This window comes from Dermacentor silvarum, chromosome 2, assembly GCF_013339745.2.
Source record: "Dermacentor silvarum isolate Dsil-2018 chromosome 2, BIME_Dsil_1.4, whole genome shotgun sequence".
Classification (NCBI taxonomy): domain Eukaryota; kingdom Metazoa; phylum Arthropoda; class Arachnida; order Ixodida; family Ixodidae; genus Dermacentor; species Dermacentor silvarum.
This window is the reverse complement of record NC_051155.1, coordinates 225,651,931-225,908,204: the sequence shown is the minus strand read 5'-3', so window position 1 is coordinate 225,908,204 and position 256,274 is coordinate 225,651,931. Positions and strand designations below refer to the sequence as shown.

The 256,274-nt window shown below is 46.2% G+C and overlaps 8 protein-coding genes across 14 annotated transcripts; 2 read left to right on the top strand and 6 right to left on the bottom strand.

The window, feature by feature from the left end:
• Positions 1 to 10,841: 10,841 nt before the first annotated feature.
• LOC119442776 (uncharacterized) lies at positions 10,842 to 15,875 on the bottom strand. The gene is made up of 2 exons (XM_037707795.2): positions 15,561 to 15,875; positions 10,842 to 11,615 (listed from the first exon to the last, which is right to left on the bottom strand). The coding sequence occupies exons 1-2, from the start codon at positions 15,632 to 15,634 to the stop codon at positions 10,856 to 10,858; spliced, it is 834 nt and encodes a 277-aa protein (XP_037563723.1). The 5' UTR covers positions 15,635 to 15,875; the 3' UTR covers positions 10,842 to 10,855.
• A 17,995-nt stretch (positions 15,876 to 33,870) lies between these two features.
• On the bottom strand, positions 33,871 to 46,666 carry LOC125943313 (uncharacterized). The gene is made up of 2 exons (XM_049662393.1): positions 46,385 to 46,666; positions 33,871 to 34,864 (listed from the first exon to the last, which is right to left on the bottom strand). Exon 2 carries the CDS (start codon positions 34,849 to 34,851, stop codon positions 34,153 to 34,155), a length of 699 nt encoding a protein of 232 aa, XP_049518350.1. The 5' UTR covers positions 34,852 to 34,864; positions 46,385 to 46,666; the 3' UTR covers positions 33,871 to 34,152.
• A 6,652-nt stretch (positions 46,667 to 53,318) lies between these two features.
• Positions 53,319 to 118,551, bottom strand: LOC119442778 (estradiol 17-beta-dehydrogenase 8). Of its 5 annotated transcripts, XM_049662389.1 has the most exons (6): positions 118,380 to 118,551; positions 58,641 to 58,826; positions 57,459 to 57,664; positions 54,213 to 54,370; positions 54,036 to 54,112; positions 53,319 to 53,612 (listed from the first exon to the last, which is right to left on the bottom strand). In XM_049662389.1, the coding sequence occupies exons 1-6, from the start codon at positions 118,483 to 118,485 to the stop codon at positions 53,551 to 53,553; spliced, it is 795 nt and encodes a 264-aa protein (XP_049518346.1). In that variant the 5' UTR covers positions 118,486 to 118,551; the 3' UTR covers positions 53,319 to 53,550. The 5 variants fall into 5 exon arrangements, with proteins under 5 accessions (XP_049518346.1, XP_049518344.1, XP_049518345.1 ...); XM_049662387.1 differs by lacking the exon at positions 54,036 to 54,112 and having other exon boundaries at positions 118,380 to 118,545; XM_049662388.1 differs by lacking the exons at positions 54,036 to 54,112; positions 118,380 to 118,551 and adding an exon at positions 72,769 to 72,803.
• Positions 112,125 to 174,238, top strand: LOC119442775 (solute carrier family 23 member 2). Of its 2 annotated transcripts, none has more exons than XM_037707793.2 (11): positions 112,125 to 112,377; positions 155,434 to 155,664; positions 155,918 to 156,091; positions 158,309 to 158,449; positions 164,223 to 164,404; positions 165,951 to 166,074; positions 167,981 to 168,122; positions 169,344 to 169,597; positions 171,443 to 171,716; positions 172,684 to 172,779; positions 173,450 to 174,238. In XM_037707793.2, the coding sequence occupies exons 1-11, from the start codon at positions 112,321 to 112,323 to the stop codon at positions 173,647 to 173,649; spliced, it is 1,875 nt and encodes a 624-aa protein (XP_037563721.1). In that variant the 5' UTR covers positions 112,125 to 112,320; the 3' UTR covers positions 173,650 to 174,238. The 2 variants fall into 2 exon arrangements, with proteins under 2 accessions (XP_037563721.1, XP_037563722.1); XM_037707794.2 differs by lacking the exon at positions 112,125 to 112,377 and adding an exon at positions 155,174 to 155,257.
• Positions 174,239 to 178,632: 4,394 nt separating this feature from the next.
• LOC125943312 (uncharacterized) lies at positions 178,633 to 183,788 on the bottom strand. The gene is made up of 2 exons (XM_049662392.1): positions 183,354 to 183,788; positions 178,633 to 178,965 (listed from the first exon to the last, which is right to left on the bottom strand). The coding sequence occupies exons 1-2, from the start codon at positions 183,595 to 183,597 to the stop codon at positions 178,871 to 178,873; spliced, it is 339 nt and encodes a 112-aa protein (XP_049518349.1). The 5' UTR covers positions 183,598 to 183,788; the 3' UTR covers positions 178,633 to 178,870.
• Positions 183,789 to 195,993: 12,205 nt separating this feature from the next.
• Positions 195,994 to 202,688, bottom strand: LOC119441238 (uncharacterized). The gene is made up of 3 exons (XM_037705881.2): positions 202,343 to 202,688; positions 199,403 to 199,737; positions 195,994 to 197,160 (listed from the first exon to the last, which is right to left on the bottom strand). The coding sequence occupies exons 1-3, from the start codon at positions 202,479 to 202,481 to the stop codon at positions 196,816 to 196,818; spliced, it is 819 nt and encodes a 272-aa protein (XP_037561809.1). The 5' UTR covers positions 202,482 to 202,688; the 3' UTR covers positions 195,994 to 196,815.
• Positions 202,689 to 203,017: 329 nt separating this feature from the next.
• LOC119442774 (UBX domain-containing protein 7-like) lies at positions 203,018 to 221,959 on the top strand. The gene is made up of 12 exons (XM_037707792.2): positions 203,018 to 203,123; positions 203,658 to 203,829; positions 204,752 to 204,816; positions 206,180 to 206,248; positions 208,168 to 208,289; positions 211,534 to 211,680; positions 212,389 to 212,479; positions 213,082 to 213,135; positions 213,905 to 213,990; positions 217,223 to 217,505; positions 218,488 to 218,567; positions 220,145 to 221,959. Exons 1-12 carry the CDS (start codon positions 203,063 to 203,065, stop codon positions 220,307 to 220,309), a joined length of 1,395 nt encoding a protein of 464 aa, XP_037563720.1. The 5' UTR covers positions 203,018 to 203,062; the 3' UTR covers positions 220,310 to 221,959.
• Positions 221,960 to 226,179: 4,220 nt separating this feature from the next.
• On the bottom strand, positions 226,180 to 255,421 carry LOC119442773 (protein IWS1 homolog). 2 transcript variants are annotated; one of them, XM_037707791.2, is made up of 13 exons: positions 255,283 to 255,421; positions 254,782 to 254,849; positions 250,873 to 251,149; positions 248,517 to 248,715; positions 245,226 to 245,354; positions 243,858 to 243,921; positions 243,156 to 243,219; positions 237,797 to 238,019; positions 236,598 to 236,748; positions 232,400 to 232,839; positions 230,057 to 230,125; positions 228,102 to 228,213; positions 226,180 to 226,393 (listed from the first exon to the last, which is right to left on the bottom strand). In XM_037707791.2, exons 1-13 carry the CDS (start codon positions 255,284 to 255,286, stop codon positions 226,271 to 226,273), a joined length of 1,923 nt encoding a protein of 640 aa, XP_037563719.1. In that variant the 5' UTR covers positions 255,287 to 255,421; the 3' UTR covers positions 226,180 to 226,270. The 2 variants fall into 2 exon arrangements, with proteins under 2 accessions (XP_037563719.1, XP_049518340.1); XM_049662383.1 differs by having other exon boundaries at positions 248,517 to 248,712.
• Positions 255,422 to 256,274: the final 853 nt, after the last annotated feature.

Genomic DNA, 256,274 nt, shown 5'->3' with positions numbered 1-256,274 from the left:
ACCTCACAGGGGATCCTGATCATGAGAGGAAATTTTACAGAATAAAAAATGGGTTGAATGCCTATCTATGACAGCATTGCCAAATCCTGCTGGGAGCTTACCACTGTCGATGAAAAGAAAAGTGTACAATCATTTCATTCTACCGGTGCTAAGCTATGGGCCAGAAACTGGGAGGTTAACAAAGAAGCTCGAGAACAAGTTAAGGACCGCAGAAAGAGCGATGGAATGAAAAAGTGTTAGGCGTAACATTAGGAGACAGAAAGAAAGCGGTGTGGATCAGAGAGCAAACGGGCATAGCGGATATTCTAGTTAACATCAAGAGAAAGAAATTGAGCTGGGTAGAGCCATCTAATGCGTAGGGTAGACCATATTCCCGTCTTTTACTTAAAAGAGGAAACAAAGCAGACATACACAAGGAAATACTTGTGATTGATACTGAAGTAAAGAGCAATTATGTATTATTCCTCATCTTCAATCACAAAGTCTTAAGTCTGAATTCTATTACGAAGTGAAGGTTATGAGTGTTCGAGGCTATTCTCTTTTCTGTTACGATTCTGCCAGCGAGCACGCGGTTCGCGAAGTCAAAAATCTGCGTTTCGTTCTCTTCATTTCGTAAACAGGCGGTACCGCAAAACTCCGACGGATATGCGTGACGTAAACGAATGGTCCGCGAATGACGTCATATCCCGGCTTGCCGGATGTGATAGCAGCTCCTGAGCGGGGTGAAGCGGGAAGTAGGGTGGCTTATTGTATACGTAATAAAGTGTACTGAGGACCGTATTTGAAGCCGGATGTATTGGAGGTGTGATTGTAAATTCCGCTACTGATGTTTACTTTGGATAACGGTCACCTCAAGCAACATTTGCACAATAATATACCGTTTTTTTCTTCTTCTTTTTTAGAAGGTCCAAAATTTCTAAACATTGCCTGTGGCAGATAGCACAATTCTAACCTTTGATCTAAATTACGCGATGAAGCGGTCATTAGTTCTACGACAAATCAAAATGCCACGGTAAATAATTAACATAATTACGCTAATAAACTTTGTCAATAATTACTTCACGGCACATATTTAAATCTACGAATTATAGCCGGTGAGTACGCAAGGCCGACGAAATGCAGTGACCGACGAAATGCATTGGCGTTCCAGCTACTTCTTTTGAGAAGACGCTGTTTTCTGCATTGAAGCACAAAAGTAACAGGAACACCAATGCACTTGAAAATTAATACACTTTGAAACTTTGAACACTTTGAAAATTAATATATCGAAACTGGAGCAGTCCTGAGAATTCGTTCCAAGTGGCAACTACGCCTTGTGCCCTCACCGGCTATAATTCGGAGATTTAAATATGAGCCCTAAAGTAATTATTTAAAAAGTTAATAACGTAATTATTTTAATTATTTAACGAGGTATTTTGATTTGTCGTAGGACTAATGGCCGTCTCATCGAGTAATTTAGATTAAGGGTTAGAATCGTGCTATCTGATACATGTTGTGAGGGACGGAACAAATCAATGAGTACAAGTGGCTCTCCGCTATCAAGAGCCCCGATGCCGGGGCGCAACGATGGGCTGTCCAGAGGGCCCACGATGCGGCGGTCGGGCATGGCCTGACTGTCCCAACGTGGGAGCGGCCCGCTGCGCGCTGAGTCGCGTACCTCAGGACTTTCATTAAAGTTTTACATCCATCCGTCCATCTGATACATGTTATGTTTATAAATTTGGTGCAGCTAAAGAATACACCCTGTATGGTCAAAAGTTCTTAAGTGAGATGTGCATTATTAACTTTAGGTATTTTTTGTTCGTTATGCTCCATGGCGGTTAGTTACCGAGGGATTCTGTTGCCGGATAATTTGTAGCTTAGTCGCCGGCAACTTTGGTTTGAGAACTCGCGTGGGTTGGACACAGTCTATACTCGTATGTTTTAAAAGCTCCAAGTGGACAAAGCGTCACTTTCCTGCTGTGGAAGGTGCTTTAATGACGTTAACAATGTCTTGTTTGATTTTTATCAGCGAGGTTCAACGTCTATAAGCTGCACAGTGGGCTTTAAAGAAGCGCACCGAATAAAACAATTCTGAGCCCTTCTCCTGTCGAGGAAATGGGGGTCAGCGAAGCTTGTGGCAAGACGACGCTGCCGCAGGCGTTCCGCTTTGTTTGCCCTAAGCTCAGGGTAGGCGGCTCTTCGCTGACGTTTGGCCTCAACATCGCGCTCCCGCAACTCGAGGTCAGAAACTGGGGGTTTCGCCTGGGCTTCGGAAGCCCTCACGCTAGAATCGGCACGTCGACGACGAGTCCTTTCCCGAGCGAGTTCGCGGAACCGTCGCTCAAACGGAGCCTGCTCCTCGGCGGAACGCACCACGCGCGGCCTTCCCAACCGGACGCCGAAACTGATCTGAGGCGAGGGAAACCCGGCGGGCATGCGTCAACCCCCTTTCCTTCTCTTTTCCTCCCCGCGACACACCAAACGACCCTGATCGGTCAAGCGCGTCACGTGATCCGGCGTCAGCGCAGCTTTCCCCGCACCTGCTCTTTATTTTCTTTCTTTCTTTCTTTCAATCAATCAATCAATCAATCAATCAATCAATCAATCAATCAAAATGAGCTTTATTTATACAATTCAAGGAATGCGCACAAAAGTAGTTGGACCAATGTGGCTTGTACCTGGACCAATACAGAAATAACATATATAGGTCAACCACGTGCATATTTTCTCAGTGACTAATAACATTGCTTACATGAACAAGTGTTAATTTGTAAAGGAGGAGTTATTACGTTTGACTAGACAAGAAGAAGCGTTTACATGCAAGGTCAACGTTTCTGGTTACTTTTACTTCCACAGGCACAGTGTTCCATGTTATAGCGCCAAAAAACTCCAATAATCGTTCACCGCAGACATTGCTGCAATAAGGAAGGCTTAAGTTAACGTTAGTTGCTTGCCTGGTGTTTGCACGTGGGAAGTTGAATATGGTGCCGGCAGTGGCGTAGCCAGAAATTTCGTTCGGGGGGGGCTCAGGTTGCGGCGCGGCCTCCTCCTTATAGAATTTGTCGAGGGATCAAATGCATATACAATAACTGCATTGCCAATGCCATTGTATATTAGATGCTGCAAACGAATTATTGAATGCTATGCACTGTCAAGTAAAATATGTATTTTAGGGGCGAAGCTCCTTAGGGTGTGGGTCTGTCCCTCCTCTGTAGTATGTAGTAGTAGTAGTAGTAGTCGTCGTCGTAGTAGGTAGCCACGTCTACTTTTATGAAAAAAAAAAATCCGAAAGTTGTGTCCGTAGCGCGGAATCGAACCAGGGACCCCTCGCTTCCGAACGTGCGGCGCTAGCCACTACGCCACGAAGCGCACATGGACACACGCACCACGATGACAATAAATACCCAACATTAACGAAAGACTGCGCGTTTCTAACGCGTTTGTGCTAGCGCGTTACGGCCCGTGTAAGAAGCTGGTGTAAGACGCTGCGGCCTCTCCGCCTTACCCCCGTATTCATAAACGCTCCTCGACTTGAACTTGACTTGCCACCGCCTTGGGCGGGAGGATCTGGAAGGAAGTCTGCTGGTCTACACAGATGGATCAGTCCTGGCGAACGGATCGGCTGCTGCAGCCTGCACCATCCCGGCTAGGGCGGTCCACAGACAATGTCGGATCCCCTTTTCCGCGAGCTCTACCGCGGCAGAACTAGCGGGGCTCCACCTAGCCGCCGATGTCCTGGCTGAGGACCCTCCTGGGCAACCGGTGGCAGTGCTCTGCGACTCGAAGCCAGCGCTCCAGAGCCTAATAAACCACCGCCGATCAGGGCTTACGGGGGCCCTGCTCAGCTCGAAGTTCTCGGCATTGGCTGCCGCGGGGGTCACCATCTCATTTCATTGGCTGCCTTCCCATGGTGGAATAGCAGGTAATGAGGCAGCGGATACCCTCGCCAAAACCGCCCACCATCCTGAAGTGCCGCTCACACGAGCAGTCGCTTCCTCAGATTTTTCAAGGCAGCGCCTGAAAAAACTGCTCACAATCGTCCACCCGGATGCCAGAGTGGCAAATGGCAACGGTCCCAGGCCACTTCCAGAGTGTGGCCTTACCAGGAGGGAACGCGCAACGTTGCTTCGAGTGCGCACGGGCTGTGTCTGGACGGCGGCGCGGCTGCACGCCAAGGGACGCTCCACATCACCGGCCTGCGAACGTTGTGGCGACCCCGAGACCCTCGAGCACCTTCTCTGGGCATGCCCAGCGCTGGCACAGGACCGCTCAAGGGTCATCACTGCCTACAGACAACAGGGTCTACCTGCTGCGACAACCAGCGACCTCCTGTTGCCGTCACCTCCCCACCTCCGAGCTCTCCACAGCCTTTTGGAGTTTGTGGAACTGAACGGAATCTCCGCCCATCGCTAAGCACTCGTCCCTAGCAGGCCATCGCCTCCATCACCAGCCTCCTCCATGATCGGATGAGACTCTTGCTGCTTCTTCTTCTCTTCCCTCCCTTTCAACATCTTTATCTCCTTTTTCCCCTTCCCCTGACGCTGCGCCGTGCTCCCTATTGGGCAGCAGAAATAAGCGTCACTTTCTTCTTCAATAAAATCACTACTACTAACGCCTTGGGCAGCGCATTCGAAACGCGTTGAAGGCGGTGGCAAGTCAAGTTCAAGTCGAGGAGCGTTTATGAATACGGGGGTTATACTCTCTCAGCAGTCATGTGATGGCGTCGGCAAACGCGGTGCACGTTCCGGCATGTGTAAACGGCTGCGTAAGACGCTGTGGCCTCTCCCCCTTACTAGAGAGTACTGCACGTTTCTAACGCGTTTGTGCTAGCGTACCCTTAAGCGGGAGATGGTGCAATTATAATGAAGGGCGCTGTTATAAAATAGGAATGACGTCACATATGGCGCGTGTCATTGGTGGAAGTCAATCGTTCGATTTAGTGCGGCGAGACTGGGCGAATTACACGGACGATTCACGGCTTACCGATGATTCCCTCCGGAGCTTCGCCCACTCATCATCATTCACCCCATGGATATGCGGTGTTTTTTGCTGCAGTGACAAACAAAGCCCCCTGTTTGAGCAGGTCAGCAGAGAGAGGCCTGGCCTCGCGCGAGCGTTGCATGCTGCCGCCTCGCGCGTACATTAAAGGGTTTTTTTTCATAAAAGGATATGTCCCAAAAATTGTGGCAGAAGCAACTGATATCAATGCATCTGCGTTTTCTTTTGTCTATTTAATAAGTAAAGAAAATATCACACGAACTTTAGAACTATATCAGTTCGAAACCAGCAAAGCGGTGTGTGCAGCTGATATGAAAAACATAAAGGCCAAGAAATGCATAAGTTGAGGAGAAATATTTTGATGAATCTTTGTCATTCAAGAACTTTGTTTACATTTTTGTACATATGCAACGGAAAGGAAGAACCTCAATGACGCTGTCCTTCGGTGCAATAGATTGCGCAGGAGCAGCTGTAACCGGTCGTGTATTACAATTACACCGAGATTATACTCGCAACAGTGAGTAGAAATAAAATGTAGGAGTTCTGAAAAATATACATTAGAAATGCGAAGATAGAATGGAAAAAAAAATGCGAAGATACAACTCGCTAAGGGGCAAAAAAGAGTCGCTGGAAACAAAGTTCACTGCTTGTATACACAAAACCTCGCAACAAGATATTTAAAGACACGTATAAGTCTGCAATAAATCTACGTATTTAAGCAAACGTCACTGCATATAATGCGTCAAACAAGACAAATAAACATGTTGCGCAGTCACAGATAGTAAACTTTGCGCACAGAAAGACAGATGATCCAGGCAAGAACAAAACTATGATCGCAGAAATCGTGATATGTACTCGGGCCATGCGACGGTCGTGACAGCGCCATATGGGTAGAGTAATAGAGGAATAATGCAGAAATTCGTTCGAAAATGTTTAATTTAACTGCCTGCACCGCGCCAACAATTATTCTGCACCCAAAACTAAAGGAGGGTGTTGCTTCGTTTCAAAAAAGAAATAAAAGCAGGTAGCTAAAAAGGAAAGAAAAGGACAAACGAAAGCCACAGATGGTGCAGCAAGTTAAACTATCCAATATCCGAGTGTGTTTTTGGCAAACGCCGCGTGGGCCGGGGTTTCAATGAGCAAGGCCAGTCAAAATTGGTTATTGATGTCCTCGTAATTTTTGTATTCGCTTGATAATTTTGATCATGATGCTAACTGCGAGAATAAACGGCGAAAATTTCTGCGGTTTTAAAAGCTAATGAACAGTCATACGTTTTCATAATTAAAAGCTTATGAACCTGAAGGAACATAGCTTTTTACTTGCATTGCTTTTTGCTGCTTCGCTATCTACAGGACAAACTTCTCTCGGCGGGAAGTTGAGTGAAGCGGTCAATGACTTCGGGCACGTTGATGCCGTCATTTCTGTGGGGGTATAGAAGCGCCAGCCTAATCATGGGTTCTACAGACATTGTAGAGCGCAAGTAGTTTTTTAGTAAACCTTTGTTAAAAAATATTCTCTCTGCGCTGGCAGTGGTCACTGGAAGGGTGACTAGAATCTGCAGTATTATTTACACATTTACATAGAACCTGCAGTGGCAATGAGAGCTGGGCATTTATTCCGGTGTTAAAACCTAAAACACTCCTTCGATGTCGTTGGCATCCTTGTTTACGTACCTTGCAAAAACAGTAGGCTGTTCGATTCCAGCCATGTCCGTCGTTTCGTCAGGAAGTATGGAGAAGCAGCCTGCTTTTGCATCTATAGGCTTTCTTTGATAATTTCACCTCAAATTTCTATAATTAGGTTTTGCGGATCTGGGCTTAAATACGAGGCATTACTGGGGCAACTTTCCAAATGGTTCTTCAGATATGTATCTCCACAATCAGCTAGCATGCGAAGAAGCGCTTTGAAAATACCTGTATTTTCAGGGGGGCTATGCTGAAATCCATAGGGCCACTGCCCCTGTGGCCACGGAGAGCCAGACCTTGTAGCACGCAAAAAAAAATCTCAATAGTAGGCCGTTTACTTTCTTCTGTTTTCCCATATTTTACTTTGCCTGCCCTGGTCCAGGTGATCGATCACATTGGGCACGCTTCCTGAAAATCTTTGGAGAAAATTATCAGCTGCTAGCTGACAGTCACGGTGATATTTAGTATTTTCTTGTGTGTAGAAGATTGCGAGCGCGTGCTTCCATTTTTGGAACGGCTTGGACACGAGGGCTCCAGTGCGCGCATGTTGGCCCAAGTTTATAAGAACATTAACCCCATAAAGTTCCAGAATGGAAAATCTTTTAAAGCACGCCTTTGGTAATGTCAGTGCACCTTACGCGTCAAAAGTTTATGAGAACTTTATACCCATAAAGTTTCGTAATTTAAATCCATGCGCTCCGTAGATTCTGCGGCCGCTGCGAGATGCCGCAACGCGCCTGCTCACTATCGAAAAACCCTTGAAAGTTTGTGCTCGGTTGGGGCTCCATGTGTTAGTGACTCCAGGTGCAAGGGCATTGCCACAAAATCCAGCCCGGGTTAGCAATGTTCGTGCCAAAATGTCTTTTAGAGCGTGAAAAAGACATTGTAGACAAAATCCAGAATGATTACCGGCGTCAGTGGTAGTTTTGGTCGGCGGTGCATGCCAGCACGAAAAAATTTCGGGGGGGGGGGGGGGGGGGGGGGCTGAAGCCCCATCAGCCCCCCCCCCCCCCCCCCCCCCCCCCCTGGCTACGCGCCTGGGTGCCGGGTAAGGGGAAGTTGGTGTTTAGTATTTTATGAACCAAACAAGTGATCTCATAATTTCTTAAAGCTGTAAAAGAATGGATACGAAGGTCAATAAACAGGATGCTACTATAGGGTGATGAACAGAAGAAAGTGTTATTATTCTTAGGGCGCCCTTTTGCAACTGCAGTATAGGTGTTAAGTAACTTTTATGTGTTAGGCCCCATATTTCACAACAATAACCCAGGTGGGTATTAAATAAAGAAAAAATAGGCAACGAAGCAAAGCACGAGGAAAATATTGCCGGGCACGGGCGAGGGTGTAACAGCTGAAAGCGAGTTTCTTACAAACAAGGCAAATTTTTTCTCTCCAATGCAAGTGACACTCTAAAGCAACTCCTAGATATTTAAACGTATCAACACGATCCAGAGTTCGGTTCGCTAGAGTCAAATTAAAGGCACTGTAATCTAGTATTTTCCTGTTGGAGTGAAATATGATATGTGTAGTTTTATCAGTATTTAGGGCTAGTCTATTTTTTGAAAACCATTTGCCTACCTTTAGTAGTTCGCCAGATATAATGTCTTGCAATGACGAGAGTGAGTCGCCTGAATAAACTAAGGCGGTGTCGTCAGCGTACATTAAGACTTGTGTCAACTTAAGCGCGCGCGGTAAATCGTTAATGTATAATGAAAACAGAATAGGGCCTAAAACCGAGCCTTGTGGTACACCACATATGACATCGGTGAAAACGGAGTGATGTTTATTAATTACCACTTGTTGCCTTCGTGCTTTAATATAGCTGTTGATGAATTGAAGCGCGTTTCCAACAATACCATAAGATTCCAGTTTTTGTAACAGCATGGAGTGACAGATTGTATCGAACGCCTTTCTTATATCAAGAAAAATTGACACAGTAATTTTCTGCTTGTTAAGAGCAGAGTTAATGAATTGCGAAAGTGTCAAAACTGCGGTTGATGTAGATCTACCCGCAACAAAGCCATGCTGCTGCGGGCAGATAATGTTACTGCTTACACGAAATGCATTTAACTTTAGTACAATGAGTTTTTCAAATAGTGTGTTAACTACACTAAGGATTGAAATTGGTCTATAACTACTCGGATGGTTCGGATCGCCAGTTTTGTACACAGGGATAACATTTGAAACTTTCAGTATAGTTGGGTAAGAATTACTACTTATCACATGATTAAAAACGTTGTCGCAGTTTCACCTGAAAGGCGAAGCATCAATTGCGATAGCAAATTTGTAGAGAGCTATACGGAGTAATGATATTAGCTTTATCAGCTGTATAAACTTGGACATGCAGCAGCACCGGCAACACGCAGAACTGTTGTCGACGCCGTCGGCGTTTTGCCCGCGTTCGCTCAAAATGCGTGCGGCGTTGGTGACTGTTGCCGGAGCCTCTGATATAAATAGGCACTTGGTGCCGCAGCTAAACGTCGCCTCCCTTCCCTGCCCCTCCCCACGGCCTCTCGCGTGTCGGAAGAAGGCGCGTTTGCTCTACATATATGGTGAGTGTAAAAGAGGAAAGAGACGCCTACTTCTCCAGCCCTTAAGGGAGCACGGCGCAGAACGCGCGTTTGTTCTCCGCCGTGCGTTCACTCCCCGTGAAAGCGCGCGTCCCTCGCGCCCTTTCACTCGCACATACAGCGTTCGGCGCGCGGCGACGATTTCATCTCCATTGACGTCATATGGAACCTCACGGCGACGGCAACGGCGACGGCGACGCCGACGGCAGAAATCTGCTTTTGAGTGTCCATATAATTGCTATCGCAATAAAACGTGACAAAAGGGTATGCATAAGACATCAATATTGTTTTACAGGATCCTAGCTAACCTGAATACTGTCAAGTAAGTCCGGATGCCTTATTAACCGACAATTTGCCCACCTAACATTTTATTTCAAGTGTTACTTCAAAAACCAAAATCATTGTTTCCTTCCTTCCTTCCTTCCTTCCTTCCTTCCTCATACCCGCATATCCCTGGTTCATGGGCGCAGGCGATGTAACGAAAATTTTGCCTGCCCGGGCCCCAGCTCTGCAAAAAATTCACATCAATTTTCATGCTTATTTTCTTTAGTTTCACCTTTTCACCTTTTTATCCAAGTCGTCGATTACGCCGGTGTAACAACTGCGGGGCGGTGCTCGAGCCAATGGCGAGGATAGAGAAGTTCGGATGATGATGATGATGATGATGATGATGATGATGATGATGATGATGATGATGATGAATGTTTATTCGAGAGCGAGTGTGTGAAGTACCTATATATTGGAACAGGAATGCGGGGGTAAATAAGAGGGAAAGGGGAAGGAGAAAGATTGCAAGCTATAGTCGATCTCCGCCTAACGTGCGAAGTTCCACACCAACGGCGCTGGCTCAACCTTCGTTTTGGGGTGCTGCCAGTCCTTGTATGCCTTAATGGAAAATTAAATAGGCAGTTGCAAAAACGAAAATACCCTTGGGGCTCATCAAGGTCTTGTCTTGAGTCTTTAAGAGCTCCGATGGTGTCTTTTCTTTGCGCTGGTGTTCTAACAAGGTCACAGGTCGACATTCTTGACTATCACTTCTGTTACAACATATCTTCCTGAGAAACGAGAACAGCTCAGGGACACACTCACCCTTCAAATTGATTCTGATACTGATTGGTATTTTACAAATTATGAATGGGAACATTAAAAAAATACATCGCTTTGATGCTTAAGACAGCATCTCCATGCACATGGACATGCTAACCATCTGCTCATGTTTGTTATGATAAAGATTTGCTTTCTTTGTGGGAACAAAGAGATGAAGATCGAGTGGAGTCTTGGCATGTTGATACTGCATCCTAGATTTTTAGTCAAATCGCAGTGTTCGAAACGCGCTTCACGATTGCCTTCCGTCGTCCCTGATGACACGATGATCTCGATAAAATTAGTCTCAATATTCTCGAAAGCTGGCGGTAAGAAAATGATTAAACCACCCCCATACATTGTCGCGTACATCTGACGTCATGTAAGGGGTGAATATTTCAAGTAATCGCTTTCGAGTTAACTTCAGAAACAATCGAAAGTATTGCGACACGGTACACGAAAGAACGAGTTCTTGAGACGAGCGCTGAAGATGCTATATATGCACCGATAACAGTACGAAGAAAACCACCATTTTATTACGACGATAACTTAAAGCCTCCGCTGTCGATCATCCTCTGCAATCCGGCCTGAATGATGGGCCTCAGCATAGCTAGCTTAACGGCCGTGGGTGGCCGCTCGAGGAACAAGGTGACCGGCCGGCCCGAGATGGGCGCGAACGTTTTCACCTCGATCTCGACCGAGTCCACGTACACGATATCCAACGACGTGATCTCCACGTGCCGGTTCGGGTCGTTCCTGTTTACTCGCACGCCGACGTCCATCTCGAGTCCGCTGAGCGTGTAGGAGACGTTCCTGTCGCTGTTGGAACCAAACAGGATGGAACGCCTACGGTGCAGCACGATCGAAGGCGACAGCCTGAGCGGTAGCAGTGCTTCGGCGACGCTCTCGTTGCAGAAAGTCGCCGGGGTTCCACGCAGCGACAGCGAGTCAAGTCCGTTGAGCGTAACGTTCAGACCCAGCTCCTGACCGATCTTGAGCGGCCTCGGGTCCTCCAACACTTTCTTTCCGAACGTCAGCAGCAGGTTGATGGTGTTGGTGAACTTCTGCGTGCCCTTGCAGATGTGCTTGGCGAGCCCTTTCTCGCGAGGCCTGGAAAAAGTCGGTCTCTTTGTCGTCGTCGTCGTCGTCGCGATGTCCTCCTCTTGAGCAGCTGCCTGTTTGGGCAGCAGGAGGGCCAAGTGCAGCAGCGTCAACAACACGGTCAAGGTCAGGGCACGTACTGGACAGCGCGCGGCGGCTGTTGCAGAACACCGCCGCCGCATCGGAGGAGGACGCCTGCAAGGAAAATGTGCGAGAGAAGGCGAGGTTTGCATAGATTGAGATCCAAACTTCCTGCATAGCGGCCGCCATTGAAAGGGAAAAAGAAAACAGAGAAGAGGCGGCTGCGTAAACGAGGCGTCGCGGCGTGATCGTGACTGCCGTGTAGCGTTGGTTGGCATATATGCGTCGCTCGATGCGCCGGTGGGCGCTCTTTCAAGTGCGGCGACGAGGAAATGGTCGAAAGAGGCACGCGCGCGCGTCAGACCTATAGGTTATGTGTGTATCGACGCTGACGTTATAAAAACCTTCTTCGAACGCTGTTTGTGCCTTTACGCGCGTCCGTGTCCCGGAAGGTTTTCGAGCCATAAAACGGAGGGGTGATAGGATCTGAAACGAGAAGGCTTATCTTGCCATCCATGTATAAGCGCTAGTGACGTCCCCTTACTATGCACGGCGATGAATAATTAAAGAACCCCTTTTCGCGCTATATGTTGCGATGCCGTGTTGCAACGAGCATACGTATAACCGCGGCCTATAGCTGGATTTAATGCGCGGTGCTGTCCACTGAAGCCCCGCTGTACATCGAAACCATTGAGAGTACGTAGCTACAATGATGCTTAAATGAGTATTTGCTTTTTTTCTTAATGTTCGCTCTACTCCTTGAGGTATGCAAGGAATAAGGGCGATACAGCGGATGACCCAATGGCGACTCATTTGCATCTTGCGCAGAGCGCCCGTGAACGGTTCTTTCATTAATAAAGATGCAAGGCGAACAATGATGTCAAAAAAAAAAAAGGTGTGTGTGTGTGGGGGGGGGGGGGGGGGGGGAAGAAAAAAGAAGCGACTGCAAATAAACAGTCCATTTTTGCTAGTGTGTGTAATTTTGACTGGGGAGAGAGGTGTGCGACATGCGTATGTTGTAAAACACCGCAGGAAATGGGAACGAATGTTGTAAGTAAGTCTATACATTCAGTAGCTAAAGGTAACAGCAGCACTCGAAGTATGCAATGGGGATTCACCAAACAACAGCCAGCAATAGTGTGTCGAGAATTTATTTCCCAGTATTTGAGGTCAACAATGCAGGCAGGAAAAAAATAAGAATATTCCAATAATTTTTTAATTACTTAAATCTGAAGTTCCATTGATCGCGCTGAGCGCTAAGAACTAAAAGCATGAACAGGAGACTTGCGCTTGTTACTGTAACTGCTGCTGTTGTAACCAGGACGATATACAATGCTGTGTGTTTGCCTGATGTAGTACCTGCCTGCGTCCCTGTCGTTCTGCCTGCGCTACAACAAATTGGAAGATGCCATACCAACAAGCCTATATAGCTTACCCTCACCGATATAAAATGAAGTGAGAAAGTTTAGCGGCCAACGGGAACATAAGAGAATGCAGCGATATTTCTTATATGCATTATTAGAGTTGTGTGCACATACGCACCTGCCAAGATCATATGAGTATAGAGTCACTAATGTCTGGAGACTACAGATGTGGCTGCCGGGGAAACCGAACCCCCGACCTTGTGCTTAACAGTGCAATTTGATATCCACTAAGCCACCGCGAGGGGTGTTAAAGATAAGCATTAGGGAAAGCTCGAGATTCCCTCAGGTCAGGCCAAGACGCAGCGATATCGACAGTATCGTAATGAAATTGCTTTTCGTTGTCACGGTGCTGTTAGTCCTGCGTGGCAAACACACCTCGTTTCCTGCGCTGCATGGTGATGACGATGATTATGATGATGATGATGATGATGATTATGATGATGATTATGATGATGATGATGATGATGATGTAGCACGAGCTACCTTTGTCTTCCAGTTCGCCATATTGTAACGCGTACACTGATCTGGTTTCAGCCGGTGACCATTTTTCACCGGGTTATCACAGTATAATCAAGTTATTACTCGGCGCAAGCCGCGCCTGTACTATATCCGAAATTTATTTGAATGTTGTCGACGATTCTATAAAGTAAGAGCCTTGTTTAATCATATTGCGCGCGTAATGAGAATAGTGTGCATTCTCATATGCACATGAGCGCCAGCGATAATTCAGAAATATACGGTGATACATGCATGCATAAATAGATGACATACCTGACCCGTGTGATCAGTTTCGGTGACCGACGACGGTGCTCGCAGCTATCTTTATAATGCGAGCGTTGCTTGTCTTTCTGGCCACAAGTGCGCCCAATAAAGAGCCATATTCCTTATTGACACCTTTGGAAGCGTTCGGTACTTCGCTGTCACTACAACTTAAAAACTGCTGTTTTTCTACGCTGCAAACTAGGAGTCCGGAAAATCAGCGACTAATTTAATTTTCTTTTTAATGAAGCGATTTCGCATTCATTATAGTAAAATGGACAATATCACCCCTTTTAGGCTGTACTTAAATCTAAGTGTTCAAAATTTAGTTTAAATACATTTCTTGCATCTTAGCATCATTTAAAACATACAGAAGCACACAAATTATTTAATAATATTGGATTTTTTAGTCATTTTATTGCGTCAACAGATGTAGACTCCACGCTTGAACTCGGAAAGAAATAGAGGTGCGGGACCAATATCGATCAAGTCACATGTGATTCTGCTCGGATAAGTACGAGGCACTTCGAAAATTTTGCAAAGTGCAAATGCATCTACTGCTCAGTAGAAGGGAAGAAGAGAACCTAGTACGTGACGTCATGCTGACGTCGCAACAAAATCGTAAAGTTTCATGTTGTAGTTCTCTGTCTAACGCACATGGCGGAAATCTGTAGCTCAGATCTATTAATAAAAGTATCCAATCCAAAAGTTTCTTTACTTCGTGAAACTGAAATTTTCGTAAATTGGTTTTCGGTAAATTGAAGTTGGCTGTAGTATAGACTGACTTTCCAGGAACCCTTTACACTTTTCTTTTAAATATAACGCTCCTACTTAGTCCCCATGAGAACACGAATTAATTGTGTTTGGAAGTAATGAGTAATGACTGTAATTACACTGATCAGTTGTTCTTTCACTGTTAGCATATAGCGCTTAATCCGTTACCCCTCACGTTACATGTGTTGTACTATACATGTGTTATGCTATACATGTGTTGTGCGTTACATGTGTTATAAGAAAACAGGTGGACGGACGGCATAGATGTTTATGATATCCATTTTAACTAATCGACCAAAGGAATCGATACAGTTACAGAGTGAATTGCAGACTAAGATCCTTGTGGTGATAAAATTCCTTATAAATTACTTTTGGGCCACATTATTTCCTTTACGAGAAAGCAGCGTGTGAGCTGAAACTAGAGTCTGTCAGATTTATTCTCCCACTTTGTTCCCTGTGGTTTCCTGTTTCTAAGTAAAGCGTTAGCCGCGCATACGAAGGTTTAACCGTCTTGTCTATCTTTTCTGCGTCTCTCCCTTTGCGAAACCTCCAGAATTGCAACTATAGTCATCTAACTATCTACTACTGCCTACCACGTCCATTATATTTGTAACTGTAAAGCTCCCTCGTTCATCCATGACCTTGCTTAGTTACCGGCATGGTACTTAGCATAAAGAAACCATTTCTGCTTTCTCTGCGGAGATTCATTTGCGTGCGTAAAGCGCTCGGCATGAGCGAGGCGGTTAAAGCTCCACGAGGGGAAATAAGTGCATGTTCGAGCTATATGCGGAAAGCAAGCGCATGAGCGCGCGCCTCCCAATCTGCCCGTGGCACTATATTAGGCTGTAATGGTTAAGAGCTGTTGAACTGTTGTCCAACAGTTGTCGAACAAGGGACGTCTTCGGAACGAACGTTTCGACAAGAGGACTTCTCTTCGTCAGTGCGAAAACAGCACGCCTTGACGAAGACAAGCCTATACTTGTCGAAGCTTTGGCTTCAGAGACGTTTCTCGTTCAGTCAGCGTTGATCATTCCGAGTCACCGTCTACCGGTGAACTTCTGTGTAGTTCGGATTAAGAGCTGTAAGTTCTTTGCCCACTCACTCGGCGCTGCTGCTAGAGGCTGCGCTGTCGTCACCGCCCTGCCGTTGAAAGCTTCCGTCGTTCTTCATCGTCATGCTTCAAGCAAAACATCCGCGAGGTTTCGGACTTCCGGAGCAGCCTCGCGAGGGCAGCGGTAAGCTGCCACTCGATATGCGCACTTGGTCGATTTGATTAGGCGCCACTCATCATCGATGCGAGCGTCCCTTTCACGGCTCGACGAAACGTCTGCCGCCGCGACTACTCATTTCTTTCCGGCACGAGGAACACGCGCCAGTGTCAGGACGGGGGGAGGAGTGGTCACTGGACAACGAGCGAACGCATTCGCGGCTATTGAGTGTGCCCTCCCTTTCCTCCCACCACTCTTGTTTGCTGTGACCACCTTGACTGAGTGCCATTTGGCCCGAGGGGTCGGGCTGCCCTTTCTGCGAGGACGACGACGAGGGCGGTGATGCGTATAACACGAGGAGCGCGGATTGCGCGCGCAGATATTGCGCGGGTCTGCACTGGTTGCAGTGCGGTTGCGATAGCGTGGACTATAGATTCTAGCGATTTGGCAATGTGCTCCCAGCTGCTGCGGTTGAGGGCACCAAGGTCCCTAGCGAAGGATAATGTATAACCGGAGTAACAGGATTGGAAAGAGGAATTGTTAGAGTGAAAGAGCAGGTGCCATATATGAAACGCATTGAGTAATCCTCCCTTCCTGAACGAATCTGCAAACAAAAGCGATGAAGGTCGTGCGTGTGTTTTCTTACTTACTTCCTCTCTCTCTCTCTCTTTCTTTATTTTTCAATTTTGACTTTAGATCTGTTTGTCTCATAGTGAAAAACAGCATCGTCTAATCCGACTTGTGATCGCTGAGGAGCCTAGCACATTTCAACGCGTTCCTCTAGGACTAAATTATTTCTCTGGTTATTATTTAGTCACAAGTGCAAAGTGCTGCAAATTGCAAATGCATAAAATAGAACGCCGATACAATATTACTCCTTGAGTTTAGAGCACTATTATCCAGTTCTTAAAATTCAATTCTATTATTCCGGTCTCAAGTGAACGCTAAAGAGAACCGACTAGGTAGAAGATGGGCCTGGTAATTATATAAAACTTTATTTTTTCGCTGACTTCTTTTTGTCGGGTTAGTATGCTTGTGTGCCTGTTATTACCTATGTGTGTTATGTTTGGTTCTCAGTTTTTTTTCACTGATTTCCGGGAGCGTTGCATTGTTACCTTTATCTAGAGATAACAGGATCTAAGGGGCTATTTTCCAATGTGTTTGCAGTTTATAAAAATAGTAATAAGATCAACAAGAGCAATTGAAAACGATGCCGCTCCGATATCATTGCTTCCTGAAATGGTACAGACCATTCCAGATAGGGCATTCCTGAGCGGGAAATTAACTTGCCAGATTTCGACTGGACTGTCGAAAGTAGATCAAAAAGATCAAGCGTCTACTCGGTGTTTAGTGAATTCTTGAGTGTTCTTGGTTTTACCCAATATGTAAAAGGACCGACATGACAATATTCCATCTTCGATTTGGTCTTTTGCAGTGGCCCGAACAATGTTTCCAAAGCGTTTGTGAGCCCTGGAATAATTGACCATAACGCCATTGTGATAGACTCAAACATATCAGGCACCCATGTGGTTGAGGTAATCCCAAGAAGAATATTCCTGTATGAGCATGAAGACTACGACGCTATTTCTGCAGAGTTAGAATTGTATTTCCCAACATTCGCGCAGTATGCTCAAAACCATTGTCCTTTGGCGTTGTGGTCCACTTTTCATAAGTTACTGGAAGTAGTTTAGTGTTACGTGCCCTGTAAAATGCTGAAAAAATAGAACCAAACAAAAAAGGTCGCAGTTTCGCCCGATAGGCGAAGCATCAATTGCGATAGCAAATTAGTAGAGAGCTATACGGAGTAAGGATAGTAGTTTTATCGGCTGCATAAACGTGGACACGTCATTCGCTTACTAAATGAATTAACAAGAATGGTGTCAGCACGCACAGGCAAACATGAATAGATCATACTCGGTAACCGCAGGCAACCATTGTCAAAACGCTGGCGTGAGCAAGCGCGGCTGCAGCAGCGAGCGAAGGTTCGTGCGGTCTATCGCTTCAATGGAAACTGAGCTGTGAAAGCACAGCGCATACAAAGCTGGGAGCCGCGTGCAGATCGTTTTCAAGATACAGTGCGCGCTACCGCCCCGCAACCGCGCAAAGTACAAGTACGTAGTTTCTGGCAGAGTAGAAGCCGCAGCCCATCCCTCCCGCGCTGCCTTCCTGCTCTCCTCCTTCAGCGTGGGAGATTGAGTCGCCAGTTTCCCTTGCGCCCGATCGCAAGATACGCAGTTGGTGCCGCAACTCATCGTCACCTCGCATCCCTCCCTCCCATCCCCCCACGGCCTTTCGCAAGACGGAAGACGTCGCGTTTACCCTCCACCGTGCCTTCGCTCTCCGTGAAAGCGGTTTTTTTTATCGCCGTTGGACTTCACATGCAACCTCACGGCGACGGCGACGCCGACGGCAGAAATCCGCTTAGCGTGTCCATATAATTGCTATCGCAATAAAAACGTGGTTTAATGGCGATATTCGTAGGTTAGTGAGTAAAGCGAGACGTTCATAAAAAAAAGTGCAATAACTTTATTGTGTCTAACGAGCAGGAAATGCGAAACGCTAGCGTGGTCCTCAAATCCACAATAAAATATAAGAATTCATTTACTGCCCAGTTTAATGATAGTCTGAAGAAAAACACAAAAGAGTTTTGGAGACTGTAAAACGGAGCCGGAAAGACGATATGGGGCGCTATAACGTAAAATGATTCCAAACTGCTTTGATTCCAAACTCCTGACGTCAAATTTACTTAGCCACCGACGCAAGCACCGGGCGGTGACCCGCAGCGTTGTCTGAACAACCCAATCAAACACTCTCCTCGTTTATAGGAGGTGACCTTTGTTCACTTTCAAAACCAATAACATTGTCTACACTCAGCTGTTTTTCTTATCTAATTGGCTGACAAGAGGCAAGGAGCACGCTCTAGTGCTCGGTTTCGATGGGGCCGAGCCAGCACAGTGAAAATAGATAACCGCATGAAGAGGGTGGTGCCGGCTTCTCCGATTGGTCCGCTTCGCCTTACTTAGCTAGCGGTGGCTGTTCGAAAATCGCGGCGGCGTGCAACGGAAGGGTAAGAATGCCGCTAAAACGGATCCTCAGCAAGGAAGAGTTGGCAGAGCGATGTCGTATGCACGCCGAAAGGGCTCGATAACGTTTTACTGGCACGCAAAAAGGTTTATCATGCACAAATAAATGCTCACCGGCAGGTGCGAGTAGCGAGGGCCTGAGCGATCGGAGGGAGCCATCTTCTATTCCTTTCGGAACGAGGCAGTCTGTGGCTATTCAGAAAAAATTTCAGTTTTGTTCGGCATATTAATGCATTTTTTTCGCGTACACGTCACTTTGACGTGGTGAGTTTTCGCGGTTTTGTGACGTCGCGTGACAGACAGGCGAAGTGGGCGTAGCCAGAAAACATTGGACCAATAGCAGAGGGCTAATGGTGAAAAGGCGTTGAATCAGGAATGATTATTTTTCTTTTGTGCTGTTTAATCATGCGTAATCAGTGCGTACAACTTATATCAGATGGGGAGCTATCGCGGTGTTCGTAACGTCGCGTGACAGACAGGCGAAGTTGGGAGCGGCCCGAAAATGTTTTGACCAATCGTGGAGGCGGATTGCAGAAACTGTAATCAAAAGAATTTGGAATCATTTTACGTTATAGCGCCCATGAACGCTGTTCCTTTGGCCTTGCAAGATAAAAATATAAATACCGATCAGGAAAAAGCTGAGGCTTTCAATGAATACTTCGAGTCAGTATACACTCAAAGTGTGCTTTGTGCGGTGGTAGCGCTTCCGGTTACCCAGTATTCAATGTCAGACGTTCAGATTGACGTTAATGGCACTGACTGCGTGATACGACAAATAGGTACATCGAAAGTATAGTTGGTCCTTTTGGATTGTCACCGGTTATTTTTAAGAACTGCCATACTATCATTGCGCAGTATTTGAGCATTATATTCGAAATCACGCTTATCACTGGAATTGTTCCACATGACTGGAAAGTTGCAAACGTGCTACCGGTGCATAAATCAGGGGGCAGAAAGCTCGTTGATAATTCAGACCAATCTAGTTAACAGTAATTTGTTGCAAGTTGTTTGAGCACATAATTTACAGTGAAATGTTCAAATCAGCTTCTTCACGACTTCTCAGCATGATATGAGAAATTAACACTAATGTATGAAGCTGCTAGTTCAAATTAAGCATTACATTTCCCGTTCTTTAGACTGTAATTTCCAACACATGCAGTATTTCTTGATTTCCCTAAGGCTTTTTGACACCGTGCCACAGAACCTACTAGAATTTGAGCTGCTTTCTGTAAACATAAATCCTAAAGTAGTTAATTCGATCAAAAGTAATTTCAATGATCGCCAACCAAGCGTAGTCCTTAAGCTCAATATCATCAATGGTAACTGCGAGCTCTGGTGTGCCACAAGGGAGCGTGCTAGGGCCGCTGCTGTTTAATCTATATTAATAGCGTTGTTTAAACTATTACCTCATCATTTGATTCTTTGCATACGATCGTATGGTGTTTGGGCAAATAAAATCACGGAAATGTACCGAAAAGTTGCCTAGCGATTTTGCACAATAGCGCAGGGGTGCCAAAAAGGAAATATGAGCCTAAGCATCTGAAATGCTGCTGCATAACATTTACCAACCATGTCCACAGATTAGATAGAAGTTACAGCATCGACTATACAATAATTAGCAGCGAGTCGGACTATGAGTACCTTTGTGTCTACTTTTCTGAGCACATCAATGTTTCAGTGACAAGGGCGAGTAAAATGTTATATTTCAGATGTGCCAGCCTTTCTGTGGCACCTTATCCCTTTTCATAACCTTTATATCACATATTTTAGACGAAGAAACTTGAAGCGAGCTTCGCAATATGTAAAACAAACACCTTCATTTTAATACGCATGATCTATACTTAATTATGCTTGTGTAATATGGGATCATCATCACCAGCAGTATCTCATCGATAAAAATGGAGAAAGTCCAAAATCAAGCAGCTAGAGTTTGTATGTAGTAACTATCATCCCTCGAGAATTCTAGAAATAAAAAGGACATTGGGATGGGAACTGTTCACAATAAGAAGGCAAGAGGTACGGTTTAAACTTATGTGCACTGTCTATTAGAATCAGACGGTCATTAAACCCCACGAACACCTCTTAGAACCGATGTAAGTTTCGCTTTGCGGACAAAATTCACAGAAAATATTAGAATACCCACACAAAATATACACTTTTGGTAATCCGTCCTTTTTAGATACCAATGAAGGAATGGAACCGGCTTACAGACGACGTTTTTAAGACAACTTGTAATGATCTTTTTTCTCTTCCCTGTGACAATGTCAACACCAATAAAATTGTCTTCCCCAATGTGTATTTATTGTATCACTACAAGGCTGTCGCTACTACGAGTTGTGTCGAAGCAAAGCTTGCGAACCGTTTCTTTATAACTAATCCACCACCTATTATTTATTTATTATTTATGTATATATTTGTATGCATTTTTGTGAATTTTATGTATGTATTGTATAATTTTGCATATTTTGCATATTAAAAAATTGTTTCTTGCATAACAATGTACTGTTATTTGTGCTATGTTATAATCCATGTCCCTGCCTCCGCTCAATGTGTTGTGGCGTTGTAGGTAAAATGTAAATAAATAATAAATAAATAATAGGTGGTGGATTAGTTATCAAGAAACGGTTCGCAAGCTTTGCTTCGACACAACTCGTAGTAGCGACAGCCTTGTAGTGATCGACACAGACGCATCCGCAGCAAATGGTTTTCAACTTTCAGTACCCGTAACCATTGGCACCATGAAAGCCGTAACAGTAATTGGACACCTTATTCTGTGAGGTGCTATGACAGGACATCGTGTTTTGTCTGGTTGACTGTTGCAAACCTTCGGAGGCATCTGCTTGCTAACTTGAGCTGTGTTCCCATTGGGTATGAGGAAATAAATTTCCAAAAGTGGAGCACGAATGACGCCGTGAGGGGCCACAGCGTCAAAAGTGCATTCCAGCCATCATATAAAGGTTGCGTTCATTGTGCCTTTGGCACGGGCAAGTGATTGATCACGCATGTGCAGCACCTTCCGCTCCCTGGCCTTTTATACTTAGTTTATTTTTGTGTGTATATATCCCTCACCATATTTGGAATATACTATATGTGTCTCATATGCTGTCCCGGAAACGTTTGCGGTGTCGACATGCGTCACTTTATGTGCCATTTGTGGACCAGCGTGACAGGCGTGTCGTATAAGGCAAGAGTCTCCAGAGAAGCTTTTATTAAAGAGCTTCCCGTCCACCTGCGTCACTTGTTTTCTTTTTTTTTTTGCGAGATGCGTCGGGTCATTGAGAAGAAAGCGAAGTTTTCATAGCCTCGGGCAGAGCTTATCAACTTCGTGGAGTGCTCTTTAATGAAATAATCTCTGACATGTCGATCATTCACTGTAGCGATGCGTACTACCGTATGAGGACTCCGAAAGCTCTTACCTACAGAAACGCCCTTTCTTTTTTTTATTTGTTGCCCACACATTCAGGAAAACGGCTTTGGAAGAATGCAGCATAATCTAACTTATTAGTGAAGTATGTAGTGCCGTTAGCAGGTTCTTACAGTGGACTGATCTTTTCAGCAATGTAGTCTAACAGCCAGGCACTTAGAGTATACAGTATACCGGTGAGGGCATGTAGACGCGTGCTACCGACCAAATGCACTTACCATAGTTCACAACTGTTGTTTATTGACATATAATAGAGCCGCGAGCGAGCTAGTGGTTTGATAAAGGCGCTTGCTTCATGCTCGTCCATCGGGGAGGCCTAAGTACTCACGTCCCTCATGGATTCCTGCTACGAGTGGGACAGTTGTGTCCTTCAGCAGCTCAATTTCGGTTGTCTGGGTTAGAGTGGCTGGAATTTATTGCGCTGAATAAATTAACACCGTTCGCTTCTTGCACGTTGGAGGCGGTTACGGTCTGATGGTCTTCAAGTCTTGTATCAGGATCAATCGTCTGAACCTTTGCGTTAAAAAGTTAACAAGTCTTATTTTCTAAAATACTTCTTTAATTGCTACCTCTAATCATTTTAAAAAGTATGCATCTGTGCTAAGAGCAATCCCGAGGAAACCGCCTAAATAACACACCTTTTCTATTATGAAGGGATTGCGAGCGAATTTTCCGAAACACCCTGAATGCAAACACAGTCACGCGCCATAAGAAGTCACAGACAGTGAAGCCAGGGAACGCTTAGGGGCAACCAATTATTATTGATAATTGAAATGTAAAAAATATAAGGTTAGGGAGAAGAGATAGTGGGCGAAAAGATTACTTTCCGCAGGAAGGTGCCGAACCCTCGCTTTCGGCACTAGGTGTGCAATGTATTTACCAATTAAGCTACCGCAGCGGCCGCCCTCCTGTAAACTTTCTTTTGTATTTTTGTGTGTGTTCAAAATTATACCTGTGGAGTTTTGGCCACAGATGCTCACGTCCAAGGGGATGGATGTGGAGCACCTGTTTAGCAACGTGCAGCCGTCACGTTGTACGTGAACTTAAGGAGCAGGGACAACTGGTTGACAAACTTTCACACGTTACCTCACAGCAGCAACACTGGCAAATTCGAGGCCCTCGCTATGCAACCGTCGAGAAGAATAGGGTAGATCCGAGGGGCTTCGTGCGAGAATTTACGGAGTAGTTAATTGCCTTACTTACAGCGATAGCTGTAAATCAAACGTCAGCCAAATTTTGTAGCGCCTGTCGCACCTGTACGCGCTAATGTTCATTTGACAGACGAGTGAGTGAATCAATGCCTTTATTAAAACTAAATGAACAAATTAAAAATATGAAAAGATAAATAAATAGGGAGATATTAAATCATAGAGCAAGAAAACAAATGTACACATGGCCTCAGCATACGAAGTCGTCGCAAAAGAACACCGTGTTTGTCCCTGCCCTGGATTCAGGATTCGTCCACGATGTGTCAAGCGTCGGTCCTCGTTGTGCCATCGCTGAATAGTCATCGTCATCATCATTATTGTCGTCGTGCCGCTTTCGTCGTCCTCCTCGTCATCGGGCCATGGCATTTCGGGTGGTACTTAATGCATTCTCTCGAATGGAACTTCACTTTTTTGCTTTCTCCCTACAAGCGCACTGCATCGCCATCGGCACAGCCAGCAAGCCAGGCAAAGAACATGCAACTTTCTTCACATCCGTGACGCAATGGGGGAAAAAAATCAGCCTACGCAAACAATCCCTGGGCTTCAGGAACCCCCATCGTCAATTCTCGGAACGGGCCTCATGGCTTCGGTCGTTAAGCACAGGCAGCGAGCCGGCTCCTCATCGTTGATGCGGAAACTCGGAAGAAAGGAATAGCAAGTGAGGAACGTTCATTCCTAAAAAAAATAAATAAAGCAAGTCGCTCACATTTAGTTATGGTCTATTGACTCTGGCGCGGGTTGTAACTCCCTGGCGTGCACGAGACATGCGAAGATGTATAAAGTTATATATAGTTTCGGTACAAGAAGGAAATTGTTCCGGGTGTATTCATATTTAATTATCAGCCCCTGATGTTCTCTCTTGGGAGCTATCAGCCTTTGTTTTCGTTTTATTTTTGCCCGACGCTATTCCTCAACGTAAAAAAAAAAGAAAAAAAAAAACCTGATTTCGCTCTTTCAGAAACACAGATACTCTTAGCGATTCGGTTAGTAACCAGTATTGACAGCGAAAATAATTTACGCGCATATTATTGCGTGTCATTATTATTTCTGATCCAGGTACATTTGTCTTTATTATGGGCATTAGTGAGGATCTTCAAATCGATTTCGTTATTGCGGCGTAACCGTTATAGTGGAACGTCATTCGTCGTCCTTGACGGCTTGAGCTTCCATACTGTTTTACGAAGAATCATAAAGGAATGGAGGCTATTTCTCAGGCTAATGTTGCAACTACCCGACATAAATTTGAACGTGTCAAATGTCCGTAAAATAATATAGCGACTCGAACGCCCTCTAACGCGACACGTGTTTGTCTTGCAACGGATCTAATTTGACTGTGATGATGATGGTCGCTCGGACGTGGCAACCTACACGTAGGTGGTACGGGTCATTGTTACAACTTTCAGGTGGGTTCGCTACCTTTCACATGGGTTTAGCCTAGTTATTGTGACAAGACGGCGGCGCTCAAGGACACTATATACGAATTAAAGTGCACACACACAATGTTGAGTAACAAATTCAATTCTTTATTTAAAAAAACCTGCTAAAAGGTGGCGCAGTGGCTTTGGCGTTCTGTTACAGAGCATGACGTCAGGGGTTCGATCCCGGCCGTGGCGGCCACATTTCGATAGAAGGGCTGAATACTAAAACGCTCGTACACTTTCATTTATCTGCACGTTATAGAACCCGTGGTGACTAAGAATCAATCCGGACACGTACACTACGGCGTTTCTCACAGCTCCAGTATTGCGTTCGGACGTTAAACACTATGAATCAATCTGTTTCCTTCGTAAAATCTACTCAGGACAATGGCCTCCACCGTAGGTTGCTGGCTTTCATCTGCGAAAAGAGAGCTGTATAAACAGCGCAGTGAACGCAGACAGCGTAGTTGTAGAACTCTGTCAATGCGATGCATTGGTCGACCACGATGACGTAGCTATACCACTTCGCTTCCGACTGCATGACTAGACTGCGATATACTTTTTCCCCCCCGACGTCTGTGGTCACCAGACTTCCGTTGGCGACTGTACCCATATATCCCTGGCAGCTGCATATATTATGCACTCACAAATCGAATAAGCTATATAAAAATATCGTTGGATTTCCTGATATTTCTCATGACCACGATAACACTTTACTTTATTATTATATCGTCTTGGTTACAACCACTTTACTGTACAGCTACCGTAAGTGTTCATGCTCTAGTCCTTATAGTACTCAGCGTGTGCAATGAAACTTTAATTTGCATAATTTCCGGCAATAATTGAATATACTATTTTTTTCAGCGTGCATTTGCGCTCTCAAATACTGGCCTTTTTCTACTACATTGAAACATCGGGACATACGTTCGGCATGCACTATTGCTGGCTACTTTCTCTTTGGCTTCAGCCGAAGCAGTTGACTTTCGCTACTGAGGCCATAGTTTCGCTAATAATATTCGTTTCCCTTTCTCTGTTCCCATTTGCTGCGATGCTGTAGAATAACCAGACGACACAATCCCCCTTTCATTCCAATTACACAAACTAACAAAATTGGAGTCTTTATTTGCAGTCGCTCTTAATTTTTCTTTCAGCGCCGCAAGTTTTTGTTCGCCTCACTGTTGCTTTGCGCAAAATGCAAATGAGTCGGCAAGGGGTCATCTGTTGTATCAACCTAGTTTCCTGAATACCTGAAGACGGCGGGGGAACGTTAAGGGAAAAGTAACTACGCGACTATTCACGCATCGTTGTAGCTAATTGTGCCCCATTGGGTTCAGTGCACAGCGAGGCTCCCGGGGACAGTACCCTACATTAGGTGCAGCTTAGGTCGCTGTTATGTGCTTATTGCACCACGGCATTGTGACAAATCGCAAAATATAGAGGTTGTCTAGTTATTCATCCTCGTCCATTTTCAGGGGACGTTAATAACGCCTACATGTATGGCAAGATAAGACTCCTCGCTTCAGCTCCTATAGCCGTTCTATTCTTTAGTTCAGGGTCTCTTAAAGGCCCGTCATTGCTTTGAGGAAATCAATCAATCAATCAATCAATCAATCAATCAATCAATCAATAATTATCCGAAAGCTGTCTTTATTCAATAATCCGTGAAAGTAATCTCATGGATATATAATATTATTATAGTTACCCCTTTCGAAGGTGTGCAAATGAACTCATTTTTTTTCTTCAAATAACTGAGGTTTGCACCATCTCCGATTAACGTTAAGCTTTCTACATTTCTTTCTGAAAGTATGCATCGGGTAGGCGACCATACTCGACCGTGGTTTATCGTAGTAAATGCAGCTTCTTGCACCCTTATAAGCTCCACTGGGTCCTACTGGCGTCCATCAGCTTTAGGACTGACCACCCAACGACATCGATAACTGCGGAACTAGCTGCTCTGCGCGCTGCACTTTGTTCAGTCAATCGGGGAACCACCTCGACAATGGTCAATCTTCAATGAATCAAAGGCAGCCCTACTATCTGTGCTATCAGCTCTACGTCGCGGGCCATACGAACAGCTCATATTCGATATTAGATACCTACTCCATACATCACATCAGAAAGGACACCACGTTACGTTTCCGTGGCTTCCAGGTCACTGCGGTGTCATAGGGAACGAAGACGCCGATAATGCCGCTCGGGCAGCTCTTGACGACACACAGGAAGAGGCCATACCACTTTCACGGTCCGACGCAGCCAGCAGACTTGGAGTGCTTGCACAGGAGATCACGCGCTCTCTATGGTGCACACCAAGCAGCCAGACCAACCGGAGCAATCGTCAATACCTCCTGCCCTCTTTGATGCATCTCTGTATGCCATCTGGACTCCGCCGAAGAGAGGCCACTATGCTTTATCGATTATGGCTAGGGGTGGCATTCACGAAATCTTTTTCTTTTCTCATTGGTATGGCCGACAACGCACTTTGCAATACCTGTCTTTCCGAGGAGACGCTAGAACACATTTTATGCGACTGTCCTGAATATAATGTTCAGAGACAGTCCCTGGCGTCCGTTCTAGCGCACCTTGACAATAGACCAATGTCAATTGAATCGATTTTCACATGTCGTCGACAGAAGACATCGCAGCTGAAGGCGACGAAAGGGACTGCTAAGATTTTTGAAAGAAACGGGCTTGGGCAAGCGGCTGTGACAGGGATGTCACGTACCACGCAAGAATGATGAACTGTAACTGACGATGTGTGTGCTGTGCTATGTGCTCTCTCTCTCCCCTCCCCATCTTTCATTCTCCCTCATCCCGCTCCCAAGTGTAGGGTAGCAAACCGGTTGCGCTAAACTGGTTAACCTCTCTGCATTTCCTTCCCCACTCTTTCTTTCCTTCCTTCTGGGAAAATATCCAGGCAAGTCCAATATACAATCTGAACAAACCTTCCGCGGGGAGAGATCGAACAGTGAATGGCAACACACAATATTCCTGGAGGTAGGCAATCTAGAGTGAATCCCACGGAGCTAGTCCGTGGTCACAGCATACGAGGCTGCCTCGCCTCCATCTACGGAAGGAAAGGACACCTCGCACAGTGCGATGGCAACCTGCAAGTTTGACGTAATTTGTTTTTATTCTTCGAATTGGTCTCTTCTGAGCTCATTCTCTGTACCTTATGTCACAGTAAGCATCGCCATTGGCCAGGTAAATCATTACCTCAGTGCTGCATCTGTGCGGTGCAAAACTGTAAATGACACGGAGCTCACGACGTAGGCGCATTTGGTCAGTATAACGTCGGGAGAAAAGTATACTACATTGGGTGCTGACGCCAACCCTTACCACACTCTCATTCCCTTTCACTCTCTCTCTCTGTCCACGACAAGCCGCAAAATGTCGAAAACACCAAGCATTGCGAGAGCCGGAAGCACATGTTGCTCATTGCAATGGCAGCACACCGCGGTGTTTGTCGGTGACTTTTTCTTTCTTTTTTTTATCGCTCACTCACGCCGTTCACCGATGACAAGTCTGTGCCATAACAAAGCGCAGTCCGGGGAGCGTAATAAACTTTGGCTAGGACCTTTTAAATAAATGAATAAAAAATGCTCGTCACCCTGAAATTCCTACCAACAGTGATGCACCTTCGAGATTGTTTCAAAGCAAGGAGACCAATGCGAAATAGGAGGGAGCTTCGTGACACCAATGCAAAATAGTGAGTCGGCTTCGTGACACCGATGCAAAATATTTGTTAGATATTTTCCGTACATGCCGTGACGTGCTAATGTAGCACCAACACGATTACTTGCTTATACTTGTAGCGAAGCATGCAGATACGCGGCCAATTTGTTTCTTCTCTTTATGCCCAAACTCACTCTAACACGTGACCACTAAGACTCTACAAGCAGACTCTGGCCCAGGTTGATCTGCCTATGGGAGGTCCTGCGTTCTTGCCTTTAACAAATCGTCCTTTGGCCCAAACTACAGCTGTTAAAGATCGCACTAATACCGGCGAAGCCCCTCCTATTCATCGCCGCCCGTATCGAGTGTTGCCGGCTTAGCGCCAATTTATTCACGCAGAAGTTCGCAAAATGCTTGCCAAGAACATTATTGAACCGTCGTGGGCGTCACCCGTTGTACCGGTGAAAAAGAAAGATGGCTCATGGCGCTTTTGCATGGATTATCGGCACGTTAACAGGGTTACCAAAAAGGACGTGTATCCCCTACCTCGCATTGATGACGCCCTTGACTGCCTCCACGGTGCTCGCTATTTCTCCTCTATTGACCTTCTCTCCGGCTACTGGCAGATTGCCGTCGACGATCTAGACCGCGAGAAAATTGCCTTTGTAACACCCGACGGTCTTTATCAATTGAAAGTGATGCCGTTCGGTCTATGTAACGCTCCTGCCACTGTTGAACGAATGATGGACTCCCTTCTTCACGGTTTCAAATGGTTCACGCGCCTGTGCTACTTGGACGACGTTATAGTATTCTCCCCAACATTTTCTACGCACCTCGAGCACCTCTCAGCAGTCCTGGTTGTTTTTCGTCGAGCCGGTCTGCAACTCATCGCATCGAAGTGCCAATTCGGCCGTCGCCAGATTACCGTCCTTGGACATCTCGTTGATGCGAACGGAGTGAAACCGGACACAGGCAAGATCCATGCTGTTACGCACTTCCCTGTTCCGAAGTGTGTCAAGGATGTGCGCAGTTTCATCGGCCTTTGTTCGTACTTCCACCGCTTCGTGAAAAATTTCGCGGCCATAGCACGACCCCTAACCGAGCTTTTGAAGAAAGACGTCCCTTTCCAGTGCGACGATAACGAGGCCTCTGCGTTCTCGCATCTAATCGACCTTCTCACAACGCCGCCCGTGACCAGATTATGCTGGTCACGGCCATGACCAGATTAAACAGGAAGGGAGACAATACCGAGCCCTGTGGAGTGCCCTTGTCACCCAGCTCATAAATTTCTTATTTTAAGTCACCAATGTGCAAGGAAGCGGTTCTGCCGCTTATAAAAGATTGAATATTGCGGAAAAAGTGTTCACCAAGATTAAGATCCGAAATGGCCTGGAGAATTGCCGTGTGGCGCACAGTGTCGAAAGCCTTCTCTAGATCAAGACCGAGTATCGCGAGTGAACCTTTCTATGAGCCTCTTCTTAATTCTAAGCATATAGCATCCTGGGTCGAAAGTCCTGGCCTGAATCCGATCATGGTGTACGGGAAAAGCTCGTTCTCTTCCTCATTGTTCGAGAGCCAGTTGAGGACGACATGTTCTGCGACCTTACCGAGGCATGACGTCAGAGAGATCGGTCTGAAGTTTGCAAGCCCAAGAAGTTTGCCCGGCTTGGGAATCTGTACCGTACGTGCGTGTTTCCCTTCTTTCGGAACGCGGCCCTCTTTCCAGATTTTAATGATTTGCCTGGTTAGGTAAGTGACAGAATTATCTTCGAGGTTGCGCAGAACTCTGTTGGAGATCCCATCGGGGCCAGCGGCAGATTTACTGTAAAGTTTCTGAATCGCAAGGCGAATTTCACCCTCTGAGAAATCTCCGTCAAGGGCGTGATTGGGAGACCCCGAGTATCCGACCGAAAGGGGGGTGAACTACTGCGTCCTCTTGAGCGGTAGGCACTGACTAGCTAGGTCATCCAACAGCTTGTCATCCGCCATTTTTTTTCTCGCCTTGTGAATAATTTCGCATAGTAGCAACCATTTAATGGGTTTGGACTTGGAGCGCCGCTCTCATCCGAGAGATGTTTGAGGAGGCCCCAACCACCGCCTTTGCGGATTGTGCCATCCAGGGAGTTACACACCTCGTCCCACTGCTGTCTGCATAGAACTCTGCAGTATTCATCGATTTCTCTGTTGAATATTGCTATTTTCTTCCTAAGTCTCTTGTTCAACCGTTGACCTTTTCATCGTGCTAATATCGATTGCTTGGCCTCGAGGAGGTTAGCCAGCCTGGAATCCATCTTATTCGTTGGGACGTCCGTGACAATAACCCTCTCCGACGCCCTGATGTCAGATGCGAGTTGCTCTACCCAGCTTTCGAGCGGCGGATCAGCCGTAGCTGGGGGTGAGCCTTGGGGGGTTCTCAATTTACGAAATTGGTCCCGATCAATCAGCTTATATTCCTTTACCTTTATAGCGGCTATCTCAAGTTTGATAGTTATTAAGTAATGGTCACTGCCCAGATCAATGTTGGTATTGTCCCAAATGAACTCCGCGATCCCCCTGACAAATGTTAATACGGGAGTCGAGTCCCTGCACGAGGAGCTGCCGCCTCTAGTAGGATGTTCTGGGTCTGTAATAAGAGTTAGACTAAGGTCCGATGCATGCATCCACAGCCTCCCCCCTTGCCGGAGGAGAATGGGTATCCCCACGCTTGATGAGGTGCATTGAAATTCCCCCCAACAAGCAGAGGAGCCTCCATAGCAAGTTCAGTGACCTTGGTTAGGATAGCTTTGACGCACTGTCGGGAATCTTTAGGACCGCTATACAAATTGAGGAGAAATATGCTGCTGCTATTGCCTACGTAACTGTTGGGAACAATCTCAACCGCAATAAATTCAACATTACTGTGTATCGTGCGGAGCACATGTCGGACATAAGAAATCTTCCTGATTATCAGAATAGGGGACACCCCTACCTCTATCTCCTCGAAAAGATTCCACCTTGTAGCCCGCGAAGGAAATATCAATCGTCAGTGTTTCTTGGAGCATAATTGCGTGTGGTTTCTCAGTCTACGATCTAATTAGCTGCAGGAGGGCAACCTTTTTAGGACTGATTCCTCTGCAGTTCCATTGCCAACTCCTGAATTTCCTATTTGGCGGCACCATCCTAATTATTTGGAAATATCTTATCCAATTGGGAGTTACTTAGAGACCTGCCTTGCATTGGTAGCGTTTTGGGACAGATGTTCTCCATGACGGGAACTACCGTCTCATTAAGATACGTCTCAATCTCCTGCAGCCTGATTCCCGATTCCTCCTTGCTACACTCAATACGAGTAAGTCGGTCGTTGATTTATCTGATGCTATCGTTAATGGCAAAAAGAGCCTCCTTAATCTCAGACTTTGCCTTGGTTTGTAACTGCTTCGACTGATTGAGGGCCCTCTTTTTGGGAGTCAAACATTCGTGGGCCCCTCCTTTGGGCGTTACCACCTCCATAGACTTCGGAACCTCATTAAGCGACGGACGCTCAGACGAAGCGGACTTGTTACGAGTGATTTCTCTGTGGAGCTCAACTAGCTCTAGTGTAAGGCTATCGACCACTGCCCGGAGGCTGCTATTCTCCTTTTCTAACGATATAATTCTATCTGTCTCTGGACTGCGAATCTGACTTTCCGACAGCTGGGCCGCGCCCTGGTGGTGATGGTTACAACATCTTTATTGAAAATCATGGTGGGGTCTCAGGGTGGCCCCAGTTGGGGGCGACTCCCTCGGCCCAAGTGACGATTTTCAGTTGTTCCCCGAGATCGGCGGCAGTCCTAAGTAAGGTTTCCCAGGTAAGTTCGGAGGGGCCGCGCCCTCCTCTTTGCCTTTGACCTTGTCAGCCCAGGAGTCAGCACCTCCACCAGAATAAAAGCGCAGCTGCGGCCCCTTGGAGTGGGAGCGACTCCTGCTTCTGCTTGATCCTCGTTGTCTTGATGACGCGCATTGCCGGGAGCGGTTGCGCGAGCTAGAGCGGTCCTTGGGTGTGGGGCGACCGCTCGCCAACTGCGGTTCCTCTTCAGCCACCTGTTCCTTCGTGCGCTCTTCTCTCGCGTGCTCCTGACGTCTCACACGTACCATGTATGTGATTAAGTATCGCTGTTTGCACACCTTGTAAGCCGTTTTATGCAAGCCACCGCACAACTTGCATTTCGGCTGACATACATGCGGTGCACTTGGGTTACGCAAACCGCAGCCCCCCCCCCCCCCCCCCCCCCCCATTTCGTAGTTCCAGGCGCCGTGCAGACGTCCGCTCGATGACCAATCTTGCCACAAGTGTAGCATACATCAACTTGTTTGCGGTATAGAAAACAGCGCACCAAGGTAGGTCCGTATCTTACAACGATCGGCACACGAAGTCCGTCGAAGACGATGACAACTGATCCAGAATTCTTGATTCTCTTGACACCGAGCGCGATCGGGTTGCGGTAGTTCGAAATGTTTCTCTCGAGAGCTGCAGGCCCATCGGCAATGTCCACATTTCTAATAACCCCCTTGCACGTATCGCTAGGAGCAGTTTCATAGGCGCAATAGATTTGATGTGCACATATCTTTCTGCGTTTCCCTTCACCCCTCCCCCGGTACAGGGTAGCCAACCGGAGATAATCTCTGGTTAGCCTCCCTGTCTTTCTTTTATCTTTTTTTCTCTCTCTTCTCTAAGAGGGGTGCTGGCCCCCAAAATGTTTTGAATAACGTTTGGACAAATTACATCATCCATCGTTTGACCCAGTCCTGGCGTCCAGTCTATCCAGTCCAGTCCTGGCGTCCAGTCCATCCAGTCCTGGCGCCACGGTGATTGCTTTGCCCACTGAAGTGGGACCAATTTTCTCCAAATTCAAGCCGCATTTGGGGCGCAGCACAATTTTGACATGCTCCTGGAGCATGGGAGGGATGCGTGAAGCCTTTACTACCCGATTCATAATGTTAGAAACCGGGGCAATGTGCGCTCACCTGCCCCGCGCCATTATGGCCTCCTTGCTGAGAGGCCGGGTTAGAAGTGGAGACCCGGCCAGCCTTTTTCGCTCTTCCTGACCGTCTTCCAGCCCACTTCCTCGTAGAAATCTTCTACTTGCATAGAAGCCGCCGCCATGGCAGCTGTCGAAGGGCGCTCCGCGCCACCGGCGAAGAAGTCGTCGGCGCTTCGCCGCTCTAGGCCTGCCAGCCGTTAGGCTGAGCAGCGAAAAACAGGAATATTTCGGCGAAAAGCCCACCCACTGACAAAAGCTTGGCATCCACAAAAGGGTCACAACTTTCCGCGTTGATTGAGACCAAAATCACAGCGATACGAGAGGATAGTCTAGCCTAAAACACTAAAGGAGTGGGAACCGATCGTTCCTTGTCCGAAAACCTCTTCGGCTTCTTCGTAATTGAACGTATCCATTGAATTATTTCATGAGAAGGAATTGCACAATCAGCAACGAATGCAGCTCGATAATGTAAGCGTTTGTACTTCAACAGTTTACACGCTGTGTGAGAGGAACTTCCATACGTAGTGTATGTCTAATACGGGAAGGTGAGTAGTGTCCAACTGCGTGTTTTTGATCGCTTATAGCGAAGCTGCCAAGCTTCATCACAACGAACAGCAAGGTTGCCTGCTGTTTCATTATCGCATTGCTTTCGTTGCTGATTGTGCGAAGACGGTCATGTATTTACAGACTAAACCCGCCGCGGTCGATGAACGTCTGCAACGCGGCTCGCACTACGGGCGCCAGCAGCGCGATCTTTCTCGTCATGCCGGGCAGTTGGAAAAACGAGGTGAGCGGCGTGCCGGAAAAGGCTGCGAACGAGCTCAGCTCCACGTCGATAGCGTCCACGTTCACGACTTCGAGCGACGAGATCACGAGACGACTGTTGGGGTCGTTCCTGTCCACTCGCACACCGACGTTTGCTTCGAGTCCGCTCAGCGTGCCCGAGATGTCCTTCTGGACGTACGGAAGGTATGGCAGCGGGGATATCAGAGTGAGCACGATGGTCGGCGACAAACTGAGCGGAAGCCACGCCTGCGCAACGTTCTCGTCGCAGTACGTCTCCGCCGTGCCCCGCAGAGACAGCGTGTCGAGTCCGCGTAGCGTCAAGTTGAGACCGAAGTTTCCACCGATGTCCAGCCGCCTGGGCTGGGCCAGCACCCGCTGCGCGAACGACAGCAGAAGGTTGACGGTGTTGGTGAACCTCTGCGATCCCATGCAGATCTGCGTGACCAGTAGGGACTCGCGACGTTGGGCCGCTGATGGTGCAGCCTCCGCTGAGGCCCGTCTTGGGGGCAGCAACGCCAAATGCAGTAGCGTCAACGAAAGGACGAGGGACAGAGCGTGGGCCAGCGGACGAATAGTGGCAGCGCCAGAGGACATCAGAGGGTCGTCACTGTAATGAAGCAAAAAAATAATAAAAATTAGCGTAGCTTGCACTGCAGGCGCAATGCTAAAGAGACAGCGGAGCTGATGGGCACCTAGGTAGTCCTGGCTTTTGGGCTAGGCTAAGGACTACCAAGTCATCCCCAGCATTGTCCGAAATTTATTGATTATTGATCGATTAGCGATTAGCTATTGATTGGCTATAGATTGGCTATCGCCAGGTATTGGGTACGCGTTTAGGCTAGGCTAAGCACTGCCAGGTCATCCCCAGCATTTCCCCGAATTTAGTGGTTATTGATTAATTATCGATTAGCTATTGATTGGCTATTGATTGGCTATCGCAAGGTATCGGCTACGTATTTGCGCTAGGCTAAGCACTACCAAGTCATCCCCAAAATTTTACGAAATTAATTGATTATTGATCGATTATTGATTAGCTATTGATTGGCTATCGATTGGCGATCGATGACTGACTAAGCTTAAGTAGTCCCAGCCATGCTTATCTAGGCCTATCCAGGCTCAGCTTCGCTAGTTCACAGGGGTATGTGCCATTGCGCTTGGACCCTTTCTGCACTATACCGCCTGGATCGACCCACATTTTTTGTCGACGACGGACGGACTAACGACCGGCTTAAACAGGTCCGCTGTTAAAAAGAAGCAAGGTTTTGTGTTTTGGTGGAATGAAAGTCACCTGACCTTTGAGACATGACATTAGAAGATTTTGGAACGTTTTTTAGTCCCCGGTTATCATGTCCATACGGCGCTGATGCCAACCACCTGCTGTGGCTGTGACTCTAACTCGGGCTTTATCAAGCACAATATGCTTAGGAGCCATTCACAAACTAGACAATTGTGGCTGTTTGTAAACAGACAATAAGTTCGCAAATTCATTGCTAAAGTATGTGCACCTTAGAGAGATGCCCCGGAGTATTTTACATCATGGTATGCCCTGCAGGGAATCCTTAGCTTAGCTAGCTTGTCTGCTCTCGAAAATGAAGTAAGAATGTCAGAGTCGATGAGGTGACAAGAGAGAAAGCTGATCACTTATTATATATATATATTTTTTTTTAGTTGGTGAAAGGTTCATTTAAGGAGGTCCTTTCAATTATTAAGCGATTCCGCCAAATCACACTTGGGTGCTACTGCAGCTGCGCTGCTGACATTCTTTGCACTCTTAGTCTGGTTCCACTTATGGTTTCACACATGTACTTTCCTAAGAAAGAACATGCACAAGAAAGAATATGCACAAACATGACAGTTCCCGACCTTTCTCTTAGTTCGTGTTTTGTGGGCACCGTTTTCACATACGGCAATGATAATGTCTTTAAAGCACAGCAACGACAGGGAGAAAGATTGGTGATTCCGAGTGTGATCGCTGATATGCAGCCGCCTTCGTCGAAAAGAAAGTAAGGCAAATGGCAGCAGTTGGACAAACAACCGCGTCACGGACTCAAGGACGCGTCGGCACTACCTCATGCGCGCGCTGTTTCCAGGACGGAATGATTTATAACTAGCGAAGATGGATACACGGTGGTGACAGCATGAGCAGTGCTTTATACAAAGATTCTATGAGATTATGCGTCAAAATCTTCGCATGAAACTGTATTTAGCATCAGAAGAGACCACGTTTTCATTTTTTTAACTCTCTGATTTTATTCGTCATAATCATCCTATCTCGACTAAGTTTATAATGACGACGATGTCCGCGTGCTGTTTATTGAGGCCAGTGACTTAATTACTCTATTGAAAACGCTTCCAGCCCGTGATTCGCGATGGAGGATTTGGACACAGGGATTTCACTAGCTCCTGGATTGAATGGGTGGACCTCTACCATTCTTTGCAATCTAGAACACCTGAACATTGGTCGGGCTTGTTATGGCTCCTTTAGAGTGAATTCGCACTTAAGACCAGATTACTCATTTTCGTGTGCGCGGATTGTGACGTCAAGTGTCGAACACCCACAAATACACTCAGAGATTATTATTGTAGCGTTAGCTACACTGGCCTAGCCAAGCCCGTTTCGCGCGGCACATCAAGAGCCGTGCTGCGCATGCGCAAGGATCAGTGATGTCACACGGCTTGCGCACCGGAGCCACCGGAGCCGGCACCTCTCGCGCACTCCGCCGCCGCCGCGCGCGACTCACCGCCGCCGGTCTGCGCATTCCAGAGGAGTGACGTCTAGCCGTGGTAGACGCACTGGCGCCGGCGCGCGCTCGCTGTGCAGTCGCCGTCTGACACTGCGCTGGAGCCGCTGCGCTTCTGACTGGCGTTTGCCAGTGTGGTATAGCCATGAAGAAGGAGAGCGCAAATGCTGCTCAACAGCGCAGAAGAACGGAGAAGCTTGACTCATAAGAATAATCTTATCTTAAGAATAATCTTAAGAATAAGCTAAGAATAATCAGCTGAACCTTTGCTAACGCTACGTATATCCTGGCATAGCCGAGCTAAGCCACTGCAACTTTTGTTATTATTTGTTTTGTGTTGTTTTGTTTAGGGTATGCGTGCGTCAGCACTAAGATCTTATGGTTGTTCCTGGGCATAGTAAATAAATGATTGAGCCGTAGTTAGCGGCGTCCCTCAAAGATCAGTGTTAGGACCACTGCTTTAATTTTTTTTATAAAAGACGTTCTTTCCGCTATTGGGAATTCTTCGTTCCCTCTATATGCCGAGGACATCAAGATTTTAAAGAAAATTCATAGTGTAGATAACTCTCGCATCCTGCAGTGTGACCTGTTTTCTTTTTCGAAATGGTGCTTATATAATAACCTCACCTTGAATTCTGCTAAAATCGAAGTCATGAATTGCACACGCAAAACAGCCAGCATCTCATTTTCTTATTCTGTAGATTCTGTACCATTGTGTAAGGCCTGGGAAATCAATTATCTCGGTGTACGTTTTGATACAACCTCACACTTTTCTGCTCACACTAAACGCGTTAAAATGCGGGGTATGCGCACTCCTGGCTCTGTTTGCAGACTGTCGAGGGAATTCAATTCTCCTGCGCCGTTCCGCAAGATGTACACAACAATTTGTCTTCGTTAACTCGATTACACGTTGGTCGTCTATAGTGGCATTTATAGATCGAACGGTGACATTATTGATCGGGTCCAAAAAAACGTTTCTAAGCATATATCATCACCGCGTTGCTAACACGGATACTGGACCTTGTTTCAGCACTTTTGGATTATCGTGATTGCCCTTACTTCTCTGCCGGTATCGCGCTGACCTGTTTCTTTTCAAACACCTTCACGGTATATATCCTCACATGTTCCGAAATCCTCAGTTGTATCATGTTTCGTATTCCACGCAAGATCACCAGAGAACACACACCTTACCAAGTTCCTGCCTGTCATCACCGACACTCAACCGTCCACAGAATACTGAGTCTTTACCGCTTATTTTCATGATCTAGATATTTTTCATAACTTGCTCTCATTGTCCTTTTCCGAGATTTGCGTTGTTGTGTCGTAGTTTCACACACTGTTAAACTGCCCTTCTCCACCTTTTTCGTTTGTATTCACTTTGCGCTTTGGTATATGTACACTCTTCTTTACATAATTGTTATTTTGATTAATTTTGGTTATTTTACTTTAAAATTTCCCTGCTGTATTTTTCTTGCTTGTTTTTGGTTTTTAATACATGCGCTCCAGCACTGAGACCACAGGGTCATTCCTGCGCACGTTAAATAATTTATTGATTGATCAATTGATTGATTATTATTATGGTAATGGCAACATATATACACTGCAAAGAAGGGAAGAAGAAAAGGAACGACGGAACACGTCACATTACGCACAGAGACATGAGCAGATTCGAGTCCCGCAGTTGAAGCAAATTCTTGGAAATATTTTGTAGGCCTCGTATGGAAGTGAACCTTTTAAAAAATAAAAATTACGCACACTCACAAACACACACGCACATTTATATAGATGGTCCTTGGCGTGTAGAAACGAGAGAAAACAGATACGATATTTTTTCACTGTAAAACAAGAAATTAGGTTTCAATTTCGTGATGCTATTGAGTACTGCCGGACATTTTAATGGCACATTGGGATGCTGATGTCGAAGGCAGGCAGAAAACAGCCATGCGATACGAAAGCCAGAAATTTCGTAAGCATAAGAGCCCCCACGTAGCGAGGAAGGTACAGTGCAGCCACGCCTGGCAGCCTTGGACGAAGGCACGAAATAATGGAGGCTAGAATACAGCGTAGGGGCAACAGCTGCACAACCAAATTGCACAGCTGGGTGACACACAGTTGTTCTTGCCCGCTCGCTTTAGGCAACGCCACTACAGTCTTGCGCAGCCGTCTGCAACCATTGAGAGACGCATTAACCCTTTGACGGACAGCGCGACATATCAGTCCCACTTTTCATGGCAATTTCACTTCACGGAAACGGCGATATATAACAGCTACGCTGGAACCTTTCTGTGCAGCTACGTTCGTGGTCCACGGGAAAGCTTTCTTCTGCTTTTTTTCTTCGTTTTATTGCATATTTATCAAAAAGCTGGAGCGGTTGCAGCGTTTGCTCACTTCATCGTCCGCTTCCCTATGTTTCGTTATTTCTTTCATCTTTCTTTAAGCCAGCGCACTGATAAATGGTCACTATTTTGAGAACAGCGCCTTTATTGCACTAGAGCAACGACACGAACAAAGCCCACGCCCAATTTCTGCTACATTTGTTGACTGAAAATTTTCAGGACATCTTTCAATGACAGCTTTGTGCTTTTAAGATTTTGGAGAGGTTAGGCATCGGTAATTCGCCGTACCCATGTTTACCAATAAATAATTATTCAATTAATCATTAGCCTTACGCACGCATCATGCGTTACATATGAGAAATGCGTAGCCTTTGAGGCTTCCGATGGAGCACATGTCTTCCGAGACGAGTTGTTATAGTGAACAGTCCTGAACGATGCTGGTGTAAAGGGTGCTCAGTAAACGCTACGTAAACATACAAAACACGCACATGCTGCTGCCATAGTGTACTAGTGCACCAAGGGTGCTTCCGATAATTTTACAGGTAGCCGTGAGGATGAGGTATAGGCGGGAAACGAAGTCGTCTTGATAATATTACCCAAGTCGACAACGGGACATCCCACTTTTTTATTTATACGTCCCACTTTTTTTCTTAAGCAGTCTGCTTGCCAGCTTTCAGATTAAACTTCATGTGAAAAGTACTTTATAAAGAACACACTTGTAATGCCTCCGACAGAAAACGATGCGGTCGACTGTGTTGTGTCCCTGAAAGTTTTAAACCGAGAAGGCATAGGCGCATAGAATATGTGGAATTCATGTACAGTCGGCATTTAAAATTTACATGTCATGAAATCTGAATATTTGCGCACTCTGTACATCCGTCATGGTATTCGGATTTCCAGTATGTACCAATATATAAGAACAACATTGCGTTGAACTCTTTTACCGGCTACGGTCCCAAACTGTTCTGAATTTGGACGTTTTCACAGGCCTATCGGTTCGTGAACTTTTGTCGACGACTGTATACGCACCTCCGAAAAAACGCTGGAAGGCAGCAGGCTTGAAACGCTATCATTGTGCAATAATACTTTGTTTATGCGTTCCTGGTTGTTCCTTGTTCCTGGACAAATTCTATTAGCGTCGTTTCGTAAATAAAGTGCGCTCTGAGACCCGATATGACAGGTCTTATTGTTCGATGGCTATCTATGTTTATCGTGCCAAGTGGTAAATGCTGATAATAGCGGTGGGACGACCCCGCTGACGCCAAAGAGTGAAAAGCAATCACACAGGTGCTGTTTAGCCTTCAGGATGTCATACCAGCAGACACAAGGTTAAATACTCGCATAATATCAGGTTAGAATATAAAGAAAAGCAATATTGTAGCTGATCCAGACGCTGGCACATTATTGTTAGCAATCCACCACTGAACACCATTGAAATGACCATATAATCTACAGGATTTCATTAACTGACGAGTTGCTTTCTTTGTTTTACAGCGCATATTGTTGATAGTAGCGATTCATTTTTGCGTCAAGTGGTCCGACAGGAGAGTCAAAATCCGGACCAGTTGGTTTATCCTTTACAGGAAAAACCAAACCCAAAGACGAAGGACAAGAAAGGGAATTCACACCACAACGAGTGGACTAACAACTGGGCTTTATTGAAAACAACACAATCCCAGCAAGGCTAACGGATTATGCGCAGCACCACCAGCACTAATCACAAGGCATTGAGAAAGGGGAGATGGACACCAAGTCTATCGCGACCGACCTAAAAAAGAAAATATCTTTTTTGAGCAAGCGCACCGAAGTTGTGCTATAATGCAAGCATCACCAGGCAAACCGAGGTAGTAAGCTTCTAGAATTTCGCGCTCTTCTTTGCCCCTGCCTCTGCCAAGAATAATCACATTGCTGAACAGCGGGCAGCAACCACATTCGCGGCAATGGCGAGGTACGTTTGCTGCTTCATCAGAACCCAGGAGGTGAGGTGTTTACTGGTGGTTAGGTGAGGTGAAGTGTTCACTGTTTTCAATAAAGCACAGTTGTTAGTCCAGTCGTTGTTGTGCGAATTCCCTTCTCTTGTCCTTCGTCTTTTTGACTGGTTCTTCCTGTTGTGCGACAGAAAGAACCACTGGGTCAGTCTTTGGGCAGGAAGGCGAGATGGTGAGGAGGGGCACGGGTAAGGGGCTTGAAGTGGGCTCTGAGCACTCCCAAAGTAATGTGAGCCGTATCAGCAGTTTCAATAGTTTCGGCTTTTGATGTGCAGGGTGGCAATCCAAAACGAGCACCGAGTACCTTCCACCGGATTGCTATATCGGTTTATCGCGACTAACTCCCTAAAGATTATTTGCCTGCGCAGGGACTCTGTACCTTCTTTGCGTTTGGCTCAACTACAAGTTCAACTTTCTGTACCAGGGACTTGGACGAACGCAGGATTCTCCACACCAGATGTCAAACAGCTATCTCTGCTAATGCTGCACGAAACATACAAAAGCCATCTTTAGGTTTACACTGATGGTCTTACCACTGTGGGTGCCTCTTCCCTATCTGTGATCTTCCCTGCAAAAGCCATCACGCTAAAGTTTAAGACCTCCCACCGGGCAGCGTCGGATGCTGCGGAGCTCGTTGCTCTCCGTTGAGGACTTCATGTGAGTCGTGAGGAATCGTATATAAAATCGAACGACTTCATTGATTCCAATGTACCACTACAATTCTATTGGGATAACAATTATATGGACCGTCCAGGTGAATTTTTGCCGTCGGCATTGCCATGATGTTCAGTATAAAATTACCTATATGTGTGCCATATGTTTATAAATACCGTATATGCAAGACAGATGCAAATACTATTCTATCGCCAAAGTTGCTAAAACCAGTCTTATGCTCTTGACTGTATACCTCACAATTGCTCAGATTTGCAGCGAGCAAACAAAAAATGAAAGATGTCCTTCACAGCGCATGCCGTTTATTAACAGCGAAACTGTTCTAGCTAACCGTAAAAAGTGGCGCCTGCTGTAGCAAAATCTCGCCGAGTTCTGACGTCACTGCGTTGCCTAGCAACCACATCGCGTAGCGGCGTGTGCCTCGCCTTCTCTCCGTGCCGTGCACATTTTGCCTTGACATGGGACGTTAAGGAGAAGGAAGTGGAGCATGCGCGCGGCGCGTGCAACGCTCGGGAGAGGGAAAGAGAAAATGAGAGCGAGATAGAGCGAGAAACAAATTGTAGCAGCACCAACGAGGCAACGCGCAGAGCTGCTGCCGACGCCGCCCGCGTTGCCTAGCCGCGCATGCGCCGAAGCAGTAGCGATGATGTCACCTCACGTTGCCTAGTAACCGCCGGCGCAGGTGCGCGCTCGCTTCGCCCGACACAGACACGGCTCCTGCCGGCGTGCCTGCGTTTGTGGTATGCCAGGAACGCTGTCACGCGTAGGCGCCGACGCGTCCAGCGCTAGTCACGCGAAATGTCGCGGAAGGGAAGATACCTCCGAAAATGATCGCTCGAGAATAGCTTCCTTACATGCGTAGTTTAGTTAAACCAAGTTAAGACCTATCAGTAACCAAGTTAATACCAAGCAGTAAGACTTGAGGGTAGATACTTTCGCTGCGCCTAACATTTGCACGACCAAGTGCAAACTTGCCCGCTTTTTTAAAATAATATCAGATTATGGAAAAGTGCGAAACAATATTAGTGCGCACAATCTGAAAGTGATGTAATTTCACTGGCGCCGCTATTTACGGGCAGCGCAGTGGCGCCTGTGAGATGTCATTACAGACTCTATATATACACAGAGTGTTAAAGCGTTTAACATTGTCATTAATTTTGGCGCACCCGCGTATCTCGCGTCATTGTACAGTTACGTATATGTAGAACACCGTCCTAGGAATTCAAGCGCAACACTAAGCGTTGATATCGCTGTGCGTGCTTCGTTATTCGGGCGAAACTGCCTTTTTTATGCGAAGGCATCAAATGGCCAATTGAGCGAAAAGGCCGGCGTCTGTAGCAGCGAAACGGCACCTCAATTCCCATTGGCTGCGACGCGAGAAGTGTTGTCGTCGGTGAGGTACACACACACACACACACACACACACACACACACACACACACACACACACACACACACACACACACACACACACACACACACACACACACACACACACACACTATATATATATATATATATCACCCCCACTGGGCTTACCTGCTGCGCGCGCCTGCTGGGGTTGGTAATATCGACGAATGATTAATCGATGACTCGATTAAATGTATCCCGCAAAACGATTATTCTTCATGGATGTCCACCTTTCATTTATTCGACTTAATCGATTAGGCGTGTTCGAATAATCATATTCGGGAGTTTGACAGGAGTGGCGCGAAAATTTTGAAATCGTACTGGAATGCCGCCGAACGAGCAGTGACTGTGCGGCTGTGGTAGAGCGACTGTCGGCTGTTTTTCCCCGAGTCCCGAGTGATGCCGAACCGAGCGCTTTTCCCCTCTCTTCCCCCACACCGCACACGCCACCACGCCACCCGAAGCTGGAGGCGTGAAATGCGCCCGCAATTCAGCGTATATTACAGCAACTCATTCGTTGACCGTCGTTCCACTCCCAGTCCACTAAAGACGTGGCACAGCATTCGCGCCTGTTTGGCGCATGTATCTGATATAGTGATGGAGTTCATGCCGATTCCAGTAAATCTATAGCATCCGAGCATCTATTCTCGTGTGATGGTTGTGCGGCCATTCAAAGAAGGTGGCGGTTGACATTCCTTCGCTCTGTAGAAAACAGCATGTGGTTTAAAATACTAAACCAGTAATTTTCTTTTCCGCTGTGCATATTGAAATTTCTTGCATATTTCAGTTGGACTTAACCTTTTTTTCACTTCTGTCATTTTCTTATTACTTGTTTAAATGTGCTGTACAGGGATTCACTAGTGCCATCTATCTTATTTTGCACTAAGTGTCATTTTATAACATATATTGTTTATCTTTGCAAAAGCCACTTGTGCCAAATAAATTTAGTCTTTAACAAGTTGAAGACTATCTTTTGTCAAACGTTTATACACTTGTGTTTCAAACTTGGTTCCGCCTCTTAAACATTAATATAGGGTCCTACAAAAGTAGATAACTGTGTTTCAACCTTTTTAAAAGTGCCCGGCAAAAATTTTGATTAATCAATTATTCGATGAAAAACCCTGCATCGAAAGTTATTAATCGGTGAAAGGATAAAATGATGAATGACTAATCGTTAATCAAATAAAAAAAATTGATCGACCATCCCTAGCGCCAGCCGGCCTTGGTGGCCGCTGCTGCTTCCTCGATCTCTCGTCGCGCCGGACGTCGGTGGCATACGGCGTTGGCACCGCAGGCTGCTAATTCTTGCTGGCTCGGACAGCACGTACCGCTACGGTGCATTATTCGCAGCGCAAAACTAGAAGGAACGCTTTTTTTAATTTTTGTTCTATCGACCCGACGGCGCTCACAACAAACTATAGCGCTTGAAACTAATCATACCCGTCAACAATTTGCCGAAAACTTCAAGAACGTAACTTTTCAGTGGCTTCCCGGCCACTGCGATACCATGGGCAACCAGCATCACAACGAAGCTTCTAGATCTGCTCATGAAAAGGACGTAAGCATGCGGAGCAACAAATCTCCGCATGCTCGCACGTGATGTCACGCGGTTCACGCTGAACGCGCCATAGGTTTCCGGCACACCAGCCTGCATCGCTCGGACCCATCCTTACAACTCCTAATGTCAACTGGGCTCTCTCGAACCAACACAACTGTTCTCTGCCTACTGTGGCTTGGTGAATCTTCGACGAATGATTTTGCTTGTCGCGTAGGAATGGCCGCCGGTGCTGCGTATGACGATTGCGGCCGCCAGGAAACCATCGAACATGCCTTTTGCCATTGTCACCGCTACAGCACGAGAAGATGGTCGCTCGGGACCGCGCTAGAACACCTCGAATACCACAGCTGGCAACGTCGGTGACGAAGGCGCTGCTGATATTCTACGTTCAAGTGACTCAATTGATGGTTCTTACACTCCCGCTTCTTTGTGTGCGCGCTGGCGTGCGTGCGTTTGACGCGCGAACAAATTAAACACCGTTTGTAGAAAAAAAATGAATGAATGAAAGAATGAATTGAACGAACGAACGAACGAACGAACGAACGAACGAACGAACGAACGAACGAACGAACGAACGAACGAACGAACGAACGAACGAACGAAGCGAGCGAACGAACGAACGAAGCGAGCGAGCGAACGAACGAACGAACGAACGAACGAACGAACGAACGAACGAACGAACGAACGAACGAACGAACGAACGAACGAACGAACAAGCGCATACAGGAAAGAACAAACTAGCCCGTTTCCTCGTACTATAAAACAGATGTCACAGCTAAGCAAGATTCTTTTTCTACCCATTAAAAGATCCGAAACATAAAATGATGCTCCGGGGAAACAATGGCTGGTTGCCAAATACTCTCAATATATCGCGTACTTGTTAAAAATTTTTTTACATAAAGCGAGCTATCCAATAACGAACCTATATGACTTCACGTGCTTCCGCACGCGTACAAGATGGGAGCTTTCACGATGTATTAAAAATAGGATAATTCACGTAAGCTACACAGAGGCGCAGACACTGAAAGAAAATTTCCTCACTTCGCGATATGCTGTGATAAAGGTTTTCAATCCATGGTCCGCATCATTAAAAATAGTAGATGCCTTCGGCTTGCCATCGAACTATACGATGTTGATCTTTCACTGGAAAGTATTCTTAAGATGTTTCTCTTATGTCAGTGGCTGAGGACCAGACTGACGAACCGCTCATCATATTCGGGTGCATGTTTCGCCAATCAGCACTTGGAAACGATAAGGTTTGGGAATTCGGCCACTGGCCAACGGAAGAAATTAAGCTTCGTTTGCTTAAAGTCAAGTAAAAAACGCGAACACGCGATACTCATCAGCTCGTTTATGCGACAACGAAGCGCTTAGCGCACCTGTATTGCGCTCAAGGCAGTGTGACTGGTTCGCGGCACTCACCTGGCTTCGCTGTGCCCCTCCCGGTGTCGGACCAAACGTCGCGGACGTCCCTCTCGGTCCACGCATCAATCATGTGCGCGCGGCTGCTCGCGGTCTCCAGCTGCCGCATGCGCACAATGCAACTTTTCGATCCGAGTGGGTTCCGCTTCGAGTCCTTGGTGGTAGAGATCGACCGGCTCCTCAAATGGGCCCTCTTCTTCCCGATCTGATCACCGGCAAGCCTCAATGTCGCTTCCGCCCGCCTCCGAGCAAAGCGACAACACGCGCCACCGAGATTTGGCCGAGAACGGGGGGGTGAGGAAAGGGGGGGGGGGGGGGGGGGTAGAGTGGGCTGGGCATAGGAGGGCTATACCTACGTTGGCTGCTTTGTGAGGCTTTTGTTCATGAGTTCTATGTGGTGCCTGATCGTGAGACGAACGATTGTAACGATTTCGATTAGAAGTGTCGGTTTCCCTTTTCAGTTGGCCTTGATGCTGTCTGTACGGCTTCTGTTGTTGGCCTTTTTGATTAGGATTTTCTCTGTTTTGTGCGATGGCTATGAGTGTATGAAGCGCAGTTCAACTCTAGAATGTTGTTAGTTGCCGACTTTGGTTGCTGACACCGTTTCAAGGAACGAATATTTCAAGTACACATAGTTAAGTAAAAAGAAACGACAACAACATTTAAATTTGTTTTACTCTTTCGCGCCCTATTCATCACATGCGTGCAGCGGTTACTGTAGAAAAGAAGGAGAAAACCGATACCAATAAAACTTGTCCGACACAATGTTTTATTAAACATTGGTCATTCTAAACTTACACGACAATAAGCGACAACTCTCTATCCCGCTGTTTGGCTCTTAAGGTTTATCACAGTAGCAAAATGGAAGCGCGGGGTGGTGAACTATTGCAACGCCACCTAGATAGCGCAAGGCCGGTTCACTCCGACCCATGACGTCATGCTATCTGACCCGACTGCCATAGAATCTAATGGGGATGCTCACGAGTAAGCAACAGTAGTTTTGATGTCATCGCTGTCGTCACGCCAGCCTTGGCAATGGAGATTTCGGCCCAGGTAGCATGACGTCATGGATCAGAGTGAACAGGCCTTGTGCTATCTAAGTGGTGTTGACTATTCCCACAAAAGCGAATGCACCTTCGGCCAGTCAAAAATGGAAATCTGCTGCTACAGTTCTTAGCGGAGGCTCTTGCTTACCCGTTTCATATATGATCACTGTTTTCCTTCTTGTTTAAATCAATCAATCAACCAATCAATCAGTCAGTCAATCAATCAATCCAAAGACGTTTTAATCTTCACCACGAGGCCGAAGAATGAAATAACTTTTTAGGGGAAAACCTCTTTATATTAGAAAAGCTGATCTACCTTCAATAGCAAAAATGATAATAATAACAATTCGACCTGAAAATGCACTAAGGGCAATGATGAATGCAGTAACGAGAAGCTAAGTTTCCAGCAAACTGGCGTCGCGAATAGTTCTTGTGGTCCGCTTGGACATTTGCGAAAGTATTTCCTGTTTCCTGCTGCACAGAGTTAAATGGACAGTCAGTGTGTTTCATTATATGTTTCAGATGCTCGAATCTACATGAAATATTGAAACGAGCTACTTTCAACAGCAGAGCTGTCGGCAGTGTGCATCACTGGCAAATTGATATTTACTCGTTTCGCACTTCACAGACCCATCTAGCTTACATCTTGTTCACCTCAGCGACGCAGTTGTCATCACCACAGCACCTTGGGGGGCCCAAGAGGGTTCAAAATTAAGCAGTACAACTCCTCGAACATGCTTAAGTACACTGTTTAAAAACCCATCGGTACTGGCTCAAATATGTTTGGCTGTTCAAGCTTAAGGTGTGCACGGTCAGAAACGCTAATCAGTGCAACCTTTAGCTGCCGCCTAGTACAGTATAGTGAAGCTAACAGACTTCAGTGGACAAGTCGCAGTACAGCCCTCGTCTAGTGCAGGTAATCAATCTGAAATTTCGCCCCTAATTTTCGTCGTTCTCTCTTGTTATCTCACTCTTCGGTTTCTCTCCCCGCGTGTAGGGCATATCAAGCTGGACAAAACCTATAATTTACTTCCCACCCTCTCCTTGACATCTCTTCCCCTCACTGGTAATGGCCGGAGTAAAACCAAGCAGTGACCAGTGAAGCACCTAGTGCGAGGGCAAAGCGTGTTGTCTAAGAACAGAATCCACAACCATTACCGCATAGAAGGTAACAGACAGGAATGCGCAAGCTGCGCGGTGTACGTCTACCATATAGTTTCTTTATACGCTGTCCTTCAGCGATTGCGCTGCGATCCATGAGCGTGTGCCATCAAGCCGATAACCTACGAGTGTTGGTGTTACCTCCACCCCCCCCCCCCTCCCCCCCTTCGTACGTCTACCCCGTCTCTGTCGCTCATCAGTAATGCATCACGCTTCATTGCCCAGGAAGAATGCGTAATCGGACGCTACTAATGCGTCTTACGCTGCGCTTCTGACTTCGGATGTGTTGTTTTTCTTGGACATTCGTTCCCGCTCCTCTTTCTTTATTCTATTCGCATATACACGTTTTCCCTCCATCTAGCAAATTTTGCACCACATAGTGGGTTCAACACGCGAAAGTAGGGACGCTGTTTTTTTTTTTATTATTTATATAAATATAGTGAGTCCGTTGCATGGATGAAATTTCTTAATATTCAAAATGTGGCATCCCAGTGAATATAAGAGGCTATGCCCGGTGTAAGGTACAGGTAATCTTGAGCGACAGCAGTATGTAGCGAACGCATCCGCTGAAACGAGAATCGCACATCGGTCTAGACGTCTCAATGATGTAGCGGCCGGGCAGTCTGCGGTTCACGCATTTGTAAGGGTGTGCGAATAGTGATTTTTCAGACCAGATCGAATACGAATAGAATAGTGGCAAAAGCGAATCGAATTGAATATCGAATAGCTTTCAAATAGTCTTCGAATAAGGAACAGTCGTTATCACAAACGGTATGAAACGATGTTCACATGCTAGTATTTTTAAAGTTAGCAAGTTTCTCTCATTACAAAGTACGTTATGAAGCGTTCTTTATAGAAAGGACAAATGGAGCATTAGGAGTAAAGTAGTTTCTTCGCATGCACACTACAGTTCAGAAAGTACGAATGAACGCTGTTTAGCCTGTAAAGTTTGGCTACTTAAGCGACGTAGACTGCTCTACTGCGCAAGTTCTCATGTTTTATGTCTGCACTATGTCCGCGAGGGTGAAAATTTAGTGTGTATTTACTCCAATTTTATGTTTCATTGGCCGCAGTTGACGTTTCGAAATATTTGAAAAGCATTCGAATAATATTCGCATTTACGAATTGTGACTATTCGATTTGTTATTCGAATGTTTCTAATATATTCGCACGCCCCTACACATTCCTGTGTGTGGCCCGCGTAGCCCTTATGACAATCCTTGTTGTGTAATCGTCAAAAACTGGCAGCGCATCCACTCTTCGGAGATGAATAGTGACGATAATGCGATTGGCAATCTTTCTCGTCGTGGAAGTGTAACTTGTGAAGACGCGTTTTATATGGTATGATGATGGTTACGATCTTTGTCTGTTTCGGTGGCGCGGCACTGGTGGTTGGTCACCTGCATGTAGTCCAAGCGAGTGGCACGGACCTTCGCTGCATAGCGGGCGGTTCTCGCGTTATTCAAGCTCCGGAGAAGTTAGCAGCTTCTTTGAGCGAGGCATGGAGATGGCAAGAGGGCTAACCTAACGAAGGCACATTGAGTGGCGTCATTTATGGGGCGTGTACTGCGGCGATGCTCCTCTCTTTTGCTGCTGCTGCTGATGATGATGATCTATTGGCATCCCCTTTAAAACGCGGCGGCGACAAATAGTCACCTAGCCTGCTCGATTTAATCAGGTATACTATACATGTTCCTTATCTAGCATTTTTGTATACCTCTCATTAATAAATTCCGAGTTAATTTATAAAAAAAATGTAGAAGGCAATGTGCAAGGTATTGTACAAGGGGTCTTGAAGGATATATAACTCCTTTAAGCGCCAGAAATTCTACGAGTGTGACGCGATGCACCAAGGACGATCGCGTCACACTCGTAGAACTTCTTGCGCTATAAGCTCCTAGTGGCTTCGTTTATTTTGAAAAAGGCTGTACGCTAAAGCTGATGGTGATTATAGGCGTGGGAACAAGTATACTGCTAAAGATGTTTAAAATAAGTAAGACCTTAGGTTTCAGAAACAGCGTTGCGTCGGTACTGCACCTTCTCGACAATAAGTTGAGAAGGCATATATACTTCACGTTTCGACGTCTCGGAAAGTCATCAAGGAATAAGGTTAAAATTTGGGGCTTCTTTTTGCTCATGAATAAGTTAGGCAAAGCAGAAATAAAAAAAAGTGATACAAAGAGAGTAATTACTAGGGGCCCCTTATGCTACAACTAAGACGACTTGAAGGCGAAAGTCCGAGCACCGCTAACTTAATGACACGACGACCACTTCTTGGCTGAGTCATCGTCACTCCGAAACCATGTTTTGTAAGGTAAATTTTGCAAGTCATCCTTATTTCACCAAACACCAGACACCTTTGTTTAGAAATTGTAGTGAGGGAGGTCAGCTAAGAATGCTAATCGCATTAATATATACACGTGCCATAGCGCCACCACAGACCACAGTGTCTGCACCTTCGGACGCCACAAAGAGAGAGAGAGAGAGAGAGAGAGAGAGAAACGAGAAGGGAAAGGTAGGGAGGTTAACCAAGGACGTGCCCGGTTGGCTACCCTACGCTTGGGGAGAGGGAAAGGGGAAGAATAGATAAGAAGCGAGAATACGAAAAAAAAACACATAAAGAGTCAGTTATTCACACAGTCAGTCGCAGAGGAAGGTCCACTGTCACAAGCGCTCATATAGTCCAGTCTCCTTCAAGAACTGAAGAAGAGCTTTTGTGGCCTTTCGCATGCAGGAATGCGTAAGCCATGGTCCCAGAATCTTTTCCTCTGACAGCACTCTGCTATCTAACATGCTGAGTTGAGTTTGAAGAATCCGTCGTTGAGCGTCAAAAGCTGGGCAATGACACAGAAGGTGCTCTAGCGTCTCATCGCAGCCGCACAAATTGCATGCCGCACTGTTAGTCATTCCTATTAGGAATGAATAGGAATTTGTAAATGCGACGCCCAACCACACGCGACACAGTAAAGTTGCTTCACCACGGGAGAGTCCAGGTGGCAGGCGAAGTCGCAATTTAGGATCGAGAGAATGCAAGCGTGAGTTGCTGAAACCTGGTGAATTCCATCTTTGAAGTGTGATGTGGCGAGCAAGTGATTGAAGTTGCCGCGCAGCGTCCGTTCTTGAGAGTGGTATAGGCACTCGCTGATGTTTTTGATGAGCCGAGCGAGCAGCTTCATCGGCGCTGTCGTTGCCAACAATTCCGCAGTGGCTCGGCAACCACTGAAATACGATGTCGTGTCCTTTCTCAATCGCATGGTGATGAGCTTGTCTTATTTCGTACACTAGCTGTTCGTGTAACCCGTGACGTAGGGCAAACTGCAGAGTTTGTAGGGCTGCTTTCGAATCGCAGAAAATGGCCCAGCGATTTGGTGGTTGCTGGAGCACGTAATGGATTGCACCTTGAAGAGCCGCAAGTTCTGCTGCTGTCGACGTGGTGTTGTGAGAGTACTTAAATTGCAAAGAGACGGCGTCCGATGGAACCACCACTGCTCCGGTTGAACTGTTGGAATTAGTGGAACCGTCCGTGTAAATATGTATTCGGTCAAGATAAGACTCGTGTAGGCAAAGCAGGGACAACTGCTTCAAGGCTAAGGGTGACAGGTCTGATTTCTTAGCAATCCCAGGAACTGAGAGGCACACGCGAATTTGCCGGAGACACCACAATGCCGATGTTGGGCGTTTTGCAGGCTTGAAGCCAGAAGGTATCGACTCGTGTTGTCTCGTCACAATACTACAGTATGTAGCCTGTGGTCGTCGCGCAGGCAAACTGGCTAAATGGTGGGATGGTAGTCGTGAAAGGTGTCGAATGTGCGCTCTTAGCGTCTCTGCGACGATATGGGTGGTGATCGGATGCTCCTGTGCAATGACAATCGTCGCAGCTGTCGAAGAACATCTCGGGAGGCCAAGACATGTCCGAAGTGCTTGGGCTTGTACGCTCTGTAGTGCAAGGAGATTAGTCTTGCATGTGTTCGACAAGACTGGAAGACTGTAGCGAAGAAATCCGAGAAATAGTGCCGTGTAGAGCTGTAACATAGAGCGCACGGATGGTCCCCACGATTTTCCAGCTATGAACTTAAACATATTCTCAATACAAATGAGTTTTTTCTTCATGTTGGAGACATGGGGACTCCAGGTGAGGTCTCGATCCACAATAACGCCTAAAAACCTGTGAGTTTTCTTATATGCAATTGAGTGGCCCTCGATGCGCACTGGGTAGAAATACATCGGTTTTCGTCACAAAGAAAGCGTCACTAAACTATAGGCCTCTCCACTGCAGCCAGCATTGTCCAGCCCCCCCTCCCTCCTCGTCCTCCTTTGCTCTATTGTCCAGCTGAACAATAGAATTGTGGGTTTGGCATATCTGACTTCAAATGAACTACGGTGCGATTGCTAGGCGTATATTTCGCGCATAAAATTTCAGTTTTCATTGTCAGCTGGAAGAGCACGTGTTCTCATTTTTATCAGTTGGACATGCACCTGTGGAGTGCGCTCGCCGCAAGTCAATCGAGGTTAGAAAGAAAGAAAGATAGCGACACCAAAGGGGGGTAGTAGGCTAGGAATGCTCTCGCTGTAAAACACGGAGGAATGCGGACGGATGCTGGGAACGCTGCAGAGAAACGAATCAAATGCAAAGCACAGTTGTGTATTCCACGTGTGTAAATAGTTTTCGATGTGGGTAGTGCCCGTTCAGCTCGATTATTGGTAACATAACCCTTAAAGAACCACCCAAGATCTTTCCAACATTTATTTAGCATTGCTATTTCCCAAATCATCGAGGACATCTCTAGACACCACCGCTGACGTCGACGGTGGTGCCTGTGACGAACGCGCTGTCGGGGCTGCAGAGGAAGGCGATTACGGTGGCCACTTCGTCGGGCATCGCCATCCGCCCCATCGGGATGCCTGAGGAGATCTGCGAAAACTGCGCCTCTCCGAACGCTTTGACCATGGGCGTTTCCGTCATGCAGGGTGCCACAGCATTGATGCGGATGCCGCTGCCAGCAAGATCCATCGCTGCTGATCTGGTAATGCAAAATGAAGTTCGAAATCAAGTCGCGGAGCGGTGGTCACGCTATGAATGTATCACTTCCAGAGATATGATGGAATCACAAGGGATCGTATCTTTGTGCTGACTAAGACAAGTTCCATTGTCCAGAAGTCGACATCGGGATGAGGTTTCCCTTGTTCTCTCACTGTTTATCTCGCCCTAAAGTAAGATTTATGCGACGTACAAATCAAATTATTTTATTCGCTGGAAGATCTATCCCCTTCACCACCAATCCTTAAAACGTCTTTCACTTATATGCGCACTATAATCATCTGTTTGTGTCTGAAGGTCATAATATATCCAACTTTATGTGCATTTTGGGTAAGATGTAGAGGAAGTGGAAGTTGCGGCCCGCCTCAACTGCTTTCTGCTAGTCCCAATCAAGATGGAGTCGTACTATAGGTGTTGTGCACGTCCATCTTTGCTTTCAGTATCCGGTGTATCCACTCCGAAGAGTATGGCAACCATGTGGCTCTGTGGGAGACAATGCTGATACGGGAGACAATGTGACCTAAAGAAAGGTTCAACTCACTGACTGTGTTTTACATACACTTGCCCGAGCTTGACACTTTACCTGGTGAAGCACGTGACGGCTGCCTTGGTGGCAGAGTACGCAGCAATGCCCGGTCGGGTAATCCTGGCTGCGACGCTGGACATGTTCACGATACTGCCGTCGGTCACCTTTTGCCGTAGCATGCAGTGCGCCGCTGCTTGTGTGACCAAGAAGGTCCCCTGTGGTTAAATGGAATAGCACAGGACCACCACAGTTTTGAGCACAGGGCCACCAAGAGCAGGTCGGGTGTATAGGAAACCTTTGGAACCTGGACCAGGGGAGTGGGTTGAAAATGCAGCAAACCGAAGGAAACCATATTTATCGCTTGATTAACGAGTTTAACGTCTGAAAGGCACGCAATGCAATTAGAGACACCCAAGTTGAGGGCTCCGCGTTAATTTCGATCACCTGGGGAACTTTAACGTGCATCCAGCGTCCGTCAGGCGCGAGCTTTTTTGCAATCCGTTCCCATCGATAAGCAGTCGCTTTGGCCGGGAATCGAACTCTATACCTGGATCGTGCTCAGTATCAGAGAGCCATATCCACTCAGCCGTTAGGCTGGGTTGATGTTTAGTAAGAGTTGGCAACAGTAAGCGACACCGAAGCACCAATGGCAGTGGATCACTGACTATGACGTTCGGCTACTGAGCATGAAGTCGTGGGTTTGTTTACTGGTTTCTGAGGCCACATTACGATGGGGTCAAAATGCAAAAAAAAAAAAAAAAAAAAAAAAAAAAACAGTCGTGTGCTTACTTAGACTTAGGTACACGTTAAAGAACCCCAGGTGGTCGAAATGAATCCAGAGTTTACGCTACGGCACTTACTAAAGACTGTGTTTCTTTGGCACGTTAAACCCCACAATTTCTAACACCATAGCCAGTGCGAAAGTGACACACCTCAATGAAAATTGCGAGAACTGAGAATGCCAGCCCTGCTGTCGGCTAAGCCTGGACACTAAAGACGCAGAAATAGCGCCCATAAACTGACTATAGTAGCGAGTGCCAGCTAGGGTTGCCTATACTTTGTTGATTTATTTAGAGGTACATCCTAGGCTCCGGTGGAGCATTGAGTTATGGGGGATTATATAACAAAAGACATGATGAGCATGGAAAATAAAACTAACAATAAGCAGAAAAAAGGCATCATTATACATTTTTAGTTCGTAAAATATGCATACAAATGCTCGCGGAAAAGTTCGCGGTTAGCGATTCAAACAATGGTATCCGGAAGATCGTTCCTAAGCGCGATGGTTTGTGGCAAAGCCGAAAAATTGAAAGCTTTAGTTTTACTAATTATGCGTTTGATGCTGAGGTGATTATGAAGGCGCCTGGATGTGCGTAATGGTTTGTGAAATGGCAGTGGGGATGGCGTTACGCAATGATTATATTTGTGTATTAAGCACAAAAGAGCAACAGAACGACGACTACTTACCGTCTGGAGCGGAACGTCCAGCTTATTTTTTTTTTTATTGAAATGGCAGTCATAGTTACATGAAATGAATCGAGCGGTCCTATCTTGTACGGCTTCCAGCATTGAACTTAAATATTCTTGATGAGGTGACCAGATGGACGTAGGAAATTCAAGCTGTGGATGGACGAAGGTTAAACATGCCAGTTTGCGCGTATGAGCTCAGCAATGACGTCAATTTCGACAAAAGTAACCCAGTGTTTGTGACGCTTTAGCACAAATGTCAGTGATATCTAAGTTCCATGAAAGGTTGAATGGAAGATGCAAGCCTAAGTATTTATATGACACCACACGAAGCAGTGAAACGCTGTTTATAGAATATGTAAAATTATAAAGTGACTGTTTACGAGTAAAGCAAATTGTTCTGCACTTAGTCGAGTTCAGCGTCACTAGCCAGTTACCACACCAGGTATAGACGAGGTTAAGGTCCTTTTGGAAGATGAGGTGGTCATCATGACTTTCAATAGTGCGGTATAGGATACAGTCGTCGCCAAATAGTTGCATACAAGATGAAATGTTACACGGTGGGCCATGTAAGTAAATGAGAAAAATAAAAGGGCACGCTGCCCTGCGGTACACCGGGTGTAATATCAGAAAAAGAAGCAGCAAAATTATTGACGACTGTGAACTGATTGCAAAAAGAGAGGAAGTTACGAAGCGAAGATAGCGTTAGTGAATCTAGTCAAAGTGAAGGTATACCCTATAGTAACGAGGCGGCAGTGAGCAACGCGATCAAATGCTTTTGAGTAGTCAAGAAAGATGCAATCAATTTGAAGGTTATTATCCATGTTAAAGTGCAAATCAGTGGTGAATTCCAGTAATTGCGTATCACACGCAAAATATTTTCCGAACCTATATTTATCAATGAAAAAGAAGTTATTAGACTCGAGGTGTTCATAAATATTTGATGCAATAATGTGTTCAAGCATTTTCAACATATGCAAGTATCTCTTTTCAGCTCAAGGCGATGCTTAAAGGGCACTAAAATAAACACTAAAGGTTACTGTCACACGCCGTGGTGGTTCAGCGGCTATGGCGTTCCGCTGCCGAGCACGAAGTCGCGGGTTCGAGTCTCCGCATTTCCATGTGGGAGAAATGCGAAAATGCGCGTGCACCTAAGTTTAAGCGCGCTTTCAAGGTCCCCAGGTGGTCAAAATTAATCCGGAGACTCCCAATACGGCGTCCATCATAACCCACTCTGCCGCTTCTCCACATTAAACCCCACAATTATTCGTGTTACTTCCGGCTTTGTTCATTACTCAGGTTTGAATGGTCTGCACCCGCGAGTATCTTTTTTTTTCTTCTTCTGCGTTTAGGAAGGCGGCTTGACGCTTTCAGGAACCTGCACCTATCCCGTTTGGTGCCTAAGGGGGATTTCTTCGGCAAGCGCCTACAAGCTTGAGGCGCTGCAGCAATTCTATTCTTATATTATGTGCTGGTCGTCGCTCCGGTGAGCATATTGCTGCTGTCCCGAATAGGACTTGCACGCCATGGTGATTGTGGAGACGCGATCTCTCCTACGCGTGCAGCGTGCATACGTACACGTAGTAGCAGACGCACACGCGAGAGAAATGTCTACAAGAAAGCTCGGATCAATGTTCCATCTTTGAGCGGTGATGCCTCGAATGACTAACGGTTTCAGTCGTTCACATAAGTCACGTCAGTGTCCTTGCTTTACAGATCGGAGGTTCTCGGAACCTACTTATAATCACAGAGAATTTCCTCAGAGTGGGCATTAGGAAACGATTCATTGAAGAATCGCCAGATGAAGCAATAGCACTGGACGCGAAAGGATCTTACCCGAAGGTTGACTCTAGTGATTCGGTCAAATTCATCTACGTCGACGTCCAGGAATGACTTAGGGGGTAGCAGTATACCGGCACAGTGGACGACAATGGACACTTGCTCTCCTCTGTCCCCTTCGAAGCTCTCGAATGCTTTCTTCACTGACTGAGGACAGCCAACATCAATGTGAAGGGCTCGATGTTCAGCACCCCCTGATGACTCTAAAAAGAGACGGACAAAAGGTGATACCGCGGGTCACTATATTACAGGTGAAAAGCATATAGCATGCAACTTGGCACCGCAAGAGACTACCTATAAATGCGGTTGTTTAAGGCCAACTTGGACAAGGCCTGACAAAGATTAGGATAAAAAAAAGCTGTTTTAATATTGCAGCACCGTGATGTGTGCGGATTGTATACATAAACGAAGCGCTTTCAAGGCCAACACGATATCAATGACGCACAGGTTCACACTTTTATTTCTCTGATCATATTGTAGAAGTTTCACGGTCTCTTCTGACAGAACAGACAACTCAAACACTCAACAATATTTCACAAAGTAGCTAATCAATATTCTATAGACACTGTGAAAATTAAAATCCGTAATTTCCGCGTACCGAAAGGTCTACAGCATGCACATGCATCCGAAATCAAGAATACATCAATAGTATCGTAAGAAGGCAGCACGTCATTGTATGACCGAAGACATGTTAAATCTTCCAAAGAGAGAGAAAGAGAGACCTAGACGAGAACTGAACAATATTATTCTTGTCCCTGTATTAGCCCCACAACAGCTACACATTTAAATTGTGTACAATAGCCAGATAGTGTGAAGTACCTAGGGAAAACACTACACAGCTTCAATAGAAGTGATACTGGCGATGTGCCTTCAAGCGCACTGGACCTAAAACTGTAAATATGCGTTCGCTCGCCGTCGTTACCAATTTTCAATCATGCTGCCGCTTTACTGACCACTAACTATATAGATCACTAGCTTTTGTGTCAAGGTGTTCTTCATTTTGATAGATCAGGTCGTTGGGCTGATTATTTTGGAAAACGAACGCGGAGAAGGACGAGCCATTGCCTCACATTTAAATTATTAATGCACAGCGCATGGGTCTGAGCTGTCGTCAACGACCTATTGTGTTGTTAACAACTCCGTATACTACAGTATACAATGCGGTGCATCCTCGTTGACCTTGAAGCAACGCGATCGTGGCGCTGGCTGCCTCCAGATCGACGTCTCCCACCAGGACGCGGGCTCCTCTCTGGGCCAGCAGGCGGCATACAGCACGGCCGATGCCGCTGCCCCCGCCAGTCACGAACGCCAGACGTCCACGGAACAAGTCCACTGCCTGCGGAGCCGCTTCCATTGGGACAGCTGCTGCACAGGTCCAATCAACGCGGTAAATTAAATCTAAACGTTGGTTTCGACGGGAATTCAGGGCGCAGGCTCGCATTCCAAGCGCATCACCCCAGAAGAAAGCCGAACGCCAGGCCGGGGCACGCTTGTACCCATTTTAACCAGTGGGTGCCCGGCGGCGGTGGGAATCAAACCCATAGCCTCCCGCAGCCGAGGCGGGCGCGGCCGACCGACCGACCGACCGACCGACCGACAATGTCCCCTTGTATTGCCATGCAGACATATGTCACCTTGCAGATAAGGGAATTTCGTGTGACCTGAACTTCTCTCACGACCAGGCAGATCTCTCAGCCTGCTTCACCATTCTCCAGCCTTCACTCGCTTTCTCTACTCATAGTATTAACCAGCCCGTGGGAGCTTTGAAGTTCCTTTACTTGTACTCTGCCTGCCTTGTCTACTAGGGGCTCAATTAAATTGCACCATAGTAAAACATGTTGAACTATTCAAGTGCGTTGTTGCTGAAGAAGATGATGGTGGCGGTGTCGCGTGCTTCGCTCTTTCTTTTCCGCGGCAGCAGCGCTACCTCGCTGCAGTAAATAGAAAGAGGTCGTTTAGCCGGCGGGAACCGATCTCGGAGGCACTGCTTACGTATAAGTTGCATGTTTTTTTTTTTTTTTCTGCCCCTTTGGAGCGCGCCTGACATATATTCCTCGCGGGCGCGACAAGCAAAGGAAATGGGCTACAAAGTGCAGTTTGCAAAGTAGTTGAGCGATCGTATTAGGTTTCGGTCACATGACACCGTTCAGACGAATATAGTACAGCGCATATACTTACCGCGATGACTATGGACGCTTCAAAACCAGGCAAAAGCTCACGCGCTGATCCTTCTTGACCTCCCAGAGAGCCAGATATACTCGGTTACGACGTTGCAGAGGTTACTGGGGTTTTATCTCCTTAGCCCCGCTGACGCCCTCGCTATTGTATATTTAGCTCAAGGTCATGTCACCTGCCCACACGTGCAGGCTTCTTCTGGCGGTCATGTCAATCCCTTAAGCCGATACGGCCATGTTACGTCTTTGGTCAGGATAACAAACGTTTGTGGCCTCGAGACGAAACTGTAGCTTGGGCCCAACTCGTATATTCACATTAATATGCACGTAGAGGTGTTATTTTTTGGCAACTCCTTAACCAATATGAATGAAAATTGTTGCATTTAGAAGAAATATTCAAATTACAACGAATGATGGTAACATAAATTCGACTTACGCTCTCAAGTATTTGACAGTTGAGAAGAACAGATAAATAACGGAAAACAACTGTAAACAAATATGTTTATTTAAACACGCACGCAAACGAACAACCATACATGCTTAACTCCTCTAACACATACACACACTAATCTACACACACATACAAACACAGATACAGCTGGAGGGATTACGCTTATATATCGAATAAATGTGTGTCCTCGACCGCGGTCCATTCCTGAGTCACACCGCGACAGAATCCCATCCGTGGCGTACGCACAATAAATAACTCTTAAAAGAAACGGTGAACGAGAAAGAAGTTGCTGGTGCAAAACATAAGGTTTCACGAAAAGCCCTTAGTAGGACGCATGTTTTTCTATTCAAAAGCAAAATCAGAACTGCAAAGAACAACATTCTTTCAAAAACAGTAGAATGCGAAGTTGCACCCAACTACCGAACGTTCAAGTGACGATATCAAGCACAACATGCAATCGAACGTTACAGCAGATTTTGAAAATCTGGAATGACAAAAGTTGGAAATATTCAGTACCGTAGAATAACCATGGTATTCAGATAATCAGCTTCAAGTTAGCTGTTTGGAAAAGACGAATTCTTATTTCTTCCCTTTCGCTACTTTTTTTTCGCTGCGGAAGTGCTGATCTGAATGTGTGCTTTCTCAATAGCCGTTTGTATTTTCCCATAAACTGAAGCTTGCTTATGAGTTAGTTCACTTAAGTAAGGAGCGCATTTTCACGTCGTCATGAGCACTTTCCTAAGAGCCACTTACTCAAGAACGAACTCCACTGGCAGCCCGCGAAAACTCACATGAATTTCCATAAGAAGTCAATGTGAATATGCTATAATTCAACATATATACATGAAGAATAAATAGAATCCCAGCAAGTGCTACAGAACTCCAACGCAAGTCATTCATACCTCTTTTCACGTAGAACTTGCACTGCAGCAGGCAACAGCAGTTATGGAACACAAACCATTGCTATGCAATGCACGTGTACCTCTAGCAGCGTGACGGGCTGCTAACGGGTAGCTAGTCGATCACTACATTGACGTTTTTAATACAAACATACCATCGGAACGCAAAAGTGCAAATCAGAACACTCAAAGGAAAGAAAAACATGAAAACTGGAATACTTGCCCTGATACAGCTTGATATGAAAACAGAAAACGAGAAGTGCGGCCGATCGCCTGACTCGTCTTACCACAGGTCAGTTTTGTACAGTGCCACTGTGTATAAAAAATTTATGTACGTCAGTGACAAAAAAAAAAAAAAAAGAAGCGATAAGGACGGGATTACGGCATTGCCTGATAAGACCAGTCAGCAGTGAAACGCGGCCGTTATCTCGTAGGGCGTCGGCAAAAAAAAAAAAAAAAAAAAGAAAGAAAGAAAAGAAAGAAAAAAAGCTCCTGCTGCAAACTCCACTGCATGCGCAGCAGACAACGAGCGGCATTAGCCAACAACGTCCTAGATAGCGCAAGGCCTGTTCATTGCGATCCATGACCTGACCCGACATTTTCATTGCCAAGGCTGGCCTGACGAAAGCGGTGACGTCAAAATCAATGTTGCTTACTCGGGAGCATCCCCATTAGATTCTATGAGCAATCGGCCCAGGGAGCATAACGTCATGTATCGAAGCGAACATGTCCTTGTTCTATCTAGGTGGTGTTGCATTAGCTCCTTGAATAGAGATTGATAGTTCGAAGATGGCGAGTACGAGATTGTCAAGATGCGGTCGTCGGCAAGCACTGTCATGGCACCGTTTTGCGTCCCATGCGAGCTCGTATCCTGAACCTGCTCTCATGCTGACCACGTATTCTAGTTCGGTTCGTATTACGAAAGCACTTTATGCTTGATCGTTTTCACTGTGATCATATTGATTCTTACTAATTCGCTCATATCCCGTTCCAGTCACTAATTATCAAAACTGTTATTAAGTTATTCATAGACATATATTTCTCAGAAAAAAAATGATGCAAATATCAGAGAAAAAAATCTAGCCCACGGCATAAGTACCAACGCTATGTTTGGCTAGGCTTAATAATTACAGAAAGTAATTGGTTCCGAATATTGCACTGTCATATATGATCCAGTGTTAAAAATAAAGTAGGGAAGTATTCTTTCCAAGTGCATGTGCACCAGTTCGGAAATGAGTTCAAGGCCTTCTAATATACAAGAAAGAACTCTTTTTAGCAGCACTACTCAATAACGACACGTCCAAATTGACGTCAAACCTGGTGCACCTCTCTGAAGACACAACTCTAGAATTACCCTCAGCATCAAAGTGACTTATGACACCGTCTTCAGCTAGAAATTTTGGCACTTGCATTCACCACTGTGTTCGCTCTCTCTCTCTCTCTCTCTTTTTTTTTTTCGGGAGGATTTGCCGCAAGGCATATGAGGAATAAAAGCAAGTCAAATAGACGCTTCCAACTCTGTATAATGCAGGAACTGTAGCAATGTCTCTGCAACATTATTGTCTGCCACCCAACGGTTGCAGTTCTCACGTAGTTACGGCTTCAGTCCAGCCTTTCTTAAAATCTCAAGACCCACCACCCGCGTTCAAGGGCACATACAAAGCAGGTCTCGAGCATCTGACGCTGCCGGCAAGTCACACAGAAAACATCAGCAGCCAATTACCGCTGGTAGCGTTGGTAATATCGATTAACGATTAACCGATTAAAAGTATTCCGCAAAACGATTAATCTTCATCGATGTCCGCCTTTCATTTAATCGACTTAATCGATTAGACATGTTCGATTAATCCTTTTCGAGAGTTTGACAGGAGTGGCGCGAAATTTTTTACATCGCTCTAGAATGGCAGAGCACGAGCAGTGACTGTGCGGCTGTGGTAGTGCGACTGTCAACTGTTTTTCCGAGTCCCGAGTGATGCCGAGCCGAATGCGCCCTCTCTCTTCACCCACACCACACCCGCCACCACGCCACCCGAAGCCGGAGGCTTGAAATGCGCTTGCAATTCAAGGCATAATATAGCAACCCAGTCGTTGATCGTCGTGCCACTCTCAGTCCACTAAAGACGGGGCACCGCATGCGCGCCGGTTTGGAGCACGTATTTGACATAACGATGAAGTTCATGTCGATTCCAGCAAATCAGTATATAGCTTCGGAGCATTCTCGCATGCTGGGTGTGTGGCCATTCAAAGAACGTGTTGGCTTTACCCGAACATCCCAGCCAATTGACATTCCTTCGCTCTGTAGAAAAGAAGACGTGGCTTAAAATCCTAAACCGTGGTCTTGGGGGGTGGTTTTGCAGCAGGCGGGGTTAGCCTGGCACACATAGCCGGCAAATGTTCCACCCGAGCCTCCTATGAGTTCAGATCAGGGGTGTGTCAAGAGGTGTCGATGAGCCCCGTGTCTCGCAGGAAGGAAATCAGCACTCGTTCCACTCTCTTCCTGATTGCCGCGGACCCTTCGGGGAAAACGACGCCTTCAAAGGTCCTGTGCGAAAGACCACCATCCATCGACCATGACGTTTCTTTCTGTGTCGAACTGTGGGCCTAGCCAAGCGAACTGCTTAACGTCGCCCATATCACCACAGAAGGCACAGAGCGGGAAAGCGCAACGTCCAGTCTTGAATGACCAAGTCGGGGCTATTACGCGGAGTCGTTTCTGATGCGGTACAACAGCGTCGCTTCCTCGCGAGTAAGTCCATGGATCACACAGCTTTGGTGTGGAGTCTTGTGGATCGCCCTAACGTGATTACGGATTGCATCCTTAGAGTTCTAAAAAAAATGCTTGGCGCTCTCACTTTTGGGACACATGGCAGCGCTAGGCGTGCAAGAGCGTCAGCTTTATCGTTTCCTTCAATTCCTACGTGGGATGTGATCCATTAAAATTTTACGTTAAGTTCCTTGCTCATTATATCTTTGATCAGTGCTAGAGAGTGCCTTGCAAACCTCTCTCGAGGTAGGCCAAGATGTAGTCGTTGTAATGCTCACTTTGAGTCCGCCAGCACCATGATATCTCGTGCAGAATAGCCCCGTAGTTTTCGCAAGGCCGTGGTAATTGCGGTGAGCTTTGTACTGTTGTAGACGAAACTACGCGATCCAGGCGGCCAGACCACTATACATCAAGGAAGCGTATGCAGAATGCCGCTGCGCAGATCTGTTTGTGCACACACCGACCCGTCTGTGTACGCTTGTAGGTGGCTTTTGATACGCTGTGCTCAAGTGGTCCAGTACAAGGAACTTAGCTTCGGCAGTTGAAATGGTATGTTTCTCCGGTAGTCGGGGTGCATTGATGCTTCAGGTAACATCCGAAAAAGACCATGGCGGGTCGAGACTACTCCGTGCAGGCCATTTCAATCCTAAATATCGGAAGCTGTTCAGCGCCGCATGGAAATGGGAGTGAATTGTTGTTCTTAGCCGCCGGAGAAGCGCCATGGCTGCGGGGGACTCGCCCACTCCACCATCTTAGTAGTCTTCTTGTTAGTAACCTTAGTAACCTTCTTGTTTGAAGCTGCCCGGGGAACTCACATCGTCAAACGAAGCCCCTTTCTATATACTGCCTCCAAGCGCTCGAATTGACTCGGTGATGGTGATATGAGCGGCAGCTGACAGAGAATGCGGCTTGTTATCAGTGCAGTGTTCAGTGTAAGCACGGACATTGGATTGTTTCCCCACCGTACACCTGCCAAGCGACGAAGTGCGTTGACCCTTTGCACTGATGCAGCCACAACACTTTCAACCACGCTTCGCCACAGTAGCTTGCGTTCTATGGTGGCGCCCAGGAAACAAACCCTAGTGGCACGACGAATTGGATGGTCTGGATATCAGCTGATATCCAGCGTCAGACGTGTTGACTTCCGCCTCACCCCAGTAATTTTGTTTGCCCCTGTGCATATTGCAATTCCTTGCATATTTTAGTTGGACTTCACCTTTCACTTCTGCCGTTTTTCCGATTTCTTGTTTAACTCTATTGTACAGGGATTATCTAGTGCCATTTACCTTGTTTAATGCTGCCCTAAGTGGCATTTTATAAGATATAATGTTTATATTTTCAAAGGTCACTAGTGCTAACTCTATTTAGTCTTAAAGAAATTAGAGATTAAATTTGATTCACTTATGTCTAGCTTGGTTCCACCTCTCAAGCATTAAAATAGGGTCCTAGAAAACTAGATAACTGTGTTTGAACCTTTTTAATGTGCCCGGCAAGAAAATCGATTAATCGATTAATCGATGAAAAACCTGCATTAAAAGCGATTAATCGATCTAAGGCTAAATTGATGAATGATTAATCGTTAATCGAATAAAATAAATAATCGACCATCCCTAACGGTTGGTCTTTGTGGCCGCACGGACGCCACCAGTAAAGGGCCGTTCATAGTTCGACGCTATCGCGACCGCTTGCGAGCGGCGGTGGAGCGGCGTGGTTGTCTTTCTTCTTCGCGCGAGATGCATTGTGGGTTTATGGTGGAGCCAAGAGCCATTTCGGCGCCGGGCCCGTCGGGGCGCGTCGGAAGCCGCTGGTTACGTTGGCTGCGCCGGGGTCGTTTTCGTCAACGTGACGTAGCGAGCGCGCGCGCTCGTTACGCCGAACTATAAACGGCCCTTAAATGTTTTCCTAACTTCATCAGTATTTTCCCCATATATTTCACTTTGCGGTTAGCAAGCGCATTCGGGGTTGTTAATCCCCCCCCCCCCCTTTTTTTTTACAAACAAACAACCGAAGGAGACGAAATATATTTAATAAGAATTCCCAAACCTCACCCAACTTGCCATATACTATATGCCAAAAACAAATGAACGATAGAACGAAAGTTCCCTGCGGATGACGAACGTGAAAGTAAGCTTAAATACCTTCGTAGTCATCGTTTGGAAAATCAACTTTTGAAGTTTTTTTTTTTTTTCTGCCAAAATGTGTTTCTGTTTTTTTTTATTTGTTCCCTCATTCACCGTGAAATTAAAAAAAGAAAGTCCCTCGATTGGAAAGAAAAAAATGTTTCACCACAAATATTTTGGGAATAAAATTCATAAAGCGTGATTGAAAGATGTGACTGTTTTTCCCTTCCGTTAAAAAAAAAAGGGAATAGAAGATAGTCGAGCTCAACGTACCTTCCTGCGTTTGGCGCGGAGCGGCTCTAAGGAATTCTGCGGGCCTCCCGGAGCAGCCGCCTTGTACACTGTCACCATGCCTCTACTACGGTGAAGACGGGACGCCGTGCTCTCTTTCTGAGGGCTGCGTTTACGAACGTCTGCTTTACCTTTTTGAGAACTCCCGCGCGACGCCGCGTTAAACCGGATCAACTAAAGACCGTTTTCGAAGGCAAAACTTTCTGGACCGTGTTATCAACGCACGGAGCTTGCGCGCAATAACTATGCTGTCCCTAAAGTTGCCGTATCGCGCCATACTTCTCCCGCTTCCTTCATCGTACTGGGAAGAAGACCGGACGTGTTTCTGGTTGATTTCCCTGTCATACCTTCTCTCGTTCGGCATCAGAGACCAAATCTGAAAACATCTGTAAAATGCAAAACCATGTAGAGTTTTTTTTTTTTAAATACAGACCGTATTTTAAAAAAAAACTCTACATGGTATTGCATCCAATACTCGCTGATTGTTTCGCCTTTTAGCAGAAATGTGTTAAATATTTTTTTTAATGTGTGCCCTTAAATATTCCTTCTACCTGCATGTCAAGCGAGAAGAGGAAGTATTTGAGGCAGCTTCGTCAAAAAACAAGAAATAAATGAACCTGATATTATATGGCAGCAACTGCAGCGAGAATGTGGTAATGTTCGTACTAATCTGGTACACGTTCTAGCTGTTGGGCTGGTCATCTAGAGCTTTATAGAACTTGTTATTTTGCCCGCATTTTGTGCGCCGTCATTTAATTAATCAGAGCAACAACCGCGGCTAAAAGGGGGTAAATCGAACGTTCTAGTAGACCGCTTTATAAAATTAGAGCATTTGTCCTAAAACTCATCCTAAGTTCGGTTACGCGCTAATTAATATTCAGGGCACGCCAAAAGTGCACTGTTATAGCCTTCACATCCTAAAGGCTCGAATGCCGTACAAGAAACCCTTGACATATCTTTATTTTAGGCTGTAACTTAATTTTAATACGGCGTAAACTCTGACGAGAACACCAATACTGCACCCTTAAAGTATTCAAGGGTGTATAAAGGGAATATTTTGCAGTTTATATTTCATAAGAGTGTAAGGGTGTAGGAATGTTTTATTTTGCCAATGTTTCAAAAGTGATGATACCAATGCAAAATTATTTCTGCAAATTTATGTCTTGAGATACTGCTCAATTAACAGTTATATGTTGCTCACTAACACACAAAAGTATGTCCAATAGACTTCGCAAATATCCGCAGATGGCCGCGTAATTATGCAAAACACGGAGGCGCTCACCGTACTTATCGGTGCCCTCGAATGTAGGGGTATAAATGCCAATTGGGTAGCTCTTACTACGTCTCACGAAGTGGGCTACATCCTGTGCTACTTTTCGTCGGTTTCCTGATCTCAAGAAATCGCCTGCTTCTTTTCATCCGTTTGCTGCGATGTGTGCACGCTATTCTGTTATGTGCTTATATTAGAGAGCTATAGAATAGGGGCCCCAAAAGTTTCGGGCCAGAAAAAGCTTTGCGGCTGTTAGCGTTGGGCATGCAGGAGTGAAGAGTATTCGAATAGGGCTTTGCGTTTGCGAATAGTATCTTGCGCTTGCAGCGCCACCACGGTGTCAAAGAAAAGCTATTATAGATATTAAAATAAACTTTATGATAAGATAAACCATTTTACGATAAGAAGAGCAACTTTGACTTTTGTGTTCTTGCGTTTAATTACAATTTAGAGGTTACTCTATTACCAGCAAGCGATTTGTTACGCTTAATTTTGAGTAACCAACTTTACGTGCCTTCACCAGCCAAACTAATCCATATTAGGCCTATGAGCCATGAAATCTACAATCGAATTCGGAATCGGCGGCGTCTAATGAATCAATCTTCATTGCACACGTTAGTTGAGAGAAAGCGATAACCGCAGACACTTCTCCTAGCTTACGAACTTCACGCGTTACCACGAATCGAGCCCAGTTTGGTGCTCGGTTAGAGCCGTCGCTTCGATGGGTGCCATCATGTTTGTTGACGCAAAGCTATTGGGGCTTCCGCTATATCAGTGAAATAGCGCGCCCGACGCAAAACCCAAACGCAGTTTGCATCTCGCGCATGCGCAGTGGCCTCGACGCTATTTCTTTGGGGCCCCAAAATGTGTGGGGCCCTATTCTAACAGAGAGAGCAAGCGAGAGAGGAAAGGCAGGGAGGTTAACCAGAAGTGAGTTTCCGGTTTGTTACCCTACACTGGGGTGGGGGATAAAGGGGTCGGAGAGAGTGCAAACCTGATTATGGTGTTATAAATTGGCGAGTCGCGCCTATAATTTGGCCGCATAGCATTTTTGATATTGATTTAGTACAGAAGGCGGTTTAATCTCGGATGATGACGATAGCTAGAATATTCATCATAAATTATGTTTCTTGCTGCTCGAAGGGCGCTTTTAGTATTCTCACATTTTAAAAATCTCACGTTGCTAAGGATGTATTGTTGTGAATTCCACCCTCATTAAGGTTTTTTTTTTTTATGAAAACATTCATTTCGAGGGGCGTAAGATGGAAGTTGTAGACATATGAAACACTTTATAGGGGTAAATTGATTTACAGTCTACCCATACCAACTGCACCAACATCGATGCACATATTAAGGGCATTAGGTCACACTAGCGCCGCCTCGTGAGCTAGTACCAAACAGATTTCGCATCCTCCGCGTGAAGGTTATAACGGCAGCGCCTGTGCCTGTTTTCGATCTCCGAGGCTATACCCAACGCGCAACAATCAGCTCACTTGTGGCGAGATGGCGCCACGTTTGCAAAGCGCAAGACCAGGAAAGAAAACACGCGCAACAGACGAAGCGGTGTCAGACGAGCCGTGTGACCCACAATTATGGCCACTCAACGGAAGCGTTCGTGCATGAACAAACGCTCCTTTTGAGGTCGCCGGGGAAAGCGCTGGCTGCACAATGGCCACTCGCCCTTCAGTTCGCGGTTGCGTCATCCCGCGACTGTCACTTTGCGGGGTTAGTGCCCGTTGGTACCAAGGCTTAACGGATCGGTTTTCAAGAAGTAAGTTATACGAAACACTAGGAAAACCGCAAGTAGTTGTCAGATGACGTCACTATACCCCGGCGCCACCAGGTTTAGAAACAATGGTGTGAAGCTCCATCGTCCGTCATCATGCTAGAGGCATGTAGACCACTACTCTTTATAGGCAGAGGCAAATATTAATTTAGTAATGTGTATTAATTGGTCGCAGGCTTTAGCAACAACAACGGCGCGGAATTCTAAACGGGACTCACGGATAAAGCGCTCACTCCCTCTGGCGGCGCTAATCCCCGTTTGATGAGATGGAAGCAGTTCTTCTTTGACGCTGTGAGGATCGAGAATCGGTAGTGAACTTTTCAATGGGAAAATTATACGCGCAGAAATGAGCAAGATTTGAAAACACAAAGATGTTTTATTTGTTTGAACGCGTTCATTCTTGCTGAAGCCTATAGGGGCAGTTTAAGTTAATGTTGGACATTAAACTGTCAGGTAACGAGGATTAATTGGTATGTCTTAAGAGCTGCGTAAGGTATCTGCCTAGAAAAATTGTCAAATGTCGACATTGTTTTGTTTACAGTAGCAGTAGTTTCGGGTATCGCTAAAGACGGCCCGATGCCAATATGTCTACAGGCCGCCACACAGTCTAGCTGAATTACATAACATTTCCTATGCTTCGGGTGACTACGCGTTTGTTTCTTCAGCATTCGTTTTTCGTCAGCATCCGTAAATATCAATAACAGTGATGATAGGACACTCTAGATCGAAGGTGGTTTCCTTAATCTAATATCCCCAAGGGTTCGCAAAGATGTGTTCTACGTTCCACACTAAATAAATAATGGTGGCCAATAGCGTACGTCATCGTTGAAGGGTTCATAATAGGGTACTAACACGGAGGGAGGGACCCAAAAGGGATTTTAACAGAAGCAGACACACACGCGCTTCGTATAAATAATGCGGCTATACTACATTTAATTAGAACACGCTAACTGTACAACATACATACACTGCGTATAATATTCTTGATTAAGGCTGATCCCCGGCCAAAATGGTTTTAAAGTATGCCGGTGCACTATAGAAGGACAATGTTAATTAAAGGTACGCGCGGACCACTATAAGAAGCAATTCGCGCCACTTTTATAATTCTGCCTAATTGCATAATTATTTATTGTTAATTAATCAACTTCGCAAGTCTTGCATTCAGGGCAAGACATCCAGTGATGAAGGCGGTGTAATTGTAATCGATGGCTATCCATCCGTCTACTTCTTGGGACCATTTGCGTATGCTACATGTATTTACATCATAACCTCGGAGTGTCAACCAGTGCTATTCGAACCATACCGGATGACGTGGAACTGCAGGCGTCACATTGAACGATCTTTTAACTTTCGGACGGTGTCTCTCAACTTCAAGGCTGCCGGAATCTACAGACTAACGGGCGAGAAACGTATTCCCTCTGAGACTAAACACCGTTCTAGCGGAAAAGAGCACAAAGAAGCAAAGAGTTTGTGTATTATTTCCACAAGAGTAGTGTTTAGTCTCAACCATCACAAACTGGTACAGCATTTAATGCACACTTTTCATCCCCGCCGCCTCTTTGTTCCGCTCGTACATAACGACGTTGGCAAGAAGTGACTGCACCGCGCGTAACTCGGCTGGGATCCGACGTAGCCTATACAACGCGACTCAACGCTTTTATAGTATCAGGGTAACTTTTTAAAGAAAAACATATTTCGCCTAAACCGCCGAATGTCGGCATGGCTGCGTCTGGGTCAGCATCTCGCCAGATATATATTAAGGTTTACATATATAAACATTATATGTGCACCGAAGGCAGCTTTCAGCTAGCGGACTTTTATTAGACCTGCATTCTTATAGACAAAGTAATGCCAGCGAGCGCGACATTGTTCTGCGTGATCGAACAATAACTCGCAACATCGAATATGTAGACATATAAGGTTGTTTCTGCATGTTGTTTTTAAGCTACACTGCAGTGCAGTTAACGTACTTCACTAATCCTTATCAATCTTCCTAAGAAGGGCATACCTGTGCCCACATAGGGAAGGCGTTCTAGTAGTTTAGCTCACTGAAGTTTGAAGCACCAGGAAAAGAAAAGCGCCCCATATTCTTGTCACGAACCCGAATATAACATGATGTGCCCCCCGCTCAGAGACCCAAACATTTTCAAAAAGAAATCGCGTTATATTTGCGCAAATACGGTAATATTCAGCCCTACTCTTACGCTCTCTTACCTAAGGTCCTCAATAATTTGTTGCAATTCATTCCCAGCGTTGCCGAACAGGTCAATGTCATCTGCAAACGGTTGATTGCCGAGATATTCGCCGTTGATCCTGTCTCCTCATCCTGACCAGTCTAATAGCTTGAATGTTTCTAAGCATGCAGTGAATAGCATTGGAGAGATGGTACCTGCTTGCCTGACCCCTTTAATGGTCGGTATTCTTCAACTTTCCTTTAGGATAATCAAGGTAGCCGTGGAGTCGTTACAGATATTTGCTCAAATATTCACCTATTCTTTTATCGGTATCATTTATGAAAATGTCAACATTGTCATTGTTATTCACACTGTTAAATAAGAGAGACAGCAAGCGAGAGAGGAAAGGCAGGGAGGTTAACCAGAAGTCAGTTTCCGGTTTGCTACCCTACACTGGGGTGGGGGATAAAGGGGTTAAATAAAAATTGTAAATGACTTATGGGACTTATACGTTAGTAATTTCATTTATTCTAAACAAATGTTTCCGCCCAAATCCCCTTTACGGGAAATAAAAACAAATAGATTAAAGCAAAAATGAGCGTTCAGTATACCCACGAATGCACCTCTGCAAAAATACGAAGTGCTGAACTTTTCGTCGCCTGTTCAATGTTATCATGTTGTACCTATCAATAACTCTCATGTAACTGTAATAATACGAACAACCCATGTGTCTATCAACACGTATACTAATAAATATGCGTTGCACTTTTTTTCAATTTTCTCCTGAACAACAACGCCAATGCTATTCCATACTATTGAACGATATTCAAGTTTGCTAACGACCAAAGATCGAAACAGTCTAATAAAGAATTGACCTGAAACCACCGATTAATCGGGATACAAAAACAAGAACGCTAAAAGACACACTTACCAGATATACGTACGCCATTGTCTGAAGGAGCGCTGCTGAGTGTAAATAGAGTAAAACGGATAGTTGCGCTCTGTCTACAGAGCTCTACAGTAGGATGTTGCTGAGGTTGTGCAAACACGAACCACAAAATGACGATGCTGTTTTTTTTTCTGTTTTTTTTTTTAAATTCTGGATCACCTTGTGCTGCATTCACTACGCGAAACGAGGCTTGAGGCAGCGGCAACGATGCTGACGAAGGCAGTTTCGTTCGGGGTCAGCGCCTTTTGGGGGTCCCAGGCAGCGAGTGCCCGGAAATGGGGCAAGGAATAAACATTCGTGAACTGGACACCAAAGGTGCCGGCTGTGTTCCCCGTTCTCTCGGACTATACCCGACATGGCAGCGGACATTCGAACCCGTGAAGAGAGGACCGACGGTGTACTGCAGTTCGACATGAAAAGGCTACATACTGTGCTTCATGGGCAACTCTCCCGGACCATAAACTTTACCTGCAAAAGCGAGTAACCACTGTGGGTGAGCCGCTTTGAATGTTTTCAAGCCGTGCGTGGAGCGATGTGGTACATGCTATCGTTCTAGTTTACTTCAGAACGCAGAAGCTATTCTTGTCACCTCGCTTCTGAGGTGTTCGCAAACTACTTCGCACTTGAAGGGAATGTTGCTGAAAAATAAACCATAGTTTATGGGAGAACAGACCGACTGAACACGGCCGCTGGATTTTGTTCTGTCTAGCGGCCGTGGACAGAACTACGCAGACCATTCTCCGATTTAATGCCAAAATACACGATAGGACTGACGTCAGATAGATAGATAGATAGATAGATAGATAGATAGATAGATAGATAGATAGATAGATAGATAGATAGATAGATAGATAGATAGATAGATAGATAGATAGATAGATAGATAGATAGATAGATAGATAGATAGATAGATAGATAGATAGATAGATAGAGATAGATAGATAGATAGATAGATAGATAGATAGATAGATATATAGATAGATAGATAGATAGATAGATAGATAGATAGATAGATAGATAGATAGATAGATAGATAGATAGATAGATAGATAGATAGATAGATAGACAGAAAGAATCCATGTCCCTCACCAAATATCGCGATGTGCAGGAGAAGCTGTCCGAAATAGCGGCGCTCTTCAAACCATGGTGGTTTGTTTCTTTAAGAGAACGTCGGAAAAGCTGAAACTCAATTTCAATGTGTTGTGGTACCCCAGAGTCGAATATGTGTATTCCACATGGCAAAATCTGTGTATACCACAGTATGTACGGATTCTGAATGCTTTTTACAAAATCATTCCTGTTTCGAACATCAATAAGCTCGATTATCATACACTCGCACGAATGAAGAGAATCCGCTTTATAAGGATTGACTGTAGAGCTAGTTGGTCTTGCATTCAAACTATGGCAACTTAGCGCAAATTGGCAGACAGTCACGAGCACAATCACTCGCACTTGACTATTTGTGTTTGTGTCTTTCCACCTCTTTGCGATAAGTTACCCCAAAAAACAATCCAAGCTGCACTCAAAAAACACTAAAGAGCCTTCGCAATGTCAAAGTTCTGTCCTGAGCAAAGCAGAATTAGTGTCCCAGTCACGGGACGCAGTAATACAGCAAAACATGATGCGAATTGTCCGTCAATGTACAATCTGTGCCTATACTATTTAATAGAGCAGAATTACACGTTTTCACGCACTTCTTCATTCCTTGAATGCAATTAGCATTCTGTAAAACTTGTAAAAATTCGAAAAGGTGTCTGCGCACAGCTTGTAGTGGTGTGTGAATTGCTTAAGAAAAAAAGTAGTCGGCCTGTCACGGCTGTCACCCGTTCACCGTCCGGCGCGAAGTCGATCGACGGGGTATACAAGCCAGTTGGTCGTTCCGTACTCAAACGAACACAGTGAAAAGAGTCAGAGTCGGGAGTAAACAAAAACAAAATATTTATCGACTGATAACGATACACAATTTAATAAAATTAAGTAATAAAAAAGACACAAGACAAACTAACACACCTGAACTTAATATAGCTCAATGGTGACGACAAAGAAATATGACGAGCAATTAACAATGCATATACAAATGAAACAGGGCGCGGATCAAATATAAAAGAATAGACTTAACAGTAGTTCACTAAAACAACGTTCCAAAGAAAACAAAGTTCAAAAGAAAACCAACGATGTCATACGCGTGGCCGGGCAGCAGCAGCAAGTGTATAAACCGTGAAGTCAGCGCGCAGTGCTTTCCCGAAGAATGTCCGCGAGCCGATCTTGTTGAAGTGGATGCGATTGTTGGGCTGGGTTTACCGGGAGTCTAGATCTGACGACTTCTCTCAAGCTGGTTAAATTGAGCTAACTTGAGGCGAACTACCATGAGCTTCGTTGCAGACGTTCGTTTAACTACCATGAGCTTCGTTGCAGAACGTTCGTTTGCCGTTTCGCCCGTCAACTAGTTACGCGGAGTTCCGACGTGGCTAGGCGGCCCAGGCGATACTGGATGGCGCTAGTCCCCCGACTGCTTCTCAGCAGATTACAGCTTCAGCTTCTAGACTGATTAGCAGGGCCTAAAACTTGTGCTTAAATAGCCTCTACTTTCCCCAGTTCCTTAGGTCCGGTAACGGCAGGCATGCAGAGTTCACCTAATTATTTCATGACTCCTCCCAAAAGTCTTGGCCGCACCCCTTCTAATCAGGGGCGAGGGAACGGTTGACCCCCCCCCCCCCCCCCCCCCCCCCGCTGTCCGAGGTCGCGCCCCCCGCACTGCACCACACAGACACACACGCACACACTTGGGTCCGTTGACCAGCACAGAAGCAACAGCGGCCGCCGGCCATACGGCGCCCGTTAATCGGTGTGTCGCTATCTCGAAACTATATGCCGCACCGTGAGACCACGACGTTTTTGACGCCCTTTTTGTGGCGTGTCGATGACTCGAAACTATGCCGCTCCGTGACACGGCCCCTCCACTCCGTGGAGGTGGTTAACCAGCGAAGCTGAAACCTGTGGCCCGGTGTTTATCACTGGGTTAATCCCGAGGGTTGATTAAAGTATTTCTCAATTATGAGGTTACACACAAGTTCGGCTGCGACGGAGAGAACGACGTCGCTGACGGTATGCCTGCAGTCCGCCGTTGTCGCTTGCGTTCGATGTCTCGAGTTTGCTCGGCGGCGTGGTTAGCAGCATTCGCCCGCCATTACCGCTTGCGATCCTTCGAAATTAAATTGCTTCAAAATTAAATCTGTCCGTTCCGTAAGACAACGCTCATACCCCTGTAAGCGCGGCCTCCCCATTACGACGACAGAAGAAAAGTGAAATTCTACGCTGGAATGATTAGCGGCAACGCAGCCAGCTGTGCAAGCAGACGACGACAACGACGATCGCGGGAGCAGTAGCACGAGCGCGTGCACGAGCACTATAACCAACGAGCCAGCTGCGGAAGAAGACGACAACGCTCGAGCCAATGCTCATTAACTTAAAATTTTAGGATAATATAGCACAAAAATTGATATTACCGTTTAGCATTCATTTAATATCTTATTCTTAAATAACAAAGTCCTCTTTAAGTATTCTTCCTTTTCCTACCCACTGCCGCCCGATTCACGGCCAATCCTCCGTAGTGGCTTGTGCTGTACATATAGGCACCAAACCAAACTAAACCAGAGCTCATGATGATAATTTTCTGTACACAGGCGATTTCGCCTAGCCATATACGATTTCGCCTAGACATATAAGGATTCGCTTTTAAAAACATGTCAGCGAGCAACATGTGGTCTGGGCAACGAAAAGAACCTCGGCCGTTTATTATCACTGTTTGCTTTTAATGACCCACTCCCTCATGCAATGTCTCAGCAAGAGACCTTTGGGGAAATAAATAAATAAATTCACTGACGAACCGATCTACGCTACGCTGGAATCCTGCTGCCAGGCAGGCCTTGTGAAGTTGTGACGTCATGAACATTACCTGGCTGCCTCGTGTCTGCTTGGTCTTCGCATGGTTGACTTTGCGTTGTGGTGTTCACTCGTGTGCTATTAAACTCAGTGGTAGCATCGTACGGCCTTGTATTGCCCCGCGGTTTACCTTCACAGTTGACCTCGGTCTCGATGTTTTCGTCTGTTCGCTGCAAGTGCCGTCGGTTTCGCCGCATGAGGCTGAAGCATCTGTTCGGATCGTGCTTTATTTACCACCTGCTCTCGGCGTGACCAGGTACCACCTTTGATCCGGACCACGTCTCCGCTTGTTAGCTTTCCTCGAGAAGACCGACGACGCTTCGGCACGGGAATCCCCTCCGTGGCGTTGTACTCGGAAACTGGGGTGCTCAGGCGGCAACCTTGCAGCAATTCTCCGTGCGAGTAAACACTGTCCATAGGGGAAGACCGATACCCAAGAAATCATCACGAGTTTCGTGCATTTCATTCTTTTAGAATACGTTTCACGATATGAACACCCTTTTCAGCCAAGCTTTTTGAGCGTGGGAATTCGGTATTTGACGTGATATGCCCGAAGTCATGCCAAGTGAGGCCCGTTGTCAGAGTGCACTTACATAGGAATGCCGTATCGTGAGAAGATCGCAGATATCTTTGCGATCACTTCCGGCGCCGTGGTGCCGTTCAGTCTTTCGACGTCTGAGAAATTCGACTGGACACCAAATACTACGACGTAATGTTCATCAGCAAACTGAAATAGATCGATGCCTACACACGGGCGATACCACCACATGTCTGGTGTTGGCTGTAGCAAGAGCGGTCCACTTGACTGACTGAGTGCATATTTCTGGCACACTGCATGCACAGGCATGATGCTCCATGTCGCCACTGATTCCAGGCCAGAAAACTAATATACCGGTTCTGGCTTTGCATTTGCTCATGCCCACTTGCTCAACCCAAAATTTCAAGTTAGCCCACCCGCAAATTTCAACTTCGCCTAAGACCCCAAATTTTCAGTTGGGCCCCACCCAAATTTCAAGTTGGCACAACCCCAAATTTCTAGTTGGCCCAACCCCAAATTTAAGTTAGCCACTCCTAAATTTCAGTTGGCCCACCACCCAAATTTCAGTTAACCCAACCCCGAATTCAAGTTGGCCCACCCCCAAATTTAAGTTGGCACATCCGTAAATTTCAAGTTGATCTAACCCCAAATTTCAGTTGGGCCACCCCTAAATTTTAGGTTGGCCCACCAACCAAATTTCAATTGGGCCGTCCCCAAATTTAAGTTGGTCCATACTCAAAGTTAAGTTGCCCCCCCCCCCCCTGAATTTCCAGTTGCCCACCCTTCCAAAATTCCAGTTAGCTCACCCCTGAATTTCAACTTGGCCCTCCTCCAAATTTCAAGTTGGCCCACCACCCAAAGTTCAGTTAGCCCATCCCCAGTTTAAGTTGGCCCATCCTCAAATTTCATGTTGGCTTACCCCCAAATTTCAGTTGGGCCACCCCCAAATTTTAGTGGGGCCACCCCGAAATTTCTAGTTGGCCCACCCACAAATTTCAGTTGGCCCACCATGGCAACTATAGGCTTCCCCACTAAATGCCTTCGCAAATTACACATTTTTGTGCAGATACAAGGCATTACACCTTTCCCGTGATGGACAGATTTTGCTGGCGTACTAGCCAAAGAACACTTGCGCATTAAAGGTCCGTGGAACTCGGAAAAAAATCTTCACTTTAAAAGGCTCCTTATATAGAAGATTAAGCATGGATAGCTGGGTTAGTTGGTTGTGAATAGCATTATGAAACATTGTTCTAGTGCACAATAAACACGGATGAGCAGAGAAAAACAACAAGAACGCCAGACGTGAGTTCTCTTGCACGACATGTGGTCACTGCTAAAAGGTTGACAAGGGTCGAGGAAGGGTTCGCACACATAAAAGGAGGGGGACAGACTTGTATAGAAGGATCGCCCCCTAGCCACTACTGTGGACCAGTTACAAGTGGCTCTAGAAATTGTCCTTTTGCATCGACTTTACGGAGCACATGAATAAGCTCAATAGGAAGCTGCAAGGAGAGGCCCTGTACATGGACATACATTTATGTCTGCGTACTTGACCTATACATGAAGGTAAAAACCTTCAGGGCAAAACTGCAGTTTTTGACATGCAGTCGTAAAATGGAAAGTGGGAGCATTTTCGCTGCTGTTCAAGGAATTGCACGGATATTATTACGGCGTTGCCTTTCCTATTTGCGACAATAATCATCGGGGATTTACAAACACAATTTTGTAAGAGATTCTCTCATATTGATACCAGGAAGGAGCGACTACAAATGTTCCATTCAGCTGTGATCTGGATGCACTGCCAGTTTCCGTCTAATTAAAAGTAATCGAACTGCAGTCAAATGACATCTAAGGGACAAGAACAAAGAAGAAAAATCTAATCATTACCTGTAAATTACTAAACTATGAACAGTTCTTAAACTTAAAGCACTTTGCCCACGGATACATTGCCAAGTTTTCGCACTACCTACCTTCGTAGGCAAACATTCCGCAGAACGAAAAATAGAAGCCAGACACAGGGCTTAATTTATCTGACGGACACATGAGTAGTGTGCTTATTGTTGGCTCTTGAGGCTTTCCGCCACATTTCACTGAAATAATTGTCAAGCATTAGGTCTACCACTGACATTGTCTCCCATCCTACGCCTTGGAAACGGGAAGCAACTTCCATGCACTCAATGATACATTGCGCTTAGTGCCCTGTGCGGCATTATGCTGTTGTCGCGTGCTTTTTCATTTGTACAAATGTTAATGTGGCAATTATATGAACATGCTAATGTCATTATGTGAACGTACTAATGCCATTGTGTGAATATTTTCCTCCCTCTTGAACATTTTTGGTGAGAATTCTACGCCACTTTTATTGACATGATTAGTCTTTGATATATTATTAATCAGCTGATTCTGCTTTATCATGTTGCAATTTGTATTAGTTCCTGTTAGAGCCTTTCTAATAGAACAATGTCTTCAATATTGTACGTTTTAGTCAGCCGCCGCGTCGTTCTTAGTCGAAAATTAAAAACCTTCGTAACTGTCTTGAATTTCTTGTGACCTCGACGTCTATATATATTGTGCTTCGTGCCTTGTTTCAGTGCTGGTGCATGTTGTCATTTCTGTATGTGTCATTTCGATTCATCTCCTGTTCTTTGTAAATGTTTTGTGAAGTAAACATACGTGCTCTAGTCTTTTATGCTCAGTGTGCACCTTGTCACAACATACTATGTGGCTAAATACAGTGTTCCCTCATAAATAAATAGTTACCAACTGTCTCAGATATTTTTTAAACCCCGCTTGAAAAAATGCGATTAAAGGTTACTTCTTAGGGCTTGAAGATCTGGTCAAATTATTGTCGAGTAATTTCTTGTGGCTCAGTCACGGTTGATTTTTCAACCAGGTTTTTCGGTTCAACCACGTAAGAATAAAAGCTCAGCGTGCCATCCAAAATTCTTCCGCAGACCGAGATGTATACCTTGTAGTAACTCGTGTTCTCAAGGAGTAAGGCATCCAGTACGGTAATAATTAGTGTTCATAAAAAGCCTATATCCCTAAATATAACGATTAAAGCAGCGTAGCTGCGATCACAGATAAAAGAAAGAAAAAAGTTGGGGTGGCTTTTCAAACGCGTAGTCGCTCAACATTTCTGTCGTCCCTTGATTAAAATGTACTTCAATCTACTCTTGTCGTCTACTGGCATCTCTTAAAATTTTAGCATTGTCGAGGATAAGATAGCGCGAAACGCAGGAGAGAGAGCAAGACCAAATAACACGAACGCTTTCTGTCCTCTATATTGTTCTGCTAATTCATTCTTGTCAATGCTTCACGAAATAGCTTACGCTTCTACACTACAGAAACGTAAACGCTGTGTACAAAGGTCAACACGAAATCTTATAAATAATGGACCTGCGGTAACAACACACCATGCAAAAAAAAAAAAAAAACCCTGTAATGAATGGTAACATTTCCCGTGCCAGCTCAACGTTCTCTAGATATCTGCTTGAAGCAGATCGAATCACTGTGACCAAGCAAAAAAAAAAAAAAAAGAACTTTGGTCTACCGGGAAATGTGAACAAGCGTGTTTGCTGATCACGAAGGTTTGATGTTACTTCAAATCGGAGACTTGGTGGTGAAAGCGGAAGTTTAATCCCAAAATAGTTATATTGATCGTTTCCTGTACGTTATGCCAGCAGGTGTACGCATCCAATCACCAAAATTTAAAAAAAATACATCGATTGATTGCAACAAAAGCTTTAGTAACATCCAGTACTGTTGTACTTATATTAAGGTATTTATGTTCACTAATGTTTATTTAGTTCTTTGTCGCCCGACCCTCAACTCCGCCCTTCGTTGTCAATCTGGCCCTCTAGTCAAAACATGTGGAGACACCTGGTCTAATGAATAAAGATCCGGGCTGCTGCGCTGAGGGAACCGTGTTCAAAACCAACCGTTGCACCAAATTGGGTACCTAAGTCATAATTCGATTGGCATTCTCAAGATACCTCCACTCTTTAAAATTTCTCCGGTGCTGGGCAGTATGGAATTCATATGTAAGGTCGGCCCACCGAGCGAAACTGCTGGGCAAATAAACCGAACACACACACACACACACACACACACACACACACACACACACACACACACACACACACACACACACACACACACACACACACACACACACACACACACACACACACATATATATATATATATATATATATATATATATATATATATATATAAAACCTCTTTCACACACCTCTTTCAAACCATTTTCACACATCGCGGTAAACATGGCTTTTATACAGGGTGTTTCAGCGAACACTTTAAAAATTTATTTAAGATTGCCTGTGGCAGATTGCCCAATTCTAGTTAATGAGCTGGCCTACTCGAAGAGGCGGACATTATTTGCACAAAAAATTGAAATGCGTAATCTAATTAAAAAATAACTAGTTAAGTTTTTAACTATTTACCTGATGGCCAATATTGCAATTTACAAATTGTAGCCATGGAGTTCGCAAGGCGGATCCACTTGGAATTAATCATCCGGATGGCACCAGTTTCGATATATTGATTCCCGAACTTTGCGGAGAAATGCATTGGTAAATACTTTGCCACACAAACACACATCCGCAGAGCAAACACCGATCGGGCACAACGTGTCACCACTAACACTGCGAAACGTGGAAATATTGTTCCAAGAAAACATCACTTTTTGTCCCAGTAGGGCTTTAAAATTTAAGCTCATCACGGAAATTGTTGCCCCAGTATCCACAAGAGCCATTGTAGGTATATCGTCAACAAGCACGTGAACTTTGTTTTTCAGCATGAAAATTGGCGGAGGAATGTCGGTTGGCAGCGAACGGTATCCAGCGACCTCACCCCCATCGGCCGCGCTACCTAGTTTTCCGGTGGTGGGGATAGCAGGCGGCGCCGCGGCGATGGAGACCACCGAGTACGTTGAGCAGGCGGTGGCGTTAAGCTGCGATCGGAGGCTGGTGACGGGTTTCGGAAGCTACCTTGACGAATTCCACGATTGGTTGGCGGGCGTGGAGACCATGACGTGAAAAAGGGTCGATAATTTGACTGGTACGTCGCTCGTGAAGGTTCTTCTCGGAAAGGTCGGCGGCGGTCGCAAAACCTAGCGATGTGGCCAGGGACACCGCAACTATAGCACACACGAGGAGGCCGAAATTCACGGTGCTGCTCAAAGCCTTCATTTCCGCCAGCGAGCATGGGGTATCTGTCAAGATCGTCATATTCTCTGTAGCCTGAATAAGTGGTACGGTACCGCTGCGCCGGATAAGTGCGGTGCTGCTGCTCGTTGTTGAAGCGTGGCCGGTTGGTGGATGCAGATGGAAGCACAGCTCTATAATCGTCCACGTTCGCCGCATTAACAGAGGGTTGCCACGACGCAGGTGGTAGTCCGGGCTCGTTGCCTCGCGAGTCGCCACAATGACCGATTTCTTGACACCGGAGGAGCTCTTCCCGAACTATCTGTCGTATCACCGACGACAGATCGGATGGTCTGCTCGCGTCAACGCAGGCCAATGTCGGCCCATTAGCCAAACGGCCAAATTTCCGTGCCACGCGACGCATCTTCAGTGATTCAAACGTGCGGCAATGTTGGATGACGTCGGCCACAGATGTAAGGTTTTCTGTAGCTATCAAAGACTGGTATACATCTTCAGCTATGCCCTTAAGAAGATAACCCACCTTATCTTCATCGGACATGCTAAGATCCACGAGTACATAGCTTGAGGACCTCTTCTATGTACATAGTACATGTCTCGCCAGAGAGTTGGGCCCTTTGGGACAGAGTCTGTTCAGCTTGCTTCTTCCTCGCTGCGGAGTCCCCAAAGCACTTTTTCAGTTCTTGGACGAACGTATCCCAGGTCGTAAGCGTGTTCTCGTGGTTGTCGTACCACATCAGAGCAGTGTTCCTGAGCGAGAACACAACATTTGACAGCTGAGCGGCGGAGTCCCAGCCGTTATGTTTGCTCACCCGTCGGTACTACTTCAACCAGTCGTCCACGTCTTCACCGCCAGTCCCGGCAAAGCTGGGTGGCTCCTTGTACAGTTGCGAAGAGTCCGTCGGCCTCGGAGCTTCAGTTTCTCGGGACATGCCTACTGTTGAGGATGGTGGAAGTCCCGCCAGTCGATGACTGCGACGAGGTTCAGGTGGTAGTGATTCCGTAGTTGGATTCTTAGATACCCAGCACCTCCACCACTTTGTTACGTGGTGTTTAGAAGGCGTTTATTGCAGGAAGCCGTAGGGCAAGTGGGTGCCGGTACTACACGTCGTCCTTCTCTTCCTCGCTGCTATCCTAATGTTGTCGTTGCTGCTGATGCTGCCGCTCCACTACCTTGAGAATATACATATTGTGACGGAAGCGAGATGGAGACGAAGGATGTATTTACAAAACATATACAGAGGAGGCTAGGGCAAGGGACGTCCGATCCGGGCCAAGAGCTAGCGTCTTCATCGTCGTCTTTGTCGCTCTGCCAAGCATCGCGTTGATCCATGTATGGATTGCTCCGTAACATCACTCTCTGGTGGCTGAAGCGCCGTCCTGGCGCTTGCTATGAAGGCGAGGAGCTGGAAGAGCAGTATGGCTTCAACCGGGAAACATGAACAACTTCAGTTGGCAGCGATGAGGTCGAAGAATCAGGATCCAGGACTACAATTTCGTAATTTACGTCACCGAGTTGACGAAGGACCTTGTAGGGCCCGGTGTAACGTGAGAGGAGCTTCTCTGATAGGCCAATGCGGCGGCATGGCGACCATAGGAGCACCAGAGAGCCAGGCGTGAAGTGCACGCTTCTGTGTCGGCTATCGTAACGGGACTTCTGGGCTGCTTGCGAAGCAGAAAGTCGATCGTGGGCAAGTTGACGAGCTGCACGGGCTCTAGCTGCGACGTCACTGGCATATTCAGTAGGCGAGTGAGGAGCCGAAGGAAGGAGAGTCTCGAAGGGCAACGCAGGATGTCGGTCAAACAGCAGATAAAGCGGTGAATATCCGGCGGTGTCATTCCGCGAGGAATTGTACGCAAAGGTAACAAAGGGTAACGTGCAGTCCCAGTCACGGGGATCTGTGAAACATACATGGTCAGCATCTCGGTTAGCGTTCGGTTCAGGCGCTCGGTCAATCCATTCGTCTGCGGATGATAAGCGGTGGTGAGCTTATGTTCAGTGGAGCAAGCACGAAGGATGTCATCTACCACTCTTGATAGGAAGTACGTCCCGCGATCGGTGAGGAGATGCCGAGGGGCGCCATGATGTAGAATTACGTCGTGTAGGAGAAAGTCAGCGACGTCTGTAGAACAGCTTGTGGGTAAAGCCCATGGTGATTGCGAAGCGCGTGGCGTAGTCTGTCGCGACCGCAACCCATTTGTTTCCCGAGATGGACGTAGGGAAAGGGCCTATAAGGCCAAGGCCGTCAAAATCAAAGATGTCACGATAAGACGCCAGGACCCGGTAGAGATCTTGGGCTTGCGCCTGGGTCAGATCGGGAGCAATCATCTTGTTAATGTCGTCGAGAGACGAAAGCGCGAAGTTAGCCGAGCAAGAAGGCGGCTAAACATCGGCATCCAAAGTCGCAATCTTGCAAGGGTCAAGCGCGGAAATGGTGGCCAGCGACATGCCTTGCGGGATAACCTGAGTCAACAGGCTGACGTTGAGAAGCGGCACGACCACCGTATTGTCAGCAACGGAAACAATGGTGTGAGCCAGGGCGACATCGCGGGCTAACAGGACGTCGATAATCGGAGACAAGACGTAGTCATCATCGGGAATGTCATGTGAAGACGTCAAAGTAACGTATGTAGCAGCTTGAGGCCAAACGTCTGTCGTGGCTCATCGAATCAACACTGGTGACGCCACTCCTATACGCTGACATCCATATCGCGTATCGCATCACGAACGTCAAGTCATCCAGAACGAGGTCGACAAAATGATTACAAAAGACGTCATAGAACCTTCATCTAGCCCGTGGGCCTCCCTTGTAGTTCTCGTGAAAAAGAAGGACGGCAGCTGGCGTTTCTGCGTTGATTATCGGAATTTGAACAAAGTCACTCATAAAGACGTCTACCCTTTGCCTCGTATCGATGACGAACTTGATGACGTATCGTTGATGACGTATCGATGACGAACTTGTATTGCGGAACCAGCACTTTAAGATGGCCGGGCCTAAGCCTCCCATGAGGGGACGTCAAGGGCTTGCCTCGCCGCCGCCTCACGGGCGTGCTGGGTCGTCCAGGTCGTCGAGGGCGGAGCTCCGCAGAGCCTCACGCAACCTCTACGAGAGGGTCGTGGTGTTAATGTGTGTGTACTGTGCTGGGCACTCCCACAGCATATGCGGAAGCGTAGCCGGGTGAGTGCCACAGCACCAGCAGTTGGGGGTATTGTAAACTTCAGGGAATATAAGGTGGAGGCGGGCGGGTGAAGGGTACGTATTTGTTTGTAGCAGACGCAGGGTGGCAGCCTGCGCCCGGCTGAACTTGGGGTGAGGTGGGGGGAAGGTTCGGCGACTAAGGTAAAATGCCTTAATGAGATCGTTATAAGTAGTCAGATTGTCCCTGGTGTCCAACTCGTCTCCAGTGTCTCCGGCGCGGTTGACTAGTCCTCGCGCAATGGAGTGGGTGACCTCGTTGAGGTTGGGGAGGTGTGGGTGGACAGTGCCCGCGTGGGCCGGGATCCATGTCAGGGAGATCATGCTTTCTTTAGAGTGTGGTGCCTGGCGGAGGATACGAAGAGCTTGAGGAGAAATACGGCCTTTGCTGAAGTTAGTGATGGCTGAGCGAGAGTCACACACGATGTAGTGACAGGTGGGATCTAGAGTGGCCAGGGCGATGGCCACTTCAGCCGTTTCGGCAGTGGGGGTAGTGACGTTGGAGGCGTGGTGTAGGACTCAATCGCGTGTGGCGACGGCCACAAATCGTGTGCCATGGGAATATTGGGCTGCATAAACAAATGTAACGCCAGGTACACGAGCAAAGGCTTTTATGATTGCTCCGGCCCGAGCTTGGCGCCGGGCCCTGTTATATTCAGGGTGCATATTTCTAGGAATAAGGTCTGTGTGGATCTAGCTACGGATGTCAGTCGGGATCGATTGTTTGGGGTCATGTTGCTGATGGTAAGTAAAGCCAAGCGTAGATAGAATAAAGCGTCCCATTTCAGTAAGGGTGAGCCGTTCAAGCTGAGAGCGTTGTTGTGCTTCAATGAGTTCGGCAAGGGTGTTGTGAACTCCTAGTTGGTTGAAGAGTTCAGTACTGGTGTAATGCGGGAGGCCAAGTGCTTGCTTGTAGACCCCTCGTATGAGGGTGTCGAGCTTGTTTTGCTCAGCCCGGTACCAGTTGAGGTACGCAGCAACGTAGGGGATGTGGCATATGACAAAGGACTGCACGAGGCGGAGAAGGCTTTCTTCTTTGAGTCCCCCTCGTCGGTTGGAGATGCGCTTAAGAAGCCGTAGGGTGTTTTGAGATTGGGCGCAGATCTTGTTGAGAGCCAAGGCATTGGAGCCGTTGGTAGAGATGGTGAGACCGAGGACCCGGATACTAGGGACATGTGGTATAGGACTGCCATCTTGAAGGCGTAAGGTGATAGAGTCACAGGGTCGGTGCTCAGATTGGTGTTTTGGAGGGCGTCCCCGCTGAATGGGCTTGTAGAGAAGAAGCTCCGATTTAGCTGGCGAACAGCGCAGTCCGGTCTCTTGGGAGCAATGACTTCATTTTACCTCTGTCTCACTATCTCTGTCTCTCTCGTTTGAAAAAAAAAGGTTGTTGTTGAGCAAAAGAAAAGTGGCCTAGACAAATACTTTCAGAGGTTTCCCAAGAGTGACACCGCAGAGAGGAAAACAGACGACGCGCAAAGTTGAGGTGTATCAGCGTAACAGCAAGTAGCTAGCAGTTACACGACTTCTTAACTAACAAGCAAGGCTAACGAGTCTGGTGAACTCGTTAACAGAGGCAGCCACGGCGGATACAGTCGTGTTAGTCACATCACTTAGTTACCGACTAGAGCTTATTGAACTCTAAAGAAAAGCGCAGTTAAACAAATATGTGCTCGTCAAACCACGCAGTACAAAAAAAAAAGAACAAAAAAAAACAGAAAGACTGGAACCTCGTTTACGTTTTGACGGTTTTCATTTAAGCCAAGAGGATGCGTCATTTAAATGTTACGTTATATGAAGGGGAAAGGGAAGCTGTTTTAGTTGGGCGTGTGATGTCTTAAATGTTTCGAAGCCATTGCGTTCAATCCCGGGCAACACTAAAGTAACTTAAGTGCAAACAGTACATTGAAAACATGACAGGTTAAGCACATTGTAATAATGCTATTTAGACTATTCAATTCACAAACACACACACACCATTCCCAGTCAGATGATATTCAATTAGTTATAGCGCAGCAACAATACGCAACTATATTACACTACTAATAATTAACAGTATGGTTACACTGTAATCTACTAACGATATCGCATATTAAACATTTCAAAAGACGCACACTTTGAATACTGCAAAAAAATTGTAAATGGAAAACAAAATGTGAGGCCTTTTCCATCGCAGTGTCATGGCGTCATAAACCTCGCTCAGTATACACGACAGTCTTATCAGATAAAAAGCAACTCGCGAAAACGTAACGTTATCGTGACTTAACATTTCCTCCAACGATCTTTAAAAAAAAAGAATATTCTTCTTCAAATCAAGACGATGCTGGGTATTGGCCCTGTGGCATGCGAAAGAGTGCAACGCCGGAAGCTGGCAGACACAGGATGGACCGCGATGGAACAACACACAAACACCAGCACATTGCTAAAAGCTGCTATCCTGAGTGTGTGGATACAAAGATAGTCTGCGTAAACATCGATGTATTTTTCCCAACTCTTCGAATCTGCCGCTTTATCTGCTGCTATTTGTCCAGCAACAAGGAACTACCATTGTGTGCGTCGACACTCACAAAGTTACTGACTCGTGACGTAACAGCCAAGTGCTTGCGACCCCAATAAAGGCAGAACGCCGAAGCAATTGGCAAAGGCGATGTCACATGGGAACGTGTTTCGCGAAGAGTATGCGGCACTGAATTTACGACAACGAATGGATGTTGCGAAGGTGTGGCGGTTGTGAGCGTATATCGCTGATGTGATCACGAAAGTATACATAACACAGCAGCTGTCGCTATGAGCCACACGTGATCTGGAAAGAATGCGTCAGTAAGTCGGCTCGTGGTGATGCCTTAGTGATGCCGTAGAATAAGAGAATATACGGAAAGAGAGTAGCTTTAAAAGTTAAAGAAGAAACAACAGTCAGTCTCTATTGCTGAACTTACGAAGAAATGAATTTGGGACACCGTGCAGTTCCTGCGCTCCCTATTTTTGCAGGAGTGTGCATCACTATTTCGTTAAAGAAAGAAAATGGCGCGTAATACGCAAAAGCAGCCGGTCATAAAATGGGCGGAAAAAGTCACGCATACCCGCACCTTGCAGCGAAACATAGTAGGCGATGACACATAATTAGATGGAACACTACAATAAAAATTCCACTGTGTGTGTCGAAGTTGCGTGAAGCTCTGCGGAGCTCCCCCGTCGACGACCAAACCTGGGCAACCCAGCACGCCCGTGAGGCGGCGGCGAGGCAAGCCCTCGACGTCCCCTCATGGGAGGCTTAGGCCCTGGCATCATAAAGTGCTGGTTCTAAAATAAAAGTTTATTCCTCGTCCGGCGTGTGTGTGTGCGTGCGTGCGTCGCTGTCGTGCGACATTAAAATTTCTAAGATTATTCGCGTTAAAAATAAATCTACCAATCGCATGACGTACTATACTCCCTATTTATTTTTACAGCGAAGCTGTTAAAGGCTCACCTTTCGATCGTCGTGTCCGGCAATAGAAAAAAACTCTCATTGGCCGTATGCTGTATGTGCGCCTGAAAGCGCGCGAGGGCGAGGGACGCGCGCTTTCACGGGAAGCGAACGCACGGCGGAGAGCAATCGCGACTTCCCAGTGGAAGGGGACCCTAGACTGTGCGTGTGCGTGCCTATCTCCCTCCACTACACAGCCTGGTGGAGTTCTTGGAGACGAGTGGGATAGCGGCATACCGCTGAGCGTACCTGCCCTTGCCGGTCCCTGCCGCCTCTGCTGCCTATCCATGTGCGGACGAGCCCCCTGAACTATCTCTCTTCTCTTTCCTCTTTACCTCCTACTCCCCCTCTCCCCTACGACGCTGCGCCGTGCTCCCTGATGGGCTGCAGAATTAAGCGTCTTTTCCTTATACATAATAAACAGCAGTAGTAGAAGTAATAGTAGTAGTCTCCCACTGCGGCGCATGCGCGCAGCCCTGCCGGCCTCTGCGCCGACTCTCTCTGGGCTCTCGCCCGCCTCTCCCCTAACAGTGTCGACTGTGGCATTTAGCCGTTTGTCACGTAGCCAGCGTTTCGACAGCGGTTGTGTGCGGTCGCACAAACAACGCTCACAACTGGTGTCGACGGCGGCGGCATTTTGCCCACGTTCGCACCCAACGCGCGCAGCGTTGGTGACGTGTTTATGAAGAACGTGCCAACCTTTGCCGTAGACCCTATGGCGGTGTACCGCAGCGACCATAAGGCCATGGTCCCTGTGGTCACTAAATAAATGAAAACTCCCCGGCTAAGGTCGAAGACTCCTACCAGGGCCTTCCGAAAGAGCACAAAGACCACATCATCATATCCCCCGCCCCGCGCAATATGCATCCCGAGCGCAACGTGGAAAGAAGGAAGGCCAGGGCCGTGGCGCTCCTACGCCGGGCGACAGAACTCCCTGGCGGCAGCTGCTTCGTTGACGCGGCCCAATATGCCAACAGCAAAAAAATTCTCAGTAGTGTCGATCAACCACAGGGGTTCGACCATTAACGCAGCTTCGGTACGAAGCACGTCGTCATGTGCGGCCGAGCAAGTGGCCATTGCCTTAGCCCTCCTGGGCGACAAACATGCCAATATCTTCAGCGACTCCAGGGCAGCCATCCGCGCCTTCAGCGTTGGCGCCGTATGTAAGGAAGCCTGTCGCATCCTCGACGGCAAAAGCATCGCCACCCACACTCTCACGTGGTTCCGCACTCACATGGGATCCATCATGGGAGGCCCCAAAAACCTCAACGAGCTGGCCCACTCCAAGGCGCGAGGTCTCGCTTTCCGCGACCATGGAGAACTCCCCGGCCGGCCCGCAGTGGTGGAGAACAGAGATCAACCGACCACATATAACGAAATTACGCAGCACTTTTATCTGGGCAGGAGAGACTTTCCCCTTCCTCACAAGAAGTTAAATAGAGCGCAGGCATTGACCCTCAGATTATTGCAAACAGGCTCGTATCCCAGCCCGGCTTTATTACACAAGCTTTATCCAGACACTTATGCCAGTAGTTCTTGCAGGCACTACAATGACTTTGCTAGCCTAGACCATATGCTCTGGCGTTGCCCCTCGTTGCGAGGCACGGAACAAATCAATGAAGACAACTGGCTCTCCGTTATCAAGAGCCCCGATGCCGGGGCGCAACTATGGGCTGTCCAGAGGGCCCACGATGCGGCGGTCGGGCATGGCCTGACTGTCCCAACGTGGGAGCGGCCCGCTGCGCGCTGAGTCGCGTACCTCAGGAATTTCATAAAAGTTTTATATCCATTCATCCAACCAGATCATATATATTTTTCATTCTTAATTAATAGTTCCAATAACCAATTACACCATCACATCTTAATAGTCATAACTGGAAATACATCATTCCCACCATAGTACAGCTTTCGAGGTTTTCTATCTCCACCCAAGTGTAAGGGCTGACAGATTTTTATTTTTATTACCTGATCGTAATGTCGATGTGTATTCTCAATAAACAATTTCATGGCGCCGCATGGCCTTTGCCAGCCAAGGCCAGACCACTGCTTTTGCAAAGCGGCAAGTACCCGCGTATATGAAACTCGGCATGTCATTGACGAAGATGCGGACACCGATCGACATTCGACTCGCTACTCAACCTGCAGGCGTCAAACTAAGCTCGAGCTGACGCCGACACTCGGTCGACGCACTTTGAGCGCGTTTCTAGAGTCTACACCTCTTCATTAACTGCAGCACAATCGGGTAAGTTCACTTTCCATTGTCTTTGTCGCGTCAAATAGTGCCCCGTATAGTCAAAGCGGGTCAGTTCCTGCTTGCTTACGTCGCCTGGAAGCTTCCCCGTCGCTTTCGGTGTCACCGAACGGGAAGTAAGCTGGGAAGGATCACTTTGCAAACGTACGTACGTGTCTGCTCGTGTGTGACGAGAGAAGCTTGGGTGAATACGCTCTAAACAGAGCGCGCATATTGAATAGCGTTTACGCTTCAGGAACCTTTACCCCCCCCCCCCCCCCCCCCCCGGCCGTTTCTGCACTGCGCGTGTTGTCGCTCGTATTCATGCAACTACAACTGCTAGAGTAGCAACCGCAGATCCATCATTTGGTGCGGGCTGACAGGTGACGCAATATAGTGAAGCCAATTAGCGATCTTAGGAAAACAAACTTTGTGACGCCGCTTATACGGCTGACTGTGTGACTGAACGCATGTGCGCTCGGACGTACGGCGCTGTATTCAAATGAGGAGAGAGAGAAACGAGAAGGGAAAGGTAGGGAGGTTAACCAAGGACGTGCTCGGTTGGCTACCCTACGCTTGGGGAGAGGGAAGGGGGAAGAATAGATAAGGAGCGAGAATATAAAAAAATCATAAAGAGTCATTATTCACACTGTAAATCGCAGAGGACGGTCCACTGTCACAAGCGTTCCTATAGTTCAGTATTCGAATGAGGAACTCTTTTAAATCCTATGTACCTGCATAGAGTCTGATAACAGAAGGCGGAAATTGAATCGCTAGGCATATTTGCAGTCCGCGAATCGTGCAGTACGTCTTTGTTTCTTTTTTTTTTCTTTTTTTGGTATAACTTCATTTATGAAGTTACATTTTCTTCCTTCAGCAAGAACACAGCTTGCAATGCGCCCCGCCGAGAGCCTATGTTATACTGCACTTCACAACCCATGTAATTCCAATAAATGAAGAAAGCCTTAACTCTGGTGACTATAGGAGATAAAGGAACTGAGAAGAAAAGGAATAAATGCGGCGCCGCAGTGTTCATACAACTTCGATATTTGTATAGCGCATTTTGCATAGGCACAGTTCATTTTTCCATGTGTCACATATTTATGCTTAATATTTTTTTAAACCACGCGCTGTTAAATATTTCATAAAACTCCAAGGCGCAATTAACATATACGTGGGAACTCCTCACTACGCGGCTAGTAAAATAAAAGAAAATCCGAGGACACCTAAGAACTTCTTATGAGTTGATCGAGTTATCTCATGAGTTTTCTTACGCGTGGTTAACACAAGCTTCCGAGAGCGATGGTGACGTGGCGTCGCGGCGTTGCCATCTCCCCTCACGCAATACCACGACAGCAGGTGTGCCCTTTCGACCGCTCTGCTCCGTCGAGGCGCACTCAAGACGTGGCGTCACAGCCAATGGGAATTTAGGTGCCGCTTCGCTGCTCCAGATGATGGACGCCGGCTTTTTCGCTCAATTGGTCATTTGACGCTTTCGCGTCAATAAAAGTCTGCCTTCTACAAACCACCCGTGACATTTCACTACACGAGCCTCCATGTTTCCCCTAACAAGCATCCGTAGGCAGTTGGCGCGGACATTCGGAGCAAATGTTTTGAATGGGACGCTTAGCACCGCACCAAGTCGCCAAAAATAACAAAGCACAGCAACGCATTATAGTGCGTTTTGTATCACTATGGTTTTATTCTTCCCAGGGTTTCTTTCCTTTTTTTTAATCGTACGTTGAAGTAGAGGAGCAGCCGTGAGGCGACAACATTTCCTTACATGCATTTAGTAACAAAAAATGAAAATAATATGTATGTGTATGTATCCACATAGAAAAAGCCTTTGTCAAAGCTGGCTTCTCTGCAATGAGAGAAAGCGTCGGAAAAAGCCAAACTTCAGTTATTCTGCTTCGCTCTGCGAGGAACGTTTGCTAAACGTAGATGAGGACAGCATTGTCCAGTACGCATAGGCAATTTGCAGCGGTTAGGTTGCGGAGTCCAAAAGAGATGACGCTGCCGGTTTTAAGTCGTATAGGATGCCTTCTGTGTTCAGCCAAGCGCCTTCCGAGTGTGGCCGAATGCCCCAGTCGCCACACAAAGGGAAAGGGCTTGTGCTAACGCTATTGAATTGATGACTGATGTAATAACATGTTGCACCTATCAAGCAAAGTGTGGTGTGGTACACCTAAAAAAGTATCCTCCGACACTATGCGATAGCAGCGTACCCTGTGGTACCAATAAGGGGAAACGCGAAATCGCGCTTTGGGCGGATAGTGCCTTTTAGCAAATAAATGGCTGTCTTTCATAGACTAATGAGTATTTTTATCGATTATGGCTACTGCGCTTCGAAAACCTATATAAATGTTATTTGAACAGCTACGAGCGTTGAGCCAGAAGTAATTAAGCCTGTAAAACACGTTGTGGGGCTAGTTGGTGCATAGCTTTCAAAAGATGAAGCGCCACCAGTGACAGCACATTAGGAAGGAACAAAGACAGGACAGGCGCTTCCTGTTAAGGAAGCGCCTGTCCTGTTAATTAAGCCTCCCTTCCCAGATACTCGGTGTCGCCGCACTGTCGTGCTTCTTAACGAAGATTTCGCGTCCAGTAATGCGCATTTTATTAACAGGAGGAGACGTCAAGGCCCGCATAGACGTACGTGTAATCGCATTGGATGGTCCATGCAGTCATGATGATAAACCATCTCCCGTGTAGACAGTTTCCTATGTTGCGGGAAGTACAGGAATTAAATAGGTGTTGTTTCATCACAAACTTCGATGTGAGCCCGTAAACCACAAGGAAATATATTTAACCAACACAGTTTAGTTGAAGCGAAGAACACCAAGGCACTTAGGATGGACATTTTTACTTACTTATACCAGCTTTCACAGCTTCTACATCTTACTTCTACAGCTTTCAAAGCCTTTCACAGCTTTCAAACGTAATTTACTCATACAACAAAGTGTTTAGCATTTACATAGATACCAATGCAAGCCAGTTATGCTGGCTGGTGGAAGGGAGCAACGTTGCAATAAAGCACAGGTGCGTGATACTGATAATCTTAGTACGCGTAAGGAGAAAACGGTCAAATTACTCTGTCAAAGATTTTTCTTTTTTTTTTCTTCTTTGTTACCCATTTCGATAAGTCATCAAGTCTGCGCGGAAAGACAGATATCGTAAAATATTCTGAGAACTAACGCTTTCATTTTTGTTGTTTTTGTTGTGAAAAAAAGACAAATGTCATGCAACTAAGGCATGACATTTGTCTTTTTTTTTTTTTTTGGTACGATTGAGACACTGAACACGAAGACACTGGAATACTAGAAGCAGATGGAGACGCGATGATAATTTCGCGCAATGTAGTCGACAAGGTCAATAATTGATCGCATATGCCTCGCATATGATCTCTATCCCCCCGCCGGGTGGCTCAGTCAGCTAAAGCGTTGCGCTGCTGAGCACGAGATCGCGGGATCAAATCCCGGCAGCGGCGGCCGCATTTCGATGGAGGCGAAATGCAAAAAACGCCCGTGTGCTTACGTTGTAGTGCACGTTAAAGAACCCCAGGTGGTCAAAATTATTCCGGAGCCCTCCACTACGGCGTGCCTCATAATCAGAACTGGTTTTGGCATGTAAAACCTCAGAAAGAAGAAGCGATGATCTCTATTGGCATTCCCTTTGAAACAGGGCGAAGACAAGCAGTCACTATATAGCCAGCTTGATATAATCATGTTTTACTACAGATCGCAGTCTTTGCCTATCTCTCCTTGATCTTTTCTTTCGTCATTAAAACATCTATCTCTATATTGCGAAGCTTCCTATGCCTGTAACGACTCCGGTGCTATCAATCTCTCCCCTGCTTTTTTTCTTTTTTTTTCACCTATACTGTAAATGTATCTTTCTTATCTCCGCTGCTGACCAGTTAATGCTTCCATCCGCTTTGAATCCCACCGCTCACTGGAAGGTGGATTTTCTCTGCTGTTCCTGCTGGGGGAAAATTTTGGCATTCCATTATGTGCTTAGTCGTCTCCGGACTTTGATACAGCAGACACATGGCTCCTGCAGTTCCGAATATTTGATCCGGCATGTTTTTGTCCGCAGGCAGCCAGCTCCGGCCTTAAGCAGCAAGGCACTGCCCTTTGCGTTATCGTACCAATTTTCGCTACTTATTTCTTTCGTCCCGTATTTGTAAATCTCCATGAGCTATGTGTTTTTTTTTTTTTTTTATCCTTTGCATCCAATTTGCCGTCTGTTTCTTTCACTTTATTTTCGATGGCTCCCCTCTACTTGGTTCCCAACTTTCTCGACCTGATCCTTCATTCAGCGTCCGCATTCTTGAGGTACAGATTTCTCTGCACTTCGGCCGCCCATTTCTTTTCATCCACAGTGCACCGTGCCGGTCGAGCCATGTGTCGGCGCCCTTGCGTAATACTGTCGGTGAAGAGCTGCTCGCCAGGTTTATTGTGTCTAAGGCAACCGCGGACGCGCCTTCTTGTGGCATTGTTCCAGAACTTGAGTGGTTTTCTAAAGGTCACTCAGTGAAAGCTTAGTAAGCAGGTTTGCTTGTCGGCTTTCAATTGCTGCAATTACGTGACGTGCCACGCAAGGAAATGGAAAAGAAAAAGAAAACGTTCGAGTACGAAAGAAAGAAAGAAACGGAAAACAGCAGTCGACGGTGTGTAGTACCATAGCTTCTGTGACCTATATTCACTGCTTGATTGCGAGCTGCGTGCGGAAGCGAAAAGCACCGCAACGTATTGTCCCCATAAGAAGAATTAAGCTCACAAGCTATGCGTGTATATGTGTTCGTATATCGTCACGTTCACTGCGCTAACTAACCACCTGTCACGAGTACTGTTACTGCTAATCGTGACTAGTTTTTAACCTTAATGTCCGCAAAAGGTATTTGGTCGCACAAATTACGCAGCTGAGATTATAATATTGTGTTCCATAATAGAATGACAGCATGGTGCCCCTCAAACTTCCTCGAAGAACACAAGTCGAGGATGCTGTTCGCGTTTTTTTTTACTACGGGCCTTCCGGTAGTGGCAGCATAATTTTCACGGCCAAACTGTTAGAAGAGTTGCACAAAGTTATTCATGCGGCAGCGGCGGCTGCAACATGTGGCGGCGTAGTCGGTATCCCGGGGGCACAGGTGCATATTGCACGGGGCGGAGCCAGAGTAGCGTAGCCGGCGCAGCATACAAGAACATTCGTCGGATATAGCGTAGAGTATCATCATCATCATCATCATCATCATCATCATCATCATCATCATCATCATATATTTATGTCCACTGCAAGACGAAGGTCTCTCCCCGAGATCTCCAATTACCCCTGTCTTGCTCTAGCTGATTCCAAGTTGCACCTGCAAATTTCCTAACTTCATCAGCCCACCTAATTTTCTGCCGTCCTCGACTGCGCTTCCCTTCTCTTGGTATCCATTCTGTAACTCTAATGGTCCACCGGTTATCCATCCTACGCATTACATGGCCTGCCCAGCTCAATTTTTTCCTCTTAATGTGAATTATAACATCGGCTATCCCCGTTTGCCCTCTGATACACCGCTCTCTTCCTGTGTCGTAACGTTAGGCCTAACATTTACCTTCCATCGCTCTTTGTGTGGTCCTCAATTTGTTCTCGAGATTTTGTTAACCTCGAAGTTTCTGCCCCATACGTCAGCACCGGCAGAATGCAGTGATTGTACACTTTTCTTTTCAACGACAGTGGTAAGTTCCCAGCCGAGAGTAAAGAAGTACTCATATCGGATATAGTGAACAGTTTAAGTACTTGGGTATATAGCGAAGGACTTAATGAAACGTTTTCAGTGTTGGGTGCATTTCGAGCCGTTTCAAAGTGTGCACAAGACCTCGATTGTGACGAAAGAGTACGCTTGATATAATGCAACGTTTCAATACACTTCTGGTACAGCGAACGAGCTGCAGCGGATATAGTGGAGCGTTTGACAGAGTGGAGCCGGCGCAGCATACAGCAGCGAGTACTAAGCTAAGATTGAGCAAAGCGTTTGAAGGAGCCTTGGTTATTGCGAAGTAATTTCATCGAATATAGTGGAGCGTTTACAAAGGTTCAAGCCTTGCAGCAGTTAGACTTCTGAGTTTAAAAGGGTGTGAGAACTCCCACATTACAGCTTCACCGTCTTTTATGCATGAGCAGCTCAGATATTCGTACAACCGCGAAGAAGATCAGAGAGAATTAAGAAAACATGTTTTAGAAGAAAAATTTAACAGTGCTGGATTAAATATTACGATACCCAATATTCTATCTTTTGGTGCCTCTTCTATCGGACATTGTCATAGGGATGTTGGTGCCGCTGTTGTGGGGTGCATAATTGAATCAGGACAATTTCCTTGCTAAATTCTTAAATTTTATATGAATAAATTCCTTTCATCATTCAAGAACTTTCAAAAGTGATCCTTATTAGACTCCGATAATTGTTTTCCTTCAATCACCCTATTCTTGGCCAATCCCCCATAGTGGGTACGAGCCACTTTTGAAGGCAAGCAAGCAAGCAAGCAAGCAAGCAAGCAAGCAAGAAAGAAACGTTTATTCTTGAAACAGTGTCCCGAGCGAGGCCCGGTATCACCCTGAGGTGGGAAGGTTCCTTAGTCCAGGAACCCTCTGGCTTCGGCTGTCCTCTTGGCCCTGGCGACAAGTTGTCGTTGGTCTTTCAGGTCCCCGAGGGCGAGCTTGGCCTCCCACGTTTCGAATAGGTTGGTCTTCGTTTGCTTGTGGTGCTCGGTTAGCGTCCATTTCCGGCTGCATTTCGCTGTATTCATGCCACGGGCATTCCAAGAGCAAGTGTGCCAGGGTGTCGGGAACGTTGCAGAGTGGGCAGAGGTAGCTATGGAGGGTCGGGTAGAGGCGGTGCATTATAGTTCCATGAGTGTAAGTATTGCTTTTGTAGGCGTCTGAGGACCACGCTTTCTTCATTGCCGAGGTTTGGGTGCAGTGGAGGGTACACGCGGTGCTCGAGCCTGTAGTGTTGCAATATCGCCGAATAGTTGTTGGATACGGCTTCCACCTCTTCTGCCGCGGGTCGGAGGGCATGTGGGGCGAGGGGAGCCCGGCTGACGTGCTCGCGGGCAGCGTTGTGGGCCGCTTCGTTCCCCTCTAGTCCCTCGTGTCCGGGTACCCACGTTACGCAGGTGTACGGGAGCGGAGTGCTACGTCATTGTAGTACCTTGAGTGCATCAGCATCATCCCAGGGCCACTTTGATTGCCTTCCTTATCATGATGTTGATCTTTTCGATCTCTGCGTTCTTTAAAGCCAGGTACGGCATGCCGTATGTGATGCGGCTGGTGAGCAGTGCTGTATTACTCTGAGCGTGTCTTGCTCCTTGAGGCCGCTTCTTTGGCTTGATATCCTCTTGACGAGGTGCGTGAGTTGCGAAAGGGTGCATTGTACCCTTTGTACCGCTGTACCCGTCTTGGTAGGCTGGCCGCTCCGGATTCGTCCTTGTGAATAAGGAGCCCCAGTATTCGTAGCGTATCGACTTTCGGGATTGGCGTCCCATTGAGGGTGACACGGTCGGGCTCTTCGTAGCTGGGTGGCCTGCCTCTCGTTCTTGCTTTCACGACGAGATGCTCAGATTTCTCGGGGGCGCAGCGGAGGCCACAGTTTTGGAGACAGCTTTCGATGGTGTTTACGGCTTCTTGTAGGGCGCTTTCTTGCCTTCCAATGTTCTCAGCTCTGGTCCAGAGCGTGATGTCATCAGCGTACATCGTGTGATGCAGATCTGGTATGGTCTCGAGGAGTTTGGGTAACTTGATCATAGCCACGTTGAAGAGTAGCGGTGAGATGACCGACCCTTGCGGGGTGTCTCTGTTTGGAAGTTGGAAGCTTTCGCTGCGGATGTTACAGATCCCGACGGTTGCCGTGCGGTCTGTCAGAAAGTTTCTGACGTACGCGTAGGTCCTAGTGCCGCAGCCGGTGCCTTCGAGGTTGTTGAGGATCGCGTCGTGACTGACGTTATCAAAGGCTCTCTTGACGTCTACTGCCAGTATGCAGTACTTTCATCGAGGAGGCGTTCTTTCAGTTGAAAGAGTTGTTTTATATAGCAGCAGTTCGGATTTTTCGGCCGAAACGCAACTCAGTGAAACGAAACGAGTGAGAAGAAGGACGTAAACTTTATTATCAAATCAATCAGATTCGAGTCCGGCGTCTTTTTAGTGGGTCTGGGCACCCGCCGCGGACGCGGTTCCGAGACCTTGTCTCGAAGCGGCTTCCTCGGCTCGCTGGACGGCCCAGAGTTGTATTGTCAGGTTCGAGCTGAGCAGTGCGGTCTCCCAGCGCGAGCGGAGGCTGGCGGTGGAAGAGACGGAGGCGGCACTGCCCGAATTGTTTGTTATGTCCTGACATTTCCACAACATGTGATTAAGTGGGGCAACCTCGCCACACGATGTGCATATGTTTGTAGTGTACATATCTGGATACATGGTGTGCATGAGTCTGGGGTTTCTGCAAGAATAAGTTTGTAATCGTCTGTAGTGTACTGCTTGCGTCCTGTCTAACCTAGCGTGAGGGAATGGGTATACGCCTCTATGTAACTGGTAGTGTGTCGTGATGTCGTGGAACCTGGTCGAACGATCCTCCCACGCCCAGACGTTTGCAGTATACCCCGCGGGGGCTCTTCCTCCGATGATGCTCGGTGAGTGAGGCCTCGAGGAACGCGGTGAGCCGCTTCGTTGGGGGTGCTCAGTCTAGTTTGTGCCGGAATCCATACCAAGTGCCTTCGGTTATCGAGGTCGGCCTCTCCCTGGTGTATGGGATGTCGCTGGAGTATGTGATATGCCTCTTGCGATATGCGCCCATTTTCAAAATTGCGAATTGCTGTTTGCAAATCGCAGATCACATATGTAGCCTTGGTTTGTGTGAGGACCAGTGCTATGGCCGCTTCCTCTGCCGCTTCGGCATGTGCCGTGTTCACGGTGACGCTCGTGAGGTGGTTGCCTCAGTGGCTAGTAACTGCCGCCGACGAAACTCTTCCTGTCTCGATAATGGGCTGCGTCGGTGAACCTTGTCGTTGGAGTAACTTTGGTTCATGTGTTGTGCCCTGGCTTTACGTCTCCCAGTGTGGTGTTGGGGGTGCATGTTGCGAGGCAATGGAGGTACGTATAGTTGCTCGCGTATGGTTCTTGTAATTTCCACTTTGATGCCGTGCTGCGTGTGGTATGTGATGCCGAGCTTTTCAAGCCTGTGCCTGCCCGGGCAGGTCTTGAATAGGCGCTCAAGTTGGCACACTTGTTGTGCCTCCACGAGTTCCTCGAGCGTGTTGTGCAAACCTACTTCTAGGAGCTTGGTGGTGCTCCACTCCGGGCGCAAGTCCCAACGCACATTTGTACGTCTTGCGTATGAGGGCGTTGAGCTTGTTTCTTTCCGCAACCGTCCAGTTGCGAAACGCTGCCGTGTACGTTATTTGAGAAATGACTAAGGCTTGTATGAGTAGTATGACGCTGCCTTCGCGCATGCCCGTGTGTTTGTTGGTGATGCGTCGGATGAGCTGCATCGTGCTGGTGGCCTTTTCCGTTATCTTGCGAAGTGCTTCGCCATTGCCGCCCTTGTGTTCAATCATCATTCCTAGTACCCGGATCTTGTCTACCATGGGGATGGGTAGGCCGTTTGATGCCGTTAATTAGATCTCTTCCTCTTCCGGGGAGGGGGTGTAACCTTTAGGTGGGCGCCCCTTTCTGACCGGTCTATATAGCAGCAGTTCGGATTTTTCGGCCGAGCAGACGAGTCCCGTGCCCACCAGGTAGTTTTCCACGCACTGGATGGCCTGCTGTAAACGTTGCTCGATGACTCCGTCACTGCCCGCTGTCGTCCAGATCGTAATATCATCCTCGTATAGCGTGTGGTGCAGTCCTTCGATTTGCAGCGATTGGTCGGGTAGCCCCTGCAGGACGAGGTTTAAGAGCATCGGCGAGATCACCGAGCCCTGCGGAGTGCCGAAGCTCCCGATGTTGATTTGATCTGAGTCTAGTTGTCCCACTCGCATGCGACCTGTTCTTCCCGTAAGGAAATCTCTGACGTAGTTGTACGTTCGCAGTCCGAGATTTAGCTTGTCTCTTTGTCGTAATGTGGCATCGTGGTGAACGTTATCGAACGCTTTCTTCAGGTCCAGCCCGAGGATGGCTCTCGTCGAGTGCCCCGGATTCTCTATGATTTGATGTTTCAGTTGCAGAAGGGCATCTTGCGTGGAGAGATGTCTTCTGAACCCAATCATGGTGTGTGGAAATCATTCGTTGTCCACGAGGTAATCCGTGAGTCTAGTGAGAAACGCGTGTTCCATCAACTTGCCTACGCAGGACGTGAGGGACATGGGACGCAGGTTCTCCAGCTGTAATTTCTTGCCGGGTTTTGGTATTAGTATGATCTTTGCTTCTTTCCATTGCTCGGGTAGCTTGCCATGCACCCAACACTCGTTAATGTATTTTGTGAGTTTCTCGATCGACCCGTAAGGTCAAGGTCACCGCAAGGTCAAGATACCGCCATGCATAAAAGAATCCCTGAGCATTGACAAACTACCGCGCAACATGCATCCCGAGCATCATCGGGGACGCCGGCTCGCTCGAGTCGACGCCATCGGAAGACGCCACAAGCACGATCCAGATGCTCGCTACGTAGATGCGTCGAAATACCCGGGCAAAACCGCTTACGCCCTGAGTGTGGTTGACTCGAGAGGTAAAGAACTGGCATCCGCCACCGTCTGGGTGCGGAACTCGGAGACAGCGGAAGAAGCGGCGATCGCTCTCGCCACCACCACGAGCACGGACGAGGTCGCAGTCTTCACGGACTCCCAATCCGCAGTACGCAATTACACGAGAGGCCGAATATCGGTGGAAGCTGTCAAAATTCTGAAGAAGCACTCCGCTCCCTTACACCTGCGTCACGTGGGTACCAGGGCACGAGGGGCTCGAGGGAAACGAAGCGGCACACGCCGCGGCCCGCGATCACGTCAACCGGGCTTCTCTCCCCGCCTCGCGAGACCCCCGACCGCCTGGTGACGCAGCGGAAGCGGAGACCACAGATGCGTGCCTTTGAGGTGATCGTGCTTGTAACCCCATGCCATGTGCACCGCGTTAAAGTCCCCCCCAATGAGCACCTGTTGTCCCTGGGCGATGTCGATTGCCCGTTTGAAGAGGACATGGAAGCGGTGCTTGCGGCATCTGGGACTGCTGTAGACGTTGAGTACGAAGATGCTGTTGCGCGTCTTGGGGGTGGAATTAGTTCTACGAGGACATTTTCAATGTCTATGACTTTGGTGTCGTGTTCGATAGCTGTGTGGTGACGTTTGTTGACCAGCGTGGTGACGTTTGGTTTCTCCGCCTTGTCTGTTATAGAATGGTACCCCGGGAGTTTGGCAGTCTCGTCGTCCTCCATGGGTTCTTGTGTTTCCTGCATGGCCTCTGTATCGGTAACGCTTTTCACGGCATGCTGGAGTTGTTGTATGAGTTCGTCTTTTGCTCGAATCTGTGTCTGCATGTGTTCTATTTGCTTCTGCAGCGCTTGTATCGCCTGTGCTAATTTAGTAATCTCCGTCTCTGTATTAGCGGTTGTTTTATCGCCAGCCTAGCTTTGCGGTTGGTGCTCGTTTTCCCGTGACCGCATCTGCCCAACTCACCTTCTCGGTAGACTCGGTGTCTTTCGTTGGGGTCCTTCTGGGAGTGCGGCTGCGAACCCGGCGTTGATGCTGCTGCCGGGGGTCCGGGATGCGGCTCCGGGACCGGGAGTGGCCTCGGCTGCGGGTCCTGGATCTTGAGTGGGGCTTGCCGGCGGGGCTGGTGGCTTTGGCGGCCGCCTCCGACTCCTCGGTGGCCCTGTGTCGTTCCCATTGCCTCTTTGTCATGACGTAAGGGGTCTTGCATCTTGCGCGGCAGTTGCGATCCGCCATCATGTGTGTTCCCCCGCGCAGCTTGCAACGGGGGGAGCACTGGTGGTCGGGGCCTGGATTAAGGGCATCACAACCACGGCACACTTTGTCCTGAGGATTGGGGCACACGTCCATGCGGTGACCGACTCTCCTGCAGCAGTGACACATGTCGATTTGCTTGCGATACAGGGCGCAGCGAAGGACGGCGCCGCCGTACCTGACGTAGGACGGCACTCGCGGTCCTTCAAGGGCCACTATGACCGTCTTGGTATTACTGAGCCGTTTGGCTGCTAGGGCGTGGGGCTCGCGTCCGTGAACGATGTTGGTGTGAATGGACTTGGCGTCCTAACAGGATTCCCCTGATTATTTCCTTCACCGTGTAGTCGGGGGCCGTCTCGTAGGCACTGACCTCGTGGCGGCGATCACCGATGGTAATGGCTTCTAATTGTCTATACTTTGCGGCGTGAATAGCGTGGGGTGTACTCACGAAAATGATGTTTTGGCGGTTGTTGGTGCACACCGTGTCCTCCCCTGCCGGCCAACGTGCGCCGGCACGTTGGCCGCCCGGTAAATAGCCGATGCGAGGCGCATGGTTCCGGTGGTAGCAACGTCGAAGCCTCCTCTTGGTCGTATCACGATCTTGAAATCACTTCCTGAGAGTAGTGTCATTTTGTTGTTCCTGATGACTTGCTGCTTGACGTCACGCTGTTGACGCGAACGCTGTCGGTAGCCGTTCGCTCCCTCGCCGGTGCGGGAGTAGGCTCCGTTCTGGTTGTTGCTCTGCACGATCTCGCGGTTAGGTTGGGTCTTGTATCTGGTGGTGCAACAACCGTTGCCCTCGATAAACTCTTCGGGAGAGATGTCCTCCCCGTTCACTTGGACTTGCATCATTGTTTGGGCGAAGCGAGCGCCCCCGTGAGCGAAGGGGCTCGGCGCGTCCGCTCGGGTGGCTGGGGAGGCCCAACGGACTATACTCCGGTGAGGGGCACACCGGAGCGTGGAGGATGGTGGTAGAAGTCAGTCATGAGCATGACTCAGCAAAAACGTCTACGACTCAGTGAAAGAAGATTAACACTCAAAAGCCACTGAAATGGGTTCTGACGTAATTACTAAGTGAAGGAAACACTAAAGGATGATAGTAGAAGTCATAGTCATGGCCATGACTGAGCAAAAATGACAATGACTCAGCGAAAAAATATTAACACTCAAAAGCCACTGGAATGGGTTCGGGCGTGGGCACTAAATGAAGGAAACACTAAAGGATGATGGTATAAGTCATAATCATGTACATGACTCGGCGAAAATTACAATGACTCAGCGAAAAAAGATTAATGTTCAGAAACCACTGAAATTGCTTCGCACGTAGGCACTAAGTGAAGGAAACACTAAAGGATCGTGGTAGAAGTCATAGTCGTTACCATGACTCAGCAAAAATGAGAATGACTCAGCGAAAAAAGATTGACACTCAAAAACCAATGGAATGGGTTCGGATGTGGTACTAAGTGAAGGAAAACGCTAAAGGTTGATGGTCAAAGCCATAGTCATGAGCATGACTAAGGCTTTCGCCTTAAGGTCTTTTAGGTGTAGCTAAAGGGACTCCTGAGGACTCGTGACGTGAATGTCATGACATGCGTGTCATGTAGGTCATGAAAGAGCCGCCTACTTCTTGGTGCTCTCATGGTCGTTCCGTTAACTTGGTAGGCTCCCCGCACACTGCTTCGCATAACATCGATTCCCGCAGGGCGTGGGATCTGCCGGCTTTTTTTGCAAGGTATCAAACGCTTCCAGAAAAATGGGAGAAGTGCATTAGTGTGAGGGGAGATTATGTTAAAATATATTTTTTTCCAAGGTTTGGTAGTTTTCCTGATATACGAGTTGCCAAACTTTTTCATCAACCCTCGTAGTAAAACAACTCAGCACCTGCATGCTGCAAGGTTCACGAATACAAAAGTAACGGTCCTTTTAAAGCCCGCCGTATGGTGGTGCACTGCTAAGCACGAGGTCGCGGGATCGAATCCCGGCGAAATGGGGGCGAAATGCAAATATGAGGGCGAAATGCAAAAGCGCCCGTATCCCGTGCATTGGGAGCACGTGAAAGATCCCCTGGCGGTCAAAATTAGTCCGGGGTCCCCCACTACCGCGTGCCTCGTAATCAAATCGTGGTTTTGGCACGTAAAACCCCATAATTCAATTCGATCCTTTTTAAGTGCCCGATTTCGACAATGCAAATAAGCGCACGTATGCAACCGCGGGGTCTGTGAAAACTATAGTATCACTTGTTTGCTGACTGTGACCATGTATCGGAAGTTTCGCTACTGAAGAGCCCGCTATCTCGAAAATCTTTAACACCCCCCCCCCCCTTCTGGAAAAATTACGCTACACAAGAGAACAATAGAGATAAAAAACACAATATAGACCTTTCACAGGAATTGTGCATTGCCTATTAGTAGCATAACATGAAGCTGCAAAATACTATACTATACATATCTTTAACCCCCCCCCTCCCCCTTCTGGAAAAAATACGCTACACAAGAGAACAATAGAGATAAAAAACAACAATATAGACCTTTCAAAGGAATTGTACATTTCCTATTAGGAGCATAACATGAAGTTGCAAAATACTATACTATACATATCCTGCGTAACGTAGTCAGTGCATGACCTGTGATTAAAGGCTACTCATGCTAAAACGCTGATTTGATAGCAACACGCAGAAATGGTTACCGGCGCGGAAGAGTCATCACAGCACTAACTTGAGCTAAAGAAAAGAAGAAGGTCATATTAAAGCACGCAAACTGTGACTGACATGATAAAATCATTATGACGTTGCACAGCGGTCAAAATTACGTCAGACGGATTATGTAGCCCTATTCACAAAGAACTAATAAGGTGGCTGTTCCCGAAGTAACTGGAAAGGGCTTTCACAGGTTATCTTCCTTTATAGGGACAAGGCTATGGTCTGAGGACTTTCGTAACCCTTAAGGAACGCCTATCTGAGACGTCAAGACGACCACGAAGTATCTGTCAGCTGTGATGAAATTGTGCGCATTCGATAAGGATGTTCTCTACAGAAGCGTCCTCTGTGCCATAGTGCACGCAGTTTGAAGAGGCCCTTTCCGTATCTGATAAATAAAGAGCAACGTGAGCGCCATTTCGAGGAATAGACGATGTAAGAGCACATCTAGAGGCCGTTCAATTTTGACGGTTTGGTTTGAAGCGTAACAAAAGGTATATGTTGTACAAGATAGACGATTTCTCCTGCTGATCAAAGCATGCTCTTTGATAATGTAGCCCTCAGTGGCATCAGTCCTTGAAGTGCTTCTTCGGTGTCCGATGCACGAAACGATCTTTTTTACTTCACACCGGGATATAGAAAGCGGCCGTCGAAATAACATGTGCTGTACGTGCATACGCGACGAAAAACGCGTTGCCCTCTTGTAGTAGTCTCATATTCAGGAACGTTAGAAATGTTGCCTCCTGTGAATGGGTTGAAGATCTATTTTCTTTACCACCTACTTGCAACACCAGTGAACGACGCCGTTAGCTGCCAAGGATGATGAATAATGTCCGACCGCATAGTAGTGCAATCTTGAGGATTTGAATTTTGTACTACTCACACCACATCACCGCTACTAGCACACCCTTGAATGAACTTGCTCCTTATCAGATGATCTTCGTGTTACGACGACAAACGGAGAAAACGGTGACATGTTCCATTTGCGCGAAGAGCCTGGGTGAGTGTTTCCCTCGTTACATGCAGCTATTCAACGAGAGTGCTCAACGTTGAAAGAGGCATTCCAAAGCATATTCTGAGGCTTCTGTCTATTGTGCATTTGTCATTGTACAGACAGCCTGAGGTAAGGAAGCGGACACTTCTCTATAAACTTCCGTCATTTAAGAGGCTGATGAAAGCGTACGAACACGGAATCTTTGGTGAAACTTGGAAATTTCGGTACACCCGTTAACTTCAGTTGCTCTTCCCCATAGCTCTGTTTCCCTAGAGGTTCCTATGCGTCTCGAGCTTATTTACGTCTAATGATTTTACATCCGTGCTCAAAATATTCTCCCAACTTTATGTAGGCTGCGCAGAATGAATGAAGAGTGACAGTGATTAAATGGACAGTCGTTATTGCATACATCATCGCGCAGTAAAATCTTTTAATTTCCGTAGCAGCGTGTGAAATTTTCTCATTTTATTGCTTATTTGTTTCTTCTATCACCTTTTATTCCCTTTATCCATTTCCCCAGCAAAGGGCAGCCAGCCGGCTAGTCAGTGGCTGGTCTCCCTGTCTTTGCCTTCCTTTTTTTTTCCCCCTCTCTTTCATTAATTTTGAAGGTATATTTCTTCAGGCCATTGCCCTGTGCGCGTAATTCAACTGAGGCATTAGGGACGTCAAAGCAACCGAGTATGCACGCGTCGTTGCACGGGGCACCGTGAGATTTATTAATAGTCATTTCCGCGATGACGCAGGCAATTATGTGTGTGCGTGCGCATGCGTGCGCGCGCGCGCGCGTGTGTGTGTGTGTCTGTTTGTGTGTGTGTGCAGTTACTGAACTGAGTAGTCACACACGCATACGCACGCACGCACACACACACTCAATTTCTGATTTTACTGTTTTACGCACCATGTTCTTCCTTTAAATATGGTAGTTGTGGGCGTTCTTGTAAATATAGGCAGCGCCGAAGTGTACGGTGTCCAAAATTCATTCCTTTGTAAGTTCAGCAAGAAGACCGACTTTTGTTCGTCTCTAACTATTAACGCTACTTTCTTTCCGTCTCTTAAAGTTGTGCCTATAAAGTTCCGTCGCGCGAAAACAGAAAGTAGGCACCACTTTATTCTACGTACATTCTCTTATTCTACGGCATCACTATAAGTGATGACCACGAGCTGATTAGCATTGGCGAATTCTTTCCAGATCACGTGCGGCTCATAGCGACAGCTGCTGTGTTGTATACTTTCGCGATCACATCAGCTATATAGGCTCATAACAGCCCAACCTTTGCAACGTTCATTCGTTGTCATGAATTCAGTGCCGCATGCTCTTCGCATCGCCTTTGCCAGCTGGTTCGGCGTTCTGCCTTTATTGAGGCCGCAAGCACTTGGCTGTTACGCCACAAGTCTGCAATTCTGTGAGTGTCGAAGCATACAATGACAATTCCTTGTTGCTAGCTGGACGAATAATGGACAGAAAAAGCGGCAGATTCGAAGAGTTGGGAAAATACATCGATGTCTACACAGACTATCTTTGTATCCGCACACTCAGAAGAGCAGCTCTTAACAATGGACCGAGGTTTTCGTGTTGTTACCGCTACTCGGCCATACCTGCGCGCATTGTCTACCGTGTTCAGGGGTTGTCGTTCGCGAAAGAACCATTGTGATCGACACCGACTACGGCACTTGAACGGCTAACCCTTCCTAAAATCCTCCTCTGCAGAAGAATCAGTGTTAAAGGGGATGACAACGCGGGCGGGATGTTGCAAGGGGGCTTTGATGATCGGCGTCGTCATGGACACCAGTCCTTTAGTATAGGAAGGAATAGAGAAATCCTCTACCAAATCAATACGTAATTCGGGTTGACTAATGTGCAACACGCGCACCCATTCCACACACTTCCAATTCCTTGCATGCTCCGCTATTTATTTTGCTGCTCGTCACCCAATCAGTTACTCTCCATGTCAAGCATATAGTGTGGGCTCTAGGGGACGAAGCGTTCTCTGACACTGGCACGCATCTAATCCGTTGTCAGCACCGGAACTGCAAATCGTGGGAGCTGAAGAGGGGACGTTCCGAGATGTCCACTTCTTGTGTGCAGCGGCTAAACGAACAGATGTTCACTCCTTTTGTGCGTCTTCATTGAAGAACACACACTGGGACATCGCGTGTACTGGCAGTGCAGTAAAATCCTGCCCGGCCTACCTCCCTTAGCGGCTTGCGCGCACCGTCGCCAGACACGCACATCAACAGTCGACTTGAACTCCGCCTCCCCACTTAATTCATTGCTTCAATGGTAACTCCCTAAACACAGTATTCAAAGAGGCAACTAACGAGACGACAACCGCACGATATGAATATGCCCCGAAGCGTAGAGGTCGCCCTCAAGCGCACTGCTCAATCTTCCAAAGAACCAACCTTGAAGAAGTTTATAGTGCAGTAGGTCGGTTCCCGCCGCGGCTACACGAAACAGCCGCTGATCCTCCTAAAATACGTCATAAAACTTGGCACTATTTATCGCCACCGGTATCACAGGCAGCACTGTCGGCCATTCCGATGCGACAAGCAAAATCATTCGTAAATGATACTCCAAGCCACAGTCGGCAGAGAGCAGTTGTCTCGATTCGAGGAAGTCCAGATGGAATGCGTAGTCGGAGGGATGGGTCCAGGTTGTGCAGTCGAGTATGTTGGAAACCAGGTGTGTTCCACAGTCGCTCGTAACGGAGTTGGCACGCCTCGACGACCGGCCGCTTTCTGAGCATGCGATTTTAGAATGCCGGCTGATACGGTCTTCACAGCAGAAGGCGACGAAGGCGCTACTGAAGTTCCTCCGGTCAAGCGACCTGTTTGAACGACTGTGTTGCTCCTGAGTTCCTTTGTGCGTATGTGCGTGTGTGTTTCTTTTCTTTTTTTGAAAATCTCCCTCTCTAAGTGTGCGCATTTTTCTTTATCTTTCTGTCTCCCCTTAACCCTTCCCCAGCGTAGGGTAGCAAACTGGATATCTACCTTCCGGTTAACCTCCCTGCCTTTCGCATCTCATTTATCTCTCTCTCTCTCTCTCTCTCTCTCTCTCTCTCGCCACCAGAAGTGCCGGACATGGTACTGTTATTGAGGCTTTATCATAAGGCAGAGTGATTGATCGGTTGAGTTTGCAAATATTGATTAATGCATCAATCCCGATTAATTTTAACAGTTAGTCGATTAGAGTCACGTAAGCCAAAGGTTGCAAGTGAACACGTATCATCGCTAGATACGTGTCTTCCCTTTAAAAATAATTTTAGAGCTCTTAGGGTAACCACTTACATCTTGTTTTTATATGTAATCAGGCGATACTTATCCATTACAAATGGATACAAGAATCCAGTCATATATGTGTTGGGTGTGTCATACATGCGTAATTCCAATGGAGATAGGCACTTCTCGCTTCAATTCGAAGAATGGTTTTCTGTCGACCGTTCTGTTGAAGGAGGCGAAGAAATCGCGGGATCCGAGTCATATACCGCTTCGCTGCAAAACGTTACATATTTTGCACGGTGTTGTTCTTGTTATTAACTTATTATTGTATTTGTATCGTGACGCTCGTATATGGAGAGTATACGAATGTCATTAGATACAAGAGACATTCAATCCTCACAACCGCATTCGTGACGGATGTTCCCCATCCGCCTTGAGTGGCGCAGGTTAACACTCCGATGGCCAGATCTATAGTATGCATACACATATACTCAAGAAAGCGGGCGGGAGGATGCTGAATGGTAGAGGGCCGCATTCGTAATGCGCGAGATAGCTCCCGCTTGCGTACAAGTTGCCTTTTCATCGACACTCATTTTCCTGTTTATTATTGTCTTTACATTTCAGTTGAATAGAACAATTAATTTCATTGTGCTTTTCCTGCTTCATCATCTGTTGACTTCATACAGATGTAACTAACAAAAATTCGAGTCACCGTTCCCCCTTATTCTTTTTCCCTGGTTTAATATTCACGCGGGACAGGCGTACAAGAATGAAAATCTCAAGAAAGAAGAAGATTGGACAGAAGGACGAACATCCGCGATTAAGTTATGGCCTGCTACTCTGCAGAGGGGAAAAAATGAAAGGGGCCCCCCCGAAAATGGATAACGCAGTTATAGTTTCCTCAAACTATGTGGTTCGGTACAGTGCTCCGCAAATAGGTCGCAAGTTCTCTCGTTGATGTTTTGCTCCATGCGCTCACACAGTGCGCCAAGAATAGCCCCTTCAGATAACGTTGTGTCTATCGATGCCTGCGAGCTGGGGTAGATGCCAGCGTCTGCCGATACCATATACGTTGGCAGGGCTTTCGCCAAACAGGTGCTGCTAAGTTTGAGGCACTTCGCAACATTCGCAGCTTGTGCTGTCTTCACGGTCAATAAGATGTGTGTGGCGTCGAGTGAACGCGACGTCCAGGCGAATTCGTTGAAGTGTACTTGTTTGGCTTCATTTGACGTTAGCTGGGAAGCTAAAAGTCCTGTCGGGGTCTGCTTCTCGCAGTCACCTGTGCAGAGGGTCTGGCTGAGGCTTGCGAACTGTACTTCAGTGTCGCATGAGCGAAGTCAACAAATAGTTCGCATATCTGTTCGTTCTTGAGTACAGTATGTGTATTGGGTTCCTGCCAAATAAAAGTGGTTCCTGCTTCCGCATCGAATCGTTCGTTAAACCCAAGCCGCAGTATCCGGGAACCCTCTAATGGGTATATGAGCTGCGCGACCTCCGTGGCCAACCTCTTCGAATAAATGTGGTGCGCTCTTGCGAATACCAGCCAATAAAACGAAATAATTGCGTGCGATACGCTTTGTTAATAGGGGCTTAGATATCTTTACGTCCGCTAATCATCCAGTGAGATCTGTGGGCGCACATGTACGCGTAGCTCACTCGCGTACCTCGAATACGCTGTGAGCCTTCACTGATATGGGCACTTTGGCTTTGATTTCGCCATTGCTTCAAGGTGCCGTACTCTAATCCGCGGGCGAGATATAGGAGTAAAAAAAGAAAAGAGACAGAGAAATACAAGGCATATCTGCCTCATCGGGGAGGAATTGCTTCTTCTCCGGCGTCAGAGAGAAAAAAACAGCGCCTTCAGCGACGTCACCAGGGTAGCATATGTGCTTTCCAGTCATTCAGGATCTCCCGGCGGCAACTGCCGGTATACGTATATTGTTTTTGATACCTCGACCGCATTTATATAAGGAGCCATCGATGACGTGTTCCGCGATGTGCGCGCGTGTCGCTGCTTCCACCACGTCCTCTGCCGCGCATTTTACTCTTCTCCTCCTCGTTGTTACACGGTCGGTTCCCCTTTCTCCGATCATCGGCCGCATCGCGAGAAAAGCTAAGAGGACCGGAGGGGGCTCTGCTTCCGAGTGAAATTCCTCGCGTAACGCGACCGTATGGGAGAGAGGCGTGAAAGGGAGAGCGCCTTGCCAGACACTACTGACGCTGCAAGACGGACGCGGACGGAACGTCACCCCTTCCCTGCAAGGCAGCGACCCACAAGTTACGCGCGTTGCGGGCGAAGCAAGTGAGAAGGAGGGAGAGAGGGTTCGACGGGAGAAGGAGGGGGGCGGGTGGAGGAGGAGGGGAAGGTGCAGGTAACCGTGCGGCCCCCTTTTTCTGTCCCGCGCTCGCTCTCCCCGTCCGCATTGCGAGTCGCGCGACTTCGGACTGAACGGTGCGCGGCGGCAAAGTCGAAGGCGACGACGTCGGCAACGCGCGGCACAGGAGGACGCGGCGCGCGAACGAACGCGGAATACACAAAGCCGCCTGGCCAGCTTCGGTGTGCACCGCACCGGTACAAGCAGCGAAGATGCCGACGGGATTCAGTGGCGTCATGGAGGCGGACAACCTCGCCTTGGAGCTCGAGGTGAGCACCCCGGAGTCGAACCGCAGTTCGCCTGTTTGTTATTCGTTATTTTATTATTTCTGTTTTCTTCTTGCTCGCTTGTATTTATCGTGAAATTTGAGGCGCGTCACTGAGTGGACGTCATGAGAAAAGGAATAGCGGCATCGATCATGGTGTCAACATTTCCGAAACGCTCACTTTATTGTTAAAAACAAAAACAAAACAAACCTATATAGTTAGTACCTGTATTTGGCTGACTATTACCGTTCCGCTGGACCCACAACTAGCATTCCGCTATGCGTTTAACAAGTTTCGGAAACTTTGTATGTTTCAGGACTGTAAACTATAAATTGTATTGCATTGAAAACAAAAGAATACCTTGATATATCTCGATATTTATTCATCGGTAAAGCGGAGACATTAGATAAAAAGTAGACATCATGCCAGTGGGTAGTTTCCTTTTCAGCAGCGGCACGATGTTCGCACGGGTACCGTTATCCGACGCCGCATCCTTAAAATGTATACCGGTCGCGCCAACGAACAATTCGTTAATTCCGCTCCTGTCTCGCAGCGAATTTAGGTGCGCAAGGGCCCCGATTTGGAGGTGAACATCGTAAGAAACGGTTGCGTCTTGTTACACCACCGCGTCACAAACCGTTCCTTAGCAACAGAAACAAAATAGTTGTCACCAAACATTACTAGACTTATTGTTTAAGACGTGTGATGAGTGTAATGTGGTTTCTTTCTTCTTTTTTCTTTCTTCTTCTGAATACGAAAGCAATGGCTCGGGTGACAACAACGATAAACTTAAACAAAATCAATTTGTTTACACGCTGTGGAACGAAATTAAAGTATCTGCAATCATTCATCGCAACGTAACATAGATGTTCTTTTTAAAGCTCATAAAGCTCACAAGTTTTTAAACCTCATAAGCGAACCGGAAGAGTACTACCAAGTCGAATAGTGCTATTTGCGCGTACCTTCTAATCATTTTCTTTCTTTCTTTTTCTTTTTTGTACTTCAACACGCGTACACATGCGCGCAATAAGCTGAGAGTTGCTTTTTTTTTTTTTTTTTTTTTTGGGGGGGGGGGGATGGTTGTTTTTATCTCTCGTTCAATCTGGATTTTGCATACATTTCAGTCGACGTTTCTCTCAGTGTTCGATGGACGTCTTGCGAACGTGATGTTATGTTATGCGCTCTTCTCTCCGTTACAGTGACCCTCGAGAGAGAGGTTGAACAGTATTGCTAAATACATTAATGATTACTAATACTGATTAAAAATAATTGTATTTTTTGCAAAGTAACGGAATGGCAGAGGTCCATGATCTTTCTATACTTATTTGTCTTTTTACCTTTCTCTGATACGAATATTCGAAAATTCAGTTAACCCCACCGAATGGTGCGAACGAAACTAATAGGAGGGAAAGGGGGGAGGGGGGGGGGGGGGGGGGCTGACCGCATACCGGTAGCTATCCTTCAGCGACACAAAGGCAGCTCAAGGGCTTAATCGATTTCACTGTCGATTCGTATTACCGAATGGTGCGTTATGAACGCGAAAAAACATTTTTTTCTTAATTAAGTATCACGCTTAGTTGGTGAAAGTAGCATATCCATACCTGTGCGTGGACGAAGTAAGCTTCTCGATTTTCTTTGCGTAAAGATGGAGATCAAGATGATCAAGACATCATCGTGTGGTGCGTTGTGTATTTTCTTTAACGAGTGTTTTAATTGAAGAGTGTTGAAGGCAACACGCATTATACTGTACAAGGGGTCTCGGGAAGCAATGAGAAAGGCAAAAGCGATTAATTTTCTGCAAGAAGTCGATGAAGAAAAAGACATAATCCCCTTTATACTTTGCCTGTGGGTGATTCAGATGGCAAGCACCGAGCGCCTACATTTATTTCTCGGGCTAAGAAAAGCGCATGTCCGTATGCGTCTCCCGATATTTCATTTTCATGCGAGTCGTACAGCTGCTGTATAGCTTTAAACCAGTGGCAGAGTCGCGCGTTGACGCGCCCGATGTCATTTTTTATCAATACTTATTCGAAGCCTGTACGCCTTAGAAGCTGCGAGGAACAAACATTGACGAACGATATGCCAGTGAGTCGTTAGCCTCTGTGATTAATTTTCCGCGCTCGTGTCAGAGACTCGACTGAACAGTAAACGATGCCTCGGGAAATAGTACGCGCAAGCAGGTATAGGATTGAATGGGATCCAACTGGTGAGGTTGGAAACAGTACACCTCTGGCCATTGTAGGCTTACAAGGTAATTAATGGTATGATGATGATAATGATGATGAAGATATTAGAACCGCAAATACTAACACATGCAAGGATACAAGATGTGCCTTCTCACACAGGGAAAAATAAAAAAACATAAAAAATAGAATGTTTTTTTTTTTTTTAAGTCTGGGAACGGGGCAGACTGGGTGTCAAATTTTCTACGTGTAACCATGTACGCGATCAACATAGGGTTGTACTATTTTAGTTGCTGTAAGTTAAAACTCAGCTAACGTTCGACTTACTCGCGAAACCCGCATCCCGTAAAGTTTTGACCCTGTCTGTATAAGTTGATCATGAACAGGGTCCTTGGCATAAGATTTCCTGCGGTTCGTGACGTAGCAGCATGTGGTGGCGCTGTTGTCAATAGCGATGTCCGGCTGGTGTTACCGGTCTTCCCTCAGCCCTTAGAAATACACGGACCACGATGCTTCTAATTCAATATTTACTTATAACAGCGCAGTTATAAGGTGCGCGCTGTGTGAGAAGAGTCCTCGTACATTTTAGAAGAGCACGCGAAACAGATGATCAGTATTTCCAATAGGTCATATTTTTAAATCGCAGCTCTGACGGCAGAAGCAATACACCTAGTGCGCCCATCCTAATGGGATGGAATACAAGTTGACAAGCCCTCCAGAGGCGCTTTATTTATTTATTTATTTATTTATTTATTTATTTATTTATTTATTTATTTATTTATTTATTTATTTATTTATTTATTTATTTATTTATTTCACAAAAGAAATTCAGGACACATGACGCAAGAAATAGACAATGGCATTTAGAGGCGCCAACAATTACCGAAAACGTTTATGAAAGCGTGAGCTGGGACTTAATAACTATTTCTGCGCATAATACTAAACACTATTTGAGTGCGCGAAGATGAGTGGCGTCGACGATTCAAACGTGTCCTTGCGAACACTTCAGCTCAGTTGCAGTCGGTTGGCAGCGCTGCGTGTGCCACACGTGACTCCAATGTCCGTGTCACTGCGCATGCGCCACAACGAATTAGAAGATGACTCGCCAACGAGCCCATACAGCCACAATATTTGACACCTGGCAGTGCGACTGAAAGTGTTTCTGCGCTTTAAAATGGGTAAAATATGTGAGTTGAGACATAACGAAGAAGGAATCCACAGCGACAACAAGCATAAATTGACGTATAGCAGGAAAAAAGAAGATAAAGACAAGCCACGGAATCACTAGAAAATTTTGGTTGGTTAAGCTTGGTTGCAGGTCTCCTGTAAAAAAAGATTGAAAAGAAAGAAAACCTTAGTGTTGATTATTGGTGCAGCTGAACTATTAAATTATCATGTTACGAACATGATAATTTATCGCGTTGTCACACCCGCCGTGGTGGCACAGAGGCTTTGGCGCCGCGCTCATAAGCCCGAGGGAGCGAGATCAAACCCCGGCCGAGGCAGCCTCGTATCCGATAGGGGTAAAATGCACCCCGTGTACCGTACATTGGGTGCACTTTAAAGAACCGCAGGTGGTCAAAATTATTCCGGAGTCCAGCACTATACTGCGTGCCTCATAATCATATCGTTGTTTTGACCCGTAAAACCACACAATTTAATTTAAAATTACGTTATCATGTATCATGTTGTCTAAATTATTATATGTTTTATCACTTTGGATAAAACAGAGGATCGTCACAAGATTATCGTGAAAAAAAAAAAAAACAGGCACACGACGCAATGCAGGTTTTATCTAAAACAAAATGAACCCACCTGGCTTGAAGAGGGACTAAACCCACTCTTGCGTACATCCTTTATACGCGAAGCCGTCACTGCGCACTCGATAACACGATACAGTTCGCGAATGAAAGCACGTGTTTATCGCGCGATATCTGCGACGCAGTCGCTCCTGTCGCTTTACTTGGACAAGCATGTGGGATGTGTCGCGGTGCGTTGAGAGAGTCGTGCATTGATTGAAGCTGATAACTGTTTGTGCCGTTCGCTACAAGCGCACTGAAGCCAGCTTTTATTGGCTGAATTAGCTCAGCGGAAACTCAATGCATACGCGCCGGGGAGGTCAGCGTGGGAGGATCACTAAAGGGAACGCTTCTGTGGACGTTCTGACGATGGCAGCGTCGGAGAAGCATTGCAAGCGTAAAGGAATTTCAGGTCAAACGTCTTCTATTTGGCAGTGTGATGTCTAACATAGCCTACGCGAAAGCGAGTGAAAAGTAGCTATCGTTATGTAAAAGTGAATGAATAAATGAAGGAATTAATTTTATTTAGGAATAAGTGGCTCTGGGGTTCTGGAAGATGGGTAGTGATAAATAGAAGAGGCGCGAATAAATATTTCGTATTTTTATTTCAATATATGAAAAACTGTTCTGTGTCGGTCTGTGTAAAATTATTCGGATTTTCGCGCCCCCCTCCCCCCCCCCCTTTTTTTTTGTAATGAGGAAATGACGTCATGCTGCAATCGTTTTCTGTATCTTCCTCGTTTTCATGATTCCAGCCATTTGCAACGGAACGTCTCTGTAGTGCATATATATAGTCGAAACAAAGCGGGAACAGCATACATGCATTTGTCGCCCTATGCCCAGAGTTGCCGCAAGGTCATGTCACTCGTATGCATTTGGGAATTCTCTTGGTTATGAGCCCTCGTGATTTACCCAGAGAAATGTATGATCGAATACACAAGAAAAATAAAGCGTCGTCTGTCGAGCAGCATGCGCCTATGTTCTTGATATTTAATTCTCGCTTAGCGGTTAAACTTTAATATTAGTCGCTAGATACTCGCAGGTTGTCGGGCGCATTCTCGTTTCAATCCTCATATAGTAAGCTCTCTTGCCTCAGGTCCTTCCTTAAGTTCCTCCGTGATAGAGGGTTGATTACTGAACGGTGAGCCGCGTGGGTAATTGTTCCTGTGGAAAACGCGCAACGTGTTGGTGTCCGTGTCAACTTGTTTTCGATACCCGGTTGTGTCAGCTAAACTGCGAAGTATTTCAGACCGCGTCGCGTTTGCTGGGTGGCGTTCAGGCAGAGCAATCGCGCCGGCAACGTTTTCAAGGCTAGGCGCGCGCCTGCAGAAAGCAACAGCCCTCCTCCTGCCCACCTCTGGTTTCTCTCTTCTTCAACTCCGCGAAAAGTTCCACGAGGATCGATTTGCGCGGTCTGAAGATCAAAAGTCCGCAACGATCGCGTTGTCGTTATCAAGTGACACATACTCGAATTGCTACACACTTGGCGCGGTAGCGGCGACTGGGAATTTCCATGCAAGCGATGCGCACCTGAAGGCTTATTTTGCTTGTTGTAGTTGTTGTTTTGTTTTGTCCGTTGGCCCGCATTCAATGGTCAATTGATCCGCATGCATTTCATATCGCTATTCGTCAAGCGAGCAGCATTGGGATACAGCGCAAAAACATGAATTCTTGCGAAAGTTGCCGCTACAGCGCTGCTGCTATTTATTATTATTATTATTATTATTATTATTATTATTATTATTATTATTATTATTATTATTATTATTATTATTATTATTATTATTATTATTATTATTATTATTATTAAGTACCAAGACCACGAGGTTGTTCCTAGGCATGTTAATGAAAGTGATTGAGTGAATGATTGATTGATTATTAGCTGCAATTATTTATATGTGACCAAGTAAGAATGCATCCGCCATGCGCGGTACTCCTGTCAGTAGAGTCCTTTAACATGCGCCCATTTTCCCTTCCTATCCCATCGCAGACCGCAATAAGCACGGTATGATTCAATAGTTACCTCTTCTGAGCCGTCGGGTGGCATCACTGTGTTCCCCCGTGCACCTCGCGAGAGGCGCACCCTTGTGGCCAGGCTGACCTTGATCTGGAAGGGTCAAGAAGTGCATGTGCTGGGCTACGTGTTACAAAGCGCGGGGCGGTCAAGAAAGTCAATACTTCTCCGAAGCCATTCATAAATGACAATGACATACGTGCAAACAATGTTATCTTGAAGAACTGTGATGCAGAATATGCATGATTTCTTGGGGGGGGGGGGGATATATATATATATATATATATATATAGGCTCATGGTGTGAAACTAGAGTTGCGATACTCCATTCCGGGATGCCCCGCAGAGCAGCTTTCACGCTCGGCAGACCATGACGCTTTGGCCGCAATGTTTTAAGTGTCTGCTGCTTGCTCCTCAAAAAAAAAAATAATAATAATTCTGGTGTTTTACCTGCCTACACTGCGATCTGGTTTGAGGCACGCGGAAGTGGGGCCCTCCGGATGAAGTCTGACCGCCTGGGGTTCTTTAACGTGCACGCAATGCGTGGTACACGATCGTTTTTGCATAATTACGTCGCCGTCTGCTTTCGTCAGCTGTCTTCTGTGCTGCCGCCAGTGTGAGAGAAAAAAAATATTGGTCCCACTCATTTATGGCAAAGTTTTCGTCACTCAAAGAATTCTAAGACGCTTAAAAAGAGGCACCGACTTTCCGAAAGGCCACCCTGTATTCATATCTTGCCGCAGGCGCGAGTGAGAGGTTAGGACACTGCTGATGCGCGAGCCAAAAAACTAATCAGTCATTCCAAACACGTCATTCCATGCATGTTATGATAAACGGCCAAGGTTACGTCGGTAAGGAAGCGCATGAATGTGCTTTTCCCAGGTGGGACTCGAACACTTTCACCATGTGTCGTCTGCGTTCGTTGTCTCCGGATATACGGATGCATCTCCCGCTTGGATTACCACAGCGTGAACAGACCATGATGTACCGTCTGTGGCTAGGCATTTGCATTTACGAACTCATATGCCTTCCATATTGGAATGGCCAACAGCCCCACGTGCGACATGTGCAGGAGCGATGAGACGCTCGCACACATTATCTGTGTCTGCCCGCGCTATAGTGCGGAGAGACAAGTGCTGTTCAGAGTGATGGACCAATTGGACAATCGTCCACTAACGGAACTAAAAGCTTTAGGTCAGTGCTCCGAAAGAACATACGCGCTGAAGGACTTACTCGCACTACTAAGATTCCTGAGGTCCACGGGTCTTCACGATAGACTTTAAGAACGCCGCCCCCTACCGATCTTAGTGTACTCGGTTTGTTTGTGCTCGTCTCTCTTTCTTTCTCTCCCCCTTCCACTCTCTTTCTCTTTTTATCCCCCTACTCCTTCCCCCCGTGCAGGGTAGCCAACCGGAACAACCTCTGGTTAACCTCTCTGCCTTTCTATGCATCCTTTCTCTCTAGTATGCTAGAAACTCCTAATGTCTAACTCGTGTCCGTCAACTATTAGCTGTTTACCTCTGCGTCACCAAAGCGAGCTGTTATCGGTGCAGGCCCCGAAGCGTTGGTCAACTTGTTAGCTTATTAAATGCGTAAGCATTTCTATGCCTACCGAACGAGGAAACCCGTCCGTCCGTCCGTCACGTGAGACGATCGCTTTCAAGATAGGGCCCGCAGCAGCGGGCGAATTGACCTTCGTTTACTGCCTCTCGTTTCAACGCCAACTAAGCGGCGAGAACACAGCGCGCACGAAGCTATCAGCGCTCGGCTCACTCTGTCCCCATCGCAGATCCCTTTCGAGACAGGGCCCGCGCGGCCGCGCCATACGCCGCTGCCGCCGAAGTACGATTGATCACGGTTCATAATGGTTCGACGCGGACTAATAAGGCGCTAAAGAGCCACAACGGCTTATAATGATCGCAACGTCATCAGCGCACCTGGCGCCGCCGTCCGCAGCCGTTCGCGTCGCCGCAGCGCTGTCGTTTATACTGGTCGGATCAATGTTTCATAACATTGATAATGACACCGGGATGCGTGGAGTTGAGCAAGTGGCACAATGCTTGCGCATACTTAAACAACTCCCAAAGGAGTTTCCGCGTGGACTTTTGTATACCTGGCGGAGTACGCAAATAACGAGAAAGCTTTCGCAACGCACTGATAATGCGTGAATATCTGCACTCGACGGCAAAGTAGTTAGAGTGGCGGAAGTCGGCGTAGAGGCATAAAGTTAAATCACTCGCACGGTGTTCAAAGACCGAAACGTGTCTTCGCTTTTGAAGCAGTAAAGCGTGGCGCGGCATATGAGAAACACTCGACGAGCGCCGCCGCCGAGTGAGCCTTTCGAAATTGGCAAATATTGCCGAGCCAAATGGTCTTTCCTTGCTTATCGCTGCACATAATTCGAGCGGGGAAAAAAAGCCAGTACTGTTATGCATTTCTTGATGTGGAGAGGCTGAGATGCTGCGTAACACTGCTACTAACATTCCTAGTGAATTTGAAAGTAAACATGTCATAATCATCTTCTAACATTCACCTCTTTGCCGATGACTGTGTTATTTTCCGCGAAATTAAAGGTTCAGACGACTTTAACTCTCTTCAGACTGATCTTACTGCGATTGCTAACTGGTGTGAACTTTGGTTAATGAATTTTAACATCACTAAGTGTAAATCTATGCATGTAGCCAGGATTACTAACACCTCGCATGTATACTATTTGAATAACGTTCCTTTAGAATCAGTAAGTTCATATAAGTACCTGGGCTTATTTATTTCATCCAACCTCACTTGGACAACCCATATAGAATACGTAATTAAAAACGCAAACCGCATGCTTGGTTATCTACGCCGTAACTTTTCCAGCGCTCCATCTTCTTTGAAGTTATTGCTGTACAAGACTCTAATTCGTCCAAAATTGGAGTGTGCGTCATCTGTATGCGATCCATGTCACGAAAAACTAATTAGCGCCACTGAACTTGTACAGAATAACTCTATTCGTTTTATTAATTTTAACTATCCGAACCGTAAGCATTACAGCCATGAAGTCCGACCTTCAGCTTCCATCATTATCATCACGCAGCAAAATATCACGTTTAGTCCTGTTCCACAAGCTGTATCATCATTCTACCCTGAGCAACGAATTCCTTCGACCTCATTACTTATCACATCGCATGGATCACCATAATAAAGTTGGCATCGATAGGTCTAACACTTACACTTTCTTGCAGTCTTTAATTCATGCCTCTCGAACATCCACTGAATGGAACCACCTTCCCGCCAATATTGTGTCCATCAACGATAACTCACTTATTTGTAGCGCTTTAGCTAATATTATATAACGACAGGATTACTGCGTTGCTGTGTGAATTCTTACTGCATTATTTTTTTTAACTTTCTGTGCTATTTTCACCCGCGTAAACAATTCAGTTATGTTTGTTGTTTCATCTCGTTTGTTAATCCACTTCCCCTCTTCAATACCTTCACTGGCCCTGAGGCTATGTTAAATAAATAAAAAATAAATAAATAATAAAGCAAGCGGCGATAGCTGGAAAATTGAGAGGCCGCCGCTGGTGCGGACGTCAGCAAGCGCCAAACAACTATTCACCGAAGCCAGTAAAGACAAAATGGACTGTACAACTAAGCGCGCCTAAAAAAGACGCAGACTTCAGCTATTCCCTCGGCTCGGAACTCATTTACTGCGAAAGCAGCATTTTCTTAATATGGATACTGCCATCTTGTTTGGCTTGCTTGCTTGAATGTTCCTCGGCTATTTGCGTTCATCCTCTAAGGCAAAATCGCCAAGAAGCTAGTGGCTAATGTGGTTTCTTGAGGGAAAGTGGAGAAGGGTGTGAAGCTGGAGAATTTTTTATTTACTTTAAGCAAGAATATGAAAACAAAATTAAACTTTTTTAATCATTTTTTTTTTACGAAGCCCGTAACGAGGCGAGACAGGAACTTTCCTACCGCAAAGTGCTTGGGACGTGCCAAAGAATGCTGCCCATTAAAACGACAAAACAAATCGCACATTCATTCTGCGGTTCATGTATAACGTCGCTCCGCGGCACCGAATAGCACCGCGAATCACCCCTCGGCATTGTCTTTTTGCGTGTCACGATAAAGTGACAGTGCATGAGCTGCGCCGTGCTCGGTCCAATTTGGTCTATCGTGTAAATCTACCTAATATGATAGGAGCGGGTACAGTAGAGATTTGGCTCTTGCTGAGAATGTCACGTCCGAGGGGAACTGCAAAGTATACATTCTTCATTTCGCAATCACTGAACACCTGCCAACTGATTTCAAAATCCCACTCGCACCCGAACTTTCTCAGTCTGCGTGACAACCTGGCCCCTCAAAGGAAGGAACGGAATTTTTACCGCCTCCAGCTTTTTTGGCTGCAGGCGCTCTTTGTACGGTCGCTGAAAAGAGGCGGGGAGGCATGGGGCGAGACGCTTATGCTACACTTTCCCAGCTTCGAGAGAGCGTCGTCACGCTCGAGACGAACGAGGACGCCTACGTAATGGTCCCGCTCTTGCTCAATCGTCAGATGGGTACTCCCGCGTACACAAGCTGCAGCAGAAAAGAACTGAATGAAAAGGGGCGTTGCGAAGGCGTCAGCGGGAACCTCCGTAAGGTTATCTGCCAAGCCACGTCACGAGCCTTGCTTCGAGATTCTGTCCACGCTGAGCTCTCCAACGAAGATCACAGTGTCCCTCCCTTAGCTATCTGATAAACTGCAGGTTATTTGCTCTATGCGCTACATGACCTGACTCACTTAGCATTATTTTTCTCTTTATGTCAACAAGAATAGCATCGTCCTGCGTTTTATCTGTAATCCGCACCGCTGTCTTCCTGTCTCTTAACGTTACTCTAACCGCGTCCCGTTTCACAGACCTGTACGTAACGTGTAATCAGTGTGCGTAACGTGCAATCAGTAAATTACGTGTAATCAGTTACTTGTAATCAATTACATTATTCGCTAGGGTTGTGAGTGATCAATTATTTCGTTACTCGGTAACGATCGCTGCAATTCAATTACTTTTCTTTAGGTGAATCAGTTACGTTATTGATGAGACCAGGGGCGGTATTCTGTAAGAGTCCATTTAGTGGATGCAGTCCACTTCGGCTGTCACCATTGGCTGCTGCTTCTCGTGCAGGAAGGTGCCAGCCAGTCTCCTTCCTGCACGTCAAGCAGCAGCCAATCAGCGACAGCCGAAATGGACAGTCCACTAATTGGACTCTTACAGAATACCGCCCCAGCTGTAGCAGGCAACGCAGCTGTGAGCAGTTGAATTTCGTGCGAACTTCACTGCAGAACACCCGTGGTCGTGGCCCACGCAGCAGCCTCACGGATGTGCATTTTCACAAACGCACACTCGGGTGCTCAGTATTTGTCTCCTCATCTTGACACTCCACCAGATGTTGGCCAACGATTCGAATCGTTCGAACCGGCTCGATACCAATGGCCACATCGGGCGTTGACACACAACGCGAGTGTGGCGGTATTGAGCAACCACAATATTGTGCTCGAGGGGTTGGCACGTTACGACACCGCCCTTTCCTCCAGCGTGCACTTCAAACGAGTTGTCAGCGTCGTTAAGCAACCACACTGAAAACACCGGCACATGGTGTTTTGACAATAAAACGGGGGAACATGACAGACGAAAAATTTTGAAGTTACGATTGTCGGTTGAGATAAACGACGTGTGAACGGCTGCTGAGGACGCACTAAACGAGCCAGGTCAAGCCAGTTATATTTACTCTATTTGTGCAATATTAATGAAGCTTGTGAGCAAAGTAATGCAAAAGTAATCTATTATATTTTAGTAATTGATCCATTACTTTCTCGGGGCAGTAAGCACCAGGCCTCTGTAGGGGAAGAAAGTCGCTGTGAGACAACACTTTGCTCACTCGATCCCAGGATAACGGCTTGGTCAAGATCCGAGTGGGCCGACGTGGGGTCTATTGCGCTGAGGCTTGACTCAGTCAAAAGAGTATTTAATCAGCAGGCCATATACTCCTGTAAGCAAGCTCCTGTAAGATGCACGGGGTATTCGTCAGCCACCACCACCGGCGCGTACTTCGCCCTGTACCTCTTGCCAGTTTCGTTTCAGACAGCTTATCCCACCGGAACCCTTCTCGAGCAAGAAGCCCCCCTTACTCGTTCCTTATAGATCATCATCATTAAGATTTGCGTGAATTCGACTTAGATCCCGTATTCTGTAGCGAAGTGACGACGACCTGTCATCATGACAATGGCGTGCACGCACTGAGGGCTCCGCTGCCGCGCCGATCTCAACGCTATAATCTGGCATTATACAATCGGCCAAAAAAGTTTCTGGGACACGGCTCGTGGGAAAAAGCTCAATTCCCGCAAAGCCTGAGCATTTAGCCTCGAATTCAAAGTTAGATGTAGTACTTTTTTCAACTTTTTCATTAAAGTCGAAGTAGCGTGCCTTAACGGAGCAGAAATTCACACTTCTCGTGAAAGCCGTGTCCCGTAAATTAATTGCGGTCGACTGTACATAACGATCGCTTTTGAAGCTAACCCTTGCAGCCGTACCAGGGTTTTACCATCGGTGTACAGTGGGGTTACTATATTGAGAGCATGCATACGGTTCTAAACTTATCGTCTAGTGCTTGCCAGAATCGCGTCAGAAAGAAAATGGAAAGCTTTCGAGAGCTGCTGGCGTTCCTTTCAGGGTTGAGCAACCAAGTTAGCTTAACTATGACGGCTCACGAGACTTTCATAAAGGATATCTGCACGGCCGTGACAACACACATATTGAGTAAGAACGTCTGTCATTGTAGAATGTCGCGAAAGCTCGCACGGACCGACGGCTTGTCGACTGGTGACGACGCGTCCGTGCTCGAAGGCGATGTAAAACTGAGAACGTCATGCGAAGACCTAAGCTTTCAACTTTCACCGACGACAACAGATGACACTCGCGCTGCACGGGTGACCTCGCTTGGCCTCTCTTGTCCATGTCGCCGTCAGTTGCTTTTTCTTCTTCCTAAAGCATATATATGGCGGTGCTCAGCTATCACAAACAAAGTTATGAAGATGTACAAGACGAAAGTGCACGTATTGCACGATGTTAGTGTCACGACCCCTATAACACATAAACAGAAAGCACTCGCCGGATGTTGGAAGTATACTCTAAGGTCACGTATGTACGCGTGGTGTTATGCGCGCGGTGTACGCATGAGAAAGAGATTCCTCCAAGCTTGGCGGATCCACAAGTCGCAAGAACTGCGGAAAAGCCAGATTAGTAGCAGCGGTTGCTGACTCGCTTTCAAGCTCATTCCTCTGAGTTACTAATCAGATATTTGATTAAAATATAAATTGTCGAGCGTATATATATATATATATATATATATATATATATATATATATATATATATATATATATATATATGCGACCGAATTACGCACACAACCGAGAAAAGCTGGTACTTCTGAAGAAATACATGCAAGTTTCGCAGTATACTACATGCAATGCGTCTGGTACGCGTATGGAATCTTAACGTCCACCTTCCGTGTTCTAAATCTCGAGTGAGAGAGAAATAAAAAAGCAATAATCAGCGCAAGACACAGGGCGGGAAATTCTTCGGGGAAACGGGGCTGGTATATATTTTATCGAATTAAACTTATGTGCCGAGCCACGTGTCCTGTGAAGGCGTTATCATCAAGCCATCGGCCTGACTGGACCTGACGCTCCGGGGAATCGTCGCTGCTTAAATGCGTCGCACGATCATTCCCCCAGTTATGTTTGTCGGGGAATAAAAAAAAAGGCAACACGCAGAGAGGGTTGATTTCAATTGCGCGAAGAGACGCCTCTGAGTATGTAGAAAATGCAGGAAAACTGGCAGCGGCGACCTCGTTTATTTAAGACTTGCTTATCTATGGCAGCCGCAGTCGAGAAATCCTGATTTGTAACGAAAACGTTAGGTAATGCGGACACGTATATGCATACCTACACAGTGCCTAAGCTTAAAAAAAAAGAAAAAAGTGACAAACACTCGCTGTCTTTCTTTTTCTTTTCTTTTTTCTTTTTTATTACTGAGCCAACGAGACGTTGCATTTTATTAGACAGACTACATTCGACTGCTACGCCTTCCTCAGGTTTCCGCTACGCGCTACACGCACTAAAAAAAATGAAGGTACTCGAACAAAGTGAAGATATAGACAATGTAACTCTGAGACATTGGTGGGAACTAGGTAAGGACACTAATACGACAGGTTACAGCTGTTCCTGGGAAACTATTCAGCACGCGACACTCCGTGTCGACACAAAGGAGATAAAGGACACGCCTGCCTGCGCTAGTTAGATGGCCGACCCGCCACACTTTTCTCCCTAAAAACATGACAATATATAAATATACGCGTATATATGAAAGGCAGTGCGGTTATCCAGAGTAATTGTCGCATTTACTACTATAGAGAGAAGGAGAAAGGCTATACAAGATGAGGAGAGAAGAAAAGATGTGAAAAGAATCCGTTTGGCCAAAAAAAAAAAAGACGAAGGCACCTGACGATGATTAAAAACCGATGATTGACGATGATTAAAAAGCGGGCGATCGGTTAAACGGTGTGAGCATGAAAGCGGCGACTGTGGACTTCATTCAAAAGTAGCAATGTTGCCGGTTTCACGGCTACGGACGACATTGGCGCCTTCTTTTTGATGCCCGAAATGGTAATACATATAATGCCGACGATGGCGGCGCTCCTTGTCATATATCGAAGGGTCACCATAAGTGTAAACAGCAGAGTGCATATGTGACAATACGTCGATTTCAGGTATCGTCAGTTGTGCCATTCCATACTTTACTTACTTGCGGACCGTTTTCCTCAATCTGTCGGTAACTCGTTATAATAAACTGCTAGTCATTTGCGTTTTTATTAAGGGAGACACATTTCGCAGGTGTGTTACATCGGCCAGATCAAAACAGCCGGGCCCTTGAAGGTATAACTTTATTGTTACTGACGGGCAACTGCGTTGGACAAGCACTGGTTAGGCTGCGTAACTTTGGCTTTTCCGAAAGGAAATAACCCAGGGTGCTGCAACGATTGACAAACCAAGCCTTGATTAAGGTATATCCCTTTCACTCTTCCAGGTCACATGCTTGTAACATGTAGAAAAGAAGCTTAACGTTCTCGCAGAACCTCACTTGATTACTTCAGGCGAACGTCGTATTTACGTAAACTCGGCGATACGTAAGCGTCAACCCCGAGTCGTTGAGACTTATAGGTGGATCATTTCACCGGCATTGCAACACAACCGTGAAGTTAGCGACAGTGCCGCAAAGCGCGGGGTGGCACAGGCGCGTCGCGATGTTGCAAGTGGAAAAGAAAGCGACGACCTAATAAATAAACAAGCAAGAACATCGACGGCAGCTCGCGAGGCAACCTTGCGGTCATATCTGCCATAAAACGCACAAAATATATTGCTCGACCACCCGGCGGCGGTGCCGACGGTTCGAAGGCGAGCGAAGACGAACGGCGATTAGGAGTGCCGGCCCATTATACGAGTCTGGCGCGCATGTCCATGACGAACACTTCTGCGAAGAAAAAAAAAGAAAGAATGAACTGGCCGTTTCCCATATTGCGAGCGTCCGGTTCGCTAAGATCCCTCTCCTGTGGGCCGAGCTATGGAATTTCCCGATGCCGAAGTCAAGTTCGTTTTCTTTTTTTTTTCTCTCTCTCTCTCTCTTCCTTTATTTCTCTGTCTCAGCGCGCCGGACAGAGATCTCCGATTATGGTCAGCAAATGTCTCAAGTATGCCCCGCCTGCCCTGCATGCAGTCACGACCTGACTCGAAGCCCCTCCTTTGACTTTATTTGCTTCTTTTCTTGGTCACTGTAGCAGATTTTTTTTTTTTTTTCGTGCTAATCATGCGCACGGACTTGTGGCATAATGCATACGGTGGTCTCCAGTCATGCCAGACGTCCTTTAGGTCAACTACCGTTTCGCATACCTCCCCCCTCTCCACCCCTCTCCATCCCCGAGCAACTCCCACCACTCGTGCATCGCCTCACCCTTTCCTCGCGTTCGTTTTAACGTCTAGCCGCCCGCGTCGAGGAAAATGTGAATATTTGGCAGCGAAGAGGCTGGAGGTTGGTGGTGAGGGGCCACTGGGGATAGAGTCAGCGCCGAGTGAAGGGATGTGTGTCTGTCTGTACGAAACAGCCGTTTTGCCACTAGTCCAAGGACGGAAGGAAGAGAATGCGCTGTGTATAGAGAGAAATTACCTGCCGTTCTCTATTTGTATTTGCACTCACGTGCGCCTGTCTGACTTCGGCTTCGGTGCGCGGGCATTTTGTATGCACCGGTGGCTGTCGCTCGCAGCTACAGTCTCCGTGGCGATGCTTGCCATGCCTGGCTACTCTATGGACCACTGCAGGCTCAGTGAAGCTCGAAAAAAAAATGAACTATTATCGGAGTCCTTCTACTGAAGGACGCTGCTACTATTATCTGTATAGCAGTTTTTTTTCTTCTTTATTTCGCTTTGCTTCGTCGCTTTTACCTTCGTTCTTTTAAATAACCTGGCCAGACCTGTCGCACGTTCTCTCTCTCTCTCTCTCTCTCTCTCTCTCTCTCTCTCTCTCTCGTTCTCTAAACAGCGATAATATTTATGAGCTTCTCGCTTAATTTAAAAAGCGATGCCATCCGATAGAAAGGTGTGGGAAAAAGCGCTATGGGGCTTCGGCACCTATAGTGCTTGGCTAAGCAAGTTCACGCTTCTGCTTTCTCTTTTGGCAAGAGTTTTACAGGCACCGAATTCGGGACAAGTCCACCGTAACTATACTTGGAAACTCACAGATATCACGGCTTGTATGGAAGAGCTACTGCGTGCTACGTTGCACTTACTTAGTGTTTAAAATATCAATGCCTAAGCGAGCAGCACTCATTTATCTTCTGTAGCGACTGATATTCTCCCTGTTTTCCTTCACTGAGTCAAAAAATCGCATTTCTGTAACCACCACATTGACTTCAGAGAGATGGTCATCATAAAGACAGAGGTTCTTGGCGAAGTGTAATGAGCACCGGCATGCTACTCTCATTAAATAAACACTAAAGAAAAATACTTAGTCGAGCTATAGATCAATACAGTATTCGTCTAGAAGTCTATCATCCTTTTCTGTGTTTAAGTATATCACTTTGCTGCGTAGAAAGTTGCCTCCGGAGGTCCCTCTGCCGCTCTTGAACCGCCCGCGCCAGGACAGAGGAGCTGACGTCATCTGCACATGGCTTCCCTCCATGCTGTTGTTATGTCTTCTCGAAACTCTTTATTTATTGTATAGTAAACTCTTTATATAGGTAGCGTACTGCTTGGCGGTTGCAGGTGTTCTGCTTGGGTGGGTGAGTCGCTGCCCGGCTCTGCTTGGGTTCAGGATACTGGGTACGCGGTCACTTGAGCCTCCGCGGCCGGAGCGAGAGATGGAGGTTGTCGCCTCGGCGGTTTGTAAACAGAGCAAGCGATGCGGCTCGCAGGGGCCGCCCTCTGTGATCACCGGTGCTGACGTCACACATGAAAGATACAGAACAGGTGGTGCCACTTTTGATTTTCCCCCGTTCGTCAATTTCTCGCTTAGAAAAGCTCTGCTTTCTTGAGAATTACAAATTCGTTATTACGCCGAAGCCTACTCTTTCAATCTAGCTCGACTCAATATTTTTCTTCATATAGTGTTCCTTTAAGGAGAACGGGAAAAAAAAGAAGAAAAAAAAAAAGGCACGTAGCAAGAAAAGGTTAGAATGCCGTCTACAAATGCAACACTGGAAAGAGTTGAGGTATACTCCCCTCGTCGGAAGCGCACATCGATTAAAGCCTTTCGAAACAATATTTGGCGTCTTCATTTCTGAACGCTCGGTAAACGCAAGCACAAGTATTGAAAAGGCCGTGGTCGTCAACATCAATAATATTTTCGCACTTCTTCATGCATGGGATGCTGGGCACGTAGTAAAAAAAGCCAACAACAACGTTGCCTTGAAGGGCACCGCGCACCCAAGTCTTCTCTGCCGTCATAAATGCCAATGTGTAAATAATAGTGTGCCGTCAGAAATATTAAAATCAATCAATCATTGAAAAACGGTCGAAAGAAGACGAGAACGCCACCGAGCTAACTTTTAGTATAACACAGGAAGCGGAGTCCATGTCTCACCCACGTGGGTTTGAAATTAATTCCACTAATTGTGCTGTTCCAAGCAGTGCACAACCACTTATAAACCATCCCATAAGTTATCTCACCCTTGTATCAAGTTCTACTGGCGAAAACAGAAACGAGCAACAATTGGCCCGGATTAAAATCGTTCTCGCTGGGGGACTACGCTGTTCAGCTCCGCCCTCGAAGACCAACTCTGGGCCATCCAGCGGGTCGACGAAGCCGCCATAGCTCAAGGGCTCGTGGCCGACGCCTAGGCAGGGATATTCGCCTAAATCCCCGAATAACTCGGCGGACTTTCAATAAAGTTCTTCTTCATCGCTTCGTTACCACTCCACCGATTATATTTCAGCCTCAGCGCGGTTATATACCACTCTGCACTGTCGTCGCATAGCAGGAGCAGTAACGGTAACAGCAGAGTGGTAACGCTGAAGTACTTTTTAATTACAGGCTGACGTCAATTCAACTAGCTGGATTGTGTGACTTAATGACCCTAATTTTTCGTGCAGTTTGTTTTCTGCTATTAATTGCGCTAATAATCGCGAAGAATTTGTAAAGCTGACAAAAGCTTATCTTGGCCAACTACAGGATGCTCAGCAAGCAATTGGTGCGATGACAAATTGTGTATTGAATGTGTAGCGGCAGCGTCATCAGCGCGGTCGTCAGTCCTGTTGAGCAGTCAGCGGGCCCAAGGCAAACACAAATGCCAATGCTAGCGCGGAGTGAAGCGCAGGCCAGTCTGGGCGCACGGACCCCGCACGAACAAAGGAGAATACCAGTCGTTTCTGGTCTCTCGATGGCTACTGCCATGGTGTCCTTGCGCTCTATACAGCTGATGGTTGGACTTCACCCAACCAAGGGCGGAGGTCGAGCCATGACGGACATCCGCGAAGCAGGAATCCGGGTGCCTACTCACACTGCAGCCTGTTCCTCTTAATACTCCGGTCTCTGATGAGTACTTTTCCAATGCTCTTGAATAAGTTGCATACTCCGTCAGCGCGAAGAGTAGTGCAAGTGCTGGATACTCTCAATTCAATGCTTGCAAGTCTTGAGTAAGCATAATGGCTCACCCGCAGCATTCTATTCGCACTGAAGTAAAAAAAGCCGCGGTTTACTTTAACGATATACTGCCACGTACTGCAACGTACTGCTAACGACCACTGGCCCCTTGGTCACTGCAGGTGACTTCAACGCGCATCACCAGCTATGGTGGAGCGCCAAGATTAGCTTCAGACAGCAAAATGAAGGCAGACCAATGTGTCGGTGGGTCACTTGCTTGGACTTTATTTATTTATAAGTACACCACAGGTTCCAATTGGAACATTGAGTGATGGGGGAGGAAGTACAACAAAATTACATAAAGCATGAACAGGAACAAGGGAACGTTATTAATGAATATAAAAATTCTATACAATACTGAAGACAACTTTAGAAGAAGTGAAAGTGCAAATTCTCGCGGAATGTTTCATTCACGGATAGTGATGGAAACAAGGCTATCAGGAAGATCGTTCCAGAGTGCTATGGCTTGTGGTAACGCTGAGGAATTAAAAGTTTTGGTTCTACCAAATATTTGCGTGAGGCTGAGGTGATTATGAAGTCGCCTAGAAGTGCGTAGTGGGGTTACAAGGGGCAATTTGTGTTGTGTTGTGCCGTGAATCTATTTGTGTATCAGAGATAACAGGGCGATTTTTCTACGGGTACATAATTCTTTAAGGGAATACACTACTTTAATTCGAGTGACACTGTAATGCCGGTCGTAGTTGGATGAGATATTTGACTGATTTCAAGGCGCTTTGCAGCTTGCACACACGTTCTTCACTCTCTCCCGTTTTCCTCTTTCTATTCCCCTTTCCCTTCCCCCCAGTGTAGGGTAGCAAACCGGACGCTCGTCTCGTTGACCTCTCTGCCTTTCTTCTCCTTGCTTTCTCTCTCTCTCTCTATCTCTCTCTCTCTCTCCCTCGTTGTTTCTCTAACCCGCTCGCCAAAGCAGGCAAACTTAACGGCTCCGTTTTTTGCACGTATTCGCACCAAAAAATGCTATTGCAATATTTACTAGCCTGGCACAAACGAAATAAAGAATGTCGTATTATGAAACAGGATGCGAGGGGGACGTTTCGTTTATGGTTTGCGAGCCAAATCAGAGTGGTCGAGCAGGTATACCGCGGCAAACTACTGGCAGCGCTAACCTCGCCGAGAGGGTGCCACTAAAACATATTTTGGCAAGAGCGCAAGAGCAGATCCGTCGTTACACAGTGCACCGCCCGCAGTGCGGGCCAGCGCAGATATCGCACGCGAGTGGTCGTCAAGAGGAATCGTGCCACTGTCTCTAAAATATTAAGGAGGAAAGACTGCGCATTCTGTGCTCGTGGAGCTCCTGGGCGAGGTGTCGTTCAAGGCACCTGCAAAATATGTGTTGCTTTGTCAAGAATAACAAGCTCCAATTGACAAGGTTTACTCTGGAGGTGATTGGAAATGATCGTGAGGAAATGAACCAACAGCGCAAATTGGCATGCAAATAGGAAATAACCGATAAAAACACCTGTTACGCGCAATTACATGGAAGTTCGACGTCTAATCTCTCTGTACTCGTTTTCGAAGCATGAAGCGGTTCCAAATGTACATGTTGGAGTCTCAATTAGGCCACTTTTACAAGTGCAGGTCGTACCTGTAAACGGAGCAATTAATGCATGGCAGTAGTTTACAAATTGTTCGGGTTTGAATTTATGCTGATCCCCGACTCGTGCATGGTAGCTATTTCGCACCGCATTGATGAAATGAGGAATGATACAACACATGGGTGAACGCTGCGTCTATTGAAATATTGCGGCCACGAACTAACGGTTGCTCACGTCAATGTGTATGCTTAGCAACGCGTTCTTCCGCATGAAAGTTCTATAGCAGGAAATTGCGGCACTTCTTTGCAGTCATATATTTGACGTATGCTATCTACGTTTTCATGCACTTGTGAAAAGAACGGCGTTTGACAGCAGTATCACTATCCAAAAGTTCTGCGTGGTCTTAATCGATGCATTCAAATTGCAACCGTCGGCGCGTATCGTATGTCCGATGCTCTATCCTCCCTGTTTTCATGCACTGCGGCGCTAGCAATGGTTCGCTGACTGAATTGCTCGAAACCCTCTTTAGCATGCTTTGTCTGGAAACTTAGAGTGTGACCATTGTTAATGTAGTTTAGAGAGAGAAAAGCTGCACTGTAACGCCCAAGGGCGTGGGTTCGATTTCCGGCAACAGAGAACATGAACATGACACGGCTCGGAACTGAAGAACATGATTCTCATTATTTTTTTTTTTTTTTTTTGGGGGGGGGGGGGGGGGTGCATGAATGTACTCCATCACTTGGCTCTATACATGGCAGCAGGAGGGAGTGATGGGAAGGTGCATGAAAAAATATTTGGAGGGGGGAGTTGGCCGCTCCCTGTTGCCGTTACTCAATGAACGAGCGGTTATCTTCGCCGGGAAACGCCCTTCTGCATTGCCCATTCAGATCACACCCGGCGGCTCTCCGAAGGCGCGCACTTGCGCAATGTCCGTGCCGACGGCGTTGTCTGGTATGCAAATGAACTAGCCATCGCACCTTCGCTTGCGCCTATATGCTGCATGCACATTGGTGGCGATTAGGAACTGCGAACAGATCGTCGGGTGGAGTTGTCAGCTCTGCTATGCGAAGAAGTGACTTCGCCAAATGACTGCTTAACTCGTTATGCATATATATATATATATATATATATATATATATATATATATATATATATATATATATATATATATATATTATTTGCGGCTTGGGGTGCTCTTTCGGATACTCTTAGCAAGCTAGCTGCGAGTTCTCCGCTTGCAGCTGGTCCGCATTTTAATAAGTGCGACCCGGTGCGATGAATTACGGGAGAGGAGTCCTTGTTGTTACGTGGACTGACGAAAAGAAAATACGACATACGAAAGAGATGAAACTTGAGGGGGGGGGGGGGGGGGGGGGGGGCGTTATGCAGTTAGAACCCATTTAACCCCATTTACCTAATTCAGTTCTACTGTCCACGTACAATAGATGTTTCTGTAAGTTCATTACATATAAATGTTCCTGGGTAGATGATAATGAGGTCCCTTTTGATTGTCACATTCCAAGCACACGTAACACTCGCAAACACGGACACAAAAGCCGCGGAAACACGAAGACACACGGTAGCACGGAGACCAGAATATTTGCGATTCCAGAACAAGAGTTACATCGACAAAAAATATTTTCGACATATAGTACTTACTTCGGAGGTACTGACGACATGAAGTGCATACTCAGAACGTTCGCCCTATATAGTATGTATATTTATCACAAGCAGTTCAAATCAAAGAAAGTATGCCCCTTTGTCGTCAACTTCACGATACTGCGAAATTGTGCGTTGTATCGTTCGGCCTCAAATGGGCGCAGGACCGAATAAGAGTCGCAAACATGTCTAGCTATCACTGTTTATCACTTCACCCCTGTTTGCCTCAGGCGTGTACTGTACGTCATCACCAGAAAAAACAAGAGCTATGGAAACGACTCTGGTATAGTTTATTACTCTTTACGCACCGCTTTTCGTTGAGAGCCAAAGCATCGGTGTGGAATCGAAGGCTCCCGAGTTAAATATTACGCTGCCCCGTTTCCGTTATGACGAAGCGAAGGTATACACGGAGTGCGTTGGTCTCGGTCCGCCAGCGGGAAACACCGTCGTCGATCATTTCTCCACTTGGCAACTTTTCCCTAATCCATCTCCGAGTGTCTCGACGGGAGTGCACGGGGTACAGAAGAGGGGAGGAGTTCGCTCAGTTAAATATTATGCAAATATATTGAAGGGGTGCCTCAGGTACGGTTAATTAGCTTAGGCTGCCTCACGACCGTCGTCGTCAGGCAACCTCCTCACTCTCAGCTTCCTCCTCCGTCATACGGCGAAGAAAAATAAATCCATTGACCGGGCCATCACCGGGATTCGAACTCATGACACTTCGGTAAGGCACAGGTACAGGAGCTGGGCGTGAACACCACGACTGCACTATCGCACAGGGATTTGTTTTCTCTCGTCATAACGCGAAAACAAAACTGAACCACTAAAAAGAAATTATGACATTTTACGGGCCAAAACCACGACCTGATTATGAGGCACGCCGTATGGGGGAGGGGGCTCCGGATTAATTTTGACCAACTCGGGTTTTTGTACTCAATGCGCGTGAGTTCTTGCATTTCGCCCCCATCTAAATGCGGTCGCTGGGGCCAGGATTTGATTCCGCGCCCTCTTGGTTGGCAGTTCTACGCCATAGCCGCTAAACCACTGCGGCCAGTCAGCTGAAGCATTTACACTGGCACGTAACAAAGCCTAAGTAAATGGTCAGGCAAATTTAAACACGAGTCAAAGAACAGCAACCAATGCAGAGGGGAGTTACAGCGCTAGTATATCCCTGATACCCTTGAATTATCTGTTCCGTGAAGGTGCTCTTCGTCGTTCGCGGTTGTTCAACATTTCTGTCAATAATTCTTGCCCTGCAGATATACTTTGTCCAACAAGAAAAATGAAATTTAAAAGAAAATTCTCGGGTTTTACGTGCCAAAACCATGATATTAGTGAGGGACTCCGGACTACTTGAACTTCTTTAACGTGCACCCAATGTATGGTAGATTTCACCCCTATCGAAATGCGGCCGCCGTGGCCGGGATTCGATCCCGCGTCCTCGGGCTTAGTAGCGCAACGCCATAGCTACTACGCCACAACAGCGGGTCAAGAAAAATGAGGTCATATGGCAAGGTTTTGTCTTTTGTTATTACGCCAACGTACCAGTGATACTGAGTGGATTAAATTGGATGTACTTTCTCACTGCTCGTCATAGAACAGAAAAAAAGAAAGAGATACTGCACCCTAACAATTAATAAAGCCATGATCAGTATAGTCTATGGCCTTGTACATAATTTCCAATATGTGTCCCATGGAACAAATAATTCCTTAAGTGTGACGCTTGGCAATTTGTGCATGATTTCGCGTCTCAATATCGAGTCTGAGACTATAGTATTGTCTGGGCCTGTAGTACGGAGACTACAACAGGCATTACTGCATACGACGAGGTCAACGCTGTACGCATCGCAAAGAAGTTGTTCTTGAGAAAATGAAGGTACGCCTGGTGTAGCAGTATATGAGCTAAGAGGTATTATTGCTGAGATATGCTGATTTTTTCTTACCTTCGTGGACGCTAAGCGTTCAGCATCTTCAAAATTAAAACTGAAACTATAATAAAAAAATTTCGGTCTGGCTCGAAGCCAGATGCGCGCGAGACTGCAATTCAGTTGTTTGTTCATTAGATTACCACCAATGTTCGACGAAATTGAAGCTAATTTGTGCCAGACCCCACAGTTGTCACCGCTGACGGAAAAACGCTGCAGCGACAAAATGTTCAAAAATCCGCAAGAAAAAATCGCGATACAGCATGCAGCACGAACGTAAAAAATCACGTGACCTAATAAGATACCGCAATCTAGGTATGTGCTCAGATCAGCAAAAGTGGTTTTATATTTTTCTCGAACTAACTTGAAGATACGACTATATTGTCCACCTACATACACCGGCTTACGGGCAAATTCAGTAAGAATTGAACTGAAAGGCTGTAGCACCACTAGGCCTTTCTTCAAGGTCTGAGGAGGCATTCGTGTTTGAAATGTATCTTCAAAAAATACTAAAAGAACTCGGGCCGAATACACGAAGCCTTTCGGTTGAAGAGTTGTTTGCCATTGTCCGGTCGCCGTCGCTAACGTTACGTCCAAGATTAGAATTGGCTTCCACATTATCCGAACAGTTCTGGCTCAAGATCCTTTATTGTCGTCTAGCTCATAACACTTTCGACCTCACCGACCAGCCCAGCGCTGGATGGTTGAGCTGACCAGCCCCGCAGACGGAGTGGCGCGTCTCGAGCAACATGTTTTCCTCCGTTTCCGCTGGAAGGATTTCGTCGGCGTCGATGAATGCGCGAAGGCCGTAGCCCGCTGCCGTCACCGGCTTGGCTTCTCGGTTTCTCCCCGCTCACTCATATGCAGTCAGAATCACGGGGACCTACAGCATGCGGCGTGCCGCTTCGTGGCTGGCGGCGTCGCGAACGGGGTCAGCCGCGCACGCAAGCACTCTGGCTGCTGTCGGAAGCCACCGGAGGCAACTGGTCGGACGGGCCGACGCCGGCGCGCTGACCCGCTTTCGCTTTCGCATTCGGCCACCAGCGAGTTTCATCCGCCGGATGCTGCCAGAAGCTTCGTTCCTACCCAGCGCAGATTCTGCATTCGCGCGTGCGAGGTCCCTCCGACTGGCTTTGCTTCGCGGAGAAGATGGAAAGGAAAGCAGAGAAGAGAATCACAAATATTCGCCTGCACCCGGAAATTCTCTCACGTACCGCGATCCTCTGAGACATACTGTGACAAAGAGGCGTCCCTATAAGCCCGCCCGCGCGCGTGAACGTACAAAAATTTCGCATGTACAAAGTGTGTTTGAACGTGACCCAAAAGAGTTCCATTGTTTTTGCCGTATGGCTGTATAAGCTGAAGCAACAGTCGCCGTCATACTTCACCCGAATTTCTGGTTTTGGTGCCTTAATGGTGTTAGTTTATTGCGTCTTCCTTCCAACGCATACGATGTTTGCGCCCTACAGACCGCGTTCGTTAAAATTAAGCAGCTATAGGTGCTATAGATGTGCCTTCATTGTTGGGGTTGAGACTAATGGCTGCTATACGCAAAGAGCCATCGCTTACGCGTCTTACCTTCCGTACACGACCGACTAAAGCTTGAACGAAGCCATCGCTTTGGAGGTGTGTATTGCGCACGAACCGGGTAAAAAAATAAAACTTGTCACGAATCACGAAACCGACGCGGAGCGGACGCTGTTTGAAAAGTTAAAACTGTCACGCGTCGTTTCCTGCTAGCGTTTTTGTCTCATTCCAACAGCTTCCCGGAAAGCCTCTCAGCTACGTAACCGTTAGCTCGGCGTGCCCAGCTAGTTCCAACTAGAGAAGCTCAACCACGTTACCTGTCAGGCACACCGTACGGACAACCGAAGAGGTGCGCTGGAAAGCATTTGAGACGGATGCGCGCAAGCGGAAAACAGCGGTATATAAGCGCGTGAGCATCACGCGTAGGAAGACGAAGTGCCTTTTGTGTCCCCTTGAGCACGGAGTTCGCACTTTCACGCGCGCTTTTTTAGCGATCCGCACTGCTCTCAACGAGAAGCCTCTCTAGAGCAACAACGAAGTTTGCTCTCTCTCTCTCTCTCTCTCTCTCTCTCTCTCTCTCTCTCTGGCTCAGCGATGCATAGGTCGGCTTAGTGTTGTATTGCTAGCTGTTATATATCTTAGAGACTCGCGGTACGTGAGAGAATTTCTAGGGTTTCCAGCAAATGTTTGTGCGACTGCTTACACCACGTCCTGTTTCACGGCGAACAGTTTCGTCTGCGGTCGCTGTTTTCTTTTTGCGCGTTATAACAAATCACACCTAGCAGCTCTTCAGTATTTCGACGTTGCCAGTTCAATTTTGTGCTTGGTGAAAAATAATGTACATGCTTCCCTGAATTAACGTTGATTTCGGGACGCCGTAGTGAATCCGGGACTCTGGCTCAGTGACTACGGTGTTCTGCTGCTGAGGACGAGGTCGCGGGTGAGATTCCCTGCCATATATGCTGTACATTTCGAGGCAGGCTTACTGCAGAAATGGCTGTTGAATGTATGCGCATGTTAAAGAACCCCGGGTGGACGCAGATCATCCGGAGCTCTTCAATACGGCGCCTGTCAGAGTCCATGCGTCTGTCAGAGTGTATTACTGTTTTGTAGTGTACTGGTAATATATTTACTTTAATGTACCGTACTATGCACGTTCGCCCCCTTTGAGTGGACCACTTAGTTTTCATTGCTTGTAGGTGTTATAACGCTGACAGACAACAAATCTTGCATAGCAATATTAAAAACGACAGCTCCAAGGGAATGTTAGCTAATGCGGTACAGCCGATGAGTACACTTTATACGAGCACTTAAGTATCGCTGTGATCAGTGAAGAAACGAATTCGTGCCATGCCAGCTGTCACAAGGACGGGGATCTGGCGACCATACAGGTTCTCAACAAGCCACTTATTTACGACTCCACTCTCCAGTCGTTACAACGTGCACTGATGACTTAACTTTAGATAAAACTCACACACATTGTCGCCGCTTACCACAAGTTCACCGATTACGCTGCTAGGCGTCTTTTGCTCCGTGAAAGAGCAAGCGTTCGCACGATAAGAATCGTTGATTTCACTGCCATAAAAATGTCACTCCGTTTATCACTCGGAGCAGGCTTTCAGGGGATGCAGGCAAAGCTTGCCTGCAGGCAAATGCCTTTCGTGGTGTCCTTAGCGGTTTGCGTCCTTAGCGGTTTGACTAAAAGGAACATCAGTCTATTCCTGGAAAGATTTCTAGAGGTTTTCTTATATCTACTACTAAAGCAACTTCGAGAACTATGTTCAACGCGGAATCTCGCGTAAGCAAGCTCAACGCTTTGTCAAAACGAGAAAAATATTGAACAAGTAACGTAATGCGCAGAATACGAGGGCGGCGGAACGGGAAGTACTTCTGTGACTAAAATATATGCGGTGCATTTCTTCCAGTGACAAGCTGATTTTGAGAATTTTTATTACTTTTCCATACAACGGTTACATATGATCAGGCATACAAGCGTACTAGGCGTCACTCAAGCTCTCACAGTCTATAGCTGATTTCACCGATCTCACAAAAAAAAAATTAACCAAAAGCTCCAGGCGGCCTGTTATACGGGACAATAAAGCGCAGAAAATTTTAGTCAAACTGAAGTTGGTGGTGGTGCAAAGTATGGCGACGAGATGGCGACGGTAATGTTTTCTGGCAGGGCTGTCTAGCAGGCTCAATTCATAACCCCAGGCATACCGCTGACGGCAAAAGTTTTCTGCCCGCAGAAATCATGAAAAGGCTCCTTTTTTTTTTTTTTTCGCATCTTCTCGGCTAAGCGCGGTATTCAAGGACGCAGCGTGGAAGTCGCATAGGTAAGCACTCGCTGCGCACATCAATTCCAAACCGAACGCGTTGACTTCGACGAATTTTTAATTTCTTGCGAATCCCGCGTGGTACTCCGACACCTTTGTGGTCAGCGGTATACACGCTCACTGTCACGCTCATCCTAATTACGACGTCAACAATACGCCACTATACTGAACAATGTAGCAGCTCGCCCCGACCACGCCGCGACCAACCTCGACGTGTCCTCAGGGTTAACTAGAGAAGCGAGGAAAACAACGAGTCATGGTCAGAGGATGCTCGCAAGTCTTGCGCTCGCGCGATAGCGAGCGTTCCTCTATATAGAAGCCGCTACTGATGACCGTCGCTGAATTCCGCGAGCGCCAACGGTACTTGGCAGCCTGCGCAGAGCCGGAAGCCGCCCACTCCTGTGTGTTTGCCGCCAGCGTTGCCGCCGGGCACGCCTTTAGGGTACTTGTCTGCCTCCTCCTGTCCGATCTTCAAGGACGACGCTGTGCCAGAAAGGTCGTTTGCTCCGACACCGTGCGTGTCGGTGCACGAAGGCCTCGGCCGGCGCGTTTCTCCGACACTTCGTTTCAATAATAGCGTGCAGCATTCTGAAAAGCCATGGCTTTGGCTGGCCGGCGGCTAAGTTAGAAAAAAAAAAAAAACTGTTTTGACCAGCGGGAGTCGCACGGTGCTTAGCCGGGGTGAGCCAATAAAGTGTCACGACAGCTGACTCTGCGGTGTACCTAATTGCTGGCGCAAAGTATCGCTGTCGTATACAATGTTGCTGTTACAGCCCCCGAGAGGTGCTGTCTGCGCACTCGTTAGGTAAACCGCGCCAAACATGCGCATTCGCGATCACTCGCCTTGCGGGATTATCATTTTCAGTGCACGCTGGCTAGCAGAAACGGACGTGATGAAAGATAAGCCACACGTCTCATCGGAGCTATTTTCACGTCGCATTGCTCTCCACTGCACTGAAACGACGCCCGTGGCGCCAGCGAGGTTGCGCGCTGGCAGTTACGTAACGGAAAAAATGAAAGTGTCCCCGGAGGTTGATCGACCTGGAATATGGCCACGCCTGGCAGCAGGTCCGAGCGGTGACGGCAACGGCTCTGAGGTAACGTCGCGACAAACCGTCTAATCGCCTATTACGGCTACTGTCCAATCCAAAAAGACATAATAAAATACTAATAAAGAGACTTCAAGACAACCTCGTATCAGCCCTCTCCGCTACGTTCTATCTCGCAATCATGAAACGAATAGCTCAAAAAATTTCTTCCGAATCCATTCTTCTGGGAACAGTGTGGACTGCAACTGCCCGGTAACACTCTGCTTTCTGCCATGGGAAGCAAATTGAAAGTTAAGACTGCGACGACAGTGAACAAAATTAGGTTGTGTTTGTTGTTTTTGTTGTCGTCGTCGTCGTTGTTTTGTTGTTTCCGCAGCCTCGAAGTGGTATATGGAAGGGATGCAGTACATTGGTCGATTTCAGGGTGCGTGAGCAGGCTCGCGACTAGGCTGCAGATTAAAAGCAGTTATCCCGTGGTACCCCCGTAGTGAGCAAAATTTTGCTCACGATTCCACATCGCCTGTCATCTACATACATACCGTGTTGAACATGAAAACATGGCTCAATACAAGTACTCTATGGCCACTATAAGTTTAGGTTTTTCTTCGTTCTCTTCTCCCAATTCTCGTTACATTTATGAACGGAAATGAGCGCATATCAATGGAATAATAAAAAAAACAAGTGAATTAAGAACGAAGGCCGAGAGCCAACTAATTGCGAACCTTCCTTCTGTGCGGACAGCGTGGCGGATTTTGTCGCGGATCGCCTGAAATCGCGGCTCAGTAACTTCCACCACGCTGCACTCTTCTAATGACGCCAAGTTAATCATTTGCGGTACTATAGCCGGAAGGTTGGGTGGACAGCAGTGGCGGCCTGCCGTTGCGTGTCGGCCTTTGTTTCAGACAGGCGTACGCGAAGACAGATAAGGTGGTTCCACGGGTGGTCCCTTCAGTTTCCTCCACCCGTGTATATAGTTTCGGTGTGTTTTCGTCTTGCTCATTTTGCGTTCGCAAGGGCGGCGACAAACAAAGGGCCTGTCTCCACCCTTTACAGCAAAGTAAACGCTTCGGCATATCACCTTGCCGACAAAGACCTCGTTGCAAATAGCACTGTGAGTGCCAACAAAAGGACAGGGACTCTTAGTGGAAACAAGGAAGTTGGAGCGCGTTGTCAGTCGCGCCTTCGGCTTGTCGTTCGCTTCCGCTTTCATGGCGAGACACAATACATTGCATTCTGGTTTAGGCGCTGCGACAAGTGTAACGTAGCGCTGAATTGGGTTCTCCGAGAAGTTTAGTGCCATATACAGTTTTCTTCGATAACGCGTGGGGCATTGGCAACAGGCTACAGCACGGTGAAAGGCCCAGTTTGATTCGTTGACCCAAATATCTGCTGCTGATTTCTGTGACAAAACTTTCACGTTGGCTTTCGCGTTGGCACCGCGAGTGGGGTGGTGCAAATGCGGCCGGCAACAGTGCTTCGAGGGTGAAGTTGGACAAGAACATCCACAATACCGCCACCGCCAAGATCTGCTTTCTTTACCAAATACCTATGCGTAAAACTGCGCTGTCGCTGCGGTGGTCCGTGGAACCTGCATGGTACGAAATGAGAAAGCGGAGGTGAGGGCTATATCGAAAAAAAAATTATTCAGGTTTGATTTCTCACGTCAGTTGGTTTCTTCTGCCTAGGTAGAGATGGAGGACACTTACCCGCCTCCTGGTGAACAGTCCTATATGATTTTGCGTTCGAGGCCATCAATACCAATTGGCACTATAGTGCACTGGCACGCGCCGGTGCTCGGCCCAACAGACCCATCGCCCCCAAGAACGGGGTGCACATTACGCCGGCAACGGCTTACACAGAGCATACCGAACGCGGTCTTATAGCGAGCCGGGAGGAATTCATTGCCTCTTCCAAGCGTACTCAATAATATCGCTTGGTTTCCGAGGAGTGGAATGCTAAGAAGAGGCGTCACCACCGATTGGTCACAAGGTGCGAGTGACCTTTTAAATTTAATACCTAAATTCTGTGGCTTTAGCTGCCAATACCACGATATCATTATGAGGCACGCTGTAGTGGGGTGCTCCGGATAGATTTTGACCACCTGGGGCTGTTTAACGTGCACCTCAATCAAGTACACGAGCGTTTTTGCATTTTGCCCCCATCTAAATGTGGCCGCCGCGACCGGGATTGAAGCCGTGACCTCGAGGTTAGCAGCAAAATGCCATCGTCACTAAGCTACCGCAGCTGGTGAATAATGTTTTCCAAGCGTTTCACTCTGACAAAGGCAGGCAAGAGATCGAAAACGCTTGTGCCCGTGGGTTACTGGCAGCACAGGCTCGGAAGTAAACAGAACGCCTACGTCGTCCCAAGGCGTGCACTTAGCCACTATTTCTCCGTGTCGCTGGAGTCGAACATTTGAATGGCGTCTCTAGACAGGCAAGATACTCGCACCGCTAAACCCCAGGGAACAACTAGTATCCGTTCAGAGTTGGTGGGACCATTCGATTCTATGGACGACACGACTATATATTCAGTTCGAAAGAACTACTGTATGTGAACGCCAACCTCGGGAAACCTTGTCTTACACTTGCCTGGAAACCATCTCCGTAAATTTTAAAATCCAACTAATGTCAAAAGAGAAATCTGGTTGAATATATTCGTGGCAAGGAATTCTACAATATAGAGTACAAGTGGGGGCAACCTTATCGAATAAGCTGAGTGAGTGAGTGAGTGAGTGAGTGAGTGAGTGAGTGAGTGAGTGAGTGAGTGAGTGAGTGAGTGAGTGAGTGAGTGAGTGAGTGAGTGAGTGAGTGAGTGAGTGAGTGAGTGAGTGAGTGAGTGAGTGAGTGAGTGAGTGAGTGAGTGAGTGAGTGAGTGAGTGAGTGAGTGAGTGAGTGAGTGAGTGAGTGAGTGAGTGAGTGAGTGAGTGAGTGAGTGAGTGAGTGAGTGAGTGAGTGAGTGAGTGAGTGAGTGAGTGAGTGAGTGAGTGAGTGAGTGAGTGAGTGAGTGAGTGAGTGAGTGAGTGAGTGAGTGAGTGAGTGAGTGAGTGAGTGAGTGAGTGAGTGAGTGAGTGAGTGAGTGAGTGAGTGAGTGAGTGAGTGAGTGAGGTGAGTGAGTGAGTGAGTGAGTGAGTGAGTGAGTGAGTGAGTGAGTGAGTGAGTGAGTGAGTGAGTGAGTGAGTGAGTGAGATGAACTGGTGTTCTTTCCAAGCAAACACATAAGGTGTATTGTAAATGTACTGAAAGTTGGGCGAGTTGGCAGCTATTCGCTATGGAACTGCAGCGCACACACAGCGCTTGTGTGTTACCTTTGCCTTGTGTCCTCGTTTCTTGTGTGTGCGCTGCAGTTCCGTAATGAATACATAAGGGGGAAAGATGAAAATAAGGAGTCGAATTCAAGCCGTTAAAATGTTGCGAAAGCCTTAGGAAGACGTCTTTCTATAAGAATCCCTCATTGCTCGACATCAAACGTGATCTCGTGCTTGCTTCCCACTTTTGTGACAAGTGCTAAGCATCCTCCTGCTATGCTGTCTTACAGGCTGTTACACCGCAATGTCGAAATAGCCGGATGCGTTCCTCATGACGGGCCATTAAAAGAGGCGCGTAATGAAAGTACCCCACGGCACCCGTCTAATACTCCGCGCGACGCGCGGCAGCTATGACCGTTAGTCCAAGAATACCCGGCCCTTCGAGACGCATGCTATGCGAGGAATAAAGAAGCTGTAAAAAGCAAGGAGCCAAGCGATGCAGACGGTTCCCGCCAACGGGCGTGTTCACATGCAGCGAGACAAGAGAAATCGCGCGCGCCGTCGTCGATGGCTTTGCGCGAGTCACGCGCGGAGCTGCGTCCAAGGACACGCACACGCACATACAACGCCGGTGCGTTAACTGGGTGTAGCCTTGGTCACTGCGTACAACTTCGGCAGAGTGCCAGTGTAGTGAGCGCCCCCGTCTAATGATCATCGGCGCGCGCGCGAGCAGCAAGACAGGTGAGCGCGAGTCGACGCCTACATCAGGAACTTACGCGGGGTGGTAGGAGCGTCCCGGATGACCCGTGAGCGCTGCAGCATCTCAGCTTCTGCAGCGAACAGTTGCGATAGGTTTACCATTATTCGCCGTCTGCACCACTGAACAATTAGATCCCCCGTCCACGTCTGATCTGTCACGACCAGTGACAAGTATACATTAGTCCCGAATCAAGACGTCCGTCGAGAGAGAGAAGGTGTGTCGTATACAGCTTGGCATAAAGAACGCGATTAATCCAATCTGCTGCGATATTATTGAGCATCGTGTATGACGAGGCGCTCGCGCATTTGGCGTTGTGTCTGTTATAGGCGAAGGATATGTTGCAGGAGAGATTTCCTTGGAAAGTAAACAAGCTTCTCGCTGTCTCGGATGACAACGGGGGAAGTGGAGCCAACTTGTGATGTAGTGTGTTGCCTTCGTGCTTCACGGTCACAACGCCTGCCGCGATACGAGTCGGCAGCCTTCGCCTGTGCCTTGGACGCAGCACGCAAGCTCTGTGCTGTTGCTTCGAAAGTATCAGCCTTGAAAATGCCCGGCGGACCATCGGTGCCTTCGGGCCATGTGCTTTGAGCAAAGGGAACGGACTCACTGTCGTTTCTTTCTAAATGAACTCTGACCGACCGACCGACTGACTGACATAAATCCGATAAAGGCCGATAAATCCGCGACCTTGTGCTTAGCCGCACAAACGGCACAGCAAATGAGTCATGATGAAGGCCAACAAGAGCAAAGATTAACGGCTTTACGTATTAGCATATTGCAATACCCCTGAACCCTTATTTTTCTTGCATCATAGTTAATAAGCATACTTTCCCAAGAGGCGCAAATGCATTGTTGCGCGGCACATTGCATCTCCGCCCACACCAGCACGCATGTGCGGCGAAGAGCGAAAGGCATCGGCGAAGCCCTTTGAAGGTGACGTAGGCTGCGAAAGAGCTAACCACAGGATTGCACCAACTCTTGCACGCCCCAGTACGCGTAATCGCGAGCTCATGTAAGTGGTGCCTCCTGCTGCACAATCGTCAAGTTACGACATTCGGCTGACCCCACGCGCTCTATGTCACGTAAATCACGCTGTCTCTTCAGAGCGTTCTCACTGCGCGAAGCCAACTGGTCTTTTTTTTTCTTTTTTCTTACGTGCTGGTTTTCACCACGGCAACCATATTGTTCGAGGAAGGTGATGAAATCGGACGTAATCGCAGGATCTTGGCCGCCAATTTCTGACGTTGCACGCCTTTCGGCCTTCCATATTTCACATCACGGAGGAAGCCGTCGACGTGCTTTCCCTTCTTTTCTCTTTTCACCCTGCTGTTAGGGCGTTTTTCGTTAGCACCCATACAGGGCTGCAACTGCAAGGTACGCCTACGAAGACGTCGTCGCACAATGTTGTGAACTGGGAAAAAGGACAACAGCGGCGCACGTGCGGACGTCAATGACGTATATAACGCTGCAGTTCGATGGAACCGGATTCCGACGTCGCGTCGCGCCTCGCCAGCCAAGCAGGCAGCCACGACAAATGTATACTCTGCCAATCAACCGCACCTTTCCGCGTTCGCGGATGCTCGCCAAAGCGTGAACGCTACAAAAAGAAAAACTCTTGTGTTTTTGTTTGTTTTTTTTTTTCCGACAAGTGAAACTTGTTCTAGTGATAAAGGAGGAAGACTTTTTTTTTTTTTTTTTTTTTACAGGAACAAATAAAGACAAGAGAGTACGAAGTTCTAATTTACGTCATTCTCAACTTTTCGGAGTCGAGAGTATGTCACAAACGTGCTCGGAGTGCGCCACGGTGTGACACGCTTGCCTCCGAATGTACCCGGAGAGCTTAGGATTGCGCAGGGAATTCCATCGATAGAGGCCATACCCAGCGCTATGTCCGCCATCCTCAGTTGCGGCGCCCAACCCTTCCCCTCCTCCCCCCTCACCCCACCCCCTCGTGCGTACATCTATGCTTAAACAAAAACAACCGTGATGAAATCAAACTCCCGTAAAGGTCGCATTAGGCAGTGGCTTAGAGGGAGCGGTCTAATATAGGTCGAAAGCTAGAGGTACTAGAAAGGGCACCGACGGCGTTCTTTTGTCAAAAACAGTGAAAGGTAAATGTTAATCAGCAGACTTGAGCGATCCATTTTGCTCTGAACACATTGGCTACGTCAGCAGCAGGCTTTTAATCGCAGACACAGCCATCTTCTCAAGGACAACATCTTTTTTGAAATGCACACAACGTCGTCTCCATCCATGCTGTGGCCTCCGAAATGCATGCAGTGAAGCCGCTACTCTCGGAGTCTGCTAGACTGGAAACCGCAATGGCGCAGTGGCTTTTAACTGCGCATTGCTGGAATGAACACGCGTTCGATCTCCCAGAGAATCGGGGGGCTGAATATTTTTTTTTTTTTTTTTACACGCTGTGAAGATAAAGCTTAGGGTGAGGAGGAAGTCGCCTGACGACGACAGTGTAACGCAAAGGACTTAGCACACAGCAAACCCAGTTACGAGCTTTTAGCTTTTCGCCCTTTGTTTAGCTAGCTCTCTTTCTCCTTTCTGTGATTGCTTTATGTATGCTTCAACGGCTACAATTGTTGGCGTCAGCGTACGCGTGGTGTTGCCACATTGCAGGCCTTGTCGACCTGACAAAAGAATGTAATCGCACCATCAATGAACGAGAAACGTTCACGCTTTAAAAAAAGAACACCAAACCTTGCGGATCCAGAGAGGAGGCCCTGCAGGCCGCCCTTCTGCATCCGCCGGTGCATGCTGTGATCTGGTTGAGAGCCGTCTGGCATTAAACGGTTCATTTTCAAGAAACTACTGCGTCGTATATTATTAAACAAACATTAATAAAAGTACCCGACAAAAGGATTCTAACACAAGAGTACTAACACAGAAGCCAGATAATGAGGCGAGTTACGCCACGGACCCATGGACAAACGGAACGACTGCCATTAGCAGCGATTATGCGTGTTCACAGAGTCTTGTTGGCTTCTGCACCTTAAAAAATGTTTAGGTTGCTTTAAAGTTTAGGCCAATGAAAGCAGATAAAGCATAGTAAACAAAGATACAAGCACGTCTGAAGCCACAAGCCCAAAGATCAGACAAATCCACGTAATAACCGCCATTGCCAGGGGACCCGCCGATGCTGCTTAGAGGTCGCGGGATCAAATCCCTACCGCGGCGGCCGCATTTCGATGGGCGTGAAACGCAAAAACTCCCGTGTTCCGCGTGCATTGGGTGGATGTTAGAGAACCCCCAGGTGGTCAAAATTAACCCAGAGTGCCCCACTACGGCGTGCCTCATAATCAGAACCTGGCTTTGGCACATAAAACCCCAGAATTTTTATCTTTTTGTTTTATCATTCTAATAGTGGCGGAACGGTCGCGGCGTCGGAGCACCCTCTAGTAATTATTGTAGGAAACTCTATGATTCATTTCTACCGATACGCGGCAGACAAACGGACCGCGCTTCTCAGAGCAGGTTCCGGTGGCTCGAAGCCTGCTTAACCTTTCCGTCTCTCCATTGCTGCAACCTATCTCTTGCTCTCGGCCACATTCTCTGCACAGTTCGCAGTTCCGCGGGAAATCTGCATTCAGTAGCCGTCAGTACCCGACTTCGTTTTCTTCTTTCTCTGCCTTATCTCCACTTTTCTTTCCCGTGCCTCTGTCGTCTTTTCTTGTTCGTTTTGCATTTACTGTTCGCGCTAATTCACACTACGCGCCGGTAGAGGCAAAACCGGAAAAGAACGCACTGAGGATGCGAAACGAGGGTGATAAAAAAAAAAGAGTGCGTTGCGAAATTGTCGACCTTGCGGCAGAATTAAGAACAAAGCAGACTTCGTGCCGCTATAGAAATCGAATGCAACTTTTTGACTTTCTGGAACTCGGAACAGATGTGTTTTCTGAGTCTTGTGTGAACGTGAACTCCACGTTAAGTTTGCTTGGCCTCCAACACCGCGTTTTCTTTTTTTTTTTTTCTTTTTTTTTTGTGGTGGCGTGTTGTGACGTGGTTGGTTGTCTGCTTGCGTGAATCTATTCATTGATTTTAACGCTCTTACGTAATGGCTTATGTAGATGCCGTAGTAAATTGTTACGAATTAACATCACCGCTTGGTGTCATTTATGTACACTCGCACATATGTAGGTCACACGAACGTTCTTGCATTCCGCCTCGCCCCTCCCATCGGAATGTGGTTGATGCTGGTGAACGAACCCATGACCTCATGCTCTGCAGCGGAACGCGATAACCTTATTACGGCAGGTGTCTATAGTGTGAAATAAAGGTAAAAGCAACTTGAAATATACGAACCCGACAGCAAACAGAGTGGATTAGTGTTCTTCTTTCTGGGGTTTCACGTGCCAAAACCAGTTCTGATTATGAGGCACGCCGTAGTGGAGGGCTCCGGATTAATTTTGACCACCTGGGGTTCTTTAACGTGCACTACAACGCAAGCACACGGGCGTTTTTGCATTTCGCCTCCATCGAAATGCGGCCGCCGCGGTCGGGATACGATCCCGTGGATTAGTGTTCAGATTTGGGATTGATGGTACGTAGTCATGAAGGTTTTTCGGTGTAGCACAACTAGTACATGGAGGCAGAGGTAGTACAAGACAAACGCACTGCGCTGTGTGTGTACGTCCTGATTTTCCTCTGCGTCCGTGTACTATATTTGAGCTACACAGAAAAGTAAACGGAGAATCCATCGAGAAAGGATGTGGGCGCGCTACGGAAACGCCAGACTCTCCTCCCACTATCTTTCCTTTCTTTAATTTTCTTTTTTTTTTATTCTGCTACACTTGTTCTGGGGCTCGCTTGTGCTTGTGACAATTTCTGTCGAAAACGAAGCAAGCACTTGTTCCGGTTAACGATCTGTTTGGCTCGTTCTCTGTTCCTCTGTGAACGGAAACTGCGCCAACTTCGCTGTTTTCGGCAATGGATACAAAAATACATCCGATTCACTGGCATGTTGCGAACAGGCGATACTATATATACTGTATCGGTACGAGCGCTTTCGAAAGACGTAAGAATCTCATACATATGAGGAGAGTTCTTAAAGCAGAACGTAGATACTAGTACCTAAACGCGGATCCTTACTGGCGATCCGTTTGCACTATGGCGGATATTTTAATAATCCCGAATCACGCTCTCTTTATGTACCAAGATTGTGTCCGCACGTGGCCATAAGCCAACTGGACGACAGAGCACATACATAAACTAAGATGCAGGAATCCCAGGTATCCCAAGCTAGACCGACATCCGAAACAGATATCCACTAGCGCCTTTGAATTCACAATGAATGCTGTTGTCTATGCACTCGCAATCCCTCTATTCCTTTCCATTTTCATTTTCTTTGGTCTTCGCCCTTCTTTAATGGAAGCTAGCAAATCAGGTGCAACCTGGTTTTCTAGTCACATTACGTACCTCCGTACCTGTCCATCTCTCTCCCTCTCGCCTGCACGGACTATCCAGCCACAGCTCTGGAAACTGTAATATAACTTTACGTGCCCCAAGCGCGGCTTCCCCCCCCCCCCCTCCTCATGGTGTGAAACCCAGTTCTTGCCCCGTTGATCACCGTCGATTGCATTTACGGGTTCCGAAATAAACGTCCTGTCCACGGAGCTATAAACGGCACCTCGTCAGCCAACTGTTTCAAGTCGGCTGGCACATAGCACTGGTTGCTACAACCTAGCCTTCGGCAGTTGCGACGAAAACGGAATACGATATCAGGGGCTTCGCGCGTGGCAGGTAGAGTTATGCAGAAAAGAGCCATTGCAGCATGGTTGAAACTCGACGTTTCTGGTCGTGCTATTTACTGGAATAAGCCCCAATTTCTCAATTTGTTCTCTAAGGAAAACAAAATTCTCATCGGTGTGCGTAGAATAGACAAAAGGGACTTTTCCCCGTTCAGAGTCGTTACCATTCGAAGAACTGTTTTGACTCATAAATGGACATGTACCGTGAAAAGGTAATAAGAAACCGAAAGGCTGTCTGGCACATCACATGTGGTCTAGTGTTGGAGTTTGACAAGGGGACGTGTACCGCATTATTTGAGATGTACTAATTTGTTAGCTTGGTTAGGCTAATCACTCTCCTCGGTGGACGACGAATGTGTCGGGAAACATGCACTATGCAAAAAAAAAAGCTGCCACCTACATTAGTATGTCCAGAATCATTGATGATAATTCATATTTTGCTTTCTTTGTACACGTCCAGCACCTAAACAAAGGTATATAGACCCCGGCCGCTCCGTCGATGAGTAAAACACAACGTATCTCAAGTGGGCAGCTACGGAAATTGTTCTGCATTCCAATGTTTGAGGAACTTGCCATAACAGCCAGGTCAGCAGTATAGCATACGTGCTCGCCACAATTACGCAGCGTTTTTGTTTTCGTTTTTTTTTTTCGACTGGGGCGGGAAATATATATTAAATAGAAACAGTATACGACCAACAAGCAACTGCTGCTGCGTCTCTCTCTGCTTTTCCGCGTATGTTTTGTTGTCACAGTGAGTAACTCATCGACGCCGTAGGGCACCAAGATTATAGCATTAAGTCACTTGCTATGGTTTCAAGCGCTAAATGGAATGTATGTATATGTATGTCTTCTAGCAGTAAAGCAATAAAGTGTCCTTCCTCATTTGGAGGACAACGGCGCGTGGTGCCGGGCTTTCAGAACCGGACGTCGTTACCCGGGAAAAACGCTTTCCGTTGGTTGCCGGCGCCGCAATAAGACGGCAACAGGTGGCCCAAACACGTTACTGTTCAGTTCGACGAGAAAACACTTCGGCGTAGGCAGTTTAGCGGGGAATTTCGCGCATGAGTTGCCTGCAGGTTCCGGTGCTTTTCCGGCCCATGGCGAAAACGCAGCAGGAATAAGAGACGCCGAAGCCCTTGAATTCTGCGCCTTCACGCTGTAACAATGGCTCCTGTAACAACAGATCAGTCTAACCACAGTGTTCAGTTGGCACGATGACAATAAGACGACTACGAAGATAACGACGACAACAACACAAAGACGATGATGGCACCCCGATTACAACATTTCTTAATACCACGAGAAGGTTAATTAAATTAAACTGAATAAAATTAAAATAAGTAAATAAATTACGGATTTTAATGTACCGAGGCGCATATATAGGGGGATACGAGGGACAATGTAGTCGAGGGCTCCGCGTTAATTTGAACCACCGGTGTCCTTTAGCGCGCACCCGTATAGCACGGCTGTACACGAACGTGTTCGCACGCCTACTCCACTTTAATGCGGTCGCTCCGGCTGGGAATCGAACCCACGACCTCGCACTCGGCGACAGAACGTCCTAGCCACTGAGCCACACATGGCGACGGCAAGACGGCTGATTGGTCGAGGACCCCGGTGTTTCGGATAGTGTTCTTATATATGCTCAACACTCGGTACATTTCTTTTTTCTAGCGAGTTCTGCCAACGAAACAGGACGACGATGACGATTATGATGGTGATGATGATGATTGCGAAAGGGGCCACGAAGATTGACTGAGGCGTTAACAGTTTGTCAAAGCCCGTGCTCTTCGGCCGCGGCCCTCAGCATCCCAGATGTCGGAATAAAGTTTGAATCCGAAGTGTCCACTATCAAATAGGAAAACGTGAGCACGGCATATGAGGAAACGGGAGCCACAAAACTAAGTGCAGCCTGAGGAGCAAGCGACGAAGCGTATAGCGAGCGAGGCAGGCGCGCGAACGGAAAGCCTCCTCAGCCCACACCTTCTCCTTCTCAGCGCTCGTCCTTGACTCACTTCGGAGTTTTCCCGCCCGTTTCACGGTGCAACAATCCAGACACCTCGCTCGCTACTCGGTGAAACATAATAGTGAGGAGCACGAAGGAGAACGAACATGTGCTGTGCACGTAAGAGCGAGACCTTCAAGGCACGGTGGCTCTACAAAGATGTCGCCCGGACATCTGCACGCCTCTTATCTTCCGTGCCATTAGCCCGTTTGTCTTCCTTTCCTTTTTTTTTTTTTTCTCCACCACGCGACAGCTTTGAAGAATACACTGGGCGTGTCTGGCACTGGCAGCCTTGGTCTGAGTCACATTATTGGGAGTGCATAGATAACGACACAGATAAAAGCGAATCGCTGCGCCGCTTGGTCTCCCTTTCTTTGCGTTCATTACGCGTTTCAACTGAGAGTGCCGCGTCCTGATATTGTGAAGCGCTCAGCAGCAGCAGGCCGGTTCAAGGAGAACCTCCTGGTCGCGGCAGTGTATACTGTGCTAGCCTAGAAACGCGGCCGGTTGCATCCGCAGGCCAACCGCGTATAGGCAAGCGCGAGTCGCCTGCACGCGCTCATTATGATGGCACCTGGGCTGCTCGCGTGTGTCTATCTTCTTTCTTAGTCGGTGTAAAGTTGCGCTGTTTTTCCACCACTCCAGAACAAACGCTACGGCAGTAATGATATGTGAACAATAATTTTAAAATATATACGTTAATGCAATAAACTCATCCTCGCTCTGGGACATTACATGACAAGAACTTAATTTGAGTCCTAAGGAACTGAGATCTAGGGGAGCCGGAGGCTCCCCCAGATCAAGTCAGTGTCTCCGCCCACGATGGGACCGGGAGACGAAGTCCCGGCGCGATGTCGTGGGCCCTCTTGACAGCCTGGAGTTGAATGTGAAGATTGCTGCTCTTGAGGGGGTTCCTCCCATTGCTCTTTCGTGATGGGTTGAGACGCGTTAAGGGCTGGGCACAACCAGAGCATGTGATCAAAAGAGCACGTACGAGTTATGACCACATTTGGGGCACGACTGTGAGTGGTCAGGCTGTATCCTGTGGAATATTTCTGCAGAGTGTCCTGTCTGTCATTAACAAGCTATTTAAATTTTCGTGCAAAAACTACAATATCTCGCTTTGGACAGGAGTGTATTTTAAGTACGGAGGGCAATGTCGTAGCCTATAGCTTCCTCTTAGCGGCAGCGACACGACAGCCCGAAACTCGAGTTTAAGAGCAATCAAAAGCGGGTCGGGTACTCGTGATGCAAAGTCCGCGGGGCAGCTGTAAAAGACGGAAGCGCCATAGAGAAATGGAAGAGCAGCGACATGGTAGCGAAGTTCCGATGGAGGGCGGACGTGTAAAGGAAAGGAATCAGCGTGGCCGCCAAGGCAGTCTATCGATACCGATTTCAACAGCGCGGACGCAGGACATCTGCGGGTTGGCTAGTCCTCTGGTCCAAAGAGTGTCTTAGCGAAGGCTATCATTTGCCCATTCTATCACGCGGTATCGCGAAGGGACCGCCGAATCATCTACAATCTGTACATCAAAGTGTTTGCCTCTTTCTCAAGCCAAATCACGCCAGGGCCGTGATTTTGTAGCGATGCCTTAGGACTTATTCTATAATAGTCTTATCATCCACCGCTCACGGCCGGCTGATCCCGTTGATAACGCGAGCGAACCGTCGCTCTGTACCACTGACAAAGCGCGATAAGAGCGAAAAGGCATTATGACCAGAAAGGCATCGCTACAAAAATACCGGCCCAGAACACCGTGGTTCCCGACCGATAAATCAAAGCCGATGCGAAGTGTCAGCAGTTGCCTACGAAAAGACGGAATATAGAAATCCCGCGTTCTCAGCAAATGGTAAGTCAGCTCGAGGGATTTGTTCGTTTGCTTACTTCCCGACCCCCATTTCGACCGTTGTTGTATGATGTACGTCGGTGTGTGGTTGCCCTCGGTGACGCGAGTCTTACTCTACGCAAACGAAAAGTGCGCGATGCATGTTCAAAGGGGCACTCCCACGTTTTACGATTGCGCAGGAGCCCATCCCGACGAAGGCGCAGCTCCCTAATGGACGCGGCTTGTCGAACGGTCCCAACGGAACCACCACCTTCGTCAGCGGTGGCACCCCCGTGGTTAACGGCAAGCAGAACGGCACCTCGGTGCTGGTCGTAGCTCCGGAGGCCAAGGAGAAGACCAGGGGCGACGGCGTCCTCTACCGAGTCAACGACACTCCACCCTGGTACCTTTGTCTGCTGCTCGGATTCCAGGTACGCGATACCACCCTAGTTGAAGCTCTCTGTCTTATACCAAACTAGCCAGATTTTTCCATGTTTATTCTCTCTGATAAATAAATAAGTAAAAATCAGCTTTTAATTTGCGAGACATTTTTTTTCCGTCGTAAACTTCAACCTCTCGCATTATCTACCTGTTTGAGTGCGGCGTATATATGCCATGGGGGGAGTTGAACTACTACGTGTCCACCACACTGGTGGCTTGCACTTGATAGACGGGTGTACGCAGCACTACCTGACCATGATGGGCGGCACGGTGAGTTACCCGTTCCTGCTGGCGCCCTACCTGTGCATCGCCGAGGACGACCCGGCACGCGCCCAACTCATCTCCACCATCCTCTTCGTCTCCGGCCTGGGAACGCTGCTGCAGGCAACGTTCGGCGTGCGCCTGCCCGTCATCCAGGCAAGAAACCCCCACTGTCCTGACCTCTCTCTGTAATTGCCTGCAACCAGGGGCGCGCTCGAACCAGACTCGGGCGCCGCTTCAGATTGTGCTTGTTTTACGCTCATAGCCGTTATGGGTTCCTTACTGGCTAGAAATGATGCAGTATAATAGCGTTGGACGCAACCGATACTCCCAGATGTGCGAGAAGGTCGAGGCTCCTTTGGTTTTTGTTTGTTTATTTTTTTATACGTGTATACATAAAGACATAGTAGAGTCTAATTGTTGTTGTATGCTAATGAATTGGCAATGACTGTGCCAATGATTCGTGTAAAGGACTGCGGTATCCTTTCGGTGCGTTCTAAATGTCGTTGTGAGAAAGTCACTCGCCATGCACCGCTTGTATCTCATACGCCTTGCGTGATTCTACGGAACCAGCGCAGAGATTGGACAACACACGGCTTTATCGGAATGGCACTCCTGTCCATCCATTCTATGCAAAGAGGGTGTATTGTGAGCTCACAGGTTTCCCGAAAGTCTTATCTTTTTGGTCGGTGGTGTGAAGCAACTTGTGCTGTGTTAGCACGTGCGAACGTGTTCGTGCAAGGTGCGCGGGCTATCCAAGAGCAGGAGAGTGGCCTGCCACATGTGTACTCTGTATTCGCGGCACTAGAATCCCCCTAGTTTTGAAGTACCAAGGAGTGCTGAGGTGGCACGGCTTCTAGGAAGCGTCCTCTGCATCTTATCGTATCTCTCGCTGTCCCACAGGCGTGCGTGGCAATCGAGCGTGGTGTTCTTTTCTAAGCAAGGCATGTATGTTTAGCAGAACATTACTACGGGAACTCGCAAATTCTCAATTTATTTCTGCAATAAGGAACAGCAAAATAATTCCCATTGAAGGTTTTATGTATAGACTTTTATTGAGCCAAAGTTTCGCGCATATTGTCCTGAACAACAATATATATATATATATATATATATGTGTGTGTGTGTGTGTGTGTGTGTGTGTGTGTGTGTGTGTGTGTGTGTGTGTGTGTGTGTGTGTGTGTGTGTGTGTATTTTTTTATTTATTATTCCCTGAAAGATGTATATAAACAACCTTGAGCACAATAAAAAGTTATCCCCGTAATATACACTAGGCTCTTTTTTTTTCTTCTTTCTTTCTTTCTTTTTTTTTCTTCTTCTCTTGGGGAAAGAGAGCGGGCAGGCAGGGTTTCTTTTCCGGCTTTCTTTTTCTTCTTTTTCTTTCTTTCTTTTTATTTTTAGTATCACAGGCGGCCGATAGCGTAACTGCGCCTCTTTTGTGGGTTAACCGAAGCGAAAACCCATATCAGCGCGACAAGTAGGAATGTTCATTTAGCTAGTCACTATAACTGAACTGCATCCATTTTTCCTCATAAACTTTAAGCCTCATATTGCGACTACGAAATTAAAGCTAGACAAAACAATGCTGGCTTGGGCCGGTTGGTATACGCTGAAGTTAGAGTAGCAGCGTAAGACGATCTCAGATCGTCTGGCCTCCGCAGCGACACCGGCATGCTGACTTCAGCAAGTATATAGAGTCAAGACGAGAGCCTTGCAGATGCAGAGCCTTCCTGCATGATGCAGGATTGCATTCACAGTTTTAAGTTCTTTTTTTTTTTTTCTATACCGGAAGGCACCCTTATTCGAAAAAAAAAGGGTACAGTCGCGAGCAAAAGTTAAAGGTGCCACGATTTTTCTTTTTTCTTCGCAGCCTGGGCATTCCGGCTGAAATCAAGAGCGCACGCCTACGTGCACGTGTTTGACCAATCCAACGTATTAAGCCAATTCGAGGCTGCGGAGCTGCGCTTGAATTTATTTAAATTTCTTGCTGATGCCGTGGTCTCCAAACTTTTGCTCGCGACTGTACATATTGTCTGTTCTAAGGAAACGTAGCACAATGCAACCGTGGCGGTCAGAGCGTATGGCAGCTCGTGGAGGGCGATGGGATCTGCTTATCTGGACAATGTGAAGCTGTGGAAAGTCATTGAACACCGCTATTTATTGCTTCGTAACGCTGAAAGCAGACCCCGCGTCAGCAAATGCCAGAACCTTCGCCGTGCCTCATACCCTCTTCTGCCACAGTAATCGCGGGCCACATCTTTTTTTCAGCAGACGATGCGTGTCGGTGAAGTCTCAAATGATGCTTGCTCTAGATGCATCTGTATAGTATATGCCGCGGTGTGCGTATTCCTGACGGAGCCTTCGTGCCTGCAGGGCTCGACGTTCGCGCACCTGGTGCCCATACTGGCCGTCCTGCAGCTGCCGCAGTGGAAGTGTCCGACGCACACGGAGGTGCAGGGAGCCGGCGTCGAAGCCTCGCCCATCGGCAGCGACTGGCGACCGCGAATGTTGGAGGTACGAAAACTGGCCTGGAGCTGACGCAACACTGGGGGAGGCGAAGGGGGGGGGGGGGGGGGGGTGCAGCTGGTGTCGTTTGACATGTGGAAGCAGAGGTCGTGGGAATATTATGACGTAAGAAAGAAATAAAGAATTTATTTCGAAGAAAGCTCCGAGGTTGCCTTACGAAATTCTATATGTGCCCGCCAATGACAAGGAAGCTGATTTCTTAAGCAGGCTTGCGTGCAAAGGAACACCTCTATACGCCCTAATGGGAACGGTGAGAAAAATTAAATCTCTGAATAGCAGCTTTTTTTTTCAATTACTCATTTATTTATATTAGTTGTACATAAATTAGACCTTACTATGGCGGATATTCTAGCTAACTAGTTATTCATAATCATTTAATAAGAGCGCGTCAAAAGAGGGACGTAACGTAGACGAGAGACACGTTACGCGTTTCACGCGCTGTTATTAGATTATCATGAAGTAGATGTTATCGTCGATACTGGTTGCCACTTTCCTCTTTGAATGGCTGCTCTCTGCTCGCTTAATTTTGCACTTAAAAAAACTGTATTTTTAAAGCCCTCACTAAGACATCTTATTTATTTCTATTTTCAGCGATGGTAAATAAGAAATTTTGCCTACGTGCTTAGTAACTATTGCATAACGAGGCATCTACAATCATTAAACCGTTTCAGATCACTTTAGATTTGCTTGCGTCGAGAGACCAAGGTAACGTATGCTATAAATGTTGTCGCATCTAAAATTGGCCGGCGTTTGCTTCTTAATCCAGCACATCCGGTTATTTCTCTTCTCAGAAAAAGGAAATTCCCGTTGCTAGTCTCCTAATTCTGTGCAGGCATTGTACAGGATGTTATGAGCTTCTAGTAAGGAAGAGTGCTATATATGCAACCACCGATATCTGCCCCGGTCCGAGATTTTCCTGAATGACACAGTTTTCAGTCATCTATTAGTTTCTCTTCCATGGTCAAATCTCGGAGAGTCTTTCCTCAATCAGCCATCATGTTAACTGAACGTATGCAGGCGAAATGCTTGGGCGTTTCGCTGTCTAAGAATGATGCGGAGCACTCTTACATCCTTGGATCTCCGGGTCAAAAGTGAGCGTTATCAGCTGATTCCCTATCTGAATTTGAGCTTGTTTGTCAGCAGGACCGGACCGAAAATTATAGCGACACCTTCGGTCATATAGCGCCTTTTTTTTTTCCTCCATTAGTGCACATCTCATTATATCAGCCTGCGGAACATCGACCCGAACCATTGAGAACCATTGAGAAAGATTGAGAAGCAGACGACGTGTGCCTGATTTTCCGAGTCGCCAAACGGCAGCATTGTCAAGAATGCGCTCGCATTTTACCTGAAGGCAGCGATACTAAAGATAGCGGATCTGGTGATGCACGCCTCGTCCACTTTGCTCAGATACACAAGGATAGTTGATGCTCGGATGAGCATGTCGGAGTGTGAATTTGCATATTATTTTTGCTATAACGCGACTGCTGATATACCTCAAGCCAGACACTTTGTACTGGAAATTTCCTCCACGTGTCAAGTGTGGGCCACACAGCTCTCTACCACCGGCTGTATGTTTCTTTTTCTGTGCACTCAGACGGGCAGTGAAAGAAAAAAATAAATAAATAAAAAAACATGGTTTGAGAATGCGAGATCCGGCAGCCTTGATACGATGGCTTAGCCTTGACTCCCCTGCCGGTTGGAGATAAGTTGAAGGTCGTACAAAAACGCGCACCACGCAACAGCGCTGGTTAACGCGTGACAAACGTCAGTGGAAAAAAAGCGTCGATCATCTATTCGCGATTTCGGGTATTTTAGGGACGTCTTGCTTTTGTAATATCTACGTAAGCTTGTTTAGCTGCAGTCACCAGGCCTCTGCTAACGACTCGGCGCTCACCAATACAGGCCAAGGTTGGAATTCCAGTAGAAAAAAAATGCGAAAAACGCAACAACAGCAGCAGTATATCAGCACCAGACCCAAGGGCTTTTCGAACGTGTGGCGGTCGTTCGCAAGCCGCCTTTCTCTGTCGGGGTCTTGGGCTGTTTTGCAGGATATATTTAATATTCATCTTGGCATCAGAGCCTTCGCATTTTTCTTTCTTTGATTTCCTGACTAATATTATCATTCTTGACTCTAAGCGGCGAAAACGTTTTGTTTTTGACCGTATTTTCTTACCATTGATATCGTCCGAGTTCGTGAAGCAAGAGCCTTGCATATACCGCCTTCGAAATGGTATTTAACTTTGCAGTCATTTTAGAACTTCTAGCGGAAATCTCGACTACTTAAGAGGTTTGCGCGTCCCGAAGAAGAACGCGCGTATGCCTTCTGGAAGGCCAGTTGTCAAAGAAACTGCTCGAAAATGTCCCGTTTCTATACTGTCGAGCACGATGCCATGGGTTCGAATCACGACTGCGGCGGCCGCAGTTTGATGAACGCGAAATGCAAGAACGCTCATCTACTTAAATTTAGGTGCGCGTTAGAGAAACCCAGGTGGTCCAAATGAATCCGTAGTCCTACACTACGGCATCCAACCTAACACATCGTGCCAGTTTCGTGACGTTAAACCCCACAATTCTATATTTAATAGTTTATCCAACCTGACACATCGTGCCAGTTTCGTGGTGTTAAACCCCACAATTCTATATTTAATAGTTTATCCAACCTAACACATCATGCCAGTTTCATGATGTTAAACTCCACATTTATATATTTAATAGTTTATCCAACCTAACACATCGTGCCAGTTTCGTGATGTTAAACTCCACAATTCTATATTTAATAGTTTATACCGTTGTGTGAACTTTCGAAATAAAAAAAAACACAATTTAAATGTCCCGTTTTTTTTTTTTTTTTTTTCGCCGGAACAAGATATTCAGCAAGATCCGATGAGTTAGACCAGACAGAGGATGTTTCGTGAGATAATGATGCAACTATTTCTCAAGGCAATTCTAGTAAGAACAAGAGGAAGAATCTAAGTTGTAAACATTTTGGAATGCTATTGCTATTTACCAGCGGCCACTTTTTTTATCACCTATAGCTCACAGCTTCCAGACGTTTCTTTTTTTCCTTCTTCTTCTTCTGCTGCTTTTTTTTTTCTTTTTCGATGGAATAGGTGCACATTACAACTATAGATAAGTTCAGAGCTATACCGTGTAGACCATTGCCGACGGCGTCTGGACGTAAAACAAAAATAACGGCAGAAATACGTTCACGTCGAGTTCAACCTTGAACAGTCAATTTACGCCACTCGTACTATCTCCGAAGAAGACGCTCGAAACCTATCGGAAGTAAAGCCCCTATATATAAATAAATCGGAAGTATAGTACACCACCAATAAAAAAACACCGGGGCGTGCAATCGAAGGTCGCTATCGCATCGCGCAGCGTCCCGCCGGAGATGCCTGTCTTCCGCGTTCGTAATTCGCAGCTATCTCAGGCGAGCAGCCGTCGTGAAACGCAAGACGACACGGTGCCTTCCGGGCTTTAAGTCGTATATAAGCTGCGCGTACATAGATTCGCCAGCGGCGCACCGTCGCACTCGGTGTCGTTCTATTTTATCACTCCGACAGACATTAATTCTTTGCATGACCCCACCCTGCCGTATACCTGTTCTATAGCTTCAGATGGAGGTGTTTTTTTTTTTTCTCTCTTTAGCGCGATATGCAGGAGCTGAGTGCCAGCTATAGGCGAGTGCAACGGGAATCCGCGCGTAACACGCCCTTTATACCTCGCGTCCTCCTCGGCAGATTATGTCCTAGCTGGGAAACATATACGCGCAGATGCAGTCGTGGCCGCTGTAGAGGTAGGTTAAGTAAATCGCCTTGAATGACGCTGGGATCTCTAGCTCATCCGAGCGTCCTTCGCAAAGGGTGGTAACAGATCTGACGCTTTCCTTTCTTTCTTTTTTTTTTTTTTTCCCCAACTCGCGCGCTCACCAAGACGAGTGACGCTGACGAGCGCGCCGTGCGCCTGCTCATCCTCGAGCGCATGAAGCATATTTTGAGTGCCTTTTTTATTTTATTTTTTACGTTATCTTTTTTGTCATGACGGACGCGTAAAGAGAACGTTGGGTTTTCCCTGACACGCTTACTTATTTTGTATTATTATTTTTATGCCATCTTCACTTATCTCTGTTTCACACCGCGACACTCATCCTCCTGTGGTTCACGCATTATATCGTGGACAATACATGGTGACCAAATTAATCCTTCGGCGACAGCTCTCGCTCTTTCAAATGCCATGTTTTTGCAGGCTACATAAGCCAGAAGTGATAGCAAGAGCCGGAAATACGCCATAGCCTCCATGTTTTCGTATCGCCTAACGAGCTCTGGTTGCTGTTGGTGCCGAGAGGTCGGACTGATGGTTCTCTGCGTGTCTTTATCGCCTGCCGACTGCGTTTAAAACCCCCTTAACGAAAGTACAGAACTCTCGCACGAGGAGGAGAAGGAGGGTGTTGGCTGCAGGCGGATCTAGCCTTGCCGGCATCGCCTGCAATTGCTTCTACCCAGCACCGTCTTTAAGCAGAGTTTAAGAAGCCCATAATTTATATGTACGTTGTTAAGCGCGTCCTCGTGACAGGGGCCAACATGGCGACGCGCACAGCAATGCGGAACACAAGGCAGGTCGTACGTATAGCCTGTGAGCCATCCAGCGCACGATGCCGCCCCGGCCCGTCTCACCGCCACGACAAAAAGCCCCGAAATGAGGCTGCTGAAGTTCACCAACCACAATCTAAGTCCGCATCACTTAATAAACACCTTTCGCCTGAATGTCCAGTATCGTCGCGGTAACACATGTCGTCTACTCTTGCAAGTAGTAACTCGAGAGTGATTTCGCATCGCGAGCGATCCGGTCCCCGAGATGGCGTAAGTCCCCAAATTAGGCGTTATAAGCCTAAAGCATGCCGATGTCAAACGAACGAAGTGACGAAAACGTAAACGAAAGAACCGCTTTCTAGATGGGGCCTAACGTGTTCACGTTGCATATGTCCGCAGTAGCACAATTTCCGGCGAGACTGTGGTAGTCAGTGGACGTGTTCATTTTAAATCGCTTGCGCTTCCATCGCCATGGCAAAAGCGTGCACACACACACACGACAAGAGCACGCAAATACCGTCGCACATCCAAGTTAATAATCACTTATTCATAATAATAATAATAATAATAATAATAATAATAATAATAATAATAATAATAATAATAATGAGTGATGATGATGGTGCAGTCATTATATTATTCGAGGCTGTCCAACGTACAAACGGGGACGACGGACCGAAGCGAACGCATCATATCATCCTGTGAAGGTGTTGATCTCATAAAACATTACTGCACGACGTCATTATAAAACAGGTGGTTGTCACAGGTGAATCGGCTGCCTTAAGTCGTGAACAGCATAGTCTATAGCTGTAAGCTGATAATGGGTGTAACACAAGTTTGTGCCTTCACAGGCAGAGGCGGAAGCGTGCCCTCAGTTTGTCCATTAATTCATCAGTGGGCCGTGACGGCGCGCGAAATCAGAATAGTGCATCTAATGCCCGCAGAGGCTTAGGGCCACAACTTCTGCGATAGCGGGAGTCTGCTGAGCACGCCTCTTGTTAACTAACGCGTGCACAAGGGCTCGTTTTTCCCAACCTACAGAAAGGATATTCAAACTGTCGCCAAAGAGACATCCAGCTTTTCAGATTCACTTACATTATGACCATTCATTAACGTTTCTCTCCTTTGTTGTTTTTATTTTTGCCGTCGGCGCGGCATCATCGCAGGTGCAAGGTGCCATCATGGTCGCTTCCGTGTTCGAGGTGCTGGCCGGCGCAACGGGCCTGGTGGGCCTGCTCACCCGCTGGATCACGCCACTGGGCATCACGCCCACCATTGCGCTGATCGGGCTCTCGCTCTTCCCGGAGGCGTCGCACCACGCCCAGACTAACTGGCCCGTCGCCCTGTCGTAAGCGCCTTTCCGCCACTCTGCGTGCACACATCTCCTTCATTATACCGACACCGCGCTTCCGCAGGCGAAATTATACGGGCGGTTCGTATATGCGCGAGCACGAAGCAATCGACTATAGGTATTGTTTCTGGGCTCCCCGCTGGGGTATAGCTTAGTTGCCTACGGCGTGTGCGCTGCCGAGCTCGAGGTCGCGGATCCGATCCCTGCCGCTTCGGCGCAGCATTTCGATGCGGGCGAAGTGCAAAAAAAAAACGCTCGTGCATATTTAGATTTAGGGGCACGTTGAAGAACCCCGGGTTGTTAAAATTAATCCGGAAGTCCCTCACTGCCTCATATAATCAGATAGGGGTTTTGGCACGCACAACTCCAGATTTTTTTTTTCTGGGCAAGGACATCATGTTAACACGGCGGACACACCAACCAACTGGCCTTGCGAAAGGCTACCAAAGTGGGCAGCCTTTCGCAGTTACCCAATGCCCCATACACTGTATGCTGACTTTCGTTTCCGAGAAGCTGCCAAGTAGCATTTTTCAAACTCTGGTCCGCCGTCTCTCTGTGGTCCTCAAGAGTGTCAAAGTGTCCGCGTTTGCTAGCTCTAGATCTATAGAGTGACCTCACCTTTGGCGAGCACCCTCTGTCGAAAGACAGAACGACAAGTTTCGCAAGGCAATGGAGACGACGTTTGTAAAGCCTCGTTCTCGGGATTTCCTTCTCCGCATCGAATGAAAAACAAGAAACAGGATTGACGTTGACGCGACCCCAGTTGTCCTTTTATCAAATCTGACATGAGGACCTTCGTTTGTCCTCGTTAAGATGCTTTGGCATAGATAATGTTAGCAAACTGAGACTAATGTATAAAAACATAAAAGCGCGGAAGCTTGGGCGAGGTTGAATGATTTCATGGTATATATAGCTGTACATGTGACTTTGTTATTGTTTTCCTTTCTTCTTTTTCCTCCTCCTTGTTATTGCTTTAATATTTCTTTCCTGTGTGTAATATATTCCAGTTTGAAGTCAGTGTTCGTCCTGTTTTTTCTTTACCTATGTCCACGTTTTTGTTTTCTATTTTTCGTGCTGTGCACCCGCATCATTAATGTATAAAACATCCAAACGTGTTTCTGGCACCTAAAAGTATGACGTGTGCATGTGCTAGTTATGATCCTAGCTTGATTGTGGTTTTCTCTGCGTATTGGAAATGCAGCCGCCGAGGTCCTAAGTAACCTGCACGGATGTCAGAAGATTCACGAGGCTTAAGCATTTGTAACAATTATGCAGGCCAAAAATGACTCGATGTTGTGCCGTGAGACTATGATGACACTCTCCAAAGCTCAGCAAAGGGGAGACAAACAGCTAACTCGTCCTTAATGGAGCTCCCAGGTATATGTTGTCCAAGTAGACATTTGGTCACCCGTGACCAAGCGCTCATGCAACCTGCATGTGTAATCACGACGAAAAAAAAAAACAAAAAAACTGTGCGTCATGCAGTCCGGAAAGCTGCGGAGTCACTGCATTGCCACTTGTTTGCTTTGCCATCGTATCGCAGGACCGTCGCGCTGGTGACGCTGTTCTCTCAGTACCTGCGCAACGTCCGCGTACCTGTGCTGGGCACCAAACACCGCAAGGAACCACACCGGCCACGCAGGATGGCGTTCTTCTCACTCTTCCCGGTCGGTATTTACAGTTGCTCGCATGCAATTTCACTGCTTTTTTTTTATTATTATTCTAGTTTGTATTAACTACAGAAGCAAGCGAAATACGTACACTTAATTGCGAGCAAGAGTCTGAGACAACGGCATCAGCAAAAACATGAGAATGTCTTCTAGAACAGTCTCCGCAACGTGGGATTGTTTCAATACGTTGCATTGGTCGAACACACGCCACTTGATTTCAGCCATTGGTCTCCAAACATTTGCTCGCGATTGTACATACACGCTCGAAAAGATGAAGTGAACACGATGATTATCGAGCAGTCTCCATCATGATGTTCCACGAAATGAACTCTGGTAAAAATTCTTTTCTGTTCTTTTTCTTTTTTATGTACCCCTTCGGGAAGGATGGAGTGGAACGCCCAAATTAATTCCAAGACACCCTAGTGGCCAAACCGTGACTCATGTCCCGCATAAAAGGGTTCGACGAAATTAAATGTTTGACGGGAAAACTACTTGTTTCCTGTTAACATGTCCGGTTCGAACCCACACATCACGAGGAATCGTTGCTTGATAGCGGTGACACCCTGTCATAATGCTCCAGATTGAGCTTATATTGAGAAGGGCCGAGTTCGGGGCGTTTTCCTCCTCGAAAGCTGTTTCTCGTTTTTGATCCGCCGCGGTGACTCACTGGCTATGACGTTCTGCTGCCAAGCACGAGGTCAAGGGTTCGATACCCGGCCGTGAAGGCGGCATTCTGACGGGGCCAGAACGCAAGAACGCTATACATTGTGTACTGAGATTTAAGTGCACGCTAAAAAACTCCAGGGGGTCAAAATTAATTCGATACCCTCCACTACGGCGACCCTCATATACAGGTGTTTCATTTTAGCTGTACAAAATTTTTAGGAATTGCCTGCGGCAGATAGCGCATTTATAATCCTTGATCGATGAGGCGGTCATTACTTCCATGAGAAATAAAACGCCTAAACGAATAATTAACATAATTATGCTAATTAACTTCTTAATTATTTTACGGCACATCTACGAATTATAGCCGCTGAGTTCGCAAGGCGTATCCACTTGGAACGAATTCTCAGGACTGAACCAGTTTCGAGATATTAATTTTCAAAGTGTCCGACGAAATGCATGGGCGTTCCAGTTAACTTTTTGAGGAAAACGCTGTTTCAATTATATGCATTGACGCACAAAGTTAACTAGAACGCCCATGCATTTCGTCGGACACTTTGAAAATTAATATCTCGAAACTGGTTCAGTCCTGAGAATTCGTTCCAAGTGGATATACGTCTTGCGAACTCGACGGCTATAATTCGTAGATTCGTAGATGTGCCGTAAAATAATTAAGAAGTTAATTAGCGTAATTATGTTAATTATTCAATTGGGCGTTTTGATTTCTCATGTAAGTAATGGCCGCCTCATCGAGTAGTTTAGATCAAGGATTATAATTGTGCTATCAGCCGCAGGCAATTGTTTAAAAATTGGTGCAGCTAAAATGAAGCACCCTGTATAACCCACTGTGCAGTTTTGGGGCGTTAAACCCCCAATTTAATATTTTCTCGTTGTTCTCACACTAATTTACTGAATTTCTAGTAACGTTCTGACACCGAAAGACTATATACCTACATAATTTGCTGCGCATAAAAAAGTCGTAGACACGAAAAAAAAGTAGGGACGAGATTTGTCTTGTCATTTTCCTTGTCTTCCTCTTTTACTTGGCGCTGTGAATCAGGAATCTGTTCAAACACTCCCAGTACTTCGTTCTTATTCAGTAGACCTAAATGATCTACTCTCCTGCTGCTGTTCTCTTCTAAATATATTTGCCGCGGAGACAGACACCTTCCTAGAGCTTCTTCTTTGGCTGCTATCAATCGAGCTCACTTCTCCTTTGTCCCTCCGTCTCCGTTAGATCATCATGACCATCGGAATCATGTGGCTCATCTGCCTGGCGCTGACCCTCACCGACACCGTCGGCCCCGAGAGCGCTGTCCGCACAGACACCAAGCTGCGGGCGCTCAAGGAGAGCGACTGGTTCAACGTCGCCTATCCGTGTACGTGTACGATAGCTGGCGCTGCATTTATAGCAGCTCATTGGCTTTTCATTTGTGCAGCGACAGCAGTCAATGAATTTCTGATTCACTCGGATTTGTCCGAAGTCGTCGCCATCGGCGTCAGCCGCTTAACGTATTCAATACATAAACGTTACCATCGTTATATGCCGATTGTTCCAGATACGTAACAACTACGGGGTGATCATTTTTAAGTTTTCTCGATTTTTTTTTAAATTGCCTGCGGCAGATAGCTTAATGCTTGTCCTTGATCTTGATTATTTGAAGAGGCGAGCGTTACTAGCACGAGAAACAAAGCACATATTAAACTAATTAACAAAGATTTACTAAATAAACACTTTATTAATTACTTTACGGCACATATTGCAATTTACGAATTGTGATTCGAAACACTCGCTATGTAATGAACGAAAAGAAAGGAAACCGAGGGGCCCGATTTTTATTGGTCAAATCATAAGAAGCCAACAAGCAATGATACGAAGGACAGCATGTAGGAGAGGATCTCGAATCCGGCAGCTTTGATGGCTTCAGGTAGCATGCGTGGGTTTATTGACCAGTTGTCGTCACCCGAAAAGTTCAGCGTACTGCGGTAGATGGGATGTTCTACATCCACTGCCATGGCCGTGAGTGGCGCTGGCTAACACACCCAGGGTTAGCTCTAGTAGACAAACATAAATACCCACAAAAGTAAACGGGAAGATAGCGCCGCGGTAGCTCAATTGGTAAGATCATCGCAAGCATAATGCGAAGACATGGGTTCGGATCTCACATGCGGCCAGCTGTCTTTTCTTCCCCTTTCGTTTTCATTTATGCATCATTTAAATATTTGCTTCAATTAAGAACTGCAGTTAATGTCCCCTATACTGTGCTTCGTATCACTGTTTGTCGGAGTCTTATGATTTGACTATATATATATAAACAGGACGTGTGTCTAATGAGCTCCTGAATAACACTTTGCAATCTGGTGAACGCGGCTTAAGTAATGGATTCGGTATCTCAGAGAGGTGCGGTGTAGTATTAATGTACTTCTCTGGCGTTTACCGCTGAATCACTGCTAAACTTTCACTTATTTATTTTCTATGGTATGGTTCTTGAGCCACTTCCAAACGATTTCGGCAGCTCCAAGGACTAACTATACGTCCCTTCCCGCTTTGCCAAGCGCCAGCCGTTCACACGACGACGTACCTTAATTCCTCCGTGCAGTCCAGTGGGGCCTCCCGACGGTGAGCGTGGGCGCCGTAGTTGGATTGCTGGCCGGCGTGCTCGTCTCGGTCGTCGAGTCCGTGGGCGACTACCACGCGTGCGCGCGCCTCTCCGGTGCGCCCGCTCCGCCCGTGCACGCCGTCAACCGCGGCATCATGGTCGAGGGCCTGGGCTCCATCCTGGCCGCCGCCTGGGGCGCCGGCTGCGGGCTCACCTCGTACAGCGAGAACATCGGCGCCATCGGCATCACCAAGGTACGCCACGGTCAACATGCAAAGTGCTTGAATAGGGACAAAAGCGAACAGAGACGTAACGAAATAACTCGAGAATAGTTACTCTCGACGCCTACTAGATTCTTGCCGCGTACTCGGCTCATAACATCGGTTCCGTTTCTCTTGTTCCCGCCGAAGGTCTTGTGTACTTCGCGCTGCCGGGGATTCACGATTTTGGGGAAGCAGTCCACTATAGAAAAAAGGACGTTCACACAAACATGAAAGATGAAGACATATACACAGGCACTGAACTGCAACTATTGGTTTATTGCTCAAAGACGCGATTATTTAGTGAGTGATTTGGTAAGCGCACGCGCTGTGATAGCAGCATAGCGAGGAAAACAAGAACAAAACATTAACAAATAGACGAAGATAACCGTCACAGTGCGCGGTTTTCTGAAAATTACACTGAGGGGCAGCTGCATTGATACTCGTGTCCTTCCACTTGACCAGGCCCATCGAGCCCTGGTAACTTTTCTGAAGGACACTGACTTGGCCTCTCGTTTATAGACATTATTTGTATTTTTGTTTTGTCCTGTCTGTGTCTCCGTCATTTCTTTATTTCCCCTTTTCTCATATTTTCATTTCCTCTGTTCCCTCCTCCTATAGGAGTAGGCAGGCGTTGTGCCCCTCTCGGTGGAAGTTGTCAGCTTGCTCCCTCCTTAATCCCTTTGTGTCCTTGTGTGTATATGTGTGCAAATCAACTAATAATAATAATAATAATCCACTTGTCGGTTTCCATTGCTTCTAAAATATTTTCTGATATTTCAGACAAACTAGGGAAATTGTAGAAGCACTGCTAAAATCACGTGATAACAAGTGCGAGGTCATGCAGCTTCAGCAGCCTCATGAACTCCAGTACAAGATGGTAGCGATACCTTAGATGGCCACACTTTACCGCAATCTGCGAAAGGAGGGGTAGAAAAGCTGACGTCTATGTGGTGTTTGCAGCTGTGCGATTGTCGGGCTGTGCAAGAAGGTGATTGGAGAAAAAAAGAAACGTGTCCCTGCCCAATCAAGCACATAAATCCTTATGTCCCTTGTACGGAGCGAGTAGTTATGCGATTCCTCTGATGTGTGACAAGATATATATTCTCTCTCTCTCTCTCTCTCTCTCCGCGCTCACAAAAAACAAAGGTTTTGCGCAGGGAACGCAACCAACGAACTACGGAAATTTTAGAATCAATAGAATTCGACAAGTGGAAGGACACGTGCATCTGCTGCCATTCAATATCATTTTCCGAAAACGCGCACTGCTATAACTGGGTAGTTGATTCCATCTCGATCGATGGTCATTTTTGTCTGTCTGTTAATGTTTTGTTCTTGTATTCCTCGACATGCATGCTGCGCTTACTGAAAAGGCCCGTCTTTGATTAATAAAACAATGGTGCATACAGTTCAGCGCCTGTGTATGTCCTCATCTTTCATGTTTGTGGGAACGTCTCTTTCCTATAGTGCGCTGCTTGAACAATATAAGTCACTAAATACCGCGTTCGGCAATTGTAGCGCCGGTATCACAATCTAGTCGTTAGCATTTTCCCTGAGAACATGTATCATTGTAGGCAATCATGTAAGCGCTATGCTTTCGCATACCTCATTGTGTCTTAGCAAGGTAATCAACAAAAATAAAATGTGAAGTGTAAATTGGCTTGCTGCAGCCCTTTTTATAGCCGCTCTGAGCGATCTTGATGGCTCACGAAGACCGCAGCTAAGATATTAATAAAATATAAGCATCACAATTCTCTTATTGACCCTGGACATAGCGAAAACATGCCCCTGCATGTACGCAAAGCGATGCCAAGCGTAACCTGCGGCGGTCGAACGCAGGTGGCTAGTCGGCGGGTGATCCAGTACGGTGCGGCCATCATGATCGTGCTGGGCATGGTGGGCAAGGTGGGCGCCCTGTTCGCCGCCATACCGGAGCCCATCATGGGCGGCATCTTCATCGTCATGTTCAGCGTCGTCTCGGCCGTGGGTCTGAGCAGCCTGCAGTTCGTGGACCTCAACTCGTCACGGAACCTCTTCGTGCTGGGCGCATCTTTGTTCCTCGGCCTCTGCGTGCCGGACTGGGTGCGCCGACACCCGACAGCCATCGCCACGGGTATGTGTGAATGTAAACAACGCCCGGGGGCGAACCTCGGCATCTTTAGAAGCTGACTTTCAAATCGTTAAACGGATTTTTCAGTACATATATGCCTTAAACTTACTTGCAGTTGATTGTGTGGAAAATTACAAAGTGCAGGAGGTTTCACATAAGTAAATATTGCCATCCACCTGCACCTGACAATATGCACCCGCATACTATAAAGGGGCTCATATCATCGATTTCATCGAAAAGAAAACTTGTCCGGGAATGTAGCACAAGACCACTGCCTTTCCCGGTGCAGTCTCTTTACCATTTTAGTGAACCAGGAGGTTTTAGCAGACGGTGGAGTGGCCTTAGTTGCCAGAACACCGAACTATAATGTAGTGTCGCAGGTACACCGGCAGTTACCGAAAAATTTCGGAGTCCGCAAGCAACTCGCGAGATGGGCAACGTTAAAAAAAATTAAATTATGGGGCTTTACGTGCCAAAACCAGTTCTGATTATGAGGCACGCCGTAGTGGGGGACTCCGGAAATTTGGACCACCTGGGGTTCTTTAACGTGCACCTAAATCTAAGTACACGGGTGTTTTCGCATTTCGCCCCCAGCGAAATGCGGCCGCCGTGGCCGGGATTCGATCCCGCGACCTCGTGCTCAGCAGCCCAACACCATAGCCACTGAGCAACCACGGCGGGTTATGGGCAACGTTCCAAACCGCGTCGTTGAATTGAGAGCACTGAATGACGAATTACTAAAGACAATTTTACATACCGCACTTTGGAGAGTCTGAACATGCGTGTCGAAACTGCAGTCGATTCTTCTGTCGTGTTGTTGCGCTTCCTGATTCAGCGTGACTTTCTGCGGCAAATATCACGCGTGTTTACGGAAATGCCGCGTGCATGCCGTTCCGGGCGCGCGCGAAACAAAGCTGAGGTTAACAGTCGCTTGTCGAAGGCTGACCGCGCAGTCTGACTTTTATTACAGGAAGCGAAGAAGTGGACCAGGTGATCCGCGTACTCCTCAGCACAAGCATGTTCGTCGGCGGCTTCGTGGGCATCTTTCTGGACAACACGGTGCCTGGTGAGTTCCACAGAAGCAACACCATAGAAACTGTAGACCTGCATTTATGAAACTACTACTATTCTTAATACCACTATTCTTAATTCTTAGACTAAAATAAAACGATGAGGTTTAACGGTTTAATGTCCCACAGCAACACTTTGAGGAACGCCGTGAGGGGGCCCGGAGGGGGGCGTGATTTAATTTCGGCCACTGGATCGAATTCTCTAACGAGCATCTGAATTTAACTGCATGAGTGTTTTTGCATTCCAGTCGCGTCCGAATGTAGGCACCATCATCGGCAATCAAACCCCCGACTTTGTGCTAAGCAGCAGAATCTCATAGTCACTGTACCACAGTTCTCTCACATTCTTGTCAGTATTGAAACGAGCAAGTCAACAAAGCAACACACCTATAGGGTATCCTGGGAATGTCTGTGTAAGGACGCCAGTGAGTAACTTTACTATATAGTTTATTGCTGTGAATTTTCTAACTCATTTTAAAAGCATACAGGAATAAGCAGCATTTGTATAGGGTCAAGAGCTTGAAATGAACGAGAATACCTGCCAAGTATATGCGAAAGTTGACGCGACAGTATTATCAGAATGAGCCACATCCGGAACTCAAAGCACGCCCCGAGGTCCGGCCATCCAGTCTTGCAAGTTCGCTCACCATGTACTTCGTTGTGCAGGCACGCCGGAGGAACGTGGTCTCCACGGCTGGCGCGAACACGAGTGCGGCGGTGAGGACGCCGGCGACGATGGCAGGCCGGGAGAGTCTGTCACCGTCAAGGAGTGTTACGATCCTCCGGGTTCCAGCTTCGTCGCCAACAGGATCCCCTTCTCCCGGTTCCTGCCGTTCAGCCCCAACTTTCGGTTGTTCGGCCGGTAGCCTGCGGCCGAGCACTGTTTGGTGACTGACATGCGAGTCGGTGACGGCGCAGTCGATCGAGACCGAGAAACCACATGGGCGCGAGCCACTGCGTCTCCGAAGCATTTTCATGCTCCCTCTACGGCGATCGACGCTCCGTTATGTGATATATTGTGACGACGACGAGATGTCTGGGCCGTGGACCTGGTCGTCCCCATCGAGACGCAACACCTGATCTCGCTCCTGGAACGCTCCCGCGAACCGTGTAGAATACGCGTAGACCTCGTACATTCATTCTTTATACGGACATCTTTTCATGTGCAACGCAAAGCTCGTGTGATTGTAGAAATGTGTGGGTTCGCGCGTGGGACATATTACGTGTGGGACACGCCTGCCTGTGCAGGGCGTGTTTGAGTGTATGTGTCTGTGAATATGTTGTGCGTACGTGTGAATCATTTTGTGACGATTAGGAGACAACGTTATTCGCGGGATTAGGTACATTTAAATAGTAATAAATATGAGCGGCTTTCTGAAAGCTGCTCGCCACGGAGTGCTGGTACACATTTTTGTGCTGTTGTGTATAATATAATTGAAGTCATTGTATATGCTGGATATAAAAAAAAAAAAAAAGAATTGCGCAGATCCTACGCACTGTGGTTGTCTGGTATGCGAAGCATTTTGCCGGAACCTGGCTATCCAGCATTCTTTGTGGATCCGCAAAACGATACCAAGTGGACCAACATGTTCCTGTAAGTTGAGTAGCTGTGCGCGTAGGTCGCGAGCGTAAGCGTACGTGCCGACATCCGCACGACGACAACCACGTTGTAGACAATCGTATGGCATCAATGGAATTTCTTTTCCGGCCATTCAACGCGCGCCTACGACAGGGCGACTGTTGGACTCTGCATAAGTAGTGAACGGCGTAAGCGAGAGAAGCATGGATTGTCACGTCATCAGCGACTACGTGTTATACTATCGTACGTAAGAATACGACTGTTTCATGCGGTGTATCATATTACGACGATGGCATTTGTACTTTGGCGAATAAATGTTAAAACTTGATTAACTTGGGCGATCATTAAACGTTGCACAGTTTCTGCGTAGCGTAAGTTACGACAAGGAAAGTATTGGAGAAAGTGGGCGAGTGCAGCCTAACACGGCGCCTCAAAGCGCGAGCTGTCACGAAGACGACGACAAAGTGACAAGGAGTGCACGCGCCGAGTGTTCCAAAGAGCTGGCTGGCTGGCTTTGGAACGAGAGAAGCATGCGTGCTATAGTACTTGCTATGAAATTTTCACGTATAGAGCGTACAACTAGCCTGCATACGCGTTTTCCACAAGTTGTGTAGGCCAAGGAGCATAATTTCGTCATATTTCCGTGGTATCAAATGACAGAAACCTGATGCCATAGTTACAGTGCTTGATGCTCGGTTTATTGAAGAAATTTTAATCGAATTGTGTCGGCAAAGATAGGCTGACTCCTTTTAACAGTTGTATACTCTGTTTTATCTTGTCGAAACCGGCAATAAAGCGCAAAAAAAAAAAACATCGTGGCCTAATACTTAGAGCACCCGGCTGATATGCTCGACGACAGCGGTTCGACTCCCACATCGGCCACACATTATTTTTCTTAAAGAGAGTCGAGAGAGGAACGCACCTACCGGAAAGTGCTAATAATTAGGCAGAGAATACTTCGCATTTATATACTGACGGGTGTCGATTGTGGACGCCATACTTTACATTTTCTGAGACTCTGTTCATTATATGCGTGAATGCGGTGTGATGAGCAACCTTTTTTTCTTTCTTTTTCTTTTTTTTTTTTTTTTTTTTTTTGGGGGGGGGGGGGGGTCGTTCGGTTTAACAAGATCTGTATACAGCGTGAACAAGTGCACGAGTGCGCATCATCATCATCATCATCATCATCATTATCATCACTACCACTGACGCTTGAAATCTCGAAAGCGGCTTCACGCACAAATTGAGCAAAATCTAGTCTAGCTTTTCATTTGTACTAGGACGTTTAGCGCGGGCGAAACACCACCAAGAAAGACAGGCACAACACAGCGCCGTATAATTTTCCCCATAAGATAAGCGGCTCATTACGAAATAAAAAAAAATTGAAATGGGAGCTTTAAAACATTCTCCTTCAATTCTTGCTATCCAAGGAAGATGTCGGAACTTTAGACACGGAACTACGCTATCGAGAGAAACATTGTCGGTAAAACTTGATGGAGTTCCGCTGCGCCAATTTAAGCTCGCGCACGCCAGTGAGTGAGACCTGTTAGCTGCAACCCTTCCAGACCCAATACTGGTATAGATTGAACACCATGGTTGGCAGATCGAACGGCCTCGTTCTCAAGGTCATTACAAGTTTTTGCCGCAATGGTCCGTTACCCACCAATAAACGATGTTGTGTGCCTTGCCGATTGCGCTGTGGCGTACAGTAGACTGATATCAGCTACTATAGCTGTTCATTTGGTCTTTGACGAAACAGTAGCATCAGGCACTGGAGAATAGAGCCGCTATTCTGGACATTCCGCCATTTTCTTCGAAGTGTGACGTACGCGCGACGCTTACAAAATGGCGCCGATAGCCCCGATTTGCTTTCGTAACGTGACGCAAATTTGACGTTTCGCCTAAGAAACTGTAGACATTGAACATAGCTTGGTTGATAAAGCAAAACAGTTTTCCTTCCCAGTAAAAATAAAGCAGCTAGCTCAAAGCGTACGATTATTCCATCAAAATCATTTCTCGCTTCCGTCGTCTGCATGCGCGCAGGCTGTCGTCTGCTTCATTAGCTAGGATGCGTGTCCTCGGGAAACGGAATGAGTCATCGTATATTGGCGCCCACGCGCTTGCTTTCTACCTTGAGACAGCATACGCGACCTGCCAGTGATGATAAGCGCACGCTCCAGGCCGCGTTATCGCTATCTCGTGATCCGCAAGTGACTCAGCCCGACTCGTCTGGCTGAGAAGCGGCCGAATATCATCGATAGCGTTGCTGGCGCCACAGGTATCCGCTTGAGCGACGCAAACGCAGGCACTGCCATCTCTTGTGCACTTCGCTGCTCACTCGCACCTCGAAAGGATAAAGCCCCTATATAAGAATAAATATAGGGGCTTTACGAAAGGAAACTTCAAGGCGCCGTCTTGCGTACATTTCTTTTTGTAAATTAAAAAGTCACCGTTGTCATAGCCTTTGATGACGCGAAAAGTCATTAATATTGATTACAATACAAACGCAATAGTGAAAAGTGCGAAATGTCGCAGAAAGTTTGCTAGTTTCAACGAATATTATTTCAAATAAACGTGTTTTTAATAAAAATGATGGTGCAAAACACAAATGCCAACACCACCCGAGATCGATGCAAATGCTATGAACACGCGTTGTGAACAAAAGTTTTTTTATGGCCCGAAATGACGCGGAAAATGCAGCGATACGCATGCCTCTCGACTGCCATTGCATATGGCCGCTCATTACCATAATTCGCGCGGCTCGTCGCACCACAAATTATGGCGGAAAATCTCTGCAATGGCGGCCCAGCGCAACGTCACGCAACGTCAAATTGACGTTTACGAAACGGCCCTTCCTGTGACGCTCCTCACGGGATATTCCTTCAGCCAATGAACAAGCTGACATGCCGGCTATCTTGGAACGCCACCACATATTCGCGAAATTGCAGATGCATTGCACGAGCTTCTGCACGCTGCCGTCCACTTTCTTTCTAAAGCGCTAGAGTCGCAATATAGGTGCCAAGGACCACAAAAAAAGTATTAGTCGATAAAACTTGCAGCTCCACGTCACCTTTCGTCATTCTGACGAAAACGCAAAATTGCATTTTGCAAAACTTCTGTTTCCCGGCACAAATTTCAAAACACGTGACCTCTGGACAGCCAATGAGACAGCCAAGATGGCGGATAATGGCGGCCGTGCAGCCGCCATGCGTGTCCAGAATAGAGCCCTAGATCTGTGATGAAGAGCTGCCCATACTAGGGAGCCTACATGCAAGCGCTTGCATGTAGGCTCCCTAGCCCATACGCATGCAGGCTCGAGCACAAGGGTGGGCCTCGTCATTTCCACTCCAATGTCAGATTAGATAACGGCCGCTCGCCATGCACGCGACGGCACTGAAGGTATATATACCGCGCAAGCAAGCGCGTTCCTAGTAACAACGCTCTCTCTAAGTCGCCTCACAGTGAGCAAGAACTGCTTGAGATATCGCAGAATGTAGTATATGGTAGTATCGTAAAGAGGTCAAGCTAACTTGCTGCCAGACTTGCACATCTGCTTCCATATGTGCACGAAGTCGCTTTATCGCCCTGGTAACTTCTGAACAAGCAGTTGCACGGATACCTTTGGTCACTAAATTGAAATGTTTTTCTGTGAACTACCTTCAGATGCTCTATAGTCAAAATGTTATCGGCGCTATATGTTGTCATCGACTGCTGGAGTTGTATGCACATAAAGCGCACTAGCATGCAATCAAACCCGCAAGGCCTGCAGAGTTGAGCGAAAATGTTTCTTCCGATAAGCTGGCGGAGCTAAACGCTCACTGCAATTCACAGACTTCCATGCAATTCACAGACTTCCACCATTGCACTGTCGTTTCAGTCAGTGTAGAGTGATGGCTGCTGCTTCAGAATCAGGAAGTGTCATCTTTGCGCAACGCGTGATCATCTTTGCGGCGATATGCGTAGGCAAGGTACCATGTGCGCGCACTCAGATGCCTGACGTGTAAAACATGTATACCCGCGCACCCCTGTATAGGGGATCGCGTAGTGGTAAAACGTGACATTTGTTGGAATCAAGACATGCAACAAGTAGCAACATACAGTAATTATGTAAGTTACATTATTATTTTGTGCGGTTTGAAAACATATATACAATGTACAGAGACTGAAATAAGGGAAGAAGCAGGCTGGCAACAGCCACCGAATGAGTCAATGAGCGGAGGAGTATTCATTATACCGCATCGGTGCGCGCCCGGGAGAGGCGGTTTCGCGTGTCCCGTGGGCGATCCCCACAGCGCGTATTTATTTATGCGGCATCGTGTAGTATTTGGACCCATGGCTACTATATTGTTACTGGACAGGTAGCCAGCAATGCCGACAGAGAGGCGATCTAATCAAGACGTCAAGGGCCCCAGCGGTTGTATGCGCCGAGTCGTTCGTACCACTTCAGCCAGTCGTCCACGTCGATACCATCAGTTCCACAAAACGTCCCAGGGTCACTAGGCTACGCTTTAAGACGGCCGACGGTGCGGCGTTCGTCTGAGAAGGAGCAGGCGGTGGTGTTGGTGGATCCGTTGGCACGGTCCTGGGTCGTACAAAGAGTCCACTGCGGAGTTTCCCCCACGTCCACCACCAAAATATAACGAAGAATAAAAGCGGCGGAATATACTAACAATGATGATGTACAAGAACGTCACGAGAGACAGTATGGTAAACCGGCGCTCAAGGCTAGGCGCCGCTGCGTCTTTCTTTGGTCGCGTCTTTTCGGCAATGCTGACTAACTGTCCCTTGACAATATGCGCTCGGTGCGTCATACGCATTCTAGTTACCATCATCTCCGCAGACCATAGAGTTTCATACAAACTACTAGAGGAAACCTTGGCACTAGTGTCTACTGTAGCTGAAAGCAGTGCGGTTTCAGCTATAGCACGGAAATGATGGTATAGTGCATTGATTTGCCAAAACTTCGTCCTTCGGGCTTCGTGACATTACAAGAGAGTACTGCAATTTTCAAGGGAGCACTATAATAATTAAATGGGCATTATTATAACTGTCCAACGGCAGGACTCGAACGCACGACCTCTGGCACACAAGCCCGATTTTAAACCGTTTCGCCCACGCGGGCACATTTTTTTTTCTTTATTTTCTATACGCCACGGACACGTGGACAAGAGGAACCGCTCCAATTAGCAGAGACTATGCATGTTCGCAGAGTTTTATTACCTTCTGTATTTAAAAAAAATGTATAGATTGCTTTCAAATTTAGGCCAATGAAGGCAGATAAAGCGTAACAAACGGAGCCACAAACACGAACATCAGACAAATCCCTGTACTGCCCATCATTCCCATGGTGACCGAACGATCGCAGCGCCAGAATTCCCTCTATGTACATACTAGAGCACTGCATGGGCTCGGGCTTACCCGAAAGCCCGGGCCCGGCCCGGCCCGTGGCCGGGCCGGGCCGGGTAGAGGAGTGTTTCACGGGCTAGGGCCGGGCTCGGGCACGGCGTGTGCTTTTTGACCCGGGCCCGGGCCGGGCTCGGGCTTTCTGCGAGTTATTCTCGGGCTTCTCAACTCTGAAAAACATGTATTTTTCGGTCTCGGGCCGGGTTCGGGCCGGTTTCGAGGCGGGCTCGGGCCGGGCTCGGGCTTAAGGTAAGGGGTGGCGGGCCGGGCCGGGTGGGTAACGTAGATTATTTCCGGGCCCGGGCCGGGCCCGGGTCTCGCCATAAATGTTTTGATCGGGCTCGGGCGGGCCGCCCAATGTGAAAACGGGCCCGGGCCGGGCCCGGGCCGCAAAAATCGGCCCGTGCAGTGCTCTAGTACATACCGTAAGAAGCTTTATGCCTCAGGCAGCTAAACAGCCCGAATAACTATTGAACGCAAGCACATGACAGCGGAGCTAAACAGAGCCAGTGACACGGGCGGTCCCACAGCCGTGCAGGAACATTGTCCACTTCCTGAAGCCTCAGATAAAAACGCATGCAGGTAACCTGTTACAAATTCAGTGTAAGAAAGGCATTATAGCTATAACGGTCGTTTAAGCCCCTGCGACATATTCATGTTGACAGATGGTCGGCTGCGAATTCAATGTGCGCTGAACGCTTCGTTCCCGACTGGTTGAATGACCTGCCGAGTCAAAACTGAAGAACCGAGAAGAAGCACGCAAGTCGCTGACTGTGCTTGCAGCTGTGTTTGCAGCGAATTTGGCGCTCCAGTTAGGTGCAGAAATCTGCGAGAGCTACGCGAATTTCTTGCGGCCTCCGCATGGTGGCAGCAATCGCCCGTTATCACTAAAGCCCCTATATTTATAAAAGTAGCGCCATCCACTTCCCTCCTCCTCCGTTCCACTATCGCGCTCAGGCGGCGCCACTGTCGATATCGCGCCTCGATCGCGCTGGTCGCGCTCGGCGCGACCAGCGCGATCGAGGCGCGATATCGACAGTGGCGCCGCCTGCGTCGGGCCTGCCGTGGCAGACGACAGCTAACGCGCTACCAGAGGAAATCCGAGGAAAACTTCGATCGCGCCCTGCGGAGACGTTTTTGAGGCGCGATTTTGCTTCGTCAGTCAGTAACTGGTCTTAATAATGCCGTTTTGGAAGTAGCAACGCGACGATGCGAGACGGCGCAAATATCGAGTGTGCAGCAAGCGTTTGCGCACGCCGGATGGTAAACAAAAAAAGCCTTTTGCCCTCGCCTTGTCGGTTGCGGCAACTTAAGGCGCAGCAGCATGCCATCACAATGAAGTTCTTGGCCCTAACACGTTTGATCCGTTTGTGCGTACAGCACTTTCGTCGCACAGGCCCGAGAATGGCAGTCGGAGCGCGCTGGAAAGAAAAAAAATATACAAAAGAGCGACGCGAACTTCCACGTGACACGGATTGGCCAATGGGGGATATATATAAGTGGTTCTTGAGGGAAAGGGAAAGGTTGGCGCTATCTTCTGCAGCGCCAATGGGGGAGTGGAGATGATGATAAGTGGTTCTTGAGGGAAAGGGAAAGGTTGGCGCTATCTTCTGCAGCCCTTGAGGGAGCACGGCTCAGCGCCAACGGGGAGGGGTAAGTGGGAGCGAAAGAAGGGATAGAGTGGAGTCGCCATGGCTGGGCGAAGCAAAACCGGCAGGCATAGGCGGCACGGATCAGGCCGAGATGGAAGGCCTTGGTGTGCTGCAGAGTCTGCAGGGGTGTTGTGCCAGGCCGGTCAGGCCCGGGGTGGGGTGGGAGGCCGTGAGGCCTTCCCGCTTGTAGAAATGTCCTTAGAGGCGTGCGGAGAGCCCTGACGACTCAAGGAACTCCACGACGCCTCGAAGTGCAGAAAGGTGGTGTCGGCCGGGGAAGAGGAGATCTTCCTCCTTGCCAGAGGGGAGGCCCAGGCGGCGGAACTCCTGCAGGAGTGGGCCCCGCTGCTGGAGGTGGAGTGGAGGAGGCTGGGGCGACAGGAGGCGGCTAAGAGAGGGCGAGGAGGAAGCGCCGGGGTGAGCGCGGTGGCGGCAAGATCTAAGAATGGCGCTACTTTTATAAATATAGGGGTTTTAGTTATCACTAAAATCCCTATATAAGAAAAGTACCGCCATCTACTCTTTCCTCCGTCGTCTCCTCTCCTAAAGCGCGTGCTTTCTTTATTTTTTGCTTGCGAAAGCAAGTCGACGGTGGCGGCCCTAGAAAGTCCACGTTGGAACTTTCAGGCCGGGCGCGCGCCGCCGCCGGCAACTGCGGCTGCGCGGAGGACTTTCAACATGGCTCTGAGGCGGGAAAAAAAAAATATATATATATATATATATATATATATATATATATATAAAGAAGTCAAAGCGCGCGCTATCATCGTCCAATCGGAGATACAGGAGAGAGCGAAGCGGCGTTGATCAAAGGATGGCGGTACTTTTCTTACATAGAGATTTTAGTTATCACAAAGTGGCCGCTCGCGAAGATGAATTGTTATCGACTTTGACAGGGCCCGCGACCTTTCTTTACTGTTAGTAGCGAGGAAACGACAGCGCATTGCGAGACGAATTCTCGCAAAAAGTCACGTTTTGGATTCAATCAATCTACGGCTGAAACGACGTTGCAGGAGCATTTACAGCACCTCGTGTGCAGGTACGCGGCATCAAAGAAATCTAGCCTTCCAGCGTGTGTCGTTGCTCCCATAGCACAGAAATGAAAGAAATCTCGTTCACTATATACCTTCTGGCACAGAGATTCGCTTTTGCTACTTCGTTCGAATGATTATTCGCACCAGGTCAAAAGTATATCCGTCATGTATACAGCTACAGTGACCACTATACGACTGTTCGACTGTTTAAAAGGACGACAAAGAAGACGAAGGTGCAGAAAAGATTCCACGTTATGCTATGGAAAGCTTTACTTGGGTCATTTCATTGCTCTACTACGCGATAGTTGCCGCTTGAAGAGTCAGTCGTAGCTCATGTCACATTGTCACTTAATGCGAACTTCAACGTAATCCGATGGTCTTGAGAAAGACCGGCTGGGTTGCGTTCGTGAAATTGACGGCGCAGCACTGGCCCTTGACACACACAGGCACTGGTGCACATCTGTCGCATCCCTCGAGCCATCCCTCGAGCGCATGCATCGTCCTGGAGCGTAGCTAGGCGTGCACATGACAGCACTCCACAGCAATCGACCTGTTTCTCCCTGGATATATCTCTTACACCAGAACCACAAGTCAGCAACATTTCTGTGCCTCGTTTCTTTAGTCGGTTGATTGCTTTACAGATGCTGACGGCTCCGAGGGGCACTGGTGTCGGCATCACATATAGCATTGGTGAAAACTACAGCACGTAGTAAGTAATTCCACGGTTTCAAGAATATCTCGCGCACACACAAAACTTGCGGAACGTCGTCTGCGAATTTTCTTTCGTGGAATTCGCGGCGCTTGCCCGTTTGACACTCACGCAAGTCCGTTCACCAGGCACTTAATTCTTTTGAGCTCAGACGCGTTTTTCCGAGACTCCGCTCAACGGTCGACGCTCTCACCTCGCGCCGCGTCTTCGACGAGCCTCTCCAGGTCGGCGATCCTGTTGTGCATTTCGTCAAAGGTGAGCACCTGATTCACCGTGGCGAGGGCCAGTTGCTGCTTCACTTTCCTCAGGTTCTTCTCGATGGCCCATGTAGCCGTCGCGGCCAGCTCGTCACGCAGCCCTCGCCCACCGTAAGCCTGCAACAGCGAACAAGGCTCTGCAGACTGAGACGAAGCTTCGGCGTCGTGTTCTGTAGCCATATCCCGGCTTCCTGACAGCTACTGTACAAGTACGGCACCTTCCTGCTTGCCGGAATGAAGTCGTGCCAAGCCACGTGGGCCCTTTTATGCATTTATATTCATGCGATGACAGCCATGACAGCGCTGTGCCTGCGACCTAAGAAAGCTTCCTGCTGTTAGCTTCTTAGTTCATGATGTGTTATCGCTAGCTTTACGGTTTTCATACCACGTCCTTTCCTTCCCTTTAAAACGTGTTACTCGGGAAAACCGCATAATCCGATAACTTGTAATTCACTGCTGATTCGGTCACATGCTCAATATCGGTGAACGAAAAAAAAAAGAAAGGGAACGGTCAACCAAATCAGATCTGCATAAATTCCCGAGGTGCTACTAAGAGTAATCCTTTCGTGGATCATAGGTATCTTGTCTAGTACTACGGGAACGTCAAGCCGAACGGCAGCATTTTTTTAAGCGACAATATTTCACTTCTCGCCATGCATCTTTTCTACATTTTCTTCGTGTTCATCGTGTTTTTATAGTTGCAATGTGTCAGTTTTTTGGGGGTCTGTGTACGTATCATGACAGGAAAGATGCAGCGTGCTTGAAAGATCAAAAGACAGAAACAAATATATGGTAATCAGCAATGTGATTTTGCATTGGTGTGGGGGACGATAAGCACAGTCTAAAAAAACTTTACACCCTTTAAGGCATATTTTGTCTCCAAAAAATATTTGTCACCTGCCTTGTTCGCTTGTCGTTTCTTCAAAACATCTGCGCTCACAACTTTTTTTTTTTTGTCAGGAATGCTGCGTCACGCTGATAACGAGCATGTCATTCGTGATCTGAAAGTACCGGGCACGCAGCGTTAAATAAAAGAAAGGCACGCAAGATAAATGACGATTATTTGTTTGGGGGTAAGATAGGTCCCAAAGGGTCCATGTATTTCATCATGTTTCTTCTGCCAATCATAGTTACGATGTCACCTGAAGTATTTGGGTGCAGTTTGTCAGGTTTAGACTGTCTGGGCTCATTGTATTATAAGCTGGCTTCGTTTTATTCCTGATCCACGCGAAGGCAGCGTTGAAGTGCATTGTCGGTCTATCTGCAAAGACATTCATCCAAGACGGGTAATGTACGTGAACTTTCTCGTAAAGAGTGATTGATTGATTGATTGATTGATTGATTGATTGATTGATTCGAAAGTTTCGTTACGTCCTAGGTAGTAAATTTTGACCCCGTGGAGTTCCATTAGCGTTCACCAAACCATTCGAAAGCGGCTGTTGCGGCTTAGTATAAGTATTCGACCCGTGGCCTCAGCAGAACACATTATCATTGAGGTGGACCTGACCTCCGGCTTCTTAGTATAGATAGGAGCAAGGCTGCGGGCTTTAAGCCAGAACGTCACGAATCATGCAGCGGGCTGATACCCGTTGTTTGAACAAAAGGCTATCACGCTCAGCATATCGCCCTCGCTACACATTGATACAACGACAAGACAATGTTTTCTAACGTTGTTCTGTCGAAGATTATGGTTGACAGGAGCAGCTAGCGAACTCTTTCCCGCACGATGCGTTGCAGCGAGTCTTTTTACCGCGACAGCATGCAGTTAAGAGCTCGAAACTGGGCTTTCCTTGTCCGTTTGTCCCGTCCGTTTGTCCATTCTGTTACACTGACGACGACTATTGTCGACATCAAAAACACAAAACGAAGATTTTTTTTTTGTCGTCGTCAGGCAACCTCATCATCGCCACAGTGTGAAGAAAAACAAAAATTTTCCACGACCGGCTCCACCTGAATTTAAAGCGATGCCAATGATGCAAAGTACATTTGGGAGAAGAGCGCGCTAACCGCAGAGCTATCGCCCAGCACGCTGCTTGAATAACCCACCTCAGTGATAAGAACTATGCTACCTGCCACAGGTGATTTCTAAAAATTCCGTAAAGCTTAAAAATGAACACCCTGTATATATGTGCGTAAAATATATCGTATATATGTCGGTCGTTGCCAGCTGCAGTCTAAATTAAATCATTGTTCACAAACCATGATGTAAAAAAATGCGGTTGATCCCTCTTATATAGGAATCGGTATAGAACACGAAAGTGAAACGTGTCTTCACAGAAGTAGTGTAATGTTTATTGCACATTGATATATAATGTCTATTGGTGTTTTGTGGCTAAAGCGCCCTTAGGCGTTGATGCACCCACGCTGACGCCTGGTGGCACGTCTCCTCCATCACGACTACCAACGTCGATGACCATGAGCAACCGTCGTGCATATGGAAGCTGCACTACGCTGCACACGCTAGCACAACGCCAAAGACGAAGCACGTAACTGACACACTAATACAACGCGCAAGACAAAGCACGTAACTGAATCGTCACCGAGTCAAATCAAGCGCGTACAGCGCGTCGTAATTGCAGCCTCCGCGATCAACTTCAGAAACATTTTCAGAGCTAATTGCGGAGGCCACGCTCCGCTGTGCTGAGTACGGTGAACGCCACCTAGGTGGCGTTGGTAGTGCTTCTTGATGCCAGCGTCCCTTCGAATGCTGGCATCGAGGCGTCGTAGTGCTGAGACCACCGAAGCGTTCACTGTCGGTGCGCGTTAGTGTCATAATGCAGTACTTCTCTTTTCTGCTCGTAGGCGGCGGCACCGCCCCGAGCAAGAGCGCGGGTACACGGAGGAGTGTTAGATATATAAGGCGCGTCTGTGTAGCTCTCTGCAAATGCGTTTGTGGCGCAATGGGTTAAACGCTCGGCGATCTATCGTCGCGGACCGAGAGGTCGTGGGTTCGATTTCCAAATTTTGCATGTTTGTGGAACTTTTTCTTCTGGTTTCTTTCTTTGTATTATGTTCGTGTACATTGTAAGCTGACGTATTTCCGTGACGGAAATACGTCAGTGAAGCCCTGGTGGACCCCGGCATAAAACACTTTCGTGTTAAAAAAAAAATGTGGTTGATCCCTCTTATATAGGAATCGGTATAGAACACGAAAGTGAAACGTGTCTTCACAGAAGTAGTGTAATGTTTATTGCACATTGATATATAATGTCTATTGGTGTTTTGTGGCTAAAGCGCCCTTGGGCGTTGATGCACCCACGCTGACGCCTGGTGGCACGTCTCCTCCATCACGACTACCAACGTCGATGACCATGAGCAACCGTCGTGCATATGGAAGCTGCACTACGCTGCACACGCTAGCACAACGCGAAAGACGAAGCACGTAACTGACACACTAATACAACGCGCAAGACAAAGCACGTAACTGAATCGTCACCGAGTCAAATCAGCGCGTACAGCGCGTCGTAATTGCAGCCTCCGCGATCAACTTCAGAAACATTTTCAGAGCTAATTGCGGAGGCCACGCTCCGTGAACGCCACCTAGGTGGCGTTGGTAGTGCTTCTTGATGCCAGCATCCCTTCGAATGCTGGCATCGAGGCGTCGTAGTGATGAGACCACCGAAGCGTTCACTGTCGGTGCGCGTTAGTGTCATAATGCAGTACTTCTCCTTTCTGCTCGTAGGCGGCGGCACCGCCCCGAGCAAGAGCGCGGGTACACGGAGGAGTGTTAGATATATAAGGCGCGTCTGTGTAGCTCTCTGCAAATGCGTTTGCAATCTAAATTAAATCATTGTTCACAAACCATGATGTAAAAAAAAAAGCATCACCCGAATGGGGGCTCAAACTCCGGACCGTTAGGTCAAAAACGCGCTACCGACTGAGCTATCTGGGCGAAAGTCGAGCAAGCATCTTATATATATATCAAACTACACATTTTACATTTTTATTGCATCGTAATATTCATTCAAGGAGGAGTGAACAGCTATCAAAAGCGCAGCACTCCGCTTAAACATATGTCGAGATGACTAAAAGTCAAAAGCCACAAAGGCATTCGAAAAACAATTTAATATCAGCCACTCGGGAGACGAGCAGGTTGCTGTCGAACGATTTGCATGATAAAAAAAGGCCACACAAATGCTGATAATACGACACCTCTTGTCTGAGTGGCGATACGTCTTGCTGATAATGCAGCCGCCGTGGACGGAGTCGAATCCGGGACCTCGTGCTCAACAACGTCACGCCATAGCCACTGAAGGGGAAAAAGTTTGCCGCTCGCGTTTTATGCCTTCGTTCTGGCACTAACTACATATACTTTCAGTGCCGCTTGGTCTATACAGTCCACGTTTACTGCAATTTTATGGCGTGATCGCCGACAAAACGAATTGAATTGAATGGAATTTTGGAATTTTACGTGCCAAAACCACGATTTGATTATGAGGCGTGGAGGACTCCGGATTAATTTTTGACCACCAGGAGATCTTTAACGTGCCACAATTCACGGGACACGGGCGTTTTTGCGCTTCTCCCCCGTGGAAATTCGGCCTCCGCGGTCGGGATTTGATCCCGCGACCTGCCGACAAAACGAAAACACTTGTCTTGTGAAGGGTTCTTTTTTTTTTTTTTTTTTAGCTGCCCCCTCCCCTCCTCCCTACAGATTCAAGTCGGTCGGTAAGTCGGTCAGTTTATCTCGACCGAAGACAAATAAAGCAGCTCATATAGGAAGATACTTACCCGCAAAAATGCCAGTGAGTGCGCCAGCATTGTGTTATATAACCGGGACATAAAACCTGTAACATAGCATAATGACGGCTCGTAGGAATTCCATGATATTGAACGACCTTTCTTCTTTTAAAGCGAAGCTTCTTTTGCGAACCCCCCTGCGCCTCTCATGGTGACCCTGGCTGCCGCCTGCTTTGCGCGTATTCGCGGGCTTCTTTCACGCTCGGAAAAACACTTTTATGTAGCACGTACTGAGCAACTAAAAGCTGTATCGGAAGTTTTTCATGTTGCTCTACAATTCTCGTTGACACTTTGATAATTATAGGACAGTACTTCTCGAGTTAAATCAGTAATTACAATTACCTAATTAAATCTCAGTAACGAAAAGATTACTGGCGGCTACTCCACCGTAGATATGCATCTACGTTTTCTTCGAGCAACGCAACTGCTCTTCTTTTTTTTTTTAAATCTCGGTGCATGATAGTTGGGACTCCGTGCATAGATTCCAACAGGGCACGTTGGATCTGCTGCATTTCCCCCCCTTTTTCTTAAATTGCACATATTTAAGCTACTTCATTATTGGGCAACTGAATATGTGCCACCGGATGATGCGGCTTATATAGCATAGAATATTTATCGCCAAAGTAGATCATGACATGAAATCTGTACATATAACGTTTTACTCTGTAGCTATCTCTAAAGCACACGGATCTCTTATGGCGAAAAAGCGCACGATAATTCAACGACTTAATTCTTAGATTTTTCTTTCACTTACTATATATGGGCTACTCCATTGTTGGGTCATTGGGTATACGTGCCCTCTCTTGGACAGTCCTCCTAATTGGGTACCCGCCACTGTGACACAAGTGGTATAGAATCTTTAGTGCAGAATCCTCTGTACACGAGGTTGGCGCATGCCATCCCCATTCTACCCTCAGCAAGCCGTCTAATATATAGCACACTAGAAATACCACTTTTACCATCACGAAACTATACTCTCGCAAAGGCCAGTTATAGTGAAAACTGTACGACACTCGATAATGCATGCAAGCATTATAGCGACAAGCATAAAACAGCCGAAGCACGTACAATATAACGACATTCACAATAAGGCTCTCGTAACACAATCACAGCGACAATTATAACGAGACGCTACAAAAGATGATTGAAACGACAATCATAGAGACAAAAATTTATTTGTATACCATTTAACGCACTTTTCGCTGACACATCGGAATTCCTACATGTGTGCGTAGCATTCGCACAATATTTTTCTTTAAAGGCGAAACTGCGCCGTGACGAAAAATGGCCGACGTCGCAAAGAGTAAAATGACGTCAACAAACGCTCGGATTGACGTCAAATTTCTCTGGGAGGTTCCTGTATTCAAAGTAAATTGGTGGCATCGTAAAGAAAATTTGGTACATTTCGGCGTGGGTATGGAACCCACGCCTCCGGGGTGCGCGAGACGAGCAAGCTTCCCTGAAGCCACAGCTGCTCCACGGCTCTGGTTTACTAAGTGTGCCTAGTGCGTGCCTGATTGCACACGTCACGTGGTCACAGAGATGCGCTCGTGCCACTGCTCGCGTGTTCATCGTCGTCTTCTTCCACAGCTGACTCCGACGACGCTCATCATGCCAGCGTTCCCATATACTGCCCCTCCCTCAGCGAAGGCGCTGATGGCACTGGCCCACTACCATGCAAGTGCTTGCAGTAGACTGAAGTATCATGCACCGTTAGAAAAAGGTTGTTCTTTTTTCTTTTAAAGACGGTAGTCTTTCTTGGGCTACCTAAACGCGAAAACCGTTGTCTGTCTGTCACTCGATTCAACCGCTCGGTCAAAACCGATTAAACCGCCCGGCCAAAGCCAACCAAGCTACTAGCACTGTTGGCACGGGGTCATATACGCGTCAACATTATACAGCGCAAAGGAAACCTCAGGCCTATTTGAGGCAAAATATATGTACATAACCGTGATCCGCAACGTTCATTTAATTAAGAATGCATATAGGACTGGTTTCTACGTTAGTAAATGAGAAATCAACGCGTTAGAAACGGTGTAATGGTTACTGTATACAGGAACGCTCACTGCTCACAATTCCGTACAAATATCCTGAAGTGGACACCACCCATGTTTCCACGTGGGGAGCAAAATACATAGAAAAGGAAGACAAAGAATTAAGGCGTCTTGTGGTGAGTTGGTTGTTTGATTCATTGCCTCAAAAATACGTATCGCTTCGGTGTATACTCTGCGTCTAGTACAGCCGTCGTGCATGCTTCCCAAGTTTCTTGTTTCCCAGTCACGACGCTTTTGCTGCAAGCGTATACGGTACTGGACTTTAAAAAAAAAGACATTATCTGATGAAGATGCTCTGCAACCCTCTGCTAAACTTTCATACAATTTGTATTAACAATTTTTTATTTTCATTTCTTTCGTTTTGTGTTCTAGCGTGGGCGTCCGGTTGGACAGCCACTGAAGCATTTGGTCATCGCGCTTATACATTCAAAGCAGCTTTTGTAGAACGTCAAAAGATCAAAACTGTATTTGAAAGGCATTCCTTGGAGGTATAGCCCCAGATTTGTCGTTCATATGTTTTGTTTGTTTCAATCGACCCGCTGCGGTGGTTCCGTAGCTCTGTGGCGTTCTGCTGCTGAGCAAGGTCGTGGCCGGGTTGGATTCCCAGCCGCGGTGGTCGAGTTTCCACGGTGGTTAGTAGGAACGTGAGGACTGCGCTAAATGCTTTGAAAGCAACACTCCGGGAATGACATAATCTGCCTCGTGGCCCAGGGCTCCATCAGTGCGTACCACGGTGCTCCAAAAAGTGAGCAGCATTGTAGCTTTAGAGCAACAAAGATCTACAGAGTCTACGTATACGTGGCCCGTCGACAGTCGCATGCTCGATGACTTCGCAGTTTCTTCTGACAGACAATGTACACAACATCGTCGATAGCTTTCCCGCGTGCTTTGCAGGCACAACATGCCGCGCGATGGCCGCCAAGAACATCCACGAGGCGGTGCGTGGCTGCGGCTACGTGTCCATCGCAGTTCCTGCAGAGACGGCGGAAGTCCAGGCGGCCGCCACGAAAGGTAGCGTGCAACACCGTAGTGGGCCTGCGGCAACACCGGCAGCACCAGCAGCCAGACGGTCGGCTCCCTCGGACCTGCAGCTGCTCGAAGAGGCTCGACGGCGTGGCATAAGAGCGCAAAGGCAGCGCGTCACGCAGTACGCGCTCCGCGTTCTGAGGACGATGCTCTTCTTCACCGCGGCCTTCGTGGTGGGGGGCTTCGCCACGTTCGCGCTCACTCGGTACAAAACGCTGGGCGTGTTCCAGCTGCTTGTGGGCACGATTCTCGAACTCGCCAGCTGGGCCATTTACCTGTGCACATACACGGAGCGGACGCGCGCTTTTCTGGCTTCTGTGTTCGGGCTGAAGCCGTACGAAAGGATGCTGTAGCCGTGTGGCGACGCGCCGGTCAGAGTGCGGCAGCGCAGCGCGCCACACAAGGCGACCAGAGCCTCTATGGCCGCTTGCAGTCGCCCCGTCTCCGTGTGACATCATCGGCATACCGGTGGAACAAGGACCGATCGGCCTTGGAACTGCGCCGCACATGGACTGCTGACAAGATTGTCGTGCAAGTGCTCCAGCTTGCATGCAGTGTACAGTGAAGGTCCTCTGTTGACAGGCGACATTTTGCTCCCTGGACCAAAATTTTAGCCGTGCTGTGCCTCCTTTACACGTACCCTTAGTTGTTTTTCGTCTCATGGACCGAAATATCCCAGTTTCGAAGCAAGGCCTGTTAGTGAAGTCCAGTAACTGCGGGTCACGTGTCTCACGCCTGAATGTACACTGCGCGCTGAGTGTCGGTCGACATTTTCTTTCAAGCTCTTAAAGTTGGTTCTGCGGGCATGGAGTTCCGTATATATGGTGCCTTCTTTCCGCAGAAGACTTGCGATTTTTTTTTTAGGTGATGTATATAACCTAACTATCGGGTCCAAGTGGCACGTCCGAACCACAACTGGGTCACGTCCTTTGCGCGGCGCTGACTCGTCGCTTGGCTGTCGCTCCTAAACAAACCTCCACGAACTCCAGTTACGGCGATATTACTGCACAGACTGAATGCATGTCAGTACACAATTTTTTTTTCAAGCGAAGCTATAAACAATACATTGGCTGACCGTGGCTGGTACTGCCCTGCCAAATAGCTCACACACAAGAACAGCACCAGAGTCAATTATTAATTTTGAACTCCCATGTCCCCTTGTACAATACATTGAACATTGCCTTCAACATTTTTTTTTTTTAAATTCACTCAGAAGTGATTACGCAAAAGTTATTCTGGGTATGAAGTACGGTGCATGTGTAACTGTAAAGAAGTAGTTTACTCCTGTTCTTGTCATCCGCTTTCCAGAAATTTGACACTCAATTGATGTAGACCTTTGTGTCGTCCCAGACGGCCGAAAGCAACCTTGAGGTGTGTTTCGAAATCACTGAAATTACGTGACAATACCAATACCGGACGCGCAGCAACATGACAATCTACTACACGTAGTTCCACCTTCATAGCTGCGTTTAAGCAATGAAATGCAGTTTTTACCATAGCAAACAGGAGGAGCCGATGGAGATAATTTTTCCACGTACATGGAGACGAAGTTTTTTTAGAATCTAACCGCGGTATTTACATTTTTAAAAAGTTGTTTTCAAGTTCATAACATAAGAGTACACAATTAAAAAAATGTCACTGACGATGTTAATATTTTGACGAAATGTGGGGAACGTACCTGCGAATTTTCAAATGTGTGCGTTAATTTGGTGTTGAATAAAAATAGTCTCTAAGTTACAAACGTGAACCCAAGTTCGCCACTTCTAGAACAGTTGGAGTTCTCGGGAAATTTATGCGTAAGTGTCAAATGACCCATTGAGCGAAATGCAGCTCCCCTAACGTGAAACCTGGGGAGGTGCGAAGCGTGTATACAGTGATGCACCGCTAATGGGCTCATACTGCCTTAAGCAATGGCTCATGACCCCGTAAACGCGGCCTCCCCATTACGACGACATAAGTGAAACTCTACGCTGGAATGATGATCGGCAACGAAGCAAGCTGTAGAAGACGACGACGAACGCGGGAGCACTCGGCACGCGGGACGCTCGGCACGCACCTAAAATCACCTTGAAGACCGATTATATCCCATAGTTGTGTTCGGGTCTCAGGAGGTTAAAGGACATGTGACAGCACTCGAATAGTGAATCGGCTGATATATTGACACCCGTATAAATTGTTTGTTTTTAGATTATGGTTCTTCACCAGCCAGTCACTATATATAGCTGTTACAATCGCTCGGCAGAAGACGCACGTTCATGTATCGGAACACTCTCGAATGTCGTCGCCGATTATATATGGCGAAGGAAGCTTGTCTAATCAGGTAGTGTGCGCGACGAGATTTTTGTTGTGCATTGCAGCGGTTACGCTGGAATCTACGGCGAGTCATGTATAAATATAAGTTCATGTAAGTTCAGTTCAGTTCATGCAAGTTCATGTATAAATAGCCGACGGGCTTAAACCCGTGGATCAGGTTTCGATGACCGACGAGTGTACTCGCCGCTATCACTGTGTTCCAAGTTTTACTTGTTTTGCTGGGCACCCAAGTACGCCCAATAAAAAGTTAACTTCTTACCCCTTTAGGCGCCAAATTTTAATGCGTAAGCAATCTTTGACAAGTGACCCAGCAAAATCGGTCCGCCCCGTGACGCCTTATATCTGCAAAATAAATTCATAATTGGTCAAGTTAACACATGCAATTGTTATAACAGTGAAATAGTATAGATGATTGGTAGCGATGGGTAGGCATGCATAAGCTAGCTAAATAAGCAAACAAATGCGAAGTAGCAGCCAAGCCGAAGAATGCTTACGCATTGGTAGACAATTCTCAGAATTTTATAGCATTTTCTGTTAATTATAAACTAACTTTCACCGCATTTCTTGAATCCTCAGAGTCAGAAAAAGCTTCAGATGTAGAATAGATTGACGAATTTTGTGCTCATTAGCGAGTTTTGTCAGATTTACAGAATGTGGACTCCCTGTGAAAACTCACCACTAGAACATCATATATGAGGACATCAACTATTCCTCGTCTGGCTGGGTTGAAAGGCCCCAGAATTCTCCCTGGTGCAACACACTGATGTTCAAAACAATAGAAAAAAAAATTACCCGCTATTGAGCCTTTTCGCGGGGCAGCTTGTTCTCGAGAAACGAGATGGCGCTTTCGGCGGCGCGTTGCCTCAGTGAAGGCGCACGAATACGGAACCATTACTGCTTCTGCCCTCGTTCCTGTGCGATCAGCTGTCGGAAATGCAACTGGGTTTTCGCTCACGCACTGTGCTCCATTCATGCCGCAAAATGTGGAGCGATGGATTGAAGACGTGTGCTGCAGTAGTTAGCTGCAAAAATAGTGACTGGCTATAATAAGGAATGGAATGAATATATGTGACCAAGTTCATTGACCGTTGCTACATATGGACAGCCTGTGTTGCCGGCCATTCTCAATACACGACATTCCTCATGGATTTTAAGAAATGGCGCTCATCCGCCAGCGTTCTATCGTTAACCTCCAAAGAAAAGACATCAACCCCGGAACGTAGGCAAGAGTGAGTACCGTTCGCTAAACAATGACAAAGGGAGTAGCGCTGCTTCCTGGCATAGTAAGTTTCGCGCACGTTATCTGCATACATCCATGTCAACTCGCACGCAAACTTATGCGCCAAAGCATGGGTTACATTGACTACACCGACAGCACACGATTGGTCAAAGCTGAATGTTTCGTGACGGTCCACAGGCGTAAGCGAGTTACCAGCTATAATACATCTCTGCTACAAGCTATTACAAAGTACAGATGCGACCATTACAGAAAAGCTACGTTCCAAACCTTGTGTGCAGCAAGAACAAATCTATTGCAAATGAGCACACCCGTGAGCAATTAGGCAGAAAATAATGACCGCACCGACGAATCTTCACCGAGTCAGAAACGTGACAAGCCGCTGCTTCAAAGTATTTGCCAAATCAAAGAACAAAGAGCAAAACGCACTGCCCCTGATTCAGTTCATAAGCGGAAAATTTGGATATATATCTTGCAAAACATTTTTAGCCTCGCTTTTAGAACAAGCATGCATATGCATTGCTCGCGCCATTTGGACAAAGCCTAATGAGCTCCGAAAGCGCATTTACATGTCCTTTGAGAGCTGTGGCCAAAGTTTCGTGTCGTCCACCCAGTCAGCGCCGGCGATATCTCCCCGAAACACAGGTTTCCCGAGCCGCGCCGGGCGCCATGTACATCCACTGTAAACACAGAGGCAACTGAGGCAAGCAATGGACGCGTCACCACGTGATCAAACATGACAGCGCCCACGGGATCGCCGCGAAAGGGGTCAAAACATACAACGACATACTGACACTGACGAAAAACACCCAACCGTCGACATTCCCACTCGTGTTACTGAAACATTTCGCACGCGTTGTTCAAACTTGCTGCGCAGTTTCAATCAGAGGAGTTTCTAGATGTATGCGACACATTTTAAATATCATTACTTTCATCAATGCTTTTGCTGTTCGCGCACTGTCTGAGCGTACTACATCACTGTGCACGCACAGCGCCTAAAGGGTTAAGTCACGCATTTGGCAGTGTTTTCTTCACCGTTTAGCCACGGCCGCAGCGGCCGTGGTTTAGCGAACGTCATATGCAGCCCATGTGTACTATATATATATACCTCCACAGATGTGCCGGTGGACGGCTCCGTCCTCTACGAAATTACGCAGAGAAACAATAAACGACACCTAAATATCCTCAGTGCAGTAAATATAAACCTTCAAACGCATAATTTCTTTATTAAAGTGAATCTTTCTATGACTTCTTTCCCGGTACGTGTTCGACGCGTCTACTCGCTCGGCTTCTTGCCGAATAAGGCCGGTGCTGGAGATAGTCCAATAGCAAGCTGGGCTGATACAGCAGATGGCATGATGAAAAGTGGATCTATCCCAGAGGCATTGTAATCCGCGGTCACGTGGTGGAAGTCTCCGCGTCTTGCTTATATTTGCAGGGCAGGCACTCAGTAATCGCTATGTTGTAAAACGCGTTGAACACCTTTGTAGCAGTTAAATGCTACACAAAAGCTTCGTCTCAGACAGATTCTAAATCTATACGTTGAATCTGAATTTCTTTTTTCATTTTTTTTTTTTACATTTCTGCTAAAGTTCTTACAACTTGTTCCTGCCTTTTGGGGAAGTGCAATTTGTACATCAGCGTGTTTCTTGTGTCTTTTTTCTTATTGTTGTTTTCTTTCCCCTCGAAGGCCCAGGCTTCAGATGTCTGAGAGCCCCCAATTGGTCATAGGTTCTAAGTGAATTAGGCCTCGGAAAGCGCAAAAGGCCTCGCGCGCTCAGACGAACGCGAGTCAAAATTCGAGGGTAATTAACACGTAACTTTGTCGAGCCAGTGCGAAACGACAAAGAAATTAAGCATGTGGACAGCAGATTATGAACAGTGAGTTTTACTTTTTGCTGTATATAACAACCCGTAGTTAGCGCCGTGAACGTGTCATTCAATGCGGTAAATTGCAATGCTCCACCTCGGCCCTAAGAACAGCACGAGCTCGTGTTCAAAAGGTCCAGTCGTGCTTAGGGAATATGATTAGGAACAAGGAGGTTTAAAACAGTCCTTGATTAGGAAGGAAGCAGCTCGATGGTGCGGCAGGCACGCGCTGAGGAACAAGTTCGGCTGGAAAAAGCGAGCGGTTATATATGCGGGGCACGAACTATCGGACGCTATCGTCGAGGCTTGCCTCGCGAGCAAAGGCTCGATGCGGTGACGCGGACAGCCGAACAGCGTGGCGCAGTCGACGCGGCTGAGCCCCGCCAGTATGGCCTGCACGAAGGGGCCGCCCCTGTGGTCGCCCCTGGCCGCTGATTTGAGAAGCGTCGCCACCACCGGGAACCTGGCGCGTGTCATCCGGGTCACCTCGCACAGCAGCTGCACCTGCACAGATAGGACGTGTCACTGGCCCGCCCGGTCAAATGTTCGATAACTCGGGCGATCGCCGTTTCATCAAAACAACATGAAAAAATCGGGGTAGCTTGCACTAGTGGCGCAAGGCTAAAGACAGAGCGGAACTGATCGGTTCCTAGCTGGCCATGGCTATACGAAGTGTATAAGTATTTCATTGTGGTCCGTGGCATCGGGGAACGCCTCGCGAAGCACTTGCAGTCTGAGCACATGTAGGGAAAGTGGGGCGCAAGCTATTCACAGTGTGCGGGCGGCACGCAGAAGACGAAACAACTGGATGACGTCACGGTGCATGCGCAGTAGCGTGCAGCTGGTGGGAGCTCGGCCGAGCCGGAAGGAGCGTGTTGGGCGCGCCGCGCGCATGCGCTCCTTCTCTCCTTAACGTCCCTTGTCAAGGCAACATGTGCACGGCACGAAGAGGAGGCGAGGAACACGCCGCTCCGCGAGGTGGTTGCTAGGCAACACATTGACGTCATAGCTGGGCGAGGTTTTGCGACAGCAGGCTCCACTTTTTACGGTTAGCTAAAACAGCTTCGCTGTTAAAAAAAAGGAAAAGTGTGACTATTGTAACATATTTTCTGTTCTCTCCCGTTTTCTGTGAGCTTGAATTCCTGTGATTTCACCAAAATATTCTGTGTTGTTTTCCCGTAATCTTATAGGAAATTTTGTATATTTTATTCCATGAAAGGAGTACCATTTTACTCTCCTGATGACTGCAGCTTACATGTTCACTCTACCCGCCGTGGTGGCTCAGTGGCTATGGTGTTGGGCTGCTGAGCACGAGGTCGCGGGATCGAATCCCGGCCACGGCGGCCGCATTTCGATGGGGGGCGAAATGCGAAAACACCCGTGTACTTAGATTTAGGTGCACGTTAAAGAACCCCAGGTGGTCTAAATTTCCGGAGTCCCCCACTACGGCGTGCCTCATAATCAGAACTGGTTTTGGCACGTAAAACCCCATAATTTAATTTAATGTTCACTCTAAAAAAAGTTTACACCCTTTGGGTTGTGTCTTGTCCCCAAACAATATTTGTCATCTGCCTTGCTTGCATTTCCCTTCTTGAAAACTCGGCGCTCGCTACTTTACTGTCGAGAATGCAATGTCACGTTGATAAAGCGCGTGCCGTTCGTGACTAGGAAGCACCGGGCTCGCAGCGTTAAAGAAAGGAAGTGCGGACAAGACAGATGACGATTATTGTTTGGGAACAAGAAACCACCCAAAGGGTGTAAACCTTTTTAGAGTGTAGTACGAAAGAGTCAAATGATGAAGAAGGGTAAAAAGGACACGGACCACAGAAATAATACAAGAAAAGACGTTTCGGCTCCCCTGACGGGAGCCTTGATCACAATGAAATCAAGGACGTGCGATACAATGTTTATATGGTTTTAAAATATGACGTAAGCAGCGCGTGTAGATAGGGGGGGGGGGGGGGGGTTCCGTCATTCCGGTTGAGGGTGTTAGGTATCTGTCATTTGGATTAGGAGGAATTCTAAGTATAATGTCTTGAAGTCAAATTTCTTTCTTTTTCTAATATCTTGGCGTTATCCCAATCAATCCTGTGGCATAAGTCACCTGCATGTTCTACCAAGGCGTTTATATACATCATACATGTACAGATAATCAGGCACTAAAACACCGGGCACTACGCGACGCATACAAATAACCACTCTACTAGTTTATATATAAAGTCATGCTCTTAGCGTGAATCGCCCCTGATTGCAGCTGTATCTTATTCAGACACTAAGACCAATTGGTTCGCGTATATACGAGGTCTATCTGCCTATACTTATCTTGCGTGACTAACGAAGTTGCACACAAATTTTAACTGAGGCTAGTAAAGAGACGAAGAAATCTCGTTTCGCTCACAGTGTTGATTACAAATTTTTCGTTTTACCGTATATGGGGACCAGTTCTGTTAATTTTTCCCCCCTTTTTTTTTTTGCGTTTCGCCCCCTTAGACATGTGACCGCTGCGCCCGGGAATAGAAACCGCGACTCCCTGCTCAACAGCAGAACGCCATGGCATAGAATACCCCCTCACCAGAGCCACTGAGCAGCTTGTGCGCATGGCAGTTTGGGCGAGAACGCGGTTAAAGATAACCAGCCATAATCAGCTGCAATATGTCGCGCAATTCCGCCACATTTTTGCGGCGCTTTTCACAGGTGAGTTTATCATTGCAACAACTACAGTGCAATGAGCGACAGCACAGCAGACCTGGCAATTGGTGTCGGTGACGTTCATCGGAGTCAAGTCTCCCCTGGCCGTGAATACTGGCGTGACTGCTACCGCCGTGGTTGCCGACTCGTAGAGGGAGAATAGCGCCGACACCGCCACCAACACGGAATACCAGCCCGGGAAGAGTGTCATACTGGTCGCTAGAACCGCCAGGAACACCAGGGACTCGAGCACTAGCCGGCCGGCCACGGAGCGCTGCGACGCTGAGACCGCGGTCGGTGCTGGCACCAAGTCGCGGACCAGAGATCGGACACGGGAGACGACGTCCGCTTCGTGGACGAGTGCCACTTGCCCACTTCCCTGCTCCTCCGGTCCTGCACGAAGACACGAACGCAATGCACGATATGACAATTAATTTCGTTTTTCCCGCGCACGTGTGTCATTTCGCACGCCTGTGTGCTTTCTTGTACGGGCGTTGAATTTAGAGCTGTAGCAAAAATGCACAGGGTCTCTTATGTTATCCCTAAAGCGACTTGTGGTGAACGCCCAAGTGCCGATGCATTAATTAAAGACGGACACATCCCCCTTAATTCGCTTAGTCATCCCTCTTAAATCACTTACTCATTCTCTTAAATCGCTCACTCATCCCTCTTAAATCGCTTAGTCATCCCTCTTAAATCGCTTACTCATCATCTTAAGTCGCTTACCCATCCTCTTAAATCGCTTACTCATCCTCTTAAATCGCTTACTCATCCTCTTAAATCGCTTACCCATCCTCTTAAATCGCTTAGTCATCCTCCTTAATTCGCTTACATATCTCAACTCGCTGAGTCATCCTCTTAATTCGCGGAGTCATCTTAATTCGATTAGTCTAATTAGCTTACTCATCAAATTAATTCGCTTAGTCACCCTCTTAATTCGCTTAGTCATCCTCTTAAATCGCTTAGACATCAATCTTAATTATATGGCCTTTAACTCGCCCGATGCATGGCTGGAATAACTTTATTGGAAGGTCCTGCCGGTTACGGGGCGTAAGGCCCCATAGAGCGGGCTACTCCCACGTTGGGACCGGGAGTTTTAACTCCCTGGCCGCATCGTGGGCTCGCTCGCCCGAGTCACCAACTTAATTGGCTTAGTATGAGCCATTAGTAGGTACGAGCCTTTGATGACGATAGTTTTTGTGCAGAAGGGAAGCTTTCTTTGCGACCTCTCCGCCGGGGGAGGAGGGTTGCCTGACGGCCGGAGGCTGCTGTCTTGCCGAATAACATTTATTTATTTATTTATTTATTTATTTATTTATTTATTTATTTATTTATTTATTTATTTATTTATTTATTTATTTATTTATTTATTTATTTATTTATTTATTTATTTATTTATTGCGTGCCCGATCGAACCTCGGTCCTCCAGCCCAGCAGCCTGAAGTTCAATGGATTAAAACAATAACTAAGCTACAATCCCACGTATACTTTTATCGTGCTAACGTACACCCTCCCTCAAAAGTTTTCGGAACTCGAGCTGCGAGTGAAATCTAAATTTCATCGCAGCCTAGGCACAGGTCCTTCAACCGAAAGGTAGAGTTGATACTTCTACGCACAATCATCACATTCCTGACATTCTGTGGCTGACACTCTGTGGTGAAGTCGCGAGAAAATTTAACTTATTCTCATTTTCCGTGTTCCGAAATATTCTGAGGGCGGCTGTACGTTGTGTATATACGCAATGTGACACACGCTAGCTTCCTTTACGCCTAACCCGCAGGATAAAATGGGGCACGTTTTTCGCATTTCACGCGCACTTTCACGCATTCACAACAGCACACACCTTCGCACACCCATGTACGTACGTGCCCGCGCTTGCCTGCCTTTACGTGCAGGGTACAGCTTTTTTAACTGATCGCGGAAAGCGACGAGTGAGCGATACGGCCGCGAGTAGCCAGCCAGCAGCCGTCCTTGTCTATAGCGCTTTCGGTATCTCAAACAGCGTCGACAAGAACTGGCGCCCTGGAGACTGGAAGCGATATGGCTGTGGCAGTCAACGGCGAAATTTATCGCTTGCAAATGCTTTCTTCAAGTTGGAGGTAGAAACGGGGTGAGAGATGATTAAAATGTCGTCATTTTATAACAAGGAATTCGCTCTTTGAGTCACTCGCCAACTGCACGTCTTTCACAATCCATATAAGGTGTCCCAGCTAACTTTAGCCAAGCTGTTCTACAAGAAAGAAAGAAAATAAAAAGTAGAAAAAAAATTAGAAACACGGTGCAAGATACGATATTAAGACCTACGGTGTTCGTTCGTTAGACGTCTACGACCGAGCGCCGTTAAGTCTTATAATTGTATCCTACACCGTGCATTCTTAATCCTCTTTTTTTTTTTTTTTTTTTTCGTTTAACAGCTTCATGAAAAAAAATTATTCTGGTGTTTTACGTGTCAAAAACACGATTTGATTATGATGCACGCCGTAGTGGGGGGCTCCATACTAATTTAGATCACCCGGATTTATTTCTGACGTGCATCCAATACGCAGTACACGAACCTTTCTGCATTCCGCCTCCATCGGGATGCGGCCGCATCCCGATGACATTCACAGGATAATTTAACCAACTGCGTATGTAGCTTCGGTTGTATGCTCCATTCGAGCTCAATTACCATACCTTTAGAAAAGTGTGTGCACGTAGACGTGTATAAATGCGACGTCTTCGTGACGTCTCACACGTTGACTGATGTCGCCTAATTGTGAACGAGCTAGACTATCAGTATCGTGAGAAATAAAACAGGCTCGGAATGCACACGGCTGGCATATTTCAGTGAATCGTGAAATAAATTGGGCTGTATAACTGCGTAATTTATAGAGTCATCTGCACAAGATCAAGTTGTAACCCGAAGTAAATAACAGGTCCTTGATTCATCCCCCCGCCCCCCTACTCTAGCCTTTATTATTTTTTTTTTGTACATAATAAACAGCACTGAAACACTTACCTTTTCCGTCATTCGTTGCTGCGTATAAGGGACAAATGAAGCTGCACAACAACAGGAGTGTAAGGCACAAGCTTCGCCCACGCATACCGTATGGCACCGAAGGCACTGCCGGGTTATGAAAGATGCGTGAACGATCCATCCAGCTACCGAGCTGTCTTTCTTGCTTTACGATCAGAGCCAGCACTGTGAAAAATGCCAAGAAAAATGCCCCATGCTTCTGATAGCTCGTTCAAATCTATCGCGATCGCTTTGAAGCTGGAAGTCACACGTTTTATCTCCGTGCGGTCAGAGATATGTTTAAAAAAGCGCGCGGACATGTTCCTTTGACGCTTCCCGAAAGCTAATCCAATCACAAGGTTATGCCAAAAACACAGGATGCTTATAATTTTAAGTAACGCTGAATCGACATTTATTAATTGGGCACGTTACCGCAAATAAGTGCGTAAAAGTCAGGTTTCAAATGGATTAAAGCAAGCTGAAAGCGAAACATAAACGTTCGGTAGCACTTCGGTAGTTTCGGTAGTATGTTCGCTATAAAGAAGGTTAAATCGTATTTTAAATCTTATATTAAAAGCACAATTATTAAATACAAATTTATAAATGGTTTTTAAAGTATTATTTATCGAAACGCCTAAACAGTCTTTTTTTGGGTATTTGTTTTCGCGGTTGGCAATCCTTCAATAGCCAGACGATGAGAAGCGGATCCGCACGCTCGTGAAAATGGCGTCTTCGTCTGCCAGTTCAAACATCAATCTGATAGAAAATTTTTGTGCTGTCACTGGTACTGTACAACGTTTTTACTAATTGGTACTACCACATGACAGTATTATTATTACCCTATTATTGACGTGACCAACGTACTCATGCTGGGACAAATATATGCATAAAGCGAGCAGTTTTGTTTCGACTGCTTTGTCCCTTGACATTTGCCTCGGCGCAGTCAATGAGTCAGTGCCAGCTGTTTTAGGAAAACCGGAAGGATAGTCTGTACTGTAATTTTTTAGTTTTGCACGTTTGATGTTCGCATGAAATTGTGTCTTCTACTTTTGCCTCGAAACTCCTTGCCGGAGCTTGTTCGTGAAGTTCCTTCTGAGAGACTTGTCCGCTTCTACATTTCGCTCGCTCGAAGTCTACTTTTTCCACCTAAAGTTAGCGTTAAGATCAGCTACTTTCATCAGTCTGTAATGAATAGCACTTTAAACTGTTTTGTTTTATGTAGTAGATGGGTTTTACAGTGTTCGTTAAGCTGACCGATGTGTTTCGTAATCGCCTTGGCGATTACATTGCCGATATGCTACCTTGTTTTCTTTTGTAGGAGCGGACGAAAATGTGGCCAAGCAGATGCTGGAAGCCTGCAACGGCAATCTGGAAATGGCCATCAACATGCACGTCGACTCGGACTGGACACAGCCATCGAACTCCCATACCAACGAAGCCGCCCTGGCATCGAGCTCGGACATGCCCCCGCCCCCCGTAGCCGCACCCGAGTGAGTCAGTGTAGAAGGATTTTACTTCATTAATGATTAATGCGAGCCTAAACTTTTAAAAAAATGCCGTGGTGGCGTCATTAGTTCTTATTTGCATCATTAGTCTGCCCGTGTACAGCGTCTCACACTTCTGTCAGCAGCGCTGAATCGGTGCGCAGTAATGCAAATAAGTCGATATCTGCTCGTTCCTGGCCTGGCTGAGAGACAATGCTTGTGTCCAGTGGAAGCAATAATACGGACGCGCGACCAACACAGTATTTATCCCGGTGCCTTGTACTTGGCAGCTGCTGTGTTATTACTGTTTCCTTTTTCTATAGCCGCTCTAGACAGGAGTGTGGGCGCCTGTACTGGGGCATGCTTTGGTGCCATCAGTCGATCCACCCGGCCGCCCAAGCAGTACGGTACCACTTGAAAGAGAAGATCTGGTAATAGGGAGTTATAGGTTTTGCACACCACAAGTTAGGGGACTCAAACTGTCAAATGTACAAAAGAAAGCAAGCGGTATACAAAATAACACAAAAGGTGTACAGAACAACACAAGCAAGGTGTGGGGCTTTGGGTACACAAAGATGGTTGCGTGCACTATTTCTAAAAAAACCTAATTTGCCACAGTTAACTAATTGGTTTTTCATATATATATATTTTTTTATGCTAAAGAATGTTGAAATGCAAGATAATTTGTAGAGGGGTTTGCAACCCCCTATGATTCTGCAATATACCTGTACATTTCGGCTAACACTTGCAGCAAGATTATATTCATCGGCAAAGTATCTCTTTACATGCTCTCAAAGTCAGCATTGCTTAATTAAACATTGGCTGTAAAGATGTAAATGGTAGTGAATACTAACAGAAGCTTGTGTTTGCATCTGAGTGATTATGTTGTAATGCCAACAACCGATTTTGTGCCGTTCATTTCCCCTAGTGATGATGTCAGACCACCAATTCCACCTGTAAGGGAAGTCTTGGTTGATGGCCCATTCCCCTATGGTAAGTATTCAGCAGACAAATTGAAAAACAGTGCATATACAAGTTGCAACAGTGAAGTAGCTAGTGCTGTAAAAGAACAAGGGTGGAGTCAGAGTTAGAGGAGCTCTGGAACACCTTTTCTTCAAAACTGACAACACACTGGAGTCAGTGCAATGCTTTTAAATGAATATATTCCTGCAAAAGTTTCTGAGGAGGACCTAATAATAATTGAGATGTGAAAACTGCAATGTTTACTGCCCCATTCCTCTTCAACTGAAAGTTTCCTGTCAACTGGCGCGGCGCATCGGCAATTCCCTGCCTATTGTTCAAGGTTGGTGTCTGACCGAGGTGCCCAATGCACACAGGATAGAAAGGACATGTTAAACACCACGGCTTCCTTTTTTGATAAATATTTGAGAGATGCGCATGCATGCTTCACACGAGAGTAACTGATGGTCATTTACAAATACCCAATGCCTGGTGTCTGTGGGCTGTCTTGCAGTCTGTGACGTCATTCACGGTGGCCTCGAAAGCCACTGGAGAGAGAGCTATATTTTTTTATGCGACACTGTGAAAGTTTTCAGGCAACTTTGCATAACTGTAATACTGCAGTTGACCATAACTGAACGTTCAACCTAACTCTGGTTTTTAGCCTATGCAACTTGGGTAGGAGCAAACAAGCACCGTCAGGCAAACATTTCATTGTAAAATAACTCGGAAGTCCTGTTCGGTTAAGCTTTAGTCAGTGGTTTAGGTTAAGACATTAACTGGCACTGGTGCCAGTGAAAAACTTGCAGTGGGAAGAATCACTTTGAGACACTTAGGAATGCTTTGCTGCTAAGTGATCCTCTTGGGATGCTTCTCATTTGTGTGCAGGTGTGTTTCTCGTCCTCTTGGATGTTTCTAATTTGCCTGCGGCACAATCTCCGGTGTATCTATTCCTTTAACAAAACTATGCCAAATGTTGATGGTAGGCAGGCTTTATCTTTTAACCAAAGGCATTGAGTGAATGTATAGTTACTGAATCTACGGAAAGGTACTGAGTGGATGTTGGACTGGAATATTGTAATGATTCTATTATTCTTTTCATGCTGTGGCTGTGAGCCGAGCAGTGCTCTGCCTAAGTTATCACTAGGATCAATTCACCACAAGCAGCTACGATAAAGGAAAATGGAATTTAGTGAAAGGAATCTGTACATTATACCAACCTCACATATCATTACTAATTCTCATCTGCTTAGAGTACACTAATTGTGTTGTTTCTTGAACACAACCTTTTCATTTGCTAACGTTGTCTCTGACCTTTGTATTAAAGTCTAGGTGGTTTTGGTTATAAACAAACATGTCATGCTTTGTAATTTCAACATGTGTTATGCCTATTCAGGATATCCTGCAGCAAGGCGGGCCACATACAGTGTTTTTGATAGGTTCCGTGACTTCCAGGCAGAGACAAGTGAGTATTTGATTGTTCTTTTGTTTTTGCACTATGAATTGCTGATTGAACTGAAGGAGCTCAGAAGCTTTCATTCGTTCCAGTGTCAACGAAAATCCACAGGCATAGCCTCACATTAGTTGCCCAGCGACATCATGCATAACAGAAGCAGATATACTAATTGATAGAAAAACAATGCAGATTAGTGGGAGCACATATATTCATTGCTATCGATAATACATTTCGTTAGTAGTAGACTGATTTCAAAAGTTTCACCATGCTAGCGCTTCCAGAAAGCGTGCCAGTAGTACAGTTGCTGACCAATAATTCAGACTCGACAGGAACCACCAAAATGTCCGAACAGCTGGAAGTCTGAAATACCAAGATTCGCCAAAAAATAAGTGACTTTATTCAACGAGTGGCCAAAAAAGATGGGCTGTCTTCTCGGATCATCACTTCCGGAGATACCTTCAATTTCGTGTGACCAGCTCAAATGCATCGGCATCTATGAGCAAAGGCATTCACGGCACATTGCCAAGCATGCTGCATCAAAGAGCCAGAAATGCTGTCGCCCATTAATCCATCTGGTGCTAGTCTCGCATGCTATCGTGAAAGTGTGCATGAAAGTGTGCATCGTCCAAAAATACAGCCCGAGTTTGTCAGTGCGTTGCTGCACACTTATACGCTTGCCTTTGGCCTAGACAGTCTGTGCCCCGTGACTTTGTAGCGAAGCCTTTTCTTATGTTATTCCTTTTCACATTTCTTGCACTTCGTCAGTGGTCTGAGTAACTCTCCACCCACATTATCGCCGGGATCAGTTGGCCATGATGGTAAGAATGGCATAGAATCAAGCGGAAAAATCGCTATGAAATCGCGGTTCATGTCTCAACCTCTTTCATGCTGTTGCTACAGATAGACGAAAGTACAGTCAATGCATGCAGAGAATCTTCATCCCTTGAGAACATAAGTCAACTGCGTTGTCATAGCCGAATGATTGCCTATTTCTTTGCAACAGTCATTGTCCGGCACTTTCCTGGCCGCCATCGTCAGCACAGACACTTGAAACTGCTTGAAGAAGTCACCCAGGTTGTGTCGCAATTTAATTTGTAAATTAAATGCTGGATGCGCAGAATGGAACACAATTTAGTGGCTTGACTTGTCCTGCTGTTTGGGCCCAGTCGACGACTACTAGATTGACTAGGCTTCGCTAGTTTTGGTTTCAAGGACATGCCAGCGACATGGCCGATGACCACACCGGCAACGTATCAAAACCAAAATTTAGCTAGTTCTGCTCAACTCGGTGGCCAAATTAGCATGCAGGTGTGCAATTGGAGTCTGAATTATTGCACTGCATGCTGTAAGGTGTCTGAAATTTCAGTCGTCCTTATACGTTAAGTCTTTAGGGCCAGTGGCGGTACCGCAGTGCTGTGTAAATAATCAGACGGCAACTGTAGTAGTAGTTTTTAGTATGCTGAATGGCAAATGCCTTAAGAAGCATGTTGTGTTTGTAGTACCGTGAAAAACGTGTTTGGCCCTTGAGGTCAAAGGGCAAGGACATGAGAATAAAATCATGCTACAAAAGCAGTGGAATTGAGGAGACACAACCCCGAAACTCCCCATTATGTTCACTAAGAATATCCACAATAGCGTTCTCCTCGACATTCTCTTCAATGTTGCCTTGAACCCATGTAAAGCTGGTAAGCGGCAAGCACTACAGTTAACATGGCACTGGCAGGATCGCTGTGCCATGCACTCTGAATGTGGTGAAATCTGCCTATTCACCATGTGGCCATGTCAATTGCAGAGAAAGAAAACATTAGGTATTTAGTGAAACTGGCATTAACTTCCGGGAGACACAGACAATTTTTATATGGAGAGCATGTATTATTTTCTTTCAAAGCATGGAGTTGAGTTTTAATACTTCTTCAATCATGTGGCAGGACTGCAGGAAGAAAAATTGCTGCAAGGTGACACTGACAGTCCGTCATACAAGAAACGGAAAACACTAGAAGATCTCTTCAGGCCACCGCTGGACCTTATGCACAGGGGCTCATTCGAATCGGTAAGCTTCCAAATTTTGCTTTGTGTTTGGCTTGCAGCATGTGTGTGCCCTTCCCCCTTGATTGTCTTAATTTTTAGAGATGAACATGCAGTGTAATTAATTACACTTCACCACTTTTTTCACGTTGCTACCAGGACTGTACTGTATAACCCTATACCCTGCAGCCCACTCTTTTTATTTTATTTCTTTTCAGTCAATCTGTCATAGTGGCTTAGTGTCTATGGTATTCTGCTGTTAGGCCTGAGGTTGTTGGTTCAATTACCAGCCACAGTGGCACCAGATTCGAATGAGGGCAGTACGCAAAAACACGTGCAGTGATGCTACCGCTGCGCCACTTGCGCCAAACAGCGCCGAGAGGTGAACCCTGCTATATACTGCTACATTTCAGCAAAATATGAGAAATCTGTGCCCACCCTGTGCCAGAAAGGTGGCTCGGGCTTTCGAAAACAGAACTTAGTCCTCACACGCCATTTCTCTGTACCATCGAAAGTGGCATGGTGTGGAGCAGCAGCTGTGGTAACTTCGTGGTGGACTGAGTCAAGCCTGCCTCAATTAAGCCTGGATCGTACCGCTGTTTCATCCTGGGGCTGTTTATTTTCAATACCTTCCACCCACCACGTGTAGGTTGCTTAGGCAACGGGACAGCGCCACTTTTCAGGCAATAGTGAGTGATCGCACGACTGCCGAGCCCGACCCCACGCTCCTCTCCTGTATGACCAATGTAAAATGGTGGCCAGAGTTTCGGTGTCTCATTCAATTTTTCGAACATAATGCCCACAATGCTGCAGACATAGCGGCCATGGACAATGTTAATATGTTTGCATTCTTTGGGTACTTCATGTGCTTTTCAGGGGCTATGTATCTATCTATGTTTGTATCTAACCATTTTCCCACTTACCTGGGTAACTGGGTAGTCAGTGATTCAATGGTTAGTACATCGGGCTGCTGTGCTGAAATAACAGGGTTCGAAACCAACCATTGGACCAGCTTGGGTCACTGAGTTCACATTTCGGAGGCAATGTGAACATATGTGCCGCTCTTCAGTGAACCTTAATGCACGCCTTTCACGCCGACGCTTGGGTGAGCTGCACCATGCTTTCACTGGGTATGTGCCGCTCTTCATTGAACATCTCGCCAACTCGGTTCACTGAGTATGTGCCACTGAGTGTGCGGCAAGCGAGCGAACAATACTCGGCGTTCGCAGGCACCGGCACACCACGCATCTAGTCTCGGAGGCCTCGCGCAGGACTTCTCGGCAGTGCCACTAGATGGCGCGGTGTGTCCAGAAAGAATATTTAATCATTTAATTAAATAAGTAAATTATTTTGCACACTAACGTTGCTGTTTTTGGACTGCCTGTGCAATTATTTGGACGTTCTTGTGAGAAGTTCAAAAAGAGGCGAAATTCCTGACACAGACTAACCAGCCTAGAAGTCTGGTGGAGCTTACAGCAGCTGCTCTACTGCCCTCTCTCGGCTGATATTTCTCTGCACTAAGCTACTTGATTGGGGGGAGGGGGTCTTTATCTAGACTCCCACCTATGAATGCAAAATTATCCTACTGAGTGTCAAGTTTGATAATAATTATGTCGGAATGGAATTGTTCTCAGACAAAATGTAGTTGTCTCCAAAATGATCACTGAAGTTTATCTAAACATGGGGGGGGGGGGGGGGGTATACCATAAATCGTGAAATAAACATTTTTTTTTTGACGGCTCTACTTGTTCACAAGAACTGTGTCTGCCAAAGCAGATAAACTACCTATGCAAGCAACTATTTGCGTAGATAGCATTAGTTTTAGCAAAATGACCAATTCTTTAAATTTAGAGGGCTTCTTCTTTCTGGGGTTTTACGTGCCAAAACCAGTTCTTATTATGAGGCGCACCGTAGTGAAGGGCTCCGGATTAATTTTGACCACCTCGGGTTCTTTAACTTGCACTACAACGCAAGCACACAGGCGTTTTCGCATTTCGCCTCCATCGAAATGCGGCCGCCGTGGCCGGGATTCGATCCCGCGACCTCGTGCTCAGCAGCGCAACGCCTTAGCTAACTGAGCCACCGCGGCGGGTGAATTTAGAGGACTCAAATAATGTGGAGATTAATGATGTTGCAAGAACAGTACAAAAATGAAGTGAAAAATCGCGAATTCCATTTAGGGGAGGTAAAGAAGGAGGTTGCGCCTATATTAGACTGTGCTTTATTTGGTATCCGCATACCTGTGTTCCACAGAGTGCTCCGTCTCAAAGGATGCATCTATAGCAGCGAGATCACGTTGAATGTGCCCAAAACACCTTTAAAGTCTGCCCTTAGCACGTCGAAGTGCGTCTATGCTTTTCTAAGTCCTCTGAAGGGCTTTTTAAGCACATGTTGGGCACCACCGCATTGTCGCACTCCATAGTAAGGACTGTAATGAAAAGGGGGGGTGTGTGTCACTTTCAGTGTTAAGATCGAGTTTATGAACCAGTGACCACTTACTGCTTTCACATAGCTTTCACATGCCTTCACACATCTGACACACAATTCTTACTTAGAAAAGAAGATCCGCCAACCTGCGATAAGTGTCATGAACCTCTTACAGTAATACACATTGTTATGACATGTCCACATATAAAAACACTCAGACGGAAACTTTTGCAGAATCTGTATAACTTATACATACCTTTACACCCCGCCTCATTATTGGGAGATGATCCGCTAGTGCCATTCACTGACTTGTTCGAGTTTTTAGATGAAGCTGATTTTTTACATAGAATATAAGGTAACGCAGCTTTCGCTGCATTAACATTTCATTTCTTAATACCTTGTGGCTGGCGCAGCATGGCCTTTGTCGCTTTTGCACCATTAAACCTGAATTAACTAACATAGCTTTCCCACTTTAAAAGCTTCATACAATATAGTTTGTAATTGCTTTCATAAACCTGCTCCGAAGGTCCCTTTTGCTGATCCAAAATGCATATTTAGCTGCTTCGAAAGCTGCTTCGGAATGGCATGTGCCAGTAGCGTCACTGCATTTGTGTACTGTGCATTGAGTGCTCATTAAAGAACTCCATACATAGTATATAGTTCGAATAAATCCAAAACCCTCACCTACAGCACCTCTTGTAGCCCCTGTGTGCTGAAATTGTCTACAGTAGAGCAGGGTGACCATATAATAGTTATTATGGGGAATGAAATAACTAACAAGTAACTTCAACAAAAGCCTCCTCTGATACTTGACCTTACAGCCACCTTTCTTTTCTTTCTAGGCTCGGGAAGTTGGCAGGACAAAGAATCGCTGGCTGATGGTGAATGTGCAGAATGTTCAGGAGTTTGCCTGTCAAGTGCTGAATCGAGATGTGTGGAGCAACTCCACCATCAAAAGCATCATCTCTGAGCACTTTGTCTTTTGGCAGGTACTGTGATATTGAGTCCTTTGTTCTTTGCCAATTTTTCTTAGCTCCACACGATGTCACCATTTTATGTGCCATTAGGGGTGTGCAAATATTCGAAACTTTCGATTAACTAATTGAATAGTGTCCTATTTGATTTGGTCATAAAAGAAATTCCAGGGGCAAAGTTAGCCCAGCAGCTTGGAGTTTGACTGGTAGATCAGTTGAGAGGGCACAGGCAGTGACGAATAAGCGTAGAACAAAAGGACAAAGTGTTTATTTACATTGTTACACAAATAGCAGTGAACTCTAAAAACTGCTCAAGAATGAAAAGTGAAAGCTAGCGCGTCAGTTTCGCAGCCTCCTGGGAACACTCTCACCAAAGAGAGAGAGGCAGTCAACTGAAGCACACTCGGTCGTCATGTCCAGGCATGCTGGTTTTCGCAACCACACTGGCACTTTCCATTGTTAAATGTCTCTTGCTCCCCCTACACACAGCGCCCATCAAAGAGAAGGGGAAGGGGTTTTGCACTCGCAAACATTATGTGCAAACAGATGCCTAAGCACACAGGCACACTCGTTCATGTTCGCCGCTAGAAAACAAGTGGCTTTTGGCGTTTTGGAGCATCTTAAATGGCTTCACTTGGCATTATTTTTGACTGCATGGTACACATTTTTGTACCAGAACGGATCCGTAACAGTGTTCACCATACCTGTGTGTGTCCGTTCCAGGTCTATCAAGACAGTGAGGAAGGACAGCGTTATGTTCTCTTCTACAAAGTTGTTGATTACCCTTATGTGGCTATCCTGGACCCCAGGACTGGTGAGCAGCCTATTGCACCCTTGTGCGAGAGCCAGTATACCATTTTCATTGGCCATTACAGGCATTAGAATTGATTGTCACTAACTTAAATGTTCTTTTAAATGTGTACATCTTAACAAGGTCACAGATTGGTTATGTAGCCACTGCAGTGGTGCATATTGCAATCTCCTGCTTAGCACAATGTCATAGGTTCAACTGCTGGTCACTGATGCTGCATACCAATTGGGACATAATGCAATAGTAACCGTGCACCGAGCTTTGGGTGCAGCTCAAAATTAATCTACAGCCCCTCTCGCAGTCCAACTGTTGCACTGTGATGTTAAACTCAATTAGATCGGCCGTCTGTGTTTCTTAGATTGTCCATTCCATTTTCTCAACATTTGCATTCTTGAGTGATCAGATGTGTTGTCACCCTGTTGAGGTGATTCCAAGAAACAGTAAAAATTAATTTGTGACACCATGTGCAGCGGTGGGCATAAGCAGTTTGATAAATAATGATGTGCAAATTTGGTTAGGCTGTGTCATACTTTGCTGTGCTGTATACAACAGTTTTCAGATTGGAGCATTGCTGTATCTCAACCTTCTCCTACTTTTTTTGTTAGGTGAAAAGGTGCTGTCTTGGAATCAGGTGGACGCTGTCAAGTTTTGTGATGCAGGTACTGTGACTGACAAGAATTGCCCTACGCTTTTCATTTGTAATGCAACCTTATCGCTGCCAACCTGTTTATTTTGCTTTCCTACTGTACTTCAAATAGATTTTGTTCATACTTGCCAACACTTTCTGCTCTCTTGTTCTTCTGTATAGACACCTTGCCACCTTTGTTCAAGTAATGCTTTTTCTTCTGTTGCCTCAAGTGGTTTGGAAGAGCTCGTGGTATTACTCTGTATGGTGAATTAAACATTAATACACGACAGTCTTCAGGTTAGTAGAATTCGAAGAAAGGATTTTTTTTAGAATTGAAAGAGGCCAGCAATGTTTCATTTGCTTGCGCTTTTCTTGGTAGCAATTGTTGGGGCTGCATTCTCGGTCGATCATTTTGGAAGATGTCGCTTTCAGCGATTCAAGCCAGTAAAAGCAGGCATGACAAGAGAGGCTTGAAGTTTGATAGATGTCATGCCAGATTCAGTTTTAGAGCACTTGTCTATTGCAGGGACAGAATTGACAGAGTGGGCAACATACTTGCCTCTCGCTGCAGCGAAGCATTGTTTTGGGTTTTTATGTCCCACTGAAGTGTCCCTGGAAGTAAATAATTGAGAATAGTAAACACAGTGTGGCCTCCTCAAGTGGAATTCAATTGTATAATGTTCGTTCTTACTTCTTGAATACTGGAGGGTCTAACATCCACCTATTCTATGTATTGCTAATCTGTGGTAGGTTGGCACTGGTTCCCGAAATGAGAATGTGGCGCCGCTTGCTCCTTGCAGTCACTGAATTCCTGGCAGAGCACCCGACACCTGATGGCTCTGCTGTCAATCCCCCTACAAAAAAAGTGAAACCTACTGTCAAAAAGGTATGCACGCAGCATTCCTGAAGCTCGCAAGTGTTTTAGGTGAGATGCTAGTCAAAAGGCACCTTTAACATCTTATTAGATTTCTTCCAGTGGAACCTTTTCTCTAATGAACTCTTTTTGTGGACCCTGAGATGCCATCCGTGCCTTCTACTGGTACACTGGCATTAAGAGCGAGATTACACGCAGTGCAAACACACCCTGAGCAGCGGCGCGTAATCTCGCTGATAATGCCAGTGTGCCAGTAAAAGGTGCAACTGGTTATTTCTGGCCACACACTCATGTGTTGGTGAGCTCTGTAGTATTTCCGGCCACACACAGGTCTGAGCTCTGTGCCTGTAAAAATTGGCACGCCAGTCATCTTGCGAGCTGCTACATCATTCCTTGTCTTTTGAGTTGAGACATTAAAGCCATGAACACTGCTTCCTTCTATACTCACATTTCAACTGTATGCAATGACATGTTGCAGGACATGTGGGCAGGAATAATTTTTGCATTTGTTGCCTGGTTTCTTTGAACAAGATACAGTAGTAATAGCACATCAAGGGTCACGAAGTTATTGGATAACTGGTTGAAAAATTACTTTGCTAAAAATTGTTACTTATGTTGTTGGCTACCAATTGAGGCCTCAGATGTGTAATTGAACATCCAGGAAAAGTAATCACTTGCTTTTAAGTTACTTCCACAATTCGTTAGAATTTGACTAATGTGAAAAACTAGGTCCAGCTTTCTGATGTGTTATGTTATGTAACACCCAGAAGTATATTAACATACAGTTCTTGTGAATTCTTGCTTTAGAGAGTTTGTGTGGAATTTTTGGACATGTCTTTGTAAAGACATCAGCTGCAGCACCTTTAAAGACTCTTTTTGACATACATGCAGGCCGGCATTTCACGGTTCACATTTTGTTAGGTCTTCACACTGGAATGTTTGAGTTTTGACTTGATTCCTTCGTGATGTTTATCGAAAATCGCTGGCATGCGAGGCTTCTTCGTACCTGCGTTGTCGTTTTTTTCCCCAAGACACAGGCATGCATACACTACCACTCACTGCCAATTTCCCAGGCATAGGAGCGGTAGTGCTTTTCAGAACCTGTTTGCTGAATAATGCAACTGTGCAAGGTAACTATCACAAAAATATATATGTACAGTAGACTTTCGTTAATTTTTCGGTTAACTTGAACCCGGTTGAAGGTCCGGCAGGGCGCCCATGCATTTCTGTAAGCACACACTTTCATTATTTCGATCCTAAAATTGACCTTCGCCAAATAATCCGAATGTTACCAGTGAGCACGCTCACACCTGACCCCTATAGTGACCCCACTCGCAACCCCTTTAGTGGCAGTATGTCTTGGCGGAGCTTAGGGTACAGTGAATGCATAGAACACACGTCATCTCCTGTCGAAAACGCCTATTTTCGACCTGCCCTAGGAAGATTTGCTAGTAATAATCGTAGCTCACAATGTCTGATCACGGTATTTACCCCATTCTAAAGCAGGCCCTTTCTTTGGGCCGAACGAGAATTGGGCCGAAAACTGCCTGCGCTGTGCAATCGGGCATGAAACCAAAACTGTCTTTGCAACATTTTTTTTTTTTGCTTTACCACACAACATCACTGTATTGCAGCGAAGCTGACTTCAAAAATTTGTGTGGTAAGGCTAACCTTGGGAAACCAGCTGGCCATTGTGCAACAATTTTTCTTGCTAAAAAATTAGGTGTGCGTTTGAAGCTTTAATGTCATGTCTACATTAGTTTTCTACTTTGGACATATAGAAAGTGGACATGCGTTTGATTCAGGGGCATGTTAGAACCAGGCAGATACTGCCAAATAGATCAGCGGTGTGTTTTGGAGTTTTTTCTGCATCTTGCTTAATTCGATGCATTTCGTCAGTTCTGTCAGGGTCGAATTAAAGGAAGTAAACTGTATTTGATATTCATTATAGCATGTATTCATTACATGCCGATATCAGCGATAAATGTTCTAGATTTACTTTGCTATATCTGATAATTCAATATATCCATGTTTCTCAAGTCCAGGTTCAACTGTAATAAATTTCGTCATCTGCCTATTTTTTTGTCCACTGCAGGGTGAAGGCCTCTCCTAGTGATCTCCAATTGCCCCTGTCTTACGCTAACTGATTCCAACTTGCACCTGCATAATAAATTGCTTGCAAATGAGAGTAGAGTACACTCAAACTTTACATGAATGCTCGCAAAGAGCATGAAATAATGTTACAAGACCAGACAGTGCCCATCCACTAGTGTTGTCTCGACTCGTCCCATTCTTTTTCTTCTCTTTTCAAATACTCGCATAAATATTGTCTCAGTACACAGGCTGGCAAGCTCCGTTTACAACCCTCCACTTGCATAAGATCAGGAAACCTTGCATTGCTACAACTGGCACTGTGGTTGCAGCAGCAGTACTCAATGTATCGAGCTGTTGCTCATTGATAGCTCTTGCTGGAGAGTCGTGCCTCCCACGACCAATTGCTAAGTGTATTGTTAAGTAGCAGCGAGACGGCGTCTGCCGGACGCTGCGTGCATTGGATTGCATGCGACATTGGGAAGCCAATTGGCGACCCTCGACCAGGCCCGGCGCGCCGCAATAGCCAGTGGGGCCCTGGAAGAGGGGCTCCACCCACAGTAACCAAGCACGATCTTTATTTAAATAAAGTTGTTTCTCTCTCTCTCTCTCTCTCTTGCTGGAGGGCAGATTTTTACTACAAAGAAGCATGGATCACAGCCGAAATTGAGCACTGCATTTGGAGAACACACTGGAAATCCAAGCCATGGCAATTGATGATGTTATGAAATTCAACCTTATTGCAACCTGCCCTGGTGACTCAGTGGCCATGCCTTTCTGTGGCCAAGCACATGGTCATGGGTTACACTACCAGCTGTGGAAGCTGCATTCTCATGAGGGGCACCGTTAAAAAAATGCTTGGCAAGCTTCGAGTGCACTTTTAAAGAAACCCCAGTGGTCAGAATTTATCCAGGGCCCTCCCCTGTAGCTGCATCCATCATAGCGCATGCATCGCTTCAACACATTAAACCTAGTGAATTGCTCAATCACTCTGTCAAAATTATCACATTATCATTGTCAGTTTTGTCACAATCTAAGGTAGGGCTGAGGGGTAAATTTTCATTCTGTCGTGAGCTACAAATATTTGCCTATCTTCGAATAACAGCTGGGTTGCTTCAGTTGTCCTTTGACGAATCTTGTCTCGTCATTGCAGGAGAGCATCGTAGAAGAAGACGAAGAGTCACAGATGCGAGCAGCCATAGAAGCATCCCTACGGGAGAGTAGTGCCCGGACGCACGAGTCTGCTTCGGACGATGACCAAAGTGACCTGGAGACCTTTGACTCTGACACAGAAGCGGGGCCAGCACACGCGAGCAACCACAGCAGAATGCAGGTGGATTCTCCGCCACCCACGAGAGACGACAAGACCAAGGGCGAGACTAGTACTGCAAAATCGGATGTTGATGAGTGGAAGAGGTTCCTGGGAAGCGAATCGGGTGAGTCTTGTCTTTAGAGCAAAACTAGCAAAGCGACCTTATATTAAAGAGACAATAAAGAGAAATATTAGTTGAGGTACTTTCAGGAAGTTACCTTTCTACATTACCATAAAAGCCACATGTTGTGGAAGGAGGCTTGTTAAACCAGATTGACAGAAAGATAGAAGGTGGGTGGCAGCGTCGCATTGGAAGTTTCTGCACCAGATCGCCATTTTATGCGACGGATTTTGATGGCATCTGCTCGGGCCTAGTTTTACTTGGCCTGGGCAGGTGCTGCTTTTGCCACTAAAGATGAACTAAATGATATTGCCACACCTTGCAACATGTGGGACATAATTAGAAAGCCGAAGACGCGCGCTAGTCCATGCGCCGGCACCTGCTTTGACGGGCGCCAGCGAAGAGGCAGACGAAGTTACCCCGATCCACGCGCGGGTGCCTGAGCTTTGCGTTTGTTCAGCTGGCAGTCAGAGACTCGACGCTCAACGCCTCAACGCTTCAGGTCGTCTGTTCTCCTAGAACGTGACAATATTATAAAGATGCCAAACAGTGAACTTGGCAAGTTTTGAGAACTGTAAATGTGCCACAATAACCCAAACACAGAAAATAACATCACACTGACAACCCTGCGCTGGCGTTGTGGCACGAAGTTATAAAAAGCGGAAGTTTGGCTTGCATTTTCTCATCCAGTAGTCAGTCTCTTATCATATTAATGAAGATACACTTTTGAAGGATATTTTATCAGTCTAAACTGATTTAGTGTTTATTTTTAGCTTTCCTTTAATTAAAAAAATTTGCCATACTTGCCTCTTGTAATGGCCTCAGTGTAGAAATTGGCTAATTGCAGGCAGAATTTTGCAGTAACAAATGTTTTGTTAGTTGCCATAACTTGAAGTGATTCTGTTCTCTTTTGTTTCAGTAGCACTTATGCATGCATTTGTGCACACGCTATATGCTGCTCACAGTTTCGCATTTACATCCTCAGATGAAAAATCGGAGGTGATGATTCGATTTCCGGATGGGTCGAGAAAAGTGATGAGCTTTCCATGCACATCAAAGCTGAAGGTATGTGGGAGCGTGCAACAAACAAACTTGAGTTTTCATGAATGCTGGTCTATTGGGTATTCACATAGTGCTAATACTTGAGAGCTGAGAGCTACAGTTAATTTGCATGTAGTTGGTCGCACGCCAGTTAGCTTGTGCAAACCTCAGAGCATGGGGAGCACAGAGCACCAGTAATTTGTCCTGCAAAAGTGGCCCTAGCATCCCAATTAAACACACAACAGAACAGCAGGAATGCATTTTCGTGTTTTGCAAATTGCATGATGTTATGTTATCTGTGTCTCTGTGCAATCTCCACAATTGCAGGCATTTCTGTCTAAGTCGCAGCAACTGTTACAGCGTAGTGTTGTTTTGTTTTGAGGTTTGTGGTGTGGAAGCTCTCTGCAATTAATATAAAAGGCAGTACCTTGACTTGAGAATGTGCTCGAGCTTAAAACTCCTTTACCAAAATGGAGCATTGGGCTAGTTGGAACTGCAGAACAATGGTATAAAAATTTTGCGTGTTCTTTATTCTGTTGACCATCTTTTGAGCCCTGCAGTACTTCTGCTGACTGCATTGTGATGAAAGATTAGTTGCCCACTCTGGCTTACTGATGACAAAGTAATCAGGAGATGCACACGATAATGAAAAGCATATCTGTTCAGATGATGTATGTGTTTTGATGCCGCTTTAATTGCACCGTGAAAGACATTGAGGTTGCCATTCTGTAGAAGTTTTGTCTGAGTACTCCTGATAGGTTGCAAGCACTTGTCATTGGCACAACGATGCAAAAATTGTGGTTTTCCGTGCTAATTTCACACAAAGTACATAAATGAAGGTAATAGCTTTCTTTACTAAAGGCATGCCAATGCAGTAAACATAAATAAAAATAAATTATTTAGGAAAAGGGATGGCTCTTGGACCTAATAAGAAAGGCGGGGGTAGAATGTAAGGAAAGAGTCAGCAGACACTTGGTCTTTTTTCTTGGTCCATACGATAATTCAACATTTAGATAAACCAGACATTTCTTCTGTCTTGTAAAATACGAATTTGCAAGACTTTACTGTACTAGAGTTCTGAGTGTGAACCAATTATTCTTTTCTCCGTTGGAGTCTTGCATACCGGACACAATATGCAAAAGCACCGTGCTAGCCTGAATTAGCACTTTGTAACACTCCAAAAAAGGCAGGTGCATAGGAAGATGTTGAACTTCATGCAAAAAAACACGTTTAAGAAACTTATGCCTCTACCGACATTTTTATGGTGTTTATTTCTAGATTTACCAACCATACAAGCTCCAAGTACATGCTTTAAATGGCCAAAAAGCTTAGTTAAATCGAAACGAAATTGCTTTATTAAATTGTGAAAAAAAGGTACATGGTTTTCAATGGAACTAAGAAAGGGAAGTGAAACTAGTTCCTTACATCGGCGTTCTTATATTGAGGTTTGACTTTACAACAAAGCGACTTGTCTTCGTCCTGACAATGACAAGTCCCCTTGTCAAAATGTGTTGATGCACGGCGGATTACCAGCTGTGTTGTTCTAGCATTTACTCGGCACCGTTACTTACCGGCCTTTTGCGCATGCTTCAACTGCACAGGCACTCATCTTGTACGCATCATCCAACGGATTTGGCGAGGAGACCCACGAGCTGGTGACCAACTTTCCGCGGCGCAACCTGAGCGAGCTGGACCACTCATTGACTCTGCGCGATGTGGGTCTCTTCCCCAAGGAAACGCTTTTCATACAGCTACGCAACTCATGACCCTTGCTGCTCCTCAACCTGCCTCCACTCACCTGGCCGCTGCTCACTGTTGTCCTAGCGGGTGTGCTCGGAGACTTATTTTTACACCAGTTACTTCCGCCACCTCTTGCCGCACGTCCCCCAGAAGAGCGACATGCAGGGCACAAGTGGCTGTGTTTTGACGAGGCTGCCACGTCTCTATTGCAGAACACTCATTTACGGACCGATGGCCGAGACTCGCGTCGTTTATTGGTGCAGGAGTTGCAAGGCAGGCTGCAGCTGAGACCCGACGCCCAGAAAGGAAGAATGTTTGGCCCTTGCGGTGCGGCAGGGAATCGTGTCATCGCCTCCTCTTTTTTTCCCAAATCGGCGAAGGAAACCCTGATTTTACTTTGCAAGATATCCGGCCGAGATATGCAGAAATCGGCGTCAAGAAAAAGGACATCTGGCTACATGTGTTTTGTTTGCATGATTTTTATTTGTTGAGCCCTTTATTAGAAGAGTAGCCCTTCCGTTTTCTTTTTTTCTCCAACACACTGCTGCGCCTTACAGTGTAGCTGTACCTGCTATGCACTCATTTTGGCCAGTCATTTGAAACATTTAATTCTCATGGCTGCATGGCGTGCTTCACATTTCAAGGAGGTTGCATCTGCGAGCTGCAACGCTATATTTTCGACCTGTTTTGATTTAGAGGCTGCTTTATTACACTATACATCTTGGAGGTTTGTATTTTTTGCATGTGTATTGCGTACAGGTCTCTGTGATGACAAAACATCACAATGTTTATATATGCTATTTTTCACTTTTCAGGAAAAAGCGTTTTTATGTGATCCATTTTTTGAGTACAACTAAAGTTAAGGCTCTCTTCTTTTTTTTTTAGCACGCATGTGCGATGTGTTCACTGTCTATACTTGTATCACCACTAGAATGTGCCCATGCTGTTTCGAGGGCTGAGAAAAGTTGCAGTAGTTTTTTTAATGAGCTTGTGCATTTTCTGGAAAATGCATGACAAGCCATCGTGCTATCAAGCTACAACTATCATGCCACAAGCTCAAGCTGGATTTCCATGATGCATCGAGTTGCGATTCAAACTTGTGCAATACGTATCGCTGGATCACATGTCACCTGTTCCTGCGATGCTCATTCAGGCCACTTGAAGCGCTTCACAATACAGCTGAAAACCAAATTACCAATGGGATTTTCGGCTTAGAATACCAGAATGTTATGGCAAAGCACTTTAGTCTGGCAACAACTATCTTCAATTAAACGACGTTGCTCATACAAATACACCTGACTCATGTAATTAGCTGGATGGCCGTGAGTTAAAAGAGCACAGCATTTTCAGTCACCCATACTTTGGAGAGCGAAAAGTAGGGTTACTTTGCCAACTTTGTTGTGTGCTTCTCTGTCACATGACTGCTAGCCGAGAAGTGATCTGATGTCACCTTACTAATTCATCCGTGATCATGTCTGTCATGCAAATCCAGCTTGAGCAGAGTTTGTGTACAGGGCAACTCCCAAGAATTTTTCGGAATTCTTGTGTGCCGGAAAGGTTCGTACTGTATTTTTGCGGTTTGTCTTGATCTTTTGTAAAAAACTAAATTGCACAGCTGTGGTGAATTTTTTTAACTTTTTTTTTTCTACGCAAATAAATTTTAAAGTATGCCTCTATGTGTGCACACTGTGGCTTCAATTGGAATTATTTCTACAGGTAACCACACACGTGATAGATCACAAATGTACCCTGTATGTTCACATCCACTTAAGGAGTTGGTGCTGTTATGCCCCCCGAGAGATTCAAAAATATTTCGCTCTCATTTTCACCCATTTTCAGACCTCTTGCACAAAACAGTATGCGTTTGCAAGTGCTACCTGTTTGTGTGAGGGTTCCACCAAGGCCTGTAATATCATTGCCACATCACCTGGATAGCACTGTTTTAGGTCGCAAATATTTGATGGGCGTAAATTATGCAATGCATTTTTTTTAATGCCATACTGAAACGAGAGAGCTGCAAGAAATATTATTTGAACAGCTATTACATCAAAATGAAGCAAGAAGAAAATATTCTGGAGTTGCCCTTTGAATACAGGCAGCAAGAGCGCTTCATACATTACGCTTATGCATTCTAGACGGTACTTATCACACAATTGTATCTGTGAGGCATAGAAAGAAAAATGCTTCAAGAACAAAATAGCTGCAATGCTCTTCTCATGCAACATTATATAATCCGATCTCCTACAAAAATTACTACAGGGAACTCTGGTGCTGCAATCGTTCAGCTACCATAGAAATTATGTACACATGTATATTTATCTAATCTTCTGGCTTCAAACCTTCTTGTAGCATTATTACGCTTTATCTTCATATATTTCCAAAAAATATTTGGAAATGAATGAAGGAAATAGGTATATGTGCACATGAATAAGCATTGTGGATTGCTGCATTTATAACAATCTTTTGAAAATTGCCAATTTGCAGAGCCACAAGATCATTCGAAGCCAAAAGAACGAAGTATAGGCAAATCCATGTGCATTGACTATCTTTTTCATGTTGCCTGAACTACCATACTTGCAGCTCCTATAGGCACTATTGCCAAATTTCTCTAGTAATTTTTGCAAGAAACGTCGCTATTCAACAGCTCCACGAGAAACTCGGTCTAGACTTTTTTTTCATTACAGTCTTATGTAGTGTAAATCTGGTCAGCTGACTCCACGTCGAGAATTTAAAATCCCCTTGTGGAGGGATGCTCATAAAAGCCTGCATTTGTATCAACTAGAACGAAATAGTTCGGGAGCTCGCATCATCTTTGGCATGCAGGAACAACATGGCCTCCTCAATGAACTTGGAGGGATGTCACTCAAGGACAGACAGGGCTATGTGGCCTAGTACATCTGCATGCAAAGTACGAGGTGTGTTCAAAAAGAAACCAAACTTTTGAAATAGCGCGCCAACCGGCAGAGGGAGCGCGCTGCGGCTACCGAGCGCATGCAGTGGCAGGTTTAGGCACAAACTGTCATTTGCCGCGTTTCGCTCTGACCGTTAGTTGGTGAGCTACAGCCGCTGAAGTGAGCACACGAACAAGCTGTTATTCGGATTGGTGCCAAAGTGACAATGAAGGAATTGGACGAACAGCATGTGTGTGTCAAGTTCTGCTACAAACTTGGTAAAACTTCCACAGAGACATTTCAGCTGCTTAGCCAAGCATACGGGGCAGACTGTATGAGTCGCACGCAGTGCTATGATTGGTTCTAGCGTTCTGAAGACTGAAGAATGTCAGTCGGTGAGAAGTCGCTGACAAAGTGGGTATCAGCGTAGGATCATATCATGAAATTTTGGGTGACAAACTTGGGATGCGTCGTGTCGGTGCAAAATTCGTGCCGCGTTTGTTGACTGACGAACAGAAGCAGACCCGTGTTGAAATCAGCCAGGAACTGCTTGCCGCTGCCAATGACGAAAACTTTCTTAAAGACATCATGACAGGCAATGAGACATGGGTTTATAGCTATGATGTTGAAACGAACGTGTAGTCATCGCAGTGGGTGGCCAAAGGTTCTCCTCGTCCAAAAAAAGCACGCATGAGTCGGTCAAATATGAAGGTGATGTTGGTTGTGTTTTTTGAGTGCAAAGGCATTGTCCATCAGGAACTTGTGCCACATGGTCAGATGGTAAACAAAGAAGTTTGCCAGGGAATCCTAGCACGTTTGAGAGATTCTGTGCGCAGCAAGAGGCCTGAATTGTGGGAAAATCAGGGCATGGATGTTGCATCATGACAATGCCCCGGCTCACGCGTCGCTCCTTGTCCGCAGCTACTTAGCGAAACACCACACTCCTGTAGTGCCTCACCCACCATATTCTCAGGACCCAGCCCCAGCAGACTTTTTTTATTCCCAAGCTGAAAACCACCTTAAAAGGAAGTCGTTTCTAAACCGTAGAGGAGATCCAGGACAATGCGAGAACAGACCTGCGCGCCATTCCAGAAAGTGCGTTCCAGGAGGCTTTCTTAAAATGGTAGAAAAGATGGGAAGAGTGCATTGCCAGGACAGGGGACTACTTTGAAGGGAACAGCACTTAAAATGTTCCACCATAAGCAGTAAAGGTGTTATAGCAAAAGTTCGGTTTCTTTTTGAACACACCTCGTATACTAGGCCACATGGCCCTGTCCATGAGTGAAGTCCCTCCAAATTGATTGAGGAGGCCATGTTATTTCTGCATGCCAAAGATGATGCCAGCTCGCAAACTATGTCATCTCGCCTCCATTTCGGGCAATGCTTATGCTGTATTCGCACAACGTAGTGAATTGCCATTTGACCTTGCAGATTGCATATTGCACTATCACATGCCAGCCATTCCTGTTCGCTCAATCCCCATGAAGCAATTCACTATACGGCCGAAAGACAATCACTGCTGGGATTTTCAGCAAGAAATACTACCAAGACACTGATGGTGGAACGCCTAAACCTGGCAGCAACCATCTTCAGTCCAGATTAATTCACTCGGAACTGATACGTAGCTCATGCTGTTATCTCAATGGCCACGAGTGAACGCACACAGTTTTGCCAAGCATTTGCATGCTCACCCATTCCTTAGGAAGCGAGAGTAGTTAGGTCGTACACACCGTCTGCTTTTCTCCACTGTCTGAATGCTAGCTGTGAAGTGATCTGACATATGTCACATGTCATGTGACTGATTTGTCCAAGATCATATCCATTGTGTGAATACAGCTTGACTACCTACACCATCATAACTAAGCTGAGCCAAACTGCACCTCTAATAGCACCTGTCTTTCACTATTATAGTGCTACTAGTTTATATTAGCCCCTCGCTCATGATTGGCCTATGTTAATACTGCAGAACCTCATTCATACGTTTTGGGGGGGAAATGCAAAAAGGTACTGACCGGGAAAACGTACAATCCGGTCACTAAAAGTTTGACAGACTCTACTGTAGTTGACATCTACGTAATGCAAGGCATTGCGCGAATCATTGCAGCATGAGATGTCAACGCACAAGCTGATGGGGCACCAAGCGGTGCAAGACGTGCATTCTCATCTTTGCGGCTTCGGCAAGGTTGCATTTCCGCTCCTCGTATTTGGCCTATGTCAGCAGCTCCTTCAAGCAAGACACTGGGGCAGAAAGTTTTGACATGCCCACTCTGTGCGAATCGTTGCTGCACGAGACAGCGAGCAGTCCGAGACGCACATTGTTGTTTTCCTATTGCATAGTGTTTCAAGACGACGGGAAACCAAAAAGAAATTGAGCTGGTGGGGGACATCAAAATTAAAAGTGTGCACTTCCAATGGCACTACACCCCACGCGCAGTGAAACAGATAGATGAAGATGCTTATCGCAATTGGGTTGGTGGCTATAACTTTGAATGTGGCGTGTGATGATCTGGGAGGAGATTTGCTGGTACCGGGATAGGAAAACAAGTGCACGCCGGTGTGTTCACACAAGGCAAGCAGGCGAGTATTGCAGGAAAGCTGCTGATGTGAATAGCTTCTGTTCTCAATCGCCTTATGCCTTTTCTTGTTTACATAGGATCTAGCAACCGAAAAACATACGATCACAGTTTGGCGATGTACTGAAGGTTGGGGCCAAAAGATCATGTTTTCTGGGAATGTATGAACTGGTATACAAGAAGTGTAACTGTACTGGTTCATTTTTGTGGTCTTGATTGCGAACGTTGGGGCCAGGAAATCATACGTAAATGGATCGTACCAATGAAGTTCTACTTATACATCAACATGAGCTTAAATGAGCATAGAACCAGTGAAACATGCCATAAGGTATCGCGACTAAATTTTTTGGGAACCAAATAAAGAAATTAGTATGCATAATGCCACCTTTAGTGACCCTTTAAGGAGGCAATGATGAGCAAACAGCATGAACATCCAAACTGTCACACGCATACTTTATTTCTTTACATTTGCGATTGTAATGTGGCACATCTTGTAGATCCTAAAAAAAAAAAACGAAGTCAATCACAAGGACATATGCCTTCCCTCTATGCTGATAGTGACAGCTCTCTGTGCTTTTGATTTCTTTTTCCTCTCCTGAATCATCCGCATGTGCTTGTCAAGCCTTGTCACTGTCTTCTTAGTGTTCTGCAAGCAATGAAGGAAACGCAAAAAAGAATGTCAAGTCCAGCTCAATCTTTCTGTGGTACACTGTTGGCCTGGCTGGTTCGCAAATGCCACGCAATCAATCATAAGCGCAGGAATTAGAGATAACTAGTTCCCCATCACGGCCATAAGTGGAAACAGGCTCAGCTTCTATAAGTGAAGTTTCTTGTTAATAAAATATCACAGAGACCATAATTTAAAAATGCAAAATATTATAAAGACTAATTTAAACACGCTTGGAGGAAATTGATTCTATGCATCTAGTTTTACATCCCAACTGAGCGTTACGGTTTTCTACTGCCATAAACCTATTCCAAACTGCATGCAATTATATGTTTGAAGTATGGGATTCTATGGAAACTGTCGAAATTCGGAGGCAAGTGTGTCCAGTCATAAGCAACTGGCAAAGAAACTATGGTGTCAATTATGTTATGGTGTCGATTATGTTCCAGCGGTTTTACAAACTTGCAAGGAATATGCTTTTAGCTTGTCATAATTACGAGTATCTAAACAACCAAAATGATATTCCAGTCACGAAACAATCACTCAATCAAATGTAAACTAATATAAGCCTACCTGCTGGTGAGCAACCACAGTCAGCTGAGCCATGACCAAGCACTTATGATAGACGGAGATCGAACTCAAAGATAAGGTCAAAGTAAGTGTACCGGTTCAACTCCAGTCTTCAGAGCACTTTTTATTTTCCTTTAACTCCATTCAGTCTAGTGATTGGTTGCACATGGTGCTGTATGTCATTAATTGCATCAACATAGGAATTTCGAATGTTACAGCACTCGAACATCCTTCTTAATTCCTGGGCATGAATATGACAACTTAGGCACACTAATGCATTTACATAACCTTTGAATTATGGGCAAAAGCTGTGAATTGGTGACCTTCATCCGCAAGATATCTAAAGTGCATAAGCTCACGCTAATGCTACTATCAGTGATGCATCGGCACATAAAATAGCATGTTTCTTGCTTCTAGAAAACGCGCACACACAAAAAAAGAAAAATAAGCTATTTTGTATCTCTTTTGCTGATTTATAGTAACTAGTATGAATTACAGTAAAAAAAAAAGGTAATTACATAGTTTTCTAAACAAAAAGAATCAATTTTCGTTTTATATATGCAAACAACAAAAAGATTGCCAGCACTTTGTTGTTTGGTCCAAAGGAAATATGGCGCACCACACTTCTCATTTGCATTCAGCTAAAGCTAAACAATATTGACGGGCAGTGTGTGAAGGGCATGATATACAAAGCAATTAATTGAATAAAAAAAAAAACATTTCATTAGGCAATCTGGTCTCCGCAAGAGAAAACAACTGACAGCGACAAGAGTGACAAGCAAAGTAGCTGTCGGTGAATTAGAACTGAAGCAGCTTTTGCTTGGCCGCTATTCATACACAGCATAGAAGTTTCACGATGGCCTGCATCTAGCACGGCAAACATTCGTGAACGAGCTGGAAGATTTGAGTTGGAATACGCGCTCATGTATGGGCAATAGCGCACAGCTTCGAGAACATACAAGTTGCATCAATGCAGTGCAGGTAATCTAAGAACTCGCCCTTCGATAAGTTAAACAATAAGACGATGCTGTTGATGGCAATAAATAAAGAAAGAAAGTAAAGCAAAGATATCACTGTAATACGTCATCAAGCTTTTGCATGGTCACAGATTACACACCTTGACAAACTCGGTGTCACAGTTCCACTTTGGCCGGACCACGTAGTCTTTGGTAGATGGCATTGGCACCCGTGCTCTTGCCACCCAGCCCTTCTCCCCTGGCCTCAGGGATCTGGGCATTGACACGTCGTTTCAGAACACACGGCACACAAATCAGGCACAGGTACTAAATATATCGCGTTATCAGTGTCACCACAACAACCTGCTATAAGAGAAATCTCTAGTCTTCATTTTAAATCACTGACTTTAAAATTGGGTTCTGCACGCACTTTCAGACCCCTATAGACATGTCTAGTATCCTGAAGGCCATATCTCTCGAAGAAATACTGAGTTTTCTTTCTTTCATTGTATAAATGTAACCAGAAAAGGTGGCTTAAATGATAATAAATAAAACCCTTTTCTTTCTGTCATTGCTGGGCATGAAGGGCAGATGGTGCACCATGCTAACACCATAACACCATGCTAACAATAACAGTCAACTTTCGTTAATTCGACCCCAAAAAGACTGACGAAATTGGTCTAATTCTACGGCGGGTCAAATTAATCAAGATGCAGAAAAAACCACCAAACACATCAGTGATTTATTTGGCAGTATTTGCCCTTTTCTAACATGCCCCTGAATCAAAGGCATGCCCAGTTTCTACGTGTCCGAAGTAGTAAACTAAGGTAGAGATGACATTAAAGCTCCTAAACAATATAGAAATCTAACAAGCACCCAATTTTATGGCAAAAAGAAATGGGCAGGGGTCTAATATATGTTGGGATTACCATAATGGTCAGGCACAAGTAGAAAACTAAGGTAGAGATGACATTAAAGCTTCTAAACAATATAGAAATCTAACAAGCACCCAATTTTATGGCAACGAGAAATGGGCAAGGGTCTAATATACGTTGGGATCACCATAGGGGTCAAGCGCATGCGTGCTGATGGTCAAGTTCCAATTATCTGGCAAAGCCAAATTTTAATATCAAAATAACTAAAGTTTCAGTTCATAGAAATGCATGGGCACCAGCTGGAATCGCTATAATAGGAGTCGAGCGAATGGAAGTCAATTGTACATATATTCATATGATATAGCATTTACAGTACATTATTGGCTTCACGCGGTTGTGACTAATGAAACATTTAGCCCTTTGGTTCCCCTTATTCACACAGTACATAAAATGCTTTTTCCAGAATTGTATAAGAATTCTGTGTCACGGCATACATTACTGCAATGCTAATGTCTTCAACTGGTTGACTCCATCCTCCGACTCTTAAGTCGGGCAGATCCAATGTTCCTCGAACTCAGAGACAGAGGGAAAGCACACAAGCAGAACGTGTGACTCGCTCTCCGAGGTAGAAATGACGGAAGTAAAATCGTGTTTAAAGAAAGTCCAATTTTGCCTAGCCAAAGCTGCCAACTCTGCTAGGAAAAACAGCAAGGCGCCGTTGGGACAAGCGTTTATTGAGATGCCAGCATGAAGTGGCCTAGGCTACGATGGACTGTCGCAAACAACGGCGATGCTGTGTTGTGATCACAAAATTGGAAATGCTTTCAATCTCGACGACTGCTCCAACTGAAGACCAGTTGAAGATGCCATAATTTAAGTGGCGCCATCAAGCTCTGTTAGATTACTGTTCAATGTTCACGAACGCACATTCAATTTAAAACAATAAATGGTTACAATAGCTATCTAACCATTCTCACAACAGCCAGCTGGATCAATTATTACGCTTGGCAGAGCATGGGGGTTCTTGGGTACATGTATAGTTGAGATTCATTGACTTAAACAATTACAATGTTCTAAGAATCAAAATATTGCAAAACGTTTAAAATTTGAATAAATATCAAAACGTCTTCTGAGACAAGAAAAATTTTTCCAAATGGAAACAATTGTCATCATAAAACTACACCTACATGCATGTTCACAAAACTGCACTACTCTACTCTTTCAATATGGCAGTTACTCACTTGTCCTCTCCAGTCAAAGCCCTGTCAATGTCCTTTTTACTTGGCGGCTCCTCCTCGGTTGACTCCATCCTGGTTACAAGAGCACAATAGGCATTAGGAAAACCTTCCAAGGTTAAGTTTTGGTCTTTTGCTTCCTCCAAGTCAAATATTTCTCATACAGCATTATGATTCCTACAAGAATAACTGGCCCAGAAAGGGCGGCTATATGTAAGCAGTGGCTCCCACTACAGGGATGACCACATTTCGAATACAATGTGATAATGTCATATCCGTGCATAGGTCGGCATACTCACTCATGAGTACACTCACTCATACAAGTGCCACACTCATTTCAAAGGCGACATAGATACTCAGCGAGTGACGAAGGATGTGAGTGGACATGAGTATGAATGAGTGTCGGTGAATTTCACTGGACCTAAGTATGAACAGGAGTAAGTGGTGGTTATTGTGAGGACACTCGAACGAAACTGGATATAACGAAGTAAATTAAATTCCCCTTGAAATTCCCATAGAGATTGTGGGGGGCACACGCCGCCACCTTCTCCCGCGGACGCTCACTGTCGCTTGCGCACGTGGCGAACGCAGCGCGAGCCAGGTGGACACCTTCTCCCGCGTATGCGCGTCGTCACAAGCGCGCGCAGCGCGTGCAGCGGGAGCCGGGCGGACACGAGAGAGAGGCTTTTGCCCTCTCCCGGTTCTCGCTCGCCTCTCGCGATGCACGCACCCGCGCGGGAAGAGGGAAAGTATCCGACGGCCGAGGAGGACATTCCCCTCGCGAAAAGGTAAAAAGGTATAAAAGAGCGCGACAGAGAGACCCCCGGGGCTCTCTGACCTCGCTACACCTACCTGCCCATACGGATTTACCCGCTGCAACCCGTGAGTGACCTCGCTTGCGTGACTACCACAGGCGACGAGGCAAGCCTATTTTATTACTTATTATACAGAGCGGACTTCCCTCTGCAAGTGTGTTTTATTGCCCACAGCAATAAACATTGTTGAGTTGACTTGCTTGTTGCCTTATTCGCCCGGACCCTACGTAGCTGCGATTATACGTGCTACGGGTTGGGGAAGACCCCCACAAGATCCATGTATTTAAAACCTCACTTGAACCAGGTTTTAAAGGCACAGTTGCGCATGGCCTCCAATATCTCCCTGGCACAATCTCAGGGGGTGACACGCAAGTCTACGCGAGTCGCACCATGCAGCGCGGTTATGCGCAGCGGGGCAAAAGATTAGTGCATTAACTTCTTTCTCTACGGCGCGCCACACAAGCAGCCACAGCTGGGCCTGGCCTCAGAGACCTCCCCGGCACAATCTTGTGGTTCACACACAGACAGTGCATTTGCTTCTCCCTGTCCCTGTGATGCGCCACACGGGCTGGAAGCTAGGCGTGGCCTCCAAGATCGCATTGGCATCGGTGCAATCTCTACGGCCACGAGCCGGCCAAGCCAAGCCGGCGCGGCGAAGTTCGCTTGCCTCCTTAATCACACAGCAGAGCACTGTGTTATGTGCCACGTGCTGCTCAACCGTGACAAGTCAAGTGGAAAGCAGACGCAAAAGACCACAATGGAATAGAAGGCAGCTCTCTAAAGGCTGTCGCGCCAGGTGCTGAAGGCCACGAGCCGGCCAAGCCGAGCCAGCCAAGCCAAAGCCGGCACGGCGAAGCTCGCTTGCATCCTCAATCACACAGCAGAGTGCTGTGTTGTGTGCCATGTGCTGCTCAACCGTGACAAGTGGAAAGCGGACGCAAAAGACCACAATGGAATAGAAGAGCAGCTCTCTAAAGGCTGTCGCGCCAGGTGCTAAGCCGCGTGTGCACACACCGAAGATTCTTTTGTTTTATTCAAATTTGATCGCATGCGTAGCCATGTAACGGTTCTGCAGGCCGCAAAGCCATCTTCTTAGTACCATGTTTACAATTGTGCACCCCATTGGCCATATATTGCAGTAAATGGCAATAATGGATATATCGGAAGTAATTTCGACTTCCCCTTCAACTATGTTATAACGAGGTTCGAATGTATAAACGAAAGACAGTAATGGTCAATTTGAGTGAATGTATCAACACGAGTCACTGTCGGTGGATGTCAGTGGACATGAATAAGCAAGTGAATGCCAATGAATGAGAGCGGACGAGAGTATGAGTGCAGGTGGGTGTCAGTAAGTGTGAACGGAAGCACAAGTGAGTGTTAGTGAACATGAGTAGGAACACGAGCGAGTATCGACAAATGCGAGTGTCCATGGGTGTGAGTGAGTACATAGCCTGCAAAAATATTGGCGAGTAAGTATACTCCTAGTCTGCTGACATATGTATCCATTATTTTGCCGATTTGCCATGTACACCTGATCTTGCGTTTCTGGGGCATGCGCTCGAAGTCCTTCTGTTCGCGTTCCTCCTTGGAGATGGATGAGTAGTTGGTGTTGAGGTTGAAAATGGGCCGGGCCCACTCATTGATGAGCCTGCCTGCTCTCTCGCGGTTCTCCTTGCTCTCCTTGGGGTGTTTGTAGAGGTACATGACTGCACGGCCAATGCCACTTGACTTGAGGAACCCCTGGTCCAGAGGCGGGAACTCTCCAAGAAGGCGCAGCATGTGTTCGCGGATCTGAAGGTGGGGCAGGCTCTTGTCAGGGAGTGGGGCCAGCCACTCGGCCATGACGTGCAGAACACCCTGGTCCAAGAAGGCACCTTTCAGGTCCAGCTTCTTCAGCTGGGGCACCACCACCGGCAGCAGCTTCAGCTTTTTGGTCGCTGCACGCTTAGCCTGGTTCAGCTCCTTGTCTTCCTGCATGCCAAGACACCGCAGGCAGACAAGGTTATTTATTTATTTATTTACTTACTTATTTCAAGAACCTGCAGTGCCGTGAAAGCATTACTGCAGGGGGGATATTACGGCATATTAAATAAAAATCCATGCGCTTACAGAATCGCATAGTTAAGTTACAAATAGCATAGTACAAGTTGTATAGTTATGAGAAGAGAAAAAAAAAAGAGTATAAAAATACACTCATTAAACAATAGCATTTAGCAAAAAACAAAGCTCCACATCGAACTGGCAACCTTCAATATTATGTGGAAGCTTATTCCATTGTGAAATGGTGTAGGGAAAAAAATAAAGACTTAGAACATTGTGCAGAAACTAGTTGATTATGATTGTCAATGGAACCAAATAGCCCAAACAAATGAACAAATGAGCTAACAAACGAATGCTTTCCTTGTCGAGTCTGACCATCGAGAGGCTTTCGGTAGAGCCAATGAAAAGCTCGGAAAATTGTCCATATGTTATTTCCTGGCATCAACGTCCAAAGTGGCCGTCGAGCCATAGGAGTGTCAGTTCAATCTGTTGGCCAACATCTGGTGAAAAGTTAAGATGAGGAAACAAATTCTGAGTGCCCGGGTCTGCCTGTCTGAACATGCGCATTTGCGAGGCTGCTGCAAGGCACAACTGCGAGCATTCTACTGTAGTTCCTGCCAAATTCAAATGCTCAAAGCTTCATCGCCTGTTCTCGTCGATAAAATATTTGGTTACATTCATATCACATCTAATCTAAGTTGTTCTTTGCATATTGGGAAGATAATTAACAATGCTAATTGCATGTTAGGTTACTTATGCCGTAACTTTTCAGCAGCTCCTTCATCTTTAAAGCTCTTGTTATATAAAACACTCATTTGATCTCAATTAGAATAAGCCCCCGCAGTCTGGGATCCAAGCACTAACAATTTGGTTGCGTCGCTAGAAATGGCACAGGATGCTCTACTCGCTTCATCTGTTCCTGTTATAACCGCACTGCCAGCATAACTTCTATGAAATCGGATATCTCTCCTCCATCGTTAGCATCCCGCCGAAAAAATTTTCGCTTGAACTTTTTACATAGGCTTTACTATCACCCTGACCCTCCATCATGAATTCATTCTTCAGCCACATTATATATCTGATCATGTTGACCATCGCTTTAAGGTTGGTATCGAGCCATGTCATACCTAAAACCTTTCTTTACTCTTTTTTACCTCGAACTTCACAAGATGGAATCACCTTCCTTCTGACATTGCTTCCATTTATAATAACACCCGATTAAATCTGCCTTAGCTAACATTGTGTAATTAGAAGTTACCAAGTCCTTATGATGCTTTGTAATATTATTGTGCACTATGTTTATGTTTATTGTCTACCCACTCCCCTCTGTAATGCTTCGGCCCTGAGGGTAGATAAATAAATAAACTTGTAAGTGGTTATTGAAAAAAATAATTAAATTACAGTGAGTGTTCTTAATAAATAAAGTAATTGATCAATTACAAGACTACCAGTAAATGTAGTTGATTACAAGTTATTAATGACATGTAATTCGTTATGTGCAAGTATGCACAAATTTATTATGAAGTAATGATCCACGATTATTACGTGTGCCATTAAAGCCAGACACTAAGCCCACAGGAGCATCAGCCAGATGAATATCCAAGGCTTTGTCATAAGCTATGGTCATGCCATAAAGAATGGGGACACATCAGGGAAAATCTTCAACCCAGCCAACACTGACAGGTAAAGCTCTCGGTATTTAACACCTCCCCCATACCTCAATGCAACATGGCTTAATGAAATCAATCCACACTGTTTAATTTAACCATGCTTCTACATTAGAGCCATTTGTGGATTGGATTTATAAAACAATTTTTTTGTGTGTGTGCTGGAGCAATCTTGTTTCCCTGAGGGAAGCTTTTGCACCGATTCCACTTACAGTAAACCTTTAAACACGGAAAGCATACGTAGCCTCAGTAACAAGTCATCTAGAACATATTTATGCAGACACATTCTAAATACAACTGCTGGCCCCAAAAGAATGTATGAGCCATGCCAGCATGGTACTGAAAATACACAGACACATGGATACACACATTGTGTGTCCACAGCCTTTGAAGACAACTAGGCTAAATCTAACATGCTTCTTCAAGTGACCCTAATATAGCTAAACCTCAATAAAATGAAATCAGTAAAATCGGCAAGTTGCTTCGTTATATCGAAATCTTGTTATATTGAAATTCAATCTTTTATACAAATAAGTACAGTAGCCGATGAATTTTTCTTACGCATAAGGGGCAGCAAAATTTTCCAAATTATAGGGCAATCAGAAAAAGCAAATTAAACGAGAAAAAAATTCATTCTGTTGAATTTGTGAATCGGCAATTAAAGATATGGTTTCATGCCGTGTCGACAATATCTTCACATAGCAGTACGAAGCGAAGCCAGCTACACTTTTGTGTCCACTCTGCCCCCGTGGCTGATAGTGTAGCCCGCTGTGAGACAACGCTATCATGAAAAGTGCTGGCAGCAGGAAGCGAATGCTTCGTCTGCCTCTCGCTTCAACATGTCTCCAATACTCACGATTACACAACCTTCAGTACTAAACGCACTGGAAGACAGCGCACATGATATCACACCAACTCTTGGCATATGCGGCAGATAACTTCTAAAACAGGGCACGAGGGTTGTGTATGCGCTCAGCCGCGCTGACGGTCATGCACAGCCACGGCCATGATAGAAAACAGAACTAGAGAAAAGGAGACGTGCACCAACCTGCCCCCCCCCTCGCGCACGCTCGATTAAGTTACCCCGAGCTTGCTCCACTGCCCTTTGTCCCCCACTAGCCACTATCCCTCTCGGCTCACCATCGCGCGCATTCACTCGCACCCAGAGCATATAGTGCAAGGAGCGCAAGGATCTTATCACACTTAGATTTTATACGGAACATGAAGCTGCTCCACTCCTGCGGTCGCTCTTGGTCGTGCAGCGGCCCGTGATTTAAGAGGTTCATTCGCAAGCAGCCGCTTGTAATTCAACCATTTGACTATCTGCATCCGCGGAAGTTTCTATTTATTGTCTCGGTATTTCTTCACGGCAGCAGTGAAATTTCTTTATATTGAAATTGTGTATAAACACACTTCGTTATATCAAGATTTATTTGAATACATGGTGTTCTATGGACAAGAAGTAAAATACTTCTTTATATCAACAATTTCATAATGCTGAAGTTCATTATATCAAGGTGGTACAAGTGATATACATGTGGTACAACACATTCATATGCACAGGTTCTGTTACAGTCCTAACGGGTTTACTTTGAAAATGACGTAATGACGTAATGACATCTAGTCTACCAAAAAGTAGTCTGACAGTAAACAAATATTACTGGGACATTCAAGGCTTGACAAAGCCTTTTCTTGTCTTTAACATAATTCAGTGACTGCATAGCAGAAGCTGAGAGACAAACATACTGGTTTCAAGCTTTCTAGCTTCTGCGAACAAAATGAAGTCCCTAAACAACCTCATCAATTGTCTCTAAATTAGTACCGCTTCCTCAGTTATGAACAAATCTGAGAAATGTTAATTGATAGGCATAATGACAGTAGTAGCATATTATATACTCTAATCAACTTCCTGCCTAATTAACCAACCAAGATATTGAAACACTGGCAGATGTTACAAAGCCAGTAAGAATTGTGTTTTGCAGTCCCATTACTATGCGACAAGAATAGATGGCACACACTAACCTCTGCTGCAGCCTTCATTTCTTTAATTATTTCAACTATGATGTCATCAGTGTCACTAATGATGTCAACATCTTTCCGTTTTCTCCGCTTGGAGTTTTCTTCTTTCTTCTTGGCCATCATAATATCGAAGTCTGACATGAAATCGGAATTTCTGAAATAACAAAAAGGCAACAACACAAACAGTCACAAGATGTATTTTAGACTGGCTAAGACAGGTGCACATAAGATAGACAAAATATACAGTCAACCCTCGACATGTAAAGTCCCATCCCACACAAAAATACCTTTGCTATAACCCATATCGATACAAGCATACATTCATTACATGCTAATATCCAGGAAAAAAGACAGATTTGTTTTTTTTATATCAGATAATTCATTATATTCGTGTTTGCTGTATTAAGTATGGCTGTATATAGATGTATAATTCGAGACTAATGAAATGACACAGCCAATCTATTACACAGTGTAATCACAGCTCCAGCAATTCCCTCAATATTTCGGTGGTTTCATGCACCTTTGTCACCACCGACCATCAGAAAAAAGATAACAGATGACCAAAGACCAGCAATGTGCCAGAATTTGTCACATGTAACTGTAAACAATTGAGGAAAAAGAACAAAAGAAGCAACCACGTGTTTGTAAATTATGTACCGAAGCATCATTTTACACAGTATGCCTTCCAGTGTTGAAGTATGCAGCAATTATTTAGGATCCCTCAACCAACACCTATCATCAACAAATCAGTGTACAAAGAAAAGCAGTGCCTCGCAACTTTTTTTTTTTTTTTTTATGAATTGCTATAAGCACAGGGCCGTTAGAAACTCACTGCACAAAGTGGATTACCCTAAATTAGCAACAGTAGAAGCTTTCTGTCTGCTATAATTTTCAGTCCATCAAAGGCTGCTGTAACATACAAAGAAGATAATATTTTATTAAGATAATGTCTTCATATTGATGAGGCAACTGTGTTATTCCTTCTAAGAAACATTACCCAATGCAATGTTCCTGCTGATGATGTAAAGATTCATGATTTCCTTGAATATTTTTTTAACATGCCGACGATGACTTTTTCAGCATATTATTCCCTGCAGTGCTATTTAACTGGAATCAATAAACCTCTACAAACACTCAGATACACAGTAAATACACATGCCAGAGCTAGAAGACTGAAGAATGGGAACAGAAGTACTACGCACCGAGACCGACGGCTGTCAGGCTCAAGTTCATCATCAGAGCTAGACACATCTGGCACAGCTTGGCTAACTGCAACCGGCGCTGGCTGCTCACTTTCGTCTGCCTCGTGGTCCTCTGGCTCAACTGACACCTCCATGTCTTTCTCCTCCTCATCCTCATCAGAGTCAGCCACCTTCTCTTCCTGCTTGTCTTCATGGTCATCCTCCTCTTCGCTGTCAGACAGCACTGCACTCCAAAAGAAACATGGAAAGGTTTTTTTTTTTTTTTAAGGCGCTGCCTGGTGGTTCCTTGTATCCAAATGTCAGCGCTCAAGAGGAAACATTAAGCTACAGGACAACCGCTCCCATTCAAATACAAGTGAAACCCAGAAATAACTGCTGAACCGACGTTGATGGAATTTGTTGCATTTAAAGAGCCCATAAACCTCTCCGAGATAAAAAATTTGATGCTATAGTGGCAGCAGTGTACCAGTCCACAATGAGCAAACAGCCACAAGAACTTTTTTTGATGGTGCCGTGATAGCATTTGATGAGCGACTATGAGGCTGCTGCAGTTTCTCACTCACGTTCACTACCATCTCCACAGGTGCTCTCCAATCCTTGCCACGTCCTTCTCATAAACTTTGTGCGGTGCCGCAAAGCTACGGCTCACGTTGGTTAACAAGTACTATTTCACTTTCCGAATGTTCACTTGCAGTCTCGTGGTTTGCCAGGAGTGCAAATGGAACACCGTCTACTCGATGACATATTAGGCGAAGCAAACGTGCCAGAAGAAGCGGATCCTCCATTGTCGCCTCTGACCACCGTTTGCGCAATGCCGACAACTAAATGAAAGCTTCACAAAAGGATCAGTGGAGCACAATGAGGGAGAGCCCCAATTTCTGAAAACACACAGCTGGATCTTGTCACGTCGATGCTCTTGTCCTGCTGGCATCATGACATGTGAAGGACAGAGCGGAAATGTCGAAGAGGAACACAGGATTGTCGTTTTAATTTGTGACAATGCGTAGCACCGCCATGTATGCCAAAGATGATCGCCTTGCTTTCCGTACGCAATATATATCTTTGAAATGTGCTCAATATACCATAGGTGGTTTGGGGCCCTTTAGGAGAGAAATCTAAATCCTACTGACAGCTGGAAGCGTAATCTTGATTTAGAGCTTAAAATTTCTAACAGACATTGCCAAAAATTGTTAAGATAAAAATAGGTAATTCTGCATTAAAAATAGTTATTACAAATATGTAAACTGTATCTGCTACATCACCTAAAGTGGCCAAATATGATGCATTAGTGTACATCCTACCTTAAATCATTAGACTGTTTACACGAGTTCCAAAAAGGTTTTACGCGCAAATTACTGGTATAATGCAGAGCAGATATCAATTTTGTCCCATTAAATGTACTAAGATTGAGTTCATAGAATTATGGGTGTTATGCTTTATTTTTTCGAAATTTTCAGATTCTTGGCAATTTATGTAAGAGTAAGCTTTAAATAAAAAATTTGCCGTCAAAGTTAATATATCTTAGCCTTTTTCTATTATTTATTTATTTATTTATTTATTTATTTATTTATTTATTTATTTATTTCAAATACTCTCAAGGCCAGATGACGTTACAGAGAGGAATGGGAGAGAAAAAAAATACATATACAATCTGTTCAAGAAAAAGCACTGTAAACAGCAGATTTGAATTTGTCAGAATCTGGGATAAGAGCCATGGTGGCAGGAAGGCAATTCCAGTTGGAGCTTGTCCTTGGAATGAAAGAATGTCTAAACATATTTGTACGGGAGGCAGGAACATTTACTTTATACTTGTGATCTAACCTGGATGAAGCGTAGAGTGGTGGAGAAAAGATAGCTTCTTTCAAAACAGTGTTATAATGGTAAACTTTATGGAAAGGCAAAGACGGGAATACTTACGACATACTGAAAGATCTGGAAGGTTTAAACTTATTATCAACATGACGCCGGCATGATGTGAATAATTAGAAAGAATGAAACAAGCGGCTCTATTCTGAATATTTTGTGTTAATAACAGTGAGCTGACGGGTCCCAAATAGCAGACGTGTATTCCAGTTTCAGTCTAACAAGTGTGCTATAAAAATACAGTTTAACTCTTTTCCTACCATAGGGAAAATAGGTGTTTTTTGTAGGTTACGTCAGATTTTCTTTTCTGAAGGAACTACTGCACTAAATATTTTATGTAATACATAACCAAAAAGCAGAATGAATGCACTTTTCACGCATAAAAGTTTTGTTTACGAGATGTATGTCATAAAAAAGATATAAACTGCCAAATTCAAGATTGTGGGATAAAATTGAACAAAGTTTGTATCTACTAAGAAAAAAACGTAACGAAAATTATGAGACATAGAAAATGTATTGCCGTCTAATAGGCACTATCTCAAAAAAAATAAAAAATTTTTTGTCATTGAACAGGTATTCCGCTACAAAGATTTCACTGCAAGCACTTCAGTTGGGTGAGCCGAGCTGCGGCCGCCGATGTTCCGAGCTAGTTTGAATCGTCGTCGCTTTCAGACTCAAAGTCCGAAGAAAAGTCAGCATGCTCTGACTCGCTGCTGCTCGATGCATCGATAAGATCAGCCGCAGAGGCAGCAGAATCGCATTATCTGCTATCGCCCGAAGCACACACGCTGCTTCCGGAGCCAGACATTTTTGTGTTCTGCTTCGACGATCGGGAAACTTCTGAGCTCGTTCAAAAATCACCGCCTCGCGTGAAAAAAGCAAACTGCTTAGAAAACTAAATATAGTTCTCCTTCACATCCGATAGCGCAGTGTGTCCGTGAGCGGCGCGGAAGGTCGCGAAAGTGGCATTTCATACCATCGATAGTGGGCTAACGATGCCCAATGGGCGCGGTATGGAAAGAGTTAAGAGAAGATGGTGCAGAGTGAAAATTCCGATGCAGATAGCCAAGTGTGCGATTGGAGTTGTTAACCCCAAATTCATAACTGGATCTTAACTGGAAGCGTATGCTTGACTTGATCTAAATGACGCCTGTCGTGAACACGCCGAAGGAACGCAATGAGTGTCCTGGGCAAGGTAATGCCAGGCGTCAGTTATATCAAGTGAAGCATGCGCTTCAAGTTAAGATGCATTTCTGAATACGGGGGTTAGAAATGTAGTCCACGTGGACGCACCATGATAGATTGGTAGCAATTTGAACTCCAAGGTACTTGTAGCAAGTGACGGGTGACAAGGGATAGCCGTTAAGGATATAGTTGCACGCAAGAATGGTGTTAAAACAACGAGTCACATATATGACTTTACATTTTTTGGTCTTTACTGTCATGCACCATTTAGAAACACCACTGTGACACATTATTAAGGTTGTGTTGAAGTACGCGAATGTCAGACGAGTCAGTAACTTTATGATAGAGAATACAGTCACCAGAAAACATTTTAATCGAAGAAAAGCTGAGGCAGTTAGGAAGGTCGTCAATATAGGTTAGAAACAGGAGTGGTCCAAGAACTGAACCTTGGGGAACGCTTGAAGTTACAGGGGTAGGACTTGAAGAGAAGTTATTTGCAAATACATACTGGGTCCTATTAGAAAGGAAACTCTTAATCCAGTAGAATACTTCTTCATTAATGTTAAGTTCAGCTATTTTTAAGAGGAGTAAGTCGTGTGAGACAGTATCAAAGGCTTAGTGAAGTCTAAAAATATACAGTCACTATCAATTCCAAGATCAGCATTTGTAAACAGTTCATTAGTAAAAGCTAAAAGTTGTTTCACAAGAGAAATGTTTTCGAAATCCATGCTGAGCAGTGTTAAAAATGAATTAGTTTCTAGGAACTCTGCTAAGTTGGAATACTATATGATGTGTTCTACTAACTTGCATGGTATGCTTGTTAATGAGATGGGCTGGTAATTATTAGGAGAGTGTGTGTTACCTGATTTGTGGACTGGAACCTCCAAAGCAATACATCTTGTAACATACAGGTCAGTGCATGCAGAGTGAAACAATTCCTCTATTCCCTTTTACACTTAGATAGCAGCTAATGCTTTTATGATAGAAAAGTTACGCTTAACAAAAGCTGATTTGACGTAAATAATGAATGATTTGCTAAATTCGCAGCCCCCATGAATACCATGAAAGAATGAAAGTCAACAGCTACTGGCCTCTGCCTAAAGCTTAAGAGCCAAGAAGCTTTGTGTTCTAATACCCCGCAATATCACAACGTGATCTTTGGTTTCAGGTACCAAGTGCCATAAGTATGCAACAACGAGCTGCATCAATTTTATGCACCAGGACAATACTGCTGAGTAATCCATATTTTACTGATATTGAACACCAGACACTTAGATGGATAAACATTTTACAGACTTCTACGCAGATGCAGTAGACTTCTTTTAATTAGACTCCAGTTAATTCGATCCAGGCCAAAGTTCCTGGCCGGCATCCATGCATTTCTATGGGCCCAAACGTTCATTATTTCGATCCTAAAATTAGCCTTTGCCGGATAATTCGAACTTGACCAGTCTGCACGCATGAGCCTAACCCCTAATGTGACCCCAATAGTGACACCTTTAATGGCAGCGTCTGCCTCGGCGGAGCTTAGGGGACAGTGCATCACACATCATCTCCCGTCGAAAATGCCATTTTTAGCCTGCCCTAGGAGGATTTTCAAGCAATAGCCATCACTCACAATGTCTGATTACGGTATTGATTCTAATGCGTGCCTTTTTTTTTTTCCCCCAGGAAATTGGGCCGAAAATTGCCTGAGCGGTGCAATCGGACACGAAACCAAAACTGCCTTCGCAGTGCTTGTATGCTTTATCGAATCACACAGACGTATTGCGGCGAAGCTGACTTTAGAAAACTGGCCAACATTATGCAGCACATATTAAAGATGCTCTCTCATTTTTCTTGCTAAAAAGGTCAGGTGCGCATTAAATTTCTACTTTGTTTAGGAGCTGCAATGCCATTTCTGCTTAGGTTTCTATTTCGGACACACAGAAAGTGGGCACGCGTCTGATTCGGGGGCATGTTAGAATAGGGCAAATACTGCCAAAAAAATCAGCAATGTGTGTGTGTGTGTGTTTTTTTAATCGTGTTTAATTTGACCAGACAAATAACTCAATCAATTTCATCGGTCCCGTCAGGGTCAAATTAATGGAAGTCAACTGCTTGTCAACATCTCTCCACTCTCAGGTAATTAACTTAACAAGTAACAAGCAATGCCGAAGTTGTAGCAATCAGTTCCACACATGTAGTGCATGCAAAAAAAAAAAAAAAAAAGCCATTGTGCTTTCTTCTTTCATAAAAAGGTGCTGCTATCCACAATGCTCATACACTGTCAAAATCTACAATACATGGTACAATAACAATAAAAGCATACCCTTCCTTGCTTTCTTTGCTTTGTCCTTCTTTTTTGTGCTAACGAGGTCTTCTTTTCCAAATCCCTGAGCACAGGTTCAAAAGAAACAAACATGGTCACACAAACTCTGCTTAATTCATATCAGGCTTGTCGTTACAGTGCAACTACATAGAAAAAGTTCATTAATGTCCTGGGCATTTCACAGCATAGCAAGCACTGTTTCCTTAAGAATGCGCACATCAAATTCAAAGATTCTCCACTTACAAGACAGCTGGTCTTTAGAGGGCTTCTCACCAGGTTTGGGCATTGAAAACAGGCAAGCATGGTGCAAAAATGGTTGAAATTTCAAACAGAAGCCCACGCGCCTTTCCTCTTGAGGGAGCCCCACTTCTAGCCAGAAAATAAGTCGCACACACAAATGGCTGTACGTAACACACATTGCCTGCAACATCATCAATTATGGTGTGTGACTTCGGTAAATCATCCAGTGCAGAACACGTAACCCCACCACATAGCAAGAAAAGGAAGAGAAGAAAAACAAAAGAGGGGGGGGGGGACTCGTGACATAAATGTGATGCAGCCCCTCAACTACAGTATGGGAGAAGGCGGGAAAGAAATGTTGCTTGCGGATGCTAATCAAGTCTGTGTTGACAGTGAAGAAAAGAAAAATGGTTTGAAAGCAAATGGCAGAAGCAAAAGCCAAACAAAAAGTAACCAACTCACCTCAAATTCAGATTCATCATCACTGTCACCAAAGATGTTGGCAATCAGTTCTCCAACATTTGACCTGCAAAACGGTGCACAGGCACCACCATACTTAAACCGTTTCCATGCTGTTTAGAAAAATGGGATACGTTGCAAAGTGACTTTTCTAACATTGACAGGACTGCAAAAGTGTACGAAGAAACAGGTTTCAGGAAAAATTAGATTTTATCATTTTTTATAATGCGAACAGCAAGAAAATTTTATTACAGACTTTTGCTGAGCGTTGTGCTTCAGTGAAACAATATTCACTTGAAATTTTAAGACAGGTCAATGCCATGGACACATCTCAAGTTCGCTCTTCACATGTGCATCACATGTCAATGCAATGCTGCTCTGTACAGACGTCGTATGCACCCTTGACAGCGTAATGCGGACAGTTTAAGTGGTTTTGCACAAATTCAGCTTAGAGCTACAAGCAAGCTTACTGTTTTCCATCCAATAAGCACACAAACGAACTTGGCAGGCATGCATGTGGTAGTTTCCAGCTGGTTGCCCACACAAGAGTCAAAGGCCACTGCTAGTAAGGTCATCAGTCTAACCAGTCACCAATGAGCCACTCGTACAAACATATTCATGCCAATCTTCCTGCGACAGCTTGCTGGCATAACCCCACCGGCCAGCAGCAAATCTTTGAAACGGTCACGGTGCCAAACACTGCCTAAGCCAATACTGGCCGCATGGAACTTGTAAAGCCCAACCCAAAAAGACAGCTCACAAACAAAAGGGAGGGTGCGGGTGGCATCCTGGATGCCACCCACTTCGTTCATGACCACCATCTTTGCAACCTTGCATGCTTGCATCATGTCTGACCAATAGAGCGAGACACTATACGGCGTGCAAACTTTGTCAATGTTATCCATTCATTTTATGGAGAGTGTGGCAATGCTGTGAGGAAGTCTGAATAATCGAGCAGCTCCGAAAAATCAGTCAGAGACTATATTATGATGTCGTAAACAATAACAAAACAGAAATTCTCTAGGTAGATGGCAACAGCCATACACAAGTTAGATCAGTGCTGTGGCTCATTTTTACATCCTGAATGCTGCCAGCCTATTCCCTGTTGCTCTAAATAATGTTATTATCAATAACTCAAAATGAATGCGCAATTTCTTGTGACAAACACAAGTTATGACATGTGCAGTAATTATGCTTCACCACAGTATACAAAATCCAAATGTCTTTTCTTCAGCCAAAAAATTTTCAGGCAAAATGGGGATAAGTTGCAAGTGAATGCCAACAGCATGTGGTTCTCTAGTTTTACAGATTGCAAACTAAAATGCACTTCAACTAACCACAATAAGCACCATATTATCCCAATGCACTTACTCATTGTCACTATCATCTTTGTCCTCCTCCTTGTCGGAGTCTTCCTTGTCCTCCTCATCTTCCTCCTTGTCCGATCCCGCCTCTTTTGCATCCTCCCGGTCCGAGTCTTTCTCATCATCAGAATTCCTCCTGCATATTTAACGCAAGTTTGGAAATTAGTTCTGTGGAAGCCTGCAAGGTGGAGGAAGATTCATCAAAGGAAAAAACTGTCATCCACACATAATGTAGCAAGAAGCCTAAAGGAAACCCATACAGTTTTCTTGGAAAATCTTCACAGTTGAAGAAAAATTTATCTTGGTCCGAAAATCGAATTCGGGACCAATGCCTTTCCAAGGGTAATCCCTCTACCATCTGAGCTAACCAAGAGGCTGGCAGATCACAGCTCGAGAATCAATTAATTGACAACTCAAAGCCCAGAGACAATGCTTATGGCAAATCAGTTCTGTGAAAGCCCACAAGGTCGAGGAAGGTTCATGAAAGAGAAGAATTCTCATTTACTCAGATTTCTGAGAAAGTCGTATGGGTTTCCTTTGTGGCTTCTTGCTACAATCTGGGTGGAGGACAATTTTCCCCTTTCATCAACACAAGTTTGCAGTAACAAATGCAAAAAGAAAAACTAAAGTAGCAGCAATCCAACCTGCACAACCACAATGTGGCTCTGAGAAAAGCTTCAACATGATTGCTTGTTCCCTTCAGACACAAATTACGGTTAACTGGGAATCAGTGTGTTAAAGTAACGCCATTTTATTTCAAGGTGTCACCAACCACATTGAAAGAAAGTCAAGGTGGTAGGATGATCCCCTTTTGCATTTTCTGACAGGTCCTCATAATTACAAAGCATTTCAATCTTTCTTTATTGTACAGTCTGTGGTAATTATTCGCTGCAGGCATTATGAGGAAGAAAAATACTACTTCACCATTGCCGATAGAATGTGGCATACATCAAGCGTCTCACCAAACATGGTAGAGCCTTCAGTATTGTGGCTATGTGTAGCAATGTTCTGCATATTCAGTGCTTGCTTACATCGCGTAAGCAGTGGGTTCAATTTACCAGCAACCTAATGTTTTTTGGTTTTTTTTTTATTCCCCCCTCCCCCTCCCCGCCCCCTCCACTAGTGGATTGAACAGGCAAGAACGAGTTGGGTATGCTAATGTATACAGAGAAGTTATGCAAAATTATTGCATACCTGCCAACTTAAAAATGTGTAATTGCATGATCACAACACTGGCGGAGGGAGGGGGCAATAGCACACCTTGTTCATAATTTGCCCTGAGCGCATACCTTTTGTTTGTGGGATACATGATACATATGCACATTGTTAACAATAATTTACCTTTAGATGCAACACGCAACCAGCAGCAAACTTGGAATAACAGAGAATGACAAGCTGCTCTGCTTTTGTGACTTTTTCAGCGATTTTGCAGGTGCTAATTTTGCCTGCTCTAGGAACTCGTCTGAATAAACTAGCTTGATAAATGCGCCACTCTGGTATATGGCATCTTGCACCCCCACAAGTGAGTGGCCCAGGCCCCCCATCACAATCTTTTTTTTTTTTTTCCAAGCATTTTTGCAATTTTTTGCCACATAATCTTTCAACACCTTGCAAACCTTATAGCAAACAGTGTTTACTTTTAGTAAATCTTGATGCAACTTTCATAAAATCCTAGAGTGAGTCCTAATCCATAAACTTAAAAATTCTGGAGAGTTGACAAGTATGCTATCAGTCAACTTACTATCGATAGCATCAACAGTTTTGTTATTGACTATTGATAGTATTACAGTAGTTTCAAAACAGAGTCTATCGATAGTATCAAATATTATGATAGTTTACTGATGTTTACTACTGATAGCGCTATCGGTAGCTTTGCAGTTGTTAGCTAACGATATTACTCAAGGTTTTGCAATAACTGACAATAAGTAACACAAAGTACAGACATTTTTGCAATAATTTCTTGGAAAGTTAAATAAAATATGTGTCTTCACTCAAAATTCCTAATATAGCCATCACTTTTTCATAGTCAAAACTGACTGCAGTTACAGCAGACCAAAATTAATTTGTGTTTCTCTTCGTTCAAACCTAAAAAAGCAATTAAAACTTGTTGCAACACAGTTATGTACATTTATAACATATTTTCTTCATTCTAACTGAACAGTTAAGATGTGTAACTTATTGTCACCTTTCTTGCCCTTCACTCCACTTCTCCCGTTTGAAATTATGTAGACTTCATGGCTGAGAGCATGCATTCTTCTGATACTGACATTGCAAGAACGCACAAGTACTATACCTAATAGCCATTTCAGAGAGTGGTATTATTAAGCTTTGGCTTGGCCTGCCGAATTCTAAGGAATTGCTGTTCTTTGTCTGCGGTTGCAACTCCATGGTAGTGGTGAACTATGTCATGTGACCTTATTAAAGAGATTCCTTTTTCTCTATGTTACATATGCGCATCGCTTTCTCTTTTCCTGCCATCCATGCCACGTCTTTCAATTTAACTGACAGCTCATATCACCTATGTAATGAATCCTAAATCTGTACAGCCTGAATAAACATAGTTCCACTGCTGCCCTCAACTCGGCTGATCTCATGTCCTACTCTCTCCAGCAACAACACAATACCTAATAAACTAGATAATAGTAATTAGATTTTAATTTTTAAAGGGACCCTGAAACACTTTTCTAACTAATCATAGAATGACATCATCATTACGGCGCCTCACAAATCTCCTGTCGCAAAATTCTTCCACATCCTTCATGCGCAAGCGAAGTTGTCAGACCGATGAGTGGCTTTAATATTTGGCTCGCATGTTCACAGGAGCCTCGTTAACAGATTCATTCCCACACTTAATGCTGCTAACCTCTTAAAAAGCCAACGCAGTGCCCTGCCCTCCACTTGATCTACTCGTCAAGTGACAGCAAGGGTATGTTGAAGCGTGACTGTCACTTGCATGGGCATGCATGACAAGTGTTCTTCAGCAACTGGACATGGCATAAGTTAAATGTTAAATTGTCACTTCGACACACTGACTGGCAGGTGGAATACAACATAAGATGTACACATGCATTAAGTCTTGTTTTCCAACTGTATTGCACCTGCACACAATTCAGGTGTGAAACAGTTTAAAAGAGACAACGCTTTGAATGTTTCCTTCAATTGCCTATTGTTTGATTTCTCTCTCTTCTAGGGGAGAGGGGATGTGTGGCTGTCCTAACAACTCTTTCCCATAATAATGCCCTCATTTACAGGCAGGTATCAGAAATAAAGAATTAAATAGTGCACTGATGAGCCTTGCCTCACGGGGGATGATGGTGCACTACTTCTCTCTTCAGCACCAGTGTTTGAAGGGCTTGGGCTTGCAGGCGGGCTGTCATGGCATGATGGCGCCTCATCGTCATCTTGCTGCTGCCCACTGTCCGACTGTGCCTGTTCTGCTGTACCTTGCTCCCCGCCTGCACCAGAAGTTGAGCTCTGCCTGCTTTCCCGGCCATCTTCTTGTTTTGGCAAAAAAAAAAAAAAAAAACAAATTTCATGTCAATCATTGGTCTATAAAACACCAGGCGTGCCAAGCTCTACACACACTATTAGGAAATTCACTACTGCCATACAAGCAACGTCTGAACATCATAAAAATGATCTACAGTGCTCTCAAGAAACACTGAATTTCCTTCAACGGGCTTTCAAAATGTTCCTATCCATACTTTCCTGTGTTTTAGTTCCCTGTAATCTTCTCTACAAACACTTGCACAAAGACACACCTGCAAGCGCATCAGCAAAGATGACAGCTGCCACATGGCAGACTTTCTTGAGCAAAAGTGAACACACCTACAGGTACATTAGTAAAGAGAAAGAGAGGACCCCACAGGATTGCATAGGACTAGTTAAGCACTGTAGGCACTGTATATGTTGTACCAGGCCCAGTCCAAAGCTCAAGCCAATGCCAAGACGAATGTGAAAACAAAGCAGCAACTGTGCTGCAGAGGGTACGGTGTTTGCTGGGCCCCTTAAACACACTTTCTTTGAAAACACTACATGGCAACACACATGCTGCAACATACCACTGAAAATGCAGGCTACAATAAATACAATAAACTGCATTACAAACGCCGTCAGTGAAACCATGTCGACCCTGCGTGATTTAATACTAGGGACATCAAAAATCAGGTGTTTAACCGTAAAACTACATGCTTACGTAGGTATCCAAGTATCTAGAAAATCTGATTTACGTTAATGTTATTAAAGTTCAATGTTTTGTACTGAAATAGACTGGAAGTTGAGAATGAATGATGATCAATTATAATGAACTATGAACCAAAAAGGACAAATAGAGAGTAGCACATAAATCATGACCACCAGATAATGCATGTCTAGTGCAGAACAAATACTTCTCCTAACAACACCAGCAACTCCTTAGCAGTTAAATTCATAGACGAATGGTGAACAGTGATCAAAGCAACATAATACTGTTACAGGGAGACGACGACGACGACGGTGTGGCTATCTGATGGGCACGCGCTAGCCCTACCATTGCTGCAGCATTATGCGCCTTCCCTTGTAAATATATCCTCTGTATATAGATTCTCCCCATAACAATACCAACTTTTACAACACCAGCTACACAATTCATCTAAAATAATAGGCATACTTTATGACTTGCAGTTGGCCTCACCAAATGTCAACATGCATACTGCATACAAGACAATGATGCCAGCAGCCTGTACTGCACGTCCTATACTCTAAACCAGCAGTGAACATTCCACTTCTCCCATTAAGGTGAAATACTAGAATTAACACAGAAGAGTTCTAAAGTTTTCCTCTGCCTACCGACACACACAGTTTAAGGAGATCTTAAAGATTAATGCTGAGCTAAGCTGGACCTGGTAATTTGCACTTCAGGAATACCAGAAACATCAACCTTACTGTGAGCAGTTTTTGGTAAGCAAAAAAAAAGGGGGGGGGGGGGGGGGGAATGAAAAACATACTTTAATCTTCCTTACCAGGTTATCATGACAGAATCTGAACATTGCCTATTCAAGACAAGAACATAGTTAATCAATAAACCAAAATTAAATTGCATCCTAATAAATTCACATTCAACCTAATGAGTTTCAAAATACACTTTCCAAGCAAAAACAGTCCAAGCATGCAAAAATCTGTGATTTCATACTAATGAACTAGTGTTGCAGTTAAAATGTAAATTTCAAGAAGGGAAGTTTTTGCTCTTCATTTTCTGTACTTTCTGAAACTTTTTCCTGCAGAATAAACAATAAAAAACTACTTCACCAGACTAAATTAACTTTGTTTTACTCTTTGCCATCTCTTTAGGTTCTTGCAGATAAAGCAGGCAAACGGAGCAGCTAAACATGATATGCACTGCTTCCCACACCAAACTAGCACTGAACCTTTGCGTCTAGCTATAACGTCAATGGGCCAAAACTCAAAGCTCCAAGGCATTTATAACAGTCATGCACAGCAATGTGCAGGTATGGTTAAATGTAACATGTGCATTCTGTCCGTACTTCATCTGCGCTCTTCACATTTAACCAAAGCCCACAAAAAGAAGAAATAAAAAAGAAAAGAAAGCATTGACTCTTGCATACAGGTCAGGACATGCTGTCCTCGTCAACTTTGTAGCACCAACTAAAGCTCACCATTTTCTTCTTCTCCTGCTGACCGGTCACCAGTGGCGCTGTCATTCTCAGCAGCAGGAGAGCTTGGAGAACTCCGCACTTCTGCATCACTGTTCTTTTCATTGTCCGACCCACTCCCTGCACCATCCCCCTGCCCTTCACTACCGGAGTCCCTGGTCACCTCATCGTTGTTGTCTTCTTGGCCACTCTCCTGACCACTTCCATCCTCATTGTCAGAGCCTGGTGGGCTTTGCCCACTCTCACTGTTGTTGTTTGAATCAGGTGATGCCACAGGAGACTGAAGTTCAAAAACAAAACGAAGTGAGAGGAGGATTGGCATGCATTGTAGAATGGCATGGCAAAGAAAAGTCTTCCTTAGTCTTTCCTTTGAAAGGGGTACTCACACGAAAATTTTCTGTCTACATTTCTTTATTTTTTTAACTGTTGACTCCATAATTACGGCATGAAGCCTAAATCCCTCAAGAGCACCACTACAGCATGGTCTTATTGATTCAAAATGCGTACCAAGTGCAGTGCAGCTTCGGATGTGAAAAAGGAGACTATTCGCGTTACCAAAAGCGGAGATCATGGTCACATATCACAAACCACTTGACACCATACCAATCATGAGCCCAGTGCAGTCGTTGAAGGCTATACAATGACCACGTCACCAAAAGCTGCTAGATTTCCGTGTTTCCCTTGGAAACGCAGGAAAGCCTGCTCTCCCCTCTATACCCATCGAGCGCTGAATAAATTCAGCTATTGGCAATGCTATCATAGTGTGTGTATGCGTCAGTGGTGTCTGGTACCACAAGGCTGCCACATCAGGTTTCGGTAGCACGGATAGTCACCGTTTTCGTGTCTGAAACCGCACTGTACTTGGCATGTGTTTTCAACTGGTCGCATTAAAAGGTTACATAATTATTTGTTGCACACCTGAGGAATTGAGGCTCTATAACATAATTGCTGGGTCGGCAGCTATCTAGTAAAGGAATAAAAAAGAGGCAAAAATTTCCTATTAGCAGACCTTGAAAATATAATCCAGCGAACTACAAACATTTAGACAATTGAAGTGCGTCTTTTCATCGTGCATCTAAATTAATTGGCAAGTATATTTTCAGGTATACTTTTTTGATGGTGCAGGTATGCACGAAACAAAATACATGGCATTCCGCAAAATGCAGCATTTAAAGATTGAATGCCCGCTGTTTTTACAGTGGACGCAAGTGCAGCCATACTCATGTCTGGTACAGTTAAGTTGGACCATTTACAGGATATTGCTGTGGCTAAACTAGAGTGTCTAATACTGTAGCATCATTTCAAACAGAGCTACATGCAGAGACTTCACTGGATGGTTTCATCAGAACACAAGAAAGTAGGTTTTCCACAAACTTCTCTGAAATAGAGAAAAAAAAAATGAAAAGAAACAAATTATGTCGAGAAAGAAGTCGCCTCCATGGCAGCACATGTGTTTGATGTGCCATCAGTAGCCATGTAAAGACTTTATTTTAATGTCATTAGTTTAGTTAGTGCGGGTGTCACATGGTGCATTTTCAATCGCAATCGACAACGATTGAGATCAACCTTGTCTGCAGCAATTGGCTTCCTTCCACAGCTTGCGTAATGGAAGCTATCGAAATCAAGGAGCTTGATGAGCCCCACATAGCGGTTGTTAGTGCTGATCTTGGAGCAACCTTTGAAACAGAACTCCGCTGGTGCACTACTGCATGCAATTATTCAAAATGTTCAAATCTTGCAGCATATCATGTTCAGTAGAATATGCAGATTTTATGAATGTTTGTCACTGAGTAAATGATTGAAAAAAAAAAGAAAAAGCAGATTATCCTCGACTATCATCTAGGGTACTCAAGGCGTAATAAGCACGTTACTCCTGGAAAAGTAATAACTATTTGCTCATCATAGATATTATTATAATTTTACTCTTGTCTTGATGCAACAGCTAGTTAATACTATAACACATCGCGTAATGTAGTCTTCACATTTTAGAAGTCAGTCACACTTTTCTTGTTTCACGCTTGCTTGCCAGTAATCACAGAAGGGAACTAAATTAAATAAAATTCTGGGGCTTTACATGACAAAACCACAATATTGTCAATTATGCGGCATGCCATAGTGCGAGACAGTGGATTAACTTTGACCACTAATGTGCACCTAAACCTAAGTACACGAGCATTTTTGCATTTCGCTCCCATCGAAATGCAGCCACCGCGGCCAGGATTGAACCTGCATCCTCAAGCCTAGCACTACAACTGCACTAGAAAATAGTCCAGTCACACGGGTCATGTTCAATCGTGATTAAGTCTAATCAGGATCGAAAATGACCCATGTGACTGGGGCATTATATTTATAATTAACTCACAGGTTTACACACTATAACACCCATAAAATTTCTTTGCCAACAAAATTACTTTTTCATTTATATGCGTAAGAAGTTACCTTTACTCTCAGAATTTACAATGTGGAAGGCCCACGAATTGTAAGCCCGTACCGCATGGCGTATCACAAGTGATATGTATAGGATAACTTCTAGCATAACAATCGACAAGAAAGAAAATCCTACATATTCTCTCGGAATGTACAGTCGAGTGCAGAATTTTAGAGACCACGTGAGCGGCGACTAAACTGCATCGCTGCGACTTCTTAAGGCTGCGCGCCTAAGTTCGAGAGTGCGTACTGCACACGCGCATACTTTTTTACCTGCCAGCCTGCTCGTTCAGTCGCTTCAACCGCGCACACACCGGAACGTGGGCAAGAGCGCAAGGTGCGACTTCTGCAGTCGCCGTGGAATCGACTGAGTGATGATATTGTGACAAAAACACTTCATTTGTACTGGCAGCGCGCCACCCTCTGTTATGTTTCAATTGAGAGATACATTTGGGTGTATCATACATGATACAGCATGCAGTTATGGGTTGTTTTGTGCAGGACAGTAGAGATATGTTTCCTCGGAAAAGAACTAATCTGGCGGCATAGTATTTGTGTGCACAAGCTATTCCTTTTTTCTTAGAACCATTATTGGTGCAGAATAAGTAACAAAATGAAAACTCCAGCAGCGTTTACGATAAAGATAGCGTGGGGCCTTCCATGTTCCAGGAGCTAATGACACTAGAAGCAACAAAATACTCTGGGAAGAAGAATTTTTTTTTTTCGGCTTGCACCAAACTACTAAAGACTAAGCAAAGCAAAAATTAACATAAAATCGTAACATAAATGATCTGGCCTAGATATTATTGAAAGTATTTATGTATCAGTCAATCAACGACGACATCATCAAATTTTAGTGAAACTTGTACTAGCTGGAGTTGTGAGAAACACGCTCCATCACGCTCTTTGGCTATCCCTGGCGCTTGCACAAAAAATATCCCATTTATCAGCAATACGCTCAATCTCTTAAAGTAATGTGTCAAGTGCTTTTCAATGGCTCTGAAATTTTTGCAAGTTTTCTGCAATTCAAATGTGTTTTTTCATGGTCAAACAATACACCTGTAACGGCATGGTGTATCATATATGATACGCGACAATTTTTGCTCATAAATTTTCAACCAAGCTTTTCTTGATAAAAGTGAGGTTGGTTATCTGGCCTAAACAAACGCTTCTCTACATTTTTCACAAGGAAATTAAAGTTCGCGCAGTAAGGGGTTAACGCAGACAAAAAAAAAATGTTTTGGCGCGACTTCGATTTCTTGATTCAGAGCAACATGAACAACGAGTACCACGGAAATCGAACTTTCGCAACGGAGCACTCTCAACAGCTGTTAGGAAAGTCAAAGAAAAGGAAACCGTAGTTTTACGGCTCTGGCTACACGCCTTGATTGACCCGATCCTACATCACCGTATGATGCGTTGTAATTCGCGTACGAACATAGCACATCACAATCTGCTGGTTAAAGGCCCATCATCGACGCTCACCGGACTGGCGACGTTGCAAGGACCTTCGTCTTCACTGCCAGGTTCCATGTCCGACCCCGCCGAGTTCGCTGCAATTTCGACATCGACCATCTGAGCAACTCACAACCACCAACTAAATGTTTTTTCGCGGTAGCTCGGTCACTATGCTGCCGAAATCAAGATATATTACGCAGACTCACAGCAAAACATACACTGTGGGCTGCGATTTGCTCAGGCGTTGTCGCTATGTAAGTACGTAATTTACATAGCAGCTTTGGGCGACACTTATAAATGGAAACCAGCGTTTTGAGGGATTTATTTACGTTTTAATGTAAGGCAGTAAATAAGAGTTACTCTCTGCCCTTTTGAAAAAACAGGTAAAGTGCGTGTGAAGCGCGCGATGCTAAACGCACCGCAGAAAGGTTTTGCATGCTCTATCTGTCAACGACCGGCAAAGCGCGATCGGCAGCCAGAGCATTTTGTAGAATGTGCTCGCTACAAGGCTTGGGGCTTATAACTTACACATTTTCTGTACCCGGCGAGATCTGTGCCTTCAATACGCAGCGCAGAACTTGGAACTAGCACATACGCACAATAAAAAGACGACCTCAAAACGATGGCGATGTCTATACGTCTCTATAGAGGGGAAAGTGACGTATCGGTCAAAACGCGGGACGCTGCTGCCAGATGCCGCTAGCAACGTTCCGATTGCTTTACCCTCGTTTATTTCCTACTTCCGTGTTATTTACAATACACTGCAACGCTGCAATCACGGTCTGCAACTTTCGGTTACGAACATGCTTCGTGCGACGATATGTTATTTGCTGTACGCTAATCCAGCCAAAGGTTTGAAGTAGGGGTACGCGATTTTTCAGACCGAATACGAATCTAATAGTGGCAGGAGCGAATCGAATATATACGTTTCGAATAGTTTTCGAACGAACGGTCATTATCGCAATTAATATGAAACGATGGTCACGTCCCAGTATTCTCAAAGTTACCAACTTTCTGTCGCACCATGTGAAACGGGCTTAGTACGTTATGAACCGTTGTTTATTAAACGCATAGAGTTATTATAGTGAGAATATAGTGAGAAACTCTACGAATAAAAGCACAAATAGAGCTAGAGTCATGGAGGAAGAAAAATACGCTAGAGTGTACTAGAATGGGGGAGTGGGTCCAGCCACATGTGGTCCAGCGGACGAATTTGCAAGCATGTTTGCAAGCGCCATGGAGCGCATGTTTGCAAGGGCCTTCCTCCATGGCAAGCGCCGAGGGTGAAGCAAAAAAACACGGAAATTGTGGCGGCGCTGCCGTCGCCTTATTCTGAATCTCCGGCCAATAAACGTTGGCTCCGGCTGTTTCGGCAGCGCTCATTGGCTGAGGCGAGCTCGTGGGCTGTAGCTGTCGTCTGCTCGACCACAGCCCTCATTGTTGCGTCGTTTGCGTTCTTTCCACCGCTCTTTTTCTATTTTATTTACAATAGATCGGTGGGGGATAATCTAAGTGTTACC

What these genes read in the sequence shown, in the direction of transcription:
- LOC119442776 (XM_037707795.2), bottom strand. Translation starts at nt 15,634, where the DNA reads ATGACGATGAAGAACGACGGAAGCTTTCAACGGCAGGGCGGTGACGAC. An exon ending in GCCTCTAGCAGCAGCGCCGA is followed by an intron (nt 11,616 to 15,560) that starts GTGAGTGGGCAA and finishes TTTTCCTTGCAG; the next exon opens with GCGTCCTCCTCCGATGCGGC.
- LOC125943313 (XM_049662393.1), bottom strand. Translation starts at nt 34,851, where the DNA reads ATGTCCTCTGGCGCTGCCACTATTCGTCCGCTGGCCCACGCTCTGTCC.
- LOC119442775 (XM_037707793.2), top strand. Translation starts at nt 112,321, where the DNA reads ATGCCGACGGGATTCAGTGGCGTCATGGAGGCGGACAACCTCGCCTTG. An exon ending in ACCTCGCCTTGGAGCTCGAG is followed by an intron (nt 112,378 to 155,433) that starts GTGAGCACCCCG and finishes ACGATTGCGCAG; the next exon opens with GAGCCCATCCCGACGAAGGC. An exon ending in CGTTCTTCTCACTCTTCCCG is followed by an intron (nt 166,075 to 167,980) that starts GTCGGTATTTAC and finishes CGTCTCCGTTAG; the next exon opens with ATCATCATGACCATCGGAAT.
- LOC119442778 (XM_049662387.1), bottom strand. Translation starts at nt 118,485, where the DNA reads ATGCACTTCTTGACCCTTCCAGATCAAGGTCAGCCTGGCCACAAGGGT. An exon ending in CACCCGACGGCTCAGAAGAG is followed by an intron (nt 58,827 to 118,379) that starts GTAACTATTGAA and finishes GGACCTGTGCAG; the next exon opens with CAGCTGTCCCAATGGAAGCG. An exon ending in TCACTAGAGTCAACCTTCGG is followed by an intron (nt 54,371 to 57,458) that starts GTAAGATCCTTT and finishes ATTTAACCACAG; the next exon opens with GGGACCTTCTTGGTCACACA.
- LOC125943312 (XM_049662392.1), bottom strand. Translation starts at nt 183,597, where the DNA reads ATGGCTACAGAACACGACGCCGAAGCTTCGTCTCAGTCTGCAGAGCCT. An exon ending in CGTCGAAGACGCGGCGCGAG is followed by an intron (nt 178,966 to 183,353) that starts GTGAGAGCGTCG and finishes GAAACTCCGCAG; the next exon opens with TGGACTCTTTGTACGACCCA.
- LOC119441238 (XM_037705881.2), bottom strand. Translation starts at nt 202,481, where the DNA reads ATGGATCGTTCACGCATCTTTCATAACCCGGCAGTGCCTTCGGTGCCA. An exon ending in AGCAACGAATGACGGAAAAG is followed by an intron (nt 199,738 to 202,342) that starts GTAAGTGTTTCA and finishes GTCTTCGTGCAG; the next exon opens with GACCGGAGGAGCAGGGAAGT. An exon ending in TCACCGACACCAATTGCCAG is followed by an intron (nt 197,161 to 199,402) that starts GTCTGCTGTGCT and finishes CTATCTGTGCAG; the next exon opens with GTGCAGCTGCTGTGCGAGGT.
- LOC119442774 (XM_037707792.2), top strand. Translation starts at nt 203,063, where the DNA reads ATGGCGTCTTCGTCTGCCAGTTCAAACATCAATCTGATAGAAAATTTT. An exon ending in TGACTTCCAGGCAGAGACAA is followed by an intron (nt 206,249 to 208,167) that starts GTGAGTATTTGA and finishes ATCATGTGGCAG; the next exon opens with GACTGCAGGAAGAAAAATTG. An exon ending in GTTCCTGGGAAGCGAATCGG is followed by an intron (nt 217,506 to 218,487) that starts GTGAGTCTTGTC and finishes TTACATCCTCAG; the next exon opens with ATGAAAAATCGGAGGTGATG.
- LOC119442773 (XM_037707791.2), bottom strand. An exon ending in AGCAAAGAAAGCAAGGAAGG is followed by an intron (nt 238,020 to 243,155) that starts GTATGCTTTTAT and finishes TTTGGAGTGCAG; the next exon opens with TGCTGTCTGACAGCGAAGAG. An exon ending in GCTTTGACTGGAGAGGACAA is followed by an intron (nt 228,214 to 230,056) that starts GTGAGTAACTGC and finishes GTCAATGCCCAG; the next exon opens with ATCCCTGAGGCCAGGGGAGA.